The sequence below is a fragment of the Chiloscyllium punctatum genome, chromosome 37, assembly GCF_047496795.1.
Source record: "Chiloscyllium punctatum isolate Juve2018m chromosome 37, sChiPun1.3, whole genome shotgun sequence".
Lineage (NCBI taxonomy): Eukaryota > Metazoa > Chordata > Chondrichthyes > Orectolobiformes > Hemiscylliidae > Chiloscyllium > Chiloscyllium punctatum.
Window position 1 is genome coordinate 58,331,270 of NC_092775.1, and position 264,727 is coordinate 58,595,996.

Sequence of the window (264,727 nt, forward strand, 5' to 3'; positions counted from 1 at the left end):
AAGGTGTCACAAGGAAAACACTTTTTTTACACTCAGTGAGGGTTAGGATGTGCCTGAGAGTGTGGTGGAGGCAGATTCAATTGTGCTTTTTTAAAAGGAAGTGGGATTATTATCTGAAGAGAACAAATTGCAAGACTACAGATGGAAGGACAGGAGGTATGGAGCTAGCTGGTTGCTCTGGCAGAACCTGTACTGACATGAAGTAACAAATGACCGCCTCTGTGCTCTGCTCATTCTATGCTTCTATGGCTAATCTGGATGACCAGATGGCACAAGGCCAAAAGCAAATTAACAAAAAATGCCACTTTGCTTATGATTATAAGCAAATATAATTATAATTAATATAATTATAACAATTATGGAGCAATTATAATCAAGATATAAATCAAAATGAACATAACAGATGCTATCAGAATAGTATTTCCCATGTAGATGGCCTGGTCAATCCAGTGGTCACCAAATATATGAACAACCTGTGCGTGGTGCCACTCCAGAGATTCCCAGAAGATGGCATAGCCATGAGGGAGGCAGTGAAGCCAGGACAAGAACCCCCTATATGTGGCAACAAGCTTGGACCTGGATGAGTACCTTTCTTGGATCAGATTGATCGTTTTTTTAGATTAGATTACTTACAGCGTGGAAACAGGCCTTTCAGCCCAACAAGTCCACACCGACCTGCCGAAGCATAACCCACCCAGACCCATTCTCCTACATTTACCCCTTCATCTAACACTACGGGCAATTTAGCATGGCCAATTCACCTGGCCTGCACATTTTTGGATTGTGGGAGGAAACCGGAGCACCCGGAGGAAACCCACGCAGACACGGGGAGAATGTGCAAACTCCACACAGAGAGTCGCCTGAGGCGGGAATTGAACCCGGATCTCTGGCGCTGTGAGGCAGCAGTGCTAACCACTGTGCCACCGTGCCGCCCACTATCTTATCTCAACCTGAACATGAATTTTAGTCCAGACCTGTTCTGGGCCCTGACACTGATGTAAAGCGAGATGTTGGATCCAACCCTAACATTGAGGTAGAATTTCCATCCTGCACGATCTCTGCCCAAATTAGGGATGGTATCAAATTGAAAGAAAAGACTTACAATGTTGGCAAGGCAAATGGCAGGCCGTGTTGCAGAAAACAGTATCCAAAAGATTGAACAGACAACATGAGATTAACTCCTCCCATGAAGATATCAAGAAGGAGCTAAACAATGCTGGGAGGAATTACCCAGTATGTTTGTCTCTCTAAGTTGTGACCCAGAATGTTTCAGTCACAGTAATGTATACTCTCTCTTCAGGATAGCCCAAAATCTTACAAAGGTCTTTCATGTAACACCACTGTAATGTAACTAGCTATTATATATTATGTGATAGACACGAAATAACTGTACAGAGACCAGTATCCCATCACCCTTTAGTTACATGTGCACGGTATACTAGCTGTGGCCAGCCAGCTCAGAGTCAATCCCCTAAACTGGGGCGATTCTGAATCCCCTGGTTAATTTTTTTGTATTTTATTAACCAATACAAATTACAAACAATTAACATTAACAACGGTATACAAGAAACAGCAATTTACAGAGGAAAGGGGCAGCAAAGCCAGACCGCAAACCCCACCCTACAACCAATTCACAGGGAAATTAGGACGAACCTCAAACCCCACCTTACATCAAAAAGGAAACAGTAAATGAAATCACATCTAGACAAGCAGAGTTAATCTCTTACCAACAAACAGAGTCCTTTCTGGTACACAGTATCCATTACCATAAACAGTTCTCTTCGTAATGCAGAGTCCATTCCCAGGAACAGTCCACTGCAGAATGTAGAAGACATTGGCAGAGATAGAGCCCACAACCAAAGGCAGAGAATCCCCTGGTTTTATATATATATATTGTTTATTTTTATTAAACAATACACAGTTTACAAAACAGTGAACATTAACAGCTGTATCCAGGGAAACAGCAATTTTTCAAGGGAGTGAAGCGGCAACGTCAGGCCCTAAACCCTAACGTTCAACCAGTTTTCAGGGAAATGAGGACAAACCTCAAATCTCACTTTCTATCATCACAAAACAATAACAAATACATATAAACTAGTCCAATTACATAAAGAACAGTGCATAAAATACAGAACCCCCCCCAACAACCCACCCATCCCTTCCACATTCCCCTGGTTAGATTTTTTTTTCTTTTTTGTTGTGATGCCCTGTTTATATTTCGTTTTCTCAACTGAGGAGATTCTAATCTCCTGGTTATACTTTTTTTGAAGTCACCCTTTATTTATTTGGGTGCAGTACACTGGCTGTGGCTAGCCAGCTTGGAGTCAGTCCCCTGAACTGAGGAGATTCTAAATCTCCTGGTTATTTTTTTGAATTCTGAATCTCCTGGTCTTTTTTTTAGAAGCAGGCCCAGGCTTCAGCAGCAGCGGCGGCGGTGTTGGTGGTGGTGTTGGTGGTGGTGGCGGTGTTGGTGGTGTTGGTGGTGGTGGTGGCGGTGTTGGTGGTGGTGGCGGTGTTGGTGGCGGTGTTGGTGGTGTTGGTGGTGGTGGTGGCGGTGTTGGTGGTGGTGGTGGTGGTGGCGGTGTTGGTGGTGTTGGTGGTGGTGGTGGCGGTGTTGGTGGTGGTGGCGGTGTTGGTGGTGGTGGCGGTGGTGGTGGTGGTGGTGGTGGTGGCGGTGGTGGTGGTGGTGGTGGTGGCGGTGTTGGTGTTGGTGGTGGTGGTGGTGGTGGTGGCGGTGTTGGTGGTGGCGGTGTTGGTGGTGTTGGTGGTGGTGGTGGCGGTGTTGGTGGTGGTGGTGGTGGTGGCGGTGGTGGTGGTGGTGGCGGTGTTGGTGGTGGTGGTGGTGGTGGCGGTGTTGGTGGTGGTGGTGGCGGTGTTGGTGGTGGTGGTGGTGGTGGTGGCGGTGTTGGTGGTGGTGGTGGCAGTGTTGGTGGTGGTGGTGGTGGTGGTGGCGGTGGTGGTGGTGGTGGTGGTGGCGGTGTTGGTGTTGGTGGTGGTGGTGGTGGCGGTGTTGGTGGTGGTGGTGGCGGTGTTGGTGGTGGCGGTGTTGGTGGTGTTGGTGGTGGTGGTGGCGGTGTTGGTGGTGGTGGTGGTGGCGGTGGTGGTGGTGGTGGTGGTGGCGGTGTTGGTGGTGGTGGTGGTGGTGGCGGTGTTGGTGGTGTTGGTGGTGGTGGTGGCGGTGTTGGTGGTGGTGGTGGTGGCGGTGTTGGTGGTGGTGGTGGTGGCGGTGTTGGTGGTGTTGGTGGTGGTGGTGGTGGTGGTGGCGGTGGTGGTGGTGGTGGTGGTGGTGGCGGCGGTGTTGGTGGCGGTGGTGGTGGTGGTGGTGGTGGCGATGTTGGTGTTGGTGGTGGTGGCGGTGTTGGTGTTGGTGGTGGTGGTGATGGTGGTGGTGGTGGTGGCGGTGTTGGTGGTGTTGGTGGTGGTGGTGGCGGTGTTGGTGGTGGCGGTGTTGGTGGTGTTGGTGGTGGTGGTGGCGGTGTTGGTGGTGGTGGTGGTGGTGGTGGCTGCCTGTGCAGCTGAACACAGCTCAAAATAAAGAAAACAAAAACACGAACAAACAATAAAGAAAGCCAAACAAAAAAAAACAAGTATCTTCCTAAATAAGGAGGGGGGGGGGGGTAAAAAGGGAAAGAAACTCTCCTCCTCAGTACAGCAGGAACACATTGATTGTAGCACCAACCAGCACAGAGTCAGCTCCTGAAACTGAGGAGACTCTGAATCTCATGGTAATTTTTTTTAAATTTTATTGAACAATATACAGTTTACAGGAAAAACAGTTAACATTAACAGCTGTATACAGAGAAACAGTAATTTTACAAGGGAGAGAAGCAACAAAGACAGGCCCCAAACCGTACCGTTCAACCAGTTTTCAGGGAAATGAGGACAAACCTCAAATCCCACTTTCAGTCACAAAACAGTGACAATGACAGTACAATCACAGAAAACAGTGCATAAAGTACAGACACCCCTACCTCAAGCAACCCAGCAAGCCACCCATCCCTCCCACCTTCCGGCCACTCTAAAGGCAACCCGCCCCTTCCGGCTCTCGGTCCACCCTTCCAGTTAATCTCCTGGTTATATTGGTCAACCAGGTCTTCTTGAGTGGACCAGGTTAACAACCCCAGTCAAGGATCTCACAGTCAATGAGATCCACATGGTTCCAATCACTACATAAACATATTCTATTTATAAAGATTCAGCTTATCTTCTGCTGAGGATTCATGTTGACATCCTTCCCCATTTGGTAACCATTATCAGGAACATCAATAAGAAAGATTCGTAGTTAGTGAAGCACATAAGATACTTCATGTGGTTCTAGTGGAAATGGTCACAAACGATACCATGCCTATATCTGAATATATATCACATAGCAAAAGACAGACATTATACATATCATACATGGCTCAAATATACATTATATTCAAAAGAAATCCTCAATTCTACAAAGACTACAACCACCTGAGAAGAAGAAAGAATACATTCCCATCAGAACATATCCTTAAACATTCAGTAGCTTAAAAGTACAAAGAGTTTATCAGCTTCTTGGAATGCAGCAACTTGCCATTAAAAAAAAACACTAATTTCAAAACTAAGCTTGTCTTTCAAAGCTCAAAATATCTAGTGTTGGAGAAATAAATTGAAAAAGCTTTTGACGGCCAAGTATAATACAACCAAAGGAAAAATCTTAATGATAATCTGTGACGCAGCAGTTATTATCGGGCACCCCAAGTAATTTAAGTCCCTTGGAGGAAAGGTGAATATTCTTACATTTAAGGAAAAATTCTAGGCTGAGAAGCTAAAAGGAAGTTTAAATCAATACATTTAGGAAATGAACATTGTTGAAATAATTTTAAATTGCCTGGAACATCTGAAAAAAAATTTAACACTCATGAAATAATTGTAAAAATGGCAATATAACTCTAAAGGCATCTGAAGTTTATAATAAGTCAGTCTTTCGAGAAAAAATATACTTTGTTATGAAATCAAAAAGGGCTTAAAGACAGGTAAAGGTACAATGCTAAGTTTGTCACAGACAAAAAGCAGATAAAGAGCAAACCATCCGTGTTGTTAAAAGAGATGCCATACCGCTAAGGAAAGGGTGAAACAACGTGAATTTACACAATTCCTCCATCTTGGGAGGAAATAAAGATATAACATTGCTTCATTTTAAAGTATTTTAACAATCTTTAAATGCTTGGAAATACTTTTTGCAACACAAATACACAATTCTGAAAAGTACTTAAAATTTTCAACATTAATGAATGGAAATTGGGGAAATATTTCCGGAAAAGGAAAATAAAGAGATTGAAGTCAATATAGTTCATTAAACACCAAAGCTTCTTACTGTGTCCATTTCTGGTCACCCTGTTATAGGAAGGATATTATTAAGCTGGAGAGGGATCAGAAGAGATTTACCAGAATGTTGCTGGGTATAGAAGGTTTAGTTGTAAGGAGAGGCTGGATAGGCTAGGACATTTTTCACTGGGATGTAGGAAGTTGAGGGGAGACTTTATAGAGGTTTACAAAATCATGAGGGGGTATAGGCAAGGGGAGTGGCGGGTGTCTTTTCCTGAGGGTGGGGGATTTCAAGTCCGGGGGGGGCACATTTTTAAACTGAGAGGAGAAAGGCTTTAAAAAAGACGTGATGGGAATTTTTTTACACAGGGAATGAGTCACATGTGGAAACTTCCAGGGGAAGTGATGGATGCAGGTACAGTTACAATGTTTAAAAGATATTTGGATAAGTACACGAATAAGAAATGTTTGGAGGGATACGAGCCAAGCGCAAGCAGGCAGTTCTGATTTAGTTTGGGATTATGGTCGACATGGACTGATTGGACCTAAGGGTCTACTTCCATGCTGTATAACTCTATGTGATAATGCCTTATTAGCAATTCATCTTCATTATCTAGTAATAAATTAATTACAATATTCAAAAATCTCTCTGAAGAGGAAAACATTGAATGCAATTGAAGTGATTGCATAATTTAAAACATTGAATAGAAAATCCTTAGTAAAACCACAGGCTAAATTGAAGGGTAAGTCCACATTATTGTTACTGAAACTTTCTGGTATACAAAGAGAGATGAGCACATAGGTTAAGCATTCCCAGGATCAATCCTTAATATCCTGATGGGTTGAACCTATGCTTGGATTTCAGTAAAGGGTTTCAAGTACTAAAAACCTTAATCAATGACTGTATTTTTTTCCTCTTCTCCTTCTACACCTTGATTATCTTGTGTTTGTGAAAAAAATTAGTGTTTATTCAACTCCTCTGCCAATTCCCAGTTCCCCATTACTGTTTCTCTGACCTTGTTCTCTGAGGACTTATATTCACTTTGGCTTCTCTCTTCCTTTTTGTATATTTAAATAAGCTGTTACTGCCTCTTTTTATGTTGCTGGCTAGTTTACTCTCAAAGTTTCTCTTCACTTTTTTTTGGTCATCTTTTGCTGGTTTGAAAATTTTCCCAATCATCTGGTTTACCACTAATATTTGCCACGTATTATGTATTTCTTGTTCCAATTTTATGCTATGCTATCCTCAAGTTCTCTGTTTAACCATGGTTGGCTTATTCCTTTCCTAGAACCCTCCTTTCTCCCCAGGATACACAGAGGAACCTTGATTATCTGGCATTCGATTATCCGAATATTGAATTATCTGGCAAGATCGCAAGGTTAAACTATGTTATCTGGCATTTGATTGTGGGAAAATGTGAAATTCATTTGGAAGGGAAAACAATAGAAAAGATTATTACTTAAACGGAGAAAAACTGCAGAAACAAAGGAACTTGGGGGCAATTTATTCAAGAAATACAGAAAGCTAGCACACAGGTGCAGCAGGTAATCAGGAAGGCTAACGGAATGTTGACAACAGGAACAGAAGTTACCAGAAAAGCCCAGCAGGTCTGGCAACCTATGTGAAGAGAAATCAAAGTTAATGTTTCGGGTCCGGCAACGCTTCCTCAGAACTGATGGTAGCTCGGAAAATGTTGGCTTTTTATTCAGAAGATCGGGTGTGGAGAGGGGTAAGGATAGAGAGAGATAGGTATGGATAGAGTCCAAAGAGAGAACAGTTGGCCAGACAAAGGAATCGATAATTATCTGGCTAAGAGGGTGAATAGCTGTTAATGGGTACAGTTAGTGGTTAACAATGGCTAGTGTGTAATAGTAGACTAGGTGATAAAAACGTCTGGTGTGTGGGGAAGGGGGCTAGGACATGGGAGAGTTCAGGCCCTAAAATTATTGAACTTAACATCGAGTCTGGGAGGCTACAGGGTCCCCAAGTAGAAAACGAGGTGCTGTTCTGCCAGCTCACTCTGAGCTTCATTGGAGCACTGCAGCAAGCCTGAGGCAGAGACGTTGGCCAGGGAACAGGGTGGGGTGTGGAAGTGGCAGGCAGCTGGAAGCTCAGGGTTTTTTGAGCAGACAGAATGTAGATGTTCTGTGAAGTGGTCACTCAGTCTACACTTCATTTCCCCAATGTAGAGGACACCACATTGTGAGCAGCGGATGTACTAAACTAGATTGTGTGAAATCCAGGTAAAGTGTTGCTTCACATGAAAGATATCATAGAATCATAGAATCCCTACAGTGTGGAAACAAGCCCTTTGGCCCAACAAGCTCACACCAATCCCATGAAGAGTAACTCACCCAGACCCATTTCCCTACCCTATTACTCTACAGTTACCCCTAACTAATGCACCTAACCTACACATCCCTGAACACTATGGGCAATTTAGCATGGCCAATCCACTTTACTTGCACATCCTTGGACTATGGGAGGAGACTGGAGCACCCAGAAGAAACCCACGCAGACACTGGGAGAATGTGCAAACTCCACACACAGTCACCCAAGGCTGGAATCAAGCCCAGGTGCCTTGCGCTGTGAGGCAGCAGTGCTAACCACTGAGCCACTCTACTGACCTTGTTTAGGCACTTGGATATTGAGGAGGGAGGAGGTAAATGAGTGGTGTTACACCTTCGGCGATTGCAGGGGAAGGTGCCATGGGGCTATTGGTGGGTGTTGGAAGTGAAGGAAGAATGGACCAAGGTGTCCCAGAGGGAATAGTCTCTCTGGAAAACAGACAAGGGAGTGGAAGGGAATATGTGTCTGGTAGTGGCATCCTGACGGAAATAACGGCTAATGATCCTTTGGATGTGAGGTGCTAGTGGGATGGCAGATAATGACAAAGACAATCCTATCGCTGTTGTGGGAGGGAAGAGGGGAGGCGAGGGTGGAAGTGTGAGAGATGGCTCGGATTCAGATGAGGGCCCTGTCAATAATAGTGTTAGGGAATCCTCAGTTGAGGAAGAAGATGGACCTTTCAGAGGTTCCCTTGACGAAGTTGACCTCAACAGAACATATGCAACAGAGATGGACGAACTGGGAGAATTGAGTGCCTTGTTATCACACAGTCTGCCATTACACACTACCTATAGTTAGCCACTAACAGTCTCCATTATCAGCTAGACCATTATGCACTCCTTTGTCTGTCCAACTGTTCTTGTCTCTCTTTAGGCTCTATCCCCACCTAGCATTTACTCCTTACCCCCTCCCCCCCACCCTAACTTCTGCATCTAAGTGTGTCCAGGAAACTTTTCTAACGCAGTATGTAGATTGTCCAACCAGAGGGGAGGCCATATTGGATTTGGTACTCGGTAACGAACCGGGACAAGTGGTGGGCTTGTTGGTGGGTGAACATTTTGGTGATGGCGACCACAATTCTGTTACTTTCACCTTGGTTATGGAGAGAGATAGGTGCGCACAACAAGGTAGATTTTACAATTGGGGGAAGGGAAATTACGATGCTGTAAGACAGGATTTGAGGAGCATACGTTGGGAGCATAGGCTGTTAGGGAAGGATGTGGTGGAAATGTGGGACTTTTTCAAGGAGCAGATACGACGTGTCCTTGATATGTATGTACCGATCAGGCAGGAAAGAAATGGTCGTGTGAGGGAGCCTTGGTTGACGAGGGAGGTTGAATGTCTAGTAAAGAGGAAGAAGGAGGCTTACATCAGGTTGAGGAAACAAGGTTCAGACAGAGCAGTGGAGGGATACAGGATAGCCAGAAGGGACCTGAAGAAAGGGATGAGGAGAGCTAAGAGAGGGCATGAAAAATCCCTGGCGGATAGGATCAAGGATAACCCCAAGGCATTCTATGCGTATGTGAGAAACCTGAGAATGACGAGAACGAGGGTAGGTCCGATCAAGGACAGTGGTGGGAGACTGTGTATTGAGTCGGAAGAGATAGGAGAGGTCTTGAACAAGTACTTCTCTTCAGTATTTACGAACGAGAGGGACCGTATTGTTGAAGAGGAGAGTGTGAAACGGACTGATAAGCTAGAAGAGATACCTGTTAGGAAGGAAGATGTGTTGGACATTTTGAACAACTTGAGGATAGACAAGTCCCCCGGGCCTGACGGGATATATCCTAGGATTATGTGGGAAGCAAGAGAGGAAATTGCAGTACCGTTGGCAATGATCTTCTCGTCTTCACTGGCAACTGGGGTGGTACCAGGGGACTGGAGAGTAGCGAATGTTGTGCCCCTGTTCAAAAAAGGGAATAGGGATAACCCCGGGAATTACAGGCCAGTTAGTCTTACTTCTGTGGCAGGCAAAGTAATGGAAAGGGTACTGAGGGATAGGATTTACGAGTATCTGGAAAGACACTGCTTGATTAGGGACAGCCAGCACGGATTTGTGAAGGGTAGGTCTTGCCTTACAAGTCTTATTGAATTCTTCGAGGAGGTGACCAAGCATGTGGATGAGGGTAGAGCAGTGGATGTAGTGTACATGGATTTTAGTAAGGCATTTGATAAGGTTCCCCATGGTAGGCTTATGCGGAAAGTCAGGAGGCATGGGATAGAGGGAAATTTGGCCAATTGGATAGAAAACTGGCTAACCGGTAGAAGTCAGAGAGTGGTGGTAGATGGTAAATATTCAGCATGGAGTCCAGTTACAAGTGGAGTTCCGCAGGGATCAGTTCTGGGTCCTCTGCTGTTTGTAATTTTTATTAATGACTTAGAGGAGGGAGTCGAAGGGTGGGTCAGTAAATTTGCAGATGATACAAAGATAGGTGGAGTTGTGGACAGTGAGGAGGGCTGTTGTCGGCTGCAGAGGGACTTAGATAGGATGCAGAGCTGGGCTGAGGAGTGGCAGATGGAGTTCAACCCTGCCAAGTGTGAGGTTGTCCATTTTGGAAGAACAAATAAGAATGCGGAATACAGGGTTAATGGTAGGGTTCTTGGTCAGGTGGAGGAACAGAGGGATCTTGGGGTCTATGTACATAGATCTTTGAAGGTTGCCACTCAGGTGGATAGAGTTTGTAAGAAGGCCTATGGAGTATTATCGTTCATTAGCAGAGGGATTGAATTCAAGAGTCGTGAGGTGATGTTGCAGCTGTACAGGACTTTGGTTAGGCCACATTTGGAGTACTGTGTGCAGTTCTGGTCGCCTCACTTTAGGAAAGATGTGGAAGCTTTGGAGAGGGTGCAGAGAAGATTTACCAGGATGTTGCCTGGAATGGAGAGTAGGTCGTACGAGGATAGGTTGAGAGTTCTCGGCCTTTTCTCGTTGGAACGGCGAAGGATGAGGGGTGACTTGATAGAGGTTTATAAGATGATCAGCGGAATAGATAGAGTAGACAGTCAGAAACTTTTTCCCCGGGTACAACAGAGTGTTACAAGGGGACATAAATTTAAGGTGAAGGGTGGAAGGTATAGGGGAGATGTCAGGGGTGGGTTCTTTACCCAGAGAGTGGTGGGGGCATGGAATGCGCTGCCCGAGGGAGTGGTAGAGTCAGATTCATTGGCGACCTTTAAGCGGCATTTGGATAGGTACATGGATGGGTGCTTAATCTAGGATAGAAGTTCGGCACAACATCGTGGGCCGAAGGGCCTGTTCTGTGCTGTATTGTTCTAAACTGACATTTTCCCAGCTACCATCAGTTCTGAGGAAGGGTCACCAGACCTGTAACATTGACTTTGAGTTCTGTTCACAGATGTTGGCAGATCTGCTGAGCTTTTCCAGCAATCTTTGTTTTTGTTTTTGATTTACAGCATCCACAGTTATTTTGGTTTTTAATGGAATGTTGGCCCTGTTTCAAGGGGATTGGGTTATAGGAGCAGGGAAGTCTGGGTTCAGTTGCAAGCAAAATTATAAGATCAAAAGCAAAGAAGAAGGATTCATGTTGGTGTTCAATGATCTATAACAGTACAAGGTGCTGATGAGACCACATCTAGAGTACTGCGAGCAATTTGGTTCCCTTATTTAAGGAAAGATGTTATTTCACTAGACATAGTTAGGAGAAGATTCAGTAGGATGAGCCCCAGTAGGGAAGGATTGTCTAATGAGTAAATGCTAAACAGATTGGGACTCTATTCATTGGAATTTAAATGAACAAGAGGTGATTCCATTGAAGCATATCAATTAGAATAGAATTATAGAATCCCTACTGTGTGGGAACAGGCCATTTGACCCTACAAGTCCACACTGACCCTCTGAAGAGTAACCCACCCAGACTCATTCCTCTACTACTCTATGTTTGCACCTAACCTACACATCTCTGAACTCTAGGGGTGATTTTAGCATGGCCAATTCACCTAACCTGGATTTTGGATCTTTGGACTGTGGGAGGAAACCGATGCAGAGGAAACTCATGCAGACACGGGGAGAATGTGTAAACTCCACATAGACAGTCGCTTGAGGCTGGAATCAAACCTGGGTCCCTGGCGCTGACAGGCAGCAGTGCTAACCACTGTGCCCACCCACCATGCTGCTCTTAAGGGTCTTAAGGCTGAGAGGATGTTCCCCTCATGGGAGAGTCTAGGACCAGAGCACACAGCTTCACAAGAAAGGAGTGCCAAATTTAGACTGAGCTGAGGAGGAATTTTCTTCTCTAGTTTAGGTTGTGAGTCTTTGGAACTCCTTGCCACAGAGAACTGTGGGGTGAGGTGATGGCCTAGTGGTATTATCCCTGGGACTGTTAATCCACAGACCCACCTAATGTTCTGGGGACCCGGGTTTGAATCCTGCCACAGCAGATGTTGGAATTGAATTCAGTTCAAACAGAATCTGGAATTAAGAAACTAATGATGACCAAGAAACCATTGTTGATTGTCAGAAAAACCCATCTGGTTCAGTAATGTCCTTTAGAGAAGAAAAGTGCCATCCTGACCTGGTCTGGCCTCCATGTGACTCTAGACCCACAGAAATGTGGTTGACTCTTAAATACTCTCTGGGCAATTAGGAATGGGTAGTAAATGCTGCTTAGTCAGCAACACCCTCATTCTGTGAATGAATAATAAATCTACAGAAGTAATAGTGCCTGGGACGTTAATGGGACTAAAGACCCCTGGGCATGATGGGATGCACCCTAGGAAGCACTGGTACTCATCTTCCAAGAATCCTTAGAATCTGGAAAAGTCCTAGAGATTGAAAACTGTCAATGTAACACTTTTATCAGGGAAAACAACAAACAGGTAAATATCGGCCAGCTAGCTCAACATCTGTGAAAATGTTAAAGTGTATTATAAAGGATGTAATAGTAGAGCATTTGGAAATGCTAATATGATCGAGTAGGGTCAGGACAGAGAGGGAGAATAAGGGAGAATCGTTCTCAGGCTGGCAACCTGTAACTAGTGGGGTGCCAAAGGGATTATTGCAGGGGCCACGATCTTTTACAATAAAGACGGGTGTGGAAAATAAAGGTACAATAACCAAGTTTATGAATAATAAAAAAAAGTGAGAAGGCAAGCGTTGAGGACGACACACAGAGCCTGTAAAGAGATATAGGCAGGTTTAGTGAGTGAGCAAAAGACCTGGCAGATGGAATATAATGTAGGACAATATGAGGTTATGCACTTTGGCAGAGAGAATAGAGGAGCTCCATATTATTTATATGGAGAAACACTGCAGAAAGCTGCATATAATAGGGAAGACAAATGGCCTAGAATAAAGAGGTGCCAATTTGAGTCTGAAATAAGGAGGAATTTCTTTTCTCAGAGGGTCGTCAGTCTTTGGAATTCCTTGTCCCAGGCTAGTGGGGTGGGGTGGCAGAATCCTTGCGTTTATCTAAGGCTCGATAGATAGATTTTTGATCAATCAAGAGTCATGGGGAAAAAGAATGAAAGTAGATGTGAGGAATGTTGGATCAGCCGTGATTCTATTGAATAGTGGACCAGTCTTGAGGGGTCGAATGTTCCTATTTCTTATTGTCTCATGTTCCTCAATGATCATTGCTGCCAATCTCCATTCTCAGTCCATTTCAGCCAACTCTGTCCTCATTGTAATTACTCTTTTTGAAGTTTAGCACAGTTGGTTCCAACCCAAGTTTCTCCCTCTGGTACTGAATGCAAACATCTACCATATTATGGCTGAAAATGTGTTGCTGGAAAAGCGCAGCAGGTCAGGCAGCATCCAAGGAACAGGAGAATCGACGTTTCGGGCATCAGCCCTTCTTCAGGAATCCCTTCTTCAGGCTGATGCCCGAAACGTCGATTCTCCTGCTCCTTGGATGCTGCCTGACCTGCTGCACTTTTCCAGCAACACATTTTCAGCTCTGATCTTCAGCATCTGCAGTCCTCACTTTCTCCTCCATCTACCATATTACGGTCATGGTTTCCAAGGGGGTTCTTTACCTCTGACACAATTTCTTAAAACTGCCTCATTACACACTACTGCATCCAAAATAGTCTTACCCCTTGTTAGATCACAACGTATTATTCTAAGAAACAATCCCAAATATGCTCTAAGGTTATCTTTGCCAATCTAAGTTTCCAATTCCAAATGAAGATTCAAGTCACCCATCCTTTCAAGAATGGAAGGACAGAGCAGCAAAACTACAGGCCAGTTAGCCTAACATCTGTCATTCAGGAATGCTTACTTGAGAAAGGATGTTCTGGCACAGGGAGGACTGCAGAGGAGGTTCGCTGGATTAATTCCAGAGTTGAGACAGTTGGTTTACGAGGAGAGATTGACGAGACTGGGGCTATGCTCATTGGAATTTAGAAGGATGAGGGGGAATCTTAAAAAACATATAAAGCTATGAAGGGAATAGATAAGATAGAAGCAGGGAAGTTCTTTCTACAGGTGGATAAAACTAGAACTCGGGGGCATAGCCTCAAAATAAGGGGGAGCAGATTTCGGACTGAGTAGAGAGGAAACTCCTTCCCCCAAAGGATTGTGAATCTGTGGACTTTCCTGTCCAGTGAAGCATCCCCGTTGAATGTTTTTAACGCAAAGATAGATCAGATTTTGAACAGTAAAGGAATTAAGGGTTCTGGTGAGTAGGCAGGCAAGTGGACCCGAGTGCATGAAAAGCTCAGCCATGATCTCATTGAAGCAAATCCTAGCAGAAGGATGTTGAGAAACTTGAAAGGGTTCAGAAAAGATTTACAAGGAGTTTTCAAGGTTGGAGGGTTTGAGCTATAGGGAGAGGTTGAATAGGCTGGGACTGTTTTCCCTGGAGCATTGGAGGCTGAGGGGTGACCTTATAGAGGTTTACAAAATCATGAGGGGTATGGATAGGATAAATAGACAAAGCCTCTTCCCTGGGGTCAGGGAGCCCAGAACTAGAGGGCAGAGGTTTAAAGTGAGGGGGAAAAATATAAAAGAGAACTAAGGGGCAACTTTTTCACACAGAGGGTGGTACATGCATGGAATGAGCTGCCAGAGGAAGTGGTGGAGGCTGGTACAGTTAGAACATTTAAAAGGTATCTGGATGGGTTTATGAATAGGAAGGGTTTGGAGGGATACGGGCCAGGTGCTGGCAGGTGGGACTAGATTGGGTTGGGATGAGTTGGATCGAAGAGTCTGCTTCTGTGCTGTACATCTCTATGACTCTATGACTCTACGGATGTCAAAGCAGTCTTGATGGCCGGATAGCCTATATCTTCTCCTGTTTCTTCTGCTACAGTTCATTCTTACCAGAGCAGTATCAAGACATTTAGAAAATCATAATACAATGAAGCAGAGCCAACACGGTTTTGCGAAAGGGAAATTATGTTTGACAAATTTGACAAGTTGTTTGTATCAAGGAGTGTAAATAAACAGGAAACAGTAGGTGCAATGTCTCTGAATTTCCAAAAGGCATTTGATAAGATGCTACATTAAAAAAAGTTACTTCATCAGATAAGAGCGCATGGTGTTGGGGTCATATGTTAAGACCATAAGGAATAGGAGCAGAAGTAGGCCATTCGGCCCATCGAGTCTGCTTTGCCATTCAATGAGATCATGGCTGATCTGATCATTCACAACTCCACCTTCCTGCCCTTCCCTATAACCCTTGATTCCTTTACTGATTAAAAATAGGTCTACCTCAACCATGAATATTTATGACCTTGCCTCAAAAACCCTGTGGGGTAAAGAATTCCACAGATTTGGTGTGGATACAGGATTGTCAAACTAATGAGAAATGGAGATTCGAGATGAATGGGTCTTTTCACTCTGACAAACTGTAACTAGTGGGACACCACAGAGATCTATGCTGGAGGTCCAACTATTTACCAGATTAATGACGCAGATGAAGGGAATGAAGGCACTGTTGCCAATTTTGCTAATGAGACTCATGTGATTTAAGCACACAGTCTGAGGAAAGGTTAAACTAAACCAACATCCTTTATTCCCCCGGCATTTGATCTTGACAAACATTAATGGAAAAGCTTATTAAACTAAACAAAATGAAAGAATTGCAGATGCTGTAAGTCAGAAGCAAAAACAGAAATTCCTGAAGAAACTCAGCAGGTCTCAGAAGGATTCTTAAGAAAGGTCACTGGACCCAAAACATTAACTCTGCCTTCTCTCCACAGATGCTGCCAGATCTGCTGAGTCTTGTCGGCAATTTCTGCTTTTGTAACAGAAAAGGTTAACTCCCAGAAGCCAATGAATATTCATGACTGACACCCCAGATTCACCAGGATTTCATTGAGAGTTTCACTCCTGATCTCTGATTAACCAGGAGACAGAGTTCGATTGGTGGAGTTCCTACTACACACTTCTTGTGGCCACGTCATCTCAGCTCAAACAAAATCTTCCTGAGCTTGTGGCTTCTTGGACTCAGATGTACTGCCGAGTACAGTCTGCCTCAGTCTCCAGCAGTTGTACACCTCCCTGAGGTCTCCTTTCCAGTTTCCACATCACCACCAACCAATTTGAGCTGAGCTGTTCAGCTCATGCATCACCAGCTCCTCTCCCCAACCCCCTCTCAATTCTTGGCATCTGGTCCCACCTGTTCTTCAGCGTACTCTCTAGGTGACAGAGGCTGTCTCTATGCCTACCACTTTGTATCTCTCCACTTCTGCTGGCGGGGTCACAGGTTCCGGCCGATATGCCCTGCGTCCGAGCCCACTGCTGAAGTTAGAAGTCAGGACACTGAGGTTGAGCACCTCACCTGCCACGCACTGGTAGGAAGGTACGTCGTGAGGAGGTTACAAAGGGTCCGCAAAGGAATCCAGTTAGGTTCTGTAGTTGGGCAAAAAAAGTGGCAGATGGAGTACAAGAAGATGGGGAGTAGTCCACCTTAGCATGAAGAACAGAAAAACAGAATGTTATTTAAATAGGGACAGACTACAGAATGCGGCAGTACAGAGGGATCTGGGTGTCCTTGTATATGAAATACAAAACATGAACATGCAGGTCCAGCATGTAATTAGAAGGTCATAGAGAATCATAGACTCATAGAGCTGTATGGCAGGGAAACATCTCCAACTCGTCCATGCCAACCAGATATCCTAAATGAATCTAGTTCCATTTGGCCCAAGTCCCTCTAAACCCTAATATTCATGTACCTATCCTAATGCCTTTGAAATATTGTAATTATACCAGTCTTCACCACTTCCTCCAGCACCTAGTTCCATACACACACCACCTTCAATGTGCAAAAGTTGCCCCGAATGTCCCTTTCAAATCTTTCCCCCACACCCTGAACCTTAAATCCTCTACTTTAGGACTCCTCTACTCTGGGGAAAAGACTTTGATTATTTACCCTATCCATGTCACTCATGGTTTTATTAACCTCTATAGAGTCACCCCTCAGCCTCCAACACTCCAGGGAAAACAGCCCCAGCCTATTCAGCCCCTCCCTATCGCTCAAACCCTCCAACTCTGGCATCAGCCTTGTAAATCTTTTCTGAACCCTTTCAAGTCTCACAGCATCCTTCCTATTGGAGGGAGAATAGAATTGCATGCAATATTCCAAAAGTGGCCTAACCAATATCCTGTACAGCCACAACATGACCTCACAACTCCTATATTCAATGCTCTGACCAATAAAGGAAAGCATACCAAACTCCTTCTTCACTATCCTATCTACCTGTGACTCCACTTTCAAGGAGCTAGGAACCTGCACTCCAAAGTCTCTTTGTTCAGCAACACTCCCTATGACCTTACCATTAAGTGTATAAGTCCTGCTCTGATTTGCCTTTCCAAAATGCAGTACCTCACATTTATCTAAATTAAACTCCATCTGCCACTCCTCAGTCCATTGGCCCATCTGATCAAGATCCTGTCGTACTGTGAGGTAACCTTCTTCGCTGTCCACTATACCTCCAATTTTTGTGTCATCTGTAAAATTTATTAACTATACCTCTTAAATTCACATCCAAATTGTTTATATAAATGACTAAAAGTAGTGAACCCAGCACCGATCCTTGTGGCACTCCACTGCTCACAAGCCTCCAGTCTGAAAAACCCTCCACCACCACCCTCTGTCTTCTACCTTTGAGTCAGTTCTGTATCTAAATGGCTAGTTCTCCCTGTATTCCATGAGATCTAACCTTGCTAACCAGTCTCCCATGGGGAACCTTGTCAAATGCTTTACTGAAATCCATAGATCTTTAGATGGAAATGTGCTTAAGAAGGTCAGCAGAATGTTTGTTCATTGCAAGGCAGTTGGATGACAAAAGTAGAGACGTTTTGTTGCACCTTTAGAAGGTGTTTGTGAGACTGCACCTAAAGCACTACATGCAGTTTTGGTTTCCTCACTGAAGAAAAGGAATGATTGCAGTGGAAGCAGAATAGAGCACATTCACCAGTCTGATTCCTAGGTATGCGAATTACAATTAGCAGGTTGGTCCTATATTCACTGGAGTTTAGAAGAAATGAGAGATGATATTACTGAAATATCTCAAGGGACACGTCAGGGCAGATACTTCAAGAATGGTTCCTCTCATAGGGAAATCTACGATGAGCATGTGGCTTAAAAATAAGAGGTCTTCCACTTAAGATGGAAATGTGAAATTTATTTTCTGTCAGAGGGTTGTTAGTATTTGGAATTGTTTTTCCACTGAGCCCAGTGAGGCAGGGACTGTATTCAAGGCTGTGTGAGATAGATTTTTATAGAAAGGCATTCTAGGAGCATGGGGGTAGGAAAGAATGTGGAGTTAAGACCACATTAGAATCAGCCATAAGTTTATGGAACCCCTCCATGAAAGGGGTAAAATTTCTGACTTCTGCTCCCATTTCTAATGTTCTTACCTTCGTATTTTTGGCTGAAAAACCATGCACCCATTACCAGATTAACAGTGGGCACTGATATTTACCCTAACTTGGACCTAAATCCTGACCCAGACTTCTGTTCGGTCAGTGGAAAATCCGTCGTGATAATGATCCCATTCCCTATCTGACCCAAATCTTTGTCTGTCATCAAAAACCCGGACCCAAGCCTTGGCCTGTTCATCTGAACCTCAAAATTAACCAAGACACCGTCTTGAACTTTGACCCCCAACTGTTAACACAGCTTATATTTAGATCTGGTCCTAAAACCAGCCCTGACCAAGATACTCATATTAGCACTGACCCATTGTGCTCCAAACCATGACACTGGTCCCTATGTGAGCTGTGTAATCTAATTCTGTCCTCAATCTAAACCCTAATCCAGGTTCTGTTCCCCATCCAACCACCAACCCTGACGATGACCCTGACTTTAACCTCACCTCTAACCCCTGACTCTTTGCCTATGTCCAGAGTCTGACCTCTGAAAATAAGCCCCGCCTTTTCTCTTGAAACCCCACAACAGTAATTCCAGGCTTGTGGAGAACAACTGCAAAGGTGATAACAGCTTTGATTGGATTATCCCTACACTCCTGTTAAAGTTCACTCAGTTCAAAAGCTTGGGCAGCCAATTCACCACTGTCTATCCTCTGCCTTCAAATGTTAAAAACATCCACTTGTAGTATTATCTACCCGTATAGGATGGGTTAGAATTGTTGATGATGTTCAACAGCTGCATTAGTCCTGGACCCACATTCTAGTACATGCCAAAGATGGCACAGTCGACTTGCCTTTTTGTACTTGCAGCTCATTACACTGTATGACCAAGGGCTTTGTTCCGAAACATTGGACTCCCCCTCAGACCGGGATCGCAAATGGTGCCAGGAATGAACCTAAGCCTCCAGACCAGCCATCGATCAAGGAGCCCCCCGATGGGCAGAAGGGCGTGAGACTTTTCATCTTTTTATTTATTTAATAAATATTCACATTTAAGTAAGTCTATGTTGTCAAGTCTTCTCTTAGCTGCATTTAACCGAATCTGAAGAACCATTTGGATACACTTTGTTATCCAAGAGACCAACCTGATGGAACATAGTCCCAGAGATGTCTTCTTTGTGGCACTTACCTCCAACTGCCCTTCCCCCACACTTGTACCAATGAATGATGGGACTAGTTTAGTTTGGGATTATATTCAGCATGGACTGTTTGGGCCGTAGGGTCTGTTTCCGTGCTGGATTGACTCTATGACTGACCTTGTGATACCTTGATCATTGAGAAGTTAACTTTACCTACTACTCAGTCAAGCATATCTTAAGGGACTGTCCTTTATTTTCAACATTTGTTCTGTGTCCTTTAAGGGGTTCCTTTGTCCTTCATTTCAAGGACAGCCTATGGGTAGCTGAGCCTCTTTGACTGATAACATGCCCCAGTGTAGCTTTTGGCCACCATTGAGTGTAGGGCCTTGTTAGTTTTCTCAGGAGTGAACAAATGCCCCAATGACTTTTCCTCCTGGGTCACTTGCTCCAATTAATCTCTAGATACTCCACAGTAGCCCCGTGGAAATGGCAACGCCAAATCCACATCTTCAACATAAAAAAAAGCAGTGAAGGAGCTAAAGGAAAGTTAAAAATTGCAAGATGAGACACTCTTGCAGACTGGAGCGATTGCTGGAGGATGACAATGTGGTCAGATATATCGGAAGAAAACACACATTGGAAAGAAACCTATTTGATTCAAGGATTTGCTGGAATGTATGCAATTTAAATGTATACCATCAAGGAGTTAGGATTAAGCTGATTTGGATTTAAGTGGATTTGCGTAAAGTTGAAAATTGTTCTGACACTTCCCCAAAGGATCAATTTGTAATCGTACAGACCAGAAAGTGGAAGAAGGAACATTTGTTTTTCTGTGAAGCTTTTCACGACCTGAGGACATTCTAAACCACTTCACATCCAATGAGATGCATTTGAAATGTCGTCACTGTTGTAACTTAAGGAAAGATCCTGGTTTCGGTCCCAGTCCACATTGAATCGATTCTGCATGGTGGCAGTTGCAATTTGTATCAGTTGCACGTGCTGCCAAACTAATCACTACCAGCTAATGGCTGTAATACAGTACTGCTCTCAACCCACCTTTCTACTCAACCTGCTCAGAAAGGTTATTATATGTGTCTGGAACAGGTGGGGCTTGAACCTGGGCCTCCTGGTTCAGAGGTAGGGACAGTATTCCTGCATCACAAGAGACCCTAACTCTCCTTTCTAATATGGGTCAAAGATCTTGTTTGCTTAACAATGGTAGAGGATGAGCCATTAGTGAGTCTTTCTGAGAAAGGGCATTGACTCTTGGACATAACAGCAGGAGATAACGATGACCCATCTGCCTCTATCAAGGTCTCCAATTCGATTCCTCTTTTTATCATCCAAGACCGCATGACATCATCAGTTGGGTGGACCTTAATGCAAATCTCAGACATTAACCCTTTCCGAACCAGTACATTATACAACAGTGTCAGTGCTAACAAAAGGATGAGAAGGAAATATTGCCAACAGCTCAGTGTCAATCATTAAATATCCACCATTCTGGAAGTCTTGCTTGTGTTTATAGGGTAAAGGTAACAAATTGACTTAGCTGCGGCAATGCCCACAGTTACAAATAGCCTGTGATCTTCATCATATAAATTCAAGCCTACTGACTGCGTATTTGCAAAACAAGACAGGAAAGAGATAGAATGCTTGGTGGCTTGGTGTAAAGATAACAGTCTCTCCCACAGCATCGGCAAAACTAAAGAGCTGGTCATCAGGAAGCAAGGAGGAAGGCACACCCCTATCCACATCAATGGAGCTGAAGTGGAGATGGTAGAGACCATCAGGTTCCTAGGAGTGTCCATCACCAACAATTTGCCCTGGACCATCCACGTTGATGTGACGTCAAGAAGGTACAACTTCACCTCTTCTTCCTAAAGAGGCTAAGGAAATTCATGCATGTCCATAAGGACTCTCACTAAGTTTTATACGTGCATCATAGAAAGCATTCTATCCAGATGTAACACGGCCTGATAAAGCAACTGCTCTACCCAAGACCGTAAGAAATTATAGAAACTTATGATCACAGCCCAATCCATCTCGGAAGCCAACCTTCCAACCATTGAGGAGAAGGTGAGGACTGCAGATGCTGGAGATCAGAGCTGAAAATGTGTTGCTGGAATTCCTGAAGAAGGGTTCATGCCCGAAATGTAGATTCTCTTGCTCCTTGGAATCTGCCTGACCTGCTGTGCTTTTCCAGCAACACATTTTCAGCTTCCAACCATTGACTCCATCTACACTTCTCACTGCCTCAGAAAGGCAGCCAACATCAGCAAAGACACATCCCACCCCGGTTATAATCTCTTCCATCCTCTTCCATCAGGCAGACGATACAGAAGCTTAAACACATATACCAACAGGTTCAAGAACAGTTTCTTCCCCGCGATTATAAGACTACTGAACGGACCCCTCAAATTTTCAATTTAATGTTGACCTCGCTCCTTGTGCCCCTTCTGTGCAGCTGTAACATTGCATTGTTCGCTCTGTTTTATCACCCTAATGTACTTTATATGGTATGATCTGTCTATACTGTATGCAAAACAAAATATTTCACTGTACTTAGGTACACGTGACAATAAATCAAATCAATTCAAATCAAATTAAATCAAGACTGCCACTCTGATACCTCTGCTAACACTAGTGAGCAGTGATGGAAAAGTGTGTGAGGCGGTGGGGAGAAAGGAGGGCAGTGGTGGGAGGAGTGTTATCGTTGCAGCCCTTCAGTACAATTGACTTGAGGTCTCCAGGAATGAGAAATTAATGTGCGAATAACCTGCGTGACAATTCTAGAGGTATATAAAAACTACAGGCAAGTAAAAGAAAGACTTGCAATTATATCGTACTTATCATGAACACCAGATGTCTCAAAACATTTCGCAGTCAGTGAAGTGCTTTTTGAAGTGTAGCCCCTGTAATCTTTGAAATAATGCAGATTGTTTTTTTGGAATAATTGTAATCATTGGCGTTAAGAATATTGAACAGAATGGAAAAAGTCTGCTTGACTGACAGGTGACAATCACCATATTGGGCAATGAAGAGTTTTCCAATTGGCATGGACAAGTGTCGCTATATGAAGGTGGCTGGAACAGGTACCCAATTGCACTGGAGGAGAGCAGAGTACAGCCGTGGGCAGCCCCTACATGTGGCACTACAGCAGCTCCAAATTTTACCTCACAATGTAACTCCCATGGATTGCACATCACGGCGAAGTTCTGGAGGCTGCAGATGGCTCCACAAATGTAGCTCAGCATGAGTCAGAAGAGTAGGAGTGAGGAGAGAAAAACAACACTAAGTCTGACAGGGTAACAAATGTTTCTCAAATGATTCACAGGCAGCGAAGGAGAGAGACCAGAATATGGTACAATAAATCAGGAATTAAAAGCAGGAAGGGAAATTGACAATCAGAAATGAAAAATAGTCTGTATTTTTTAATCGGTCCTTGCCACATCCTCAAGACTCCACAAAGTGCTTCCCTGTCGATGAGTTCACCTTGACGCAGAGAGGCTCTTGATGTGTAAGCAGCTACTTCGCATAGTACGATCCCACAATCAGCAAATAACGTCAGCGTGTTTCGGGTGATTTTAATTTAGAACGAGGAATGTTGGCCAGCTCACTAGTAAAACTCCTGCTTCTCCTTGAAGAGGAAGCCATGTTGTGATTTTGTTTTTGTTCGAGCCAATTATTTAGTTTTTGGGGGGGGTTTCTGTTTATCAGTACTCCCAATAGACAATGCCTTCAATACCCATCACTGCGACGATGCATTAGCCAAGATTAGACTTGCTTTTCTAACTCAATGGTGAGGACCTTGTCCACTGAAGCACAATTACACCAGAGCATTGATGGCAAGAAAACTATAACTTAACAAGAATCATCTTCAGATGGAGCAGAAAAGAATTAAAGATAATATCTTGATGCCTCCAGAAATGAAAGATCCTTTGAACAACACATGAAAAAATTCTGAGGGGGATTCATTTTTTAAAAAAAAATATTTCTTTGATCAGTTTCTATTCTTGGTTCATAAAAATATTGGACAGAAGGGAAAAAGGCTGTTTGGCAACCTGGCGAAAAAAAGCCACCAAGTGTGTAATGAAGAGCTTTCCAATTGGCTTGGCAGAAACAGCGCATGGATGTGTCAGGGGATTACTGACAAGAGTGTGGGAAGTGGAGGCCATTAGCGGCTGGAGGTGACATCTCTGGCAGTGTGACAACTCAAGTGACAACCTTCCATTTGCAACATGCAAGTGGGGAAAGAGTTGTAGAGAAGAGTATATTGGAACTTACAAATAATTTCCTCTCATCAGTATTCAGAGTAGAAGCCACTTTAACAGCTTTAATATAGCAACGGGCTGTATGGGATTCATCAGAGACTTTTATGCCAATAGAGGTTAGTAAAAGAACTGTTAATAATAAACTTCAACAATTGAAGATTCATAAAACTCCTGCCCTTGGCGAAATACACCTGGGAATATTAAAAAGTCAAAAGGAGAATAAGGAAGAGCTGTAGTTAAAATTCTGCAGAGGATGTTCAAAAACCAGAAGACAAGAGAAGGAGAAATATAATTCAAAGTATGGAGAAAAGAAGAGGGAACAAGCCTGGATCGATTAACCTGATGTGAATAACGCAGAGGTTATCAGAGCAAAGTGTTATAGGAAGGATATTATTAAAGCTGGAGAGGTTTCAAAAAAGACCCTCCATGTTGAAGGCCCTCAAACCTTCCATTCTTGGCATCATCCTGGTAAGAGTTATAAGGAGAGGTTGGATAGGCTGGGTCTTCTTTCACAGGAGTGTAGGAAGTTGAGAGGTGACCATGTAGAGGTCTATAACATCATGTGACGCATTGATAAGGTCAATGGCAGATATGTTTTCCCTACGGTGGGGCATTTCAAGACTAGGGTGCACATTTTGAAGGTGAGAGGAGAAAGATTTTAAAAAGAGGCTATTCTTTTTTACACAAAGAGTGGTTCGTGTGTAGAATGAATTTTCAGAAGAAGTGGTGGACGCAGGTACAGTTACAATTTTAAAAGACATTTAGACAAGTACATGAATAAGAAATGTTTGAAGGGATATGGGCCAAGTGGGACTAGTTTAATTGGGAATTATGGTCAGCATGGACTGGTTGGACCGAAGGATCTGTTTCCATGCTGTATGACTCTATGACTCAATGACTGTATGAAACAGTTCAGTGCTGAGATCAATTTGGAGGCAGTAGACTAAGTGGCAGTTCATAACAGAGTTGGATGTGTCCAGGTTCATGAATTGTGTTCAATCATTGCTATTGACTTTACAAAGAGATATTATGAACTCCTCCATAATAATGAAGCAGGTCTTAATGCTTGCACAGTCAATTCGCAAGAGAAATTAGAATTAAAGGTGAAGCTGTTTCTGAGCAACAGGCTGCCTTTCAAGAAAAGATAGTTCAAACACAGTCCAGGTTTGCTCCCATAAAGGGGAAATAAATCCACAGAAGCTGGATGGCAAAATAATAAAGATGAAGAAGACTGTGCTTATGACACACATCCAGTGCTGAACCAGGCTGAATATAGAAGGTCCAGAAACAACTAAGATAAGTAAAGGGAGAATATAAAGAGAGATTGGCAATTAGAGTCATAGAGATGTACAGCATGGAAACAGACCCTTCGGTCCAACCCGTCCATGCCAACCACATATCCCAACCCAATCTAGTCCCACCTGATAGAGTCATAGAGATGAACAGCATGGAAAAATTAACAAAAGACAATCCCCAAGTCTTTTATTTCTCATCTGTCTTTAACAAGAAAGGATATTCTGCACGGATAAATTTTTAAAACAATTATGCATAGGATGTGAGCATCATTGGTTAAGCCAGCATTTATTGTCCATCCCGAATTGCCCAGAGGGCAGTTAAGTGTCGACGACATTGCTGAGGGTCTGGAGTCACATGTAGGCCCGACCAGATAAAGTTGGCATTTTCGTTCTCTAAAGGACATTAGTGAACCAGATTTTTTTTGCCAAGGGAGTGTTGCTGCACAAAGAGACCTAGGAGTGCAGGTTCATGGCTCCTTGAAACTGGAGTCGCAGGTAGATAGGATAGTGAAGAAGGTGTTTGGTATGCTTTCCTTTATTGGTCAGAGTACTGAGTACAGGAGTTGGGAGGTCATGTTGTAGCTGTACAGGACATTGGTTAGGCCACTGTTGGAATATTGCGTGCAATTCTGGTCTCCTTCCTATCAGAAAGATGTTGTGAAACTTGAAAGGGTTCAGAAAAGATTTACAAGGAGGTTGCCATGGTTGCAGTATTTGAGCTATAGGGAGAGGCTGAACAGGCTGGGGCTGGAGCGTCGGAGGCTGATGGGTGACCTATCAGAAGGGCATGGATAGGGTAATTAGGCAAAGTCTTTTCCCTGGGGTTGGGGAGTCCAGAACTAGAGGGCATAGGTTTAGGGTGAGAGGGGAAAGATATAAAAGGGATCTAAGGGGCAACCTTTTCACATAGAGGGTGGTACGTGTATGGAATGAGCTGCCAGAGGATGTGGTGGAGGCTGGTACAATTGCAACATTTAAGAGGCATTTGGATGGGTATATGAATAGGAAGGGTTTGGAAGGATATGGGCCGGGTGCTGGCAGGCGGGACTAGATTGGGTTGGGATATCTGGTCGGCATGGATGGGTTGGATCAAAGGGTCTGTTTCCATGCTGTACATCTCTATGACTCTATGACTCTAATTAACAATGGATTCATGGCCATCATTAGACACTTAATTCCAAATTTTTATTGAATTCAAATTTCCCAGAATATTGCTTGGACCTCTGGACCAACAATCCAATGATAATACTGTTACCATCACCTCTCTTCAATGATGAAAGAGGAGGTGGTTCAGACATTGGAAGAATCTAAACTTGTAAAGGAGAAGGCATTGGATAGGCTAACAGGAATAAAATTTGATAAGGCACTGGGACTGGATGAGAAAATCCAAGTATACCGTGGGGAGTGAAAGTGGAAATTATTGAGGTGCAGTTATAATTTTTTTTCAGGCATCCTCAGATTCAGGTGGTGGTGATGGTACCAGAAGGCTGGTGAATTATTAATGTTACACAAAAGACTAAGTATGAAGGGCTTTTGCCTGAAACATCGACTCTGTTGCTGCTCTGATGCTGCCTGACCTGCTGTACTTTTCCAGCACCGGGCTCTCGAGTCAAAGACCGAAGAGACAAGACAACTCTGACTGATCAAGGCATTGCCCTGGGGAATGCACCAGAGAACAATTGTTCCCATGTTGTTGTTGAATTGAAAAAGGAACGATGCCTGGAACTGGCCGAATCAACCAAAGCCCACTTCCCAGCACCCTTCCTCTTTCTGAGTGTAATTACTTCCCTTGTAGCTTGGCATTGTTTTTCCTTTGTCCTGTTGAGTTCAACTTAAAAAGCTTTGACATACCTCTTTTATCGAGCGATATGCAAATTTGGCCAGAATGTTGATTTGGACTCAACTGGAATATTGTTGCCAATTCTGGGCACCATCATTTAGGAAGGTGTGAATTAGAAAGCATGCAGACAATGTTCACCAGAATTGAGTAAGAGATGAAGAATGTCAGTTACAAAGATACATTGCCAAAGTTGCAATTGTTTTCCTTGCGGAAAAGAGGGGAGATTTGATAAAAGGTTCAAAATCATGAGCGATCTGGACAGAGCAGAGAGGGAGAAATTTTTCCCATTAGTAGAAAGATCAAAAACAATAGAGCACCAAGAGAATTTAAGGTGATTAGCAAAAGAAGCACTGGTAGTCCGAGGAAAAACATTTCCATGCAGTGAGTGGTTAGGATCTGGAATGCACTATCCATTAGTGTGATGGAGACAGATTCAATCAAGGCATTCAAGAGGAAATTGGTTTGGTGTCCGAAAAGGAAAAAGGTGCAGGGATATGGGGAGAAGGAGGAAGAATTTTTGCCCGAAACATCGATTTTCCTGTTTCTCGGATGCTGCCTGACCTGCTGTGCTTTTCCAGCACCATATTCTGGACTCCAATTTCTCCTGTCGGCCTGCTCAGATATAACAGGTCAAACAACTTCCCTGTGTGCTGCAATGATGCTGTGATTCTGTGAATTATTAATTGAATTGAATTGAATTAAATTTATTGTCACGTGTACTGAGGCACAGTGAAAAGCTTTGTCTTGTGAGCAATACAGGCAGATCACGGAGTTAATTAGCATAGATAGTAAATAAGTAAACAGCGGCAGAAAGAAAAACACAGGTCCAGGCGAATGTTAAGAGTTTGTGAGTCCATTCAGTATTCTAACAACAGGGTAGAAACTGTTTTGAAACCGGCTGGTGTGTGTGTTCAGGCTTCTGTACCTTTTCCCTGATGGTAGAGGTTATAGAAAAACATTGCCAGGGTGGAATGGATCTTCGAGAATGCTGGCGGCCTTTCCTTGACAGCAGGCCTGGTAGATGGATTCTGTAGATGGGAGATTGGCCTTTGTGATTGTCTGGGCCGAGTTCACCACTCTCTGTAACCATCTCTGATCTTGAACGGTACAGTTGCCATACCAGGTAGTGATACATCCAGACAGAATGCTCTCGATGGTGCACCTATAAAAGTTGGTAAGGGTATTCGCCGTAATGCCAAATTTCCTCAGCTGCGTGAGGAAGAAGAGACATTGTTGGGCCTTTGTGGCCAGTGCGTCCACATGAAGAGTTCAAGAAAGCTTGTTGTGAATGACCACTCCCAGGAGCTTGACACTCTCCACTCGTTCCACCTCTGTGCTGTTAATGTGTAGGGGGGGGGGGGGGTCATGAGTAACATCCCACCAAAAGTCAATAATGAGTTCCTTAGTTTTGCCAGCATTGAGAGCGAGGTTGTTCGCAGTGCACCATTTCCCCACGTCTTCCACCTCCCGTCTGTAATCTGTTTCATCGCCATCTGAGGTACAACCAACTATGGTGGTGCCATCAGCAAATTTGTAAATGGCATTAGGCTGTTTTTTTTTAATTTCAAAATATACTTTATTCATGTAAATAAATCTCTGGTACTTGTACAATTTTTCCATTTTGTTCATAGTTATATACATTGCATGTCTTAACATTACAAAGAACATTAGGCTGGTATTTGGCGACGCAGTCAGTACAGTAGTGATAAGTAAGTGATAAAATAGATGGAGAATCAGGAGACAGCAGATATGACAATAGATAGTTCATATGCAGTGACTGGTGCCATCTCAGAGGAATAGAGTGGTAACTGGGCTATTTCTAATATTTAATTATTGACTTTGTTGCTCCTGTCCAGAAAGTCATTTCTTAAGGAAGATACTGGAGCCAATCTTTACTCAGTATTATATTTATTTACTATGTGAAATATTACCAACACATACCTTCTAACTAAACCATTCACAGTCTCAATATGTGTTCAAGACTTTAATTATTGCCCATCACCCATATATAATTAAACACAATTGATATGTAATTACTCCTAGACAATGGTAGTTTTGAATACACAGTCTGTCTGAGTTCAGAACACAGTAGCTGCAATGTCAGCGCCAGTATGCAGGGAAAGTCAAAAATGAGCTTGAGTTAGTGTCAGCGTGGCTCATGATTACAATTAAAAGGAAAATTAGAGGCCAGCACAAGTGAGGAGCAATGTAACCGTTGCCCTAAATTATATCCCATTTCTAACTGAGGAGAGAAATTTTACACTTGTCTCTGTCATACTTCAGATTTTGCAATTTTCTTAAAGAGATAGTTTTACTGAAGGAGAACTATTTCATTGCAGTCACCTCCCTGACACAGGCTCCGAATTGGTGTCAGACGGTAGGGTCTGCAGAAGCTATACTGGGTATGTGCAGAGCCTTATTGATAGGTTTTCTCTCTGGGGGTAAGAAACAGCATTCATCCCTGGTTCTGGACACTGAGTCCATTCCTGGGGGTTACAGTCATTCACTGTGATCTTTAGAGAGGTACACACTCACAGTTCATGGAAAGATGGTGCTATGAAGTCGGGTGAGGACACTATGAAGTCGGGTGAGGACACTATGAAGTCGGGTGAGGACACTGTCTTTCTCAAGCTCCTCTGGACCACGCTTCAAAACATCATTTCATTGTTCACAAAAAGAGAAGTTTCTGGAAAAGCTCAGGAGGTCTGGAAGTGTCTGTCAAGAGAAACCAAAGTTACCGTTTCAGATGAGATGACTTACAGCATTCACAGATTTTTAGGTTTAAACACTTTTCACAGACATGTATTTCCCAGACTGATTTACCCACAGTGCCCAGACAGGAAGCTCCCAGACTGATTTATCACAAAACCCAGACATGGAGCTGCCAGGCCGATCTATAAACAGCGCACAAGACATGGAGCTCCCAGACTGTTTTATCCACAGTGCACAACATGGAGTTCCTAGACTGATTTATCCACAGTGCCCAGATATGGAGTTCCCAGACTGATTTATCCACAAAACCCTGACATGGAGCTCCCAGACTGATTTATCCACAGTGCCCAGACATGGAGCTCCCAGACTGATTTATCCACAGTGCCCAGACATGGAGCTCCCAGACTGATTTATCCACAGTGCCCAGACATGGAGCTCCCAGACTGATTTATCCACAGTGCCCAGACATGGAGCTCCCAGACTGATTTATCCACAGTGCCCAGACATGGAGCTCCCAGACTGATTTATCCACAATGTCCAGACATGGAGCTCCCAGACTGATTTATCCACAATGTCCAGACATGGAGCTCCCAGACTGATTTATCCACAATGTCCAGACATGGAGCTCCCAGACTGATTTATCCAGAGTGCCCAGACACGGATCTCCCAGACTGATTTACCCACAACGCTCAGACATGGTGCTCTCAGACTGATTTATCCACTAAACCTTGACATGGAGCACCCAGACTGATTTATCTACATCGCCCAGACATGGAGCTCCCAGACTGATTTATCCACAGTGCCCAGACATGGAACTCCCAGACTGATTTATCCACAGTGCCCAGACATGGAGCTCCCAGACTGATTAATCCACAACGCCCAGAAATGGATCTTCCAGCATTATTCATCAACAAAGCCCTGTAATGGAGCTCCCAGAATGATTTTTTTCGGCAGCACTCAGACATAGAGCTCCCAGACTGAATTCTCCACAACACCCGGACATGGAGTTCCCAGATTTATATTTACATAGCGCCTAGACATGAAGGTCCCAGAGTCACTTATCCACAACGTCCAGACATGGAGCTCCCAGACTAATTTATCCAATACGTCCAGACATGGAGCCCACAGACACATTCACCCACAGTGCCCAGCCATAGCGCTCCAAAACTGATTTATCAACAATGCACAGACATAGACCTCACAAACACCTTTATTCACAGAGCCCAGACATGGAACTCTGAGAATTATTTTTCACCAGCGCCCCAGACATGGAACTCCCATACTGATTAATCCACAGTGCCTAGACATAGCTTTACAAGACTGACTTATCAACAATACCCCGACATGGAGCTCCCAGGCTGATTTATCCACAGTGCGCAGACATGGAGCTCCCAGACTGATATATCCACAGTGCCCAGACATGGAGCTCCCAGACTGATTTATCCACAAAACCCTGACATGAAGCTCCCAGACTGATTTATCCGCAGCACCCAGAATGGAGTTCCCAGATCAAATTATCTACAACATGCAGACATGATGTTCCCAGATTGATTTATCCACAGCATCCAGACATGGTGCTCAGAGTCCGATCTATCCACAGCTCCCAGAAATGGATCTCCCGAATGGATTCATTCACAGTGCACAGATATAGAGCTCTCTGACTGATTTATCCACAATGCCCAGTTATGTAATTCCAAGCCTGATTTACACGGTGCCCCGACATGGCACTCCCCAATTGATTTATCCACAGCGTCCAGACATGGAGCTCCCAGACTGATTTATCCACAGCGTCCAGACATGGAGCTCCCAGACTGATTTATCCACAGTTTCCAGATATGGAGCTCCCAGACTGATTTATCCACAGCGTCCAGACATGGAGCTCCCAGACTGATTTATCCACAATGACCAGATATGGAGCTCCCAGACTGATTTATCCACAGCGTCCAGACATGGAGCTCCCAGACTGATTTATCCACAATGACCAGATATAGAGCTCCCAGACTGATTTATCCACAATGCCCAGACATAGAGCTCCCAGACTGATTTATCCACAGCACCCAGACATGGAGCTCTCAGACTGATTTATCCACAGCTCCCAGACATGGAGCTCCCAGACTGATTTATCCACAGTGCACAGACATGGAGCTCCCAGACTGATTTATCCACAGTGCCCAGACATGGAGCTCCCAGACTGATTTATACACAATGTCCAGACATGGAGCTCCCAGACTGATTTATCCACAATGCCCAGACATGAAGCTCCCAGACTGATTTATCCACAATGTCCAGACATGGAGCTCCCAGACTGATTTATCCACAACGCCCAGGCATGGAGCTCCCAGACTCATTTATCCACAATGACCAGATATGGAGCTTCCAGACTGATTTATCCACAATGACCAGACATGGAGCTCCCAGACTGATTTATCCACAGTGCACAGACATGGAGCTCCCAGACTGATTTATCCACAGTGCCCAGACATGGAGCTCCCAGACTGATTTATCCACAGTGCCCAGACATGGAGCTCCCAGACTGATTTATCCACAGTTTCCAGATATGGAGCTCCCAGACTGATTTATCCACAGCGTCCAGACATGGAGCTCCCAGGCTGATTTATCCACAATGACCAGATATGGAGCTCCCAGACTGATTTATCCACAGCGTCCAGACATGGAGCTCCCAGACTGATTTATCCACAATGACCAGATATAGAGCTCCCAGACTGATTTATCCACAATGCCCAGACATAGAGCTCCCAGACTGATTTATCCACAGCGCCCAGACATGGAGCTCTCAGACTGATTTATCCACAGCTCCCAGACATGGAGCTCCCAGACTGATTTATCCACAGTGCACAGACATGGAGCTCCCAGACTGATTTATCCACAGTGCCCAGACATGGAGCTCCCAGACTGATTTATCCACAGTGCCCAGACATGGAGCTCCCAGACTGATTTATACACAATGTCCAGACATGGAGCTCCCAGACTGATTTATCCACAGTGCCCAGACATGAAGCTCCCAGACTGATTTATCCACAATGTCCAGACATGGAGCTCCCAGACTGATTTATCCACAACGCCCAGACATGGAGCTCCCAGACTGATTTATCCACAATGACCAGATATGGAGCTTCCAGACTGATTTATCCACAATGACCAGACATGGAGCTCCCAGACTGATTTACCCACAGTGCGCAGACATGGAGCTCCCAGAATGATTTATCCACAACGCCCAGGCATGGAGCTCCCAGACTCATTTATCCACAATGTCCAGACATGAAGCTCCCAGACTCATTTATCCACAACGTCCAGACATGAAGCTCCCAGACTCATTTATCCACAACGTCCAGACATGGAGCTCACAGACACATTCATCCACAGTGCCCAGCCATAGCGCTCCAAAACTGATTTATCAACAATGCATAGACATAGACCTCACAAACATATTTATTCACAGAGCCCAGACATGCAACTCCGAGAATTATTTTTCACCAGCGCCCCAGACATGGAACTCCCATACGGATTAATCCACAGTGCCTAGACATAGCTTTACAAGACTGACTTATCAACAATACCCCGACATGGAGCTCCCAGACGGATTTATCCACCGTGCCCAGACATGGAGCTCCCAGACTGATTTATCCACCGTGCCCAGACATGGAGCTCCGAGACTGTTTTATCCACAAAACCCTGACATGGTGCTGCCAGACCAATTTATACAAAGTGCCCAGACATCGAGCTCCCACACTGATCTATCCACAGTGCCCAGACATAGAGCTCCCAGACGGATTTATACACAGTGCCCAGACATAGAGCTCCCAGACTGATTTATACACAGTGCCCAGACATAGAGCTCCCAGACGGATTTATACACAGTGCCCAGACATAGAGCTCCCAGACTGATTTATACACAGTGCCCAGACATAGAGCTCCCAGACTGATTTATACACAGTGCCCAGACATAGAGCTCCCAGACTGATTTATCCACAGCGCCCAGACATGGAGCTCCCAGACTGATTTATCCACAGTGCCCAGACATGGAGCTCCCAGACTGATTTATCCACAGCGCCCAGACATGGAGCTCCCAGACTGATTTATCCACAGCGCCCAGACATGGAGCTCCCAGACTGATTTATTCACAGTGCCCAGACATGGAGCTCCCAGACTGATTTATCCACAATGCCCAGAAATGGATCTTCCAGCATTATTCATCAACAAAGCCCTGTAATGGAGCTCCCAGAATAATTTTTTTCGGCAGCACTCAGACATAGAGCTCCCAGACTGAATTCTCCACAACACCCGGACATGGAGTTCCCAGATTGATATTTACATAGCGCCTAGACATGAACCTCCCAGGGTCACTTATCCACAATGTCCAGACATGGAGCTCACAGACTGATTTATCCACAGCGTCCAGACATGGAGCTTCCAGACTGATGTATCCACAGCATCCAGACATGGAGCTCCCAGACTGATTTACCCACAGTGCCCAGACACGGATCTCCCAGACTGATTTATCCACAGTGCCCAGACATGGAGCTTCCAGACTGATTTATCCACAGCGTCCAGACATGGAGCTCCCAGACTGATTTATCCACAGTGCCCAGACATGGAGCTCCCAGACTGATTTATCCACAACGCCCAGAAATGGATCTTCCAGCATTATTCATCAACAAAGCCCTATAATGGAGCTCCCAGAATGATTTTTTTCGGCAGCACTCAGACATAGAGCTCCCAGACTGAATTCTCCACAACACCCAGACATGGAGTTCCCAGATTGATATTTACATAGCGCCTAGACATGAAGCTCCCAGAGTCACTTATCCACAACGTCCAGACATGGAGCTCACAGACACATTCATCCACAACGTCCAGACATGGAGCTCCCAGACACATTCATCCACAGTGCCCAGCCATAGCGCTCCAAAACTGATTTATCAACAATGCCCAGACATAGACCTCACAAACACATTTATTCACAGAGCCCAGACATGGAACTCCGAGAATTATTTTTCACCAGCGCCCCAGACATGGAACTCCCATACGGATTAATCCACAGTGCCTAGACATAGCTTTACAAGACTGACTTATCAACAAAACCCCGACATGGAGCTCCCAGACGGATTTATCCACAGTGCCCAGACATGGCGTTCACAGACTGATTTATCCACAGTGCCCAGATATGGAGCTCCCAGACTGATTTATCCACAGTGCCTAGACATGGAGCTCCCAGTGTGATTTATCCACAGTGCCCAGACATGGAACTCCCAGACTGATTTATCCACAGTGCCCAGACATGGAACTCCCAGACTGATTTATCCACAGTGCCCAGACATGGCATTCACAGACTGATTTATCCACAGTGCCCAGACATGGCATTCACAGACTGATTTATCCACAGTGCCCAGACATGGCATTCACAGACTGATTTATCCACAGCGCCCAGACATGGAGTTCCCAGACTGATTTATCCACAGTGCCCAGACATGGAGCTCCCAGACTGATTTATCCACAGTGCCCAGACATGGCGTTCCCAGACTGATTTATCCACAGTGCCCAGACATGGAGCTCCCAGACTGATTTATCCACAGTGCCTAGACATGGAGCTCTCAGATTGAGTTATCCACAGTGCCCAGACATTAAGCTCCCAGACTGATGTTTTTCCACAATGCCCAGACACGTAGCTCCCAAATTGATTTATCTACATCGCCAAACATAGAGCTCCCAGACCGATCTTTCCACATCGCCCAGACATGGAGCTCCCAGACTGATTTATCCACAGCGTCCAGACATGGAGCTTCCAGACTGATTTATCCACAGCATCCAGACATAGAGCACCCAGACTGATTTATGCACAATGCCCAGACATGGAGCTCCCAGACGGATTTATCCACCGTCCCCAGACATGGAGCTCCCAGACTGATTTATCCACAACGCCCAGAAATGGATCTTCCAGCATTATTCATCAACAAAGCCCTGTAATGGAGCTCCCAGAATAATTTTTTTCGGCAGCACTCAGACATAGAGCTCCCAGACTGGATTCTCCACAACACCCGGACATGGAGTTCCCAGATTGATATTTACATAGCGCCTAGACATGAAGCTCCCAGAGTCACTTATCCACAATTTCCAGACATGGAGCTCACAGACACATTAATCCACAACACCCAGACATGGAGCTCACAGACACATTAATCCACAACACCCAGACATGGAGCTCCCAGACTCACTTATCCACAACGCCCAGACATGAAGCTCCCAGACTCATTTATCCACAACGTCCAGACATGAAGCTCCCAGACACATTCATCCACAGTGCCCAGCCATAGCGCTCCAAAACTGATTTATCAACAATGCCCAGACATAGACCTCACAAACACATTTATTCACAGAGCCCAGACATGGAACTCCGAGAATTATTTTTCACCAGCGCCCCAGACATGGAACTCCCATACGGATTAATCCACAGTGCCTAGACATAGCTTTACAAGACTGACTTATCAACAAAACCCCGACATGGAGCTCCCAGACGGATTTATCCACAGTGCCCAGACATGGAGCTCCCAGACTGATTTATCCACTGCGCCCAGACACGAATCTCCCAGACTCACTTATCCACAACGTCCAGACATGGAGCTCCCAGACTGATTCATCCACAACGTCCAGACATGGAGCTCCCTGACTCATTTATCCACAGTGCCCAGACATGGAGCTCCCAGTGTGATTTATCCACCGTGCCCAGACATGGAACTCCCATACGGATTAATCCACAGTGCCTAGACATAGCTTTACAAGACTGACTTATCAACAAAACCCCGACATGGAGCTCCCAGACGGATTTATCCACAGTGCCCAGACATGGAGCTCCCAGACTGATTTATCCACAGTGCCCAGACATGGAACTCCCAGACTCATTTATCCACAACGTCCAGACATGGAGCTCACAGACACATTCATCCACAGTGCCCAGCCAGCGCTCCAAAACTGATTTATCCACAGTGCCTAGACATGGAGCTCTCAGATTGAGTTATCCACAGTGCCCAGACATTAAGCTCCCAGACTGATGTTTTTCCACAATGCCCAGACACATAGCTCCCAAATTGATTTATCTACATCGCCAGACATAGAGCTCCCAGACCGATCTTTCCACAGCGCCCAGACATGGAGCTCCCAGACTGATTTATCCACAGTGCCGAGACATGGAGCTTCCAGACGTATTTATCCACAGCGTCCAGACATGGAGCTTCCAGACTGATTTATCCACAGCATCCAGACATAGAGCACCCAGACTGATTTATCCACAATGCCCAGACATGGAGCTCCCAGACGGATTTATCCACAGTGCCCAGACATGGAGCTCCCAGACGGATTTATCCACAGTGCCCAGACATGGAGCTCCCAGACTGATTTATCCACAACGCCCAGAAATGGATCTCCCGGCATTATTCATCAACAAAGCCCTATAATGGAGCTCCCAGAATGATTTTTTTCGGCAGCACTCAGACATAGAGCTCCCAGACTGAGTTCTCCACAACACCCGGACATGGAGTTCCCAGATTGATATTTACATAGCGCCTAGACATGAAGCTCCCAGAGTCACTTATCCACAATTTCCAGACATGGAGCTCACAGACACATTAATCCACAAAACCCAGACATGGAGCTCCCAGACTCACTTATCCACAACGCCCAGACATGGAGCTCCCAGACTCATTTATCCACAGTGCCCAGCCAGCGCTCCAAAACTGATTTATCCACAGTGCCCAGACATGGAGCTCGCAGACTGATTTATCCACAGTGCACAGACATGGAGGTCCCAGACTGATTTATCCACAATGCCCAGACATGGAGTTGCCAGACCGATTTATCCACAGTGGCCAGACATGGAGGTCCCAGACTGATTTATCCACAATGCCCAGACATGGAGCACCTATACTGATTTATCCACAGTGCCCAGACATGGAGTTCCCAGTCTGATTTATCCACAGTGCCCAGACATGGAGCACCTAGACTGATTTATCCACAGTGCCCAGACATAGAGTTCCCAGTCTGATTTATCCACAGTGCCCAGACATGGAGCTCCCAGACTGATTTATCCACAGTGCACAGACATGGAGGTCCCAGACTGATTTATCCACAGTGCCCAGACATGGAACTCCCAGACTGATTTATCCACAGTGCCCAGACATGGAGCACCTAGACTGATTTATCCACAGTGCCCAGACATGGAGTTCCCAGACTGATTTATCCACAGTGCCTAGACATGGAGCTCTCAGATTGAGTTATCCACAGTGCCCAGACATTAAGCTCCCAGACTGATGTTTTTCCACAATGCCCAGACACGTAGCTCCCAAATTGATTTATCTACATCGCCAGACATAGAGCTCCCAGACCGATCTTTCCACAGCGCCCAGACATGGAGCTCCCAGGCTGATTTATCCACAGTGCCGAGACATGGAGCTTCCAGACGTATTTATCCACAGCGTCCAGACATGGAGCTTCCAGACGTATTTATCCACAGCGTCCAGACATGGAGCTCCCAGACGGATTTATCCACAGCGCTCAGACATGGGGTCCCAGACTGATTTATCCACAGTGCCCAGACATGGAGCTCCCAGACTGATTTACGCACAACGCCCAGAAATGGATCTTCCAGCATTATTCATCAACAAAGCCCATAATGGAGCTCCCAGAATGATTTTTTTCGGCAGCACTCAGACATAGAGCTCCCAGACTGAGTTCTCCACAACACCCGGACATGGAGTTCCCAGATTGATATTTACATAGCGCCTAGACATGAAGCTCCCAGAGTCACTTATCCACAATTTCCAGACATGGAGCTCACAGACACATTAATCCACAACACCCAGACATGGAGCTCCCAGACTCATTCATCCACAACGCCCAGACATGGAGCTCCCAGACTCACTTATCCACAACACCCAGACATGGAGCTCCCAGACTCACTTATCCACAACGTCCAGACATGGAGCTCCCAGACACATTCATCCACAACGTCCAGACATGGAGCTCCCAGACTCATTTATCCACAACGTCCAGACATGGAGCTCACAGACACATTTATCCACAACGCCCAGACATGGAGCTCCCACACTCATTTATCCACAACGTCCAGACATGGAGCTCCCAGACTCACTTATCCACAACACCCAGACATGGAGCTCCCAGACTCACTTATCCACAACGTCCAGACATGGAGCTCACAGACACATTCATCCACAACGTCCAGACATGGAGCTCCCAGACTCATTTATCCACAACGTCCAGACATGGAGCTCACAGACACATTTATCCACAACGCCCAGACATGGAGCTCCCACACTCATTTATCCACAACATCCAGACATGGAGCTCACAGACACATTCATCCACAACGTCCAGACATGAAGCTCCCAGACACATTCATCCACAGTGCCCAGCCATAGCGCTCTAAAACTGATTTATCAACAATGCCCAGACATAGACCTCACAAACACATTTATTCACAGAGCCCAGACATGGAACTCCGAGAATTATTTTTCACCAGCGCCCCAGACATGGAACTCCCATACGGATTAATCCACAGTGCCTAGACATAGCTTTACAAGACTGACTTATCAACAATACCCCGACATGGAGCTCCCAGACGGATTTATCCACAGTGCCCAGACATGGAGCGCCCAGACTGATTTATCCACAGTGCGCAGACAAGTAACTCCCAGACGGATTTATCCACAGCGCACAGACATGGAGCTCCCAGACTGATTTATCTACAACGCCCAGAAATGGATCTTCCAGCATTATTCATCAACAAAGCCCTGTAATGGAGCTCCCAGAATGATTTTTTTCGGCAGCACTCAGACATAGATCTCCCAGACTGGATTCTCCACAACACCCGGACATGGAGTTCCCAGATTTATATTTACATGGTGCCTAGACATAGAGCTCCCAGAGTCACTTATCCACAACGTCCAGACATGGACCTCACAGACTGATTTATCCACAGTGCCCAGACATGGAGCTCCCAGACTGATTTATCCACAGTGCCCAGACATGGCGTTCCCAGACTGATTTATCCACAGTGCCCAGACATGGAGCTCCCAGACTGATTTATCCACAGTGCCCAGACATGGAGCTTCCAGACTGATTTATCCACAGTGCCCAGACATGGAGCTCCCAGACTGATTTATCCACAGTGCCCAGACATGGAGCTCCCAGACTGATTTATCCACAGTGCCCAGACATGGAGCTTCCAGACTGATTTATCCACAGTGCCCAGACATGGAGCTCCCAGACTGATTTATGCACAGTGCCCAGACATGGAGCTCCCAGACTGATTTATCCACAGTGCCCAGACATGGAGCTCCCAGACTGATTTAGCAACAATGCCCAGACATGGAGCTCCCAGACCGATCTATACACAGCGCCCACACATGGAGCTCCTAGACTGAATTATCCACAGTGCCTAGACATGGAGCTCCCAAACTGATTTATCCAAAAATCACAGACATGGAGTTCCCAGACCGATCTATACACAGCGCCCAGACATGGAGCTCCTAGACTGAATTATCCACAGTGCCCAGACATAGCGCTCCTAGATTGATTTGTCCACAGCGTCCAGACATGAGCTCCCAGACTGATTTACCCACAGTGCCCATGCATGGAGCACCCAGACTGATTTACCCACATCACGCAGACATGATTTATCCTCAATGCCTGGATATCGTACTCCCAGACTGATTCATCTCCATTGCCCAGAAATCACTCTCCCAGGCTGATTTATCCACAGTGCCCAGACATGGAGCTCCCCAACTGATTAATCCACAATGCCCAGACATGGAGCTCCCACATTGATATCTACATACCGCCCAGATGTGGAGCTCCCAGTCTGATTAATCCACAGTGCCCGGATATGTAACTCCAGGACTGAATTATCCACAGTGCCCAGATAGCGCACTCCCAGACTGATGTATCCACCGTCCCCAGACATGGAGCTCCCAGACTGATTTATCCACAACGCCCAGACATGGATCTCCCAGACTGATTTATCCACAGCGCCCAGACATGGAGCTCCCAGACTGATTTATCCACAGCACCCAGACATGGAGCTCCCAGACTGATTTATCCACAGTGCCCAGACATGGAGCTCCCAGACTAATTTATCCACAGCGCCCAGACATGGGGTCCCAGACTGATTTATCCACAGTGCCCAGACATGTAGCTCCCAAACTGATTTATCCACAGTGCCCAGACATGGGGGTCCCAGACGGATTTATCCACAGTGCCCAGACATGGAGCTCCCAGACTGATTTATCCACAACGCCCAGAAATGGATCTCCCGGCATTATTCATCAACAAAGCCCTGTAATGGAGCTCCCAGAATAATTTTTTTCGGCAGCACTCAGACATAGAGCTCCCAGACTGAATTCTCCACAACACCCGGACATGGAGTTCCCAGATTGATATTTACATAGCGCCTAGACATGAAGCTCCCAGAGTCACTTATCCACAACGTCCAGACATGGAGCTCACAGACACATTTATCCACAACGCCCAGACATGGAGCTCCCAGACTGATTTATCCACATCGTCCGGACATGGAGCTCCCAGACTGATTTACCCACAGTGCCCAGACATGGAGCTCCCAGACTGATTTACCCACAGTGCCCAGACATGGAGCTCCCAGACTGATTTACCCACAATGCCCAGACATGGAGCTCCCAGACTGATTTACCCACAGTGCCCAGACATGGTGCTCCCAGACTGATTTATCCACAATGCCCAGACATGGAGATCAGAGTCTGATCTATCCACAGCTCACAGAAATGGAGCGCTCAGATGGATTTATTCACAATGCCCAGATATGTAACTCTGAGCCTGATTTATCCACAGTGCATAGACATGGCACTCCCAGATTGATTGATCCGCAGTGCCCAGACATCGACCTCTCTGACTGATTTATTTACAATGGCCAGACATGGAACTCCCAGCCTGAGTAATCCACAGTGCCTGGTCATAGCTTTCCCAGACTGATTTATACAAAGTGCCCAGACGTGGAGCTCCCAGACTGATTTATCCACAACGCCCAGACATGGAACTCCCAGACTGATTTATCCACAACACCCAGAAACATAGAACATAGAACACTACAGCGCAGTACAGGCTCTTCGGCCCTTGATGTTGCGCCGCCCTGTCATACTAATCTGAAGCCCATCCCACCTACACTATTCCATGTATGTCCACTTGCCTGTCCAATGACGACTTAAATGTACTTAAACCTGGTGAATCTACTACCAATGCAGGCAAAGCATTCCATACCCCTACTACTCTCTGAGTAAAGAAACGACCTCTGAAATCTGTCTTATACTTATCTCCCCTCACTTTAAAGTTGTGTCCCCTCGTGTTTGCCACCCCAATGGTGCTCTCAGACTGATATACCCACAGTGCCCAGACATGGAGCTCCCAGACTGATATACCCACAGTGCCCAGACATGGAGCTCCCAGACTGATTTACCCACAGTGCCCAGACATGGAGCTCCCAGACTGATTTACCCACAGTGCCCAGACATGGAGCTCCCAGACTGATTTATCCACAGTGCCCAGACATGGAGCTCCCAGACTGATTTACCCACAGTGCCCAGACATGGAGCTCCCAGACTGATTTATCCACAATGCCCAGACATGGAGCTCCCAGACTGATTTATCCACATACTCCAGACAGAGCTCCCAGAATTATTCATACACAACACCCAGACATGGTGCTCCCAGATTGATTTACCCACAGCGCCCAGACATGGCACTCCCAGACTGATTTATCCACATTGCCCAGACATGGAGCTCCCAGACTGATTTATCCACAGTGCCCAGACATATATCACCCAGACTGATTTATCCACAGTGCCCAGACTTAGAGCTCCAATACTGATTTATCCAAAAACCCAGACAGGGAGCTCCCAGACTGATTTATCCTCAATGCCCAGACACAAAGCTCCCAGACTAATTTAACCACAGCACCCAGACATGGAGCTCCCAGACTGATTCATCCACAAAACCCAGACGTGGAGCTCTCATACTGACTTATCCACAAAACCCAGACATGGAGCTCTCAAACTGATTTACCCACAGCGCCCAGACATGGAGCTCCCAGACTGATTTATCCACAGTCGCCAGACATGGAACACCCAGACTGATTTATTCTTAGTGCCCAGACTTGGAGTTCTCAGACTGATTTATCCACAGTGCCCAGACATGGAGCTCCAAAACTGATTTTTCCACAGCGTCCAGACATGGAGCTCCCAGAATGATTTATCTAGAGTGCCCAGACATGGTGCTCCCAGACAAATTTAACCACAGTGCGCAGAAATGGAGCTCCGAGATTAATGTATCCACAGTGCCCAGATATAGAGTCCAAAACTGATTTATCCAGAAAACCGAGACTTGGAGCTCCCAGACTGATTTATCCAAAAAATCCAGACTTGGAGCTCCCAGACTGATTTATCCAAAAAATCCAGACATGAAGCTCCCAGACTGATTTACCCACTGCGCCAAGGCATGGAGGTTCCAAAGTGATTTATGGACAATGCCCAAACATGGAGGTCCCAAACTGATATACCCACCGTGGCCAGACATGGACCTTATAGACGGATTTATCCACAATGCCCACACATGGACCTCCCAGACTGATAAATCCCCAGTCCCCAGACATGGAGCTCCCAGATTGATTCATCCACAAAACCCAGACATGGTGCTCCCAGACTGACTTATCCACAAAACCAACACATGGAGCTCCCAGACTGATTTATCCTCAAAACCCAGACATGGAGCTCCCAGACTGATTTATCCTCAAAACCCAGACATGGTGCTCCCAAACTGATTTATCCACAAAACCCAGACATGGAGCTCCCAGATTAATTTATCCACAAAACCCAGAAATGGAGCTCCCAGACTGATTTATCCACAGTGCCCAGACATGGAGCTCCCAGACTGATTTATCCACAATGCCCAGATATGGAGCACCCAGACTGATTTACCCACAGTGCCCAGAGATGTAGCACACAGACTGATTTATCCACAGTGCCCAGACATCGAACACAGACTGATTTATCCACAGCGCCCAGACATGGCACTCCCAGACTGATTTATCCACAGCACCCAGACATGGCACTCCCAGACTGATTTATTCACAGCGCCCAGACATAGCGCTCCCAGACTGATTTAACCACAGTGCCCAGGCATGGATCTCCCTGATTTATCGATAACATGCAGACATCGACCTCCCAGACTGATATATCCACAGTGCCCATAACATGGAGCTCCCAGACTGATTTATCCACAGCACACAGACATAGAGCTTCCAGACTGATTTAACCACAGCACCCAGCCATGGAGCTCCCAGACTGATTTAACCACAGCACCCAGCCATGGAGCTCCCAGACTGATTTATTCTTAGTGCCCAGACATGACGCTCCCAGACTAATTTACCCACAGCACCCAGACATGAAGCACACAGACTGATTTACCCACAATGTCCAGACATGGTGCTCCCAGACTGATTTAACCACAGCACCCAGACATGGAGCTCCCAAACTGATATATCCACAGTGCCCAGACATGGAGCTCCCAGACATTTATCCACAGTGCCTAGACATGGAGCTCCCAGACTGATTTTTCCACAAAACCAAGACATGGAGCTCCCAGTCTGATTTTTCCACAAAACCCAGACATGGAGCTCCCAGACTGATTTATCAACAGCGCACAGACAGGGAGGTCCCAGATTGATTATTCCAAAAAACCCAGACATGGCACTCCCAGATTAGTTTAGCCACAATGCCCAAACATGGAGCTCCCAGAATGATTTAAACACAATCCCTAGACATGGAGCTCCCAGAACGATTTATCCTCAGCACCCAGACATAGGGCTCCTCGACTGATTTATACACAGTGTCCAGACATCGACCTCCCACACTGATAGAACCACAGCACCCAGACATGGAGTTCCCAGACTGATTTATCCACAAAGCCCAGACATGGTGCTCCCAAACTGATTTATCTACAAAGGCTAGACATGGTGCTCCCAGACTGATTTACCCACAAAGCCCAGACATGGTGCTCCCAGACTGATTAATCCACAAAACCCAGACATGGAGCACACAGACGGATTTATCCACAGTGCCCAGACATGGAGCTCCCAGACTGATTAATCCACAACGCCCAGAAATGGATCTTCCAGCATTATTCATCAACAAAGCCCTGTAATGGAGCTCCCAGAATGATTTTTTTCGGCAGCACTCAGACATAGATCTCCCAGACTGGATTCTCCACAACACCCGGACATGGAGTTCCCAGATTTATATTTACATGGTGCCTAGACATAGAGCTCCCAGAGTCACTTATCCACAACGTCCAGACATGGACCTCACAGACTGATTTATCCACAGTGCCCAGACATGGAGCTCCCAGACTGATTTATCCACAGTGCACAGACATGGAGGTCCCAGACTGATTTATCCACAGTGCACAGACATGGAGCTCCCAGACTGATTTATCCACAGTGCCCAGACATGGAGGTTCCAGACTGATTTATCCACAGTGCCCAGACATGGAGCTCCCAGACTGATTTATCCACAGTGCACAGACATGGAGCTCCCAGACTGATTTATCCACAGTGCCCAGACATGGAGCTCCCAGACTGATTTATCCACAGTGCCCAGACATGGAGCTCCCAGACTGATTTATCCACAGTGCCCAGACATGGAGCTCCCAGACTGATTTATCCACAGTGCCCAGACATGGAGCTTCCAGACTGATTTATCCACAAAACCCAGACATGGAGCACACAGACGGATTTATACACTTTGCCCAGACATGGTACTCCCAGACTGATTTATCCACAATGCCCAGATATGGAGCTCCCAGACTGATTTATCCACAGTGACCAGACATGGAGTACACAGATGGATTTATCCACTCTGCCCAGACATGGTACTCCTAGACTGATTTATCCACAGTGCCCAGACATGGAGCTCCCAGACTGATTTACCCACAGTGCCCAGACATGGAGCTCCCAGACTGATTTACCAACAGCACCCAGACATGGAGCTCCCAGACTAATTTACCCACAGAGCCCAGACATGGAGCTCCCAGACTGACTTAACCACAAAACCCAGACATGATGCTCCCAGACTGCCTTAGCCACAATGCCCTGACATGGAGCTCCCAGACTGATTTATCCACAAAACCCAGATGTGGCACTCCCAGACTGAATAATCCACAACGACCAGATATGGTGCTCGCAGACCCATTCATTCACAAGTTCCCAGTTAAAGTGCTCCCAGACTGATTTATCCACAATGCCCAGACATGGAGCTCCCAGACTGATTTACCCACAGCGCTCAGACATGAAGCTCCCAGACTGATTTATCCACAGTGCCCAGGAATAGAGCTCCCAGACTCATTTATCCACAAAACCCAGACATGGAGCTCCCAGACTGATTTATCCACAATACCCAGACATTATGCTCCCACACTGATTTATCCACAATGCCCAGGAATAGAGCTCCCAGACTCATTTATCTACAGTGCCCGGACATGGAGCTCCCAGACTGAATTATCCACAATGCCCAGACATGGAGCTTCCAGACTGATTTATCCACAATGAGCAGTCATGGAGCTCCCAGAATGATTTATCCAAAGCATCCAGACATTGACCTCCCAGATGGATTTCACCAGAAAACCCAGACATGGAGCCCCCAGATTGATTTATCCGAAGCGCATACATAGAGCTCCCAGACTGATTTCTCCAGAAAACCCAGATATGGAGCTCCCAGACTGATTTATCCACATTGCCCAGACATGGAGCTCCCAGACTGATTTATCCACATTGCCCAGACATGGAGCTCCCAGACTGATTTATCCACAGCGCACAGACATGGAGCTCCCAGACTGATTTTTCTACAGTGACCAGACATGGAGAACACAGATGGATTTATCCACAGTGCCCAGGCATAGAGCTCCCAGACTCATTTATCGACAGTGCCCCGACATGAAGCTCCCAGACTGATATACCCACAAAACCCAGACATGGAGCTCCCAGACTGATTTATCCACAGTGCCCAGAAATGGAGCACTCAGACTGATTATTTCCACAGTGACCAGACATTAAGCTCCCACACTGATTTATCCACAAAACCCAGACATGGAGCACCCAGACTGATTTATCCACAAAACCCAGACATGGAGCTCCCAGACTGATTTATCCGCAGCGCCCAGACATGGAGCACACAGACGGATTTACCCACAGCACCCAGACATGGAGCTCCCAGACTGATTTATCCACAATGCCCAGACAATGAGCTCCCAGACTGATTTATCCACAAAACCCAGGCATGGAGCCCCCAGATTGATTTATCCACAATGCCCTGACATGGAGCTCCCAGACTGATTTATCCACAGTGACCAGACATGGAGCTCCCAGACTGATTTATCCACAATGCCCAGACATGGAGCTCCCAGACTGATTTATCCACAATGCCCAGACATGGAGCTCCCAGACTGATTTTTCCACAATGCCCTGACATGGAGCTCCCAGACTGATTTATCCACAATGCCCAGACATGGAGCTCCCAGACTGATTTATCCACAGTGCCCAGACATGGAGCTCCCAGACTGATTTATCCACAATGCCCTGACATGGAGCTCCCAGACTGATTTATCCACAATGCCCAGACATGGAGCTCCCAGACTGATTTATCCACAATGCCCTGACATGGAGCTCCCAGACTGATTTATCCACAATGCCCAGACATGGAGCTCCCAGACTGATTTATCCACAAAACCCAGGCATGGAGCCCCCAGATTGATTTATCCACAATGCCCTGACATGGAGCTCCCAGACTGATTTATCCACAGTGACCAGACATGGAGCTCCCAGACTGATTTATCCACAATGCCCTGACATGGAGCTCCCAGACTGATTTATCCACAAAACCCAGGCATGGAGCCCCCAGATTGATTTATCCACAGCGCACAGACATGGAGCTCCCAGACTGATTTATCCAGAAAACCCAGATATGGAGCTCCCAGACTGATTTATTCACATTGCCCAGACATGGAGCTCCCAGATTGATTTATCCACATTGCCCAGGCATGGAGCTCCCAGACTGATTTATCCACAGCGCACAGACACGGAACTCCCAGACTGATTTATCCAGAAAACCCAGATATGGAGCTCCCAGACTGATTTATTCACATTGCCCAGACATGAAGCTCCCAGACTGATTTATCCACAGCGCCCAGACATGGAGTTCCCAGACTGATTTATCCACAGCGCCCAGACATGGAGCTCCCAGACTGATTTATCCACAGCGCCCAGACATGGAGTTCCCAGACTGATTTATCCACAGCGCCCAGACATAGAGCTCCCAGACTGATTTATCCACAAAACCCAGATGTGGCACTCCCAGACTGAATTATCAACAATGACCAGACATGGTGCTCGCAGACCCATTAATTCACAAGTGCACAGTTAAGGTGCTCCCAGACTGATTTATCCACAGTGCCCAGACATGGAGCTTCCAGACTGATTTATCCACAAAACCCAGACATGGAGCTCCCAGACTGATTTATCCACAATGCCCAGTCATGGAACTCCCAGACTGATTTATCCACAATGCCCAGATATGGAGCTCCCAGACTGATTTATCCACAGTGACCAGACATGGAGTACACAGATGGATTTATCCACTCTGCCCAGACATGGTACTCCGAGACTGATTTATCCACAGTGCCCAGACATGGTACTCCCAGACTGATTTATCCACAGCACACAGACATGAAGTTCCCAGACTGATTTATCCACAGCGCACAGACATGGAGCTCCCAGACTGAATTACCCATAGCACCCAGACATGAAGTTCCCAGACTGATTTACCCACAGCACCCACACATGGAGCTCCCAGACTGATTTATCCACAGTGCCCCGACATGGAGCTCCCAGACTGATTTTTCCACAAAACCCAGATATGAAGCTCCCAGACTGGTTTTTCCACAGCACCCAGACATGGAGCTCCCAGACTGGTTTTTCCACAGCACCCAGACATGGAGGTCCCAGACTGGTTTTTCCACAAAACCCAGACATGGAGCTCCCAGACTGATTTATCCACAAAACCCAGACATGGAGCTCCCAGACTGATATTTCCACACAACCCAGACATGGAGCTCCCAGACTGATTTAAGCAAAATGTCCAGATATTGAGCTCTCAGAATAATTTATCCACAAAAGCCTGACATGGAGCTCTCAAACGTATTCAGCCACAAAACCCAGAAATGGAGCTCTCAAACTGATTTATCCAAAAACCCGGATGTGGAGCTCCCAGACTGATTTATCCAAAAAACCTGGACGTGGAGCACCCAGACTGATTTAACCACAAAGCAGAGACATGTAACTCTCAGTTTGATATATCCACAGTGCCCAGAAATGGAGCTCTCAGACTGATTATTTCCACAGTGACCAGACATTAAGCTCCCACACTGATTTATCCACAAAACCCAGACATGGAGCTCCCAGACAGATTTATCCACAAAACCCAGACATGGAGCTCCCAGACAGATTTATCCACAAAGCCCAGACATAGAGCTCCCAGACTGATTTATCCACAGCGCCCAGACATGGAGCTCCCAGACAGATTTATCCACAAAGCCCAGACATAGAGCTCCCAGACTGATTTATCCACAAAACCCAGATGTGGCACTCCCAGACTGAATTATCAACAATGACCAGACATGGTGCTCGCAGACCCATTCATTCACAAGTGCCCAGTTAAGGTGCTCCCAGACTGATTTATCCACAATGCCCAGACATGGAGCTCCCAGACTGATTTATCCACAAAGCCCAGACATGGAGCTCCCAGACTGATTTATCCACAGCACCCTGACATGGTGCTCCCAGACTGATTTATCCACATTGCCCAGACATGGAGCTCCCAGACTGATTTATTCACAAAGCCCAGACATGGAGCTCCCAGACTGATTTATCCACATTGCCCAGATATGGAGCTCCCAGACTGATTTATTCACAAAGCCCAGACATGGAGCTCCCAGACTGATTTATCCACAGTGCCCAGACATGGAGCTCCAAGACTGATTTATCCACAGTGCCCAGACATGGAGCACATAGACGGATTTATCCACAGTGTCCAGAAATGTTGCTCCCAGACTGATTTATCCACAGTGCCCAAACATGGAGCACACAGACGGATTTATCCACAGTGCCCAGACATGGAGCTGCCAGACTGATTTATCCACAGTGACCAGACATGGTGCTCGCAGACCCATTAATTCACAAGTGCCCAGTTATGGTGCTCCCAGACTGATATACCCACAGTGCCCAGACACGGATCTCTCAGACTGATGTATCCACAATGCCCAGACATGGAGCTCCCAGACTGATCTATCCACAGCGACCAGACATGGAGCTCCCAGACTGATTTATCCACAGCGACCAGACATGGAGCTCCCAGACTGATTTATCCACAGCGCCCAGACATGGAGCTCCCAGACGGATTTATCCAAAGCACCCAGACATTGACTTCCCAGACTGATTTCACCAGAAAACCCAGATATGGCGCTGCCAGACTGACATATCCACAATGCCCAGACACGGACCTCCCAGATTGATTTATCCACCGCGCACAGACATGGCGCTCCCAGACTGATTTATCCACAATACCTAGACATGGCACTCCCAGACTGATTTATCCACAATGCCCAGACATGGAGCTCCCAGACTGATTTATCCCCAGCGCCCAGATATGTAACTCCGAAACTGATTTATCCGCAGTGCCCAGACATGCACGTCCGTGAATGATTTACCACAACGCCAAGACATGGAGCTTCCAATATTATTTATATACAATACCCTGACATGGAGGTCCCACAGTGATGTATTCATAAAACCCAGACATAGAGCTCCCAGACTGATTTATCCACAGCGCCCAGACCTGGAGTTCCCAGATCAAATTATCCACAAAGTGCAGACATGAAGTTCCCCGATTGATTTATCCACAGTGCCCAGACATTCAACTCCGTGACTGATTTACCACAACACCAAGACATGCAGATTCCAGCATGATATATACACAATACACAGACAGTCAGCTCCCACATCGATGTATTCACAAAACCCAGACATGGAACTCCCAGACTGATTTATTCACTGTCTCCAGACAAGGATCTCCCAGACTGATTTACCCACAATGCCCGAGCATGGACCAACCAGACTGATGTACCAGAACATGCAGAAATGGAGCTGCCAGACTGATTTATCCAAAAAACTCAGCCATGGAGCTGCCAGACTGACTTATCCACAGCGCCCAGACATGGAGCTCCCAGACTGATTTATCCACAGCGCCCAGACATGGAGTTCCCAGACTGATTTATCCACAGCGCCCAGACATGGAGTTCCCAGACAGATTTATCCACAGTGCCCAGACATGGAGTTCCCAGACTGATTTATCCACAGTGACCAGACATGGAGATCCCAGACTGAGTTATCCACAGTGCCCAGACATGGAGTTCCCAGACTGATTTATCCACAAAGCCCAGACAAGGAGCTCCCAGACTGATTTATCCACAAAACCCAGACAAGGTGCTCCCAGACTGATTTACCCACAGCGCCAAGACATGGACCTCCCAGACTGACTTATCCACATCGCCCAGACATGGAGATCCCAGACTGAGTTATCCACAGTGCCCAGACATGGAGTTCCCAGACTGATTTATCCACAAAGCCCAGACAAGGAGCTCCCAGACTGATTTATCCACAAAACCCAGACATGGTGCTCCCAGACTGATTTACCCACAGCGCCAAGACATGGACCTCCCAGACTGATTTATCCACAGTGCCCAGACATGGAGATCCCAGACTGAGTTATCCACAGTGCCCAGACATGGAGCTCCCAGACTGATTTATTCACAAAGCCCAGACATGGTGCTCCCAGACTGATTTATCCACAAAACCCAGACATGGAGCTCCCAGACTGATTTATCCACAGTGCCCAGACATGGAGCTCCAAGACTGATTTATCCACAGTGCCCAGACATGGAGCACATAGATGGATTTATCCACAGTGTCCAGAAATGTTGCTCCCAGACTGATTTATCCACAGTGCCCAAACATGGAGCACACAGACGGATTTATCCACAGTGCCCAGACATGGAGCTGCCAGACTGATTTATCCACAGTGACCAGACATGGTGCTCGCAGACCCATTAATTCACAAGTGCCCAGTTATGGTGCTCCCAGACTGATATACCCACAGTGCCCAGACATGGAGCTCCCTGACTGATCTATCCACAGCGACCAGACATGGAGCTCCCAGACTGATTTATCCACAGCGCCCAGACATGGAGCTCCCAGACGGATTTATCCAAAGCACCCAGACATTGACTTCCCAGACTGATTTCACCAGAAAACCCAGATATGGCGCTGCCAGACTGACATATCCACAATGCCCAGACACGGACCTCCCAGATTGATTTATCCACCGCGCACAGACATGGCGCTCCCAGACTGATTTATCCACAATACCTAGACATGGCACTCCCAGACTGATTTATCCACAATGCCCAGACATGGAGCTCCCAGACTGATTTATCCCCAGCGCCCAGATATGTAACTCCGAAACTGATTTATCCGCAGTGCCCAGACATGCACTTCCGTGAATGATTTACCACAACGCCAAGACATGGAGCTTCCAATATTATTTATATACAATACCCTGACATGGAGGTCCCACAGTGATGTATTCATAAAACCCAGACATAGAGCTCCCAGACTGATTTATCCACAGCGCCCAGACCTGGAGTTCCCAGATCAAATTATCCACAAAGTGCAGACATGAAGTTCCCCGATTGATTTATCCACAGTGCCCAGACATTCAACTCCGTGACTGATTTACCACAACACCAAGACATGCAGATTCCAGCATGATATATACACAATACACAGACAGTCAGCTCCCACATCGATGTATTCACAAAACCCAGACATGGAACTCCCAGACTGATTTATTCACTGTCTCCAGACAAGGATCTCCCAGACTGATTTACCCACAATGCCCGAGCATGGACCAACCAGACTGATGTACCAGAACATGCAGAAATGGAGCTGCCAGACTGATTTATCCAAAAAACTCAGCCATGGAGCTGCCAGACTGATTTATCCAAAAAACTCAGCCATGGAGCTGCCAGACTGATTTATCCACAGCGCCCAGACATGGAGCTCCCAGACTGATTTATCCACAGCGCCCAGACATGGAGCTGCCAGACTGATTTATCCACAGCGCCCAGACATGGAGCTCCCAGACTGATTTATCCACAGCGCCCAGACATGGAGTTCCCAGACTGATTTATCCACAGCGCCCAGACATGGAGTTCCCAGACAGATTTATCCACAGTGCCCAGACATGGAGTTCCCAGACTGATTTATCCACAGTGCCCAGACATGGAGATCCCAGACTGAGTTATCCACAGTGCCCAGACATGGAGTTCCCAGACTGATTTATCCACAAAGCCCAGACAAGGAGCTCCCAGACTGCTTTATCCACAGCGCCCAGACCTGGAGTTCCCAGATCAAATTATCCACAAAGTGCAGACATGAAGTTCCCCGATTGATTTATCCACAGTGCCCAGACATTCAACTCCGTGACTGATTTACCACAACACCAAGACATGCAGATTCCAGCATGATATATATACAATACACAGACAGTCAGCTCCCACATCGATGTATTCACAAAACCCAGACATGGAACTCCCAGACTGATTTATTCACTGTCTCCAGACAAGGATCTCCCAGACTGATTTACCCACAATGCCCGAGCATGGACCAACCAGACTGATGTACCAGAACATGCAGAAATGGAGCTGCCAGACTGATTTATCCAAAAAACTCAGCCATGGAGCTGCCAGACTGATTTATCCACAGCGCCCAGACATGGAGCTCCCAGACTGATTTATCCACATCGCCCAGACATGGAGATCCCAGACTGAGTTATCCACAGTGCCCAGACATGGAGCTCCCAGACTGATTTATCCACATTGCTCAGACATGGAGCTACCAGACTGATTTATCCACATTGCCCAGACATGGAGCTCCCAGACTGATTTATCCACAGTGCCCAGACATGGAGCTCCCAGACTGATTTATCCACAGTGCCCAGACATGGAGCTCCCAGACTGATTTATCCACAATGTCCAGACATGGAGCTCCCAGACTGATTTATCCAGAGTGCCCAGACATGGAGCTTCCAGACTGATTTATCCACAATGACCAGACATGGAGCTCCCAGACTGATTTATCCACATCGTCCAGACATGGAGCTCCCAGACTGATTTATCCACAATGCCCAGACATGGAGCTCCCAGACTGATTTATCCACAGCACCCAGACATGGAGCTCCCAGACTGATTTATCCACATCGTCCAGACATGGAGCTCCCAGACTGATTTATCCACAGCACCCAGACATGGAGCTCCCAGACTGATTTATCCACATCGTCCAGACATGGAGCTCCCAGACTGATTTATCCACAGTGCCCAGACATGGAGCTCCCAGACTGATTTATCCACAATGACCAGACATGGAGCTCCCAGACTGATTTATCCACAGTGCCCAGACATGGAGCTCCCAGACTGATTTATCCACAGTGCCCAGACATGGAGCTCCCAGACTGATTTATCCACAATGACCAGACATGGAGCTCCCAGACTGATTTATACACAGTGCCCAGACATGGAGCTTCCAGACTGATTTATCCACAGTGCCCAGACATGGAGCTCCCAGACTGATTTATCCACAGTGCACAGACATGGAGCTCCCAGACTGATTTATCCACAGTGCCCAGACATGGAGCTCCCAGACTGATTTATCCACAGTGCCCAGACATGGAGCTCCCAGACTGATTTATCCACAGTGCCCAGACATGGAGCTCCCAGACTGATTTATCCACATCGTCCAGACATGGAGCTCCCAGACTGATTTATCCACAGCACCCAGACATGGAGCTCCCAGACTGATTTATCCACATCGTCCAGACATGGAGCTCCCAGACTGATTTATCCACAGTGCCCAGACATGGAGCTCCCAGACTGATTTATCCACAATGACCAGACATGGAGCTCCCAGACTGATTTATCCACAGTGCCCAGACATGGAGCTCCCAGACTGATTTATCCACAGTGCCCAGACATGGAGCTCCCAGACTGATTTATCCACAATGACCAGACATGGAGCTCCCAGACTGATTTATACACAGTGCCCAGACATGGTGCTCGCAGACCCATTAATTCACAAGTGCCCAGTTATGATGCTCCCAGACTGATTCATCCACAGTAGGTAAAAACAATGACTGCAGATGCTGGATACCAGATTTTGGATTAGTGGTGCTGGAAGAGCAGTTCAGGCAGCATCCGAGGAGCAGCAAAATCGACGTTTCGGGCAAAAGCCCTTCATCAGGAATAAAGGCAGTGAGCCTGAAGCATGGAGAGATAAGCTAGAGGAGGGTGGGGGTTGGGAGAAAGTAGCATGGAGTACAATAGGTGAGTGGGGGAGGGGATGAAAGTGATAGGTCGGGGGCGGGGGAGGGTGGAGTAGATAGGTGGAAAAGAAGATAGGCAGGTAGGACAAGTCATGGTGACAGTGTTGAGCTGGAAATTTGGAACTAGGGTGAGGTGGGGGAAGGGGAAATGAGGGAACTGTTGAAGTCCACATTGATGCCCTGGGGTTGAAGTGTTCCGAGGCGGAAGATGAGGCGTTCTTCCTCCAGGCCTCTGGTGGTGAGGGAGCGGCGGTGAAGGAGGCCCAGGACCTCCATGTCCTCGGCAGAGTGGGAGGGGGAGTTGAAATGTTGGGCCACAGGGTGGTGTGGTTGATTGGTGCGAGAGTCCCGGAGATGTTCCCTAAAGTGCTCTGCTAGGAGGCGCCCAGTCTCCCCAATGTAGAGGAGACCACATCGGGAGCAACGGATACAATAAATGATATTAGTGGATGTGCAGGTAAAACTTTGATGGATGTGGAAGGCTCCTTTAGGGCCTTGGATGGAGGTGAGGGAGGAGGTGTGGGCGCAGGTTTTGCAGTTCCTGCGGTGGCAGGGGAAGGTGCCAGAATGGGAGGGTGGGTTGTAGGGGGGTGTGGACCTGACCAGGTAGTCACGGAGGGAACGGTCTTTGCGGAAGGCGGAAAGGGGTGGGGAGGGAAATATATCCCTGGTGGTGGGGTCTTTTTGGAGGTGGCGGATATGTCAGCGTATGATTTGATTTATGCAAAGGTTGGTAGGGTGGAAGGTGAGCACCAGGGGAGTTCTGTCCTTGTTACGGTTGGAGGGGTGGAGTCTGAGGGCGGAGGTGGGGGATGTGGACGAGATGCGTTGGAGGGCATCTTTAACCACGTGGGAAGGGAAATTGCAGTCTGTAAAGAAGGAGGCCATCTGGTGTGTTCTGTGGTGGAACTGGTCCTCCTGGGAGCAGATACGGCGGAGGCGGAGGAATTGGAAATACGGGATAGCATTTTTGCAAGAGATGGGGTGGGAAGAGGTGTAATCCAGGTAGCTGTGAGAGTCGGGTTTGTAAAAAAATGTCGGTCGTCATTAATGGAGATGGGGAGATCCAGGAATGGGTGGGAGATGGTCCAGGTAAATTTAAGGTCAGGGTGGAATGTGTTGGTGAAGTTGATGAATTGCTCAACCTACTCATGGGAGCATGGGGTGGCGCCAATGCAGTCATCAATGTAGCAGAGGAAGAGGTGGGGAGTGGTGCCGGTGTAATTACGGAAGATCGACTGTTCTACGTAGCCAACAAAGAGACAGGCATAGCTGGGGCCCATACGTGTGCCAATGGCTACCCCTTTGGTCTGGAGGAAGTGGGAGGATTCAAAGGAGAAATTGTTAAGGGTGAGGACCAGTTCAGCCAAATGAATGAGAGTGTCGGTGGAAGGGTACAGTTGGGGATGTCGGGAGAGGAAAAAACGGAGGGCTTGGAGGCCCTGGTCATGGCGAATGGAGGTGTAGAGGGGTTGGATATCCATGATGAAGATGAGGCGTTGGGGGCTGGGGAAACTGAAGTCTTGGAGGAGGCAGAGGGCATGAGTGGTGTCTCGAACATATGTGGGGAGTTCCTGGACTAGGGGGGATAGGACAGTGTCGAGGTAGGTAGAGATGATTTCCTTGTTACGGTTGGAGGGGTGGGGTCAGAGGGCAGAGGTGCGGGATGTGGACGAGATGCGTTGGAGGGCATCTTGCCCATACATGGAGCTCCCAGACTGATTTATCCACAGCGCCCAGACATGAAGCTCCCAGACTAATTTATTCACAGTGCCCTGACATGGAATTCCCAGATTGATTTATCCAGTAAACCCAGATATGGCGCTCCCAGACTGATTTATCCATAATGCCCAGACATGGAGCTCAGTGACTGATCTATCCACAGTGCTCAGACATGGAGCACCCAGACTGATTTATCCACGGTGCCCAAATGTGGAGCTCCCAAACTCATTTACCCGCAGTGCCCAGACATGGCGCTCCCAGACTGATTTATACACCGCGCCCAGACATGGAGCTCCTAGACTGATTTTTCCACAGCACCCAGACATAGTGTTCCCAGACTGATATATCCACGGTGCCCAGATATGGAGCTCCCAGACTATTTATTCTCAATGCCCAGACATGGAGCTCTCAGACTGATTTACCCACCGTGCCCAGGCTGTGAGCTCCCAGACTGATTCAACTTGATCGGAATACTGACCGCTGTCCAAACCCCAGACTGCAAGGACACCGATCCCAGAATTCTGCTGGTCCAACCACCAGAGAGGTCCCGGCTAACTTCATGGAATGAAATTGCTGATTTCCTTGAACGTAGAATGTAGGGAAGGCAAATAGAATTTTGTCCTTCTTTTCATAAGGTTTAAAATGTAAAATTAGTGAGGCCATACTAAAACTACACAAGGCATTATCTAGAACACTCCTCCTCCCACTCTGCCAAGGACATGGAGGTCCTGGGCCTCCTTCACCTCCGCTCCCTCACCACTAGACGCCTGGAGGAAGAACACCTCATCTTCCGCCTCGGAACACTTCAACCCCAGGGCATCAATGTGGACTTCAACAGTTTCCTCATTTCCCCTTCCCTCACCTCACCCCAGTTCCAAACTTCCAGCTCAGCACTGTCCCCATGACTTGTCCTACCTGCCTATCTTCTTTTCCACCTATCCACTCCACCCTCCCCCCTGACCTATCACCTTCATCCCCACCCCCACTCACCTATTGTACTCTATGCTCCTTTCTCCCCACCCCTACCCTCCTCTCATTTATCTCTCCACCCTTCAGGCTCTCTGCCTGTATTCCTGATGAAGGGCTTCTGCCCGAAACGTCAATTTTACTGCTCCTCGGATGCTGGCTGAACTGCTGTGCTTTTCCAGCACCACTCTAATCTAGACTCTGGTTTCCAACATCTGCAGTCATTATTTTTACCTATTATCGAGAACACAGCTGGAATGCTGCAAACAGTTTTGGACCCCTTATCTAAGGAGATATATTCTGGCATTGCAGACAGGATTGAGAAAATTCATGAGGCTGATCCTGAGAACGGATTTTATGAAAAGAAATTGAGGACAATGGGCCTCATTGGAATATCGAAGAACGAGATGTGATTATTAAAACATATAAGATTCTTAGGGACTCGACAAGGTAGATGTGGAGAGGCTGTTTTCCCTTGTGAAAAAATCTAGGACCAAGGTATAATGTCTGAATAAGGGGTCACCCATTTTAAGACAGAGATGAGGAGAAACTTCACCTCTCAGACAGTTGGAAAACTTGGAATTCAACACCACACAGAGCTGTTGAGTTTGGGTTATTAAGTATATTCAAGACTGAGACAGACAGATTTTTAATCATTATGGGAATGAAAGCTTATGGGGAAAGGTAAGAAAGTGGAGTTGACAGTTTGCAAATCAGCCATGATGAAATTGATTGGTGGAACAGACTTGAAGAGCTGACTTCTGCTCATCGATTGGTGGAACAGATTCAAAGGGCCAATTTCTGCTCATCGATTGGTGGAACAGACCCAAAGGGCCAATTTATGCTCATTGATTGGCGGAACAGACTTGAAAGCTCAACTTCTACTCCAATGTCTTATGGTCTTACGGCTGACTGTAATGATAAATCGTGACTGACTGTAGACCTCCTTTCACCAAGGACCACTTTCCCTTTGACTTTCACACATGGCCATTTGCTTGCTGCACGTGCAGCGTGTTTTGTAGTGGAAGCTGATTACGTGTGTGAAACTAATACAGTAAAGTGCTGCTCAGAGACATGTCCATTCCCCATTTTGAGCTCCATGTCGTGACAAATTGTCTGCCTCTTAATGCAAGACACAAAGGCTAATAGCATCCAAGTAAGTGCCATGTGAATATGTGGTAAGAAAGCAAGCTAACGACAATAAGACACATGGCATGAGTGTGTCTTGGTGGTCAAAGCAATCTGGCTGAAGCATGAAGGTTATCAGTATCCCTGAACTCCAAGCTGAGATGTTGAAAGGCTGAAGTGGTGAATGAATAGGACCGAGAGCAGGCCGGTGTTTTGCTGCTGACAATTGGCATGGATGAAGGAGGAGAAGTGTGAAGGGATAGTATGCTGAAGGTTAGATTAAATTAGATTAGATTAGATTAGATTACTTACAGTGTGGAAACAGGCCCTTCGGCCCAACAAGTCCACACCGCCCCACCGAAGCGCAACCCACCCATACCCCTACATCGACCCCTTACCTACACTACGGGCAATTTAGCATGGCCAATTCACCTGACCTGCACATCTTTGGACTGTGGGAGGAAACCGGAGCACCTGGAAGAAACCTACGCAGACACGGGGAGAACGTGCAAACTCCGCACAGTCAGTCGCCTGAGGCGGGAATTGAACCCGGGTCTCTGGCGCTGTGAGGCAGCAGTGCTAACCACTGTGCCACTGTTTCATGATGCCGAGGGCAGGCGGTTACTGAGCTCTGATTTACATGGCTTCATGATAGGAAGTTGGCCCTAAACTCCCCATGATTCCAGCTCTGTGTGATGGAACTGGGGTGGCTGGCACACTGACTGAAAAGGCCACCCCATGTAACCCAGCACCAACCTTCCAATGGTCTGCCTCTTCTCATTTTGCCGTGGAGCCATGTTGGACTTTCACAGTCAGGAGCCTCATTTTAACCCAATGTTAATGCCATTCTGGTCCCACATGTTCCTTTCACAAGCTCAAATGAGGGATTTTCCCCCCAGTCCTAGTGCACATGACGGGAGAATGATATTTATGACGGGTCAAAAGCCATTCGAGTGCAGCACTTGCCTTATTGCTCTGTCATCGAGATCTCATATTTCTCCTTCGGGGCATTGAGCAGCTTACAATGTTTTTTATTTTCCTCTGCAATTTTTGCTGAAACCTTCAGTTTTGCTTGGATACACTTTACTGGAGTGCAGCCAACTGAGCTTGCTGGCCAAATGACAGCTCAGTGAGGGGATGATGGGAATCCCTGTGGCTCCCCTCCTGCCTCATGGATTGAATCTGGAAGACAAGTTAATGAAGAGGCAATGCTTACAGCCAACTACATGTATTCTCTTATGTTACAGACCACCTAATTACTAACTGGATATGGTGAGAGATCTATCCTGGGCCCCTTCACCATGAGCAAGTGGTAAGCTGCTTACTTGATCCATGGTGGTTCAGTGGTTAGCACTGCCGTCCCACAGCGCCAGGGACCTGGCTTTGATTCCACCCTCAGCGACTGTCTGTATGGAGTTTATATGTTATCCCCTTGTCTGTATGAGTTTCCTCTGGCTGTTGTTCCAACTGTCAGAAGATGTGCAGGTTAGCTGGCTTGGCCATGCTAAATTACCCATAGTGCTCAGGGATGTATAGGTTAGTCATGGGGAACTCAGGATTACAGGGGAAGGGGTCTGCGTGGAGTGCCCGTCGAGGGGTTGGTGTGGACATGAATCAGGCTGAATAGGCTGCTTCTGCACTGTGAGGACTCTATGAGTCAGAATATTGTGGGTTTCCATCAGAGACTGCGGCTAAAGATCTAAGCTCTCCAGTACAGTACTGAGGGAGTGCAGCAGTGTCAGGGGTGCTCTCTATCAGTTGATATAGAGAGCAAAATCCTTCACCTCAGAGCAGATTCATGAACCCAGTTTTGGTTTTATTTGTAGCTGTTCCAGGACATTGGAAGCAATAGTGACTTATTGCATTAATGTTTTCATTAACATGTGAAATTCCAACACTTACAGAATTTATTGAGGTATTTTAGGTGTTGGAAGTGATTTCCTCAAATTCCAGGAACAGCAATTACTGTTTTATACGCTGTTGCATTGTTTTGGAACTTTGGGGAAAAAAAGTCAAAACGACAGCAGTTTTAAAAGGGAGAGGAACAGACAAAGGCAGCACATGGTCAGGCAATGCAGGAGAGAGAGAGAGAGAGAAAGAGAAAGAAATCCACACTGCTCCCTGACAGCACAGTGTTTGAATTCATGTATCGCCGGACATCGGAGTGCGTCTGGGAAAATTAACAAACAGTGAAATTCACAACAGACCTTGGAGGAACCAGTTTGGGAGAGATCACAGCACAGAAACAGATAAGTGAATAGTTTTAAGTGTGGCCTTACAATAAGTTTGCAGTAGTGACAAGAGTGGGTTCTTTCTTGATTATATGTTTTATTGAGCTAGGTCTCTTGATTAAACTTAAAAATATAAGCCCATAAGTATTAAGTTAGCCTGGAGCAGTGTTTTGTAGAGCAATAAGACAGTGCTATTTTCTGGGTCTGCAGATTGAAAGAAGCAAAAATAGCCTTTAATAGAGTGATATGCTCTTCTTGTCGGATGTGGGAGTTTAGAGAGAGTTTACAGGTTATGGGTTACTGAGGATTATACCTGCAATAAATGCCGTTGGTTGCGAATCCTATCAGACCGAATGGATCGGTTGGAGAGACAGTTAGAGGCAATGAGGAATTTGCAAGAGCAAGGGGATGTGATGGATGGCAGTTATAGGAAGGAGGAAAAGTCACAGATACAGTCACATAGATGGGCTAACTCCAGGAAAGGTAAGAGAGGTAGGCAGGTGGTGCAAGAGTTTTCTGTGGCTATCCCCATTTCAAACAAGTATGCTGTTTTGGAAAATGTAGGGGGTGATGGATTCTCAAGGGAACACAGCACTAACAGCCAAGTTTCTGGTATTGAGACTGGCTCTAATGCAATGAGGGGTACGTCGGCTTCCAAGAGATTGATTCTGTTAGAGGACTCTCTAGTCTGAGGTACAGAGAGACATTTCTGTGGTGAGCAGCGAAAAATCAGAATGGTGTGTTGCTTCCCTGGTGCCAGGATCAAAGCTGTCTCAGAGAGGGTGCAGAATGTTCTCAAGGGGGAGAGGGGCCAGCAGGAGGACATTGTACACATTGGAACCAAAGACATAGGAAGGAAAAAGGATGAGATTCTTAAGGAAGAATATAGAGAGTTAGGCAGGAATTTAAAAAGGAGGCCCTCGAGAGTAGTAATATCTGGGTTACTCCCAGTGCTACGGGCTAATGAGGGCAGGAATAGGAAGATAGAGCAGATGAATGCATGGCTGAGGAGCTGGTGTATGAGAGAAGGATTCACATTTTGGGTCATTGGAAGCTGTCTTGGGGTAGAGGTGATCTGTACAAGAAGGACGGATTGCACCTAAATTGGAAGGGGACTAATATACTGGCAGGGAGATTTGCTAGAGCTGCTTGGGAGGATTTAAACTATTAAGGTGGGAGGATGGGACCCAGAGAGATGTTGAGAAAAGAGATCCAAATCTGAGACTGGTACAGTTGAGAACAAAGGCAAGTCAGGGCAGGCAGGAACAAAGCAGAAAACAAGGTAGGAATGATAAATTAAACTACATTTATTTTAATGCAAGAGGTCTAATAGGGAAGACAGATGAACTCAGGGCATGGTCAGGAACATGGGACTGGGATATCATAGCAATTACAGAAACATGGCTCAGGGATCGACAGGACTGGCAGCTTAATGTTCCAGGATACAAATGCTACAGGAAGGACAGAAAGGGAGGCAAGAGAGGAGGGGAGTGGCATTTTTGATAAGGGATAGCTGTGCTGAGGGAGGATATACCTGGAAGTTATTTGGGTTGAACTGAGAAATAATAAATGAATGATCACCTTATTGGGATTGTATTACAGACCCCCTAATAGTCAGAGGGAAATTGAGAAACAAATTTGTAAGGAGATCTCAGTTATCTGGAGGAATAATAGGGTAGTTTTGGTCGGGGATTTTAACTTTCCAAACATAGACTGGGACTGCCATAGTGTTAAGGGTTTAGATGGAGAGGAATCTTTTAAGTCTGTACAAGAAAACTTTCTAATTCAATCTGTGGCTGTATCTACTAGAGAAGGTGCAAAACTTGACCTCCACTTGGGAAATAAGGCAGGGCAAGTGACTGAGGTGTCAGTGGGGGAGCACTTTGGGGCCAGCGACCAGAATTCTACTAGTCTTAAAATAGTGATGGAACGTTTATAGACCAGCTCTAAAGTTCTAAATTGGAGGAAGGCTAATTTTGACGGGATTAGGCAAGAATTTTCAAAAGCTGATTGGGGGCAGATGTTCACAGGTAAAGAACAGCTGGAAAATGAGAAGCCTTCAGAAATGAGATAACGAGAATCCAGAGAAAGTATATTCCTGTTAGGGTGAAAGGGAAGGCTGGTAGGTATAGGGAATGCTGGATGACTAAAGAAATTTAGGGTTTGGTTCAGAAATGTAAGGAAGTATATGTCAGGTATAGACAGGATAGATTGAGTGAATTCCTAGAAGAGTATAAAGGCAGTAGGAGTGTACTTAAGAGAGAAATCAGGAGGGGAAAAGGGGACATGAGATAGTTTTGGCAAATAGAGTTAAGGAGAATCCAAAGGGTTTTAACAAATACATTGAGGGCAAAAGGGTAACTAGGGAGAGAATAGGGCCCCTCAAAGATCAGCAAGGCAGCCTTTGTGTGGAGCCGCAGAAAATGGGGGAGATACTAAATGAGTATTTTGCATCAGTGTTTACTATGGAAAAGGATACGGAAGATATAGACTGTAGGGAAATAGATGGTGACATCTTGCAAAATGTCCATTTACAGAGGAGGAAGTGCTGGATGTCTTGAAATGTATAAAAGTGGATAAATCCCCAGGACCTGATCAGGTGTACACTAGAACTCTGTGGGAAGCTAGGGAAGTGATTGCTGAGATATTTGTATCATTGATAGTCACAGGTGAGGTGCCAGAAGACTGGAGGTTGGCTAACGTGATGCCACTGTTTAAAAAAGGGTGGTAAGGACAGGCCAGGGAACTATAGACCAGTGAGCCTGGCCTCTGTGGTGGGCAAGTTGTTGGAGGGAACCCTGAGGGACAGGATATACATGTATTTGGAAAGGCAAGGACTGATTAGGGATAGACAACATGGCTTTGTAAGTGGGAAATCATGTCTCACAAACTTGATTGAGTATTTTGAAGAAGTAACAAAGAGGATTGATGAGGGCTGAGTGGTAGATGTGACCTAAATGGACTTCAGTAAGGTGTTTGACAAGGTTCCCCATGGGAGACTGGTTAGCAAGGTTAGATCTCATGGAATACAGGGAGAACTAGCCATTTGGATACAGAACTGGCTCAAAGGTAGGAGACAGAGGGTGGTGGTGGAGGGTTGTTTTTAAGACTGGAGGCCTGTGATTAGTGGAGTGCCACAAGGATCGGTGCTGGGTCCACTACTTTTCGTCATTTACATAAATGATTAGGATGCGAGCATATGAGGTATAGTTAGTAAGTTTGCAGATGACACCAAAATTGGAGGTGCAGTGGACAGTGAAGAAGGTTACCTCAGATTTCAACAGGATCTTGATCAGATGGGCCAATGGGCTGAGGAGTGGCAGATGGAGTTTAATTTAGATAAGTGTGAGCTGCTGCATTTTGGGAAAGTAAATCTTAGCAGGACTTATACACTTAATGGTAAGGTCCTGGGGAGTGTTGCTGAACAAAGAGACCTTGGAGTGCAGGTTCATAGCTCCTTCAAAGTAGAGTCGTCGGTAGATAGGACAGTGAAGAAGGCATTTGGTATGCTTTCCTTTGTTGAGTACAGGAGTTGGGAGGTCATGTTGCAGCTGTACAGAACATTGGTTAAGCCACTTTTGGAATACTGCATGCATTTTTGGTCTCCTTCCTATTGCAAGGATGTTATGAAACTTGAAAAGGTTCAGAAAAGCTTTACAAGGATGTTGCCAGGGTTGGAGGATTTGAGCTGTAGGGACAGGTTGAATAGGCCGGGGCTGTTTTCCCTGGAGCATTGGAGGCTGAGGGGTGACCTTATAGAGGTTTATAAAATCATGAGGGGCATGGATAGGGTAGATAGACAAAGTTTTTCCCTGGGGTTGGGGAGTCCAAAACTAGAGGGCCATAGGTTTAGGTGAGAGGGGAAAGGTATAAAAGAGACCTAAGGGGTAACTTTTTCACACAGAGGGTGGTACGTGTATGAAATGGGCTGCCAGAGGAAGTGGTGGAGACTGGTACAATTGTAGCATTTAAAAGGCATCTGGATGGGTATATGAATGGGAAGAGTTTGGAGGGTTATGGGCTGGGTGCTGGCAGGTGGGACTAGATTGGGTTGGGATTTCTGGTCAGCATGGACAGGTTGGACCGAAGGGTCTGTTTCTGTGCTGTACATCTCTGTGACTCTGTGACTTTATGCAGCCAGCTCACCAGCCTGCCTCTACCCACACAGCAAGTTTACCAGCAGCAGGGCTGGCATCAGTTGACCCAGCTGCCAGTGGGCCAATGAACGTAGCATAGTATCACACAGTATTTAGTTTCTATTCCTGTCAATATAGACATTAAAATGGCAAGTTTTGCATGTAACAAAGCTGACAATACATAATTGAGGCCCTTAAGTGGACAATTAATTCCCACTCAGAGTCAAACGTGCGGCGCTGGAAAAGCACAGCTGGTCAGGCAGCACCCGAGGAGCAGGAGAGTTGATGCTTCAAGCATAATCTCCTCATCAGGAATGATGACATTTTGACTGTCCTGCTCCTTGGATGCTGCCTGACTGGCTGTGCTTTTCCAGCGCCGCACTTTTTGACTGTGATCTCCAGCATCTGCAGTCCTCACTTTCTCCCAATTAATTCCCACTCTCCTCCAGCCACCCACCATCATGTTAGCAGCAGAGAGCAAAACCAGCACCAAGAGGTCAACCTATCAGCTTTCCCTGTGCGGCTGGGTGTTGACCCACAAGTCAAGAACACAGAAGCAACAGTGGTGATTATGAATTCAGAGATTATCAGCCTGATGCAATGTTAAGACAGAAACAGAAACTTCATCTGAGCTGGCTGCCTCTCTCTCAGTGCTGCTTCAAGGATTCCGCACCAGACTATAACAGCACTGGTAGAGAAGGTGGTCAGGAGGTGCATAGGATACTAAATGGTCTTGGCAAAGTAGATATAGAGAGGAGGTTTCCTTTCATTGGGTAACCTAGAACAATAGGTCATAGTTTTAGGCTAAGGGGGTGGTAAATTTAAAACAGGATTGAGGAGGAATTACTTCTCCCAAAAGGTTGTGAAATTCACTCCCCCAGAGTGCAGTGGGAACTGGGACACTGAATACATTTAGGAAAAAAAGCAACAGATTTTAAACAATAGTGGGTTAAACAATGATAGGGAGGAAAGTGGAGTTGAGGCCTAAGATGATTGCAATAAATGCAAGAGCAGGCTCATGTTGCTGAATTGCCTAATCCTACTCCTAGTTAAGGTATATGGGTTACTTGCCTTTGTTAGTCAAGGTACTGAATACAAGAGCAAGAATGCTGTAATGGAGCTGTATAGATTGTTATTTAAGCAGCAACTGGAGCACTGTGTGTAGTTCCTATAGGAAAGATAATGGTGCATAGGAGATTCACCAAAATTACAGATGGAGCATTTCAACTCTGAAGAGAGACTAGATGGACTGGGCTGGTTGTGCTTCGAGCAGAGAAGGGTGAGTGGGATCCTGACTGAGGTTTTCAAAGTTCTGAGGGGAACAGAATCGAGAGAAAGAAACTTTCCCCCTAAGTAGGGGGCAGTGTTTTCAGGCAAGGGACAGAAGATTTAGGGGGAGAGAGTGGGGAGTGACACACTCATTGCCTGAAAGAGGCAAGAACCATCACAATGTTTATGAAGTATTTTAGATGTATTTCAATGCGATATCATGCTGATTCAATACTAATCAAGGAGACTCTAGTCAATGAGGCCATTGGCCCTTCAAGACTGCTCCACTAGTCAATAAACTTATTGTGGCTAATCTGGTTGTGGCCTTAATTCCAGTTCCTTTCTGCAACAAAGACCAGCATTCAACCTACTTTCCTAATCACTTGCTGTAGCTGCATGCTAACAATTTGATTTGTGGTTAAAAATCACACAACACCAGGTTATAGCTCAACAGGTTTATCTGAAAATACAAGTTTTCGGAGCGCTGCTCCTTCATCAGGTAGCTAGTGGGGCAGGATCATAGGACACAGAATTTATAGTAAAAGATCCAAGTGTCATGCAACCAATGTAATGTATTGAACAAACCTAGATTGCTGTTAAGTCTTTCATCATTTAGAATGGGGATACAGGTTTTGATTCATTAATATGTAAATCCCAGAACTACTTTCAAGTCACATTCCTGAGATAACTTAAGGTTTTATTTAAAAAAGGGTGACAACTCAGCTCAGACAATGCATTAAAGGTGTGGGGATGGTCATCGGATAAACATATGGATGATAATTGAATTGTGTAGGTTAGATGGGTTTCAGATTGGTTTCACAGGTCAGTGCAACACTGAGGACCGAAGAGCTGGTACTGCACTGTAACGTTCTATGTTCTATACAGTATTAGAATCTGACTGTATCCCAACCTTGAGTCAGACCGGTTCTATTTCCAAAGTAGGAATTTATAACATGCCACATGGACTGACTGCCTACAGATTGTGTGCTTTTTGAATTAAAATAAAATGTGCCTGCGAATACAAATCTGCAAATGCAAATTCACCCCATAGATTTATATGTATGTGTGCATGCATGTGAGGGGGAGAGAGAGAGAGAGAGAGAGAAAGAGAGAGAGAAAGAGAAAAAGAGTGTGCGTGTGTGTGCGCGTGCGTGTGAGTGAGAGAGAGGGAGAGAGGGAGACAGTGTATGAGTATGTGTGTGTGTGCATGTGTGCACAAGTATGATGGAGTACAGTATATGCCTGTGAGAGGGTGTGCATGTGGGGAATGTATGTGCGTGTCTGAGAGAGAGAAGGTGTGCATGAGAGAGTTTGAATGACTGTGTGAGTGTGATTGTGTGTAAGAGTGTGTGCTTACGTGTATGTGTGTGTATAGTGTAGTGGGATCAATTGTAGTGTGACATGAACCCAAGGTCCTCGTTGAGGCCATCCTCATGGGTACCAAACTTAGCCATCACCTCAGCTCGGTGACTCTATATTGTTGCATATCCTGAAGTCTGCCTTGGAGGACAGTCACCTGAAGATCTGAGACCGAATGTCCCTGATCACTGAGAGGACATCCCTGTCTGGCAATTGTTGCACGATGTCCATTCATCCTTTGTTCCAGTCTCGCTGCAACTGGAGAAGTCCATGTCCAAATACAGCAAGATCTGGACAATATCCAGGCTTGGGCTAACAAGTGGCAAGTAACATTTGTGCCACATAAATGTCAGGCAATGACCACTTCCAGCAAGAGCAAATCTAGCCATCATCCTTGACATTTCCCACCCACCCCCCTCCCCCACACCAACATCAACATCCTAGGTGTTACCATTGACCAGAAACTAACTGGACTGGTCATATAAACACAGGGCTGCAACAGCAGGTCAGAGGCTAGAAATACTGCAACGAATAACTCATCTCCTGACTCCCCAAAGTCTGTCCATCATCTACAAATCACAATTCAGATGGATGGATGCAGCTCCAACAACACTCAAGAAGTTTGACATCATCCAGGACAAAGCAGCCCTTGTTTAGCACCACATCCATAAACATGCAGTCCCTCCACCACAAGCTTTTAGCTGCAGCAGTGTGTGCCATTTATAAGCTGCACTGCAGAAATGCACGATGGCTCCTTAGTCTACTTCTTCCAAATCCACAGCCACCACTATCTAGAAGGACAAGGACAGCAGTGTTAGGGGAACACCACCCCCTGCAAGTTCCCCTCCAAGCCACACACAATTCTGACTTGGAACTATATTGCCATTTCTTCACTGTCACTGGTTCAAAATCCTGGACATCCCTGCCTAAGGGCATTGTAGGTCAACCAAGAGCAAGTAGACTGCAGCAATTCAAGAAGTCAGCTCACCACCACCTTCTCAAGGGCAACCAGGGACAGGCAATAACTGCTGAACTAGCCAGTGAAGCGCATTTCCCATGAGAGAATTAGAAAGTAACAGCCAATCCCTGTGGACTGCAGCATTCTGCAGTCTCCCTCTATTGAAATAATGTTCTGAATTTCTAGTCTTCTTGCCAAAGTGAACAACTTCATATTTTCCATGGAATACACCAGCTGCCAAATTTTATTTTCACAAGATCATTTAACTTCAAAATCCCTTTGCAAACTTACTGTGTCATTTTCACACTTGCTTTCCTACCTATCTTTGTTTCATCAACAAATTTGGCTACAATACAGTCAGGAGAAAGTGAGGACTGCAAATGCTGGAGATCAGAGCTGAAAATGTGTTGCTGGAAAAGCGCAGCAGGTCAGGCAGCATCCAAGGAGACCTCTCCGCCCCCCCACCCCCACTCCGGCCTATCACCCTCACCTTAACCTCCTTCCACCGATCGCATTTCCAATGCCCCTCCCCCAAGTCCCTCCTCCCTACCTTTGATCTTAGCCTGCTTGGACACACCTTCCTCATTCCTGAAGAAGGGCTCATGCCCGAAACGTCGATTCTCCTGCTCCTTGGATGCTGCCTGACCTGCTGCGCTTTTCCAGCAACACATTTTCAGCTACAATACAGTTAGCCAGTCCTTTCATCCCAGTCATTAATATGGATTATAAATAGTTATGGCCCCAGTATTGGCCCCTGCGGCACTTTACTGGTTAGTTTGCCTGCCTGAAAATGACATTTGAGCCTGACTCTGTTTCCTGTTAGCTAACCAGTCTTTCATCCATGTTAATGTATCATGCTCAACACTATGAGCTCTCATTTGTAGTCGTAACCTTTTATTTTGCCCTGATCAAATTCCTTGAGAAAATCCAGATATATTTTTTAAAATCCCGACACCCATTTATCTACTCTGCCTTATACATCCTCAAAGAACTCAAATAAATTTGTCCAAACCAATCTGTCGGATTACATTATGATTTTCGAAATGTCTCTCCACTAATTCCTTAATAATGGATTCTGGCATTTTCCCAATGACAGCTGTTAGGCTAATTGGACTATAGTTTCCTGATTTCTGCTTCCCTGCTTTCTAGAATAGTGGTGTTATGTTTCCAATTTTCCAATCCACGGGGGACCTTCCCAGAATTTTGGAAGATTACAACCAATGGAAACAATAGGCGCCATCTTATATGTCCCTGCATGACATAGCAAGAAATGAAGAGAATGATATGAGAAGCTGAGTGAGGTCATTTTCAACATTGGAAGGAAAAAGTTGTATTTTCCAGCAGAGTTCCAGCCTTTGAGACAACGATCTCACTCGGGAATGGAGTGATGCTGATCAAGATTATTGTGCATTGTCAGCATCACCATTTTACTATCTATATCCATGGAATGGGTGGAAACTCACTGCTGTGCGGATGTGCTATGTCAATTTCACACTTCTCACCATGTGCCAATGGCGTGTCAACCAATGTAGTGATTCCACTTCAAGTAAATGGCCAAGTCTCAATGTCTCAGCGGAGTAGTCCTCACTGAAGGCCAGGGAGGTGCCCATCAAGTGGTGGCCTTCGCACTGTAGGTTAAGGATATCCTCTGATATCAGTCCATAGGATTGAGCATGGTTAGCCTTGTGGGTCCACTATAAACAGTCCAAGGAGTTTTGAGAACACAGTCGAGGACGTTTACAGATATCAGTCAGAGCTCTGGTCACTCATCGCTCAGGACTTAGTGACCTGAGAGAAGAGGGTGGCAGGTCTGTCTGCATACACTGAAAGTGTTGCACCTGACTCTCCATGGCAGCTGTCAACCTGTCCACAGCAATGCTGCAGGCCTGCAGCCTTTCTGTCAGGCCGCCTGGTGCCCCGATAAAGCTGCCTGCTGCTCTTGTGTCTGCTTGTGCGTTTGTGTGAAAAGATTGTGGCACTTAGCCCTGGTGAAGGTCATTGAACTGCATGGACCCAGACAGTGATCTCAGACCAGGTTGGCACGGTCTGGTGTTGTGGCTGTGTCTGACACATTTCCATAGCTTCTTCACATTTCAGAGCTGAGCTGACTGAAACTGAAGGTTGGCAGGGTTCCAAATCAATCTGACCTGTTTCTGGAAGTTCCTGATTGCTTTAAAAGCGTTGTTCTGCTTCGTGGCTGGAATCAGTCACACATTATTTGCAATTCAAAGGAAACAGCTGCATGATCTATTCGCAATCATCTTTGTGTTAAATTTCCTTTTTATATGTAACAGTGTCCTGAATGCGAGCCCAGGATTTACTTTTCATTGTGTGCTCCCTATCTGCCTTTGGGCGATCTTCTCGTTAGCCGTCCTCAAGCAACTACTTTGGACATATCCTGCCTTCCACCCTTAGACTTGGAGCAGTGGTATTAATGATGAGCAGGTTCTTACTGGTTTTTAATGGTCTGTCCTCATCCATATTACTTCTTTTAAAGAATGTCCGTGCATTTATATAGAAACTTTCATGTTTCCAGGGGCTTCACAATGAAGTACAGTTGTAAGCCAGGAAATTGCTGCAGTCAATCTGTCTGTGGTAAAGATCCCGGAAACAATGATCAGGTATTTAATTTTATGAGTATTGCTGGAAAAAGACGCATTTTGCTTTGCAATCATTAGGATAGTTTTTTTTCATTCACACACAGGATGTGAGCATCTCTAGCTAAGCCAGCATTTAGTGCACATCCCTAATTGCCCAGAGGGCAGTTAAGAATCAACCATGTTGCTGTGGGTCTGGAATCATATGAAGGCCACACCAGATAAGGATGGCAGCTTCCTTCCCTGAAAAACATGAGTGAACAAGATGGGTTTCCCCTGACAATTGACAATGGTTTCATGGTCATTATGAGATCCTTAATTCCAGATTCTTTATTGAATGCAAACTCCACATCTGCCATGGCAGGATTTGAACTTGGGTTCTCAGAACATTAGCTGAATTGCTGGATTAATTTTCTAGTGATAACATCACTAGTCCATTGCCTCCCCAATTTGCAAGAATCCCAATTCAAGGGGATAAGCAGCATTCATATTGTATGAAAGAAGGTGTGGACTTGTTGGGCCAAATGGCCTGTTTCCACTCTGTAGGGTTTCGACGTAAAGGGTGCTGAGTTTTCACCAAATGAATGCTGATTGGTCAAAGCATTGCCTCAGAAAATGAACCAGCGAATGTCTGTGTTCTGTTTTGTGGATTTGAAACAGGCACAGTACACTTACATGTTCTTTTTGTTTCTGTTTATCTGTTTTTACTAAAAACATTAATCAAGGAGTAAGTGTTGCAAGGGCTGTCCCATACCTCCTTGAATAGTGCCACAGGTTCTTTCACTTCCCAGGACTGCATCTCATCTGAAAGATGGCAGCTCTGGCAGAGCAATAATGTCCCAGTACTGCACTGGCAGCAGCCTAGAACAAAGGCTCAAGTCCCTCAACAATTATCTGACTCAGGGGTGAGAGTGCTACCAAATGAGCAATAATTGATAACCAAGCAGAAGAATAGAAAGTGCATTATTTCAAAATCTGGCAAATGTACATGAAGGGACATATGAGTGACCTGAATTTCAATCCTTGGCAGGACGGGACAATGTACTTTGTCATTAGATGTGTTTCCCCAGTCAAATTCATTAATATTTTTAGGTGGGATCTCAGACCTTTCCCGTCAAACTTAAATAAAGGCAGTTATAAATATATGAAGACAGAGTTGATACAGTGGACTGGGGTAATAGGCTAAAATGTAATAAACAGCAACAGGCAGTTAACGAGGTACTTTATTACTCTGAAGAAAAATGCACCATCTATGACTAACTAAGGAAATCAAGGATTGTAACAAAAGCAATAGAAGGAGTATTGTCTGTTGAAGGTTATCAACAGATCAGATGATTGGGACATTTTGGAAACCAACAAAAGATGACTTTAAAAAAGACAATCAAAGTAATAACAAAATTAGAATCTGACAGCAATCAGAGTCTATGTCAATAGTCACAACTAATCCTTATTGTGGCAACTTTCACATGCTAACCAGTCTTTGGATTTTACAGTTGGACTATGAAAGGTTGGTGAAGGTCAGCTCCCTCTTTACCAGCTGGCAATTTTACTGCAGACACTCAGCACTGTCTGGGAAAACAATGGGAGCAGTCCCTAACAGCAACTACTAGCCTTCCTACGTGGAAGGTGAAGGCTGGAAACTCCCAGTGAAGGGCAGCACCACATACAGGTCCTGCCATAATTCACAATCATCTGTTGCACGCTTAACGGACTACACCAGGAACACACCAAACTGACACCAATAGGTCCTTACTTGAGAAAGGATGTACTGACACTAGAGGGGGTGCACAGGAGGTTCACTAGGTTGATTCCAGAATCAATAGGGTTGGCTTATGAAGAGAGACTGAGCAGACTGCGACTATAATCATTGGAATTGAGAAGAATGAGGTGGGATCTTGTAGAAACGAATAAAGTTATGAGGGCAATAGATAAGATCAGAGCAGGGAGGTTGTTTCCACTGGTGGGTGAAACTAGAACTAGGGGGCATAGCCTCAAAATAACAGGGAGCAGGTTTAGGACTGAGATAAGGAGGAACTTGTTCACCTAAAGTGTTGTGAATCTGTGGAATTCCCTGTCTAGTGAAACAGTTAAGGCTTCGTTGTTGAATGTTTTTAAGGCAAAGATAGATAGAGTTTTGAACAGTAAAGGAATTAAGGGTCACGGTGAGAGGGTGGGTAAGTGCAGCAGAGTCCATGAAAAGATCAGCCATGATCTTATAGAATGGTGGAGTAGGCTCAAGGGGCCAGACGGCCTACTCCTGCTCCTGGTTCTTATGTCCTGAGCTGATCTACATTTAATGCATGCTGACTGTAAGTCTATATGATGCATCATTGCATGTATTTTATGTATGTGTGTGTGTGTGTGGGTGCGGATGTGTGTTCAGCACACGGTTCACTCTGTATTTCAGTGTTTAGATATCAAATGTGTTTCAGTACATGTTTCATTACATGTTTCAGCAGGCCTGTTTCGATGTCACAGTACAAATGTCAGTAACACAAGAACATAGAATGTATTTGACCTAGTAAATTTTCTTGAGGTACTCATCAGGACTGTGACTAAGACAGAATCGAACACTGAGCCACACGAACGGATTCTGGCACAGGCAATCAAATCTTGGAAAACATTAGGATAAGGAAAGCAGGAGAGCAAGACCGAGAGAGTTAGAGATGGAATTCCAGAGTCTAGGGAATGAATTCCAGAATTTAGGGCCAGGGTATGGCCATCAATAACAGAATGATAGAGTCAGGATGCATAACCTTTCAGAACTGGAAGAGGATGAAAATTTCAAAGGGCTGTTAACATATTTTCAGCAGACTCACGATTTTTCTCTGTCCTGTTCACTGGAAGGGAACATTCCTAGCTACTGGGCACAGAGAAGTAAACAGAGTTTCAGCATCTCATTAGGTATGGCGACCCTGTGTGTGTGATGCTTCAGTATCTGCAGCTTTCCAGTAACTGTTGTGACATATTACATTTAGTGTTTTTGTTGGCGTTTCAGTACTCAAGGTATCGGTACCTGTGGAAATTACTGTGTAGAATATTAGCAGATGCACAATTAGCATTTCTTGTTTCAAAATAAAACTATATGTTAAGGCAGAACAGTTTCAGTTTCAACTTTGTTCATTTCAGTGGGTGAATAATTACCTTCTTAAGTCTACATACGTCCATCATATTCATAACAAGATTGCAATCATTGGCACACGTAATCATCTATTTCTCTTCACTGGTAAGGTGAATGTTTAACTTTTCTCCTGCACAAATCTACAATCTCCAGTATGCTCACATTCACAAAGCAAGGCTGGTGGGTGAGTGGGTGTGTGTGTGTATATATATATATATATATATATATATACACACATATATACACACATATATATGTATGTATTAAAAGGCCAGAACAGCAAGACACCAGTGGGAAAGGAAAGAAATCACAGATGTTGATTTACAGAAATTGTCAAGAGAAGTAGGTGAGTATTTTTCCTCTTCTGTCTTTAAACACTAAACTGAGAATTTTTTAAAAAATATCAATCAGTCAATATTAACAAGAGGTGTATGAATCAGAATATTAAAACAAAGCTGAAGTAGAGATATTCATTTACTGAAATGTTGAGCCTGAGAAAACAGGAGCAGAGTAGGCCATTCGGCCCTTCGGGCCTGCTCTGCCATTTAATATGATCATTGCTGACAATCCAATTCAGTTCTCTGTTCCCACTTTCTTCCTCTTAATTTTGATCTCTTTACTCCTAAGAGTTAAATCTAACTCCCTGTTGAAAACATTTCATGTTTTGGCCTCAACCGAGGCAGAGAATTTTCCAGGCTCATCATAGAGTTATATAGTCATATAGTCATAGAGTCCTACAGAACAGAGACAGGTCCTTTGGCCCAAACTGGCCCATGCTGACCAAAATGTCCATCCATGCTAACTCCATTTCCCTGCAGTTGGTCCATATCCTTCTAATCCTTTCCTATCCATGTACTTAGACTCATAGAGTAATAGAAGTATATAGCACGGAAACAGACACTTCAGTCCAACTCATCCATGCCGACAAGATATCCTAACCTAATCTAATCCCATTTGCCAGTACCCGGCCCATATCCCTGTAAACCTTTCAAATTCATATACCCATCCGGATGCCTTTTAAATGTTGTAATTGTACCAGCCTCCACCACTTCCTCTGGTAGCTCATTCCATACACACACAACCAACTGCATGAAAACGTTGCCCATTAGGTCCCTTTTAGATCTTTCCCCTCCCACCTTAAACCTATGCCCTCTAGCTCTGGACTCCTCCACACAAAGGAAAAGACCTTGTCTATTTATCCTATCCATGCCCCTCACAATTTTATAAACCTCTATAAGGTCACCCCTCAGCCTCCGACACTCTGGGTAAACAGCCCCTAACCAATATCCTGTACAGCTGTAACATGACCTCCCAACTCCTGTACTCAATACTCTGACCAATAAAGGAAAGCATACCAAACACCTTCTTCACTATCCTATCTACCTGTGACTCCACTTTCAAGAAGCTATGAACCTGCACTCCAAGGTCTCTTCGTTCAGCAACACTCCCTGGGACCTTACCATTAGGTGTATAAGTCCTGCTAAGACTTACTTTCCCAAAATGCAGCAGCTGACCTTTATCTGAATTAAACTCCACCTGCCACTTAGATGAGAATTTACAAATTGCGGCTCGGTGGGACCATGAGTCAACGGGGCCAGCAAGTTAGCAAATGAGAGAGAGAGATTTGGAAGAACTGAAAATCTCAGAGGTTCAAAGCTATGAGGGGGAGCACTGGAATAGGCAAGAATGGTAATGAAAGCATGAATGAGCTTTCATTACCACTAACTTGTTTTTCTTGAATCAATTATCCATGGCTTGAAGTCACCGTCTACCTAAGTTAGACACGATAAAAGCTTGACTGCTGTGGGATGACACTGCCACTGTTTCTCTAAGGTTGTTTTAGCTGAGGTAATTTTTACCGAGCTGTTAAAGGTACCAGGCAGGGACAGGGAAAGAGCAAGGGTCCAGGTTCTGTTAGCATGAATCCATCTTCTTTTACTGTAAAGCAAACTACTGCAATATGCTTTATTTGTATGTTCTTGAGTCTAGCTCTGTTATCTTTCCATATTGTCTACTCCGTAGACAACCTTTCATCTCCCACTAAGGATGCAAGTGTCATGACACAGACTTAGTTGCCTGGTTTTTTGCTGCTTTTGGGTGAAATGCCAATATCAGTGCAGTCGAGATAGTGTATTCCATAATCCCTGGACTTGTCTCAATCTTAACTCAAGTTCACAGCAGCCATATTACATCAGCGTTTGTCCTCCTTCAAATCATTTTAGTCCATGAAGGCTTCAGATATTAAAAGTAAAAGATGGAGGTTGAAGTATGACAATCCTTGTTTACCATTATTGTAAAGGATACTTTTAAAATGTCATAATCCTAACACGTTAAAAGTTTAAAAAAAGAAGGACTCTTTATTTGAAATGAAAGTCCAAAATGAAATTGGTCTGAATCAATGATCTGTGTCTCCCAGTTCAGCTGGCTTCCAAAACCTCATTCCTGATGAAGGGCTTTTGCCTGAAATGTCGATTTTCCTGCTCCTCAGATGCTCCCTGACTTGCTGTGCACCCACCCGGAGCATTGGATGCTGTGGACCCGAAGGAAGTGGACCTTTTCATATTGGCAGAGCTTGGTGTTGCTGGGGTGCTGTGCTGACAATGCGGAGGTACCCATACCCCCTTGCACCCTTGGGAAACCTGCTGCAGCAGCAAAGCCGGTCACTGTGACTGCCTGAGCCCCAAAATTCAGCGGTAACCCATCAAAGGGTGTGGTTTCGTGAATAGAGGATTAGTCACCTCCAACATTCCCAGTGGATGTGCGAGATCGGGGTGTGGTGGTAGTTTGTGGAAATGGGAGCCGCTCAGCAGCACCCTGAACGATGCACGCAGTAACTGTGTGACTGTCCTCACATAAATACGTATTTATGATTAGTTGGCTGGCTAATATTGCAGAGGTCCTCACAGGCTGTCTGAAATGAGCTACTTGCACAAGCATTGAGGGCTACTGCTACCTTTAAGGCCCCAGGCATGTGATTTCCAGGACGCGGTGGCAGCTGCAGGTGCCCATCAACTAACATCCACATTCTGCAGCTGCAACACTTCCTGCCACCTCTATTATGCACACTCTAACTAATTAGGTTTCAGGTTTAGAACTATCACTTAACAATATTCAGAGTTGCATTAAGTAGGTTAACTGGCTAAACTACACATTAAATGTCATCATTATATCTATCTAAAGATAAACCTTCTGTTAGTTTAGAAGACTGAGGATGGATCTCATAGAAATGTATGAAATTAGAACAGGACGAGACACGGTAAACGCAGGAGGGATGTTCCTGATGACTAGGGAATCCAGAATCAGGGATCACAGTTTAAGGATACAGGGTAGGCCATTTCAGACTGAGGTGAGGAGAAAATTCTTCAGCCAGAGCGTGGTTGAAACCGAATGAATATTTCTCCTCTGTGTTTACCATGAAGAAAGACATGAAGACTTGGGAACTTGAGGCAGTTAGTGGTGACATCTTGGGGAATGTCCGTATCACAGTAAAGGAGGTGTTGGATGTATTAGAATGTATGAAAGTGGCTAAATCTCCTGGTCCTGACCAGATATATTTAAGAACGTTGCAAGAGGCTAGAGAAAAAATTGCAGGGGCCCTGGCTGATATTTCTGCATCATCATTAGCCACGGGTGAGGTCCCAGAAGACTGGAGGGTAGCAAACATTGTGCCATTATTCAAGAAGGGCTGCAAAGAAAAGCCTGGAAACTGTAGACCAGTGAGCTTAACATCTGTGGTAGGTAAGTTATTGAGAAGGTGCTGAGGAATAAGTTATACAAGCATTTGGAAAAACATGGAGAAGTTGTCAGCACAGCTTTGTGAGTGAGAGATCATGTCTCACAAATTTGTTAGAGTTTGTTGATGAAGTGACCAGGAAGATTGACAATGGCAGGGCAGTAGATGTAGCCTATATGGGTTTCAGACAGATAAGGTTCCACATGGTAGACTGACCTGGAAGATTAGATCCCATGGAGTGAGCTAACAAACTGGTAATAAAATTGGCTTGATGGTAGGAAGCAGAGGGTAATAGGGAAGGATGCTTGTCAGACTGGAGGCCTGTGACTAGTGGAGTGTCTCAGGGGTCAGTATTGTATTAATGATTTGGATGAAAATGTAAAAGCCATGATTAGTAAGTTTGCAGGTGACACTGAAATAGGCGGTATCGTGGACAATGAGGAAGGTTATTAGCAATTGCAGCGAGACCTTGATCAGCTGGGGAAGTGGGCCGAGAAATGACAAATGGAGTTTAATATACATGAGTGTGAGGTCTTGCATTTTGGAAAGTCAAATCAAGGTAGGAGTTTCATGTGAATGGTAGGGCCTTAAGGAATGTAGTGGAGCAGAAGGATCTTGGAGTTCAGGTGCACGGTTCACTGAAAGTGGAGTCATGGGTAGACAGGGCAGTGAAGAAGGCTTTTGGCACATTGGCCTTCATCAGTCAGGGCACTGAGTATAGAAATTATGTTGCAGTTGTACAGGACATTGGTGAGGCCGCACTTGGAGTATTGTGTTCAGTTTTGGTCACCTTGCTGTAAGAAGAATGTTATTAAACTGGAAAGAGTGCATAAGAAATTTACAAAGGTGTAGCCAGGACTCAATGGTCTGAGTTATAGGGAGAGGTTGGACAAGCTAGGATTGAGGGGGGACCTCATTGAGGCGTATAAGATCATGAGAGGCATGGATAGGGTGAAGGCACTCATTCGTATTCCCAGGGTTGGGGATTCAAGGACAAGAGGGAATCAATTTAAGGTTAGAGGGGAAAGAATAAAATGGAACCCGAGGGGCAGTGGTGCACAGCAGGTGGTGCACGCATGGAATGAGCTGCCAGTGGAAGTGGTTGAGGCAGGTACATTAACAACATTCAAAAGGCATTTGCACAACATTGGTTAGATCACTTTTGGAATATTGCATGCAATTCTGGTCTCCTTCCTATCAGAAAAATGTTGTGAAACTTGAATGGGTTCAGAAAAGATTTGCAATGATGTTGCCGGGGTTGGAGCTATAGGGAGAGGCTGAACAGGCTGGGGCTGTTTTCCCTGGAGTGTCGGAGGCTGAGGGGTGACCTTATAGAGGTGTAGAAATTATGAGGGGCATGGGTAGGATAAATAGGCATCTCCTCCCTTTTCCCTGGGGAGGGGGAGTCCAGAACTAGAGGGCATAGGTTTAGGGTGAGGGGGTGAAAGATAAAAAAGAGACCTAAGGAGCAACTTGTTCACGCAGAGGGTGGTACATGTATGGAATGAGCTGCCAGAGGAAATGGTGGAGGCTGGTACAATTGCAACATTCAAGAGGCTTTTGAATGGGTATATAAATAGGAAGGGTTTGGAAGGATATGGGCCGGGTGCTGGCAGGTGGGTCTAGATTAGGTTGGGATATCTGGTCGGCATGGACGGGTTGGACCAAAAGGTCTGTTTCCATGCTGTACATCTCTATGACTCTATAACCATTCACCAAGAGCTTAAGAGACCTACAAATGGCAGTATAGCTGAGGATCCAAGTCAACCATTACTAAACTGAGCCATTAGGTTTAAAACCTAGAACCACAAAGGCTCTAAGGACTTCCAAACTGTGTGGCCCGTTTTTTCTCCCTATCGCTTTTCAACTTATTATCTGTGTTTTTATAATCTTGTCCCAGGGTTCATAGGTAATAAAGTTCCCCTGCTTTTCACTTAAGAATATCTTTAGATTAGATTTCCTACAGTATGGAAACATGCCCTTCAGCCCAACAAGCCCACACTGATCCTCTGAAGTGTAACCCACCCAGACCTATTCCCCTAACTTATATTTACCCCTGACTAATGCACCTAACACTACGGGCAATTTAGCACGGCCAATTCACCTGGTCTGCACATCTGTTGGATTGCGGGAGGAAACCGGAGCACCTAGAGGAAACTCACGCAGACACAGGGAGAATGTGCAAACTCCACACAGTCCCCCAAGGCGGGAATCAGGTCCCTGGCGCTGTGAGGCAGCAGTGCTAACCACTGAGCCACCGTGCCACCCTTGGTAATTTTGGTAATTGGCTTTATCAACTTCCAGCAGATAACATTTTAATTGAAGTGTGGGATTTGTGATAAGGTCTCAATTCGTCGTATTATTTATTAACAACTTGGATAATGGCATAGAAAGTCAAATATCCAAATTGCTGATGACACAAAGTTAGGTGACATTGTAGATGGTGTAGATAATAGCATAAAACAACAGAAGGATATTGCTTTACTAAGAGAATAGGCAAAACTTTGGCTCTGGAGATCCCAGCCAAGGGAAAGATCTCTCCTTCCTGCATCCTGTAGTGCTTAGTCACATTTCTCGAATAAGCACAGAAATTATCCACAATATCATGGCACCATCATAACCAAACCATCAGACAAACCTACCTTCCATCCATTCTAATACCATGGAAAGACAGCCAACATCATCAAAGAACTCTCCCATCCCGGTTATGATCTCATCCATCCATTAGGCAGAAGACACAAAAGATTAAACACACGTCCCAACAGATTCAAGAACAGCTTCTTCCCTGCTGTTATTAGACTTCTGAATGAACCTCTCTAATTTCAAGTTTAATGTTGATCTCACTCTTTGTGCATCTTCTCTGCAGCTATAACATTGTATTCCTCACTCTGTTCTGTTTTACTAAAGTAAATTAGATTACTTACAGTGTGGAAACAGGCCCTTCGGCCCAACAAGTCCACACCGCCCCGCCGAAGCGTACCCACCCATACCCCTACATCGACCCCTTACCTAACACTACGGGCAATTTAGCATGGCCAATTCACCTGACCTGCACATCTTTGGACTGTGGGAGGAAACCGGAGCACCCGGAGGAAACCCACGCAGACACGGGGAGAACATGCAAACTCCACACAGTCAGTCGCCTGAGGCGGGAATTGAACCCGGGTCTCCGGCGCTGTGAGGCAGCAGTGCTAACCACTGTGCCACCGTGCCGCCCACAATTTGTATAGTATAATCTGCCTGCACTGCACACAAAACAAAACTAGGTACGTGTGATCAAAAACCAGGTTCAGTCTCCTCACCCTTCCCACACTGAACAAGGTCACTGTCCCTGAAATCAATCTCAGGAGCCATGATTGCAATTTGTAAGTGTTAGGCGTATGCTTCGCTGGGTCAGAAGAACAGTATTAGGGACACACATTGCTGATGGTGGCACAATAAGAGGCTTCCCAATGAAGAGCCAGCATCTCATTCTGACGTGAGAAGAAGCTCCAATCCTTTCACTTCAGATAATTATGTCAGCACCCAGTGGGGCAATGAGCAAACTGTACAAAAGCACTGGTGAAAGTGTATTTCCTGAAAGATACATGTAATGAACTCCTGTGCCATTTCTGCACCCTCAAACTGTAATCTTCTGTCTTTCACTATCACTGTCACTGTGACTAGGTGCTGAGCTGCCATCCACAGCTGAAGTAGAGGCAGCCTGCTATATCCTGGTAACTGTGAAGACTTTGGCAGGCCTTACATAGGGGATTGAGGCCTAGGTGGGCCTGACCTGTTGAGCACAGATACCAGTACATTGTCCTCGGGTGTACCTGTTATAGGCAATGGGGCCACTGGACAAGGACAGATGGAGGGGTAGGGCACCTCTGGAGTGTCTGGAATAGCTGGTTAATATTCCTTGAAGTGCCGACTCTCCTTGAAGTGAAGAAGCAGCAGAAGTGAGTCTTGCCATAATTGCTGTGGACCCATTGTCAACAGTAATGGATTGCAGGATCAGGTGCATATCTAGCAGCCAATGTCTGTTCTTCAGGAACTAGTTAAGTCAGCTCTCTTATGTAGAGATAATCAACACCTCATTTGTCTGACCTCATATGACAGTAGACAGATCTAAGAAAGCCTCCTACATTCCTGTGGCCTATTGAGGGTCACTGTCATCACCGCCTGATGTTCCCCTGCATGTGTAGCATATATCATTTATAGCTGAGGACAGGAACATGTCTGCTCCATGGGGACCAGGGATCCCTGGTCTCCAACAACCTCCTGAGTGTCAGAGACCTTAGATGTTTTTTCCTCAGCTGGCCATGGATCTGTATTATTGATGTATCTTGAAACATCATTGGGAAAATTGCACTGATAATTGACCTCCACTGTTCCACAAGTTTTGGCAGAGATCTAAATACCTTATTAAATGACCAAGATGGCCAAGTGCCTGACAAGTTGCTATTGGGATTAAAAGTAAATCCCACCAGGTTCCATCATTAGCAGGAAAATAACTCTATTTATTGTAAAGAAACATTGAACAAATGGCAGAGGAAAAGAAATGATCCCTAATCTACTACTATGCAACTTAAACTAAACCTTTTAAAACTCCAAATTACCATGCTGATTCACAAATAAGATACAAAAAAAGAGATGGTTTGACGTAAATGTTTCTTTTTTAGAACCCCTACATTTTGTGAACAGGCCATTTGGCCCTTCAAGACTATATCAATCATCCCTATAATGTCCCCACAGCTAATCCATCTAGCCATCCCTGGACAATTGAGCATGGCCGAGCCACTTAACCAGTACATCTTTGGACAATGGGAGAAAGCCCACACAGACACAGGGAGAACATGCAAACTCCACACAGACTGTCACCCAAGGGTGGAATCAAACCTGGGTCCCTGGCACTATAAGGTAACAGTGCTAATGACTGAGCCACCATGAGTTGAACAGTGTAGATAGGGAAAACGATTTCTGTGGATCAAAAGTGTCAGCCGTGCAGCTGCCTCAAGTTATGTCTCCCAGTTCTTTTGATTTTAGCAATGATGACATATGACTATCTGTACAGCAATAGCTATTTTTGGTCTTATAGTTAGTCACACTGATCTTGTCATTTTCTTACATGAAAATTCTTTCTTTTAAGTTTTGTGTTTGAGAAGGGAGGAAGATGTTTCCTGCTCATTGGAGTTTGGCGTCATTGCTCCCACCAGTTTGCAGTAAACTGCAGCTCATTCAATCCAGGAGCTGTTACCAGGCTGTCTTCCCCCAACTCAAAGACGTAGAGGATTGAGGCCTAGGTGGTGCCACTGTTCACATCCACGTAACAGTCTTCACTGCTTCAACACAACATTCTCTTTTACAGCTTTTGAAGTGTCCAAGCTGTAAAACTCTCCCGGTATGTTACCTAAACAGCAGTGTTTGACTTCCATTTTAGTTGATAGTCAAGAAAGGAAAAATATATGATCAGATTGTAACCCTGATGCTACTGTACATCGTTGATCCACCAAGATGCTGTGTTGATGGAGGGTGCAGCTGAGATATCAAAGGACTTCATCCTGAGAGGCAGACATGATGCTTTTTAGCAATGATGACATGTGACTATCTGTACAGCAACAGGAAGGGCTTTTGCTCGAAACGTCGATTTTACTGCTCCTCGGATGCTGCCTGAACTGCTGTGCTCTTCCAGCACCACTGATCCAGAATGATGCTTTCAGGGGCAGGTTGTGGCATTTTGCGCTTCCTCCTCTCCTGGTGGCTGCCATTACCTGTAATGGTGAAGAGAAAGATCTACCTGTTGAAATGCAGTCCACAGCTTATGTGGACAAATCTGTAAGACTGCCTGCACATCAGAGAACAGCAGAATGTGGAGACTTCCTCACTGGCTTCCTGAGACATTTCCATCAGTGAATTAACAGTCATGGTTCTCCCCTGCCAGTCCTGCAGTCTGCTCCTTGAAAAGGATGAGGGTGCATATATCTGGATTTCCCAAACTCAATCCCTCCTGTTGTAAGCAATCTTGTCCTGTTAAGGAAGAGATTGATTGATTTTAAAGGCAATGGGTGTATGAATTTTCATAATCATTGTCAGCTCCTGAGGAAGTGAGGACTGTGGAATCTGGAGAGTCAAAAGGTGTGGGTGCTGGAAAAGCACAGCAGGTCAGGCAGCATCCGAGGAGCAAGAGAATTGAAGTTTCGGGCATAAGCCTTTCATCAGTTCCTGAGCCCAACCCAATAAGTAATTCAGACATACACACCATTTAGAAACTATTGGAACATTAACTGGATAAGCATAGAATACATTCAGTATTCATCGTCTTTATGGTGTCAGGGCTTGCAGGAAATCAGTTAATGCAGCATCTCTCTGCACTGGCACAACTTCTAGAGTCAGAGAGGTACAGCATGGAAACAGACGCTTTGGTCCAACTCGTCCTTGCTGACCCGATATCCTAAATTAATCTAGTCCCATTTGCCTGCATTTGGCCCATATCCCTCCAAACCCTTCCTGTTCGCCCAAATGCCTTTTAAATATTGTAATTTTACACACCTTTACCACTTCCTCTGGCAGCTCATTCCATACATGCACCACCTTCTGTGTGAAAATGTTACCCGTTAGGTCTCTTTTAAATCTTCCCCCTTTCATCTTCAACCTGCAGGTGGCATGGTGTCTCAGTGGTTAGCACTGCTTACCTCACAGCACCAGGGTTCCAGGTTCAATTCCAGCCTTGGGTGACTGTCTGTGTGGAGTTTGCACATTCTCCCTGTGTCTGTGTGCGGTCCAAAGATGTGGAGGCCAGGTGAATTGGCTATACTAAACTGCCCATAGTGTTAGATGCATCATTCAGAGGGAAATGGTTCTGGGTGGGTTACTCTTCAGAGGGTCGGTGAGGACTGGTTGGGCCGAAGGGCCTGTTTCTACACTGTAGGGAATCTAATCTATGCCCTCTTGTTTTGGAGTCACCCTGTCCATACCCCTCAGGATTTTACGAATCTCCGTGAGTTCACCCCTCAGCCTCAGAGAAAAAAGCCCTAGCCTATTCAGCCTCGCCCTATAGCTCAAACCCTCTAGTCCTTGCAAATCCTTTCTGAACCTTTTTCAAGTTTAATAATATCTTTCCTATAGCGGGGAGACCAGAACTGAACACAATTCCAAACGTAGTCTCACCAATGACTTGTACAGCCACAATATGATGTCCCAACTCCTGTACTATAGAGGTATGGGGTCATTACGATATGGTCCAACTCATCCAGGCTGACCAATCTGATCTAGTCCCACTTGCTAGCATTTGGCCCATAATCCTCTACACTATTCATATTCATATACCTATCCAGATGCCTTTTGAATGTTGTAATTGTACTTGACTAAGCAATGGCCCTGGGAGTGTCAGTTTGCAGTGAGTTAATGGTGCCATTTCCATAGTGATGCTCAGGAGTTCATTTATGCTCTTCTCACACTGGATCTGGGTTCACAGTCCTTGACCTGTGATGCACCATCAACTCAGGTGACCCAGCCCTGTTCGGAGGGTTTATTGCTGCTACTCCTAGGGAAGAGAACCTCCCTTCTTCCCTGTACAGTGTGGAATGAAACCACAAGTGGGTTGTTTTGGATACAAGGAGAGGGCAGTTTCTATTTGGGTGTGAGACATCTTCAGGGACGAAAAAGCACAGGCTTGCAGTGAGAGAAGGGCTGCCAAGGGATACCTCCAACATCATCTTCAACCCCAGATGAGACAGAGGAAGGGGTAGAGGAGGCAAGAACTTCCTGTCCATCACCTCATTAGATTCACTATTCAATTCACAAAACAATTTGCATATGCTGCTGGAAACTGAGTGATAGTGCAAGATAACCCGACATAGCCCCGAGCAGAAGTGATAACGATCACTAACACACCCAACTTCAGTCCAAAATGAAAGCTTGCACCTTCCGTTAACCTTCTTCAGTGGATCAAATGCTGCAACAAAAACACGTATTGCTGGAGAATCTCAGCAGGTTCTGGCAGTAGATCAAGAAGACAGTTCACCAACATCTGCTCAAGGGGCAACAAATGCTGACCCAGCCAGCGATCCCACAAAATGAATGAAGAAAAGCTTCTGTGGACAGAAGACAGAGTTAACATTTTGAGTCCAGTGACTCTCCCTCAGAACGGATGTATTAAATGTTGGTCAGGCCACAACAAGAGGATTGTGTGTAGTTCTGGGGTCCAAATTTGAGGAGGGGTGTGATTGCACTGGAGAAGGTGCAGAAGGAGATTTACCAGGATGTTGTCTGAGCTGGAGAGTTCCAGTTATGAAGAGAGATCGGACAGAGCGTGACTGTTTTCTTAGAGCACAGGAGATTGAGAAGGGACATGATTGAGATGTAGGGGCATAGTTCGAGTAGACAGGCTAAAGCAAAAACAGAAATTGCTGAAAAAGCTCAGCAGGTCTGGCAGCATCTGTGCAGAGAAATCAGAGTTAACGTTTCTAGTCTGGTGACCCTTCGTCAGAACTGCTGGAGAAATTCTGAGGAAGGGTCACCAGACCCAAAACATTAGCTCTGATTTCTCTTCACAGATGCTGCCAGACCTGCTGAGTTTTTCCAGCAATTTCTGTTTTCGTTTCTGATACACAGCATCTTTCAGTTTTATTTAGACAGGAAGCAACCTTTCCCCTTGATGGCGAGATCAATGATGGGGGCAGTGGGGAGGGGGAGGGACAGGGCAGTCATAGATTTAAGGTATAGGGCAGAACATTGAGAGGAGATATGAGGAAAACGTTTTTTTCACCCAGAGAATGGTTGGAATATGGAACTCACTGCCTGTGAGGGTGGGAGGGGCAAAACTCTTCTTCACATTTAAAAAGCGTTTTGATCTGCAGTTGTGATGCTAAGGCATATGTGACCATAGGCCAAATCCTGGAAAATGGGATTAGACTAGATAGACTGTTGTTTTTGTCTGGGTGCAGACTCGATCGGCCACGATTCTATGTTGTCTAGAGCTCAGAGCATTTGCCCTGAAGCTTGTGTGTCCTGCCTGGTGCTCGGGTTAAAGACACCTCCTCAGGGTTGGAGAGAAATTTGTGTGAAAAGGATATGATCCCATTGTCACTGTCTGCGTGGGTACCAACAACACAACTAGGATAAAGAAATCATTAAATAACTCAAGGATACCAGGATGGTCATTGAACACTCAAATGGTGAGAACACTGACAGCCTCAATAATTGTTGTGCAAGAGAGAGGACAAAGGACATCACAAAACATTCTGACATAATTGACTTTCTTTTGTAGATCAATTCATCACAGTTAGCTTATGCAGCCATTTTGTTTAATTGTGATAAGTCTGGTTGGGGGCAGCCATTCAGAGGAGTACCATCTGAACACAAAGGGAGCAATATTTTGAAACAGAAACTGCTCATAACTGAGACAGAGGAAGTTAGTCAAGATTAGAGTGGTGCTGGCAAAGCACAGCTGGTCAGGCAGCATCTGAGGAGCAGGAAAATCGATGTTTCGGTCAAAAGCCCTTCATCAGGAATTCCTGATGAAGGCTTTTGCCCAAAACATCGATCTGATGAAGGGCTTTTGACCGAAACATCAACTTTCCTGTTCCTCAGATGCTACCTGACCTGCTGTGCTTTGCCAGCACCACTCTGATCTTGACTCTAATCTCCAGCAGCTGCAGTACCCACCTCTGCCTGATAGAGGAAGGTATCCAAAACAAAACTAACTAAAGGACTACTGCACTCAACCAGGAGATCAAGTCACAACCTGCAGTGCTTTAGAGTGAAACAATCCAAGGGCCTGTTCTGCCTGTTAGTTTATCCACAGGAACAACCTCCAACTATTCAGCTATAGAAGTCATTGCAACCACTGAGTCCAACTTCAAGTTTCCACCTGTTCAGTTCAGAAAGAGAATCTTCAAAACAAGCCATGACTTGCAACAATATTAGAGATCGATTTTAAATTAATCTTCATATGTAACTTTTATCCTTACTTTAAATCATTGCATGTGTATTTATTTAGCTGGATAACGTTACCACTTTTACTTAAATGACTTTTAGCAATAGCTTCTGATAAACTAACGTGTATCTTGTTTAAAGCATAAAGCTGTGCTGCTGATTATTTTTAAATGGAAAGGAAATAAAAGGGGAACTAGGTACTGTGGTGCTTGTGACTTTCTATTGGCAGGATCAATCAAATTATCAAAAGCGATCTAGAAATGTTTTTGTGACAGTTTCCTAGAGCAATAAGTGATGGAACCAACTAAAGATAAGGTTATGTTAAACCTAGTATTGTGTAGTAAGACTGGACTAACTAATAAAAGTTCCATGAGCAAATTATGATCATGATGCATTGAATGAACATTACTTTTGAAAATAACATCAGTTGACGTCTAGGCCATGATCAGTGAACCTTTCAAAACTCCTTACAAAGTTGGGCGTTGCCTTTTACGCCAACTACATAATTTGAACAACTCCTCTGTACACGGCTTGTCATAACCTTGAAATGGAAAGAAAAATGAGACACCAGCAAATTAAATCAATGGAACATGTTTCATTGAATATGACTTCCACAAAGCAAAGACAGTCACATCAAACTGTACTAAAAATGATCAAATTCATTGTCTAGAACATTTGACACACAGAGTTCACCAAACTACATCATTGTAAGGATTCCACTCCACATCAGATTTGGTGCTTTCAGTATCAGAACCTTCACCACCACCTTCAACAATCACTGTCTTCACCATTGATTCTCAGAAGCAACAGTTGTGAACACAGCCCAGCCCATCACGGAATCTAACCTTCCATCCACTGACTCCAGCTACAGCTCCCCCTGCTTCGGAAAGGCAGCTAACATGATCAAAGACTGCTCTCACCCTGGTTATAATCTCTTTCAACCACTTCCATTGGGCAGAAGATGCAAAACTTTAAGCACACGGGCTAACAGATTCAAGAACAGCTTCTTCCGTGCTGTTATTAGATTTCTGAACTGACCTCTCAAATTTTAAATTTAATGTTGATCTTGCTCTCTGTACACATCTGTGGCTGTAACATTGTATTCTTTGCACTGTTCTATTATCCTAATGCACTTTGTATGGTATAGAACTGCCTGTACTGCATGAAAAACAAAACTTTCCACTGTACCTAGGTACATGTGACAATAAAAAAATGAAATCAAATCAAATTAAATCACTTACAAAATGCACTGCCAAAATTCACCAGGATCCCTTAGAAGCACCTTTCTAATCCAACAGATATTTCCACTTGGAAGGACAACAGCAGCAGATAAGTGAGAACATCACCATCCTGACTTGGAAATATATTGCCCTGTCAAAATCCTGGAACTCCCTCCATTGTGGTTTGCATTTACACCAAGCCGACTGCTGCGGTTCAAGAAGGCAGCTTACCATCACCGTCTCAAGGGATTCAATGATGGGCAGTAAATACTGATCCAGCTAGCAACACTCGTGCCCCATGAAATAATTTTGTTTTAAAGGCCAGGGTACCATCTTGATAGAATCAGCCTGAGTTTGTAAAAGGCAACTCGCGTCCTGAACGCAGAGACAGAGAATGAAGTTTATACAACAAATCAGGCTTTAAAGAAGTAAAATGTTATGGGATACTTCACAGGAATATAATCATATGGAAGCTCACACCAAGCCATAGAAAGATGTTAGGGAAGATGACTAAAAGCTTAGAGTCATAGAGACATACAGCACAGAAACAGACCCTTCGGTCCAACTTGTCCATGCTGACCAGATATCTCAACCCAATCATCCCATCTGACAGCACCCAGCCCATATCCCTCCAAACCCTTCCTATTCATATACCCATCCAAATGCCTCTTAAATGTTGCAATTGTACCAGCCTCCACCACATCCTCTGGCAGCTCATTCCATACACGTACCACCCTCTGCATGAAAAAGTTGCCCCTTAGGTCACTTTTAGATCTTTCCCCTCTCACCCTAAACCTATGCCCTCTAGTTCTGGACTCCCCAACCCCAGGGAAAAGACTTTGTCTATTTATCCTATCCATGCCCCTCATAATTTTGTAAACCTCTATAAGGTCACTCCTCAGCCTCCGACGCTCCAGGGAAAACAGCCCCAGCCTGTTCAGCCTCTCCCTATAGCTCAAATCCTCCAACCCTGGCAACATCCTTGTAAATTTTTTCTGAACCCTTTCAAGTTTCACAACATCTTTCCGATAGGAAGGAGACCAGAATTGCATGCAATATTTCAACAGTGGCCTAACCAATGTCCTGTACAGCTGCAACATGACCTCCCAACTCCTGTACTCAATACTCTGACCAATAAAGGAATGCATACCAAATGCCTTCTTCACTATCCTATCCACCTGCGACTCCACTTTCAAGGAGCTATGAACCTACGCTCCAAGGTCTCTTTGTTCAGCAACACTCCCTAGGACCTTACCATTAAGTGTATAAATCCTGCTAAGATTTGCTTTCCCAAAATGCAGCACCTTGCATTTATCTGAATTAAACTCCATCTGCCACTTCTCAGCCCATTGGCCCATCTGGTCCAGATCCCGTTGTAATCTGAGGTAACCCTCTTCTCTGTCCACTATACCTCCAATTTTGGTGTCATCTGCAAACTTACTAACTGCACCTCTTATGCTCGCATCCAAATCATTTATGTAAATGACAAAAAGTAGAGGGCCCAGCACCGATCCTTGTGGCACTCCACTGGTCACAGGCCTCCAGTCTGAAAAATAACCTTCCACCACCATCCTCTGTCTTCAACCGTCAAGCCAGTTCTGATCCAAATGGCTGGTTCTCCCTGTATTCCATGAGATCTAACCTTGCTAATCAGTCTCCCATAGGGAAGTTTGAGCTTGGTCAAAGAGGTAGTACTTAAAGAGTGTCCTCAAGAGATGGCAAGCTGGAGTAGACTAGGGAAGAAAATGAAGAGGTTAGGGCCGAGGCAGCTGAAGACACATTTGCAGTTGGTGCAGTGAGTGGAGTGAGGTATGCACATGAGGCTAAAGTAACAGAAATGCAGAATATCTGAAAACTGCTACTACTACACCCACCCAAGGCCCAGGAGTGCAGATGGGGGGAGACCTCAAGAGAGAAGCAGCAAGTGGAAGTTCACTGGTTGGGGGTTCACAAAGGAGTATCTGCTGAAACAAAAACAGAGAATATGCTGAAGAAACTCAGCCACGTCTGGCAGCATTTGTGGAGAGAGAAACAGAGTTAACACTCTGAACGTAGTATAACTCTTCGGGAAGGAATTGGAAATTTTTTATATACTTGTACACATAAGTGGAGAAAGGAGCAATGGGGCAAATGGTGCAAAAGACAAAAGGATTGTTCATCACTGTGAGCAGGAAAAAGAGATGTCAAGTTAAAGTGTGAAAGTATCCTCTGTGTTCTGAAAAGGGGTCACTGGAGCCGAAACCTTAACTCTGATTTTTCTCCATTGATGCTGCCAGACCTGCTGAGTTTCTGTTCTGTTTTTCTATGTTTGTTTCAGATTTCCAGCATCCACGTGGTTTTGCTTTTATTTGAAGGGTCACCCCCTGTGTTGCTCTTGACAGAGCCCTCTTCCCACTGTGGCACAGTGGTTAGCACTGCTGCCTCACAGTGCCAGGGACCTGGGTCCAATTTTACCCTTGGATGGAGTGTGGAGTTTGCATATTCTCTTTGTATCTGTTTGGTTTTCTCCTACAGTCCAAAGATGAGCAGAATAGGTGGATTAGCCGTGGGAAATGTGGGGTGACAGGGGTTGGTTTGGGTGAAATGCTGTTTCGAGGCTCCATGTGGATTTGATAGACCACAAGGCCTGCTATGATGCTATGATGCTTGGTCCATCAATTAGCCTCTGAGTATCTTTAATTCAATAAATTGAGGTACTGCATTTTGGAAAGGCAAATCAGAGCATATACACTTAATGTTAGTGTCCTGGGGAGTGCTGCTGAACAAAGAGATCTTGGAGTGCAAATTCATAGCTCCTTGAAAGTGGAGTCGCAGGTAGATAGGATAGTGAAGAAGGCGTTTGGTATACTTTCCTTAATTGGTCATTCTAAAAGATGGAGGAGAAAGTGAGGACTGCAGATGCTGGAGATCAGAGCTGAAAATGTGTTGCTGGAAAAGCGCAGCAGGTCAGGCAGCATCCAAGGAGCAGGAGAATCGACGTTTCGGGCATAAGCCTGAAGAAGGGCTTATGCCCGAAATGTCGATTCTCCTGTCCCTTGGATGCTGCCTGATCTGCTGCGCTTTTCCAGCAACACATTTTCATGCTAAAAGATGAGAGACTTAATAAACAATCCAGACCTTTTTCAATATATAATTTCAGTTACATTTGCTATAAATTCTGTGTCTTACGATCTGATACTCCACAACCACCTGATAAAGGAGCAGCGCTCCGAAAGCTAGTGCTTCCAAATAAACCTATTGGACTATAACCTGGTGTTGTGTAATTTTTAACTCCAACAAGGTGGGCAGCAGGAAATTGACATTGTCCCCATACACTGCCCAGTTACATGCCTCGTGCCACCAAACTCAGCAGAGGAAAGGGCAAAAATTCTGTTCTAGTTTTTTCAGTTTATTCTGTCATGTGCTTTCAACCTCATATTTATGTATCACTAAGTCTACCTGTTTCCCCCTCTGTAACATCACCATCAACATCACCTGTTTCAGCTCACCTGCCATTGAAATCCTTATTCACGCCTTTTCTACCTCCAGACTGGCTTGTTCAATGCATTCCCACATTCTACCCTCGACCTCTGTTGCCTTTATGTTAAGATTAGATTAGATTAGATTACTTGCAGTGTGGAAACAGGCCCTTCGGCCCAACAAGTCCACACCAACCTGCCGAAGTGCAACCCACCCATACCCCTACATCTACCCCTTACCTAACACTACGGGCAATTTAATATGGCCAATTCACCTAACCTGCACATCTTTGGACTGTCGGAGGAAACCGGAGCACCCGGAGGAAACCCACGCAGACACGGGGAGAATGTGCAAACTCCACACAGAGAGTCGCCTGAGGCAGGAATTGAACCCGGGTCTCTGGCGCTGTGAGGCAGCAGTGTTAACCACTGTGCCACCGTACCGCCCAAATGTTAATCCACAGACAGTCCCATTCACCCATCATGCTCCTGTGTTCACTAGCCTTGGTTGCTGGTCAAAAAACACCTTGGTTTAAAAATTCTCATCCTTGATTTCAAATCCCGCAATGGCCTTGCTCTCTCTATTTCTTTAATTTCCTTCAGCTCTACAATTTTAGTTCAGAAATACCTGCCTTTCTCTAACTCTGGAGTCTCCCTAAATTTGATTGATACACCATGTCTTCAGCTGTCAAGGAACAGAGCTCCGGAACTCCCCTCACAAACCTCTCCACCCCTCTACCTCAGTTTCTCCCTTTCAAACATCGCTTAAAACCCAACTCCCTTGACCAAGCAAAAAAACAGAAATTGCTAGAGTAACTCAGCATGCCTGGCAGCATCTGTGAAGAGAAAGCAGTGGATGTTTCAAGCCCAGTGATCCTGCTTCAGAACGCCAAGCTTTTTATAAGCTGTTCCAATGCTTTTCTTATTAGAATTAGAATCAGAATCAGAATCCCTGCAGTGTGGAAACAGACCCTTCAGCCCAGCAAATCCACAATGACCCTCCAAAGAGTAGCCCACCCAGACCCATTCCCCCAGTGCAAGATAGCAGACGTTGACACATCCCTCCCAGATTGTCTCAACGCCTTCTATGTTTTGAACAGAATTTCGGCGGAGAGGTAGCACCTAGTCCGACAAGTCCTGACAAACCTATCCCCACAGTCACTGCATCAGAGGTCAGATCAGTTTTCCTTCGTGTGAATCCAAGGAAAGTGATGGGACCAGACAGAGTACCAGGCCATGCACGCAGAGCCTGTGCAGATCAACTGGCAGAGGTTTTCTTGGATATGTTCAACCTCTCCCTGCAGCAGGCCACTGTCCCTGACTGTTTCAAGAGGGTCAACATCATCTCTGTGCCTAACAAGGCTCATGCAGCATGTCTCAATGACTGCCGCCCAGTGGCCCTAACTTCGGTGGTTATGAAGTGCTTTGAAAGGCTGGTCATGGCATTTATCAACTCCAGGAGAAAGTGAGGACTGCAAATGCTGTAGATCAGAGCTGATAATGTGTTGCTGGAAAAGCACAGCAGGTCAGGCAGCATCCAAGGAGCAGGAGAATCGACGTTTCAGGCATGAGCCCTTCTTCAGGAATTCTGAAGAAGGGTTCATGCCCGAAATGTCGACTCTCCTGCTCCTTGGATGCTGCCTAACCTGCTGTGCTTTTCCAGCAACACATTAATCAACTCCAGCCTCCCACTACTCTTGACCCACTCCAATTTGCCTATCGGACCAACAGATCTACGTCAGATGCTATATCACTTGCCCTTCTCTCCTCCCTAGAACATCTTGACACCAAGAATAGCTACATAAGAACCCTACTCATTGACTACAGTTCAGCCTTCAACACTATTATCCCCTCGATACTGGTTACCAAACTTAGTGATCTCAGACCAGGCCCCACTCTCTGCGACTGGATCCTCGGTTTCCTGACCCACAGGCCTCAATCAGTGAAAATTGGGGACAATATTTCATTCTCACTAACACTCAACACTGGAGGCTCTAGGGGGGCGTACTCAGTCCCCTACTGTACTCAGTCCCCTACTGTACTCAATGTATAGCCATGACTGCGTCGCCAAATACCAGACTAATGCCATTTATAAGTTCACTGATGACACCACAATAGTCAGTCGAATCTCAGATGGCGATGAAACACACTACAGACAGGAGATGGAAGACCTGGAAAAATGGTGCACTGAGAATAACCTAATTCTCAATGCTAGCAAAATCAAGGAACTCATTATTGACTTTCGGCGGGATGTTACTCATGTCCCCCTACACGTTAACAGCACAGAGGTGGAATGAGTGGAGAGGGTCAAGCTCCTGGGAGTGATCATCCACAACAAGCTTTCTTGGACTCTTCATGTGGATGCACTGGTTACAAAGGCCCAACAATGTCTCTTCTTCCTCAGGCAGCTGAAGAAATTCGGCATTACGGCGAATATCCTTGCCAACTTTTATAGGTGCGCCATCGAGAGTATTCTGTCTGGATGTATCATTGCCTGGTATGGCAACTGTACCATTCAAGATCAGAGATGGTTACAGAGAGTGGTGAACTCGGCCCAGACATACACAAAGACCAACCTCCCATCTATAGATTCCATCTACCAGGCCCGCTGTCAAGGAAAGGCCGCCAGCATTCTCAAAGATCCATCCCACCCTGACAATGATTTTCTACAACCTCTACTATTGGGGAAAAAGTACAGAAGCCTGAACACAGTCACTAACTGGTTTTGCAACAGTTTCTACCCTACTGTTGTTAGAATACTGAATGAACTCACAAACTCTTAACATTCACCTGTACCTGTGTTTTTGTTTTTTGCCACTGTTTACCTATTTTTAATTATCTATGCTACTTAACAATGTGACCTGCCTGTATTGCTCGCAAGATAAAGCTTTTCACTGTGCCTCGGTACATGTGACAATAAATTCAATTCAATTCAATTCAATTCAATTCAATCACTCTACATTTCCTCCTGGCTAATGCACCTAATTTGCACATCCCTGAATGCTACGGGCAACTTAGCATGGCCAATCCAGCTAACCTGCACATCTTTGGATCGTGGGAGGAAACCGGAGCACCCAGAAGAAACCCACGTAGATACAGAGTGTCAGTCATCCTGGCACCATGAGGCAGCAATGCTACCCACTGAGCCATCGTGCCACCCTTTGACTCAGCATCATCTAATGTGTTCTAAGACCTTTTGTGAAGCACTTCAGGATGCTTTATTTTGTTAAAGACATTGTCTTTAATTGTTGTTGTCTGGAAGTCGGTGTGAATGGTTCTATAATTATTCAGTCCTGCCATTTGACTCTGAACTCAGATTCTGATCCTTGTATTGTATTCTCTGAATGAAGAATGCACAATCAGAACCACATGAATATTCCACTTGAAATGAAGTGTGAGGCTCAGTGCAAATTGCCCAGCTATTCTGGATGGCATCTATCCCTCAGAGCACTGTGATCAGACAGGTTTGTATATCTGAAAGAACTAAACAAAATGCTAGAAATGCCCAGCATATCTGGCAGCATCGCCAAAAAGAGAGTTTCAGCTGAGTGCTTTTCACACAGAGCAGGTAAAATCAGAAATGTAATCAGCTTTAAGCAAGTCCAGAGGCAGGGAGGGTGGGGCAGAATAAAAAGGAATTTGAATTTGCAACTCCTTTAGTTGTAGTTTTGGGTATCTCTCAAATTTAAATTGTATCAGGAATGAGGTGTCAAATGTCCAAGATTGCTGTCTTCAGTTGTTCAGATATTTACTGCGACTGCAGCCTTTTCAATTGTTACATGGCATTAACATGCACATTTCTTCAATTGATGTTCCCTCAATTAACCAGTTACATACCAATAACATCCCAGCTACACTGGTCAATTAGATAAATGTAGATTAAACTGCAAGAGAAAAGACTGTTCAGTTTAACAGTCTTTGTTGGCACTACTTCTCTAAACAAGCAACGTCACCAGACCATAGCAACACGACGGTTGGAGGAAGAGCGCCTCATCTTCCGCCTAGGTACCCTCCAACCACAAGGGATGAACGCAGATTTCTCCAGTTTCCTCATTTCCCCTCCCCCCACCTTGTCTCAGTCAAATCCCTCGAACTCAGCACCGCCTTCCTAACCTGCAATCTTCTTCCTGACCTCTCCGCCCCCACCCCACTCCGGCCCTCACCTTGACTTCCTTCCACCTATCGCTTTTCCAACACCCCTCCCCCAAGTCCCTCCTTCCTACCTTTTATCTTAGCCTGCTGGACACACTTTCCTCATTCCTGAAGAAGGGCTTATGCCCGAAATGTCGATTCTCCTGTTCCTTTGATGCTGCCTGACCTGCTGCGCTTTTCCAGCAACACATTTTCAGCACAGATCTAATACCATATTCCCTTTGTGTTCCTGTGGGGAATGAGAAAGAGATTAGTGGTCCTGGGAGAGGTAGGAGGCTCAGTGGAGGTAGGGGTGATTAAAGGGAAATTGGAGATCAGTTATTCATGTTGGTGCTGAGGTGTTTTTGTGAGATTTTTCCCAAACATTGAGCCAATTGCACAATCTCTCAATTTTGTTCAGTGCCACCACTTTAATAATTAGGGCGCAGGATCAGATCAGTCACGACTGGAGTTCCCAGTTCAGAGCTTTTAACTTCACATGGAACCTGGATCCAAATGAAAATTGGAAAGGGACAACTGAACAGGGGACACAAAATCCTGAGACGATATCGTGAGGTCAAGGTAATCAGAGCACTTTGCGAAGAGAAGGCACATTTACACTGCAGGAGAGGCTACAAATCACTGTGAAAGTGTTTTAGGCCTTTCAAAGACTGAGAAAGACCAGAAAATGACAGAACACACCTTTCTGATGATGAATAGGAAGCCTTTATCCAAAAGGTTGGTGTACAAGAGTCATAGAGATGTACAAGGAGAAAGTGAGGACTGCAGATGCTGGAGATCAGAGCTGAAAATGTGTTGCTGGAAAAGCGCAGCAGGTCAGGCAGCATCCAAGGAGCAGGAGAATCGACGTTTCTTCCTGAAGAAGGGCTGATGCCCGAAACGTCGATTCTCCTGCTCCTTGGATGCTGCCTGACCTGCTGCATTTTTCCAGCAACACATTTTCAGCTCACAGAGATGTACAGCACAGAAACAGACTCTTCAGTCCAACACGTCCATGCTGACCAGATATCCCAACCTGATCTAGTCCCAACCACCAGCACCCAGCCCATATCCCTCCAAACCCTTCCTATTCATATACCTATCCATGTGCCTTTTAAATGTTGCAATTGTACCAGCCTCCACCACTTCCTCTGGCAGCTCATTCCTTCCACGCACCCCCCTCTGTGTGAAAACGTTGCCCTAGGTCCCTTTCAAATGTTTTCCCTCTCACCCTAAACCTATGCCCTCTAGTTCTGGACTCCCCTACCCCAGGGAAAAGATTTTGTCTATTTATCCTATCCATGCCCCTCATGATTTTATGAACCTCTATAAGGTCACCCCTCAGCCTCCGATGCTCCAGGGAAAACAGCCCGAGCCTATTCAACCTCTCCCTATAGCTCAAACCCACCAACTCTGGCAACACCCTTGTAAATCTTTTCTGTGCCCTTTCAACTTTCACAACATCAGACCACAAGAAACAGGGAAAGGTGTGAGGCATTCGGTTTCCAAGCCTGCTCCATCATTCAATAGGATCATGACTCATCGAGCATTCCTCCCATCTATTTTCCTGTGCTTTCCCCATACCCTTTGATTTCTGGACTAACCGAAAATCTATCTCAGCCTTAAATGCAGTATAGGAGAAAGTGAGGACTGCAGATCCTGGATACCAGAGTTGAAAAACGTGGTGCTGGAAAAACACAGCAGGCCAGGCAGCATCCGAGGAGCAGGAGAATCGATGTTTCGGGCATAAGCCCTTCTTCAGGAATGAGGCTGGTGTGCCAAGGGCCGCCCTCTTGACCTACAATCTTCTTCCTGACCTCTCCGCCCCCACCCCCTCTCCGGCCTATCACCCTCACCCTCACCTCCTTCCACCTATCGTATTCCCAGCGGCCCTCCCCCAAATTCCCTCCGCCCTACCCTTTATCTCAGCCCACTTGGCACACCAGCTTCATTCCTGAAGAAGGGCTTATGCCCAAAACGTCCAAAACATCAATTCTCATGCTCCTCGGATGCTGCCTGGCCTGCTGTGTTTTTCCAGCACCACATTTTTCAACTTAAATACAGTATACACAAGGAGTCTGCCTCCACAGCTCTCTGTGGCAAGGAGTTCCAAAGACTCACAACCCTCTGAGGGAAGAAATGCCTCCTCATCTCAGTCTTGAATTGATGGCCCTAGACTGTCTCATGAAGGGAAACATCCTCTCAGCATTTATGCTGTCAGGCCTTGAAAGTATCCTAAATGTTTCAATGAGATCACCTTTCATTCTTGGCAGCAGAGTAACATGGATGCGTGCGTTCCTGCTCTTTTCCTACCTTTGTTTTCTTTTTTTTTTGTCTATTCTGTGGCAGCTCAATCAGCAGCATCGTCACGGCAGCGAGAGCGGGTCACGTGCACAGTGAGGGATGCAGCTTCTCCTGGAGATTGGAGGTAGTGGCAAGGAAGTCATCCTGATGTTCGGGGTGGCGGCGGCAGCGGCAGCAGACTCTTCAAGATGGCGGTGCCAGCAAGGCGACATCTGCAGCCGAAGCAGGACTCTTGGCATAGCAGCAGCCTGGCCTGGTAGCGGAACCAAGGGCTCCTGATTGCAATAGGCCCAGAGAGGGGACCCCTGGCACTATCGTGGCAGCAATGGCAACATGTTATTCCCTGGTTGAGATCATCATCGGCCCAGAGCAGGGACTGCTGGTTGCAGTCATGGAAGGCCCTGAGCAGGGACTCCTGGTTGTGGTCATGGAAGGCCCTGAGCAGGGACTCCTGGTTGTGGTCATGGTAGGCCCAGAGTAGGGAGTCCTGGTTGTGGTCATGGTAGGCCCAGAGCAGGGAGTCCTGTTGCGGTCATGTTAGGCCCAGAGCAGGGAATCCTGGTTGTGGTCATGGTAGGCCCAGAACAGGGACTCCTCGTTGCAAGTCATGGTAGGCCCAGATTGGGACTTCTACTTGTGGTCATGGTAAGCCCAGAGCAGGGACTCCTGGTTGCGGCCATGGTAGGTCCAGAGTGGGGACTTCTGATTGTGGTCACGGTAAGCCCAGAGCAGGGAATCCTAGTTGTGGTCATGGTAGGCCCGGAGCAGGGACTCCTGGTTGCGGTCATGGTAGATTTGGAGCAGGGACTCCTAGTTGCAGGGTGAATGTGGGTGCAGCAGCATCAGTGTGGTGGCCCCAATGGCAAAGAGATGGCTCCTGATGTGTGGCAACTCCTACATTGGTGGGACTTGTGCAGGCAGCAGTGAGGTGGTGTAGGTCTCTCGTTCAGTTACCGGAGACTAGATAATGGCATGGACTAGGTTGGAAAGACTGTTATTCTGAACTTCATATTTCTTTTGTGGGCGGCACGGTGGCACAGTGGTTAGCACTGTGCTGCCTCATAGCGCCAGCGACCCGGGTTTAATTCCTGCCTCAGGTGTCTGTCTGTGTGGAGTTTGCACATTCTCCCCGTGTCTGTGTGGGGTTCCTCCCACAGTCCAAAGATGTCCAGGTCAGATGAATTGGCCATGCTAAATTGCCCATAGTGGGAGGTGAATGGGGTAAATGTAGGGGAATGGGTCTAGCTGGGTTGCGGGTCGGTGTGGACTTGTTGGGCTGAAGGGCCTGTTTCCACACTGTAAGTAATCTAATCTTTATTTTTCTAACATGATCCTATGCTGGACTTTTAATTCTTTTGTTTTTATAATATTTTTCCTACGAATTTGTTCCTAACTATCTGAACCCAGGTATTTTTATAACTAAGATGACACCGTAATATGGCAACTTGTAAACTTTCCACTGTACAATTTGAGTACTTGTGACAATAAAGCTAATTCAATAAAGCAAATCCAAGATAGAGAATCCCTACCTGTTTCACCTTTACTCATAAAATCCCTCCATACCATGTTCATCCTACTCTGAACTGCCCACAATGAAATAATTTTTTTCTTAAACACTACTGACAGCATGCCAGCAATTGGCTTGAAGGTAGGAGACAGAGGGTGGTGGTAGAGGTATAATTTTCAGACTGAAGGCTTGTGACCAGCGGTGTGCCACAGGATCAGTTCTGGGTCCGCTGCTTCTGATCATTTATATAAATGATTTGGATGTAAATATCAGAGGCATGGTGAGTAAGTTTACAGATAATATCAAAATAGGTGGTGTAGTGGACAGTGAGGATTATCTCAGAGTACAACGTGACCTTGGTCATGTGGGCCAATGGTCCAAGGGGTGGCAGATGGAGTTTAATATAGATAAAAGTGAGCTGTTGGGTTTTGGAAAGGCAAACCAGGGCAGGACTTATACAGTTAATGGTCGAGCCCTGGGGAATCGAGAAAAGAGAACTAAGGGTCCAGAGCGTAGTTCCTTGAAAGTGGAGTCACAGATACACAGGCTGGTGAAGAAAGTGTTCGGCACACTTGCCTTCATTGGTCAGTGCACTGAGTATAGGAATTGGGACATCATGTTGTGGACATTGATAGGACCACTTTTAGAATACTGTGTACAATTCTGGTTGCCCTGCTATAGGAAGGATGCTGTTAAATTTGAGAGGCTGCAGAAAAGATTTATATTTTAGATTAAATTACTTACAGGGTGGAAACAGGCCCTTCGGCCCAACAAGTCCACACCGACCCGCCGAAGCGCAACCCACCCAGACCCATTCCCCTACATTTACCCCTTCACCTAACACTACGGGCAATTTAGCATGGCCAGTTCATCTGACCTGGACATCTTTGGACTGTGGGAGGAAACCGGAGCACCCGGAGGAAACCCACGCAGACACAGGGAGAATGTGCAAACTCCACACAGTCAGTCGCCTGAGGCAGGAATTGAACCCAGGTCTGTGGCGCTATGAGGCAGCAGTGCTAGCCACTGTGCCACCATGCCGCCCATGGATGCTGCCAAGACTGGAGAGTTTGAGTCTCAGGAAGAGGTTGAATAGACTAGGGCTGTTTTCCCTGGAGGCTCAGAGAGCGAGAGGTGACCTTAACTGGTTTATAAAATCTTGATGAGGTAGGGAGTCCAAAACTAGAGGGCATAGGTTTAAAGTGAGATGGGAAGGATTTGAAAAGGATCTAAGGGGCAACATTTTCACACAGAATGTGGTGTGTGTATGGAATGAGCTATAGAGGAAGTGGTGGAGGCTGGTACAATTACAACATTTAAAAAGCATCTGGATGAGTAAATGAATAAGAAGGGTTTTGGAGGGATATGGGCCAAGTGCTGGCAGACAGAATTAGATCAGATTCGGACGTTTGGTGGGCATGGATGAGTTGGACTGAAGGGTCTGTTTCGGTGCTGTAGGTCTTGATGACTCTATGTGGTCCCACCTGTACCTTGTATAATTGTAGTAACACTTCCCTACTCTTATACTCCAACCCCCTTGTAGTAAGGGCCTACATTCTATTAACCTTCCAGTTTACCTACTGCCCCTGTGTGCTAGCTTTCTGTGTTTTGTGCACAAGTACACAAGTCCTCTTGTGCTGCAGATTTCTGCAGTTTTTTTTCTCCATTTAAATAATATCCTTTCTTTTGTTCTGCCTTCCAGAATGACATTTTCCTATATTATACTCCATTCATCAACATTTTGCTCACTTACATAACCTATCATATCAGTCTCTATAAACTGTTTGCAACCTTCTGCCAACTTGCCTTTCCACTTATTTTTGTGTCGTCTGCAAATCTGGCAAATGCATTTCCTTCCTCCAAGCCATTAATATATATTGCAAACAGTTGTGGTCCCAGTGTTGATGCCACTGACTACAAGTTGCCAACCTGAAAAGGAATCCCTTACCCCCACAGAGAAAACAGCCAGAAATCATGGTTCATATTGAGATTGATGACAGAGGAGGAGAGGGAAATGAGGTCCTAAAAAAAGACTTTATGGAATTAGACATGAAATTGAAAAGCAAAACTTCAAAGCCAGTAGTCTCCACATAACTCCCAGATCCAAATAGTGAGTGTAAGAACAAGAGGATAGAGCAGATGAGCACCTGGCTGGAGAAATGGTACAAGAGGGAGCTAGGATTTAGATTCCTGAGGCATTGGGACTATTTCTATGGTGGAGGTATTTTGGATGGGTTACATCTGAACCAACATCCTCACAGGAAGGCCCACTAATGCTATTGGGTGGATTTTAACTGTATTGGCACAGGGGTTGAGATCCTGATGAATAGTTCAAAGCTCAGAGAGGCTGGGATGGAATTAGAAGTTATAACGCTAGCAGATGAGTCTGGCGGGCAGACAAAACATAGGCTAGGTAAGAAAAAAGTGAGTTTAGCAAAGTTAAATAGAATGTATTTTAATGCATGGAGCCTGAGGAATAAGATAAGTGAGCTAAGGGCACAGAGAAGAACATGCCAGTATAAATTAAAAAGGCCATAGCTGCTCCCCCATTGAAGAGACAGGCATGATCGAGAAGACCACCGTCATCCCAGTACCTAATAAAGCACATGCAACGTGCCTTAATGACTACCATCCAGTGGCTCTGACTTCCATAACCATGAAGTGATTCGAGAGGCTGGGCACTGCCTGCCTCAACCTCCTACAATTTGCCTGACAACATAACAGGTCTAAAGCGGACACCATTTCCCTGGCCCTGCACTCATCCCTGGAACCTCTGGACAACAAGGACACCTACATCAGATTCCTGTTCATAGACTACAGTTCTCCCTTCAACACCACTATCCCTTCCAGACTGACCTCAAAACTCTGTGACCTTGGTCTCGGCTCCACTCTCTGCATCTGGATCCTCAGCTTCCTGACCCATAGACCGCAGTCAGTGAAGATAGACAACTGCACCTCCTCCGTGATAACACTCAATACTGGAGTCTCCCCAAGGATGTGTCCTCAGCCCCTACTGTACTCCCTGTCCACGCATGACTGTGCTGTCAAATTCTGAACATACATCATCTACAGGCTTGCTGGTGACGCCATTGTGGTAGGACAGATACTTAACAACAACGATGAGTCAGAATACAGGAGGGAGTTAGAGGGCTTGGTGATGTGCCGCAATGATACCAATCTCTCTCTCAAAGTCAGCAAAACAGAAGACCCCTGATCATTGACTTCAGAAGGAAAGGAGGAGAAATACACACACACACACACACACACACACACACACACACACACGGTGGAGACCATCAAGTTCCTAGGAGTGACGATAACCAACAACCTATCCTGGACCTTCCACGTAGATGCAATGGTCAAGAAGGCACAACAACACCTCTTCTTCCTCAGGTAGTTCAAGAGATTTGGCACGTCCATAAGGACCCTCACTAACTTTTACAGATGCACTATAGAAGGCATTCTGTCTGGTGCATAATGGCCTGGTACAGCAACTGCTTTCTTCAGGACTGTAAGAAACTCCAGAAGGTTATGTTCACAGCCCAGACCATCACGGAAGCCACCCTCCCATCCATGGACTCCATTTACATTGCTCACTGCCAACATCATCAAAGACCCCTCTCACCCTGGTAATGATCTCGAATAACCTCTTCCATCAGGCAGAAGATACAGAAGCTTGAACACATAGAGTCAGAGTCATTGAGAGGTACAGAACAGAAACAGACCCTTCGGTCCAACTCATCCATGCTGACTAGATATCCTAACCTAAACTAGTCCCATTTGCCAGTATTTGGCCCATAACCCTCTAAACCTTCCTATTCATATATTCATCCAGATGCCTTTAAAATGCTCAGATTGTGGCAGCCTCCACTACTTCCTTAGTCGGTGGCACGGTGGCACAATGGTTAGCACTGCTACACCACAGTGCTGGAGACCTGGGTTCAATGCCCGCTTTAAGCGACTCTCTGTGTGGAGTCTGCACATTGTTCCCATGTCTGCATGGGTTTCCTCCGGGTGCTCCGCTTTCCTCCCACAATCCAAAGATGTCCAGGTTAGGTGAATTGGCCATGCTAAATTGCCCATAATGTTCGGTCAAGGGGTAAATGTAGGGGAATGGGTCTGGGTGGGTTGCGCTTCTGCGGGTCGCTGTGGACTTGTTGGGCCGAAGGGCCTGCTTCCACACTGTAAGTAATCTAATCTAGTTCCTCTGGCTGCTCATAACATGCACTAACAGGTTCAAGAACAGTTTGTTCGCAGTCATTACCAGACTGATGAATGGACTCTCTAAATTCAAATAATGTTGATTGTTAATGTTGATCTTGTCTAGCGTATGCCCTGTGTGACTTAATCTGTATGCTCCGCCTACATTTTTTCCACCCTATGTCATTGCTTACTAAGATATGCCTGTACTGCTTGAAAAAAAAACAAAGCTTTTCACTGTACTTAGGTAAACACAACAATAAATGAATCAAATTAGACTGGTATCAGTTCATCCTGAGGTTCTCCACACCTCAGGCCGGGGAGAGTCCTTTGTGGTAATTTCAGCTACTACAAGAATTGAACCCACGCTGTTGGCCATACTCTGCACCAGCAACCAGCTGTCCAGCCAACTAACCTAACTGATCCCCCAATTGCTCAATTGCTATGGCTATGGCTGAAGGGCAGGCAGGATGAGCAGCTCAACCTTCCTGGTTATAGGTTATTCAGACAAAATAAAGGGGGATACAGAAGGAGGGGGAGTCAAAATGTTAATCAGAGATCAATTATGGGAGTGAGCAGGGATGATGTCTTGGAAGGATCATTTAATGGGGTGACACTGGTGGAAGAAAAAATACAAAAGGAGAAAACACACTGTTGGGTGTATTATAGGACCCCAAAGGCACAGGGAGAGATAGAGGTTCGATATGTAACTACACTTCAGAGAAGTATAAGGATAATAAGGCAGTAATACTAGGGGATATAACTAATTTCATATATTTAAATTTTTTTTTAGCCAATACAGAGAAAGCCCAACAAAAGAGGGGACAGATTTGAGGCCGAATATTTGGAAATGAGCCCAGGCAGATGGAAGGTGTATCAGGAGAGGAGGCTTTGGAAACAGTGACTGTAACTCAGTTAGATTTAGGATATTTATGGAAAAGATAAGATTAGATTAGATTCTCTACAGTGTGGAAACAAGTCCACACCGCCCCTCCGAACAGAAACCCACCCAAACCCATTCCTCTATCCTATATTTACCCCTGACTAATGCACCTAACACTGTGGGCAAGTTAGCATGGCCAATTCACCCTACTTGCACATTTTTGGATTGTGGGAGGAAACCAGAGCACCCGAAGGAAACCCACGCAGACACAGGGAGAATGTGCAAACTTCACATAGACAGGTGGGAATCGATCCCAGGACCCTGGTGCTGTGAGGCAACAGTCCTAACCACTGAGCCACCGTGAAAGAAAATCTGGGGAAAGACTAATTTTATCAAAATGAGATTGGATTTGTTACAAGTGAATTGGGATTAGCTACTTGCAGATAAAACAGTGTCAGAGCAATGAACGGCATTCAATGGTGAAATAGTGAGAGTACGGGGCCAAACAGACAAAGAGTGGGGCCAAAACTAGAAAACCTTGGATGCCAAGGGACATATAGATTAGGATTAAGATAAAAAGAGAATTGATAGATTCCAAGGGCTCAATACGACAGAATCCCTACATAAGTAAAAGAAGTGCAGGGGGGTAACATAAAAACATAATTTGAAAAGCAAAGGGAAATCACAAGAAAGTATTGGAGAGTAGATTAAAGGAAACTACAAAGGGGATTTTTAAATATATAAGAAACAAGAGACTAACAAGAAAGAGTAAGGCCCATTAAGGACTGCAGAGGTCATCTGTGTGTGATCCCAGAATACATGGGCACAGTGTTTGATGAAGACTTTGCATTGGACTTCACAAAGGAAAAGGCCGACAGGTATAGCCATCATGGTGGAAGACTACAAACCATTAGAAAAAATTGACATAAGGAGAGACAAAGCAGCAGGGTTTGGCAGCAGTGGATAAACCTGCAGCTCACATGAGACATATCCCACTGGCAGTAATCCTCAAATCCTCTCTGACCACAGGTGAGGTGCTGGAGGATTGCACAAAGGAAGAAGGATAGATCAGGAATTTACAGAATAGTCAGTCTGAACCAGATGAGAGGAGAAATTATTAGAAAAAAAATGTTTAAGGCACAGAATAAATCTGAACTTGGAAAGATAAGGATTAATCAGGGATAGTCAGCATAAATTTATTAAAGGAAGGTTGTGTTTGAGAAATTTGGTCAAGATTTTTTAAAGAGGTAACCAGGAGTGATGAGGATGATAATGTATTTAATGTGGTTTACGTGGACTTTAGCAAGACTTCTGAAAGTTCTCTCACAGCAGATCCATGGGATCCAAGTTAAAGTGGTGCATTGGACTAGAGGACAATGATAGAAGGATGTTTCTGTGACTGAGAGACTGTTTCCAGTGAGGTTCTACAGGGCTTGGTGCTGTGTCCCTTGTTGTTTATGATGGACGTTTAAGGAGGTTAGTTAGCTCAAATGGCTTGATGGGTAGTTTATGATGTAAGTAGCATAGGTTCAATTTCCCCACCAGCTGAGGTTACCAGTAAGGGTTCTCCTTGCCTTAAGTGTATTGACCTTCAAGTTAAGCTTCAGCTTTTTTATGCATTCTTGGGATGATGGCATCACTGGTTAGGCAGCATCTATTGCCCAGTTAAGAGTCAAGTACATTGGGGATCACATGTAGGCCAGACCAGGTAGGAATAGCAGTCTCCTACCCTAAAGGACATTAGTGAATCAAATGGGTTTTTCTGATAATGGATTCATGGTTATCATTAGACCCTTAAGTCTTTTGTGTTGAATTCAAGTTCTACCATGGCGGTGACTCAAACTCAGGTCCCCAGAACATTATCTGGGCTCTGGATTAACAGTTCAGCGATAATACCACCAGGCCATTGCAGCCCTATGCTGGAAGCGTACAAACGCTGGTTAGACTACAACTGAAATACTGTATGCAGTTCCAGTCACCACATTATAGGAAAGACATGACTAGACTGGGGAAGGTATAAAGGAGATTTACCAGGATGCTGCCTGGGCTAAAGGGCCTGAGCTTTGAGAAATGATTGGATAAACTGGAGTTGTTTGCCTTGGAGCATTGAAGGTTGAAAGGGGACCTGACAAAGGTTTAAAAGATTATGAGGGGTACATGTGGATAGGATCATTCATAGAAAGGTTATATTCAGAGATTATAGAAGGGTTTTGGGACTCCAGAACCCACTGCCTGAAAGAGTGGTCGAGTCAGAAATTCTTGTAACGTTTAAGCAGCGTTTAGATATTTGCTTGCATTTCCATAGCCTCCAGGACAATGGACCAAAGGCTAGAAAACCTTGTTGACTGGCACAGAAAAGATGGGCTGAAGGTCCACCTACTTTGCCTAAAATGTCTGTGAAACACCTAGTCCAGTCATCAGCACTTCTTCCATCTCTACCTCAGTCTCAGGAATGTCAGAATGTCAATCTGATATCCACTACTGGATGCGCAGAAATTTCCTCTCAATAGTGTTAGGGAAACTGAAAATGTGACCTTGATCCCTGTCACAATCTCCACTCATAGAGTTATAGTGTCATACAGCACGGAAACAGACCCTTCGGTCCAACCAGTCCAGGCTGACCATAATCCCAAACTAAGCTAGTCCCAACTGCCCGCACTTGACTCATATCCTTCCAAACATTTCTTATTCATGTACGTATCTAGATGTCTTTTAAATGTTGTAAGTGTACCTGCATCCACCACTTCCTCTGTCGGTTCAGTCCACACATGAGTCACTTTCTGCATAAACAAATTGGCCTTCAAATTTTCCTCCTCCCACCTTAAAAATATGCCCTCTCTAAATCCCCCAGCCTAGGGCAAAAAACACCAGTCATCCACCTGAGCTGTAGCCCCTCATGATTCTTAAACCACAATAAGGACACCCGTCAACTAGTTATAAAAATCCCAGCCGACCCAATCTCTCCTTATAACTCAAAATCTCCAGTCCTGGCAACATGGTAAACCTCTCTCATCACTGCGTCTTGCTCCCTGATAATTGTCCGAGGCTCTTCACAAGCTCAGTGCTATGTTTGACCTGAAATGAACTTTCAGCCACATGTCTGCAGCCCCACTCTGTCAGTCTCTCTCCATCTTCGAAACATCACCTGACTCTGCCACTGCCTCAGCTTTCCCACTGCTGAAACCCTCCTTTGTTACCTCTCGCCATGACAACTGCAAGACTCTACTGGCCAGCCCCCATGGTTATGTTTTGTAAACGTGTTGACATTGAAGACCATACAGCCTGTGTCCAGACCCACACAGACCACTGTTCCCTTTTCACACCTGTGCTCACCTCCAGTTAAGTGTATGGGTTTTTTCAGAGTGAGGACCAGTTCAGTCAGTCGAAGGAGGGAGCCCTGAAGAAGGGCTCACGCCCGAAACGTCGATTCTCCTGCTCCTTGGATGCTGCCTGACCTGCTGTGCTTTTCCAGCAACACATTTTCAGCTCTCACCTCCAGTTAAACAATGCCTCAGTTTTAAAACTGTCATCCAAAATAAAAACAAATACCCAGCAGGTCAGTCAGCATCTGTAGGGAGCGGGAGATAGTTAATGTTTCAGGTTGTGACATTCGAATAAAACTGGGCTAACTTAGAAATGCGATCAGATTTGAGGAAGCACAAAGTGAGGGGAAAGGGGCTGGAAGAACAAAAGGGGATGTTTGCGGTAAGGTGCAGGGCAAGAGAGATTAAATGACTAAACGTTTCACGATTCAAAAACCTGAGGAGAGTAGCATTGGGTACCATGAAGAAACAATCAGTATGTCCAAATAAGATGTGAATGGCAGTTTAGTGGCAGTCTGGATGCAGAGTGAACAAATCAAAAACGAAGAGAAGCACAATCAAGTGAACAAAGAATAAATGGACAAAACAAAGGGAGATTGAGGCTATGATCAAAAATTGTTGAACTCAGACTCTGGATGACTATAGTGTCAAATTGTAAGATGCAGTTCACCAAGCTGGCTTTGAGCCTCACTGGAACACTGTATTCGGCTGAAGATAGAGAGGTGAGACTGGGAGCAAAGATGGAGAGTAAAGCAACAGGAAATTTGGGGTCATGTTTATGACTGAATGGAGATGTCCTACAAAGCAATCACTCAGATTGTGCTTCCTCTTCCCAGTCTACAGGAGAGCATGTTGCAAGCAGCAGATGCAGTATACTAAATGTGCAAGTAAACTGCAGCTTTACTTGAAAGTGATGGATGGTATGGTGCCTCAGTGGTTAGCACTGCTGCCCTTACAGCGCCAGGGACCTAGGGTTTGATTCCACCCTCGGGTGACTGCCTGTGTGAAGTTTGCTCATTTTCCCCGTGTCTGCATGGGTTTCATTTGGGTGCTCGGTTTCCAAAGATGTGCAGGTTGGGTGGATTGGCCATGGTAAAATTGCCTCATAGTGTGCAGGGGTGTGCAGGCTAGCAGGTCTAGCCATGGTAAATGTGGGGCTACTGGGATGGGGGTGGGTCAGCTGGGATGCTCTTTGAAGAATCAGTGTGGACTCCATGGGCCAAATGGCCTGCTTTCACAATGTAGGGATTCTATGAACATTAGAGCTCTTGAACAGTAAGAAGGGAGGAGTTATACTAACAGTGTTGAATCTCCTGTCCTTGCATGGAGAGAGAGGCAGCGTTGGAGGGAAAGTTAAGATTCCTATCCTTCTTTTCAAAAGCCTGGCCCTTCCCTCATCACTGTAATCTGCTAAAGGCCTACAACCCTCTGACATAGCAGTGCTCCTTCACTGAACATCCCTGGTCTTAATCTCTCTGCCATCGATGGCAGTGTCTTTAACTATCCAGATTCTAATCTCTGAAATTTCTTCCCTAAATCACTTCACCTCTCCATCCCACGTTCCTGACTTTACTTCATGGGCCACGTTTTTCATCATCTGTCTTAACACTTTTTTCTGTGGCTTGGTGTCATATTTAATTTGATAATGGTCATACAGCTTGGGATGTTTTAGTTGGAAACACAGCACAGGCATTCCTCAAATCTCATGATAGGCCCATACTGTGTTATTTAATCTCAGTTGGGTTTCTCCATTTGGAGTCAGCACCACTGGGTTGTAAATTAAAATAATTGGGCAGCATTTCTGATAGTCCTAAAAATATCTGCACTGGAGAGTTAGCATGAGACTGAAATCTCATATACGGCAGCACTCACTCAATGCCTAGCCATACCTGTGAGGATTGAAAACCAAAACAGAAGGTGATGAAGAAACTCAACAGGTCTGGCAGCATCTCTGGAGAGAAAGCAGAGTTAACATTTCAGGATGCCAGCTGATGACAAGTGGTGTTCTGCAAGGCTCAGTGTTGGGGCCACAACTTTTCACTTTATACATTAACAATCTCGGTGAAGAAATTGAGGGCATTCTGGCTAAGTTTCCAGGCGATACAAAGATACGTAGAGGGACAGGTAGCATTGAGGGGGCAGGGAGGCTGCAGAAAGATTTGGATAGGTCAGAAGAGTGGGCAAAGAAGTGGCAGATGGAGTACAACATGGCAAAGTGTGAAGTCACACATTTTGATAGGAAGAATGGAGGCATGAAGTATTTTCCAAATGGGAAGAAAATTCAGAAGTTTGAAAGAGACTTGAGAGTTCTAATCCAGGGTTCTCTCAAGGTAAACTTGCAGGTTGAGTTAGTAGTTAGGAAGGCAAATGCAACGATGGTGTTTATTTTGAGAATTCTTGAATATAAAAGCAAGGATGTACTTCTGAGGCTCCATCAGGTTCCAGTCTGTGAGCAGATTTGGGCCCCATATCTCTGGAAGGATGTACAGGCCCTGGAGCATGCTCAGAGGAGGTTTATGAGAATGGACCCAGGTATGAAAAGCTTCATTTATGAGGAATGTTTGAGGACTCTGGGTTTATACTCGATGGAGTTAAGAAGGATGAGGGGGGGGGATCTAATTGAAACTTACAGAATACTGAATGGCGTGGACAGCATAAATTTTGGGAAGATGTTTCCATTAGTAGGAGAGACTAGGATCTGAAGGCATAGCCTTAGAGTAAAGGGAAGACTCTTTAGAACAGAGATAAAGAGAAACTTCTTCAGCCAGAGAGAGGTGAATCTATGGAATTCACTACCACAGAAGGCTGTGGAGGCCAGGTCATTGAGTATATCTAAGACTGAGATAGATAGATTCTTGAGTATCAAGGGGGCCAAGGGTTACGGGGAGAAAGTGGGAGAATGGGGGTTGAGAAACTTATCAGCCATGATTGAACGATGGAGAAGACTCAATGGGCTGAATGGTCTAATTTCTGCTCCTATGTCTTGTGGTCTGATGGTAACATTTCGAGTCCAATGACCGTCTCTTCTGAAGAAGTGCCGCTGGAACCGAAACCTTAACTCTGCTGTCTCTCCACAGACACTGACAGACCTCCTGTATTCGCTAGTGTTTTCTGTTTTGGTTTTAAATTTCCAGCATCTGCAGTTCTTTGTTTTATACTGCTATGAGGATGATGATTTGAGCAAAGTATCCAAGAACCACTTGTAAGCTTACTGTCTACTCATAATTAAACTTTCCTTGCAGATGGCTCATTGTTAACCAAAATCTGCTTCCAAGTGTCTACGAGAGAGACTGGTATGTTGGGAAAATGAACTGTGCTTTGCAAGGGGTGAGCTACTCATACATAAATGACCAGTGTGTTCACTAAAGGATGAAATCAGATTGGGGGTCTTTTTTCAAAGACCACGCTCAGACATTTAACATTGATTGGAAGATTCTTTATCCTATCTAAATGTGGCTCTCCTTCAGGTTAACTCAGACCATCTGCCCACATCTTGGATTATGAATTTAAGTAACATTTAGGAGATTTATTTAAAATGATGGGTGTCCTTTGAATTAAGGTGTAAGTGGTAGAATGGACTCATAACTAGCTCAATAACAGAATGTTTCTCAGATTGCAAACTGGATTTCCGCAGTGTTCCCCAGTGTCTGCATTAAAGTATTACTTTTTCTTATTCAGTCATGGGATGTGGCTGGGCCTGGGTCTGGGTCTGGTTGTCCTTGAGAAGGTGGTGAGCTGTCTTCCATGTGCTGTAAATAGATTTGTGGTGGCTCAGTGGTTAGCACTACTGCCTCATAGTGCAAGAGACCTGGGTTCAATTCCCGCCTCAGGTAACTGACTGTGTGGAGTTTGCACATTCTCCCCATGTCTGCGTGGGTTTGCTCCGGTTTCCTCCCACAGTTCAAAGATGTGCAGGTCAGGTGAATTGGCCATGCTAAATTGCCCATAGCTTTAGGTGAAGGGGTAAATGTAAGGGAATGGGTCTGAGTGGGTTGACCTTCAATGGGTCGGTGTGGACTTGTTGGGCTGAAAGGCCTGTTTCCACACTGTAAGTAATCTAATCTAATAGTGCTGACAGGGAGGAAGTTCCGGGATTTTGACCTAGTGACAATGAAGGATCGGCGATAAATTTCCATGTCAGGATGACCAGTAGCTTGGAGGGAAATCTGCAGGTGACGGTGCCCCTATAGACACTGCTGCCTTTGTCCTTCTAGATGCTAGTGGTTATAGGTTTGGAGCATGCTGTCTAAGGAGCATAGAGGAACACCTGCAATGTAGATGGTACATGCTGCTGCTACTGAGCCAGTTCTTAGATGCTGCAGACTCAGGGTGTAGGCAGCAGCTTTATAAAGATTGCAAATGATATGAAACTTGGCTAAGGCACAGACAGAGACAAGGATATTTATAGGGTTTCAGATGGTGGTACAAAAGAAGAGAAGATATGATGTGCATTTATAAAACACTGGCTCAACTCTAGTAATGTGTCTGCCTGAAGTATTGGGCACCAGACTTCAGGAAAGATGTAAAGATTTTATCAAGGGCTCAAACTATGAGAATGGTTCCAGGATCATAGGTGTTCAGTTACATAGACAGATTAGTAGAAATTTGGGTCGTACCCCTGAGAGAAAATAAGATTAAAAGGACATTTGACAGACGTGTTCAAAATCAAGAGACATCAAGACATATTAAATAGAGAGAAACTACTCCCATTGGTGGAGGCCAACTGAATAACATGAATGGCAAAAGAATGAAAGGTGACATTTCGGACTGCAAGTGATTCCATTCTAGAATATACTGTCTGAACATACAGAGGAAACTTGTCAGTTATGGCTTTCAAATGGAATTGGACAAGCATCAGAAATGAAACCAGGAAAGGTAGGATTAGCTCACCTCCTGGCGCCCTAAAGCCTGTCCATCATCTTCAAGTCGGGAGTCAGGAGTCACGATGTGGAGGTGCCGGTGTTGAACTGAGGTGTACAAAGTTAAAAATCGCACAACACCAGGTCGTAGTCCAACAGGTTTATTTGGAATTAATAGCCTTTGGAGCGATGCTCCTCCATCAGTCAGGAGTGTGATGGAATACCTCCCATTTGCCTGGATGAGTGCAGATCTAACAACATTTGAGGAGCTTCACACCATCCAGGACAAAGCAGCCTAATTTATTTGCACCACATCCACAAAAGTCCACTGTCTCCACCACCAATGCTCAGTGGTGGCATTGTACTATCTACGAGATGCACTTCTGAAAATCCTTAGACAGCACCTTCCAAACCCACAACCATTTCCACCTAGAAGGAATCCCTGATGAAGGGTCTATGCCTGAAACGTCGACTCTCCTGCTCCTTGGATGCTGCCTGATCAGTTGTGTTCTTCCAGTGCCACACCTTTTGACTCTACCTACAACACATGGACTGTAGTGGTTCAAGAAGGCAGCTCACCAACACCTTCTCAAGGGCAAATAGGGGTGGGCAATAAATGCTGGACCAGCCAGCAACACTAATGTCCCAGGAGTACTAAATTGCTCCTGCAGAGAGCTGACAAGAATTCATTGAGCTGAATGGCATGTGCAGTATCTATTCAATGATTCTATGCGGTGGACTGAGATATGGCCGATGGTCCTCAATGTGGAGAAGTGTGAAGTGATACACTTTTGAGAGGACCAATTTAGAAAGAAACTCTTCTCCAGTGGAATGGTTTTTATAAGCACAAACAAGCTGAAAGATGAAGGGATGAGGAACACGATGATGGGAGAGCTCAACAAATTTAGAATGCTTTGGAAGAGAGAAGATATAGAGGTAAATTAATAGAGGTTTTCAAAATGGTGACAAGAACTGTTCCCTCAGGTGAGTGTTTCAATAAGTAGATATTGTAAAACCATTGGAAATACAACTGGGTGACAGATGAGGTGGTGTGTTTCTACCATTGACTACAGTCTCAATGTAATGATTCTAAGGACAAGAGAGTAACCAAACAAGCCTGTCAGAAGTGAACAAGTGGAAGCAAACATTTGACGGTGTCAGTGAATTCAGGTTTTAATAATGGGCATGAAGATGGCGGTAAAAACGAATAGTCTCCCGTTGTATAGTACAATCGTCGCCGCACAGAACAGAACCATTCAGCCCATGCTAATTTCCCCGTCCTATCCCTGTAACCTCCTTCAAGTTGCCCAATTTCGATTTCCTCCAGAAATCAATCTTCTCTGCTTCCACCACTCTCCTCGGCGAGGAATCCAGGTCATTTACCACTCGTTGTGTAACGGGAAAGTTCAACCACCCCCGCCGCCTTTGCACATCTTACGGAAAAGACTAGTTAGTTTTCTCATTGTGTATTTCCAGGGAACTCTCGAGTCTGGACTGTGAAGAGGTGTTGGTAGAGGCGAATCATAAAAATACATGGACGCTTGCACCAAAAACCTGAGAATGTGTCTGTCTGGCACAGATCAGGTGCCGAAGGAACTGGCTGAACCCACGTTGCTTTTCGGTTCATTTTTAGGAGATGTGGGTTCGTAGAAAGGGAGAATTGGCGTCTGTCTGTTTTGTGTGCTGTTTACTAATCCACTCCCAGTTGCAGACACACACACACACGGCATTAAGTCCAAGTGCAAATGCAGACAACAATCGCTGAGAAAAGCCACAGGCTTCCTTCAGCTGGTTGGCGGACAGCCCTTCTCCTGGACAAACCGTGACCAGCCAGGCACAAAGAACAGAGCAAAAAACGCTGCAACTCATCTCTCTCCTTCCTCCCACAGCCTCCCCGCCTGGGGAAAATCTCCTACAAAGAGAGGGGAGGGTAAACCCATTTAGCAGCAATTCCAGATCACTCGCACCACGCTTTCCCTCGGAGCTCTGAGAGGATCTAACGCCCGAAAAATCGCGTTTACATAATGGGATTTGCATGCAGCTTGAGGATAATAAGACTCTTGATGTCTGTGTGTGTGGGAGGGGGGGTGCAGGTTGGAAACTTCGCGGTGCTTTGCTATTTGCATACCGTTTTCGCCTCTTGCATTAATCTTCACACTTGCCGCGAAAACATTCGTATATTCCACCTCAGCAGCATCGCATTTAGGTGGGATCAGGCTGAAAGAAGTGGGCGATTTCAGACGGGGCCGGGGAGGGGAGGGGAGGGGAGAGGGTTGTATCAGTTCGGGTCAAAGTGAGGTTAGGCTTTACAAGAGCAGATTGCCTTGTAAAGTCTGTCTGAATACACAGACACCCCTTCCCCCAATTGCAGTCTCCCTTTTTTTTGTTTGGATTCCTCGCGAGGAATGAGGGATGTGTGTATACCAAGGGCAAGGGGAAAGAAATGTAATCAAGGTTACTGCATCCTGTTTCCCTTTGCCTTGATTCCCCTCCCCACCCCCAGCCTTGCAAATCGGTATTGAATTCTCAGCAGTGTTAGCCCCTCTATTGACAAGTTTAAGCTGTTTGAAAATCTCACTCCCTCTTGACAACTTTAGAAACTTAAGTGCTTTTTCCTTTTTATTAAAAACAAATGGTTCGTTTCACCAGAGCACAAAGGTGGCAATTGTTGTGACGTCCGTTTGCATCGGCAAACAGTTCAGGCTTTAGCAAGACTTCGATTCCTTGTGAAATGACTGCATCTTCAACATTGTATTGAGCCTGGTTAATTTTATGTGAAATACAGAACAGAAAACGCTGAGAAAATTAAGCGGGAGCATCGACGGACAGAACAGAGCTGAATCCCTGCTCAGAGGCTGCCGGACCTGCTGAGTATTTCCAGTATTTTGTGCAATCTTATGATGTCAGGTATTCCACATCCACAGTATCTTGACTTCGCATTGATTTATTTTCAGCTGCTTTTATCGCTGCTTCCTTTCCTTGATTGATTAGTCAAAGGGGTGTAGAATGCCGTGCAGTGTTTGTGACCCATTTTTCTGAGCGTGAAATACATTTCAGAGACTTTGGGTGAACTTTGCAAGGTCTCCTTTCCTTCCTCCTCCCATTTCCTGCTCTCACACCGAAAATCACACACCGCCAGGTCATAGTCCAACAGGCTCATTTGGAAGCACTAACTTTCGGAGCGCTGCTCTTTATTCAGATAGTTTTCATGAAGGAGCAACGCTATGAAAGCTAGTGCTTCCAGATAAACCTGTTGGACTTTTAACCTGGTGCTGTGTGATTTTTAACTTTGTCCATGCCATTCCCACACCGGCTCTTCCACATCATCACTTCATACAAACAGAGACTTGCCTGACCCACGTGCGCGTTCCACGCTGTGCCCGCCCATTCCTACCCTACTAGCCAATGGCAATGTGGGTTAACCCACACTGTGTTTCTACTGGACAGTGTTTACGTCAATAATGGATTGTGTGCGCCTTACAGCCCCGCCAATCGCCCTGCAGCTGATGTCATTGTCATTAGCCCCGCCTACGAGCGGACACGCAATTGGTTCGATTCCTCCAGGGCGCCTCCAATGGCAGAGGGAGGTGCCCTCAGGGCGGCGCGGCGATGTGCCGATTGGCTGGTGTCCCCCCCGTCAATCACAGAAGGCGGTCCGGCGAGGGTGGAGCGGGCCTCCCGTCTGCTTCGGTGACGTCATGGAGGAGTACCCGCACACCAGGCGTCCCGCCCCACACCAGGCTGCCAGAAGTACCCATTGGTCGAGCGGGGGCCAGTGGGGGCGCGGCCTGCAAATGCCTGGAGGCGATTGGTGGGGAGGCCGGTCGATCAGGCGTCTGGGGGCGCGGCTAGGGCTGGATGATTGACAGTGACGGAGGTTTGGTTGCGGCGTGAGGGGGCTGCGCTACTTGATTGTGTGAGTGTATCGAGTGTGAAGCAGACACAAAGTAGCACTTGGTGATCCCGGAGCCGGCAGAGCAGTGTGTGTGAGAGATAGATAGACAGACAGACAGAACCACGGGGATCGGCCGGACTAGCAATCCCCTCACTCCCTTGATTATGGTTTCTCACAACTGAGAGACACATACCCCAGTTCCCTGCCCTCACCCAGGGGCCAGCCAACAACACTCAAGTCAGCGAAGGCTCCTCTCCCAACCCCGGGGGGCGCCTGGCTGCATTTATTGAGCCCCTTTCCCAATTTTTTTTTCTAACTTATTTCCCCTCCCCTCTTCAAATATTAAATGTACAACTTGATGGGTCTGAACAGCACAGCCGCAACGAATCAGCCCAATGTCTCCTGCACATGCAACTGCAAACGCTCTTTGTTCCACAGTATGGAGATCAGTAAGTAGTCGAAACATTCTTTTCATTAAAATATTGTTCCCTTCGATGTTCGTAATGTTGCTGGTGGTTTTAAAAATAAAGCTGGTGGATGTTAGCTTTTGCACTAAAGTGATTCTCTCTCTCTCTTCTCTCCCCCCCCCCCCCCTCTTTAAGAGATGGGGTTGATGGGGGGGGGGGGGGAATGTCTGTCTGGCTGTGTTGTTAATTAAGACGGCGTCCCTTGAGCTCTCAGACTGCCTGGAGTTTTCGTTCCTGTCAGAGTTTGTGCTGTGTGTGCGTGTCCTTTTTTTTAAAAAAAAGGGGAAAAAATTAAGTTGTCTTTTCTGCTTCTAGTTGTTTGACTTTATTTGTGCGTCTCTGCTGTTTCCCTCACTTTTTTTTTGTTTCGATGGGGACGGATTTTGGAATCTGTCTTCTGTTGTCGCCACCCCCGCCTCTTGGCCAAGTTCGAGGCCACAGAAAAAAGAACAGCCAAGACCCTGACTTCCTTTTTTTTTAAAAAAAAGTCTCATTTCTTCCTCTTTCCCCCCCCCACCCCCACACCGAAAAGAGAGTCCGTTTCTTTTCCAGAAAAGCTTTAACCCTCTTTCGGTTTATTTCTTTTCAAAAACAAACATTTGGAGTTTTGTTTCGTGTAGAATCGTCTGAGTCAATCAGCAGCTTAGCCCTGGACTGACTCATAGTCAAGATTGTCGCTCAGTTTCGCATGAATCTCGCCCAGTCTCCCCCCACCCCATTCCCCGCTCGTTTCGTTTCTTCCTCCGTCCGTCATTTGATTTGTGAGAATATTTGGTTTTTCAGTGTTTTCTACACTTGATTAGAGTCAGACCTACTGTATCATTAGATATCCTTTCATGCAGTGTTTTTCAAGCATTCTGTCAACAAGCTGTACAATTTCTTACAATTCAATGAAGAAAGAGAGAGCAAAGGGGATCTAATTTAAACAAAACAGCTCAGCCCTTCCTCTCTGCCTTTTTAACGTTTGAAAGGAGTCTTTCGTCTAAGAGCTGGCCTCACTGAAGGGTAACCTGGGAGGCCCCCAAGCCCTCTGAAATATACTTTTTGTTATTTTTAATAACTTGGGTAAAATTGAGTTGCACTCTGATCAAGGTACTAGTGGATTTTACTTTGGTTAGAACAGGCAGTTGTCCTTCCTAGAAACTGTTTCAATCTTGGAATAATTAAGGTCACTCAACTTGAGACTTCAGATGTCGGTCTGTTTTCTTTGGGATGCTTTTAATGTTTTTCTTCAGCATCAGCATATTAGTTATTGAAAGCTAGTGATCTAAAATCGGAAGGTTCACTTAAGATTTCTGACTGTAACTTTTACATTTTTTTTGCTTATTTGGATTGGAGTGGAGCTTACTGAGTGTGTACATTCCTCACCCCCCCATCTGATGCTATGGAGTACTGTTTCTTGGGAATGATGATGCACCTAACCTTGCGAGGTGGGTCCTAAATTTTTTTTAGGTCCCAGTCATTCAACTAATTACTGCTAGTCTGTGTGGATTAGCTGCGGTGGTTTTAAACAATTGCAGTTCACCTTTTGTGTGATGTCAGGGGCACAGTACAAGGTTGCCGGGTGTTGGGGCACAGCAGAGTCTAGTTTAAGGACCTTGCTCGAAATAGCTTTTCTACAGGGTCGGCAATACCCAGTTCTCTTGAACAGTTACTGTCACAATGTATGGATCCGGGCTCATGCACATCATTTTTCCCATCTGCCACAACTTTTCAAATCGGGATCCACCTGTCAGACTTCAGATGTTCCTCAGAGTTGCGGATTAAGATATCATGTGCATTTTTCTCCCCATTTAAAAATATGCCTTTCAGATACCGTTTTTGACATGGGCTAACATAAGCTTTTTAAATTATTGTTGATCATTTTCAAGCATCTGTTACCCAGTGTGCCATGTGGCCCTGTGTCTGTGGATTTTACTACTTTTTCATTTCAATTGTCCATTAGTTATGATCAATTACCATACATCTTTGTGCTCTATATTTAGGAAAAATGCAAAGCCCAGGTTGTAGCAGATGAACTGATGAGTGCTCTTCAGACAGCCCTATTTGCTGATTTTATGAAGTGGTGTTAATATTTGGGTGCAGGACTACTCTCACCTGCTGTGTCAGTCTAACAGGTTTTGTCTGTTTTATCAAATTTGACATCTGTGTTGCAAACTGGGTACGTGTGACTCCCCTGACTCTCGCCAGGATCTGTCTATTGGTGTCTGTAATTTTGTAATTTAACCTTGGGGTGGAAATATTACATTCGCTTTCACATTGTTCTGTGGTCAAATACACCTTCAATTCTAATCAACATTCTGACTAACTATGGCAGTGTGAATCCTGAAAACTTTTTCAGATTCTGGTGACTTTTCCAAATCTGGTCAATCTATGATCCTTTGAAAGCACATCCAGGTGCGTATGTGTAACAAATAATATCCGTCTTATTAAAGCATTCCTTTAGGATTGAGCAGTCTTCTCAGGTTTTGGGTATCTTGCCTTTGAGATAGGATCATGCTTTCTTTCCTATTATGTTTATTCTGTTTTGCATTTTTACATTTTGATTTTGTTCCTAATGCTTGTATCATTAATCAGCGAAACAGTAATCAGTTGCTTTTGCAAAGACTGTTGTCTGGACAAGCAATTATGAAAAATAAATCATATGACTTGCAAAACCATCAAATTTATTTTAAGATCATAACAAATCCACCTGGACCAAATCTGCTGGTAAAAGCCTTGATTGCCCTTCTGTCGTGCTCTATTTTAAGGGCATCATTGAGATGAGTGAGAGCTGTTTAAGTTGACTAGCACTCCTGTTTCATCTGACTCCGTTAGAATTAAACTCTGCAGTGAACCGTGGAAGCAAAGACGTATCAGGGCAGTTCATTACTGTCCGAAGTGGTAATGTGGCAATGAATGCCTGCTGTAAAGGGAGGGGGGGGGTGCCTGTTCATGTGGCTTGGATCAGCATTCTGTACCCTCAGCGACTGAAGAGATTTGGCAGACAGCTCCCCCTCTGCCAGTCAGTAGCAGGCTGTCATGTTCCCAGCAGCAAAGCTAATCCAAACCAGAATTTGGCAGAGACCAGTGGTGTGGAACCAGAGTCCTGTGATGCGACCCATTGGGTCAAGTTTCTGTTTGGAAATGAAAGCAGCGCTGGTTTCTGTTTCTCCAGTTTTTCTACCCCCTTCAGCCTCTGAGTGATTTCTTTTGTTAGTGTACAGTAGGCAGTGGGATGACAGTACCTCGCCCCCTTGGTTGTTCAGCATTTCTGGTGATGGACAGTGATTGTTCTCGTAGTTAGTTAGTTTGACTGCAGCACCTACAGCACTGAAGATTAACCCTGTCTGAACTTGGAATCCACACATGCTTCTCTTAACAAGGTGACCAGTAGGAGCAGGATTGCTGTTTTGTAAGCAACATCATTTACTCTACCATCATGCCATCTCCACGTGTGTCTGCCGATTTGGGAATCAATTGAATCTCCACTCATTTTGTTTATTATTTCATCAGCTGTGGGCACTACTGGCACAGCCATTTATTGTCTGTCTCTAATTGCCCTTGAACTGGTTAGGTAAGCCGCTTCAGAGGGCACATAACAGTCATCTATTTAACTGTGGGTCTGGAGTCTCCTGTGAAACAGATCAGATAAGAATGGCAGATCTCCTTCCCTACAGGATATTAGTGAACCTGACAATAGGGATTTTTACCACAACTGACAGTAATGTCAGTCATGTGGAAGCTGACTTTCACTTCCACATTTGTTAACTAAACTTAAATTCCACCGTCCCTGTTAGCATAGGCCTCTGAATTAGTAGACCAGAGCTGTGAGCATTATGCCACCGATTTTCTGGCTTTTTAAAAAAAAAGTTAACACTTTTTAATGCTGATCTTAGGAATTTATTTAGTTTGGTGAGCTTTATCTCAACTTATTCAATGGGGTAATGGTTAAGGTTGCTGGCTCAAGTTACCTGCTGTCTGGTTAAGAATTAGTGTTGCAATGTCTGTTTTGGCAGCTTGACTGAGAGACTTATTTTAGTATCTGGTGCATTAATTGAATTTGTATAGTACCAAGAAAGCCGGCTGTTTGACTCAGCTATCCAATTATTCCTGCTCCCCTCCGCTAAACGCATAGTACATTTTTAGTTGTCAAAAAATACAGCAGATTCCCTTTTTGGAAATGACTATTGGATCTGCATCCACCAGGCTTTCCAGCAGTGCATTCCTGATTGTTATTTGCTGCATAATTTGAAAATAAATAATATCTTTCCTCTTGCATGTTTCCCTATTATCTTCAAGTTGTTCTCTCTGGTTTTGAACCTTTTTTACCAGTTTCTTCTTGTGCATTCATGTTGACAACTTTGAGTGAATAAGGTTGGCAGGGGGTGCTGGGGTCAAGAGCGAGATGAGTGAAGTTGGAACGGATGGGGAAATATGGGAGGAGGCGGCAGGAGGGGGGTGAAGATGGGAGTAGGGGAGACAATGGGGTGACTGGAACAGATTGAAGGATGAGGTAGAGGAGATGGGTTGGGTGGCATGAGCAGAGGGAACTGTGGAGGTAGAGGGTCAATTTGAGTCCCCTGCAAGGTGTGACCAGAAGAACTCATTCTGATTCCCACCAGTGTTTGGAGAGCTGGCATTCTTTGCCAATCACCTACACTGTTCAAACACTATGACTGCTGTGCGCATCTCTTGGACTTCCATTGTGCCAATGTACACATCATGCACAGGGAGAGCAATGACATTGAAGTACCTTTACATCAAAGATTAAGCTTCTCCAAATGACAGTCTGTGTCACACTGACCCTTGTATTGAAGTAGAGAGAAAAAAAGTATAAAAATACTGATAACTGTTATTTGGATTAATGTGGCAGCCATTTTTCACACAGCAGGATCCCACAAACAACAATGAGCTGAATGGCCTTTAAGGAGTTTCTTCACGAGGGCAGCAGGCGAATACATTGTCATTCTTTTGAATGGCCCCTGCAATCTGTTGTAGCAAGCAGATAAGGTCAGGGTTTAACTTCACATCTGAAAGATGGCACCTCTGACAGTACAGTGCTCCCTCAGTGTTGCACTGAAATATCAGTATCGATTATGTGCCCAAGCACCACTGGAAGTTAAAGGTGCAGTCTTCTCTCACACGATGCGCGCATGCATTGGTTCATCCAGTGTCTTTGCTGGCATTTAGCGCTTAATCAATACCTTTGCATGAGATGATCTGGAAATTTTATTTATTTATTTATTTGGACCTTGCTTTCCACCAACTGTCTCATTTGTCTCTTACTATGCTTCAAAAGCATCTTACCACCTACGAAGTACTGTGGGTATGATGGTTGCTTATTTAACTACAAGTTATGCTAGGTGCATTGTATCTGCAGGGAAGATGATGTTATAGGTTAGATATTGTGGTCAGTTTTGCTATAATGTATGTTCCTTCAACATGAATGGGCTTTAATATGATTGAAGAATTTAGACCATTATTTGCGGAATGTGAACTTTTGTTACGTGTATTGGTTATAACACAATTCCAGCCTCATTAGTTTAAATGGTGCTGCTGTTAGATGATTTTCTTACAGAGCAGGATCGCATGGGCGTGGAACTACCATCTTATATAAGAACCAACTGTATACAGTAGCTGAATGCAGAGAAAATCCACCCACACAGTGTCATAATTATGGAAAAATTTCTTTTACACGACTTTCTATTATCCTCTTGTTCTATGTAGACTGACCCACTAAGTATTGAGTTTACCTAAATAAAAAACCTGTGTGTGCTGGCTATCCTAAGTGACTAATAGTGGGATGGTGAATCTACACAAGTACTATTAAATGGCAAACTTTAGGCCTTTGTTAGAGCAATTTAAGGAAAGCTGGGGACTTGAGCTGTCTGGACAGCATCTTCTCAGGCAACAAGAAGCTGCCAGGAGTACACTTTTTGGATTCAGCATTTTCCAATATTGCTTGTGTTTGGGAAAAGTACCTGTGTAACATTGGGATGAAATACTGACGTTCTCTGATGTAAACTGAAGTGCTTTCAATCAGTCTGTGTAAATGCTGATTTGTGTCAAGTGCAATTCACCTTTTCACCCCTGTGCTCCCTGACCTGCGTTGGTTGCTGGTCCAACAGCACCTTGACTTTCAAATGTTCATTCTTTGATCTGTCTGATAGACCATGCACCTCTTCCACTTCTCTCTCTCTCTCTCTCTCTCTCTCTCTCTCTCTCTCTCTCTCTCTCTCTCTCTCTCTCTCTCTCTCTCTCTCTCTCTCTCTCTCTCTCTCTCTCGTTTTCTCTTCACTCCCCCATGCCCCCTCCTCCCCACTTTCCTCGTTCCTTCATGCATCCCCTCCCTTCATCCTCCTTTCACCTCTTTTCTTCCCATCCCGCCTCGCTGAAAATCATTGTATTTTGGTGGTTTGGCTGATGACACTTGCAACTTTTTAATTCCTTTTGCCTTAACTGAAGGCTGAAGTTTTGTTTAAAGAAAGCTGACGAGTCTGGAGGGATCATGTGCTGCTTGGGCTCTTTAACGAAGTTGACCTGTCTGGACCACACAGCACTTCATTGCCTGAGCGGCCATAGTGTAGAGGTTGAAAGAGGGATTACATTGATTTGCTGTGTCTGACATTGTCTATATCACGCCTGGTGCTGTTTACAGCTATACAGGTTTGTGCTGCTTTCTGATAAAACCCGTATGGTTAATAGGCAACCGCCAACTTTGTGTTCAGTGGCCAGTGCTTTAACTTGTTTTTACAGCAGCAGCACCCAATACATTAGACTTACTGAGGCAAACTGTGAATCTGTGGCTAATTGGATTTCTGGTTGAGTCGATTAAAAGATGAGGAATGGGTACTGTTTTTAGACATGCGATCTCAGAAGTCATTCACACTGTGTGCATGTGGATGCCAAACCTCTGTATGACAGTGCGATGGAAGGCAGTGTGTACGGATGTTTTAATACATTGAGTAACTTTTCCATCCTTGGTTATTGAATGGTGGCTGATGTTTAAGTAAATATATACATCCGAGCTACATTTACTAGAAGTTTGTGTCTGACCTGTTCCAAACATCTGCAGTAACACCTCTGAACAGATTGATTAAAAAGTATCTGGGGTGGTCTTTGGACATAGTGGCAGTGTTCCTACTTCTGAGCCAGGTGGCCAGGGTTCAAGTCTCAGTTACTCAAAAGGTGTCTCAGAGCCTGTGAATGGATTGATTGGAATATATCTATAACTAAAATTGGTGCATCGGATGAAAACAGTATCACTCTGGTCAGCGAACTTAATTGGATTACACACATTGCAGTATTATCAGCTGGGTGTCGAGATGGTGGGTGAGGGATGGTGTCAATGTTTTTGTTCTGTGCCCACCGGGCTATGGGAAGAAATGCGACAGCAATTTACTGGAGGTTTTGAGTGCCGTACCCAGGACAGTGCAACTTGAGCCATGTGATGTTAGTGATGGGTACAGAACTGTGACTGCAGATCATGGGTGAAACCATGCGGATGTGTGGGCATTTCCTCCTGTTTGTTTGTCATGGCTACCCTCTCTCTTTACCTCCTTTCAAATTGCCCTCCAGAAAACTTCCTGAGGTATTTTGTACTGTAACAATGCCCCTCCCTGTTCTGAGAATTTCCTTCTGCCCTATAGGCCAGTCCAAGATCTCTACACTGTAGTCTTCAGTTCCGTCCTCTTGGGTATACCCCACTTCCATCACTGTACCACAGGTAGCCATTGGGATCCTAAGACTTGGAATTGCCTTTCTAAATCACTCCAGCTTTTGTAGCTCTTCTTTCTCCTTCAGCATGCGCCTTAAAACCTACTTTAAACAACCTTCTGCTGTGCCTCCTTTGTGGCCTGGTGCTGGTCACATTCCTGTAGGTCTCTTTTGTCCTGTGGCACAGTGGGCAGTGCCCCTGCCTCTGAGCCAGAAGTTCTTGTTCAAGACCCAGTCCAGGGCTTGATGGTCAAGAACAGTGCACCTGTAATGTGGCTAATGAGTGTGTAATTCCTTCCAGCATGTCTTGCAGATGGTAAGGGCAGCAAAGTTTTCTGGTCAACCCAGTTGGACATGGAGTGGCCACAGCGATTAGCAATAGGCTAGTGACCCGTTCTCAGATGAGAAAAGAAAAGATGACCTCCTTACAATATGTTATTAAATTTTAAAGGTACCAAATACATGGTAGTTTTGTCTTTGTGTTAAGTGTGATTTTTTTTTTTGAAAAAACGTTTTCCCCGTCTATCTTCTCTGCCCACATACCCTGGAGCTGTTATCAGGAATGATTCTGTCTGTGCTAGATGGGCTGTTGTGCCATAATTACGCTGTCTGGAAGTGGCAGCACAATGTGAGGAGACAGCTGGTTTCTTCCTTGTGCAGATCCTTCATGCATCAGCTGATCACTTTTGTATGGCAGTTTCCCGTGCACTCGCCCTCGTTCTCGCACTAACTCAGTCTGTGCGGTGTGTGTGTGTGTGTGTGTGTGTGAGATGCACACAGTCTGGGCTTTAAGCAAGCTGTATAGTCTGTCTGAGTGAGATTGGCCAGCTGTCTTATACTGTCTCATCTGGAAGTTTAAAACAGTGCAAATTGTAATGTTGAAAGAATGAAGTAGGGATTGGCAATTTCAGCAAATAATCTCTACTGTTCATGAACATTAGAAAAGCGCAGCTGAAGTGAGAAGTATTCATAGAGTCATATTCAGTTGTTCTCGCTTTAATCAATCTTTTTTCTCATCTCCCTCCCCCATCCTTTCCCTTGCCCATATACTGACACTCTACTGTGTAGTCTGTCTCTATCTCTAGGTCTTGTTTTTGTCTCTTACTTTGGCCTCCTCCCAAGACTTTCTCATTTTCAACCTCTCAAGCCAATTCTGCCATTCCCTTCCATGACTGCTGATCTGTGTCTTAGACTCTATTTGGCAACTTATTTTTATCACTTTCTGTACCCTTGCCCATGAAAGAAACACTTTTTTTTAATTTCCATTTTCAGATCAACTACGGTGACTCGGGACAATGAGTTCTAAACTTGCATTGTGTTGTTTGAGAAAGTGCTGTCATTGACACCACCTCAGAATGGTCCAGCAGAAGACTTGGTCTCTCTGTCCAAATCTCCCCTACCAGCATAAATACTGTGCTCCACATTGGCTGTTTTGGCAAACCAAACCAACATGACACAGTGATGTGGATAGGCTGGAGAAAATTCCATCCACAATAAATGGAATTGTTTCCACCTCTTGATCCTTTATGCTTTGGGAGGAGGTAATCAGACTCAATGTCCGTTGGGCTGATCGCCACTTATTTGCATTATGAGGAGTGGTGTGGACACCTCCAGAATATTTAAGGTGGAGCTCTCGAACGGTATGATACCAGAGCCTATAGGGTTAAGTTTTTTGAAGGCCAGTCGCTGAAATGCGATTTGCATTCCCTTGAGAGTAGAAGTGTGTGGAGTGATCGGATTGTGGTGCTTACAATGCTAATAGGATTTGGTTGGCTAGATGTAAGGAGCCACAGTCCGAACAGGATGGTGGTCCAAAGGACCAAAGGCATTGCTCTCATTAGTAGAGAGAGACGGAGAGAGAGGGAATAGATTATGTACAGCTTGAAGGTAACCACTCCACAAGCATTGGGAAAGGTAAATGGTAATTGCTGTATGAAGCACCGAGGTCAGTCCAGGGATTGAACCCACACTGCTGCCTGTGTTCTGAGCCACATTCGAAACAACCAGTCAAATGAGAGACCCAACTCCTCTGGTTGGCTCAATACTGACAAATTGTTTCCTCTGGGGAAATTGAGAAATGGAGAGTATGAGTTTGCAAATTCAGGCACATATTCTGTCTCATTTTTAATTTTTTTTGTTTGATGAATTTGTTTTCCCTGTCAATGGGAGATCTATTAATTCTTTGGATAACTACCCTTGATAAAGATTGACTGACTGGATTTTGAGTTTACCTTTCTAATAGTATCCAGCATGATCAAACCAAGATTCATACACTGGCAACATGCTCTCACCCACCCAATATGGGCAGACAAGGTTTTTTAAAACAAAACTTGCGTTAATATAGTGCCAATCATCACCTCAGCACGTCCCAGAATGTTTGGTAGCTAATGACTTTCTATAGTGTGCAAACTATTGTAATGCAGAGAAATAAAGTTGATCATTTACATCTGCAGGGTCCAACAAGTGGTAAGTAAACTGTTTCAGTGATCCTGCAAGAATAATTATTGCCTAAGACACGTTCCCCTGTTGTACTTAAATTAGTACTCTGCAATTTTTCGTGCCCTCCTGGGACGCAGGTCACACTTCCGGTCTCCGTTAAATCTAAAAGGCAGCACCCTGGCAGCAGTCCATACTCCTAGATTTTATGGTAGAGTCCAACTGCTGGTTTGTGGGATCTTGCTGTGCACAAATTAGCTGCCATGTCTCTCCTATTGCAAGGGCAACTGCACTTCAAAGCAGTTTCACTTGGTGGCAATGTGTTTTTGAACATGAAGCCCGTTTATTTAAATCGAGGTTGGCTCTTTCTGTTGTAGAGATTAAGCAATCAAAGGAAGTGGACTGGTGTGGTATGGTGTCATACAGAGCAGAACATTTCTGGTTTGTTCCCGAGCCAGCAGTAAGAGATGTTATAGTTGGCTGCCATAGTCTTGAACTAACTGGACAGGAGGGAGGAGCGCATTTGGAATTCCTGACCCGACCTTTTCCAGAAATACATGTCTGTGGTCAAATTTGCTCTCAGGTGTGACGTCCTTCGTGGTTGACTAGCCTGTTAACACTAGAACTGGGCTTTTGTACAAATTTTGAGATGATCACAGACTAACACAAGGTAGAAAAGCAAACGCCCTTCAGTGAGCATGAAAGGAAGACAAGACCAAATGCTTATTTCTGGGGAGTTTTCAGAAAGTATCTGGTGCGTTTACTTGTTACTTGTCCGAGAGGAATAAGATTTACATTTTCTTAAAGATGCTACATAAAAGCAGGTCTATGTACTTACCATTTGCTGGCTCCTGCATTAATTGAATAAATTCCCAAACTATATTGAAATAGCTCCAAACCCGGTCAGATTTGGTTCAGACGTTTTTTTAAATGCATATGGGAGTGGATGGGAGACTGTGTGTTTGTTTAAACTGCATGACTTCCAATAGGATGCTTCTGGTGACTGCTGCCAGTGTTTGGCAGTTTTTAAGTGCTCTTTTGATGGATGAACAATCCTAAAATGTTCTTGCAGCTGTTTTGATTCTCTGCAACCAGTCCAGAGAGCCCAGGGACCATTTATGGAACAGCCCTTAAAATAGGCGCTATGCTTCATTTGTCCCGCAGACCCTGTTATTCCACACTGAAAGGTGCCCAGGGTGTTCCTGGTGGTCTGTATACAGCAAAGTTGCGAGATAAACAGCAATCAAATTCCTAGTATACATTGCAGCTACAGATCCCCCCCCAACTTCCCACCCCCCAAATATCCCATATTCACCCTTGCTGAAACTAGCAGGCAATGCTAGCCTTGTTCCTCAGGAAGTTATGACCCTTTGGAATTGTTTCAGAGTTGTGAAAAAAGTAACTCTGGTTTCCATTCTTCCCAAACTGCTTTTGGCAGGATGAAGCAGTTCACATGAGTTTATGATTAAGCTTTGTGTAAAACGTCAGACCTGTTGTTGGAGAGTGGGTGGATTGGCTGTTACTTCCTTCCCTCCGCCAGTGCCTTTAAGAGTTGAGAGGAATGGGTGTTACACTGCACCCTCCTACACCTAGCATCTGGAGATGAAATGTAAAGGCAGACATTCGACTGCCTCTCTGTGGATGAAGGGAGTTTGGTAACTGGTATCTCATCAGTGCAGGTTCTTCTAGGTTTGCACAGAGCTCAGCTGTTGAGAGTACCCTTGGGGGTGGCAGAATGTGGTAATACTGTACTGTGCTGTTCAAGGATATCTGGTTGCTGTATGTGATCTCAAAGTCATGAGGCTAAAAGTGTATCATTGCTTGGCAATTTCACTCCTCACCACCACCTATTCAATGAGAGCCACAAATGTTTAATTGTATGGTAAGCACTATATAAATGTTGCGTTAGCTTATTTATTGTGGCTGAGTCACTGGATACTAACCTGTAGAGGGAACCCTAGCTGACTGACATTTTGTTTTTAGCCCTCCTTGCCCAACAACAACCTTCATGTGTTTGGTGCCTTTAAGTCACGTAAAATATTAGAAAGCTCTTCACAGTAATTGGACAAAAATTGACACAAGTTGTAGCAGTATGGAAACTAGGGGCAGTAGTAGGCTATTCAGCCCTTCGAGCCCATTCTACCATTCAACTCATCCAACTCAGTCACCGTTCCCACTTTCTCCCCATATCCTTCAATTTCTTATAAAATCATGAGGGGCGTGGATAGGGTAAATAGACGAGGTCTTTTCCCTGGGGTGGGGGAGTCCAGAAGTAGAGGATGTAGGTTTAGGGTGAGAGGGGAAAAATTTAAAAGGGAGCCATGGGGCAACTTTTTCACACAGAGGGTGGTGGGTGTATGGAATGAGCTGCCAGAGGATGTGGTGGAGGTTGGTACAATTACAACATTTAAAAAGCATCTGGATGGGTATATGAATGGGAAGGGTTTGGAGGGATATGGGCCGGGTGCTGGCAGGTGGGACTAGATTGGGTTGGGATATCTGGTCGGCGTGGACGGATTGGACTGAAGGGTCTGTTTCCGTGCTGTACATCTAAAGAAAGATGTTACGTTTTGTCCTTAGCAAATTTTCTGTGTCAGAAAATTCCATCATTCTCCAGGTGGCAGAATTCCTCCTCCTAAAAATGCTTCCCTGCCATTCTTAGACTGTGACCCTTTGTTCTGGACTCCCCGGTCATCAAGAATTTCTTTCGTGCGTTAACCCTGTTAGAAACGTCTCGAATTCTGTGAGATCATCCCCACCTGCCCCATTCATCTAAACTCCTGTGAATTTAGTCCTGTCCGATCCAGTTTCCCTTTATACGTCACTCTTGCTGTCCCAGGAATTATTCTGGTAAACCTTCTTTGCACTCCCTGCACAGCCAGAACATCATTCCTCGGGTAAGGAGACCAATATTGCACACACAACTCCAGCTGTGATCTTACCAATGTCCTGTACAGTTTCAGCCAGACATCCCTGCTCCTGTGCTTGAATCCCCTCACCATGAAAGCCAGGCTACCATTTGCTGCCTTCACCACCTGCTTACATGCAGTGCCTGGTATACAAGGACACTTAGGCATTGTTGCACCTGCCCCTTTCCCAATCTATCGCCATTCAGATAATCTTCCTGCCTGTTTTATCTACCAAAGTGGATACTTTACATTTATCCACATTGCACTGCATCGCCCATGCATTTGCCCACTTACTCAACTTGTCCAAGTCACATGGAACTTCTCTATATCTTCCTCCCAGCCCATCCTCCCATCCAGCTTTGTCTCATCTGTAAACTTAGAAATATGAAAGTCTCTAAATCATTAATATATATTGTAAATAGCTGGGATCCAAGCGGTGATCCCTGTGGTAATCCACTCAGAAAAAGGCCACATTTTATTCCTACTCTTTGTTTCCTGTCTGCCACCCAGTTCTAAGTCTAGTTTAGTAAGTGACCTTTCAACATTTCAGTGTAACTTACAAATCTCTTATGCGGGGCCTTTATTGAAAGCCTTCCGAAAATCCAAAATAAATCACATCCACTGGCTTCGCCATACCCACTCTCTTAGTTACATTGTCAAAACGTTCCAACAGGCATGCCTTCCCCTTTGTAAATCCAGTCTTGTCACTGTGTCTTCCAAGTCTACTGCTGTTACATCTTTTGTAATGTACTCTAACAGATAAAACCAGAAGCTTTAAGATTGAAAGGAGTGTGCAATAGAAGATTTAGGTTTTAAACCATCTCCTGAACACCCATCTCTCTCCCTTTTTAGCCAGAGAATTCAAAGCGTTTACGGCCTAAGACAGCTGAAGGTGGAATAGAGGACCAGCATTAGCGAAACCAGGGTTCCTGAAAGGTTGTGGAGCCTTGAGAGGAGGTTGTAGCCCAAGACCATTGAAGACACTTAATATAACATTCGCATTTCACCCTATTATCTAGCAATTTGACCCTCGTCTTCAAGTCCTGTCAAACAAAAGCTGCAGAATATTTAATTGCCTGGAAGCACTATGTAATTGTCTTGGTTGGTTCTTTGTAACTGAATTAAGAGATAATGGGACCAGCTACTCTCTTGGCTGAGTTTGGCTAGCAGTAGGCTGACAGTTGAAGTTAGTGATGTAAAAGGTATTGCCATCCCATTTTTATTGGCATCTTTTTCTGTATCCAAAAAAAAAGACATGCACTGCTGATATTGTAGCAGCTTTATTCACACCATCCCAACTAAAACCAAATGGGTTGCTGGTATAATGTACTACAGATACAATGGGCAGTATTACATAAAAAGCTATTGAGATGCAGGGATATAAAGCCAGCATCGTAAAGAGTTAAACATCGAGATATTATAGATTAACAGTGCATTGGAAATATCACTTTAATTCCAGTCAGTCTACATAGTTCATGGAATCAGAGAATCCCTACAGTGTGGAAGCAGGCCATTCAACCCATCAAATCCGCACTGACCTTCAAAGAGCAGCCTACCCTATCCCTGTGGGTTACAACCTTACATTTCCCATGGCTAACCCACCGAGCCTGCAAGTCCGTTGGCACTATGAACACTTTACCTAACCTGTACATCTTCGGTCTGAGATTAAACTGGAGCACCCAGAGGAAACCCGTACAAACCTCCACACGGTTGTCAGAGGCTGGAATTGAACCCAGGTCCCTGGTGCTGAAAGGCGGCAGTGCTAACCACTGAGCCACCGTGCAGCCCAAGATGTTATAGCGTACCTCTAGAACAGATTAGACTTGAACCTGGGCCTCTTGGCTCAACGATAGGAGTACTACCACAGCACGGAGAAAGTGAGGTCTGCAGGTACTGGAGATCAGAGTCGAGAGTTACTGGAAAAGTGCAGCAGGTCAGGCAGCATCCGAGGAGCAGGAGAATCGACGTTTTGGGCCAGAGCCCTTCATCAGGAGCCCCTGCACCAGCAGTGCAGTTCCTGATGAAGGGCTCTGGCCCAAAACGTCGATTATTCTGCTCCTCGGATGCTACCTGACCTGCTGTGCTTTTCCAGCAACACACTCTCAATTTTACCAGAGCACTACCAGAGCTCTGTAGGTTATTTGAGTTGTGCTTTGTGACTCTGGTGAAGGGTTCATCTGTGGTTCGTGAGGATTGTATTAAAGTATTGGGGGGGGGGGGTGGAAAATATAAATGAGTGGAGGAATAAATGATAAATATCAGCACTAGTTGGCTCAGAGGGGAAAAAGTGGATCTATTGAAACTAGAGTTGGATGCTGTGCCTGGCAGGCTGAATGGCCTTGTTTTTCTTGTGTGCTTTAAAAGGAACATGCATATGTGTCTTTAACTCGCAAGATCTCTTGACATGCAAGAGAAACCATGATAATTATGTTGCGTCGACCAGAGTGTGTATTCCTGTGAGTGCAGAAGATTAAGGGTAATCTAATTGAGAAGATTAAGACGATTAGAGAACTTGATAGATTAGATAGAAGAGAGACTTGTTCCTTTGGTGGAGCAGCAAATAAGGGGGCATAACTTTTAATTATAGCAGGTTTGTTCTGGGCTTGATGTTGGGAAGCTTGTCTTCACATCAAGGACTGTGAATCTGGAAGTCACTTCAAAAATAATCAACCAGAAAATATAAAACGCCATCCTTTAGGGGTTGCGGTATTAGGAATTTGAGGGTGAACAGCACTAAGATACAGAGCAACCATAATCTAACTGAATGAGTGGATAGACTTAAGGGGCTGAATGGCCTCCTGTTCCCAAGTAGGAATGTCCTTTTTTCCTTCTGGAACACGGGCACCAAATTGTTTTAGCATTTAAAATAATGAGGCACTGGGGTGTTCTTGATTTCCAAGTTTTTTTTTGCTTATGTGCTGTTGACACTGGCTGCTTTGGAGAAATTGGGTCAAGTGAACAGAAAAAAAGGTTACATCATGGGCCAAATTGGCTGAAGTCTGACCTTTTCCCTGTACAAAATGTTCCAGTGAGTTAATGGTCCAATTATCATACAGTCAACAACCTTTATCAAAGCAGCATGACAAGACTTCTGAAGTGCCATTGGGAACTGGGACAGATTGGCATCCTGCAGTACAATAACCTTCTTTCACTTGAGGTGATAATTATATCTTTATTTTTTGACAACTTCCCCTTTCTTTTGCATTTTTCAATGAAAACCGGGGTGTTTTCAACAAAAGAAAGTTGCATATGGTTTCCAAAAAATAATCTTTTTCTGGAAGTGATCTGTAATCTTTAAGGAATGCTGAGACCAATATGAGCTCCAGCTGAGACCCAGCAGATAAATGTGCTGCCCTGCTTGAGACTCATAAATCATAGAATATGTCAACACAGAGCAAGAACACAAGGCCAATCATGCCTGTGCTAGCTCTTTTGAATGAACTATTGAATTACTTCCAATTCCACCCCCTTGCTATTTCCATACTGCCTTTCACACTTCTTTCCCCAGTATAAATTCAATCTGCTGTTGATCATGCCTCAAACTCTTTCAGGTGGCTCTAGATTTTTACAGCTCACTTTTTTTTCGAAAAGGTCTCCTATTCTGGATCTTTTGCTGACTTGGTTTACATCGATGTCTCCTGGTTACTGACACTGCCTTCTTATTTACATAGTCAAAACTACTCCTGTTTCAGTTGCTGTCGAAGAAGTTCTTGCCCCGAAAAATCCCAGGATGCTTGTGGGGTCTGGGACATGAGTTCATCCTCTGTAATTGTCCTGAGCTAGGAAGGAGAAGGGAGGGGGTGGCGTGGGTGAGGGAAGTCCAACTCTGATTGGATTCCTGTGGCTCGGCTCAGAAAGGTGCCAGGTAAAGATTTCCAAACGGGATTGGACTGTTAATTCCTGTTTATGATGGATACACAATTCCAGAGAGCAGCAACCCTTAAACCTCCATTTTTGTCGTGTCCCATATCCCACCTTCGAAGTTTCGAGGAAATGATGGGAAGATTCACTTCTGAACTCTGTTCCATCCATGTTGACTCTATGAACTGGACTGTGCAGAAATGTATTGTGGGATTTTTCAACTTGTAACACTGCAGGCAATCCCACGGCAAAGCTTGGGAATCTGAACTCCCTACCAAACCTCTCCATTTCTATAACACAGAGCTGCCCAGACCAGAGGGAGCAATAGAGTTGCAGGCAACAATTGACACATGTTATTTATCAGGTCATCTTCCATTCCTGATGAGTTAGGATGTGCCCCCTATTGATAAGTGCTTCTGCAGGCAACACTGGAGAGCAGGATTGAGACTGCCTCTGATATCGTCCACGTATCAAGCCAAGACCCTTGGATGAGGAACCTCCATTTGGCTAAAATATTGCGATGTCGGTGGAGCTGCCCCCACACACCACCACCAGCTCCACCACACATGCAAGAAGTCAAATTCTGAGCTACTCTTTGTAATAGTCTCGCTTCCAACTAAGTTTGCAGGTGATGTTGGTATTTAGGCCAGGCAATGGCTTTCTGCAAAACTGATCAATTGGGCTTCAGATGAATGAAGTAACAGGATGCCGGGTCATATCTGTCTGTGTGTCTTGTATGTCTCAGGAGCCCTGTTCCAAATGAAAATCTTGGCTTGTTCTGTCTTCGTACCTTATAAGAGATGGCTTCATTCCCAATAATATCAGGAAGCCATCTCCTTTGTCGGAATGTCACTTTTTTCCCCCCCACTACCTTATGTACGTTTGTACCTATAAATTTAGACAGCAGATGCCGTACTCTGCTTTTCCTTGATTTCCTTTATAAGGAGAATGCAAGCCAAGAATTTCCTCTTGGATTCCCACCCTGAAACTTGAAAATTTCTCATCACCAATATTGTAAGTGATTGCAATGAGTCTGTCACGGGGGAATACTTGAGGTATACCTGGATTGTGAGGTTAAAATCTTCATCCAAGCTACCCGTGAGCAATGTCTTGGGAGATAGAGTCATAGCCCAACAGCACGGAACCAGATCCTTTAGTCCAACTAGTCCATAGTGATCATGTTCCCAAACTAAGCTAGTCCCACTTGCCTGCATTTGACCCAGATCCCTCCAAACCTTTCATATGCATGTATATATCCAAGTGTCTTTTAAACATTGTAGCTGCACCTGCATCTACCACTTCCTGTACCAGTTCATTTCACACACGAACCACCCTCTGTGTAAAAAAAAAAGATATGCCCTTTTGTCCTTTTTTAAAAACTTTCTCCTCACACCTTAAAAATATGCCCCCTAGTTTTAAACTCACCCAGCCTGGGGAGAATTCCTTTGCTATTCACCTTCTCTGTGTCCCTATGATTTTTTATAAACCTCTACAAAGTTACCCCTCAACCCCCTCCACTTCAGAGGAAAAGGTCACAGCCAATTGTTATAACTCAAACCTTCCATTTCGGGCAACATCCTGGTAAATCTTTACTGAACCCTCTCTGATTTAATAATATCCTTCCTATTGTACATACTATTCCAGAAGAGGCCCATATTGCTCAAAGAAAGAATAGCAAAGCATTGGCCTCACCAACATTCTGTACAACTTCAACATGATCTCCAAACTCCGATACTCAAAGGTCTGAGCCATGAAGGTAAGATGCTAAATGCTTTCTTAACCATCCTGTCTACCTGTCACGCAAAGTTCAAACAATTATGTGCCTGGATTCCTGAAGAAGGGCTCATGCCCGAAACGTCGATTCTCCTGCTCCTTGGATGCTGCCTGACCTGCTGTGCTTTTCCAGCAACACATTTTCAGCTATGTGCCTGGACCCCAAGGTGTCTCTGTTCTACATTACTACCTCGAGCCCCACCATTTAATTGTACAAGTCCCGCCCTTGTTTGTTTTACCACAATGTAATACCTTGCATTTATCAGAATTAAACTCCATCTGCCACTCCTTGGCCTCTTGATGCAGTTGATTTAAGATCTCGGTAATTTTAGATAACCTCCTTCACTGTCCGTTATACCATCATCCCCAAACTGACGAACTGTGACTCCTATATTCTCACCCAAAGCTTGGCTGGTTAAACGAGTACCAACTGGAGCCAATTGGGTGGGATTGCAGTGAGAATTGCAATCCTGGTTCAGTACCCTGTTTCACACTGAGCTCTGCACAAATTCACCTCCCACCTTTCAGCTGTCACTCCAGTGGATGGGGAAATGAACTCTAGTTTCAGGGTCTGGACAGTTCAAGATCCCACCATCAATGATAATGGAAACTGGATGACTAGGTGACAGCATTGGAACAGCACAGGAGCCCCTGAGAGTTGTCGAGCAGGAGGAATGCAGAGGGATTAGAAATCTCTATTGAGCTTTTCGCTAATGTAGGTCAGTGAGCATGTGCTGTTGGGAGCAACCCCAATATTTTGTTTTCCCCAGCGTGGGTGCAGTACCTTTCATGTGTTCATTTATGCAGACTTGCCTGATTATAGCCAGAAAATGAAGCAGTCTTGTATTACTCAAGTCCTGTTCCAACCGGAAACAAAAGAAGCTCTACAAACTGTGAAAGTGCCAGTTGGGTGGGTGGGTGAGTGAGTGAGGGTTGCAGGTGCCAATAATGGGTATTCTGTAGTGGCTAAACTCACCTAGCAGCCTAAGTGAAGAAGTCAGTGCCAGCATATCCCTCACGTGTTCCATTGGCAGTTTTTAGATGTAAATGTGTCAGTGAAATGTTGACATATTTCTTTTGCCCTTTCCTGTCTGTCCCCATTGCTCTGCATAGTTTAAGCTGCACGTCAACTCAGTGCACTGCATGCAATCAGAGTCCTGTGAGCTCACCAAGAAAAAGAAACGTGTCATCCTGTCTCCCTTCTCCTTCGACGAGGTGTAATCGAGTCTTTAGTCTGACGGCAGTCTGCCATCAACACCTTATCTTCTGACTATCTGTCTAGAAATTCTAAAATATACCCAATCATAACCTTGCTTCAGAACAAAGGCTGCTTTTGTGGTAACACAGGTGTATTGAGCAGTGTGATCAGTCAGTGCTATGAAAGGAGGAGGCCACAAGAACTGCAGCCACAGTCTGAGTGTTGAGAGACAAACTAGGTAAGAAATCTCAGCATTTCCTGAAGTGTGCTGTGAAGCAAGACTAGTCTGTCACTTTTTTTTCCAACTTGCTTTCCACAGCAGTCACCTTTGTTTTATTTAAAAGGGAAAACGTACACTCACTCTGGACTGTTTTCTTGTACATTCCAATTTTACACTGACACAAGCCTTCATACATCAACTTTCTAACACATGTCACTTGCAAACTAACAGCACAAGTCATCTAAATCCACCCAAGTTCATTATAAGGTGTGACAGAAATCTATTAATGCACTCACAGGTTTCTGAGTTAAACAGTGAAGAGAACTGCCAACACACTTTTTTGTTTGCTTAAGGGGACCTTCTCCACTTAACCTTAATGCCAAAAACTGACCCTGGTTTTATATTTCACCCCCATTTGATAGAATGAAAACTGTGCTCAGAGCTGAACTTTTGATTTGTCAACAGGGTAGGTAGCGGTGACCATTTACAATGGGAGATGAAATTTCACTGAATTCTCCCTTGATGACCTCTGGGCATCTCAAAGTTCTTTATAACCATCATGTGCTTCCAAAGTACATTGACTGGTTTAACATAGGAGATATTGCAGCCTGTTGTGCACAGCAAGATCCCACATTTAGTAATGAGATGACAACCATGACCTTCCTTTTAGTGACATTGGTTCATTATTGGCCAGCACACAAGGGCTTCAGTGCTCTTCATTGCAATAGTACCCTGGTATCTTCTGCACCCACCTGAGAGGAGGACAGAATCTCAATTCAACATCTCATAGAAAGAAATCAGTATTTCCATTACTCCCACAATTTTTTTTAGTTTTTTTTAGATTACTTACAGTGTGGAAACAGGCCCTTCAGCCCAACAAGTCCACACTGACCCACCAAAGCGCAACCCACCCAGACCCATTCCCCTACATTTTACCCCTTCGCCTAATACTACGGGCAATTTAGCATGGCCAATTCACCTAACGGTGACGCGTTTTTGGACTGTGGGAGGAAACCCACGCAGACACTGGGAGAATGTGTGCAAACTCCGCACAGTTAGTCGCCTGAGGCGGGAATGAACCCGGCTCTCTGGCACTGTGAGGCAGCAGTGCTAACCACTGTGCCACCGCACCGCCCAAATTTGTTGTGTCAACCTGGAATGTGCACTCAAGGCTGTGGAATGATGTTTCAAACTGCGATCCTTTGAACTAAGGGCACTATGCACCAAACAAGGCTGTGTACTCCTGTCATCCCGATGGTGCTGGTGAAGCTTCCATGTTCCGCCCAGACCCTGTATGTGGTATGTAGAAACCCTTCCTTACGGGTAGGTTCTGCCAGTCCAGAATGTATTAACTTGTGCAAAGACCAACACTACGAAATAACTGCACGCCTGAGGGAACTGCAAAAGAACTCGCCAATTTACCTCGATTCTCGATTGTCTTTTTGAAATAATAGCCAGATTTTGGTGGATTAACAGTGAAACACATTGTACCCACTTGTGAATTGATAAGAAAATCCGTTGTAGTAAGAGCACAAAGGGAAGCTTACAGGATTTTCTCTTTCTTGTAAATGAGGAGAGATTGGACAAAAGCTGAGGGGCGACCTGATCGAAGTTTACAAAATTATGGATAGTTTGAGACATTCCCCCCCCCCCCCCCCCACACCTTCCCCGCCCCTCCAGGGTAGAAATGTCAAATTACTTGGGGGGACATAGATTTAAGGTGAGAGGGAAAGGCTTAAAAGAGAAGTGAGAGGCAGGGTTTTTACACAGTGACAAGTGTCTGGAATGTGCTGCCAGAGGAAGTGGTAGAAGCAGCTACAATAGCAAGATTTAAGAGGCATCTTGACAGATACGTGAATAGGCAGGGAGCAGTGGGATAAGGATCGCTTAGAGGCTCATGGTTTTCATTTAACAAAGACGTCATGTATTGGTACAGTCTGGTGGGTTGAAGAGCCTGTCCCTGTACTGTACTGTTCTTCGTATATTTACAAAGTTTTAAAATGTGACTGGATAGTTACTTGAGCAGGAATATTAAAAGGACCCAGCTGGCACATGATGGGCAAAATGGCCCATTCCTGTGTTGTGATACCCTGCAGATCTATAAATGTGGAATCCATTGCCTCACAAGGCTGTTGAAGCTAACTATGTCAAAGCATCTGAAAAGGAATTGAGTAAATATCCTTTGGAAAAATAAGAAAGGATTTGGGGGAAAGAGCAGGAAAATGGGATTAGAGTCAATAGCTCCATGGAGTGAGCACAGTGTACCGAATTGGCCTTCTCTTGCCTTTGAACTGCTTTGATGGTTTTCAAATTCCGAGTTCTCTGAAATGACAATGCGATGTTCTTCATTTTGGCATGTTCCCTAATGTTTGATCTGGAGGGCTGATGTAAATATTGCACAGGAATTGGGCAGCAGCTGGTTCCAATTATGAATCATTTTAATTTTTTGCCAACTCAAAAGAGTTTGCATGTACAGAGTATATATATGCAATGTCTTAGACAATCTCCAGGCCAATCAGATATTTTTTTCAAGTTTTGGCATTGTTGTGTTGGAGGAAATGCAGTTACCAAATTGTGCACAGCCAGCTCCTAAAACCAGCAATGAACTACATAACCAAACATCTGTTGCTGGTGAGTGTTTGAACGATGACTGTTGGCCAGGGTACCAGGATTCTTCTCAGTTCTTCAAATAGTGCCATGGGATCTTCCAAACACTTGCGCTTGTATATATGAATCCTATTCACGTCTGGTTAGTTTGCTGACTTCAGAGAGCGAAGCATCCTTAAGTTAACACCAAACTTACTTCCTTAGTAAAATGCTTAAGGGCCCTGTATCTAAAGGTGACCGCTCTATAACCTGAAATTAATTGCCAGAAGAGTGGAACTAACAGAAATTATTGGGGGGGGGGGGAGGTGTTTGGAGTGTTTTGTGGGAAGATGCTGTAACAGCTTTGCCTTTGAATTTTTTCTTTCCTGAAATATTTCCATGAATTTATATACAGTACCAGTCTACAGTGCATCCTACACACGGGCTGTAGGCCAAGATACCGAAGATTACTGAATAGCACTTCATGTAACTCACAAGGGTAGACTTGAGACGGGCCAAACTGTAGATTACTGAGACACATTCTGCAAACTGCTGCAGCCTTGCAAGTTTCTGATGGGCAATTCAGATGTGTGATTACTTTCCTAACTGGTCAAGGGCACTTTTGTGTAGCAATACAGTGGCTTACTGTTTCCCAGCATCATCACTGTGCCAGGCAGATATACTGGAATGAGCAGGAAAGCACCATTAACCAGCCCTTCACTTTTGTCCACTCCAACCCTTGTTTGCTGTTGTCTGCTGCCTCTGCAATGAGTTTGTTCCTTTGTCTTCCTCCCAAAATAAAATGTTCCTGGCCTTGGCCCCGACTGTTCTTGTGTCACTTATTGTCAGCTAGTCTGAAGTGTAGTTCATATTTCAGGTTGGAGACTTTGGACCCCCATAGTCCTCACTTGTCTATTGGTACTTACTAATTGACACTCTCTCTAGTGATTCCTTTTCTGCTGCTGCATTAACTGCTGGCCAGCTTCTATTGCAAGCTGTTGGACATGGAAAGCTCCGACTAGCTGTCAATTGGGTGGGTGGGCAGGCTGTTTGGGTTGGGCTTTGGGAGTTGTATTTCATGCCCAGCAAACCTGATTGTAGAGAAATTGCGTTTTTATTTTTTGCTGTAAAGGTGTCCTTGGTGCCATCGACAATACAGGATTCTTGCTTTTGTGGAACTCTCTCTCTTTGAACATCCTTTTGATTGTCAGTCATATTATCTCCGAATGTAGTTCATATCATATTTTGTTTGAAGTGCCTTGGAAATTGTTGCTGTGGTTAAATAAATCCATCTTATTGTAGTAAGAGTAGTGGTAACAGATGGATGCAAGAGATGACATGTGAATGGAATGGCCGTCTCTGTGTAACTTGGGTGTTTGGGGCTGTCGATGGCAAATTTGTATTTAACCCTGTTTAAAAGGCTGGATTTTGTACTCATTCTTCCACACTCTGTACATTTTAGTGGTTTTATCATTGTAGAAATTAATGCTTTCATTTGCAACTTATATTTACTCATTCATTGGGTGTGGGCATCGTTAGCTGGGCTAGCATTTATTGTCAATCCCTACTTGCCCTCAGGAGATGGGCACACCACAGCCTTGAACTGCTGTAGTTCATGTGGTGTAGATAGACCCACAATGCTGATAAGGATGGTGGGTTGGGGGGGGAAGGTTCCAGGACTTTGACCTGCCAATTGTGAAGAAACAGCAATTATAATTTCAAGTCAGGATGATGTGTGGTTTGTAGGGGAGTTTGCAGTTTGTAATGTTTGTGTGTGTGTGTGTGTACTCCCTTTTGTTCCTGTAGGTGCTAGAGTCTGGTTTAGCACACATTTTCTCTTTCATCTCATTGTTCATAGTGTGGTTTTTTTTCTAACAAATGCTGTGTGAATGTGCATGCATTTGATCCTGGACATTGGCTCAAGCTACCAGGTGAGACCATGTGAGGGATACTGTATTATCTCTGTATGTATAGATTGGTTTCCATTTCCACTGTGCGCCTCTACAGATTGGGTGTGTATCTTATCTTCTCTTTCATCATTATGTTGCTGTTGTTCGGTCACTGACATAAATAGTATCTCTCCGAGGTCAGAGCTGCAATCATTCATCCTGTAGAAAAACCTCAGTTTAAGACAAGTCTGTTGCAAAAACACAAATCACATTGTGAAGGAAGTTCTTTAATTATGTCTTGTTCAAAGTTCATTTTTCTAAACATTGCTAGCACTGGTTTCTCACCAGATTTTCATGTGACTTCTTATTTTTGCAAACTAATTATAACCCTTTCTATCTTCTCTCCTTTTTTTTGAGTGGAGTGGGGGCGGGGGGTGAAAGAAAGCTTTGATAAAACAAAATACAACTTCTGAACACTCCAAGGGCACAATTGATCGAAAAAGAGTTGAGTTTGATCAAAACCATCCCAAGCCTGATCTGACCCAAGCTGTGGTCCCACAGGATGCTGATTATTTCAAAATAATTGGGAGTAATCAGCATTCCGATAAGGAAATACTAGTGACTGGTTTCACCCATTGCATCATTATTGGGGATGTCTAGCATACACACACACACACACACACACACACACACACACACACACACACACACACACACACACACACACACACACACACACACACACACACACACATTGCAGTGGCTGTCAGGGCAAGGGTGGAACACTGATAAGAATGTCAGGAGTCTAGTAACTGCAGAGTTCAGGAATGCAATCATAGCAAAACCGTTGGCATGCAGTGAAATAGCACCTTTCTGGCACTGAACAGCTCAGGATGTACTTCTGAAGCACAATCACTGTTTTAGCTTAGGATCAGCGCTGTGGGTCTGCCTAGTCAATATGGACTGCAATGGTTCAAGAAGGTAACCCAACACTAATTTAGGGCAGTTAGAGATAGCAGTGAACTCAATGCTGAATCAACGTTGCCCGCATCCCAAGAAGTAAATAAAGCAGAAGTGGCAACCAATTTACATATCGTAACATTCTGCAAATGACGATGTGATGATTAGATTAGATTCCCTACAGTGTGGAAACAGGCCTTTCGGCCCAGCAAGTCCACACCGACCCTCCGAAGAGAAACCCATCCAGACCCATTCCCCTTACATTTACCCCTGACTAACGCACCTAACACCACGGGCAATTTAGCATGGCCAATTCACCTGACCTGCGCATCTTTGGACTGTGGGAGGAAACCGGAGCACCCGGAGGAAACCCACACAGACACTGGGAGAAAGTTGCTTGAGACAGGGATTGAACCCGGGTGCTTTGCACCGTGAGGCAGCAGTGCTAACCACTGAACCACCGTGCCACCCATAATGAGATTGTCAAGAGTCTGGCTGGGGGATAATGTATTGAGTAGGACTCTGCATGGAATCTGTTGCAACCCGACAGAGAGAAGAAATGACCTCAGTTTTACAGTGACTCTCCCAGCAGCGTAGCAAGCCCTCAGTGCTGCACTCAGAACTGTCAGCCTAGGTTCTTGCGCTAGTCTAGGGATTAGGATTTGAAAATCAAATGTGTGTGTGTGTGTGTTCACACTGCGCTGGGGGTGATTTTTCATGTTTAGTGGAGGTGCTGTGAAAAGTTGCAGAGTTTCTTTTCTTCGGCTTCCTGTGAAGGAGGTTGGTGGCCAATTTGAAAGATCCCTAGGGATGGCAGATGGAAAGAAAGGTGCAGGTTATGTGCGATTGTACCGCATTAGCTAACAGTTTCAGGTTTTCACTGTAGGAATCGAATTCAGGTTTTGTTCCGGAATTGACTGGAGCTGTGCTTACTATTGCTTTTGTACTTGGAGCAATTGGATTTTTAGCCAAAATGTTTGGTGTACAAGTTTCATCTGCTATTTTGCTTTCAACTATATTTTGAAGGACAATCTGCAATTTTACTTAATAATTGAAATGCTTTTGGTAGTTTGACCCAGTGTAATAGAAAAATATTGGGGTTGGGTAAGTGAGTCATGAAACCTTGGATTTTGTGTGATTCTCCAGGGAATTAGAAATCTGTGGTTCTGTTGACTGACAGCTCAAGAATGTTAACTTGTGTTAAACCATCTTGTGTGGTTCAACTAAACTCTCAAAGTTTTCTTTTCCGGTTCATGTTCTCAGGTATAGGTGTACAGTGGTCACGTCACTGGACTAGCAAGCAGAGGTTATTGAGCTCACCTTCCACCATGGGAGTTTGAACATTTGAAACAAAAACGTGGACAATAAAAATTTGACATTCGTGACCATGAAACTGCACCCACCTCATTCAACATCTTACCCTCTCCATCACGCCAATGTAGTGGCAGTAGTGTGTACCATTTATAGGATACACTACACCAACTTACCTGTCCTGCGATAGCACCTTGCAAATCTACAACCTCTACACAGCAGGGCAGCAGATATTTGAGAACAGCACCCACCTACATGGTCCCCTCTAAGACACTCACCTTCCTGACTTGGAAATATAACTCTGGTACTTCACTGATATTGGGTCAAAATCCTAGAACTCCCTCCCTAACAGCATTGTGGGTCTACCTACACCATGTGAAATGAAGTGACTCGCCACCACCTTCGCGAGGGCAATTAGGGATAGGTAATAAATGGTGGCTCAGTCAGTAATACAGCATTGCATGAAAGACTGAATATAGCTGTATGAAACCTAAAGCCTGACTGATCAGGGATGCACCTTGAGGGTGAACTCCCTGTGACTTTCATCTCTCACCAGTTAACTCTTCTTTGCTGTCAGAAATGTCTTGTCTAACAAGCCATGTGGTTGTACCAAGTCAATAAAGACCATCATATCCTAAAATTTCTTAGCTAACACTGGAGCACCTTCACCAAAGGGACTCCTGCAGTTCCAGAAGATGGCTTACTGTAACCATCCCAGTCTAGCTGGAATAGATGGTACATTTCAAGAATGTATTTTTAAACAAGGTTAGGCTATACACACCTGATTATTGTGGCATCTGCTTATATTGACATTAGTTTGGGTGGAGCTTCCTCCCAACGTGTGCAGAGTCTGTCTAAGTTTGCTTAAAATTGCGAGTTTTAACGCCCTGCTTAATTATATTCTTGTCTGAGTGGTGCAATTTCTGTTTGTAGATACTGGCTAGTGTTAGTAACCTGTGTTTCTTTGGGATCAGACGTGACAGATGCCAGACCTGTAGCAGCAATATTCAGCGTGTCTCCTGTCTGGAGAGAGATTTATTCTTGTGCATTGCTAAATGATCATACTGATTTTCCCCTGATGACTGGTCAACTCCTAAGAATATCCAGAGTAAGGGGATGGAAGCCTAGCTGTTAAGCTTTTTTGCACGCTTGGGACAGGTCAGTACTGAGGTAAGAGCAGCAGCGCGCTCTGAGCTGACTTTGTGAAAGAAAAGGCTTGCTGAACTGCCTGATCCCAGAGTGTGTTGAGAGTGTGAGAGATCCAAGCGGACTGCAGCCCCATATTTGGTTTGTGTTTTTCACTCCAGGGCAGTAGTAGAACACAATGGTGTCCATTCCTAGATCAGGGTGGTGTCTAGGTAACGAAGGCAGTCTGTAATCATTCCTGAATCTTGGGCTGAGTTCTTGGTACACGGGCAGACCAGAGAATCCGGAATTATCCTCCTTTTAGAGCAGAGAAAGCTGACAAAAGTTTCAATAGATTCAAAATCACGAGAGGCTTGAAATTGTTTCGATGACCATAGGATACAAATTTAAGATAATTGGCATAAGAACCGGCAGTGGAGCTTTTTTTTTAAACATTAGAGAGGAGTTTGTTTACAGGACTGCACTGTGTGTGAAATTTCTTTGGCACTGTTTCCCATAACCATTCCACCCCACTTGAAAGTTGGTCAGGGACAGCAGACATGTACGTACATAGCTTCCCAAGCTCGCCAAGCCAAGCTCTTTGGGGCAAGGCTCTCCGTTCCCATATAGTCTTCCCTAACAGCACTGTGGGAAACCCTCCAGCATAGTAACTGCAGTGGTGAAAAGAGGGCAGTTCGGGATGGACAGTCAATGCCATCTGTGCCCACATTCCAAGAGTGAATGAAAGGAAATGGAAATCCATTCCAGGCAGACAGCATGTGGCCATGTTTGAAAACCGATGGTGCAGAACATTCCTTTCATCCTCAAAGGGTTAAAGGACGGTGTTGTGGGATTTACTCTGTGGTTTAATTTATTCTGATTTGTTCTCAATTACTGTAATTGGGTAAAGAAGCAATGACTGAGATTAGTAACTATGAAGCAATTATAAAGAAGATTATCTGAAGGCACAACAAGAAGTCAATATTTCATAAATACGTTCTGTATAATGCATGAAAACACCCAGTTTCTTTTATTTTTGCGGCGAGTATTGGATTGTAATTACAGCTGAGAGCACTCTGGAAAAATGTGAGAGTTTGGGTAGGTGGTAGGGGTGGGGGGTGTGAGGAGGAGGAGGAGGAGGAGGAATGGTTGAGGTAGAGCGGCAGTGAGAGACTCTCTTTGTTATGTAACTTGTGATTCAGCCAGAGTCTCTGATTACTTAAATCATCTCCCCCGGGCTAGTTCTGTGAGTTATCCAGGAAAAGTGATGAAACATTTACAGTGAGCTGCTCATATGGAGTTTCTTCCCTTTTATTACCTGGCTGGTTTTCATCTTTTTTGCTTCTCTCCTGGTTTGTTTATTCCCCAATCCATTTGTCCCTGACACCGTTAACCCTGTCGGGTCTGAAGTGATCAATGGGATAAAGGACTTTGGGTGAAGCATTCCAGTTCCTCTTTGAAGTTGCAGCATATTCAAGGACTTTCATATCCTACAGAGTGGACATTGGTCTCATTTGAAAGCTGACCCTCATCAAGCACAACTTGCTAAGAAGGGTTGTTAACTCTGCTTTCTCTCCACGGATGCTGCTAGACCTGCTGAATTTCTCCAGCAATTTCTGTGTTTGTTTCCCTAGGCACCAATGAGCTTTCAACTCATGACTTTCTGAATTTGGAGGCATGTGTGCTACTGAAACACAGCTGCCACAGTAAAATCCTCCTATTGGCAATGTGCCATACCAGTAACACAGGCATGGTCTCTTTGTTTGGAGAGATGGTGGGTGCTGCAAGAGGGTTTGAGGCTCGCAATACAATGGGAGGAATACTTTTGGTATGTAACTTGTAGCTAAAGATAATGCAGTTAAGATGGAAAATATACCACCTCATCATACAGTTTTCTTGAAACTCTAATCCCAACATTTTTTTAAAATTGTGATACTGAGAGCTGAGTGCAATGTGTCCTAGATTCCAAACTTCAGTCCCCTTGGCAGGAGCTTTTAATTGTGTCCCAGATTATAGCACATATCCTCACTCTTTAATGTGGCCTCAGAATTTTTGCCTTTTCTGCCATTTGCTACCCATGGAAAGACCATTTTCCCTGCATTTTGAAAGGATGAGCAGACCACCAAACATCAGCTACTCATGGGCACCCTCAGTCTAGCTCTTGGAGAAGTGATTCATGCTTTGGTTGCACATGCTTTCCATTGGACTCATTTAACCTCAATGAAAAAGGATGATCTTCAGCATCACTCCTTCAAGAGTCTGGCATGGTGTGCTGCCTCCATCTCCTATTTACTTTAAGTATCCTCATAATCTCCACAGACATTATTCATGAAAGACTGGGTTTTTTGATTTCTCATAGGAAATATGTAGGTTATAGACTGTGTTTTGAATAGCTGAATAATCAAACCTTTTATGTCTCTCATTCACGTTCTTTCTGAGCCACAAGTTGACTGTCAGTTCAACCGTGATTACACTTCAGCAAGTACTTTATTTGTTGCAAAGTGTCTTCAAAGTTGCCATGTAAATGCAGAGTCTTCCATTTTTCTTTCAAAGGAATTTGGCCTAATTATTGTGAAAGGAAGGAATATCAGTAGAAGCTGGAAAAGAGTAGGTTGAAGAGCTTGCCCCGAGAAGGTCACACTCAGTTGCACTGCAGTGCAAATATTCTGCTGGAAGGCTTGAGCTGTCTACCCCATAGCAAAATGGTCAGCTTCCAGCCAGTACCTCTCCATTGTGACACATTTCTCTGAAAACAGTTTGAACTGTCTTCAATTTTGCATTTTGGCTAGAGAAGGAATTTATGTGATGTATATTACACATTGTTGATAATAATTGCCCATCTGTATTTTGTTTTGGTGAGTAGGGAACCGAGCTGGTGAGGGATGAACTTTTTGCCATGGGGATCTTAATCAGCTTTACAGATCATAACGGGGTGACTTGTGTCCAGCTTGAACAATTCAACAGTGTAGTTCCTACCTCAAGGGGGTGGTGTGTTCTCCACCCACCTTCAAAAGAACTCGTGTCTGTCTAGAAGACCATTTCCCACCCCTCCCCTGTACAACATACCCTCCAGATTTGATGGAATGTTGGGAGGGGATGCCATTCACACTATTCCAGGCATGTGTTTTGATACAGAAATTAATTTGGAATGCACTTGGAGGAGGGTGTGATTACAGACGGAATGCTCTGAGGTTTGAATGCTCAATCAGCAATCTTCAAGCTTTTGCGGTAGAACATCTTGCAAAAAAAACCTTTATTTTCTTTCATTTCAGTTGTCAGGTAGATGCAGCTAATTTTACTGAAACGTGGCCATAACTACTACACGTGCCTCCCCCTCCCCCCACCACACACAGACAGACAGACAGACAGACACGCTCACACACAAACCCAGGCAGACCCCTTTCTGATTTCTGTAGGAGGCAGGTTGGTTCCCTATTTTAGAATGAATGCAACTGTTTAAATGTCATTCCGTACTGCATCATATCTTTCTCTTTTCAAGATTTGTTAATTTTCCTAATGCTTTGTTCGCTCCTCTGAATAATTCAGATTGTCTGCCTGTGGAATGCACCTTTTTAAGATTCCAGGTGCGCTGTCAATTAGGTTGAGGTACATCATCAAAAAGAGAGATTGAGCACAAAGCAAGGGTTTTGTAAATTTAGAGCAGTAGGATATGTATAAATGTGTGACACGTTTAAACCTCAGTTAACAACTTTGACAGGTTCTGTTGGCAGGTTTGCACAATGGTGTGAGTGGCATGGAAAGAAGTGTTTACAAGCTTTCTCTGTCCCAGTTTCTGATTGATTAACAGACTGTATTTTCTTCAAGACTGGCAGTGATATTTCTGATTCCGATAAGGTGAGGCTGAGGTGTGCTGGGCTGAGTGTGCATTTAGAGTCAGAGAGATGTACAGCATGGAAACAGACCCTTCGGTCCAACCCAATCTAGTCCCACTTGGCAGCACCCGGCCCATATCCCTCCAAACCCTTCCTATTCATATACCCATCCAGATGCTTTTTAAATGTTACAATTGTACCAGCCTCCACCACTTCCTCTGGCAGCTCATTCTGTACACGTACCACCCTCTGCATGGAAAGGTTGTCCCATAGGTCTCTTTTATATCCTAAACCTTACCCTAAACCTATGCCCTCTAGTTCTGGACTCCCCGATCCCAGGGAAAAGACTTTGTCCATTCATCCTATCCATGAGCCTCATAATTTTATAAACCTCTATAAGGTCACCCCTCAGCCTCTGACGCTCCAGGGAAAACAGCCCCAGCCTGTTCACCTCTCCCTGTAGCTCAAATCCTCCAACCCTGGCAACATCCTTGTAAATCTTTTCTGAATCCTTTCCAGTTTGGTTATCATGTAGGGAGAGCAGGCAAATCCCTTGAATGGAGTTTTAATGGCCTGAGAGAGCTGACAACGATTTCCATTAACGTATGAATTTGTACCAAGGGGTGTATGTATATGACTTGTCTGAGAAATGGAAAGAAGTTGGAACCCTTTGAGCAATTATTGAGATAACAAACATTGACCTAAGCAGCTGATGAGACCAATTGTATTATTTTACAAGGGATTTGGACAAATAGGCACTTTTGGGAAGAATATCGGTCTGCTTTGGCTGAGCCCAGGTTCTGATGGACTTCATAGGGTCTTAAAAGAGATTGTTAGTCAGGTAGCTGATGTATTAGTGCTAATCTTCCAAAATCTGCTAGATTCCAAGACCAATCCCTCAGGTAGGAAAGTAAATGTAACACCTGTATTCAAGAAAGGAGGGAGGCAGGACACCATATACCAGTAGCCTGATGTCTGTCGTGGGGAAGGTGTTGCACTCCACTAAAGAGGTTATATAGCTGGGCTTTTAGAGAAATTCAATGGAAGAGGCAATAGAGTTTTGTGAAACAGAAATTTATGTCTGACCAATTTATTGTCGTTCTTTGAAGGAGTAATGTGCACCGTGGAGAAAGCAGAGGCCATTGACGTACTGTACATAAGTTTCCAGAAGGTATTTGATAAGATGCCCCACACACGTTTATGGCAGAAAGTAGAAACTTTTTGTGTTCTGTGTAACACAGAGACATGGATTGATGATGGGATGGCTGGCTGTCAAAATCAGAGTATGCTTAAATTGGGTCTTTTTCAGATTGGCATGATGTGACAATCAGAGTCCTGCAAGGGTCTGTGCTGGGGCCTGAGCTTTGGAGCAATAACAATAAATCAGAAGGACAAAGGCCTGGTGGCTAAGATAGGAAAGAAAGTGTGTTGTGCAGATGACATGGGGAAGTTGCTGACCGATATAGTTGGATGAGCAAATGGGCAAAATTCTGACACATGAAATATAATGTGGAAAATATGAAATTGAATAAAAATGCAGAACATTACTTAAAAAGAGACCAATCTCAGAATTTCAAGATGGTGAATAACCTAGGTATTCTAGTGCATATGTCACCAAAAGTGAATTCCTGGCATGCAAAGAAGTCTTTTTATTTTTTAAAATCATTCATGGGATGTGGGGTTCACTGGCTAGCCAATTGTTTATTGCTTGTGCCTAGTTGCCCTTGAGGGGTGATGGTGAGCAGCCTCCTTGACTCACTGCAATCAGTGTGCTGTAGCTAGACCCAAAGTGCTGTTCGGAAGGGAGTTCCGGGATTTTGACTCAGTGACAATGAAGGAAAGGTGATCTATTTCCAGGTCAGGATGGTGTGTGTCTTGGAAGGAAACTTGCAGGTGGTGGTGTTCCCATATATTTGCTGCCCTTATCCTTTTTGAAGTGACAATGGTTCTGGGTTTGGAAGGTGCTGTTTAAGGAGCATTAGTGAATTTCTGCACTGCATCTTGTAGATGGTACACACTGCCTGTACCCGGACCGGAGAGAGTGATTGTTTGTGGAAGTATTATTAATTAAATGAGCTGCTCTCATCCTTGTATATGGGGAGTATTCCATCACACTCTTGACTACTGTCAGGCTATCTTTTATTGAGAGGATTTGAATATAAAAGTATGGATGTTATTTCTTAGTTCTACAGGCCATTGGTAAGACCACACCCTGAAGACTTTGTGCAGTTTTTATCTCCTTACTTAAGGATGGAGTAAATATGTTGTACTTGGTTCAGAGCACCTTTAATAGATTGATGGTAACAATGAGCAAGTTGTTTTGTGCGGAAAGCTTTGACAGATTGGGTTTGCCTCTGCTGGAGTTTAGAAGAGTGAGGAATGACCTGATTGAAATGTATGAGAATCTTCACAAAATGGACGTGGAAGAATGTTCTTCTGGGTGAGCCCAGAACTGAGGAGCCATTGTTGAAACGTTAGATGTTGCTGTCTTCAGTCAGAGATGAAAACTATCATTTCCTTCTGAGGATTGTGAGACCGGTGCTACAAAGTGGGATTATTGGATTTTTTTTAAAGGCAGCTGTAGACAGAACTGAGTTAAGCAAGGGAATTAAAGATTATTGGGAGTAGATGGGCCTGTGGAATTCAAAAAGCTAGTAGATCAGCTGTGATCTTATTGAATGGCCGATCAGGCTCCACATGCCAAATGGCCTACTTATACTAACCTGTATGTTCATAGCACACTGTCCTCCAAACATCAAGGTCCTGGTCTCCAGTCTAATTCTAAAACCCCCCTGGGCAGAAAAGGCTGGCATTGCATTGGGTTGCAGTGCAGTGCTGAGGGAGCACTGCACTTTTGGAGGTGCTGTCTTTCAGATGAGATGTTAAACTGAGGAGACAGATAGACATCTGACTGTTCAGGCTGATCCCATTGCATGATTTTGAAGAAGAGGTTAGTTCTCACTGGTATTCTGACTAGTATCTGGTCATGGGGTCGCATTGTTAGCCACATTTTGTAGCAAGATATGTTTGCAGAATACAGGTTGTGTGATCCCCACACTACCAAAGTAGGAGGGGGAAGATTCGAGAAAAGTACAGAAAATGAAAATTGAAATTAACTGAGCTAATTATAGAGCTAGCCATAACACAAGAGAGAGAACACCTTGCTGGAGTGGTTATCAGGATGGGGAGGGGATTATTACATTGTCACTCCACGTTCATCCATGCACTCTCTCGATCATTCAATCTCCAGACTAGTAAATACACTCCAAGACACTTGCTGTCTGGTGGGATAGAGAGAGGTGGAACCCTTGGACAGCTTTAACATAAAGCCACTGCTGCCATGACGAAAGTGCTCCCCACTTAATCAGCTGCTCCAACGTTAACTAGAAACTGTCTGTACTGATGAGCGATTTGGGAATTGGCAGCACTTTGAGAGAGTGTTTTGCTTTGGCTAGCAATAGGGGCAGTTACTGAGCCGACTGTTTTTACAAGCACCCGAGTTGAGCATCTGTGTCGCTTCTAGTGCCTCTGATATTTCATGTTATTTCAGCTGGGAATTGTTGTTTCTTAAATCTAGCAGAGCTTCAAAGTTGTAAAACTTGCTTCTCACATCACTGGCCCTTTTTGACAAGTAGATGTGGCACCATTTTGGTACTGAGTTACACAGACTGCAAAACCCAGGTTTTATTCCTTGTTCTCAGCTGGGGTGACAGTGTTAAAACAGGGCAGGAGAGGGGGGGGAAGGGTAAAATCGGCTTTCCTTTCAGAAGGCATACCTGAAATTGAGAACATGTGGAAGTACATTGTGTAGAAGGAAGTCATGTGACCTATCAGGGCTATACTGGCTCCGTTCTAGCCCTACTTAAAACCTATTGCAGAGCTCTGAATTCTCTTCTTTTCAAAAAAATATCTAATTTTGCTCCACAAGTCACTGTCAACTTTCACGTAGTGCATTCCAGATCACTGAAATGAGCAATTATTTTAAAATGGTCCATTCTCTCTCTCTCTCTCTCTCTCTCTCTCTCTCTCTCTCTCTCTCTCTCTCTCTCTCTCTCTCTCTCTCTCTTCTTCCACTTTACAATCATTTTGGCAATTATTTCAAAAATGTTGCCTTTACACCTGCCACATGAAAGTTCACTCGAGGAGCTTGTCCCATTCCTAACTGTTCTTTCTGTTTTTTGTTGTAAAAGTTTCTTACTCCCAAATGAGTTAAGGTACCAAGGACTGGCTCCACAATGATCAGAAGTTAATGACTATAACAAAGTTAATGTTCCAGTGTAAAAAAAGAAGGGGTGGGGGAGGGGGTGGAAATGTCATTGGATTGGGGAGCAGAAATCGCAGCAGCAATGTATGTGGTGTGAACTGACGTGAAACATTAAGCTGCTTAAATGTATTGTCTTTTTTGTGAATCCTGTGTTGACTCTCTTATATCTCTGGTACATCAATTTCCTGGTCTTGTGTGGTGAGAGTGTATCATTGTAGAATAAGGATTCCCTGAGTGTGCTCTCAGGCTGCTTTGGAGGATAAGATGCCCTTCCACAAATGCTTAGCTTTGCATTGTTTAAGCATTAATGTGTTTCTGAGTTCTTGATCTCTGCTTTCCAATACTCCTACCGTCTTCAGGCTTGTAAATTCTGACCTTTTTATAGACTCTTCCCAATGATCTATTTCTTGGCTGTCTCTACTAGCTCTCGCTATCTTTGCATTGGATTTAAGCTTTTTAATGTTGTTGAAGCTTTTTTCTGGGAATGCATTTAACTGATTGCATGGCATTATGAGCTAACTTTGCAGGTATTGTGTGTAGGTGGCTTCCAAGATCATTAATTGAGTAATATTTTGTTGACTTTGACCATCGCCCACACACAATTGAACACATTTTGCCTAATTGCCACAGGTTAATTTTTCAAACCTCCACATTTTAAGCAAGCTGCATCTTGTTGTGCTATGTGGATTTCAGATCCAGTGTGAAGGTTAGCTTCTGGAGTGTGCATCTGTGTTTGCAACGATGTAACTCAAATCTGAGCTTCTGGTCTCTCTTCCCTCCAACAGCCACCAGCCAAATCTCCCTTTAAGGTCTTCTACAACCTGGTAATGTTGACAAAGCTTTTGGTAAACTGTCTTTATATCTCTGCTCTGTGGCTTGGTGTTGCTTTTTCTAAGGTAAAAACAATGACTGCAGATGCTGAAAACCAAATACTGGATTAGTGGTGCTGGAAGAGCACAGCAGTTCAGGCAGCATCCAACGAGCAGCGAAATCGACGTTTCGGGCAAAAGCCCTTCATCAGATGAAGGGCTTTTGCCCGAAACGTCGATTTCGCTGCTCGTTGGATGCTGCCTGAACTGCTGTGCTCTTCCAGCACCACTAATCCAGTAGTTGCTTTTTCTAAGTCATAGAGTCATAGAGATGTACAGCACAGAAACAGACCCTTGGTCCAACCCGTCCATACTGACCAGATATTCCAATGCAAATCTAGTCCCACCTGCCAGCACCCGGCTCATATCCCTCCAAACCCTTCCTATTCATATACCCATCCAGGTGCCTTTTAAATGTTGCAATTGTACCAGCCTCCACCACTTCCTCTGGCAGCTCATTCCGTACACGTACCACCCTCTGTGTGAAAAAGTTGTCCCTTAGGCCTCTTATGTCTTTTCCCCCCTCACCCTAAACCTATGCCCTCCTGTTCTGGACATCCCCCCCCTTCTTCCTTGCCCCAGGAAAAGACTTTGTCTATTTATCCTATCCATGCCCTTCATGATTTTCTAAACCTCTGAGGTCACCCCTCAGTGTCCAGCACTCCAGGGAAAACAGCCACAGCTTATTCAATCTTTCCCTTTTGCTCAAATCCTCCAACCCTGGCAACATCCTTGTAAATCTTTTCTGAACCCTTTCAAGTTTCACAACATCTTTCCGATAGGAGGGAGAATTGCACGCAATATCCCAAAAGCGGCCTAACCAATGTCCTGTACAGCTGCAACATGACCTCCCAACTCCTGTACTCAATACTCTGACCAATAAAGGAAAGCATACCAAACGCCGCCTTCACTATCCTATCCACCTGCGACTCTACTTTCAAGGAGTCGCCGTGAAACGCATTAAAGAGTTTGTGATGTTAAGCATGTGATATATTGCTGGGGCCTATTTCTGAAGTTTTATTTTTAATATCTGAAACAGGACTATTGTGGGACAGTAGTAGTGCCCTCTGCTCTGAGCTAGCTGGATCTGGGTTCAAGACCCTCCACTCCAATATCTGTGTCATTAACATGTGTGAACAGGGTGATTTAAAAATATCTATAAGTGAAGCTGGTCGGTTTAGTAAAGCGTTTCGAAGTGGTTCAGGGTCACACTTCCCTGAAAACAGAGGTGTAGGACTTACATCAGTGTGAGCTGTAATAACCTGGCTGAGGTTATTACAAGTGAACAGAGGTTGCAGTCTGTCTGGTTTGTTCTTGTGCACTGAAGGGTGCTTTCTGGACAGCACCTCTGAGTGCACCCCCCCCCCCCCCCAACCCCACCCCCCCACCATCCTTACAAACAAACAAAAACTGTGGTAGCTACATCACTGCGAAGGCAGGTCACTCTGCGTCAGACTTCAAGAGACAAATACAGCAATCCTTTTTACAAAAAGCATCTTTTGAAGCTTTTGCAGCTGAAACAGCATAAATACGGCCCCTGCGCAGAATGAGAAAACTGAGCTGCTGAGTACTTGACTGCCCTTTGTTACAACTGTCTAGACATGATGCAGGCTCTGTCTTTCTCTGTGATTGTTGATTAGTTTGTTGAAAAGGAAATCCAGTCAATTCCACACATTGATATTCTCTCTGACTGTGTGCTCTTATGTCTCTCTGTGTTTGTCTCTTTCTGTCTGTGTGTGACCATCTCTTGTTGTGTTTGACATCAAGAAAGGAAAACATGAGTTTGCTTTTCTGTGAGATTTATAGGTTAAAAAAATGTACCTATAGCAGCAATTCACTGCAGCCTGAGCTTGGGATATATGCAAACATCGAGTTTGGATTTTAATTGTGGTATTTGCTGGGAAGGACAATGGAAGGTCAAGCTTAGACTGGAACAAGACAGAATGACTGAGGAAAAGCTGTCATCTGGTCTGACTAAAAGTGGCATTTTTCTTTCACTCCTAGTATTTTTACTGTGTCCATTTTCATCCACTTACTTAGGGATTACTTTTTAAAATCTTAAATGTGGAGCAGACACTCCAAGTCCTGGCCTTAAGTTGGCTATGTTGTAGTTTATTACAGTGACTTCAGCTGGCTAGAGCCCATTATTTCTCCTCCACTCTCTGCTGAGAGTGCCGAAAGCAGTCCAGTCACCCAGCTACCTAGCTGAGATTAAGTTCTGGTGTGAGTGTGTGTGCTGTCCGTGTACCAGTAGTAAGTCGCAGTGCCCTTGACCATCTTGGAAGTTGAGCACCAGAGGAGAGGATGGAAATCCAGATGCCCGTTTACTGCATGACAGCAAAGAATGAGGATCGTTTGCGGTTAGGATTGGCTTAATCATTCAGGAGAGGTAGGGTGAGGAAAGCATGTAGGCAAGTTGCTTGAACAATGTGTATATAGTTGGGGCAGACTTCGGGGGAAATGCTGGGTCAGAAATTGGAAGACACATACTGAACCCATAATGAACCTGTGTTTCCATTGTCTACGCTCAGCTGCTGTCATCTTGTATAGACGTATAGTGATCAAATGCAGCGAGAACTTGTTTGATACACACCATGTGATGGGTGAATACTGCTGCGTTGGGCACATCCTGCCCAGATCGGTTGCCTACTGCTTCTGCTTCCTTGTCCTTGCGTTGACCCTACTTGACCTCTGCGCTCCATGCTGCAGGCAGTTGCCCAGTAGCGAGAGTTTATTTCAAAGAGCTCTGTCAAAGTGGAGAGTTAGACAACAAGGGACATAGCTGACAATTCACTGTGAGAGGGTGAACCCTATTTTTACACCACTCCTCCTGCTGCCAACGCACTCAGTATGCCAGCGGAACTAACGCCTATCTGCCAGGGTTCATTTGCAGCCCAGCCACTTGCTTGTCTTGAGGTTAGAGGCTGCATCATGATATCTCTGCAGGGATGTACACCGTTATGCAGATATAACAGGCGGCAGAATTTTCAGGAAGGCAGAGTCATGGAGCTGCTTCTGAATGTAATCTTACTCTGAAACGGAGTGTGAGAGGGGAGAAAAGGTTTGCATTTCTGTGTATCTAATCACAGGTTCAGGATGTTGCAAAGTACTTTCCAAGTAAAGTCCATGCTGTGGTGTACGCCTGGTCTGCTGTGTTCTTGCAGCATCCTGCTTGTCTACTTTGGATTCCAGCATCTGCAGTTTCTTTTGTCTCTAACCAAGTGATGTAGGAGATGGCACGAACCAATTTGCACACAGCAAAGTCCTACAAGTAGCAACAAGTTAATAACTAGATTTCCAGTTTTTGTAAAGTTGATTAGGTGATAAGTACTGGCTAGAGTACCTGGAAAGAACTCCTGTTCTGCTTTGAAATAATTGGATCGTTTACATTTACCTGAGAGGGCAAACAGGGGTGGGGTTAACAGCCAATGCAGTAGTCCCCCAGTACTTCCTTGGAGCTTGAATTATGGTAGTCACTATTAGCAATGCACTACTAATATTAATATAGTAACATTTGAGAGAATAATTCTTCATTCTTTTGATTGGAGACTCAATTGCGGACTCCAGTGAATGAAAATAGTTACAGAACAACCTCTGTTGTTCGGATAATCTGAAATTCGGATAAGATCTCAAGGTCCTGTGAATTGTAATGAGCTCTATATAAAAACACACAGAGAGACATTTACCCACAATCGCACTCAGGACATCCATCAGGATGAAAACAATTCTTTTGTAATCGCACATTAACAACAGCAAACTACACACACAAAAGAAAACTGAGCGGCAACCTGAATTTCCAGTTCTTCTGGCATCTTAAGTACCTGTCCCGATCTGCATTGCCACATGGACTAATGTTGGATGTTTTCCCCCCTGGTTGCTTGTGCTTATCTTCCCCTGTTCCCCGTCCCCCCCTCTCTACCAGTCACTTTCATCAGGAGAGTGTGGCCGGGGCTGAAATTCGTTCGTTGCCCCTGAACGGGAGCTGCTTTATCCTCACGAGTGGAACCCACTCCCTTTGTCCTGTACCTCTGCATGCACGCACGCACACAACTGCATGAGTGAGTTAATGAACCTTTAGTTTGCACTTGAACCAATCCATAATGTTGAGGGGGTGAAAGATACCTGACATCAGTTGCTGCTCAGGAGTTGGCACGAACACAGTGGACAGGAAGTTCAGTTCAAATGTTCAGCATGGCTTCCATTGTTTGGATAACAGACCTGACTGTAAAACAACCCGTTATCCGAACAAAATATTCCCTGCCCATCTCCTTCGGATAATTGAGGTTGTTCTGTGTTCACTATTATGCGTTTCAACTTCCTCCAGTCTCTGACATGGAATATGAGTTCATAGCTTTATGACTTTGAGGCAAAAGTCATACCATTAAACTGTGACTGACTGACTAACTGGAATCGTCCTCAGCTGAAACATTTCCCAGTTGACTGCCTTGCCTACTCCATGATTGAAGATCCCATGATGGAGGGCACCAACATCACAACATTACACAGGGTGGGGTCTGTACTTTAGATGAGGGGGAAGTAGTTCTGAAGAATGGCACCGATTAGAGGCTGCTCTCGCGTGAATCTGGTTAAAATAATTATTTCTTTAATACAGTCATAGAGATGTACAGCACGGAAACAGATCCTTCAGTCCAACTCGTCCATACCAACCAGATATCTCAACACAAATCTAGTCTGACCTGCCAACAACCGGCCCACATCCTTCCAAACCTTTCCTATTGTTGTGGTTCTGTTCGCTGAGCTGGGAATTTGTGTTGCAGACATTTCGTCCCCTGTCTAGGTGACATCCTCAGTGCTTGGGAGCCTCCTGTGAAGCGCTTCTGTGATGTTTCCTCCGGCATTTATAGTGATTTGTATCTGCTGCTTCCGGTTGTGAGTTCCAGCTACTGAGGATAGCTGGTCATGTCGGTTCGTGGCTAGTTGGTGTTCATGGGTACGGATTGTTAGCTGTCTTCCTGTTTGTCCTATGTAGTGTTTTGTGCAGTCCGAACGGAGAATTCACCACAAAGGTATACAGGAAAGCCACACACACAGACCAAGTCCTAAACTATGAAAGCAACTACCCCAACACACACAAAAGAAGTTGCATCAAGACACTATTCAAAAGGGCCACAACACATTGCAGTACACCAGAACTGCAAAAATAGGAAGAAGAACACCTACACAATGTATTCGCCAAAAACGGATAACCCCGCAATTTCATCAACAGATGCCTAAGGGAAAGACAACAGAATGAGGACATGCCACAACCCAAAGGACTAGCCACACTACCATCAAAAACATTTCTGAACTGACAGCCAGACTACTGCGACCACTAGGACTCATAACAGCACACAAACCAACAGCCACTCTCAGACAACTCACCAGGACAAAGGACCCGATACCCAGCATGAGCAAAACCAATGTAGTGTACAAAATCCCATGCAAGGACTGCACAAAACTCTACATAGGACAAACAGGAAGACAGCTAACGATCCGTATCCATGAACACCAACTAGCCACGAAACGACATGACCAGCTATCCTTAGTAGCCACACACTCAGATGACGAGCAACATGAGTTCGACTGGGACAACACTATTATTATAGGACAAGCCAAACAGAGAACAGCCAGGGAATTCCTAGAGGCATGGCAATCATTCACAGATTCAATCAATAAGCACATTGGGCGGCACGGTGGGCACAGTGGTTAGCACTGCTGCTTCACAGCGCCAGAGACCTGGGTTTAATTCCCGACTCAGGCGGCTGACTGTGTGGAGTTTGCACATTCTCCCTGTGTCTGCATGAGTTTCCTCCAGGTGCTCCGGTTTCCTCCCACAGTCCAAAAATGTGCAGGTTAGGTGAATTGGCCACGCTAAATTGCCCGTAGTATTAGGTGTAGGGGAATGGGTCTGGGTGGGTGCGCTTCGGCGGGTCGGTGTGGACTTATTGGGCCGAAGGGCCTGTTTCCACACTGTAAGTAATCTAATCTAATCTAAAAGCACATCGACCTGGACCCAATATACCGGCCACAGCCACGGACAGCTGGAACTGACAGCCGGAAGCAGCAGATTCAAATCACTATAAATGCCGGAGGAAACATCACAGAAGCGCTTCACAGGAGGCTCCCAAGCACTGAGGATGTTACCTAGACAGGGGACGAAACGTCTGCAACACAAATTCCCAGCTCGGCGAACAGAACCACAACAACGAGCACCCGAGCTACAAATCTTCTCCCAAACTTTGAAACCCTTCCTATTCATGTACCCATCCAAATGCCTTTTAAATGTTGCAATTGTACCAGCCTCCATCACTTCCTTTGGCAGCTCATTCCATACACGTACCACCCTCTGTGTGAAAAGGTTGCCCCTTAGGTCCCTTTTATGTTTTTTGTTTTTCCCCCTCACCCTAAACCTATGCCCTCAAGTTCTGGACTCCCACACCCCAGAGAAAAGCCTTTGCCTATTTATCCTATCCACATCCCTCATAATTTTGTAACCTTCTACAAGGTCACCCCTCTGTCTCCGACACTCCAGGGAAAACAGTCCCAGACTATTCCACCTCTCCCTATAGCTCAAATTCTCCAAACCTGGCAACATCCTTGTAAATCTTTTCTGAACTCTTTCAAGTTTCACAACATCCTTCAATAGGAGGGAGACCAGAATTGCACGTAATATTCCAAAAGCAGCTGAACCAATGTCCTGTACAACCGCCACATGACCTCCCATTTCCTGTATTCAATACTCTGACCAATAAAGGAGAGCATACCAAACCCTTCTTCACTATCCTATCTACCTGCGACATATGTTGGCAATTATGGTGTGGAAGGAGATACATCTGCAATAGTCATTACAGAAGGTGGACAATGATGAAGGAGATCTGCTTGTAGTTTTGCATTGGTGAGAGTGGCTGTTATGTCTGACAGTTTGCAAATTGATAGAATAGAGTGCTTGCACCCTGTAATTTAACTGCTCTCTCCAGATGCAACCCAAGACTCAAAAGACAACCTATAATTGTCTTCCTGGGTGTTCTCTGAGGTTCAGACGGGTGCATTATGGAAACTTTACACGTCTACTACTGCTCTTCCCTGAAATGCAGGGCGGCACGGTGGCATAGTGGTTAGCACTGCTGCCTCACAGCGCCAGAGACCCGGGTTCATTTCCCGCCTCAGATTGCACATTCTCCCCGTGTCTGCATGGGTTTCCTCTGGGTGCTCCAGTTTCCTCCCATAATCCAAAAATGTGCAGGTTAGGTGAATTGGCCATGCTAAATTGCCCGTAGTGTTAGGTGAAGGGGTAAATGTAGGGGAATGGGTCTGGGTGGGTTGCGTTTTGGCGGGTCGGTGTGGACTTGTTGGGCCGAAGGGTCTGTTTCCACACTGTAAGTAATCTAATCTAAGCTAAGTAATGTAATGTAATCTAATCTAATCTAATTACCTCCAAGGTGCACAGACTGGACTGTCCCTTCCCCTCTGAGTTATCTGAAAGAACTGGCATTTATAAAGTATCTTTCATGATCTCAGGATATCCCAAATGCTTTGCAGACATTAACTGCAATTATACTGCAGTCATTCCTTTTTTTTAAAAAAAAATAACATGGTTGTTGAGTTGTGCATAGCACGATCACAAATAGCCATGAATTAAGGACCAAATGATCTATTGCAAAGTTTGTTTACGGAATAAATGTGGCACTCTATTGGAGTAACACTGTAGCTATGACACAATTTGAAATAGAGATCTTTCACATCTACCCAAGAGGACAGATGGGGACTTGGTTTAATACCTCATGTGAAACATGGCACCTCCCTTGTAGCACTTCCTCAGTATTGGTCAGCCTAGATTATGGGTTTAAATCTCAAACTGTCCCCATTCAACGCCTCGTCTCCCCACACAGTTTGCCCAATTTGATATCCACTAAACATGGAGATTGAGATGTAGTTCCTTAGGCTGACTATCTTAAACACCTCATCCAAACAGACTGCACCTTGCTTTCACCGGGTAGGGCAATGCTAAGCTGCTTTACTGAGTAGGTCAGACAGTATGGGGTTTTAGGTATCACATCTGATCCATTCTAGAAACAGGTGCAAATATAAAACAGAGATTAAAAATGCAAGTCACCTTGATATTGCAGGCCAAATGTGGGACATTTTTCAGGAGGTCTACGGTGTGGGAAATTTGAGTTTTAAAAAGCAGATTTCTATCAAATGGAGTAAAACTTTACATTTCAATTTTGCAGTTATATAGCTCCTTACATGTCCTTTGATGTCCCAAAAGGCTTTGCATCAATTGCGAAGTAGCATTACTTTGGTATTTCCCAGACAGTGGAACCCAATAAAAAGTAACAGAGATCTAGAGCATAGCAAAAAACCCTTTGGCAGATAGAGTCTGCCCCTGTCAAAAACAACTGCCTAACCATTTTAATCCTGTTTTCCAGCACTTGGCTCATAACCTTGCATGCCTTGGCATCGTAAGTGCTGATCTAAATAGTTCTTAAATGTTATAAGGAAGCAGTGAGTTCCAGATTCCCACCACACTTGGAGTGGAAAGAAAATTCCTCACATCCTCTCCGAAATCTCCTGCCCTGACCCTAAATCTCTGCTCCCTAATCATTGATCCCTCCATCAAGGGGAAATCCCTCCTTCCTGTCTACCCTTTCTATGCCCCTCAATTTTATGCATCTTAGCCATGTCGCCCCTCAGTCTCTTGATGCTCTAAGGTAAACAATCCCAATCTGTTCAATCTCGCTTCATAACTAAAACTCTCCAGTCCAGGCAACATCCTGGTAAATGTCCTTGCAACTTCCATAGCAATCACATCATGCTATAATGTGGATTCCAGAACTGTGCTCAGAACCCTGGCTGAATGTTTTATACAGTTCCAGCATCACCTCTTTGCTCCTAAACTCTGTGGTGTGATTAATAAAGACAAATATCTCATGTGCTGCCTTAACCACTTTATCCACCTGCCCTGCAGATATAAAAGACTGGTATGCACCAAGATCTCTCTCAGCCTCCCAGTTCGTCACCCTTGCACTTAGGAAGAATAAACAAGGCATCACCTTATCGGAATTGAATTCTATTTGCTACTGTTCAGACTATCTGATTAGCTCAACTACATCTTGCTGTAATCCGAGGCTATCCAGCGAACGGATGAGTAACAATGGCCTTTCCTAGTCCAGCAAGCTCTTGTGTTTCCAAACACAAAAGCAGACCAAGAGAAAATGGCACTGGCATGGGGCCTTGTGGGTTCTGTGTAGAGCTTTGCCTCCTGTAACCACAAGAAGACTGAAATAATTGGCAACACTTTATTTTTTTTTTGTTAACCTTGACTTTCACTACCAACTCAAAATGCCGTCCCATATGCTAGATTGGTCCCCAACCCCTCCCACCCACCACCAGAATACATGCCCTGAGTGGCACCCCCTACTAAACCTCCAGCTAACCTCTGAAACCAGACTGCACAACCCATCCCCACCACCTGACCCACCTACCCCACTTGCCAAACTCACCCCACCCCATTCACTAATATCTTAAACTTACCACAACTGTGTTGTTTTTTAAAACAAAAACAAAATGAGGGTGGTGAATAATCTTGTCTTTCTAATTCCCCCAAACCCCAGTGAAACTGTGGAGCTCTCTCTTAAGGGACACGGCGCTCTGTGTTTCTGGGACAGCTGGGTTTGGAAAACCCATTGGAACAGCTTTGGATGGAAAATAAAAACTGCAACAGGGTGGCTGCTCCTGGATTAGTCTGGGCCGATGTGTTTGAGCACACCCAAGAAAGAAAACACAGCTATTTGTCTCCCCCAAACACAGCCCAGGGGGATGAGTCTTCAATTTCTGAAGAAATTCAGACATCTCAGAAGCGTTGGCGATGCCGGCTATGACTAACCCGTCAATTTTCCAATTGCAGTCTGACATTTTCCCTTCAGAAAGCAACAGCTTGCTTTGGGGTACAGTTTAGGGATCCCCATGGATCCCATGCAATCACAGGTTAAGTAAGTCCACGAGGTGTCTGGCCGTGTGTCACATTTACAGTGAGTGTTTTTTGTTGGCAGCCTCTTTCCAGTTTTCTGAACAGGCAGCTCCTTAAATGTTGGCTGTACTTCAGCCTCGTGCTCCTGTGCGGGAAGGGACAGGCAAATCGAAGGGGCCTTCTTGTGGCACTGCTCCTATAGACCTGACCAAAATGGCCATCAGTGGGCCACAAAGGGAGTCATTGTTCCTGACTGTCTGTCATACTTCCATGGTTACATCTGCACTCGGGTGTCCCTAGAGGAGAATGCAAGAATTAACCAGCACAATAGGGGCAATTAGAGACCAGTGGACACCACTGGGCCTGGATTGCATCATTACCCCAGGCGATGTTATTTTAATTTCACCAGTTTCCATTTCCTTTTTTAGTTTCATTAGCATTAATTTGTAGCTCATTAAGGGTAAAAGAGCAAATAGGAAGAGAATCTGGGCCCCTTAAATACCAACGAGGCTGTCTTTGTTTGGAACTACAGGATGTGGGTGAAATTCTCTACTAATGTTATTTAACAAATGTAGTTACAATTACACCATTTAAAAGCCATTTGAACAGATACATGAAGAGCCATAGAGCATGGAATCAGACCCTTCGGTCCAACTCGTCCATACCAACCAGATATCCCAACCCAATCTAGTCCCACCTACCAGCACCCGGCCCATATCCCTCTAAACCCTTCCTGTTCATATACCTATCCAAATGCCTCTTAAATGTTGCAATTGTACCAGCCACCACCACTTCCTCTGGCAGCTCATTGCATACACGCACCAACCTCTACGTGAAAAGGTTGCCCCTTAGGTCTCTTTTATATCTTTCCCCTCTCACTCTAAACCTATGCCCTCTAGTTTTGGGCTCCCAACCCAAAGGAAAAGACTTTGTCTATTTATCCTATCCATGCCCCTCATAATTTAGTAAACCTCTATAAGGTCACCCCTCAGCCTTCGACGCTCCAGGGAAAACAGCCGCAGCCTGTTCAGCCTCTCCCTATAGCCCAAATCCTCCAACCCTGGCAACATCCTTGTAAATCTTTTCTGAACCCTTTCAAGTTTCAAAACATCTTTCCGATAGGAGGGAGACCAGAATTGCACGCAATATTCCAACAGTGGCCTAATCAATGTCCTGTACAGCTGCAACATGACCTCCCAACTCCTGTACTCAATACTCTGACCAATAAAGGAAAGCATACCAAACGCCTTCTTCACTATCCTATCTACCTGTGACTCCATTTTCAAGGAGCTATGAACCTGCACTCCAAGGTCTCTTTGTTCAGCAACATTCCCTAGGACCTTACCATTAAGTGTATAAGTCCTGCTAAGATTTGCTTTCCCAAAATGCAGCACCTTGCATTTATCTGAATTAAACTCCATCTGCCACTTCTCAGCCCATTGGCCCATCTGGTCCAGATCCTGTTGTAACCTGAGGTAACCCTCTTCTCTGTCCACTACACCTCCAATTTTGGTGTCATCTGCAAACTTAGTAACTGTACCACTTATGCTTGCGTTCAAATCATTTATGTAAATGACAAAAAGTAGAGGACCCAGCACCGATCCTTGTGGGACTCGACTGGTCACAGGCCTCCAGTCTGAAAAACAACCCTCCACCACCACCCTCTGTCTTCTACCTTTGAACCAGTTCTGTATCCAAATGGCTAGTTCTCCCTGTATTCCATGCGATCTAACCTTGCTCATCAGTCTCCCATTGGGAACCTTGTCGAACGCCTGACTGAAGTCCATTTCGATCACATCTACTGCTCTGCCCTCATCAATCTTCTTTGTTACTTCAGAAAACTCAAATCAAGTTTGAGAGGCATGATTTCCCACGCACAAAGCCATGTTGACTATCCTTAATCAGTTCTTGCATTTCCAAGTACATGTACATCCTGTCCCTCAGGATTCCCTCCAACAACTTGCCCACCACCGAGGTCAGGCTCCCCGGTCTATATTTCCTGGCTTGTCTTTACCGCCCTTCTTAAACAATGGCACCATGTTTGACAACCTCCAGTCTTCCAGCACCTCACCTGTGACTATCGATGATACAAATATCTCAGCAAGAGGCCTAGCAATCACTTCTCTAGCTTCCCACAGAGTTCTCGGGTACACCTGATCAGGTTCTGGGGATTTATCCGCCTTTAACCGTTTCAAAACATCCAGCACTTCCTCCTCTGGACATTTTGCAAGATGTCACCAACTATTTCCCTACAGTCTATATCTTCCATATCCTTTTCCACAGTAAATACTGATACAAAATATTCATTTAGTATTTCCCCCATTTTCTGTGGCTCCACACAAAGGCCGCCTTGCTGATCTTTGAGGGGCCCTATTCTCTCCCTAGTTACCCTTTTGTCCTCGACGTATTTGTAAAAACCCTTTGGATTCTCCATAATTCTATTTCTGAAAACTATCTCATGTCCCCTTTTTTTGCCCTCCTGATTTCCCTCTGAAGTATACTCCTACTTCCTTTGTACGTTCAGGAGGATATCTGCCATATGCAGGCAAATGGGATTCATTTAATTTGAGAAAGCTGATTGACTTGGACAGGTTGGATGGAAGGGTCTGTTTCAGTGCTGTATTCCTCTGACTCTATGCTGCTTTCACTCTTGCCTTTTAGGATAGAAGGTCAAACACTCACACCTTACTGCAGAGATAACAACATGAGTACACTCTCAACGGATTGTCATAGCTTGGGTGTGATAGCAAACCAAGGTCTGATCTGTGCTGTCGGCTGGGTGCAGGTGATTTCCATGGCAATGTTGGATGTCGTTCTCTCCAGTGTCCCAGACCATACTTATCAGTTAACCAATATGCTCCATCAAATTACCCAGTCCTTAATCTTAGGTAATGTTTTGGATTTAATACTATGAAATGACTGTTTGTTTTTTTGTGTCTGAACAGTAATGCAAATTTGTAGCATGGAAGTGCTGAGTGGTGGTAGCTGATGCAGGAAGGTGACATTCTTTTTTTCCACTATCTGTGTTCCGTGCCATCATCTGTCTGGCTGCAGATTTGCAAGCTGCTGTGGGGCAGAGAGTTAACAATGAGGCAAAGAGGCTCTCAATGGACATTGGAGAATTGACGTTGTTTGTATTTGAGAAGCTAGGCTCATGATGATCTTGGGTGAGCGTCATATGGTGGGTCTAAATTCAGAAACTTGCTGACCTCAGTTGTAGGAATGTACTTTTCAGTCCCATTTGATGTGAATAATGAAACCTTCCAGGTGACGGAGATAAAGGCACTAAGCTCCTGCAGAGTTTTAGTTTGCTTGGTCGAGGTTTACCGACTGAAAAGCACTCTGAGAAAAAGCACAACCTTCCAAGAGTGAGCGAAGCACAATCCCAATATTGTGTCCAGAGATAACTGCATCAGTATTGTCACCATTTGTGCTTGACAGAATCATAGATTCCCTTTACAGTATGGAAACAGGCCCTTCGGCCCAGCAGGTCCACAACGACGCTTCAACGAGTAACCCTCCTACCGTATATTTACCCCTGACTAACTTAACTTACACATCCCTGAATACTACGGGCAATTTAGCATGGTCAATTCACCTGACCTGCACATTTTTGGACCGTGGGAGGAAACTGGAGCACCCAGAGGAAACTCATGCAGACACAGGGAGAATGTGCAAACTCCACACAGACAGTCACCCGAGGCTGGAATCCAATCTGGGTCCCTAGCGTTGAGGCAGCAGTGCTAACCACTGAGCCACACATTGATGTTTAACAATGTTCCATTGAAATAGTTCAAATACAGTCTGTGCTATGGTTCTGAAGTAGAGTGATGCTGGAAAAGCACAGCAGTTCAGGCAGCATCCAAGGAGCAAAGTCTGTGCTATGGCTGAGAAGAGAGGGAAGGAGGAAAGGCAGTTCTCGATGGCAGCTGTTGAGAGTTTGGGTTTATTGGTATTTATTTAAAGTTGCTGTGAGCCCCCCTCCTCACCTCTCCCTTTAGGTCAGGTTTCCTTACTCATCTTAATACATGAAAGTCCGTCATGTGGGAAGTGTGGAGGAAGCTAGTCAATTTCTGAGGTCTATACAAGAGTACAGCAAGCTGCTTTCCTTGTTGGAGTTCCCTCACAGTAGTGTACTGATTTCTGCTGCAGTAAGAGTCCTGGATATGTGGGTAAGTTGGATAACCTGTGACTGAGAGTGAATGTGGAAAAATCACACTTGACTTCATCTTGTCATCACTAGGATTGCATGTGGCATGCCTCATCAGAAGTGAAGGAACCCTATGGCAATTTGGGGGTGGGCATGCCTGCTGATTACTACCAGTCCTTTCCTCCTCCCCTGCCCCCTCCAAACCTCACTCACTTGCTGGTAGCAAAATTTAAGCCCTAAACAGGTAAGAAATTTGAGGCATTGTCTGATCAGGCCCTTTGTCAGGAGGCAAGTACTTACAGTTTCTTCTAACAGACTGAGCTGCGCACTATACAATCATTGTGCTTTAATACCTAGAATAAAAAGCCAAACCGAATCAGGAGATGAAGCAGTCCTTTCCAGTCATTGTACTGCAATGCCCCATCAAACAAAATTGTACTTGCATAGTGCCTTTCCAAATGGAAGTGCTGCACAGAATTCACTGTCTAGAAATATTTGTAATTGAGAAGAAATATTTCTGTTTAATTTTAATATAGTGGAACATAAAATGTGTAACTGCACTCTGTAATCTGGTTCAAGTTCACATTAAGCTATTTTGAGACCATTTATGAGAAGAACTGATATTGAGCAGAATCTCGGACATGCCTTTTGGCGTAAGGTGATCAATGGTGGTCCTTTGCCCGACAGGTTGATTATAAATTGAGACGTTATAGCACCAAAAAGCCACATTGCCTAGTTGCCAGACACTCTGAGGGCTACCTCAATCTTGTGGGCAAGATGCTAAATGTCACCCATTTCCACCAGAGGGTCATTCTGCCCATTAAATGTCATAGGTTAGCCAGTGACCTTAGATAATGACTGGTTTGCTATGGATCCTGGCCTATGAAGTAGCTGTTGCTATATAAACTAAATTTCTGAATCAGTGTGGGATTTTTTAACCAGGTGATGACTTTCCCCAGCTCTTGTTCCTGAGCTGACTTCCTATTTGCTGTGGGATGTCAGTATCTTCAATATAAATTCTGAAAACACACCAATATGGGGAGGGTGGGCGACAGTGGACCAGAAGAGACTGAGGTTCAACAGGAAATATCAACCTTTTGTTTCTCTCTAACCCATCTACTGTCCAATTCTGGCACTTTTTAATTACAGCTTTCAGCAGAGATTTTTTTTTGTTTATACATAGCTGGCTTGTGCTGCTTTTGCCTTGACATAACGAGAAGAGAATATTCAGACTCCAGGGTCAGTCATGGCTGCGGGAACAGTGTCCTGTCTGACTACATGAAGTGTGAGACCATAATTTCCGAGCAGACAGTGTTGTCTTTCTGACTGAGTGGAATTTGCAGATAAGCTGGGTGGAGAAGTGTTTGCCAGCCTTTTGTGCTGGTGGTTAATTTTAGAATCGTTGCAGTCAGCCGAGAGGTGTGTGTATGTGAGAGAGAGAGAGAGAGACCCCCTCCCCCTTGCGCCCAGACCCTGCCTACGTGTGCATGTCTGAGTCTCGTATTCTCACTGTCTGGTTTCGAGAAGGGAGATGTCTCAAGAGCCTTCAGTGGAAATTTTCAGCAGTTGTTGAAGTGCACCTAAAGGGTTTTTGGTTTGTCTCTGAATTAAATGCATTAATTAACACAGTTGCCATAGTAAGCAAGGGAGGGAGGAGGGGGGGGGGGGAGGGGTGACACTTCTTATGCATTGCCCTGCAGGTGCTCCCCCCCCCCCCCCCCCCCCCCCCCCAACTCCACACCCTGGCCAGTGCAGTCTAGAAAAGTGAAAGGAAGAAAAGGTTTGCATTTGACTTTGAAACTTCACGCCAGGCCATGCCTGATTTCAAGAGCTGGCTGGTCTCTTGAAATAAGAAATATACGTAACTGCATTCTTTCAAATATATCCCCTTCTCTCTTTCCCCACCCTCCTTTATATTTTATTGGGATGCCTTTTGGTGTTTTGTTTGGTCTTCGCTCACTAATTTTCAACTGTCTGTGTCTCCGATCCAGAATGAGACTGATTTCATATGGGGCCTTTCTCTTCTTTTTTTTTGAAAAGCAGACTATTAAAACCTTAACAGGACATCTCTAAAGGTCACAGAGCTAGCCTAGACTGGCAGGACTTCAATTGGTGAGCCAGGCTCTCTGGGAACTGCAGCAATATTACATAAGAATGTAAATTGCTCCGTAACACAAGTGCTGCATTAGAGACAATACAAAGATAAAATTGTTGTGACTTTACGTTTCCTTTCCCCTCCCTCTGCCTCTTCATTGCTTCATGCTACCGATGTGCCCTTCAGTTTTAAGGATCTCATTAATCGCTTTGTCCCCAGACAAATGAGAATCTGTGTCAAAATCACCTTCCTTCCAGTTGCCAATGATTTTTTTTTTAACCATTCCTGTGGGGTCCCTACTTCTTGTGAGCAACAGTGATTATTCTGTGTCTGTACTCCCGGTTTTAATTGAAGAATTCATTTTCCTGTCTATCGACTCTGATCTACCACACTTGCGTGCACAAAGCTACCTTGGCGCAGTCTGTAAGAAGATGGATGAGACAACTGAGAGAAAGGAGCTCCCAGTTGCCACTGAGTGCCAGTTCGGTTTGCTATATAATTGCCCCACTCGTGTTTTGCAGACTGGGCTGTACTGGGTAAAGCACACCTGACACAAATGCAGAAACCCACTGTCAGTGTAACATGGGAGTGCTGACTCAAGAAATCCATGAGGTCCCACGACTGTAGAGAGTCCCCGGGCTGCCTCCCATCCTATCCTCAGTCCTTAAGATGCTGGGGGAATGGAGTGCACAAGGGGGCTTAGTATTCAAGATTTAAAGGGGACTTTTTATTTCTCTCTCTTTCCCCTGCACAATAGACAAACAGACGCGCATATGACAAATGTAGGTCAAAAGTGATCTGTTACTTCACATTTACATAAACAGCAGCCGGCTGTCACTGTGTGTGTGTGTTTGTGTGTGAGAGAGAGAGAGAGAGAGAGAGATGGAGACTCTGCTTCATTGAGTTAATTCACTCAGCTCACTGAATAAAAAGAACAAGCCTTTTGTGTCTGAACTTGCGCTATCCGTTGCAGCCTCTACAAAGAGCCAAGAATGGGTTAGTGCACAGCTCTCTCCAGCCGCCACACTGACGTGGAGAGCTTTCTTTCTCCTGTATTTGCTTGATTTTTTTTTTGGATCTGGAGGAGTTTTACTTGAACAAATATTTTTGGACAAGTTAATGTCCTTTAGTCAGTGGTGGGAGTGATGATGTTGTGATGAACCACTCCCTCTATTCCATGTAATATACTGTATCCCACAAAATAGCCAGAGTCAAAATGTTAGTGTCAGCCGAGGCTTGGTTAGGAGCACAGCCCGTCTCTGGGTCAAGAGGCTGGAGATTCAAGTCCCACTCTGGCACTTAGCACAAAAATCCAGGTTGATGCTTCCATGCAGTGCACTGCTAGAGGGCCATCCATTCACAGCAGAGTGGGAGGATGATAAAAATTAATTTAGCTGACGAGAACTGTGCAGTGTACTGTAGCAATCTGGTTTCCTTAAGACAGGCTGTTGCTAGAGATGGCCTTGCTGAACTGCTGTCTGTACTGCAGTAATCTGTTACCATCATTTAACTTGAATAGATTTGTAGGATCCTTACAGTGCAGAAAGAGGCCATTTGGGCTATCGAGTCTGCACTGACCCTCCAAAAAGCATCCCACCTAGGCTCCAACCTCCAACCTTTCCCCATAACTCTGCATTTCCCACCTAGCCTGCACGTCATTGGACACTATGGGTAACTTAGCAATGCCAGTCCTCCTAACCTGCACATCTTTTGGATTGTGAGACACATCCAGCATTGGACTAACGTTTCTGTAAGTTGTTGCTTTATTAAACCTGCACTAAAGACTGACCTGCCTTTTAAAAATCATACAATAGACACACAAACTTCCAAAGTAAATTCTAATGCAAATATTAAATGATGTTTGATGCAGTTGCTGCTCCAAATGGAAGTGGAGACATTTTGGTTCATTTTAGAGGATGCCAAAACGGGATATCGATTGTTCACAATGACCCAGGATGGGAAAGCCCTTTCTGAAACCTCATTGGGTCACCTGCCAAATTAGAGGATGCTGGAAAAGCACAGCCAGTCAGGCAGCATCTGAGGAGCAGGAAAATCAATGTTCCAGGCAGAAGCCACATTAGAGGATGCACTGTACATGGGAATAGAGATAGGCCGTTTGGCCCAACGTCATTCAGATTAGATTACTTACAGTGTATAAAAAAACAGGCCCTTCGGCCCAACAAGTCCACACCGACCCTCTGAAGAGAAACCCACCCAGACCCATTCCCCTACCAGACCCATTCCCCTACATTTATCCCTTCACCTAACACTACGGGCAATTTAGCATGGCCAATTCACCTAACCTGCACATCTTTGGACTGTGGGAGAAAACCGGAGCACACTCACTCAGACACTGGGAGAATGTGCAAACTCCACACAGTTGTCCGAGGCGGGAATTGAACCCGGGTCCCTGGTGCTGTGAGGTAGCAGTGCTAACCACTGTGCCACTGTGCCACGAGAGCTGCTTTTGAAACTACTTCCTTGCCTCTTCTCCGTATCCGTTAATACTGTTCACTGTCCTATCTCTCTCTTTTTGTGAACCTTGGAGTGTCTTGAGAATGGTACACTTTTACAGGCAGTATAACCCAGTTGGTCTGTTTTCTCCGTAAAGGGAGGAGAGGCAGAGAGTTTGCTGAAGGATTATAATATGGAATCAGAGGAACTTGCAGAAAGGCTGATGTGTCCAACATAGTCCATGCTAAATTTCTTTTACCATCTTCTCTTGCTCGCACTCCAGCTGCACTTTTGGGTGGATTTTTAATTTGAAATCCAATTGCTGAATTTGTCCCTTTTCAATTGATTATTCGCACCAATCTTAATTTCATTTTGTGGTGATGTCTTACTCATCCTTTCCTGAAAGTGTGGCCAAACTCCTGCTGGCACGATTCCACAGCAGTTCCCTGGCCTCTCTCCAACTCGTCCTGCACAGACATGATGCGATAGTTGTCTGCACGGTGATGTGCTACAGCAGGTGACCAAGGTTGATGCCATTTTCTGTCCTACCTCGTCCATCAAGAGGCCACTCTGTTAATGACAAACAACCTCCTTCCAGAGTCCAACGCATTGCGTGAACCCAAACTTTGACAACACCACCCCCACCCCCAGCCATTCCATTACAACATATTTTTATGTTCTTCCTCTTCTGTCTGTCTGCCTCTGTTTACTTTCCCATAACTACATTGATGCTATTTGCATTCTCTATGTAACATGAGGGCAAGTTCACCATTCTTACCATTTCCAGCATAAGGAACATTCTCCTGAGTTTCTCTTTGGATTTATTAATGACTATTTGTTTTATGTCGGTAACTCCAATCCCGGCTCCACTGTGTGTAAGTAAGAATGTAGTCCCTAAATTTGTCCTGTTGAATCCTGTGATCATTTTGAAGGCTGCTACTGTCAAGTCACATGTCAGCCTTCTCGCTTTGATGAACATGGACTTTAGATCTAGAACCTATTTTTCATGTCTCAGTGCCCCCTTGGTGTGTTTACCCATTGACAGAGCTCCATGCAAATGTAATTGATGCAAACATACAATATATAATGGGCTTAATTAATAGATGACCGTCATTGCACATGGCAATCTGAGTGCAGGGGTCACCTCTCTCCCTGTGTGGGGTTGTAGTATGTTTGAAATTTAATGATGATAAAATATTCTCAACCAATTACACTCTTTTTGTCTGGTGACTTGCATTTATTTTCCAAATGAGGGTGGGGGTGGAGGTGGAGGTATCAGATTTTTTAAAATATTCATTCACAGGATGAGGGTGTTGCTGGCTAGACCAGCGTTTATTACCCATTCCTAATTCCCCAGAGGTCAGTTAAAAGTCCACCACATTGTTGTGGGTCTGTAGGCCAGACCCTAAAGGCCATCAGTGAACCAGATGGGTTTTTCCCAATAATTGGCAGTGGATTCATGGTCCTTGTTGGACCCTTAATTCTAGATTTTTAAATTAAACTCAAATTCCACCATCTGCCATGGCAGGATTTGAACCTGGGTTACTTGGATTCCTGGGTTAACTATCCAGTGATAACACGACTAGGTCATCACCTCCCCATCACAGTGCAGTTCAAATAAGGCATTCATTCCTGAAGAAGGGCTTATGCCTGAAACGTCGATTCTCCTGTTCCTTGGATGCTGCCTGACCTGCTGTGCTTTTCCAGCAACAAATTTTCAGCTCTGATCTCCAGCATCTGCAGTCCTCACTTTTTCCATAAAGCATCTGAGCTCAAAGGACCTGCATCTCTCACATACAGAAAGTCTATACATTGTGTAAATGCAGATTGATGCTTTGCTGTGGACACACAACTCAATGACAAAGTTAACACTTGCACATTTGTGCAGATAATAAATTTCCCAGCAATCTGTCCTGTAACTCCTAAGCAAAGCTGCAGCGATCCTGAATGAGGAGAGCTTGTGTTGCGGCAATGAAGTAAAATGATTGAGATATGAAGACCAAGGAGAGCTTGGCGGGTTTGATGTAGACATGATGTTGGGTTGACTGTAGGGTGAGAGTTACCTTTGGTTTCAGTTGTTCTCATCACTGGTGCAGGGGTGGCACTGTAAAAGGATGGATCTGTAAAGCAGCACGGGAATCAAAGAATCCTAGTCACTCCCCATCTGTTGGAAAAGATACCTGAGCAAGGCGGGAGGGAATGGTGATGAATGTCATGCTTGATTATGTATTTATGAAGAGTTGAATGTGGGTTGGCAGTGATATGCAAAGCAGTAATTGAATCAAGGTGTGCAGATCACACTGGGGTGCTCAGAATCCTGAGATTAATCGCTTCTCCAGGTCTGACATCTGCAATCCTTTGTGTTGCTGTTAACATAAGGAAAAGTTTATCATTCATTCCAGTCTCCCCTCAATGCTACATTTCATAATGGGGCCTCTGCATCGTAGTTTAGTAGCGGCACTGTTTAACTTCCCTTTTCAGTTCAGAGATGGGGAAATGGCTTTAGTGGCAAGTACAAAATCTCAGCTGGATTCTGCTCACAATCTGTCATTTTAAAGACTAAAACCTTTTCAAAAAGTTTTTAAAAATGTCTGTATATACTTTCTCTGTGCATGGCGATACCTATGGCAAGCTCATGGCTGCCCCCATCTTGTGATTTGTATGCAACTAACAACAGCTTGCATTTAGTTGGCACCATTCACATAGTAAAATGTCCCAGGAATGTTGTCAAACAGAATCTTACACTCAGCCATATCAATACATCAGGGAAGGTGGCTAAAAGTTTGTTTATAGATTTAAAGGAGACGAGAGGTACATAGGTTTAGGAAGAGAGCTCAAGCCTAAGAGTAGGGCTTACTGAAGAGTGAATGATACGTTAGAAATTAGGTTAGATGTACTGTACAACCTTGAGCCCGAGATTAATGTGTTGGAATCATGGGTTAAAATCTCACCAAAGCAGTTGGTGAAATTTAAATTCAATTAATGAATCTTGAATGTAAAGCTCCTCTACAAAGTGAACATAAAGTTAGGTAGGCCCTGACTGCAATCAGTGATTGTTTGAGAAAAGAGCATCTGGCTCAGTGATGTCCTTGAAGGAAGGGAATCTACTGTCCTGAACTGGAGTGGCCTACACGTGACTCCAGAAATGCCCACTGAAATAGTCTAGCAAGCCACTGTGCTGAAGGCCAGTTTGGATGTTCTACAAACATTGGCTTTGCCAGGGATGTCCGCATCCCATGAAAGCAGTTTTAAAAAAAATAGTGTTGAGGCAAAGATAATCTGAGATGTACAAAAGGCCAGAATTTGAAGTGTACATATCTGAAGGTTGCAAAATTACTGAAGGTTGCTTCCTGTGGCCCTACTGGAGAGTGAGGGCCTGGTTTTAATTGTAATAAAAACGCAAACATAAGGCAGAAACATGACATTCCAACTGGAACTCTTGGCAACAAACACATTGACTTGGACCCTGTTCACCACCCTCTGAGAAAAAGAACAGGAATTTACATCACCAAAGGAAATGGTGCCACCAACCCAAGGTAACCTAAACACATAAAGAGAAAGTGGGTCAGTAACATTAGTGCTTCACCAGAGACTTAGTGATGATGTTACCTAGTATGGGTGACGAAACATCTGAAAATGAACCTTCCAGCTCAGTGAGCAAACTGACATCCAGAACCTTAACCTGAGCTACAAATCTTCTTAAAACTCGCTAATAGGACAGAAACATAAAAGATTTAAATGATGAACTAGACCCTTTGCTTGACCTCTCTTCTGAAACACCTCTACCCATCTCTTCCCTTCCTTTTAAAACTACCTCTTTCACTTAACTTTTAGTCTCCTGATTCTATGCTGTAACTTCTTTATAGCTGCAGATACCTGCAGACACTCTGACAGGTCCCTACAAATAAAGGTTCAGTCAACTATGCGCTGAGGCTGAGCCGTGAAGGAGGCAATGTCAAAATCCTTTTCAAGTAAGGGATGCGGATCATTTCTGCCAGTGAAATCTCTCATGCAGACTGTAATCAGTTGGAATTGTTGATCAGCTTGCAGTTTCCTCCAACTATAACTTATTTGCTTTATGAGTGGACTGTTCCTTGGGATGCTGTCAGTCATGGGATGTTTAACATTGGCCATGCATGCACGAGCCATGTTAGTCACTGAAACACGCTTTAGTTACCAATTTCCTTCTCAGAAACTTGAAGGAAGAAAGGTTGTGTTTATCTCGTGCCCCTTTGGACTTCCAGAACATCCCCCACAAGGGGCTAGATTGAAATGTAATCTGTTGCTCTCTCTGCCAAATGTAGTCGAGCATTTGGGCGCATTGACTCCCCCACCGATGGTACAGAAGTGAACAGGCCAATCGTGTTAGCCATTGTTTTCATGGATGTTGACAGATATAATGAATGTTGCCCTTTGAAAAGCCTGTCCTGGTCAACAGCCTTTTATAACACCAAGGAAACCTCTTCATGTCACATGGATAGGGCCTCCATTTTACTGCTTGTGTTCAAAAAACTGAATGACCAAGAAAGAACAACCTTTCTTTTGAAGCTTTTCACCACCTTGAAATAGTCTTTAAAATGCACATGCACACATATATACACAGGCTACTTTATCACTCCAAAGGAGGGATAGGAAACTTCAATCAGCGTTCTCAATCCTGACTACCACTCGGTAATCCCTGCTGGATGTGCCCACACCTGTGTTTGCCCAGGTCTTCCCAAAGAATCTTGCGAAGATGCTGCATCATTCTATTAAGTTGACCCTGCACAGTGGGGCGGCATGGTGGCTCAGTAGTTAGCACTGCTGCCTCTCAGCACCAGGGACCCGGGTTCAATTCCAGCCTCAGGTGACCGTGCAGACTCCATGTATTCTCCCTGTGTCTGCATGGGTTTCCTCCCACAGTCCAAATATGTAAGGATAAGGCAGATTGGCCATGGGAAATGCAAGGTCACAGGGATAGGGTCAAGGGGTAGGTCTGGGTGGGATAGTCTTTGGAAGGTCAATGCAGACACAGTGGGTTGATTGGCCTCTTTCTGTACTGTAGGGATTTGTGTGAGCAGCTGTGTTGAACTGTGAAGCATTCTCCTCAGTGTGGCTCTCTCTCTATCTCTGTTCTTGTCCTCCTCCTCTCTCTGAAATACCCATCCATGTTCTTTCCTTCACTTTCCTTTCAAGTTTATTTATAAACTCCATTGTCTGCTCTCTCTCTTCCCTCCCTTGCTGATCTCTCTGTCTCTCTCTCTTTTTCTCTCCCTCCATCTGCAAGTGAAAACAACTAAACCAGAATGTAATCAATTTGTCCTCAAAATCCAAGATCTCCCTGTTATGTCACTCAGTTTCCTTTTTTGGTTTATTTTTTTTTAAAAAGGGTATTACACAGACATGTCCACTTGATCTCAGTTGTTTTTCAGCAGTTGCTGGTTCTTGCTAATTCATGTGTAGAATGTCTAGCATTACAATTTATTTCTCCCTCGCTTGAGTCATGTCCTACAGCACAGCAGCAGACCCTTTTGTTCCACTTTGTCCACGCCAGCCAGACATCCCAATCTGACCTCGTCCCATTTGCCAGGATTTGGCCCCTATCCCTCTAAAACCTTTCTATTCATCCAGATGCCTTTTAAATATTGTAATTATATCCACCTCCACCACCTCTGGCAGCTCATTCCATCACACATCACCCTCTGCATGAAAATGTTACCTCTTGGGTCCTTTTTCTTTTTTTAAATGTTTCTCTCCTCTGCTCACCAAAGCCCTCTAGCTTTGGACTCTCCCACACTCAGTTACCTCAGTTACTCACCCTATCCATGCCCCTCATGATTTTATAAACCTCTAAAAGGTCACCCCTCAGCCCCTGATGCTCCAGGGAAAAAAATGTCCCAGCCTATCAAGCCTCTTCTTGTGCCTCAAACCCTCCATTCCTGGCAATAACTTGGGTAAATCTGTTCTGAATCCACTCCTCAACATCCTTCCTATAAAAGGACAACCAGAATTGAACATGGTATTCCAAAAGTGGCCTCACCAATGTCCTGTACAGCCACAACATGACATCCCAACTCCTATACTCAGTGTTCTGATCAATGAAGGCAAGTGTACCAATGCCTCCTTCACCTGATGAAGGGCATCTGGGTGGGTACACCACATGAAAAATTCCTGATGAAGAGCTAATGCCCAAAACATCAATTCTTCTGCTCCTTGGATGCTGCCTGACTGGCTGTGCTTTTCCAGCACCATGCTGTTCAACTCTGATCTCATCTGCAGTCCTCACTTTCTCCTAGCCTTCTTCACCACCCCATCTTCAGGGGACTATGCACCTGCACTCCCAGGTCTCTTTTGTTCAGCCACACTCCCCATTAACTGGGCCCTACTGTATTAGTTCTGCCCTGGTTTGCCTTACCACAATGCAACACCTCACATTTATGTAAAGTTTAAGGGCGGCACGGTGGCACAGTGGTTAGCACTGCTGCCTCACAGCACCAGAGACCTGGGTTCAATTCCCGCCTCAGGTGACTGACTGTGTGGAGTTTGCACATTCTCCCCGTGTCTGCGTGGGTTTCCTCCGGGTGCTCCGGTTTCCTCCCACAGTCCAAAGATGTGCAGGTCAGGTGAATTGGCCATGCTAAATTGCCCGTAGTGTTAGGTAAGGGGTAGATGTGGGGGTATGGGTGGGTTGCGCTTCGGCGGGGCGGTGTGGACTTGTTGGGCCGAAGGGCCTGTTTCCACACTGTAAGTAATCTAATCTAATCTAATCTAATCTAAACTCCATCTGTCACTCCTCGGCACGTTGGCCCATCTGAGCAAGGTCTCATTGTATTCTGCGGCAACATTCTTCACTGTCCACTATACAATCTATTTTGTGTCCTCTGTAAATTTACTAACCACGCCTCCTATATTCATTCATATCCAAATCATTTATGCAAATGGCAAAAAAGCAGTGGGCGAGCACCGATCCTTGCAGCACACTGCTAATCAAGGTCAAAAAAGCAGCCCTCCACCATCTTCTGTCTTCTACCTCCAAGCCAATTTTGTATCCAATTGGCTAGTTCCCCTGGATCACATAATATAACCTTGTTAGGCATGGTAACTCCAGTGGTTAGCACTGTTACCTCACTGCACCAGAGCCCAATTCCAGCCTCTGGCACCTGTCTGTGTGGAGTTTGCACATTCTCCCTCGAACTGCCTGGGTTTTCTCCAGGTCCTGCGGTTTCCTCCCACAGTTCAAAGACATGCAGGTTAGGTGGCTTGGTAATGGGCAATTGCCCATAGCGTCCGTGGATATACAGGGTAGGTAGGTTAGCCATGGGAAATGTAAGGTTACAAGGAATTGTGGGTGAATCTGGTTGGAATGCTGTTCGGAGAGTCATGTGGATTCAAAGAACTCTACAGTTTTCACACTGTAGAGATTCTATGAGCCAGTCTACTGTGTGAAACCTTGTAGAACATTTTGCTGAAGTCCATAGAGACCATGTCTACTGTTCTGCCTTCATGAATCTTCCTTGTCACCTCTTCAAAAAAATCTCAGTCAAGTTAGTGAGGTACCATCTCCCATGCACAATGCAGGCTGACTATCCCTAATCAGTCCTTGCCTTTCCAAATGCAGCACCTGGAACATTCCAGGCGACTAGGAATCAGTGGGAACTTCAGTAATACCCAGTGAAGCTCGTCACCTGGTGCCACGCATCAGATGATTCACAGTGATGTCACTAAATGGGCTCAAACAGAGCATTTTCCCCTGGCCTGGGAGTCTCTTCCTCTGGTTCAAATCTCTGAGTAAGGGGCAGGCCTTTTAGGATTGAAATGAGGAGGAATTTCTTCTCTTAGAGAGGGTTGCGACTCTTTGGAATTCTGTAGGCTAGAGGCTTGTGGAAACTCAGTCATCAAGTACATGCAAGACCAAGATCAGTTGATTTCTAGAAATGAAAAGTGCTAAGAGGTATGTTAAGGTGAATGCCAACAACGATTGAATTGAATCGCCTATTCCTGCATCTGTTTGCCAGTTTCTACGTGCGCTATAACATTGGGTAGGGTGGGGAAGAGAGTCAAGGAAGTATCAAAACATACCCATCATGTTGATATTGCTATAGTTAGGCATGTGAACAAGCCCCATGCTTTACTGAGGTCTATGGACTATGGATCAGGTTATCTGATGTAAAACCATCTAGTAATAGACAGTGGCCAGTCTGCTTGACCATCACATCTAACCACAGTTCTTTCCCAATGATCTGGTAGCTCCCAAACACAGTATTTTGTTCACATAAAGTGCAAATATTTCAGCCATAATTTTAGCATTGTAATCCTGAGGGGCTTGATGGCTATACCTGTTGGGCTGTTGAGGTTCTGGGGGTGTGTCTGGTTATCTCTTGTATTTCCATGTAGCTGAATAAGCAGAAACAACGTCATTAGCTCCTTGATGCTCAGCTCTCTCAGGAATGTTGGGACTGATCTTGTGTCCAGAGTTTGCAGATACAAAACACAATCCTATTATCAAAGCTGAAACCTCCAAATCTCAGCGAATCAATGATAATTATAGGCATTGATCAAACCATTCAGTTTGTTTTTAAAACAGATACTGGAGTTTTTTTGAAATGCATGTTTTGAGAGTTGGATGCCACAATTCCCCTACCCCTTCGTTTTGTTGAAGGTGGTGATATTATTAGAGATCCCATAAATAGGGCTTTAGGTAAAGGAATCAAATGTTGATGATATCAGTGAATTGCAGTTAGTGCTTTTTCAAGGATTAAATGTGCCTACCAACTTTCAAATAGTGATGACCACAAACAGCTGGGAACCAGCCTCTGAGAATGTTGTGGGTTCAAGTCCCACTTGAGCACGGCATCTTGGCTAACACTTCAGCCACGCTACCGATCCTTTTGCCCTCTTGTGTAGTTGCAAACGATTCCATGTATATGCTTGGAAAAAGAGCACTGGAATTCTTTCCAGGTTTCCTGATCAATAAACATCCCCAAAGGAGCAGCACTGGTGGAGTTTATCTGGTCATTATTTAATTTCTGTTTATGGGACCTCGCTGAGGTATAAATTGGATACAGTAGTGACTGTGTTTCAGTATTTCAAATGTCATGAAAAAGGCAAGGTGTACTAAGCAGGAGTTGAGGATTTTTCACTCAAAGGGTGAGGGGGATCTGTAAGTACAGTAACTGACAGCTATGGATCAAGCACTGTCCTTTGGGATGAGGCTGGATGGTCACCTGCAGTGTAGCAGGGCAAGCTGGGTTGTGACCTCCTTCTGTACACTTCCGATTCTGAGACCTGGACTCACTACCTGGTCACCTCCTTGTGTTTACAATCGTTTTCAAAATGCAAGCAACGTACTCCAGCCTACAGGATTACAGATTAAGAGCTGGAATGTGAGATTAGGCTTCCTTCGTGTAGCTTTTTTGGTGATTTTTTTTTCCCCTCGAGCATGTTTCCCACCCCCACCCCAGCTGGCAGTTCCAGATGAATGACGACTGTCCTGCAGAATTGTGTGGAACAGAGATGAGGTTATTGTGACTGTGCCAGCTTTAAAAACCAGTATCCACTTTGTCTGTTCCCTAACTCATTGTGTTCATATTGTACCTGGGCAGGTACCTTCACTGAAAGGTCAGGGAGGGGAATCCAAGGATTAAGTGGTGCAAAAAGTCAGAATGGATTTGATCTAAGCCATGTCATTTCGGGTATGCCAGTGGGAGCCAAGTGTGCTGGGCTTGAGCCAGACTAACCATTATTTGGTTACCAAAGGTTATTTGAGGGTTGGTGTGGAATCACCCAGCCACATCCCAATTAAGAAATATGCAGCAGTTAAATGAATGAAGAAATGGACTTGTAAAACGTTTGTGCACAGTGTCAATAAAAATCAAATAATATTTTTTAAAAAGTATTATATGTGACTGACTGACTGGCTCTATGCTGCTTCTCTGCGTTGAAGCGAACTCCTATTTGACCGAGGCCTTGGTCTGTGCATCAATATACCTGGAGCTAGAAGGGGTTGAGATGCAGTGACCTCCTTGTCCACCTCCTAACAAACCTCGGGATTAGCAGAAGTGAATCTATTCCCCGGCATGTGATCCCTCCGAGCGAAGAGAAAGGAATATATGACGCAAGGCTTTTCTCAGAATACTACCTGTGCAGGCATTCGATGCTAAATTGTGCTGTACCCTACGAGGAAGTGAAATTCTATTTTCAGGAGGTGGCAGAGAATGTTTTTCTTCCCCAAAGCTCCTCTCTGCTCTTGAAGAGTCTCCCAAAGCCCTGACAAAAATGCAGTGAGCTGACCTGAGGAAGAAACTGCTGGCTGAGAGACGATAAATGAAGTTGTACACCCAGCCAACAGTGAGTCAGCAGGGAGTCGACCATCGGAATGTAAATGAGCTCTCTTTACTGTCTCACCACACAGAAAGCTGTCATTAGCCTGGATTAGATTTTCATCAAATTTAGACAGTTTATGGTTTTAATACCTGATATCTGCCACATTGGCTCCAACAGCTATACAGTTGCAATGGAATAGGATTGTTTGGGAATGGACTCATATCCCTGGCATTAGGGGATTGTTTTAATGACGATTTTCCACCAGCCACCAAAAGATTCAACCTTGTGAGGGGATCTGGTGCTGAGGGTTTTGTGAAGGAGCAGGTGAGACCAAGAGGGGCGAGTTATAGAAAGCTGATCTTTTTCACTTTTCTCTTTTACTTTCCAACATCTCTTTCTCTCCATGTCTTTTTCTCTGTTGTTTTTTAAACTCTTTCTTTCTCTTTACCTCTCCCTCATATTACTTCTTGCTCTTTCCCTTCCCCCCTCCCCGCCCACACCAACTTCATTCCCATCTTTATTTTCCCTTATCTCTGTCACCAGCTTGGTTTTCATATCTCTTGTCTCTTTCCCTAATCTTTGTCCAAAAGGCAGACGTAAAATAAAGCCTTTTGAAAACGCTTTCAGTGATCTATGGAGAGGGATTTTGATGAAGGTTGTCAGAATCCATAACTAGAAACTGTGTAAATAACTCTTTGGCTGGAGAAATATTTGACACTTGGGGAAAGAGGTCTTAGTGATCTGGCAGAAGGGTGGGAAGATGGAGAGAGTTTTTGTTGATAGAAGCCTGTTTGACGTAAGGCAGGGGGAGGTATTTTCTATATTGACTGCATTGGGCTGACTTTGCTGACTACCTCCCAGGTATGAACTATTATCAATCTGAGTTGAGGGATCTAGAGGCCAGTCTCTTTCAAAGTTGATGCCGACCTCACTTCAAAGCTTTGTCCAATCCAACAGGCCAGTGTTCCAATCTCATTGAAGACAAATGGTGGAGATCACAGCGGATCAGACAGCACTCATGGAGAGAGAGCAAGCTAATGGTTTTGAGCCTAGATGACTCTTCGTCAGTGTGTTCTCAATGCCTGCTTCTCATTGCAGATGTTTCATAACTTGAGATATAAAGTGGCCTTGAAAGTGGCTTGATAAATGCTGGAAGCTCCAAAGAGAATGGCACAGGGTCAGCTAAAATCCAAAGGAGAGGTGGAACAAGTATTCTTGGTCAGAACAAAATAATGGTTGTACTTTACCTATGATAGGAAACCCAGATTTGAGCAGAGGGGAATATGTATCTGCACACAATGCTTATTGGGGCCATCTGCAGTTGGGTACACCAGTGACTCTGTGATCGAGTTGGTGGAAAATGCAAAATGTTGTTGACATTGTGTAACCATCGTCTGTTTATTTGAGAGTTAGGATTATTTATCTTCTGTTCTATCCCCAAATGAAGTTGTTGATTCACTGTGGCACTATCTCCTCCAGCCTGGCCTTGATCCTCCAGCATGAGGCAGTAGTCAGCATTCACCAATGAGAGTCCTGGGGGTTTCTTTCACCTACCATAGCTGGAGTAGATTAGATATTTACCCACCCTTGACATGCTCCCATTGGGGTGAGACCAGGAGGGAAAAGCACCCATGACTCTGAGATGACAATGCCTTAAACATGGTATGGATGGACTCGCAGGAGGATTAGCAATCTGGACATTCGACCAAGTGAACACCCCTACCATGGCCATGCCTTTGTTCCAGTCAAATAGATAGTGTTCAACATTAGAAAGAGCAATGGATTTCCACAAGCTGTACAATATTTCGCACAATATAACCCCAAATTCATCACAAAGGTGGGACTCATTCTCTGCTCACTGGGAATTGGCTGGTGAGGGTTCACATCCTGCACCCTCTAACTAGGATGGAAATGCTCCCACTAACTCAAAAGCTACCCCTGCTGTTTAATTGCTGAGCTTAATTCAGAACAGCCAGGAGTTATTATTCAGCAGTGTAGTTACACACATGATAGGTGTGGCATGATGAGGCACATGCTTTCAGAGGAATATTTCCTGAAGTGGCTAATCTCAAATAAGGCAGCAATGTCTGTGGACAGAAAGGGTCTACAATTGATGTGGCGCTGGTGGGGTTCATGTCATATTGAGGGATAAAATCAGCCCATGACCACCGTCCCACAGCCCTGTTTGGGGGTACCCTTCACAGTTGAATAAGTTGCTCTGAGAAATGAATGTGTGGCTGAGAAAACTGGGCTTGATAACCCTGGGTCTTTGCCAAAGATGGTGAGAAGGTAAGTCATTGGGTTTGTGTGAATTAATATGCAGAATGTGATCCATATACAGATCTGGATTTTAATGAGTTCATAGTTTGTTTGTGGCTCACCTTCCATTCACTTGTATACTGTTTCATCATTACGAATATTGGAAGTTCATTCTGATCGAAGCACTCCTGTGTCCCAGCTATTGTGCTACGGAATGAATGGGTTAACACTCATGTTGCTGTTTTTGCGGCTTGTTTATTGGACGTTGGAAGGGGTAATATTAACCTAACTTCAATTTTCACGACCTTGCTTGGCATTCAGAGGAACTCTGACTGCCTCGTAAACTATCAGGCATCTATCAGGAGTCCCAGAGGACAAATTACTGGTGAAAAATTGAGCAAGGTCTCCTGCTAATTGAATAGTAACAGTGATTAGCAGCTGCTCTCTTCTAATCGGCCAACATCATTCCTTTTCCTTGCCTCCGTAAGGACCTTCTGTGGAATGCTAGTCAGTACGGCCTGCCTGAATCTGGTCCTCACTACCTCCTTTGGTCATTTCACGTTTACACATGGGACCTGACCTCCTCCACTTTGGAGCCCCACTCCCCAGCACAGAGAGAGAGAGAGAGAGAGAGAGAGAGAGAGAGAGGGACAGACAGAGAGAGAGAGAGACACTGTGTGTGTGTGTGTGTGTCTGTTTTTCACCAGGTGGTCATAGGTCTGAAGTGACCGTTTTGACCCCAGTTGAAGGGTTTTTTGTTCCAGCTGACAGCTTATTAAAACATATATAGAAATTCAGCTTTAAGCTCTCTCTTTCCACTGTTTAACACCCTCCCCCTCCACTTCTCTTGCACCCCCTCTTCCTCTTCACAAGGTTTCTGCTAACTCTCCTCCTCCCTTTCTTCCTCCTTTTCATTTCCATCACCCCCCTAGTCCCCAGGTAATCTAATTTTATATCTGATAGCAGATCCCACTTTCCGACTGTGTTGAATGAATGATTTTTAGCAGTGTGATATTATCCCATGCACTCTGGAGGATTCTAATCGCTAGAGTTTGCATAATCAGACTCCAGGGAGCTGTGATTTGCTATCAGCACTGCAGGACCCAGGATTGGCACTCGTCTTAGGTGACTGAGCGACCAGCCTGATCCCTGCTGTCTGGCAGAATCGGTATGAAGAACATATGAAGGCATCCTATACTTCAACAGTGGCATGGATTGGAGGCTGTATAGTGAGGACTTACAGCTAATCAAACTAGCTGCCTTTGAAGTGCCCTACTCATGTCATGTCATGAAATCTCATTTGTTTGGAGCAGTATGTACCAGCAGGCGTACATGCACAAAGCGCCATGTTGTAGGTCATATATTCTGCTTCTCCTGTCATGGTATTTTCAGCCTTTTCTCCTCTTTATTTTAGCTGTTTCAGCATTGTAGGTTCAGAGGACAAAAATAGCCATTGGCCCATCGAGCCTGCTCAGTAAGATCTTGGCTGATCAGACTGTGGCCTCACCACCACTGAATGTATTGAGTGACTTGTATTCCCTGCTGTTTGTGAAATGTCTCCTCGCTCCATGACTCAGTTTTATACCTTGACAAAGTGCGGACCACAAATGCTGGAAATCAGTCAAAAAGGGTGGTGCTGGGAAAACACAGCCAGTGAGACAGTATCCAAAGAGCAGGAGAGTCGATGTTTCTGATGAAGAGCTTATGCCTAAAACATCAATTCTCCTGCTCCTTGCATACTGCCTGACTGCCTGTGTTTTTCCAGCACCACCCTTTTTGACTCCGTTTTAAACTTTGCCTGCTCGTTCCAGATTTGCCCATTAGGGGAAAAGATCCTGTCACATTCCCATTATACAGAATCACTGCGAAGCAGAAAGAGACCATTCGGCCCATCAAGTCTATACCAAGCCTCTGAAGAACATCTCCCCAAGACCCAGCTTATTCCCATAACCCCACGTTCCCTATGGCTAATCTATCTAGCTTGCACATCATTGAACACGACGGTGCAACTTAGCATGGCCAGTGCACCTAACCTGCACATTTTTGGACTATGGGAGGAAACTGGAGTGCCCAGAGGAAACCCACACGGTCACTGGGAGAATGTGGAAACCAGTTGCCCTAGAGTGGAATTGAACCTGGGTCCCTGGTGCTGTGAGGCAACAGTGTGAACCACCAAGCCACTGTGCTGCCGCTAAACTGCTCAGAATCTTAGATGTTTGAATAAGATTGTCACTCATTCTTCTAAGTTCTAATAAGCACAGACCCAAACTTCCCTCCTACCACAAGTACTATTTCATTCCAATGGACTTTTTCTGAAACACTTCCAATGTAAATTAGCAGACTGAAATCATAGAGTCAGAGAGTTTTTACAGCACGGAATGAGGCTTTTTGGCCCATCGTGTCTGTATGGGTCATCAAATATCCAACTATTTGAATCCTGTTTTCCAGCACTTGGCCTGTAGCCATGTACCTTATGGCATTTCAAAATCTCACCACAATATCTTGAAGATTCCTGACTTTTTGTTTTAGGCCGTGCGTTCCAAATTACCATAATTATGTACGTGAAAAAAACGTTACCTCGAATCCCCTGTAAATCTCCTGCTCCTCATCTTAAAATGGTGCCTCCTAGTTGTTGATGTGCAGGTCAGGGTGAATTGGCCGTGCTAAATTGTCCATAGTGTTAGGTGCATTAGTCAGCGGGAAATGGGTCTGGGTGGGTTACTCTTCGGAGGGTCGGTGTGGACTTGTTGGGCTGAAGGGCCTGTTTCCACACTGTAGGGAATCTAGTCTAATCTAATCTACTAAGGAGCAAAGCTTGTCCCTTTTCTATCCTGTCTGTAGCACTCGATTTTGTACACCCCTCTTCCCTGAGCTTCCTCTGCTCTAAGAAAAGCTGCAGCTGTCTAGTCTCCATAACTGAATCATTCCAGCCTAGGCAGCACTGTACTTCTGCTCCATTTTAATGCAATCATTTCCTTCCCATAGTGTGGAAACCAGAAATACACAGTGCTCCAGCTGTGACCTAACTGATGTCATATGCAACTCCATTATAACCTCCTTGCTCTTGTCTTCAATGACTTGACTAATAAAGGCAGGTATTTGGATGCCACCTTCACCACCTCATCCACCTGTCCAACTGCTTTCAAGGATCTGTGGATATGCACAAAGGTCCCTCTGGTCCTCTATTTATTGAGGTATTTCAGTTAGTTCAGGCCTCAGTCTCACTACCCAACTTGAGCCAGTCCTGTTCTTGAATGGAAAGCCTTGCATTTACACAATCCCCCGGTGCCCCCAATGAAGTCTCCCTTGTTGCAAGAAAGGTTGAGCCACTTTCTGCATAAGAAGATCCCACATACAGCAATAATGACCTAAGAATAAATGTTGCTGGTGGAGCAGTAAGTGTGAATACTTGTAATATCCTTGGACCGACTTGGATGTGTATTGAAGGAAAGATGGCTGTCCTGGGGGAGGGGAGAAAGGCGGTTTGAAAGTTGTGCTTGTGTTACAAACAACCCTAAAAGATCTATCTCCACTTCATTCAGTGTGACTGGCGATTTGTTGTTGTGAGGTTACAATGCAGCGGAGAGTATGTACCAGCCTTTTGTTTGCTGGAGTCTTCAGGCTGCGGGGGCCTTTACAATGTCCTTATGGATGGATCGACTTTTACTGTCGGAGCTCGAGTTAGTCTCCCTTTAAAAATCGTCTCCTTTTTTTTCCTCTCTCTCTCTCTGGCTTATTCCTTCATTGTGTTGGAGACAGCTGTTCAGTCTCCCTTCCCTGTTCCGCTCAAACTGTTGACCCCACTCCTCCTGGGGACTCCTGCTTTTATACATTTATAATCTGCAAGACAGCAAACCATCCACAGCCCACTGCCCCACTGCTTCCCAGACAGACTGTCCCAAACTTGGCTGTTGAAATCTCCTCACGTCTGCAGCTCAGCTGTACGCTGACTGCAGCTTCATGAGCAGAATGCGTAATGCAGTCTTGACTGGACTCCACCCCCCTTGTGTCTGCCAAACTACTTAGACCTGTCTAGTCAGTGATGGGGCATGCCTGAGGTGACAGCAGTTAACACAGGGGTGAAGGAGTGGGTGAGAGTGCTGTTCCCCTGCAGGGGGATGATCTGACTCTTTCCTACCTTCTGCTGAATGTATGTGCGAGAGCGGAGTCCTGGCTTTTAATACTGACAAAGGGGGCTTTAAATGTCCCTTTAACTATCCACGCCGTTAGACCGTGCTCACTTCTGTTATCTTAATGGCTCTTGCTCAGGACAGACAGACGAAGAAACAGGGATGATGAAAGAGAATTAGACAGAATGGGCAAGTGTTGGCATTGAGGTACTGAAGCACTTTTTATTATTTGCACTTTAGTTGGCAGCTCTTTTCATCTTCAAGTTTAAAGGTTGTGGATTTGAGGCCCAATGTGGAGCTAGTGCCAGTCTTCAAATCCCTCAGGACAGTGAGATTAAAATATATAACCTTTGAAATTGCCGCTTTTGAGGGCTGCTAATTGGATATCATTATCCTCCGTAACTGTCCATTTTATACCTGTGGTTATTTACTCCTATCCTGTATTGGTGGGTTTCACATCCTATACTCTTCAAAATATTGACTGAGGTTTAAACAGTTTTGACTTGCAAGTTCATCTGCTGCACTCTTGCCCTCACTCCCTGACTGCCACCCGCAACATTCCCCTTTCTCCTTGTCACTGCTAAACCATTCTGAGGTGAAATGAATAAATAACTGCAGAGTTCAGGCCATGGTTGGGGAGTTGCATGTGAAGTACTTTACCCAGGCATCTTCCCCTCCCCACCCTGCTTTGGGACTATATGGATGGGAGAGATGTCATGATGAATGGAATGAGGTTTAATAATTTTGATATTACAAAGTAAGTTGGCAGAGTGGAACTCTCGTGAGGTGAGATTGTGTGGAAGAACAATCCATATGCTAAATTACCCTATCTCACTCTGCACTTCGCTGCAAGATCCAACTCTGGATTGTCTGGTCAGTGGCAGGAACCTATTCATTTTAAAGGTGTTGATCAAAATATTCATATTTCTACTTGAGGTGAATGAGAGATGGAGGGATTAAATTGGCTTTGACACTCTCTGATCATTCCACATAGTAAACAGGCCACCTCCACACACACAGTTTCACACTTGCTCTCACACTCTCACTCCCTCACACACTCTCGCTCTCTCTCTCTCTCTCTCTCGCACGCGCGGCCTCTCTCTCGTGCCCTCGCTCTCGCGCCCTCGCTCTCACACATTCTCTAACTCTCTCTCACACACACTCTCTCTCTAACACTCTCTCTCATACACACGCACACACTCTCGCTCTCTCGCTCTCGTGGTGATGTGCCCTTGCCCCTATTTCCCTCGTTGAGGAGGTCAGAGCAGTTGGGGAGCTGATGAAGTTAAAGGTTTAGATGGCGTTGCTTACTGTGCATCTAATGGTTTGACCTGGCATTAGGAATTCCCATTCAGCCCAGCAAGGTCTGCTAAGGGGCTATGCTCCATATGAAGATGGGCAGATTTAGTGGATTGAGCATGCTAAGTTGACCATAGTGCCCAGGATTGTGCAGACTAGGTGCCTTGGCCATGGTAATTGCAGGGGGAATGAGATGTTCTGCGGAGGGTTGCTGCAGACCCAATGAATCGAATGGCCTCTATCTGCACTATAGGGGTTCTGTGATTCTGTTCTATGTTTCTAACCAACCTCCATCTACTTACCTTCATCTGACCCAATCGACCAATCATTTCAACTGCCCCTTGAGCACATTCATGCTTTTTGACTCAACTACTCCATGTGACGATGATTTCCACTTTATAACCAGTCCCTGGAAGGCACATTTTCTCCTGAATTCCTTATTGGATTAACTAATGACTACCATTATTGCATCTGGCCCTTACCCAGGTGGGGAAACAACTCTCCTGCAGTGACCCAAATGGTCCTTTTGTTTCATAAATTTCAAAGGCTTCTATTAGATTAGTCCTCCACATTCTCTGCTGTAATGACAACAATTTCCCAACTCAAACATTTTGAGGTTAGAATGCAGAATTGACCAGGGAATAGTTTAGCATCTCCAGAGCCAGGAATCTCAAGTCAAGTGAATTATTGTAGTCATGGAGTTGTATAGCATGGAAACAAACTCTTTGATTCAAATATTCATATTTCTACTTGAGGTGAATGAGAGATGGAGGGATTAAATTGGCTTTGACACTCTCTGATCATTCCACATAGTAAACAGGCCACCTCCACACACACAGTTTCACACTTGCTCTCACACTCTCACTCCCTCACACGCTCTCGCTCTCTCTTTCTTTCTCTCTCTCTCGCACGCACGCGCGCCCTCGCTCTCGCCCTCGCCCTCTCTCTCGCGGCACGGTGGCACAGTGGTTAGCACTGCTGCCTCACAGCGCCGGAGACCTGGGTTCAATTCCCGCCTCAGGCGACTGACTGTGTGGAGTTTGCACATTCTCCCCGTGTTTGCGTGGGTTTCCTCCGGGTGCTCCGGTTTCCTCCCACAGTCCAAAGATGTGCAGGTCAGGTGAATTGGCCATGCTAAATTGCCCGTAGTGTTAGGTAAGGGGTAGATGTAGATGTAGGGGTATGGGTGGGTTACGCTTCGGCGGGGCGGTGTGGACTTGTTGGGCCGAAGGGCCTGTTTCCACACTGTAAGTAATCTAAATCGTCTGTGCCTACCAGGTATCCCAAACTAAACTACAGTAGTCCCATGTGCCAATGTTTAGCTCATAAACCTTATTGAAGGACGCTTAAGTTACCTGCCTTTGTCAGGCTACTGGACATTATAGTTCTGTCTCCTATACACCTTCTAGCATATAGCTCCTGTGGAACGTGGTGTGTAGCATTGCACACGTGGGGCATTGTTTCAGGGTCTTGAAGTTTAGCTGAGACGATGGTGCTGAATGTAGGAATGGTAATGGTGTGCTGGTACACACGCTTCAGGCTCACTGCCTTTATTCTTGATGATGGGCTTTTGCCCGAAACGTCGATTTCGAAGCTCCTTGGATGCTCCCTGAACTGCTGTGCTCTTCCAGCACCACTAATCCAGAATCTGAACAGGGCATTCAACTGCTGTATCTGATGCTGCCTTTGTGATCCTGTTTCAGTAATTTCACCCCTCATCTCTCAGAAAGCACAAACCATAGAATATCAGGGGAGGCAATGGTATTATCGCTGGACTGTCAATCCAGGGAATGTTCTTGGGACCTGGGTTTCAAGTCCACCACAGCAGATGGTGGAATTTAAATTCAATTAAAAGAAAATCTGGAATAAAGAGTCTAATGTTGACCATGAGTTCATTGTCAGAAAAACCCATCTGGTTCACTAAATCCTTTAAGGAAGGAAATCTGCCATCCTCACCCGGTCTGACCTACATGTGACTCCAGACCCACAGCTGACTCTTAACTGCTCTCTGGGCAATTAGGGATGGGTAATAAATGCTGGTCTGGCTAGCGATGCCCTCATCCTATCAATGTATTTTCTAAAAAAATACTTGAAGTGAGCATTGTACAAGCCAGGTTTGTTTAATGTCCCCGAGTCACTGAATGATCAGTCCAGGGAACTGATGTACTACTCATGTTGGCCTTCCCTAATCCAATAGCAATAACTTGTATTTGTATAGCACCTCTATATTTTTTACCACCACAAAATGTCCCAAGACACAAGGCAATATTAGGGCTGGTGGCCAAAGGCTTTGTTAAAGCTAAAGGCTTTAAGGAGTGTTGCAAAAGAGGAGAGAATTCCCTCCTCAAGGAGCTAAGGCCGCTGAAAGTATGTTCACCAAAAGATGAGGCAGTTGAAATGAAGGGCATGGAAAGAGGCCAAAATTGGACAGCCACCAGGCGTTTTGGAAGGTTGTGTGGCTGAAGCAGATTAAAGATGGGGAAGGTTGTATGAGGCCTGGGAATGTGTTGAAAGCAAGAATGGGCATTTTATAATCTGATGCAATGTCCAAAGAAAAACTAATGGTTGAAGAGTACAGGGTGGGTGGATGAAAGGGATTCTGGGTCACTCAGGATAAGCTTAAGCTTGCAGAGGAGTGGGTGTGACTGTGCTGCAACTTTGACTACTCAGTGCCTGTCCCTCACTCTCACTCAAACAAAACCCTCAATGAAAAGATAAGAAAATTGTGAGGCCTTGAAGTTTTTAAGTTGTAACAATAGAAGCAGCCTGAGTGGGTGTGTTCAAGCTCTCACAGAACCAGGATTTTTACTTTCACTTTTCGCTGGGGTTTCATGCAGGATTGGAAGGTGGTGAATCTGTGTCGCCAACACTCTCTCCATTAAGGTTTCCAACAGAGTTAAGTTATTCCAAGGTCTTCTATGTTATGTTGTAATGTGTTTGAATAAATTTGTTTTGCTTAATGTCATACAGTTCGACCAATTGAATTGCATCCGGAATACAGCATCTGACATTTACCTCTACAAGATGAAAAGGTCTAGGCTACCTTTTCTAAAATATTTTGAGGTCTGGTCTGGTCTGGTTCAGTTCATTTTTAGGACACTGGTCAGGAGGGTGTTAAAATGATGTAACTCATGAGTAATACACAGGTGAGGCAATGTTAATGGTGGTGGTGGAGAGACTGTAGTGTGCCAGCTGTTGCTAGGACTTGCATTTCACTCGGTCCCTGCGCCCAGCTCATTCTCTGCAGTCACACTTTAAATATTTCATGAAGTTTGCACAGTGGGGAAGAGGATGGCCTGTGTTTATTGTTCGCATTTTAATGAGTAAACGAATACAAATTGTTGTTTTGCGTTGGCGGGTATTTCAATATTAAGTTCCTGCCCAAACCAATTTATTTTTCTTTGTATGAACATTATTAAGAGAATAGCAATCCCCAGCTTTATCATACGATGGGAAAGGAGCAGTTCAGAGTAAAAACATAATTGGATGAGGGCCAATCTTAATTAGCCCGTAAGTAGTAAGAATGAAGTAGGCTTTTCAGCCCATCAAATCTGTTCTGCCTTCCAATGAGATCTTCACCAATCTGATCCTCAATGCCACTTTCCTGCCTGTGAGAATTGTGCCTTCCCAATTAAATTGGAATCGAAGCAACACTAATGTTAAATATGGATAGTTTGGTTATGGTTAAGGTATATTCCCAAAAGGGATAAAGGCAAGGCAGTCAAAGTCAGAGCACTTTGGATGGTAACAGCAAGTAACATGAAACAGAATATCAATTCATATTAATACTGAAAGTTCAGTGATGTAAAAAAGAATTAAAGAGAGAACTGAGCTAACATGGGGTTTAAGATTTTTTTTAATAAACCTAAATTTTGAAAGGATAGTTGACAGTAGGTCAGCTGTTCAAGGCTTGAAAGTAATATCAATGCATTGCAAGCAGAATGCACGGCTGAGCTACTGAGTGGATGCTTTTGCATCTGTTGTTACCAACTTGGGTGCAGTAGAAATACTGGGTATACCAAACATTTCTTGAGGAAGATAGTCTGTCAGGGATTAATGACATGCAAACAAGGATACTGAGAGAAAAGGAATAGATATTGCCGAGGCAATTTTCCAATCCCCCTCTCGGAACAATCCCAGTGTTGCTCATCTTCCCAACAGGGCACCCCTGTTACCTGGTGAACTTCTGGTAAATTTCAAATTGTGGATATGGCTCCTAGTAAATAATCCAAGGAGCAGCAAAAATTGACGTTTCGGGCAAAAGCCCGTCATCAGGATTCCTGATGACTGGCTTTTGCCCGAAACGTCTATTTCGCTGCTCCTTGGATGCTGCCTGAACTGCTGTGCTCTTCCAACACCACTAATCCAGAATCTGGTTTCCAGCATCTGCAGTCATTGTTTTGACCTCCTAGTAAATAATTCCTAGTCTTTGTGCTTCTGATCAATCCTGGCAACTTCCAAAGTCGTCCTCGCAACAAAACACTCCCTGTGACACTTTTTGTACTGTACCATGCCCTCTGGAAACACAACTCCTAGTCTGTGATGCAATCGGCTGTCTCACTTAAAACTCTTAAAGTCAGCAATATGCAGTCATTGGGATGGAGCATCAGGTAAAAGGGGGTGTCTGAGCATTGAAACCTCTGTGTGACACAGAGACAGAGCTCCTTCCCAAGTCTGTTCTGTGATTCCATTAGCTGTGGCAATCTGTATCTCCCCTCCTTTATCTGCCATAGCTCTATGCTGATTCATAACTTTACAACTAATCTCCATTCTGAAACATTTGGGGGACAGTGTTCTAAATTTCCACCGCAATAAACAGAGATGCAGCTTCTCAGGATGCTGCACTGTGCGATGCATGTTAATATCTTAATGCGCATGTTTAGGATCAGTTTCTCCCCTCTCTTCAAAGAGAAGGTTTTCTTTCTCCCCCTTCCCCACTTAAAATTCTTGCCATGATCTGTTAATTGCGCACAGACGGTAATTATGGCTGGGAACTGCATTTGGCTACACAAGTAAAGCACCATGTAGTTAGTGATGCAGCACTGCTGGAGGGCAGCTTTCGTGGGGGTTTGTTTGCAGACCAGGCGAAAGCTGCATTACTGCCTTCTGAGATCCCAGCAGTTATCCTGTTCTGGCTGAGCACTGTCCTGTTTTAACAGTGCAGCATTGGCAGCGACACACCCTGCTACACAGGCCCCAAGCATGGGACCCGCCATCGGCGGCCATGTTAGCGAGGTGGGCCCAACAACTAAGATGGCACCTGAAGAATGGTGCAGGTGTCATTGATTGGATGGCTCAGGTCTCAGGATTCACGGTGGAGAGGACTGAATGAAGATGGACGTTCTTTCAGTTTTTTTTCTTAAAATATTCAAATGGTGCCAGATTGTGGCAACAGTTGAAGCATTTTACTGTTTTGTTCATTGTACCGTACAAGTGACAATAAATTATTATCATCAAGCCATGTGTCCCCTCCATGTCCTGCTCTCTGCCTGGAAGATTTCCTTAAAATACAACCTGTTTAACCAAGCTCTTGGCTGCCTGAGATAATATCATGTCAGTTTACCAGAAGGCAGATTGTTATCTGAATGGTAATAGGTTGGGAAAGGGGTAAGTGCAATGAGACCTGAATGTCCTTGGACACCAGTCATTGGAAGTAAGCATGGAGGTGCAGCAGGCAGTGAGGAAGGAAAATGGTATGTTGGCCTTCATAGTGAGGGGATTCAAGTGTGGGAACAGGGATATCTTGCTGCCATTGTACAGAGTTTTGATGAGACCACACCTGGAGTATTGTGTGCAGTTTTCCTTATCTGAGGAAAGATGTTTGGCTATGAAGGGAGTTCCATCAAGGATTTATCGGACTGATTCCTAAGCTGGCTGGACTGACCTATGAAGAGAGACTGGATTGGTTAGGACTATATTCACTGGAGTTTAGAAGAATTGTGGGGGTGGGGTGGGTGGTGGAATCTCATAGAAAGCTGTAAAATTCTAACAGGACCTGACTGGGTAAATGGAAGGAGGATGTTCCTGATGGCCACAGAGTACAGAACCAGGGTTCTGGATATGAAGTAAACCATTTCGGACCGAGATGAGGAGAAATGTCACCACCCAGAGAGTGGTGAACGTATGGAATTCTCTTCCGCAGAAAGTAGTTGAGGCCAAAGCATTGAATGTTTCTGAGAAGAAGATATATATACTTTCAGACTAAAGCCACCAAAGGCTAAATGGACAAAGAGGTAAGAGGGGACTGAGTTGGACAATCAGCTGTGATCGTAGTCAGTAGTGGAACAGGCTCGAAAGGCTGAATGGCCTGCTCTCAGGGTTCGACTGTTTTGGAATCTGATTGCTCTGGAAGAACTTTGTAATGTTTGGCTGCATAAACATGAGCAGTTGTTGCCCACAACCAATTTAAAGTTGAATTTTTTTGTGGCTAGTAGTGGGCAAAATGGCGTTTTGAAAATGGAAGATGTCCATCAATTTGAAAGGCATTTATGCCGGAAACTTCAATCCTCCTCCTCCTCAATGCTCCCTGACCTGCTGCGCTTTTCCATCACCACACACTCTCGACTCTGATCTCCAGCATCTGCAGTCCTCGCTTTCTCCTAATCAATTTTAAAAGCCCCATTCTGAAAACCCCAGCTTCCGCACGAACTGCTGCCCCAATCTGGTACCTTTTGTTTTAAAAACAAGGTCTTCCTGCAGCCCCAGAGTGGTTCCCCTTCCGTCCAGTGAAGGCAATTGGAAACCAACAGAGGCCACCTGCTCCTCCATCTCCCTTCAAACCATTTTTGAGGTGACAATAGAGTTATGGAAAGAGCTCTTTCACTCGGGTAGTCAAGAGCTCACAGCCCACCTCCAAGGTCCTGTGACCATTTACCACCAGCACACACGCTGCTGTGGCAGGCAGTCTGAGCACTTTGTAACAGAGCTGTTTAATTTTCCAACATACACAAATCCATCTCTATCTAATGGTTGGCTTTTCCAGAATTTCAAAATGATAGACTTGAGAGTAACGATAAATCTTGCAGCTGCTCCTGAGATTCAGGCTTATTTCTAGGTTTCTAACAGTTATCAAACCATAAGGGGCAATTTATTTTTCTTACACAGAATGGTTTGTGTGTGGAATGAACTTCCAGGTGAAGTGGTGAACATGGGGGTACAGTTAAAACATTTAAAAGAGATTTGGATAAGGACACGAATAAAAAATGTTCAAAAGAATATGGGCCAAGCGCAGGCAGGTGGGACTAGTTTGGTTTGGGATTACGTTTGGTGTGGACAGGTTGGACCAAAAGGCCTGTATGGTGAGTTTCCTCGGTATGTGCATTTGCTGTTGTCTAGATGATCTTACTTGTCTGCTCTCTCTCATGTTGCCTTTTTTGTTGTTGTTCTGTTGCAGCTGAGTTGGAGTTTGTCCAGATCATTGTGATAGTGGTGGTAATGATCGTGATGGTCGTGGTGATTACCTGCCTACTTAACCACTACAAACTCTCCACACGGTCTTTAATAAACAGACAGAGCCACATGAGGAGGCAAGAAGATACGTTGCAGTCGGTAAGAAGCAGATTACACTTTTGAAAGCCATCATGTGGGTCCAATAGATTGCAGGTTAGTGCACAGGATCAGAGAGACACTGGGTCTGAGGGTAAAACCCATCATGGCCAGTTACTTCAATGCATGGGATAAACTGTGCATTAGCAGGAAATGAAAGTAAAAAAAAACCAATTCTATCTATGTGGCGTTAATCACAACCTCAATCTCCCAGTGCTTTATTATAAATTGAGTCTTTTAAATAATGTCGGAAATGCTGGTAGCCAGGAAAGCCCCACAAATGACCAGCCTGCACTTTGCTGAAGTTGGTGGCGAAACACTGTGGCCCAGGGCACTGAGCGAGAGCCTTCCCCATTCTCCTCTAACATAGAGCCAAGGGATCTTTCCCCCACATGACCGAGGACAGATGGAGCTTCTCGTCACTGGCTCCACCAATAGGCACTGTTTCTGACAGGGCAACACTCCCTCTGTTAGTTTCCCACTCTCAGACGGAGATGTTTGCACCCTAATAGAACTGCCTCATTCCTGCGGGTGAGGTTTAAAATTGGCCAACTTTGTTGCTGTTGGTCTCTGAAAATTGTGCGTTTGTCAGTAGGAGTCAATGTAGTGTGGCGCCAAGGAGAGGGATCTGGAGTGGATAAGATCTGAATTGTGGTGCCCTGTGCAATTCGATATCTCTTCAACACTGACTAGGTTAATGCTTGCTTACCTTCACACTCACTAAACTCCATCACTCACTCAGTCCTCTTCTTTGCACACCCTATCCCTTTCCAGTCTGGACCTCCTGAAAGATGCTGTAGCGAGGAGAATGGAGGGGGCAAACTGTCCTGGGAAAGAGCCAGTGCATGGATGGTATCACTAAGGATGTCAGTGCGCCCTCAATGTCCGTGCAGCACTCCTGTCAGTGGGTGGTGTTGGTTAGTGAGGTGCTGCTGACTGGTGTACAGTATACACTGGCCATCACCACTTTTCTGCCTGCTGTCCCCTCCCAGCCCGCACTGACCCACGTCTGCATGTGTTGGACACAAGCAGTGAGATTTAGCAGAGATCCTGGAACAGGGAGCTGTGTGGAACCGTGACAGACTGGCAGGCACAAATCCACGCGGCTCCTCTGCACCATGAAATCAAAAAGTGACCTAAATACTAGTGTTCATGTGTAGAAACAGCCTCCTCTCAACAACCTGAAGGTAACAAATGACCTCATCATTTGAACAGTGGGTCCTGCACTGTTTACACAGGAAGAATTGATCAATGTGACAGTTCCATTAATCAGTGCTGAGGTGGGCAAGGCAGAGAGATGACAGCTCCCAGGTATCTGGGTCCTCAGGCAGGACATTCTGGTGTATGAGTGACAAGTCACTCTCGGAGCATCACCGAGTGAAAGCAGGTGAATCAGTGCCTCAGTTCCCAGGTCAGTGCAGCTGCACCTGGCTTGTCATTTTGAAAAATAACCAGCGGGAGGAGACTGCTGAATGGGGGAAGTGTACACCCCTCTCTCTGTCGACAAACACCAGATTGTCACCTCCGTCTCCGTTATCTTTAGAGAAAGAACAAACACAGCCAAGTTTCCATCCAATTCTGCTCGTCTGCAGTAGACAGCTTTCTAAAGTATATCAGTACGCTCAGAGATTAGACTAGATTCCCTACAGTGTGGAAACAGGCCCTTCGGCCCAACAAGTCCACACCGACCCGCCAAAGAGTAACCCACCCAGACCCATTTCCCTGTAACTAATGCACCTAACACAATGGGCAATTTAGCATGACCAGTTCACCTGACCTGCACATCTTTTGGATTGTGGGAGAAACAGGAGCACCCGGAGGAAACCCACACAGACACGGGGAGAATGTGCAAACTCCACACAGTCGCCCAAGGCTGGAATCGAACCCAGGTCCCTAGCGCTGTGAAACAGCAGTGCTAATCACTGAGCCACCAGCCTGTAATGCAAAGTGGAGTGTCCTCATTATCTACATCAAATTAATCATGGGTCAAGTACCTGGCAGTGCCCTTTTACACTGTCAAATTTCCTCTTGTCACAGTGGGTACCCATTGCTTTGTAGCCAGTGGTCTTTGGGAGTATAGCCACAAACTTTGTTGCTTTGTTCTGCAACCTTTGCATTCGGACAGAGTTAGCAAGAGATCAGGCAATGTTTGATTCAAGGAGGCTTTGACCCATAGTCTGGCTAAAAGGTTGGGATTTATGCTGTGACGTGAGGACTCCTGATGTATTCAGTGTACCACCAGCTCACATAGAGTTGCAACATACAGGAACACATACACGTACAGAAATTGCTGGAAAAGCTCAGCACATCTGACAGCATCGGTGAAGAGAAATCAGAGTTAACGTTTGAGTGACCTTTCCACAGAACTCTTGTTTTTACACACACCTGCTTCATGGTCCAGGGTGTAGTGATGCAGCCACTCTGCTGCCTGCCCTGATCCTGCTGGAGAGGTTGTTATCCCTTTGCAGTTTTGGATGAACTTCTGACTTCTGTCTCCTATACCCTGCTCATAGCGTTCTAGAGATGTACAACACAGAAACTGACCTTTTGGTCCAACTCATCCATGCTGACCAGGTATCCTAAGCTAATCTAGTCCCATTTGCCAGCATTTGGCCCGTATCCCTCCAAACCCTTCCTATTCATATACCCATCCAGATACCTTTTAAATGCTGCAATTGTACCAGTCTCCACCACTTCCTCTGGCAGCTCATTCCATACACATACCACCCTCTGTGTGAAAACGTTGCCCCTTAGGTCATTTTATACCTTTCCCCTCTCACCCTAAACGTTGCCCTCTAGTTCTGGACTTTGCTTATTTACCCAATTCCTGCCCCTCATGATTTTGTAAACCTCTATAAGGACACCCCTCAGCCTCCAATGCTCCAAGGAAAACAGCCCCAGCCTATTCAGCTTCTCCCTAAAGCTCAAATCCTCCAACTGTGGCAACTTGGTAACATCCTTGTAAATCTTTTCTGAGCCCTTTCAAGTTTCACAACATCCTTATAACAGAGAGACCAGAATTGCATACAGTATTCCAAAAGCGGCTTAACCAATGTTGCAACATGACCTCCCAACTCCTGCACTCAGTCCTCTGACCAATAAAGGAAAGCATACCAAACACCTTCACTATTCTATCTACCTGCGCCTTGACTTTCAAGGAGCTATGAACCTGCACTCCAAGGTCTCTTTGTTCAGCAGTACTCCCTTCTCTCAGCTGTAAACTGAAATTAGACAGGTTTTAAATTTATGATTTCTAATCCCAGCCTTTGGATGACCAGGTTAAATAGCTCAGTCTCAGTTGGGTCCCCCAAGTGAAAACAAGTTCCCAGTTCACCCTTGGGTTAATACGAGTCTACACTTTTGCACTTATGCGTGGATTGGAATGGTGTTTTTGTGTTTAAGAAAAATACTTGTTGATCCAGCTTGTCAAGGAATCCTGATCCCCACGGCTGGTCCTTTAGGAAACGTTAAGTGCCTCCCTAGAGTCACTGTAATAATCTGAGGTCCTCCTGGTTGATTTGAAGCTAATCCTGGTTAGTTGGTCTTCATTCAGACTACAGTATAGCTGTCCTTTTTCAGTGTGAATCTCTGAGCAATTCAGATAATACTTTCTACTGGTGAAGGTACAAATTGGAAATAATTTGAACCGTTTTTGTTGTTTGATATTGGAAAGTGTGTGAGAGGAATTTGTACGTTTCTGACCATTTTAACGCATTACCACAAATTTCAGGCATGCATTTCATTATCATTGCTTTCGAAGAGGAATATACTGGCACTCCGACGGACTGACTGACTTATTTCCCAAACACGGAGAGTAGGGATTGGTGGGCTTCTGCAGGCTCAACTCAAGTCGCTCCCTGGCAACACAGCCTGAGCTGAGTGGAATAATTAAACATTGGAAAACTTGTCACTAAAGCATCACAGGTTTTTCTGTTCGAGCGAGACGTGTGATAGATCTGTGTGAGAAGCCGTCCCAGCATGGTAACTATTTTGCAGCGAAGATCTGGTGTGTGCTCGTGCTTAACCACGTGCATGTCGAGTGAAGTTTTGATCAGCTTGTGCACACTGGTTATAGCACACCCATGGTGCAGATAGGATCTGAAGCCAGGCTTTCAGGCCCAGGGTCATGACCACTGCACCTTGAGCCTGGGTGGGATTTGAAGGTATCATTCTCATCCACATGTTCATATTACACACTTCTGGAGCATGTGGGACTTTAACCTGGACCTCCTGGCTAAGAGTGCCCTGAGCAGTGAACGTTTGGCACATGGTTGTTTCTGCAGTGTTGTTACAGTTATAGCTGCCCAGAATGGCCTGAGAGTGACCACTCGGTGCAAAATGAAATTATTCTGTCCACATTGACCTGCTTTTTAGTCAATTAAGGTATGTTCACTGACAGCTTTCCACCAATTATCTTGTCACTTTGGTTTGGAGGCTGGGTGGGAGAAATGCTTGGAAATGGGAGTTGATGTAACATCATTCAGCGACTGGATGACCTTTTCACTTAGTACTCTATTTTTCAGCCTCTGTGCAACAAAGGTACAGAATTTCAGATAAACATTGAACAGCCTGTTCACAGTTGCATTTGCTGATCACCACTGTGTAGCCTAGTCGTCTGCAAACTGTCTCTCTGCTCCCATGATGTCTCTGTAGGTACAACCCTGGAGCAATGGTGCCATCTACTGGCGGCACGGAAATGATTAACCATTGCTTATTATCATGATTTATTTATTCATAAGCTGGTCTATGGGCACTCCTCCCGCCTGCTTTTCAGAAATAATTGTGTTCAGTAAAGGTCTATAAAGAAAGTAAATGGTGTGAAAGAATATTCAAGGCTTCGTTTATATGGTTAAGAATGGCTCAACAAATTCAGATCCTTCTTTCGCCATGACTTGCTGACCAGCTTCCTTAACAATCTTTGTACAGTCAAAATACTTGTTCAACCAAGTTGTTTTTTAATTGTCTGTATTTCTCATAAATGTATGAGTTGTATGATGGGGAGGCTGCAAGGGGAATCTCATATTATTGGTCTCATGGCACTGTCAAAAAAAACCTTTTAGATTAAGGAAAGGATTAGCTTTATCTAAGAAGCCTCATGCTGTGTGTGTGTTTTTAATTTGTTCACCAGCATTTGCTCGGCCAGCATTTATGTCCCATCCCTGATTGCCCAGAGTTGCTGTGGGTTTGGAAGCCAGACCAGGGAAGGACAGCAAAATACCTTCCCTAAAGGACATGAGTGAACCAAGTGGGTTTGTGTAACAACCAGCTGTGGTTACATGGCCTTCGTCAGTCCAGCTTTATTTTAATGCTAAATTTTTTTGAATCAAAATAAAACATTTAGCCTAATGGTCACCATGTGACCAGTGTACATTGTCCAAAAAACCCCATCTGGTTTACTAATCTGCTTCTGGGAGGGAGTCTGTCCTTTCCCATCCTGCTGTTCTGGTCCATATGCATCTCCAGAGGCACACCAACCTGAAACGGCCCTCTAGACAATCAGGGATGAGAAATGAATGCCTGTGCATCCCATGAACAAATATAAAACACAATCTAGCCACAAAACTGAGACAGCAAGCAAGGCCATTGCATCACTTCCTCGATGTATACTGTCTCAGTGGCAAGTCAGAGTCAGAGTTAATTTCTTGTACTTTTTACATTGGGAGATGTGTTGTGGGGGAGGTGAGATAAGATTGGTAAATAAGACAACAACTTCCTGCTATTTTGCCAGCCATTTGTGTGAATGTTGTAGCAAATTATATTTTTTGTTTTGGTTTTAATTGGCCGAAGTATCTGAGCTTGGTTAGGCCTGTATTTTTGTGGGTCAGCTAAAGTCTTTTGGTTGTCATTACTACTTCCCAAGTTTACAGAGCACTCAACATTAACCAATATGAATTATGGGGAAGGGAAATTTCTCACTGAATAGATAGTGGCTGATGCAGGAAGCCAAGGTGAGAGTTTACTCTGCTGAATCTGTGCTAAGGCATCTCCAGTGCTTGTTGTTTTCAGTATAGATTCCAGCATCTGCAGTAATTTGTTCCAACAGTTACTTTGCTTTTCTTAAAGATAAAAGGCCTGAAAAATGCACTGTTTCCCAAGTTCACTGTTCCTCCCACACTGAGCTCTCATCATATCTGTCACATTAGGATTCATTTTATTGTCAGCAGGAGTGGTGGAAAACCTTGTTATTCAGATATATTCAATAGTTGAAGAACATGTCTTCCGACCTGGATAATATAACGAACAAAACAATCGAGTCATGTCTTAGAACACTGTGTGTGACTTTCACTCATTTAACATCGTCTCATTTACATTCTTCTTCACTTTATCTTTTTTTGCCCTCCTTCAGTTCCCATCTCTTTCTTCCTTCCCACTCCACCCCACCCTGTGTGCTTTTTTTTCCCCCCCAATTTGGATTAGTCACTGCTCACTTTGTAGGGGACTTGGGAATCGAGTGTGGTTCCTGATTCAGCGCAAAATGTTGTCTAATCTTGAGCATGTGTCAAAGGTGCAACTTAATGTAAGATCCAGAGTGTCAGGCTATGGATTCCACTGCTGTTGTTTAAAATGAAGCAATGACCTGTGCTGCAGTTTAAGAATAGCTTATAAAGGTGGCTGAAGGAAATTGGAGATACGACAGGCACATTCCAAACCCACAATCACTTCCATCTCGAAGGACAAAGGCAGCAGGTACTTGGGAACACCACCAACTGCAAGTTCCTCTCCAAACCACTCATCACCCTGATTTGGAAATATATTGCTATTCCTTCACTTGTGCTAAGTCACAATCCTGCCTAAGGGCACTATTGGTCGACCTACAGCATGTGGACTGCAGCAGTTCAAGAAAGCACCTTCTCAAACAGGGATGAGTAATAAATGCTGGCCAGTGACACCAACATCCCACAGGTGAACTAAAAATGAAAATTGTGTCCACAATGCAATCTGTATCACAATGAAATTTGGCCCCAGAGTAATTGATGTAGAGAAACCGGAATTGTCAAAACTATTAAAATAGATTCATGCACAGTAGTGAGAGCTTTGCCCTGCTTTTCTGCATCTAACCGTGTCAGTGCATGAAATTTCAGTCCTAGGTGTCAACATCTTGATCATAGGTAGGAAAATCAAGTTGTCTCCCAGTTCTTCACAGTCACAAACACTTGTTTTCTCCAGCGTAGTCGCTATTGTAATGTTGGAAACGTGGCAGTCATTTTAAACATAACATGCTCCCACAAACAACAATGTGAAACAAACCAGATAATCTTTCTTTTTTAAGGCTGGTAATTGAAAGAACGTTATTGGCAAAAGCCCTGGGAGGAATACTGTTGCACTAATACAAACTGTGCCGTGGGATTTAGCCAGGGGCAGTGTCTCAAAACCGGCACCCTCTGATCCAAGTCTGGAATTGCTTAATGTTAATTTAATTAATTAACAGGCCAGTGAGTTGTTATACTCCTCCCCTAATAATAACCAAAATCCACGATTTGCAGCTGTAAATAAAGTTTAGGTTTTGGACAGCCAAAGTTGAGACACTTGACCTACAGATGGAGCTTTTATGAATGATTTGCCTGAAAGACGATGCTGTAACTCTGAGGACTGGAGTGGTGCCACTGCACCAAGCCTGCCACTGTGCATTATTTTTCCCGACTTTGGGCTGTACCCTGAAGGCTGGACTCCTGGCTAAGGCAGGTTTTTGACAGACTGTGGGAGGAGCTAGTCACAATGAATTTAAAAATCTCACCAGCTGATCATTATTGGTTAGTGTGATATTACCGGACTGCCCGTACTTGAGAGAATGCTGATTGGCTTCTGATGATATTTTGTGTTATTAATTTCACAAAACTATAGGTTGCTGTTGATCACCCTGTTCATTGTATGGGAGGGAGGCCTGGGGCCTTCAGACAGTACAGTGTCAGCAGGGGGAATGCCAGAGGTAAGACTGCAAGGTCTAATTCTCGCTTCCACCTAATTGTACATTCTAGTCTATCATCTCACATGCACCACAGGATAATCTGTTTTTAATGATGTTGTTTGAACGATTAAATATTGGCCAGGGCACTGGGGAGACTATCTCCTCTTCACATCCTGAGCTGAGCCTGTTAATGACATAAATATAGATACAGAACTTTATTTTAGACTGTCTCAGCAAATTCACTGCACTGACTCATCAGTCAGGACAAATGCAAAACTGACTGCAGTCATATACTCGGTTTCAAATGGTAGGGAATGAGACGGAGTGTTGCCAGCACTCTGCAATGAGGCTAGATGATTATAATTTGTACCTGGAGTAGGTGAAACAAGTGTAAGGTAATTACAGCTAATCCAGGGATGCCTAGATCTGATGCTTGTGGCTTGTAACACCTGTCTTCAGTCATAGTGTTGCGTGTGTGATGAGACTCTGATGAAGGTGGCAGCTTGGCTGTGTAGGGGTTAGGTGTGCAGGTTGTGGAGGAGATGGTCATGAATGTAGCAGTAGCCGTAGTTTACATTGACCAATACTTCCAGCAGAGCGACTGCACTTTGTGACATTAGCCTGAAGCTCTGTAAAAGCTTCACCCAGCACAGTGCAACAAGCAATCTTTTGAGTCCAAGTGAAACAACAGCTGCCCATTCAGTATCAGTGTTTCCCCTGTCTCAGAAGTTAGTGGTGTCTGTGGGGCAGGAGGATGTTCAGGCCTCAATCCAGAACATCGGAATACAAAATCCATGTTGAAATGCAAATGCAGTATTAGAGGAGTGTTGCACAGCAGCTGACTTCCCCCTCTATGAGCATGAACAATCTGATCATACTGTTCAAAGAAGAACATGGAAATCTCACCAGTGCCTTGACCAATACTTTCTCTCTCAACCAATGTCAGTAAAATGCTGATTTAAGTTCTTCAGGCTTTGGGAAGTCAGGAAGTGAGTTCATTGCAAGATTCCTAGTCACTGACTTATCCTTGTAGCCACAGTGCTTATGACTAGTCCAGTTCAGCTTCTGCTTGCTGGTAACCCCCAGGATGTTTATGTGGGGGATTCAGCAATGGTATTGCCATTGTCAAGAGGCAATGGTTAGATTGTCTCTTACTGGAGATGGTCATTGCCGAACACTTGTGTAGCATGAATGTTACGTGCCACCTGTCAGCCCGAGTCTGGATATTGTCCAGGTCTTGCTACATTTAAAGATGGACTGCTTCAGTATCTGAGGAGTCACGAATGGCGCTGAACAATGTGCAATCATCCCCACGTCTGACCTCATGACATTGTTTTTGAAATCTAGGTGTGCACAAGTTAGCAATTGCATTTTCCCATTATGTACACTTCAAAAGAAAATGTTATTTGGTATTAAAGTGTGTTGGGATGTGACAAGATCACGTCAGGTGGGATAGAATTGCAAGTTTGGTTGTATTAACCTTTGCCCTGGATAACTGAAATCTCAGTCACCTTAAATTAGAGCTTAACAGGATCACGTGTATTTTTACATCCTAGTTTTAATTTTGGGCATTTTGTTTGGCATACAGTTTTCAGCTTGTCAGTGCCATAACTGTTAGATGCTCTTGTAGGGAGTAACTGTGTGACTGTGTCTTTTTGTTCTTTCAGCAGCAGATCTACACACCCAGGTCGACGGACAGATTGACGGTACCGTCTTTCCTACAACGAGATCGGTTTAGTCGTTTTCAGCCCACTTACCCCTACCTGCAGCATGAGATTGACCTGCCCCCCACCATCTCTCTGTCAGACGGCGAGGAGCCCCCTCCCTACCAGGGGCCATGTACCCTCCAGCTCCGTGACCCTGAGCAGCAGATGGAACTGAACCGTGAGTCAGTCCGAGCACCCCCGAACAGGACTATCTTTGACAGCGACCTGATAGACACGTCGATTTACAACAGTGGGCCCTGCCCACCAAGCAGTAACTCTGGAATCAGTGCTACCAGCTACAGCAACAATGGCCGAATGGAAGGACCCCCGCCCACTTACAATGAGGTCATAGGTCACTACCCTGGATCGAGCTTTTTCCAGCACCAGCAGAACCACGGCGTCCTCTCCGTGATGGGCACCAACAGACTGCAGCACCCTCAGAACCATGGCCTTGAGAGTACAGTTGTCCGGAACAGCAAAGACAAAAAGACCGGACATCCCTTCTGAGACCCACTCTGTGCACTTCAACTCAAACCAGGGGGCCCAGGTGAGCGGGGAGTGGGAGAGCATGGTCAGCCGCACTTGCTCCTCCTTCCTCCTCTGCTCCCCCCACCCACCCCTACCCAATTGTATAAAGTTAATACTTAGCTATGTCACATCTGAATCGAACATCAAGCATAAGGCTTCAGGTAGTTCTACTGAGCTACTTTAGATAAGGAAGTTCCAATACTCTGTGTTCCTTTAAAAAGAGACCTTAGTTTAAGCAATGTATGTAAAATGCTGTCTTTAATTATCTCACTTAACTTTAAAGAAACATTTGCACAAAATTTTATGTTTGAAGAACCTGCAATATGTCAAATGAGAAAACTGCATGTGGAGGCAGGAGTATTTTTGTATTAGAAACGACCTATACGAAAATGACTTTTTTTTTTTTTGTTTCGTTCCCAGATGAGAGAATTGGCAATTTTTGGAGTGCCATCTCCGTGTGTCTCTAAACATTTCTGTATATTAAAAAAAAAAGGGGGTTTGGAGTTATTTATGAACACTTTTGAAACATTGCACTATTTTGTAATATGAGTAACAAGCAGACACTTATAATAGTGATGGCCTCCAGTGTCTGCTACAGATGTATGAACAAGCAAAGACATTCTTGGTTATAGAAGTGCTGAGCTACACAGAGAAAGTCCTACAGGCCCTAGATCTGTTGGGAAAAGAGACTGCAATGATATGTAAAAATAGAGCAAAGCTAGAGGGTTATGACATTCGGAAGAAATTGTGCTTTAAGATTAGAAAATGAGAGTTGCAAGGAATCTCATCTGCTCTTCCTTGTGACTCTTTGTGACATGATGGACCCAGTACTGTGAATCCAGCTTGCAGGACATCTTCAGAAAAATCATCAGGATAGAAAATAGTCATGGAAAAGATAACCAAAGACACAGTCCTCTTTATACCCAGTGCGGGGTAATAAAATATGATTTGTGACAATTTTGGTACCTTTTAGCATGTCTGAAAAAAAAAATGTGTAATAACTTTTAAGAGACCGGTCCCTTTTAATGTCAACACTGGCCTCATTTTTTAATTGATTCAAGTAAATGTGATGGTGTTAATTGGATGCAAATCAAGTTTAGAAAATTCTGTATGCTTTGGGAGACAGGATAGGGATCCAGGACAGGAATGATGACTTTGCATATTGTGACTTGACATGGGTTGGATGTGTGAGTGAGTCACTGGTACTGCAAGGTGCACTTTTCCCCTCCTCCCTACAAACCTATTCTTGAGGTTTAGACCAGGCAGTGTGGAGTTGGCTCATGCTTCAGAAAGGTCAAATACTTCCTTGCCTGTTGTTCCCATTCTCTCCCAACTGTAAGTTCAAAATTCCCCAAATGGACGAAGAACAAAGTATGGCTAACTTCTTGGGAAAGGGAGGATGAGATACAGAGGGCAGGATGATCACTTCAAATAGGAAAGATCACTTGGCATTTTGATCACCTCCACTTGAGCTCATAATGGCTGATATACTGACTTTGCTTTATCTGTGTATAAGTTTGACGTTTGGTATGGAGACACCCACGTTTATGTATGACCCATTTGCTCTCGATAGCCCAATGAATTTGAAGACAGACAAGAAGTTGAGGGTTCTATACAGTTAAAAGCCCTGGTTGGATTTCCACTGCTTTTATAATTTATTGACTGGCTGAAGATTGGAGATTTGATTAAAATGTACTTGCCCTCACCTCCTGATCCTGTTCCTTCAGTGGGCAATGATGTACTCAACCAACTGAAGTTCTTAATTGCACCATTACGTCCACATCTTTCCATAGTTCCCTGACCAAGCCATTAACCCACAATCACTGGCAGCTCCAAAGATGTACGTCTCCAGTTTTCCACTTTCAGTAACACATGAACCTCAAGATGGCATCTACTTTCCAATTTGTTATATTATTGGCCAGATAGTATTGAAGCTTTAAAAAGGTGCCTATGAGATAGATCCCTCTTTTTGATTTTTGTGCCAGTATCAGGTTTGGTACTTCACACTCAGGTTTGTGATAGCTAAAGAAATCTCTAGGGAGAGTCCATCAGGCACTGACCCTATAGCTTATCACAGAGATTGGAGAATGGCAGAGATGCTGACTTGTTTAGAGCAAAGCTTGTGTTAATGGAACTCTTCAATCAGCTGGAGATAACGACAGATCCCATACAGATCAGATGTGGTACCTTGCTTACATCACTGTTGGAGAGAGTTACTAAGATGCACCTAACATCTTTCAGACATGTCTTTAACTCTGCCTTTGGTGTATGGGGCAAGATTAAATATTCTCTTGTTGCCCATATTCAGCAGAGTCTAAAGAGTGGTGATGTGGTCCTGTAACCTTTTGCTTGGGCACATCAGTTTCTTGCTGCCTTTGCCAGGTTTTCCAATTTGCCCATATCATGGTCTTGGCTGCCAAGGCTGAATGCAGTCTAAGCTCTAAGAATGAGCTGACATGCAATTTCTAGAAGGGGTGTCAACCAATCTTAGAGCATCAGTCTGGCTGTTCCTGGGATGAAGAAACTTGTAATCTCTCTTCTGCTTAAAGACCTTATTGACTAGTTTCCTTTCACTGGGCAGGTACACTAACTTTGCAGGGTAGCTGCCTACCACTCACCAAGTCAGCCACCTGGGTGACTCGCCTCTTCCACAGCCTACCAAATATTATTCTTGACTTCTGATTTCTAATGGCCAAGTTAGGTTAAAATTGTCTTAGAGTCTGGGTAGATTTTAACTGAGTTGTGAATGGCCTGTCAATCACCTAAGTTAATCAGTCTGCAGAAAGTAACCAAGGTAGAGATGATAGTCAAATCCATATTTGCCATTTATCCTCCAGTTCCTGCTTTATTGCTGCATGACATGGGCACATACACTGTGCAGTTTAGCACTGCAGCTGCCATTGTTTCAGACCGCACTACTTTGTACCTTTTAACCTATGGGCTGCCAGAATTTCCCCCACATTAGTTTTAATAACAAATATTGTCTTGAAGTGTATGACTGTGGAGAGTCTTGCTGCTGTTGGCCGAAGGATGAGAATTTCACTGTTTTCAACTGTTTTGAATTTACTTTCTCTGAAATTGCTTAATCGCCCTGACCACCCTATTGCTAATTGACATCTGCCATTTTGGCACAGTGAGGTGCTGGTTGCTGAAGGTTCTTTTACAAGTTGCTATGTAATTGAGAGTGTTTGTTGCTCTTAACAGACCCACTTTAAGAGTTCTGCAGGCTGGGAGAGGAATCGTCCATGTGCAATTCAGAAGGGGAGAGAGATAATATTTCTTAAGAATTCCACTTTATGTTAACACTCCTGCGTTCCACAAGTTTTGTCTCTTGTTAAAAGTGCTGCTTTGTTCAATTTACCACCCTGCCCTGCACCCCCCCCCCTCCCTATCTTCATTTCCTCTTACACCTTCATTGCCATCCCCTACAACCATTCTCTCTCTCTTTGGTGCTGTGTATAGCTTGAACATATTCGCACATCCTCCCCAGTGGTGAAAGAAGAATTTGTATTATGGATATTGCATGTAGTTTAAAAAATAGTATTAACCAAATGAATGGAATCTTGTGAAACCTAACTTGCACCACCATTGCATGATGTTACAGTCAAGTTCTGTTCAGTCTAAAGTCGAGAATGGATTAAAGAGGACCCATGAAAGGCATTATTACTTTGACAGGTTTATTTCCTGTATTGGTTTTACAATAAACAGCTAAGCACTGTAAAAGACAAGAGTTGCAACTCCTGCACTTTGTAACTGTGATTTTCCAGAGCTTGGAATGATGCTGGTTAAATTACATCAGAAATGTTTCCTTTAATTAAAAGGATTGGTTAGTTCAGTGAGGAGGAATCCAGCTGCTGTCTGCATTATCACGTCTGAGAGTGGCTGATGAACGTAGCCACTGTCCTTATTGAAAAGCCAAATAGTCCATTGGCTTATGGCATATATAGAAAAATGCACTGTAATAACTTTTCTTTCCCCCAAACAGCCGACCCTCTCAATCAATGAATAGCAATAGCTGAAAATGCAGTATTCAAGCCGTCAGTATTGAACCGTGTTGAATGCCCATGGGTATATGATATGCTACTTTCTCCCCACCCCCACCCTCCTCTAGCTTATCTCTCCACCCTTCAGGCTCACTGCCTTTATTCCTGATGAAGGGCTTTTGCCCGAAACGTCGATTTCGCTGCTCGTTGGATGCTGCCTGAACTGCTGTGCTCTTCCAGCACCACTAATCCAGAATCTGGTTTCCAGCATCTGCAGTCATTGTTTTGACCTATATGATAGCAGCCAACTTCCCCCTCCATAAGCTTCGAACGGATGTTTAAAATAAACTGTACCATACAGTGAGAGGGGAGACTAAACCCAACAACACTTACCACCGGACCCAACAGAAGGGATGCTGTTTAAAATGTGACATCTCGTAAACTGAACCAAAAACTTTCGCCCAAAATAGACGTGGGGGGTTTCTTTCGAATAGCACGTTAAATTTTTTAAAATTTCTCTTCCACTCCCCCGCCCAGTATTCGGGTTTCAATAAAACTGAACAAAATCCGCTGCTGGCGTTTGTCAAAAATACCTCTCCTGAGTATTAAAAGCAGCAAGTGTTGGAACATCTCTTAGTTCAATCTGACACAGCAGCTCCTCGTTCAAACAGCTCCGTCAGCCCGAGTTGAAATGAGGGAGGAATGTACATTTTACCCCACCCCTTCACACCACAATCTCCTGCCTTCACCCTGGACAAAGCCCAGAGAGCTGTCCCTGATATTGGTGGAGCCAGTCCCCTGTTTCAGGTGAGTGTGGCCAGTTCACAAAGGGAACTGCAGGCACACTCCAGGCGGAAACAAACTCTTGTGTTCTCCCTGCCGACCCCACTCTCATCACAATGTCTGTCTCCTTTCTGCCCCCCCCCCCCCCCTTGGGTGCCTGACTCGTCTAACGCTCTGATTTCGATCCCAGTTCAAAAAACTTGCTCGCGCGGCTTCTAAATTCTCTTTCTCGCCCTTTGGCTCAATTTACAACTGAGCACTCGGCGCAATATTATGATAATCTCTGTAGTACATTCCCAAATAATTAGCACGGGGGTGAAGTTTCAGATAGAGTTTTTATTTGACCAAGCAGTAAGTCTGGTCTCAAAGATTGCCACCCTTTGGATTTTAACTCCTCGTCAGCTTTTTTTTAAAGTTGAGATTTTTTTTTAAAAAAGGAATACTTAGGGAGAAAAATTCTATTGGGGTTGGAAGGTCTTTCTGACTTATTTTTAAACTAAGCTTTTCTACAAGGACTTTGCTTAGAACCGCTGGGTTTTAAACTGTGTGTGACATTTACAATACTCACAGCAGTGAAAAAAACTTCCTTTTCTGATTGTAGTAACTGGACTCGGCTGATTTACAAAGAGATCCCTTTGTACAAGTTTGTTGTGTATGTCACTTAACGGTGTGTTTTCGTAAAAATCAAACGCAATCTCTGTTGTCACTAGGGTTTGAGTTACCATGAAGGGAAGGATATTTCACGAGTGAAGCCCCTTTTTCCCTCATTAAAATTGGGGGGGGGGGGGGTGGTGGGGGAATGTCTGTACTTCCCCCCCCCCCCCCCCCCATCAAAGTTATAAAATGCCCGGAGCTTATTCATTATGTACCGTTTCTCTTGGGAATCTCGGGTTTTCTCTGGAGCGAGCAGACCAGGCTGGTTACAGGGACTAGCTGTAAAAGTAATTTAAGGGACATCTCAAAAGTGCTTCTTCGTTTAATCCGCCAGTGTGCAAGACTTCCTGGTGGCAACACTGACTTTATATATATATATATATATCTATATATATAAAAATGAGAGCAAAATCATTCCTATCATTGCATTGTTGCATCCGTGTATGTGGTGCCATTTAAGCCTGCGCCTTCCTGTAAACTGTTAGCGGTATTAGAATTGATTTTATATACCCTCTGTTTCCTCCCCATCCTCCCTCCCCTCCCTCATATCAGCAACCCACCACCGCCCGGCTAATTTTATGCATTAACGCATTTGCAGCGTTGTTCGAAGTGATGAGATTAATCACAATTATTTTTATTTTGTTTTGTTTTCAGACGCTTGTGGTCGACTTTGCAGCGATCACATTTGAAACAACAAATTTAAAAAAAATCAAAACAATTTTAAACAAAAAGAAAAATAAATGAGATATTTAAAAAAAGAGAGCAGTGGTGTTGTCATTTCTTGACTCGGGTTTGTAAATAATGGCGCAGAACACAGACGGGAATTGGCCTCCAGTTCCCCCAGTAACTTCGGGCCAATGTCAACTGCCCGTCTCTAGTTGCTCTCGAGCAGGTGGTGGTGAACTGCTGCAATCCATGTAGCCTTGACCCGCAGGGACCAATAGTCACCAAGGGTCACTGCACTCCAAACATTAGCTCCTGTTTCTCCACAGATGCTTCGAGACCTGCTGAGTTTCCCTAACTTGCCACGTTTCCAAGTTAGATTACTTTTGGATTTGGTTTAAATTCGATTTAGGGCGCGTCACGGATTTGGGGCGTAAGTGTGCATCACCATGATCGAGATACGACCTTTTGACCTATTTTACAAACAGGAAGTCCGTACAGTCTCTCACCATTACCCAATTGAACTGCCTTAAAATGTTTGAAGGTAGCACTCTTGTACTGAGTCCTAAAACATCCCATGGGATTTCGAAGAAGAGTTGGGGGTTTCTCCCTGGTACTGCCAACATTTATGTCCTCAACTAAAACGCATCATCTGGCCCCATTGTCCAATTGTTATATGTGGAATTCTGCTATGTGTAAAGTTGCCGCCAACTCTCCATTACAAAAGTGGCTGTATCTCAAAAACACCCAATTTCCTTCAACAGACAGCATAGCAGGAGGGAAATAAAAACACTCACCGACATTAAACAATAATTCTCTCGTTTCCACTCTCGTAACTTTTTTGTACAACAAAAAAACAAAAATTACTCGAAAAGATCAGCAGGTCTGGTAGCATAATTTTAGAGAAATTAGACGGCGAGAAAGTGAGCACTGCAGGTGCTTGAGATCAAAGACCAAAAGTGTGGTGCTGGAAAAGCACGGGCAGTATCCGAGGGGCAGCAGAATCAATGTTCAGTACACAAGCTCTTCATCAGGAATGAGGAGGTGGCCCAAGGGGACTGAGAGATAAATGGGAGGGGTGGAGCTGGGGTAAGATTAGATTCCCTACAGTGTGGAAACAGGCCCTTCAGCCCAACCAGTCCACACCAACCCTCCGAAGAGTAACCCACCCAGACCTGTTTCCCTGTGACTAATGCACCTAACACTATGGATAATTTAGGAAGACTAATTCACCTGACCTGCTCATCCTTGGTCTGTGGGAGGAAACCCACACAGACTTGGGGTGATGTGCAAACTCCACACAGATAGTCACCCGAGACTGGAATCAAACCTGGGACCCTGGTGCTGTGAGGCAGCAGTGCTAACCACTGAGCCACCATGCCAATCCATGGCAGGAAGGCAATAGCTGGATGACGGTGGGGGTGAAGATGATAGGTTAGAGAGGAGGGTGAAGTGGATAGGTGGGAAGGAAGATGGGCAGGTAGGACAGGTCATGAGGATGGTGCTGAGCTGGAAGGTTGGAACTGGGGTAAGGTGGAGGGAAGGGGAATGAGTAAACTGGTGAAATCCATATTGATCCCATATAGTTGGAGGGTCCCAAGGTGGAAGATGAGGTATTCGGCCACGGGGCAGTGGAGTTGTTTCGGGCATCAGAGATTTACCTGCACTTCCACACACGTCATCTACTGTATCTATTGCTCCCGATGTGGGGAGACAGGACACCATCTTGCAGAGCACTTCAAAGAACATCTATGTGAAACACACATGAAACAATCCTACCACCCTGTAGCTGAACACTTTAACTCCCCCCACTCCGCCAAGGACATGCAGGTCCTGGGCCTTCTCCATTGCTGAACCCTTACCACTTGACGTCTCAAAGAAGAACATCTTCTGTTTTAGGACCCTGCAACCACACAGGATCAATGTGGATTTCACCAGTTTCCTCATTTCCCCTCCCGCCCTCTTGCCCTGTCCATTTTCCTTCCCACTTATCCACTCCACCCTCCTCTCTAACCTATCACCTTCAGTCCCACCTTCATCTACCTATGGCCACTCCCTCATTCCTGATGAAAAGCTTATGCTCAAAACATCAATTCTCCTGCTTTTTGGATGCTGCCTGACCAGCTGTGCTTTTCTAGCAGCACATTCTTCGACTCGAGAGAGAAATCAGAGTTAACGTTTCGGATCAAGTGACCTTTTCTCAGAGCTTTTCCCTGTATAACATTTTGGGTTGATAGATTCCAGATTAAGATAATCTTCAATGGGAAGTTTATTCTGATTTATACAGTACTGTTGAAAGGGGTTGGCAGCAATTAATTGAATACCATAAGACAAATCTGTAACAGCACAGATTATAAAGTAAAATGGTTTGAGGGGGTGGAGAGGTTATTCTTTGGGAGATGTGATTTTCAAACTATTTTGAATTTCAGGAGTGAAATCAGGAAGCTTTTCAAAAGTAAAGGGAATGGAACTGTATAACTCACCCCTTCATAGGGTATTTGGACATTGGGAGACAATTGGAATTTTCAAGGTGGAAATTGTCAACTTTCTTACTAGGGGGAGGGTATCATGGGATTTGAACTGAAGCCAGGTACAGGAGGTTTTAAGTAATTTAAGATCTAACGGCATGATAGAAGATACTCGAGGGACTGAATGGCCAGTGGCACTTTGTTTCCTAAATTTCCTTATCATTTCAAAACTGACCCAGTGAGTGAGACAAAAAAAAAGTTGGATGCCCAGGGTTACACGTTTTGCTAAATACCATTGAAATGACACATGTCACTCTACAAGTGACCCCACTGCAATAGACACTCTCTCACACACATGCACACAAGCGCACACACATACTCCTACAGACCCACACACACAGACCCTCACTCATACATAAGCTCATTCTCATACACTCACACATACGCCCCACACACTCACACCCAGACCCACACCCTCTCACAGATGTATACCCCATTACACTCACACACATACTTTCTCACAGACTCTCACACTTCCCATCCCCCCACCCGCCACACACACACCCACATGCTCACACTCTGTCTCCCCTGGATGCACACATATATAGTTTGTGGGGTGAATTTGTACTTGCAGAATTACATTTTATTTTGCTTAAAAACTGCATAAGTCCATATAAGATTCTGTAAATCCCACTTTAGAAATAGAATCAGTCTGAACATTGGGACACTGACGACTTTAACTTCACACCTTCAATGCAGTGTCTGAGCCGAGATGACACCTATTGCTAAAGCTAACTTGAGAATCTAACTTTCAAGAAGTTCTGGGATTTCTGGGAGGGGAGAACCAAAACTAACATGGTCATTCTAAAAGATGAAAGACTTAACAAACAATCCAGGATTTTTCAATGTTTCATTTAGTGGCATCACACTGCAATCTTTTGCTATAGATTCTGTGTTGTATGATCTTATAATCCACAAGCACCTAATAAAGGAGCAGTGCTCCAAAAGCTAGTGCTTCCAAATACAACTGTTGGACTGTAACCTGGTGTTGTGTCATTTTTAATATTGAAATGAAAGATGTGTTTTTTGCAAATGTCTGGGAGTGGGCACGCAGCGAGAATGTGAAAATCCTTTCAGTTTCACTGTGCCGGAAACTAGTCGGAATTTTGCACTTTGATTGAAAAAAGATCAAAATTATTAAAAATTAAAACAAGGGTGCAAGATTGATTTAGCAATTCCTGGAAGGAACAAGCTCCAGGAAAACTTGCACTGCGGAAGCTACTTCTGGAGTTAAAAAGTTCTCAGATTGGAATAGGAAGAAAATAAGAAGAGGTCTGTATGGACATCAGTAAGACATTTGACAAGGTTCCTTGAAAGTAGAGTCACAGGTAGATCGGATAGTGAAGAAGGCATTTGGTATGCTTTCCTTTATTGCTCAGAGCAATGAGTATAGGAGTTGGGCTGTATAAGACATTGGTTAGGCCACTTTTGGAATATTGCGTGCAATTTTGGTCTCCTTCCTATCAGCAGGATGTCGTGAAACTTGAAAGGGTTCAGAAAAGATTTACAAGGATGTTGCCAGAGTTAGAGGATTTGAGCTATAGGGAGAGGCTGAACAGGCTGGGGCTGTTTTCCCTGGAGCATCGGAGGCTGAGGGGTGATGTTATAGAGGTTTATGAAATCATGAAGGGCGTGGATAGGATAAATAGACAGTCTGTTGCCTGGGATGGGGGAATTCAGAACAAGAGGCCATAGGTTTAGGGTGAGAGGGAAATGATATAAAAGAGACCTAATGGGCAACTTTTTCACACAAAGGTGGTGCGTGTATGGAATGAGCTGTCAGTGGAAGTGGAGGCTGGTACAATTGCAACATTTAACAGGTATCTGGATGGTTATACGAATAGGAAGAATTTAGAGGGATATGGGCCAAGTGCTGGCAAATGTGAATAGATTAGGTTAGGATATCTGGTCAGCATGGACGAGTTGACCAAAGGGTCTGTTTCTGTGTTGCACATCTCTATGTTTCAATTACTCTAAGTCAATCCTTAGCATGTTGGACTGATCCAAGGAGAATTTCATTTCTGCTGGAACAGCAGCATGGCATACCATCTGTAGAATGTGTGTTTTTCATCTGTGCTAAAATTCAAAAGGGTGGAGTATTCTGTTCCGTGAGTTAAACTATGATAGCTTTTTAGTCAATAATTATTTTAGTGTTTCATTACACTAAACATCTTTTTTAAAATGTGAAACCTTGCTATTTCACTTTTTCAATCATTAACTAAAAGTCTTAATTTCTATTTACTAGTTATTGGTCTTTATGGGTCTGAAGCAATGTGTAGTGGCACATTGACAATCCTATCATTTCTAGCCTTAAAGTGGAAAAAGGGGAGAATGTTAGCTCAGTTGGCTGGACAGCTGGTTTGTATTACAGAGTGATAGTGTTGGGTTTGGTACAGTGACTAGCACTGCTACCTCCCAGTGCCAGGGACCTGATTTCAAATCCAGCCTTGAGCGACAGTCTGTACGGACTTTGCGTATTCTCCCTTTGTCTGTATGAGTGTTCTCCTGGTGCACCGGTTTCCAGACATGGGCAAAATTACAGTGTTTCGAAGTCATTTGGATAATATATGAAGAAGAAATGTTTGGAGGGGTATGGGCCAGGAGCAGGCAGTTGGGACTAGTTTAGTTTGGGATTATGGTCGGCATGGACTCGTTGCACCAAAGACTCTGTTTCAATGCTGTATGTCTGTGCAGCTTAGGTGGATTGGCCATGGCAAACGAAGGGTGACAGGGGTGGGGTGGGGTGGGGGAGTGGGGGTTGGGGGGGTGGATGCTCTTCAGATGGTTGGTGTGGACATAATGGGCTGAATGGCCTCCTTCCACACTGTAGGGATTCTATACCAATAGTGTGAATTCAATTCCTGCCCTGGCTGAGGTTACCATGAAGGACTCTCCTTTCTCAACCTTTCCCATGGTGACTTTCATGTCAAACCATCATCAGCTCTCTATAATAATCCTCTGGGATCATAGCGACCTGATGTTTGCTTTACCCTTGAAGTACGGTGGCTCAGTGGTTAGCACTGCTGCCTCACAGCACGAGGGATCTGGGTTCCATCCCAGCCTCGGGCGACTGCCTGTGTGGAGTTTGCACATTCTCCCCGTGTCTGTGTGGGTTTCCTCTGGATGCTCCGGTTTCCTCCCACAGTCCAAAGATGTGCAGGTTAGGTGAATTGGCCATGCTAAAGATTGCCCATAGTGGTAGGTGCATTAGTCAGAAGGAAATCGGCCTGGGTGGGTTACTCTTCGGAGGGTCAGTGTGGACTGGTTGGGCCAAAGGGCCTTTTTCCGCACTGTACGGAATCTAATCTAAATTGCCCATAGTGTTCAGGGATGTGGATGTTAGTTGCAATAGTCAGGGGTAAATGTAGAGTAATAGGGTAGGGGATTGAGTCTGGGTGGGTTACACTTCAGAGGGTCAGTGTGGAACTGTTGGGCCAAAGGGCCTGTTTCCACACTGTAGGGATTCTATTAGTTTGAAAACTTTACCTGTTTTCCCTCAATGTACATGGGCTTGACCATACAATCTGTTAAGGCTGACAGTTTCAGGCATAAATCAAGGGGTCAAAACTTGAAATGTTTGATGAACCCATTCACAGAATAAGTTCTTGTAAATTTTGAAATAAAAAGATTTCTGGTTACCCAGCACATCTTGTTCCTCTAATAAACCTTCCCTGCCTAACCTACCCAATGCTCTGCCACCCGTCCTGCCTCTCTGGCACGTCTTCCCCCTTAAGCAAGTGCTGGTTTCGACATGAGTGAGCTTGAAAAGTGAAGGGCTGTATAGAGGAGCAGCTGGAGGAATTGGAGAGGGATCAGGTTTAGGAATGAACAGGCACCTGGTGGGCAGGAAAGAGAGGAGCCAGGGATGGAGGACAGTCAAAGTGGTGTGATACACTATGGCAAACTTAAGTAAGTGTTACAATTATTTAAAATTTACAATTTTGTAAAAAATTGCTCTTTGAAATATTTAAATTTGTTTTCTCTGCAACCTACAGCTGAAGCAAATATGGCTTTTTGGGAAGATAGCTGATATTTTGCCATTGAGAGTAAAACCAGGCCAATACACACCAGAAATAAAAAATAAACCAGGGAGCAAGGACCATAAGGGATGTAATTTCTGCACAGAAAAAGTGTTGGAGAAACTTTAGATCTGACAAATCCCCAAAACTTGATATCCTACATTGTAGAAGTTTAAAAAGGGTAGCTGCCACTATTGTGGATGAGCTGGTTATGAATTTTCTAAAGCTCCCTGAATTCTAGAAGTGTTGTTGAATGTATCAGGACGATTCAAGAAAGGAGGGAAAGAGAAAGCATGGAACGACAATGAGCCATATATTAGTCTTGAGAAAATGCTGGAACCTATTATTAAGGGAGTCTTAACAACACGTGAAAATCTTAGTACTATAAGACAAAGACAACACGGTTTTCTGAATTCATAGAAAATTGAAAGATAATTGCCAGTTCCTCTGTAATTTCCACTCACACTTCCTTCAGTATCATTGGGTACATCGTATCCATGGTGCATTGTATCCATGGTGCATTGTATCCATGGTGCATTGTGAACTTTAAGAACCACAAGCTTGTGCAGTCCTTGCTCTTTATCATTTTTAAACCCTTCTAATCGCTTAATTTCCTCCTTTGCCTTCAGGTAAAGACGAATAGTTAGCATTAACACTTCTAAGCCATATCTGTTGCCTTCATGCGTAAATCCCATTTTTGGTCCCCAATCAGCCCTATTCCTTTACTATTTTTTGACCACTGATGTCCTGATAAAGTCTTTGGGATTTTATTTTGTTAGCTGCTGTCTCTTTTGCTGCTTGAATTTGCTTTTTCACTTTCCTTTGAATCTTCTGTATTCAGCTGTTTCTCAATTGTATTTTAATTCTTGACATATGTTGTAAGTACACTCTTTCGTTCATTCTTTCGTCATTCAGGGAGTTTTGGATTTGTTTGTCTGTCTTTTCACTTTTCTTGACCATGCCTAAACCATATCGTCTTTGAAGACAGTCTGTTCAGTTACTATTCCTTACACTAACCTTTGATTCCAGTAACAGTTATTGAATAAACTCTGCAGCCGTTTTCTGTATGGCAGTTATATATAAGTTTTTAAATTATTGGTAGCAGTGGAGGTATTGGGAAATGTGGTTATTTCACTTGAATCTTTGTTCAATCTTCTGTACCTCACAAACATCCACCACAATGCATTGTTTTAAATAATGTACTTGGACTGTGGTCAATCCTCAATTAGCACTTGATCAAATATTAATAGCTTATTTGTTGCTGTCACAAACCAAAATCCTCACTCAGTGTTAAGAAATGTTGTTGGATGTCAGATCTCAAGACCAATTTTTTAAAAGTAATTTTGTAATATGATTCTAGTTCAACATTACATTCAGTGAATTCTTGCTGCTTAATCAGTTGTCGCTATCTACCCTATCTTCTGCATAAAAACTGTTTTCCTAGCTACCATCAGCTCTGAGGACGGGTCATTGGACATGAAAGTTAACTCTGATTTCTCTTCACTGATGCTGCCAGACCTGCTGAGCTTTTCCAGCAAATAACATTTTTGTTTCTGATTTACAGCATCCGAAGTTCTTTCAGTTTTTAAACTGCGAGGATATCATTTGAGAGATAAATGTTAGCCAGAACGTCGTGATCACACCCTGCTCCCCTTGGGAATAATACCCTCTCTTTCCATATTACATTGACTAAAGATATCAACTAGTCCTCAATTCAATACCTAATATAAAAGACAGCTTGTACTGCATGGCAGTTCCAGCATCTCCTACCTAGTGTGTGTATAAATCTATAAAAAACAAAATGTAAAGATCATTCAAAGAAAACCCAGATGGCTAGTTCTCCCTGTATTCCATGAAATCTAACCTCGCTAGCCAGTATCCCATGAGGAGCACATTTTAGTCTGCAGTCTGCATATCTGGCACATTCCAGTCTATGTTCATGGTCCACTAAAGACCATTCTGCCAATTGACTGGTCAATCCAAAGTAAGAATAACATCATTTTCTGCTGACATCCTAAGCCCGTGATACAATGTTCACTGCCCTTAAATGGCCCTCCATTTCACTTGATGTACTTGGCCCAACTCAGTCTCAAGAACCAGGCCTCGCCTTGCCTCCTTTTTTGTTTGACTAGACACCACAGTAGGAAATTCTGAGAACAATCTAGGAACATTTGACACTTCATCTTACACTACTATTATCTTATTTATATAGAGTTAATTAACATGTCCTGTTGTAACTACTCGACACTTAAATAACTTCCTTACCAATTTATTCCTCTGCATCCTTCCACTAGTTGCTGGTCTATAGATTCCACCGAGCAATGTAATTGCATCCTCCTTGTTCCTCAGCTGTAACCAAATAATTTCTGACCTTGAGTCCTCTGAAACTCTGCTCTTATGCTCCCCTTAACCAAAAACACCACTTTTTTTCTCCTTTATTATCTTCTATGAACACCCACCAATCAGGAATATTTAACACCTAAACTTGTTTCCTTGAGCCAGGTCTCTCTGTGCTTCCAGATAATAAAATTGCCTTGTAAAAATTATAAACTACTGTTTCTCCGACTTCACCTATTAGTATTCATTTCCAAGGTCATTTCCTGGTTCCCCTAGTTTTGACCCTCCCCATGAACTAGCACAAACTTGTATGATATTAGGTGAAAATTCCACCTTGATGATGATGTGTATGGTGTGTAATTGCAAATGATAGGATGTTTTGGTGTTATATTTTATAATCCAGCAGATGGAGCTGGGTTGGGGCATCTGTTGGAATATTATGTGCAATTCTGGTCTCCTTCCTATCAGAAAGATGTTGTGAAACTTAAAAGGGTTCAGAAAAGATTTACAAGCATGTTGCCAGGCTTGGAGGATTTGAGCTATAGGGAGAGGTTGAATAGGCTGGGGCTATTTTCCCTGGAGCATCAGAGGCTGAGGGGTGACCTTATAGAGGTTTACAAAATTATGAGGGACACGGATTGTATAAATAGACAAAGTCTTTTTCCTGGGATGGGGGAGTCAGAACTAGAGGGCATAGGTTTAAGGTGAGAGTGGAAAGATATAAAAGAGATCTAAGGGGCAACTTTTTCACACAGAGGGTGGTATGTGTATGGAAAGAGCTGCCAGAGGAAGGGATGGAGGCTGGTACAATTGCAACATTTAAGAGGCATCTGGATGGGTATATGAATAGGAAGGGTTTGGAGGGATATGGGCTGGATGCTGGCAGGTGGGACGAGATTGGGTTGGGATATCTGGTCAGCATGGACAAGTTCGATCGAAGGGTCTGTTTCCGTGCTGTACATCTCTATGATTCTAGATAAATTAATTAGTTTTTTTGAAGTTTTAATTAGTAGGTTAGAGTTAGTGTATGTGGATTTCCAAAGGGAATTTAGTAAGGTGCCAGACAAATATATGAGATGATGATTGTAGAGGTGAGTATAGAGTCGTACAGCTTGGAAACAGACGCTTTGATCCAATTTGTCTGCGCTGCCCAGGTTTCCCAAAGTAAACTAGTCCCAATTGCTTACATTTGTCCCAAATCCCTCCAAGCCCTTCCTAACCATGTACCTGTCTAAATGTCTTTTAAATGTTGTAACTCTACCTGCATCTACCACTTCCATTGGCAGTTCATTCCATACATGTACCATCCTCTATGTAAAAAAATTGCACCTCAGCTCCCTTTTAAATCTTTCCTCTTTCACCCTAAAACTATGCCCTCTAGTTTTGGACTCCCCTACTCTAAACATCAAACCTTTGCCATTCACCTTATCTATGCCCATGATGATTTCATAAACCTCTATAAGGTCACCCCTCAGCCTCCTGTGCTCCAGTGAAAAATGTCCCAGCATATCTAGCCTCTCCTAATAACTCAAACACTCTAATTCAGGTAACATCCTTGCAAATCTTTTCTACACTCTTTCCAATTTAATAATATCCTTCTTATAACAGGGCAGCCAGAACTGTACATAGTACTCCAAAAGTGGCCTTACCAATGTACTGTACAACTACAACATGACCTCCATACTCCTATACTCAATGCTCTGAGCAATGAAGGCAAGCATGTCAAGTGCCTTCTTCACTACCCTGTCTACCTATGTTGCCAATTTCAAGGAACTATGTACCTGAACCCCTAAGTCTCTATTTGACAACACTCTCTATAGCCCTACCATTAACTGTATAAGTCCTGCCCTAGCTTTGTCTTACCAAAATGCAACACTTCACACTTATCTAAATTAAATTCTATTGCCCACTACTTGGCCTGTTGGCCAAATTGATCAAGATCCTGTTGTATTCTGAGATAACCTTGTTCACTGTCCACTACATCACCAATTTTGGTGTCATCTGCAAACTTACTAACCATGTTAGTAACTAAGTTCTCATCCAAATCGTTTATATAAATGAAACCAACAGTGGACCCAGCACACAGGCCTCCAGACTGGAAAGGAAAGGTTGGCGTAATGAATTGATTCACGACTCACATGCATGCTGGAAATCAAGCCCCATTGTTCCTGCAATCATCAAAAAGCTAAAGCTTTTAAAAGAAATTCACAAAATCTCAACCATCTGGTTTTCAGACCAAGGTTGATGAAAAGCATGGGCTAGGCTTCTCTACTTAACCGCAAAAAATGCAAAACTGCGCCCACACCTCCCCCCTCACTTCCCTCCAAGGCCCCAAGGGATCCTTCCATATCCGCCACAAATTCACCTGCACCTCCACACACATCATTTACTGCATCCACTGCACCCGATGTGGCCTCCTCTATATTGGGGAGACAGGCCGCCTCCTTGCAGAACGTTTCAGAGAACACCTCTGGGACACCCGGACCAACCAACCCGACCACCCTGTAGCTCAACACTTCAACTCCCCCTCCCACTCTGCCAAGGACATGCAGGTCCTTGGCCTCCTCCATCGCCAGACCGTGGCAACACGACGCCTGGAGGAAGAGCGCCTCATCGTCCTCCTAGGAACCTTCCAGCCACAGAGGATGAATGTGGATTTCTCCAGCTTCCTCATTTTCCCTCCCCCCACCTTTTCTCAATCCCAGCCCGCAGACTCAGCACCGGCTTCTTGACCTGCAATCTTCTTCCCAACCTCTCTGCCCCCACCCCCTCTCCGGCCTATCACCCTCACCTTAACCTCCTTCCACCTATCGCATTCCCAACGCCCCTCCCCCAAGTCCCTCCTCCCTACCTTTTATCTTAGCCTGCTTGGCACACCCTCCTCATTCCTGAAGAAGGGCTTATGTCCGAAACGTCGATTCTCCTTCTCCTTGGATGCTGCCTGACCTGCTGCGCTTTTCCAGCAACACATTTTTAAGCTTTTCTCTACTTAAAACAAATCACAATTTATTACGCGTTCTAGCTGTAGGTAAATAATTAAAAGGAAATTAAGTTAACTCTACAAGTTAAAACTGATAAAATATCCCTTATACACACACACACACACACACACACACACACAAATATAATCAGGAAAGAAAACACAGGGGAGTTCCATCGTCTTTGTTCACAAGATCTGTTGGATTAGGTTTTGCTGATCCAAAGGTTTCTCCTCAACCTTTTTTTCCCAAATGCTTCCACTGGTTTATAAGAAGTGCAGGGTGGATAATTGCTTTATGAAGGTCTCTGACTTATCCAATTCAAAATCACAAACTGCAGCATTTGCTGAAGGAAATCAAACTGGTTTTCTTCAGGTGCAAAGTGACTTACTGCAGAGAATAGAGAGAATTTTTGCACTGCTGCAAACTTGTTTGTTTCCCTTCTGGTCTGTTTGGCTTCCCTGTCCTGCTCACAGCCCGAGCTGTTCAGCTACCTGGCCACCAATCAAATAGTCTTTGATGGTAGAGGACATTTGTCATTGATCACTGGTTCTTTGACTACTAACCAATCAGCTTCACTCGTAAGCAACCCCTTCAATCCAGTTCATCTACACCTTGCTGAAACCCACAGGGTTCACAATAGGAATCAAACTCCTTGCTTTCAAAACATTATATCTTTGTAAATCTCTGGATTTAAAACAGTTCTCTCTCATTTCAGTCCACAATTTTGTTAAAATGCACAAAATAAAAAGTCACTGACCTTAGAACAGTTTGACAGACTAGAAGCAAAGTGTAGAGTTAAACAGGACATTTTCAAGTTGGTAGGTTGTGATGAGTAGAGTCCCACAAGAGATCAGTTTTGGGCCTCAAGTTAGTTATAGTGAACATAAATGGAATGTGGGAAGAAACGAGAAAGTAATGTATCGACGTTTGCTCACAACACAAAGTGAAATGGGAATGCAAGTGTGAGGTGAACGCAAAGAGGTTGCAAGAGATACAATTTAAAATGAGTTGGAATTTAGATTTACTAAGTGTTGTTATTTCACAAATATATTTTATTCATTTATTATCTGAAAGCAAATACAACAAATACAAAACAGGATTATACAAATTTTGCAGATAATACAGTGGAATTTTGATATTCTTCATTACAGCTTCAGTCCATTTGCTACAAAAAGGCATTTTCTAAACATGAAAGGAAAGTATTTACATTCCCATCAAGGCTACACTGGGATCTTGAAATGGAAGACCTTCAATATATTTTGGCAGACCAAAAACAGTGGCCTTTCCCCACTGCATCTTGGCAGCAACTGCCCCAAGCTTTACTGCATCCCTCAACACCTTGGAATGTACCAATCTGAAATACTTGGTTGAGGTCAACTCTTCACACTGGAAGACCAACAAGTCTCAGACCAAAGATTGTCTTTCACCAAGTTGATGGTACTCCAGGCTCAGTTGATGCTTGTCTTGGTTTGTGTCCTGGGGAACAGACCGTAGAGCAGAGTCCAGCATCATGGAACCACTCGGGATAGACTTCAACAAAAACCACTGTATCTTCCTCCAGACTTCCTATGCAAAGGCATATTCCAGAAGAAGATGGGTGACAGTCTCTTCCTCCGTTTCACCACCACTGCAGGTCCCCACTGCCTGGAATAGTCAACCCTCTCATGCTCACATCCTTTCTGATGGACTCAGCAAAGGGCTCTATACAAGGCAGGAGAGAGTGGGCAACCCTGCCTGACTCCGGATCTGATCGGGAAGCTCTCTGATTCCCACCCATTGATAGAGACTGCATGAACAATGTTGGTGTAGAGCAGTCATATACAGTTGTGAATTCTCTTCCCAGAGCCCATTTTTGACAGCATATCCCACATGTAGTTGTGTGATATCCTGTCAAAGTCTTCTCCTGGTCCAGGCTGATGAGGCAGGCATTCACACCCCCTTTCCCGCAGAGATACGAGCGTTACCCTGAGGAGCACAAGGCTCTCAGAGATTGTCCTGCTCAGTAGAACACAAGTTTGGTCGGGATGAATCACCGATCCCAGAGGAGACTTGAACTGGTTGGCGATGACTTTGGACAGGAGTTTGGAAATGGAGTGAGATTGGTCACCAATTTCTAATTTCCTCCTTCTCTCCTTTCCACTTGCAAATAAGGGTGATGACACCTTCCCTAATGGAATCGCACACACTACCTGGCAGAAGCAAACTGAAGTAGACCTAACTGTCACCAGCAATGAGAGAAAAACCAATACCACTGAGGAAATCAAACAAAGACTACTCAGCAGTCTGGGACATGTATGTTTTAGTTATGAAGACTAGACCTTGAATTGAGATAAAACGTTCCAGCTAAATAAAAACAGTGTTCCCTGGAAAACTGATTATAAGGGGCTTCACAAAAAAGGAAGTTACAGGAGAAACTAAAAGGAAGATAGACAAATCTCTGGGCAGATTTGAAACACTTTCAAACAGAGGCCATGATTGGATCAAATGCTTTAAAAGAAGCTTCACAGGATAGTATGGCTTGTCAACATAACCAACTAACTCCGATCTGTCAGAAAAAGTGCAACATGTCAGGACAATTGTACTGCAATTGAAGGCAAAAGATCTGCGAAGTGTCCTAAGAAGATCTCAGAGAGAGTCTAAGTGATCATTGGAGGAATCTACAATGACAGGAGCTGGACACTTCTGCTGGTTGTAGATGTTTTGAATCAACCTTTTCAGGGATGCTATGCCATACTCGCGAGCAGGTGGGATGTGAACCTGTGTCTCATAGCTCAGGGACTGCCACTGCACACAAAGCAGCACCGCTTCTGCTGCTTTTATGACCACACATTTGAGGCAGATATTAGCAGTGTGTTGACTTTCTGGAAGCAAAGTAATATACATGAACATTCCGATGCTCTGTGAGAATGAAGAATTGATTTGCCAAGGGGAATCTAATATAGTGGCTGCTATTTGCTTTTAAAATTCTTTTCTTTTCTGAACCTGTTAAATCTGCCAACATTCCCTGTAACATATTAATTTTCCAGTAACTATTTCAGAACTGTCCCCATCTTGAATCGGTTATCATGGGGACAAATAAACAATCCCCATTTTGACTCGGTCAATTTATTCTCATGTAATAGCAAGCAGACACCACAAGGCACGACTACAGTAAAGGAAATCAAGGACCATTGAAGGAGCTAGGGAGACAGGAGAGAGAACTAAACCAAAATGGAGTTGGAGGGAGACACAACTGTCTTCCTATGTGGCAAATATAACTCTAACCAACAGAGAGTTTTCCCCTGATTCCCATTTGAATGTAGCCTTGATGTCAAGGGCTATCACTCTCACCTCACCTCTGGAAGTCAACTCTTTTGTCCATGTTTAAACCAAGATTATACTGAGGTCAGGAGCTACGTGGCCCTGGCCAGCCCCAAACTGAACATCCATGAGCAGGCTTTTATGAGTAAATGCTGCCTAATGGCACTTTCCAAAATTTCACTGATATTAGACAGTAGACATCTTTAATCCATTAATGGGATGTGGATGCCATTGGCTGGGTCAACATTTCTAGTTGCCCCTGAACAGTTGCAATCCATGTGCTGTCGGTAGACCCACAATATCATTTGGGACAGAATTCCAGGATTTTGACGGAGTGACATTGAAAGAACAGTGATGTATTTCCAAGTAAGGATGGTGAATGGCCTGGAGTGGAACTTGCAGGTGGTGGTGCTCCCATATAATTGTTGCCCTTGTCCTTGGTTATGAGTTGGGGGGTGCTGTCTTTATTCCCAGCTTAAATATAAAGCAAGATCAACTTAAAAAATAAACAATATAAACTGAGACTGCCCTAAAATTATTGAGCCATTATGTCATATAGGGAGAACATTTAGTCCATCAAGTCCATGCCAATTCTTGGTAGAGCAATGTAATGAATCCCATTCCAAAGTATTACATATCGATAAGGAAGTTGTGAATTAATTAATAGGTTAGAGATTAACATGTACAAGTGTATGAGTCAATAAACATTTCAATGTGGATGAATAAGGTCATTTGAAAGCAAACAAATTCGAGTGTTAGCAACATCTGGAGCACTGAGCACATGGATATCAACAACTAAGAAGGAAGATGACAAAGATATGTATCCATGGTTTCAGATGACACTACTTTAGGAGGTACTGCAAGTTAAGGGACATAGATTGGTCAGGCTTGAGACTTGACTGAGACACATGGCCCTCCTCTTTTTGAAACTCATTACCATCTTTCCTTGCCTCATCACTTATATGCCACGTAGTAACTAAGGCAATTCATATCAATAACTATCTTTGTATTATGACTATTCTTCCATTTTTAAAGAATTTATTTGTGCTGTACAAGCTGCAATTCTACGAGAGTACAACATTCTAGATGTACTGATTTCCAATAGTCATGAACTATAGTTTGACTGTTTGACTTTCAAAATATGTTGGTTTCATACAATTCTGTCTTGAAATAGATAGTTACACAATTTGCAATACGTCAGTCAGAAAGGTTGGATGATCATTAAGCAAGAGTTGAAAGTTTACAGGCATTAGGGGAAGTCAGTATGCCTCACTCAGAGTGAGAGGTAGACCATGTTAGGCAGTGCTGCTTTAAGCTGTACTGCTGAGAAGGTAACTGAACTGTGTGTGTTCTGTGTAAGACTCAGTGAAAAGTCAAAATTTTGGGTATTTCTGCACTATTAGAGTTCAGGTAGAAGATATTAGAAACTAAGTGTTGGAGTCAGGGCTTAGAAAATGTCCTGGGGTGCTATCAAAGCTCAGAAAAACTTTGTGTTACAAAAGTTCAGTATCACTGAGAAACGAGATTGAAAATCTTTCAGACAATATTTTTCATGACACAACTGAGCAAGATTCGATCTCAGGGCAAACTCCAGGAGCAATTCTAGCTTGGTGAAGCCAGTTGTTGGCGAAATGCTGCAGTGAGTGAGTACAGTTTCATAAACCAGGAGAGTAAGACCCAGTAAATTAGGGTGTTCAGCCAAAAAGGGAGCAGGTGCTGAGGCAGTTCATGACAGAATGGCTTTCGAGAGGAAATTTTGAGACCAGATTGACAAAAGGGAAGGATTGCTATCCCTTTGTGCGCTTTAATGGGATTTGATGACCAGCCCTATATCATTAACATCTAGAGCAAATTATTAAGAAAGCTATAGGATCAGTTTTGATTTCATTTGCTATTTGATTATGTTAAATATTTTTCAAAAATGGCAAAACAGCTCATTTCAGATAATATAGATCATTGGGATGTCTTCTGGGGCAGTTGGGACCTTTACAAGAAGGCCGGGTTGCAGCTAGACTGCAGGCAGCATCAATCTCCTGGCAGGGAGGTTTACCAGTGTCTCTCAGGAGGGTTTAAACTAGTGTGGCAGGCTGCTGGAAACTAGAGCAGTAGGTCAGCAAGTAAAATAACAGAGGAGGATTCAGAGACTAAGGCCAGTAAGACGAAGAAGAAGAGGTTACTGAACACAGTGGAACTGGTGGTCTGAGGTGTATTTGTTTTAATGCAAGCAGTAAGGTAGGTATGCCAGATGAACTCAGAGCTCGGATTAATACAAATAACTATGATGTTGTAACTATTTTAGAGACTTGGTTCAGAGAGGGACAAGACTCACAGCTTAACATTCCAGGCGACATAGGAAGGGTTGTAAAAGAGGTGAGGATTTTGAATTACTGATAGGGGAGAATATCACAACAGTACTGAGGGAGGACACTGTGGAGGGCCCATTCAGCGAGGCCTTATGGGTAGAGCTCAGGAGTAGGAAGGATGCAATTACCTAATGGGATTGTACTACAGGCCTCCCAGTGGTGAGCAAGTGATAAAGGAGCAGACATGTGGAAAGATTATGGAACAGGGTTGTTGTGGTGGGTGATTTTAACTTCCTCTGTATTAACTGGTTAAAAATCACACAACACCAGGTTATAGTCCAACAGGTTTATTTGGAAGCAATAGCTTTCGGAGCATCGCTACTTCATATTAACTGGGACTCAGGGGCTTGGTGTCAGGGGCTTAGATAGGGAGAATTTGTTAGGTGTATTCAGAACAGTTTTCACAACTTTACATAGTCCAACTAGGGAAAGGGCCATACTAGGCCTGGTATTGGGGAATGAGCTGTCCAGCTGATCTAAAGTTAAGTGAGGAATATTTTGGTGACCCATAATTGTGTACATCTTAAGTTACTTATTGATAAGGACAAGAGTTAGGCCACTGTTGGAATACTGTGTGCAATTCTAGACTCCATGTCGTGAAACGTGCAGGGATTCAAAAATGATTTACAAGGACATTGTTAGGGTTGGAGGGTTTGAGCTGTAGGGAGAGGCTGAATAGGCTGGGGCTATTTTCCTTGAAGTGTCAGAGGCTGAGGGGGTGACCCTATCGAGCTTTATAAAATCATGAGGGGTATGGATAGGGTGAATAGCCAAAGTATTTTCCCTGGTGTGGGGGAGTCAAGGTGAGAGGGGAAGGATTTAAATGGGACCTAAAGAGCAACATTTTCACGCACAGGATGTTGCATGTATGGAATGAGTTGCCAGATGAAGTGGTGGAGGCTGGTACAATTACAACATTTAAAAGGCATCTGGATGGGTAAATGAACAGGAAGGGTTTAGAGGGCTAGATTAATTTAGGATATCTGCTTGGCATGGACAAGTTGGACCGAAAGGTCTGTTTCTGTGCTTTATGACTCTATGACTATTGTCCTCAGGTGAAAGTACTCAACTGGGAAAGGCTAACTACCACAATATTAAGCGAAAACTGGGGATTATAGATTGGGGTGGCTATTTGAGTGTAAATCCACATCTGGAGTGTGGGAATCTTTTAAAGGCCAGTTGATTAGAATTCAGTACCAGCATGTACCAGTGAAAATGAAGGACAAGGATGGCAAGATTCGTGAACCTTGGATGACAAGAGAAATTGAGAACTTTGTCAAAAAAGGAGGCATATGTAAGGTTTAATAAACTATAAGAAAAACAGAGCCCTTTAAAAAGACACATGTAGCAAGAAAAAACTCAAAACACGGTATTAGATGGGCTAAAAGGAGCTAAGAAATGTCTTTGGCAAGGGTTAAGAAAACCCAAGGCGTGTCATCCATATTTAAGGAACAAGAGGTTAGCTAGGTTTGAAAGGATAGGTTCCACCTACTGACAAAGGACAGAATTTTTGCTTGGAGCTGAAGGAAGTGGATTAGATCCTTAACAAATTCTTCCAATCAGTATTCATGAAGAAGAAGGTCATGGTGGATATTGATATTCTAGGAAATGGTATTTTTGAAAAAGAGGAGAAGTTGAAAGTTTTGAAAAGCACTAAGGTAGACATGTTACCAGCACTGATGGGATCTATCCTAGAATGCTGAAGGAGGTAGGTGATGAAATTGCTGGGGCCTTGTACAAAATCTTTGTATCCTCTTTAATCACAGGAGACGTCCCAGAGGACTAGAGAATAGCCAATGTCGTTCCTTTACTTAAGAAAGACAAATGGGATAATACGGATAGTACCGGCTGGTGAGTCTTATGTCAGTGGTTGGGCAATTAGAGAAGATTGTAAGGGATAGAATTTACTCACATTTGGAAAATTATGGACTTATTTTCATCATTTCTATAAATGATTTGGATGTGACTTGAAGAGGTATACTTAGTAAGTTTGCAGATGACAACAAAATTGGAGGTGTAGTGGACAGCGAAGAAGGTTACCTGGGGTTACAAAGGGATCTTGATCAGATGAGCCAATGGGTTGAGGAGTGGCAAATGGAGTTTAATTTAGATAAATGTGAGCTGCTGCATTTTGGGAATGCAAATCTTAGCAGGACTTATACACTTAATGGTAAGGTCCTAGGGAGTGTTGCTGAACAAAGAGACCTTGGAGTAGCAGGTTCATGGGTCCTTGAAAGTAGAGTCGCAGGTAGATAGGACAGTGAAGGAGGTGTTTGGTATGCTTTCTTTTATTGGTCAGAGTATCACGTACAGGATTTGACAGGTCATGTTGCAGCTGTACAAGATATTGGTTAGGACACTTTTGGAATATTGCGTGCAATTCCAGTCTCCTTCCTATCGGAAGGATGTTGTGAAACTTGAAAGGGTTCAGAAAAGATTTACAAGGATGCTGCCAGGGTTGGAGGATTTGAGCTATAGGGAGAGGCTGAATAGGCTGGGGCTGTTTTCCCTGGAGCATCAGAGGCTGAGGGGTGACCTTGAGGGGCATGGATAGGGTAAATAGACAAGATATTTTCCCTGGGGTGGGGGAGTCCAGAACTAGAAGGCATAGGTTTAGGGTGAGAGGGGAAGATATAAAAGAGACCTTACGGGCAATGTTTTCATGCAGAGGGTGGTTCGTGTTATGGAATGAGCTGCCAGAGGAAGTGGTGGAGGCTGGTACAATTGCAACATTTAAAAGGCATCTGGATGGGTATATGAATAGGAAGGGTTTGGAGGGATATGGGCCGGGTGCTGGCAAGTGGGACTAGATTGGGTTGGGATATCTGGTCGGCATGGACTAATTGGGCAGAAGAGTCTGTTTCCGTGCTGTACATCTCCATGACTCTATGAGCGATAGCAGCATGGTGGTGTATGGGGAAGATTGTGCCTCAAAAAACTCAAAGTCTGTGAGAAAGTGGCAAAGATGAATAATGAGAGCTGGGTGGTAGATGTTGTCTTTGACAAGGTCCCTCATGGTAGGCTGATACAGAAAGTGAAGTTGTATGGGATCTGCAGTGAGCTAGCAAGATGGGTACAAAACTGACTTAGCCAGAGAAAACAGAGAGTAGCGACAGAATGGTGTTTTTCTGACTGGAGATCAGTGATCAGTGATGTTTGGCAGGTATCAGTACTGGGATCCTCATTCCTAGTAAAATAGATAAATGATTTGGAGAAGAATGTAGGTGGCTTCATTAGTAAGTGTGTGTGACACAAAGATTGGGGGAGCTGCGGAGAGTGAGGAGGATTGCCAGAGAAAACGGCAAGACATAGACAGGCTGAAGACTTGGATGGAGAAATGGCAGACAGAGTTTAATCTAGATAAATGCAAGGCGATGCATTTTAAAGAATCTGATGCAGGACGGAAATATACAGTAAATGGCAGAATCCTTGGAAGCATTAACATACAGAGGGATCTAGGCATAAAGCCCAGAGTTTCCTGAAAGTTGCAATACAAGGGATTAACGTGATCAAGACAGATGGCATGCTTGCCTTTATCGATCGGGGCATAGAGTATAAAAATTGGTAAGTCATGTTACAGCTGTATAGACATTTAGTTAGGCCACATTTGGAATATATCTACAGTTCTGGTCACCATATAACCAGAAGAATATGGAGGCTTTAGAGAAGATATAAAATAGTTTACCAGGATGTTGCCGGATCTGGAGGGTACTAGCTCTGAGGAGAGATTGGAAAACTTGGTTTGTTTTCACTCAAATGTCAAAGGCTGAGGGGCAACCTGATAGAAGTTTACAAAATTATGAGAAGCCTGGATAGAATGGATAGCCAGTCTTTTTCCACAGGGTAGAAATATCAATTACCAAGGGATGTAGTTTTAAAGTAGAAGGAGGCAAGTTTGAAGGAGATGAGAGAATCGGGTTTTTTTACACACAGAGAGGAAAGTATTTGGAATATGCTGCCAGAGGAGGTGGTGGAGGTTAGGTGTGCAATAGCAACATTTAAGAGGCATCTTGACAGAGATACGAATCGACAGGGAATCAAGGGATACAGACCGCATAGAGTCAGAAGGTTTTTAATTTAGAAAGCCATGGCCTGGAATATCAACATACAATTCCTAAGACTTATCAACAACCATGACCTTCTCCTTTGTAAATACTGATGTGAAGTATTCGTTAAGGATCTAACCCGCTTCCTCCAGCTCCACACAGAAATTTCTTCCTTTGTTCTTGAGTGGACCCTACCCTTTCCCTCTTGCTCTTTAAATATGGGTTAAATGCCTTGGGATTTTCTTAACCTTCTTTGCCAAGGACATGCGTTGGTACAGTCTTGATGGACCGAATGGCTTGTTCCTGTGCTGTATTATTCTTTGTTCTATGTGTGCTATGGAATATTCAATCACAGTCTATTACCCATGTTGACAATATGTTAATTTTTTTAGAAAGAATTGAACATATATTGTAGATTGAATTTACTGTTAGAACATACAAGCATACAAACTGGGAGCAGGAGTAGGCCAGTTGGCCATTCAACTCTGCTCCACCATCTAATAAGATCATGACTGATTTGATTACCTCACATTCCCACATACTGCTGCTGACCTTTTACATTTGCGTATCATGAATCTATCCATCTCTGCCTTCAAAGTTTCAAAGACTCTACTCCCACAGTCTTTCAAGAAAGAGTTCCAAAGACTCTCAATAATTTGTGGAGCGTCAGAGGTGGTGGGGTGACCTTATAGAGGTTTATAACATCATAAAGAGTATGGATAGGTTGAATAACCAAGTTCTTTTCCCCAGGGTAGGGAAGTCCAAAATTGGAGGGCATATGTTTAAGGTGAGAGGGAAAATATTTAAAAGGGAGCTAAGGAGCAATTTTTTCATGCAGAAGATGGTGCGTGCGTGGAATGAGCTGCCAAAGGAAGTGGTAGTGGATGGTACAATTATAACATCTAAAATGCATTATAGGGATATGGACCAAATGGGAGTAGATTCCTTTAAGATATATGGTCGACATGGACAAGTTGGACCAAAGGGTCTGTTTTTGTGCTCTCTATGGCTCTAAAAGAAAATCTCCTCATCTCAATCTTAAATGGGTGACCCTTACTTTCAAACAGTGACCCCCAGTTCTAGGATCACCCACAAGAGGAAACATCCTCTCTGCAAGTGTCCTGTCCAGAAAACTGTACTTCAATTAGGTCACTTATTATTACCCTAGCAGAACAAACCTCGCCTGTTGGAGCTTTCAGAATAAGTCAACACCCTCACCTCAACTCCAGGTATTAGTCTAGTAAACCTTCTCTGAACTGCTTCCAACATATTTACATCTGTCCTTCGTTCTGGAGACTAATATTGTACACAATACTCCAGATATGGTCTCTCCGATGCCCTGTATGACTGAAACAGAATCGCCCTCCTTTTGTATGCAAATCCCCTTGCAACTATCAATCAAATCTGTAATGTTTCCTAACCACTTCTGGACCTGCATATTAACTTCTCTGCAATTCATATCCACGAACACCCAGTTCCCTCTGTATGTCTGACTCTGCAATCCCTCACCATTTAGATAATAAACACCTTTTAGTCCCCCTGCTAAAATGGACAATTTCCTGAAATATGCTCCATTTGCCAGATCTTTGCCTATTCATTTAACCTATCTATATAATAACATTATACAGTAAAGATTATTGATGGCTCAAAACAATGGAACATTGACCCCCAGATTTCTTTAAAAATGTTGTGGTTCTGTTCGCCAAGCTGGGAATTTGTGTTGCAGACGTTTCGTCCCCTGTCTAGGTGACGCTTCACAGGAGGCTCCCAAGCACTGAGGATGTCACCTAGACAGGGGACGAAACGTCTGCAACACAAATTCCCAGCTCGGTGAACAGAACCACAACAACGAGCACCTGAGCTACAAATCTTCACACAAACTTCTTTAAAAATAAAAAAGTTACTGGTCCTTGGCCAGGTCATTACATAAATGTGGCAATCTGATCCAGAATCATAACAACATGAATTTAGAAAAGCCAGTGTTGCATCCATTTACGGGTCAGATGTTTTGCCCTGATTAAATTCCAACTCCCAGCTTCACCAATATTTCTTTTGTACAGTACAAGAGTGAGTGATTTTGTAAATCATAACCCAAGGCCCAGAGAGACTAAGCAATTGTCCTCCATTCCTTTTCTTACTTTTGCAATGGAATTTGAAATGGCTTCTTTTAAAGGGGTTTGAGGTCCTGGAACTCACTATGCAATTAATTTACTTGGTGTGAACAACTGAGAACATTTGTGAATCAGGAGCAAGCACCCTCAAGGTATGTATTCTTTTATCTTTTCAATCTAGGTCAACCAATTTACTATGAAGGACACAAATCCACAAAGGGAAAATTCTTTTCTAAATAACTGCTTTCACAAGCAATGTCCTCAATTAATAAAAAAGGTACATTGAAGAGGTCAGAAAGATCATCTCTTATTTTAGCTAGGCACTGCTCAGTTTAAAATCTAACACAACCATTCTGTCATGCCTTGTTAGAAGCTCTAGATCAATCACCTTGATTTTTTTTCTGGCTTTTAAAACTAAATCAGTTCTTTGGAAACCTGCTTGACAATTTTTTTTGGAGGCTGTACATGAGTTTGTGGAAAAAATGGATACAGCATCATTCCCTTTGCAAAGACAGATTGAAATTAATTATAAAGGGCAGTGTAGCCCACAGGGACATGAAATAAAATAACTGGAGGGTGCAAGTGGGGGTCTTGCAGCCTTTAGATGAAAGTATTCCTCAGGCAAAAGGCTGGATTTAAAACCTTCAAAAAGCCTCAAATGTCCTATCACCACAAAGTCCTAAATTCAATTCCCAGGAATCAACATACTTATCTGCCTGCTCTGTTGTTAGGATGATAAAATTGATGAGAATCTTCTGTCATTTTTTGAGGACAAGCACAAGGATGATTTCCTATTGTTTTCGTCATGGTTTTTAGCATGAGAGCAACTTGCTGTCTGACGGGCTTCAACCAAGACGAGAGGGCCTTTAAGAATCATAGAATCCTGGGGGGATCCAAGATGGCGGCGACTCAGCAAGTCTGAGTCTATAGTGCTCCTCCCAAGACCTGAGCAAAGTGGGCCACCCACCTCCACCACACTCACCAAATCATTTAAAATAGTTTTTACTTAATGTAATTAGTTGCTCAATACTAAAGTTAAACAGTCTAGACTCCTGTAAAAATGACTATAAGACCATAAGACATAGGAGTGGAAGTAAGGCCATTCGGCCCATCGAGTCCACTCCACCATTTAATCATGGCTGATGGGCATTTAAATTCCACTTACCCACATTCTCCCCATAGCCCTTAATTCCTTGTGACATCAAGAATTTATCAATTCCTGCCTTGAAGACATTTAGCGTCCCGGCCTCCACTGCACTCCGCGGCAATGAATTCCACAGGCCCACGACTCTGGCTGAATTTCTCTGCATTTCTGTTCTGAATTGATCCCCACTAATTCTAAGGCTGTGTCCACGGGTCCTAGTCTCCTCGCCTAACAGAAACAATTTCCTAGCGTTCACCCTTTCCAAGCCATGTATTATCTTGTAAGTTTCTATTAGATCTCCCCTTATCCTTCTAAACTCCAATGAATACAAACCCAGGATCCTCAGCCATTCCCCGTATGTTAGACCTACCATTCCAGGGATCATCCGTGTGAATCTCCGCTGGACACACCCCAGTGCCAGTATGTCCTTCCTGAGGCGTGGGGACCAAAACTGGACACAGTACTCCAAATGGGGACTAACCAGAGCTTTATAAAATCTCAGTAGCACATCGCTGCTTTTATATTCCAATCCTCTTGAGATAAATGGCAACATTGCATTCACTTTCTCAATCACAGATTCAACCTGCATGTTTACCTTTAGAGAATCCTCAACTAGCACTCCCAGATCCCTTTGTACTTTGGCTTTATGAATTTTCTCACCGTTTAGAAAGTAGTCCATGCTTGTATTCTTTTTTGCAAAGTGCAAGACCTCGCATTTGCTCACATTGAATTTCATCAGCCATTTCCTGGACCACTCTCCCAAACTGTCTAGATCCTTCTGCAGCCTCCCCACTTCCTCAGTACTACCTGCCTGTCCACCTAACTTCGTATCATCGGCAAACTTCGCTAGAATGCCCCCAGTCCCTTCATCCAGATCATTAATATATAACGTGAACAGCTGCGGCCCCAACACTAAACCCTGTGGGACACCGTTTGTCACCAGCTGCCATTTCGAAAAAGAACCGTTTATCCCAACTCTCTGCCTTCTGTCAGACAGCCAATCCTCAATCCATACCAGTAGCTCACCTCGAACACCATGGGCCCTCACCTTACTCAGCAGCCTCCCGTGTGGCACCTTATCAAAGGCCTTTTGGAAGTCTAGATAGACCACATCCACTGGGTTTCCCTGGTCTAACCTACTTGTCACCTCTTCAAAGAATTCTAACAGGTTTGTCAGGCACAACCTCCCCTTACTAAATCCATGTTGACTTGTTCTAATCCGACCCTGCTCTTCCAAGAATTTAGAAACCTCATCCTTAACGATGGATTCTAGAATTTTACCAACAACTGAGGTTAGGCTAATTGGCCTATAATTTTCCATCTTTTGTCTTGATCCTTTCTTGAACAAGGGGGTTACAGCAGCAATCTTCCAATCATCCGGGACTTTCCCTGACTCCAGTGACTTTTGAAAGATCTCAACCAACGCTTCCGCTATTTACTCAGCCACCTCCCTCAGAACTGTAGGATGTAGCCCATTGGGGCCAGGAGATTTATCAATTTTAAGACCTTTTAGCTTTTCTAGCACTTTGTCTTTTGTAATGGCAACCAAACTCAACTCAGCCCCCTGACTCCCTTTAATTGTTGGGATATTACTCATGTCTTCCACTGTGAAGACTGACGCAAAGTACCTATTAAGTTTTCCAGCTATTTCCTTATCTCCCATCACTAGCCTTCCAGCATCAGTTTGAAGTGGCCCAATGTCTACTTTTGCCTGTCATTTGACTAGGGGGAAAGGAGCCCGCAGTTCTCAGCAGGCAGCAACCCCTCCCTTACCTTCCCCAGCTGGTGGCGAGCCTCGTGGAAATAATCTCTAAACTCGATTCGAAGATCGATGCTTTCATTGAAGAGTCCCCAAGCCGATGGAATTCACTCTCAGCCGCACTACAAAAGCACAGCCGAGACATCGAAGAAATTGAGCGCTGAGTCGGAGGGGCAGAGCTAAAGGCCGCGACCTCCGAGATCATAGCAGAATCGGCTGTGGATCGGGTCTGGACTCTCGAACAGCGAGTCCAGACCTTAGAGAATCACATTGATGTCGTTGATAAAATATTTGTTTGCTGGGCCTTCCTGAACGGGAGGAGGAAGGCCAGCTTACAGTGTTCCTCGAGCAGTGGCTTCCACAGCTGTTAAATCTGGAGGCTGGATCAGGTTAGGTAAGGGTGGAATGGGCCTACCAGGTTGCAGTGCATGGGCCCGGCTCGAACCAGCGCCCCCGCCCAGTCCTGTTCCGGCTGCAGAGCTACAAGGAGAGGCAGATGCTCTTGGAAGTTTCCAGAAATCTTGGGAAAGATCTCCAAGCCATAATTGATAAAGGATCCAAGATTATATTATTTCAGGACTTTTCCCCAGCTTTGGTCTGAAAGAGGAAGGCGTTTGATGAAGTGAAGAAGTGTTTAAGGGACTTAAACATTCAGTACTCCCAGCTACACTACGCTTCAGCCATGAAGGGTCCATGTATAACTTCGGATCACTGGAGAAGGCCAAGGAACTTTTGGACTCTCTTAGATAAATTATAAGAGTTAATTGATGTTGTTTTGCCCTCCCCCCACACCAGTTTACCCCCTTTTTTTTCCTTTCGTTACCTTACTGTTTAATATTATCTCCGGGGGGTAGGAAGAGGGGTTTATTTATTTATTCTTAGCGATTTTCTTCCCTTTTTTATATATATATATATATATAGGCCAGGGCGTCTAGTTAATGTAGATGGGGGGGAGGTGGTTACCTTATCCTATTTTATCTTTGTCCTTAGGAGCGGGGTTGTTTTCCCCTGTTATTCTATATTACTAGATTTAATTATTATTTGCTGAGACTGTAATTTTATGGTCATATATGTTAACATATGATATTAATATTATCAAATATATCCAGGTGTTGGTGTGGGTGGAGTGGGGTCGGGGGTAGGGTACTCATCGTCAATTCGAGCTCAGTAGTATATTTGAATTTTCTTTATTCTATCATGCGGTGCCTGGGTCAAGGGTGGGGCACTGGTTGGGAGAGGTTATGATGGGTTTTTGGAAAGGAAGTGATGTCCCCTGGGAATAAAGGGGAAGATCTCTGTTTAAATATGTTTTATAATTTTTTATTTAGAAATAGTTTTTATTATATTGATCTGAGTATATTAAAGAGCCTTTATTTTTGTGAATTTTATATGCTCTATGCTCGGGATGTTTTGGATAGGGTTTCTTCTCCTGGGGGGGTCTCGGACTTGCCCAGTGATTATGGGTAATCGGTTGATTAAATGGTGCACCTGGAATGTCACGGGAGTAATTCATCAATCAAAAGGAAGAAAATATTATCAAACCTCAAGAAAGAAAGGATTGATATAGTCTCCTATAGGAGACACATTTATTGGATAAAGAACACCTGAAATTACGACAGGGAAGAGATGATTTTCCATTCTCTCTTTCTGTACAAGGAAAAACATTTTGGTAAACTGGGTGGCTGAGGGCCCTCATGGACTTTCAAGTTGGCACAGAATAATTATGGAATGTACTCCCCGACTTCCTAATATGGTGCACCAGGAAAAAAAACGAATTACTCCATAAAATATGGCAGCCCTTCTTGAACTACACAAATACAGATATCATGGTCATCCTAACAAGGGCCTTTATTTAATTGAGAGGGTGAACCTGGCTGGTCCGGAGCCCCTTAGGAGAGGAATCCCGCATGAATATGGGTTTTGTTGTGATCTGATGTTAACACATTCCGAGCATGTACATCACTGCTCAATTTCTGTGTTATCCATTGTTTTTTTTCTCTCTTGAATAATGTAAGGGTTTTAATCATACACTCTGGTTAGTTGTAGGTTAGATGAGTAGTTAGTTTAGTTTTGTTTTTTTTCTCTCGGTCTTTTTTGTTTGATAGATTTTGGTTATTATTTATTTAAGACTTAATTGTATATCAATGTTTATACTTGGGGTTTTTTTTAGTTTTCTTTTGTAAACGTGTAAAAACATGTTAAATTTTCAATTAAAATATCTTTAAAAAAGAATAAGAGAATCCTACAGTGTGGAAGCAGGCCATTCAGCCCTTTTGAGTCCACATTGACTGTCCAAAGGACATCCCACCCTATCCCTGCAACCCTCCATTTCCCATGGCTAATCCACCGAGTCTGCACATCCCTGGGCACAACGGGCAATTTAGCATGCCTACTCATCTAGCCTGCACATCTTTGGACTGTGGGAGGAAACCATCGCAGACAGAGGGAGGATGTGTAAACTCCACACAGACAGTTGCCTAAAGGTGGAATCGAATTCAGGTCCTCGGTTTTGGGAAGCAGCAATGCTAACCACTGAGCTACCTGGAAACATTAGACATAGAGCCATTGCTCAATATTGACCCAGTACTGATAGCCAGCACTCCAAGCTCCACCTATAGGTGCTGTAGCCAGAACCCAACCCTTCTGAATCAGTAACAAAAACAGAAATTGCTAGAAAAGCTCAACAGGTCTGGCAGCATCTGTGGAGAGAAATCAGAGTTAACGTTTTGGGCCAAGTGATCATTCCTCAGATTACAGAATTCCTGCTACTGGAGCTATTGGTTCCTCATCATCAATGGACAGCAAAAGTATTCACAAATCCTCATCAATAATATTGTTCTCTGGATTTTGGCAACTTGAATAAAATGTCACAAAGGGCTGCTATGCATCTGATACATCAAAGTGCTGTGTGGAGGATGACCCTTTCACAATATGGCACAGGCATCAAAAATGATAACTTGCATTTGTATAGCTATTTTAACGTAGAAAAACAACTGTGATGCTGCAATGTTGCATAATCGTAAATAAATTGATGCTGAGACAAAGAAGGAATGTATGTTTATAATCTTAGGACATCCCAAATCCCATTTACGGTGTAGTTATGATTGCAATACTGTAATACAACAGCCAATTTCTACATTGGAAGGGTCCACAAAGACAATAGGATATATAACTGGATCATCCCATTTTAGATAAAGAGTATATGAAGAGGATTTCCCTGCACTTCTATGAATAGAACAGTGAGAACTTTCACATCCGCCTGAAAGAGAAGACAGGGCTTTAATTTAATGTCTTATCTCAAAGCTAACATTTCCAATATGTCTGAAAATACCACATGAAATGTTGCCTTGGATTATGCACTCGAGTCTCTAGAGTGGGACTGGTACTCTGAACCTTTTGATTCAGATGCTACAGTGCTGCTAAATGCATCAAGACATACAAACTTATAAATTGGGAGTAGCAATAGGCCATTCGGACCTTTGAGTTTTCCCCTAAAATTTCATAAGATTATGGTTGATCTGTTTGTGTTTTGAATTCCATGTTCTCATCTACAACCTTTGATTCCCTTTCCATTTTCTTCCTGGATTTCCTTTTCCAAATGCAAAAGGCACAGGGTGACTGGTTCACTTGTAAATTGACCAGTTAGTGCCACCCAGCTGCATCTGTACATAGAACCTCACGGTCACAATTCATCTGCAATTACTTCAATGACTGCTTATTCAACAGCTGTAACATAGAAACAGTGAAAATAGGAGCAGAAGTAGGTCATTTGGCCCTTCAAGCCTATGCTGCCATTCAATATGGTCATGAGTAATCATCATTCTCAGTACCGTGTCTCCATTTATTCTCCATACCTTTTGATGCCCTCAGCCCTAAGAAATAAATCTCACTCCTTGAAAGAATTCATTGGTTTGGCTTCAACTGCTTTCTGTGGCAAAGAATTCCATAGGCCCACCACTCTCTAGTGAGGAAATTTCTCCTTAATCTTAGTCCTAAGTGATCTATTCCATATCTTTAAACTGTGACCCCAGTCTGGTCTCCCTGCTCATTGGGAATATCCTTCCTGTATTTACCCTGTCTCACCCAGTTAGAATTTTATAGGTGCCTAGGAGAAGCCACCCCTCATTCCTTAACTATTACAATCATAATCATCCGGACTCTCTTCATACAAGAGTCCTGTTATCCCAGAATCAATGTGTTAAACCTTCATTGCACTCCCTCCATAGCCAGGATATCCTTCTTCAGATAAGAAGACCAAAACTGTGCACAATACTCCAGGTGTGATCTCACTGAGGTTCTAGACAACTGCAGTCAGATATCCCTACTCCCTCCCTCACCAGGAGAGCCAACATATTTTTGTCTTCTTCACCACCTGCTATACCTATTTACTTTCAGCCACTGGTGTACAAGAGCACCCAGGTCTCTTTGCACAGACTCTTTCCCAATCTATTGCTATTCAGATAATAATGCCTTCCTGCTTTAACCTCACACTTATCTATGGTACGCTTTGTCTGCCATGCATTTGCCCACTCAGTCGACTTGTACAAACACAATGCTTTAAATGGGTGTCAGTTCACTTGCTTTCAAACCATGCAGACATCTTTTCAAAACACTGACTTTAAAACAGTTCTTCCCCATTTTAATCTGCAATTTTAAAAAACACAAAAATTAGAGAGACATGGTCCCTTGAGTCTATAAGTCCCTTGGTTCTCACCTCATCCACAACATGAAACATCCCTTTCATGCCCATCTTGTCAAGACTATGCAGGACCTTATTCACTTCAAGCAAGTCATCCCTCACTCTTCCAATAGTAACAATGCCAGCCTGTCGAACCTTTTTTCAGAAGGCAATTCACTCATTCCATGTACCAATCTAGTAAATCTCCTGAGATTTGCCTCCAGTGCATTTACATTCTTCCTTAAATAAGGAGACAAAAACTGCACACAGTATTCGAGATGTGAATAGACTAATGCCCTACATAGCTGAAGCATAATATCCTTACTTTTCTTCTCATTACAAAGGATAGATTGCATTTGCTTTCTTAATTACATGCTGTACTTGCATACCAACGTTTTTGATTCATGCACCAGACTACCTAGATCTCTCTACACCTCAGGATTTTTTTATATTTACTGATGGGCTGTGGGCTTCACTGGCTTTATTGCCTGTCCCCAGTTGCCCTTGAGAAGATGGTGGTGACTTTCTTCTTGAACTGCTGCAGTCTGTGTGCTGTAGGTAGACACAGAATGCCATTTGGGAGGGAAATTCCAGGATTTTAATCTAGCGACAGTGAAGCAACCGAAATATATTTCCAACTCAGGAAGGTGAGTGGCTTGGAGAGGAGAACTTTCAGGTGATGGCATTCCAATGTATCTACTGCTCTTGTTTTTCTAGATGGAAGTGGTCATGGGTTTGGAAGGTGATGTGAAAGGAGCCTTAGTGAATTTCTACAGTCCCTCTTGCAGATGGTATACATCGCTGCTACTGAATGTTGATGGTGGAGGCAATGGATATTTGTGGATGCAGAGCCAACCAAGCAGGCTGCTTTGTGTCAAAGTGGTGTCAAGCTTCTCAAGTGTTGTTGAAACTGCACTCATCCAGAAAAGTGGGGAGTATTCCATTACACTCTTGACTCCTGCCTTGTAGATAGTGGACAGGCTTTGGGGAATTAGAAGGGGAGCTACTCACTGTGGGACTCCTAGCCTCTGACCTTATAGCCATTGTATTTTTATGGCTAGTCCAGTTTATGATTGGTCAATGGGAACCCCAGGATGTTGACAGTAGAGGAGTCAATGATGTTAATGCTACTAAGTGTCAAGGGTTAGTGTTAGATTGTCTGTTATTGGATATGGTTATTGCCTGGAATTTGTGAATGTTATTTACCACATTTCAGGTTAAGCTAGATATTGTCCAGGTCTTTCTGCATTTGAACATGGACTACTTCAGTATCTGACAGGTCACAAATGCTGCTGAACATTGTGCAATCATCAGTGAACATCCCCACTTCTGACCTTGTGATGGAGGGAAGGTGAAGCAGCTGAAGACAGTTGGGCCTAGGAGATTACCCTGAGGAACTCCTGCAGAGATGTCCAGGAGCTGAGACCTCCAATAACCTCAACAATCTTCCTATTGTCCCAAATTTAACCCCAACCAGTGAAAAGACTTCCTCCGATTCCCATTGACTCCAGTTTTGCTTGGGCTCCTTCATGACACGCTCATTTAAATGAAATGTGATGTCAATGGTTGTCACTCTCACCTCACCTCTGGAATTCAACTCTTTTGTCCATATTTGAACCAAGGCTGTAATGAGGTCAGGAGCTGAGTGGCCCTGGCAGAACACAAACTGGGCTTCACTAAGCAGGTGCTGCTTGATAGCACTGTTCATGACACTTTACTGATGAGAGGAGGGTGTAAGTTCTGCAGTCATCCTCCATTTTAATAATACTCTGCTCTTTAGTTCTTCCTGCCAAAGTGTACAACTTCATACTTTCAAAAACTGGCTACCACTTGTCCCCATACTTACCCTAAACAGATAATTAGGAAGGGTAGCTCACAACTGGGACTCATACTTGGCTTTTGCCCTAAAAGTATATATTGAGTTCTAACCAAAGGTTATCAGCATTAACTGTTTTTATCTTTATGCATGTTGCCTGACCTGCTGAATACCTCCCACACACTGTTTCTATTTCAGATTTTCAGCAACTTCAGTATTTTGCTTTGGTTTGTATGAAAGCCACGTGCATGCAATAGTTTTAGCCATGACTTTCAAGGGGGCCTAAAAACTGGCACAGTGCATAAAATTTGTGGCTGCTTGTTCATTTAAACTATTTGCGGCCAGAGTAAAACAGACTATTCAAAGACTCCACACCTAAATGGGATGTGTCGGATCAGGAGGGGTGAGCATATATTTCGCACAAATTCTCACAAGGCAGTGAGACTAAAGATCTGAAAAAGGGAATCTTGTACTGAGTACCTGAATGAAAGAAATTTAATGACCTGACATAAAGAGTCAGGGTGAATGAATGTATTGCCAAATCTTACCAACTGCATCAATTCACCACACTGCTATCATTCACCTATGAGTAATCTCTATATGTCACAACTCATATCTAACATTCATAGCTATACATTCTCTTCAGATTTGTGCTGCTGCATTGCTCACACCCACACCTCGTAGCATGGCACAATCTGTTCACACCCACAGTTCCCAAACATATTGTAATATGTTGTGGTTCTGTTCGCCGAGCTGGGAATTTGTGTTGCAGACATTTCGTCCCCTGTCTAGGTGACATCCTCAGTTCTTGGGAGCCTCCTGTGAAGCGCTTCTGTGATGTTTCCTCCAGCATTTACAGTGATTTGTAACTGCCGCTTCCGGTTGTCAGTTCCAGCTGTCCACTGCAGTGGCCGGTATATTGGGTCCAGGTCGATGTGTTTATTGATTGAATCTGTGGATGAGTGCCATGCGTCTAGGAATTCCCTGGCTGTTCTCTGTTTGGTTTGTCCTATAATAGTAGCGTTGTCCCAGTCGAACTCATGTTGCTTGTCATCTGAGTGTGTGGCTACTAAGGATAGCTGGTCATGTCGTTTCGTGGCTAGTTGGTGTTCATGGATGCGGATCGTTAGCTGTCTTCCTGTTTGTCCTATGTAGTGTATATATTGTAATATATTCACTGGCCCACTTCCCCACTCTTGCATTACGGTGTGATAGATAACTGCAGGCAGCAGCATCGTTGCATGTTGTAACATCAGTACAAAGATGGTACTGACCATAATTGGAATGGCCATTGATTATACTGTGATGAGATGGGCCAATGGGCTGAGGAGTGGGAGATAGAGTTTAATGTGAGCGGTTACATTTTGGAAAGACAAATCAGGACAGTACTTATACACTTAATGGTAAGGTCCTGGGGAGTGTTGCTGAACAAAGAGACCTTGGAGTGCAGGTTCATAGCTCCTTGAAAGTGAAGTCACAGGCAGACAGGATAGTGAAAAAAGCATTTGGTCTGCTTGCCTTTATTAGTCAGTACATTGAGTATAGGATTTGGGAGGTCATGTTGTGGCTGTACAAGACATTGGTTAGGCCACTTTTGGAATATTGCATTCAATTCTCATCTCCTTGCTAGAGGAAGGATGTTGTGAAACATGAAAGGGTTCAGAAACGATTTACATGATGTTCAAAGTTTGGTAGAAGATTTGTAGCTCGGGTGCTCGTTGCTGTAGTGGCCGGTATATTGGGTCCAGGTCGATGTGTTTGTTGATAGAGTCTGTGGATGAGTGCCATAGAAGCGCTTCACAGGAGGCTCCCAAGCACTGAGGATGTCACCTAGACAGGGGACGAAACATTTGCAAGACAAATTCCCAGCTCAGCGAACAGAACCATTACATGATGTTGCCAGGGTCAGAGGGTTTGAGCTATAGGGAGATGTTTAAACAGGTGGGACTATTTTCCCTGGAGCATCAGAGGCTGAGGGGTGACTTTATAAGGATTTATAAAATCATGAGGGGCATGGATAGTGTGAATAGCCAATGTCATTTTCCTAGAGTAGTGGAGTCCAAAACTAGAGGGCATAGGTTTAAGGTGAGAGAGGGAAGATTTAAAAGGGACCTAAGGGTAAAGTGTATGGAATTAACTGCCATTGAAAGTGGTGGAGGATGGTGCAATTACAACATTGTTTCCTCTAAACCCTTCCAATTCATATACTCATCCAGATGCCAGCATAAAAGACGTCTGGATGGGTATATGAATAGGAAGGGTTTCGAGGGAATTAGCCAAATGCTGGCAAATGAGACTAGATCAGTTTAGGATATCTGGCCAGCATGGATGAGTTGGACTGATGGTTCTGTTTCCATGCTGTACAACTCTATGACTCTATAAGCCACCTGACCTGAAAAAACCCAAAGGAAATGCATACATTTTTTCAAATGGTGTTCTGTTAACAGACCTTTTGGAGAAGCCTACCTGTTAGCAGCTCATGTTTTGTTTTCTCCAATATTATACTTCCTCATCTCACAATCCTATTTGGATTTGTAACCTGCGAATGGTATAAGTGTTAAGATCTTGGTCTTGTACCCCTCCCCTCATCATGATCTCCCTTTCCCTTTCGCCTGTCCGATATCTGATGTTATCAACTTGGTGTGGTAGAGGTGGACAAGAAACACGTAGGCGAGAGAGAAGGCAGTGATGATGAAGAAAAAGCATTACTGAACCCAGATACTGACACTGTAGGAGGGTAGCTCTGCAATGAGACCTGCACATGGTGAGCTATTAGGAAAGAATGGCCTGCAGTCAGGTAGGGTGGAAGGAAAGAGCCACTACCAGCTTACTGGATATTAGGCATGTACAAACACTCTCAAAGAGGACTCATAGAGGCATACAGCATGGAGACAGACTGTTCAGTCCAAGCCGACCATAATCCCAAACGGAACTGGTCCCACCTGCCTGCATTTGGCCCATATCCCTCCAAACATTTTCTATTCGTGTACTTATCCAAATGTCTTTTAAAATGTTGTAACTGTACCTGCATCCATCACGTCCTCTGGCAGTTCATTCCACACACCAACCACACTGTGTAAAAAAAGCTGCACCTCATGTTCTTTTAAAATCTTTCTCTTCTCACCTTAAAAACATGCTCTCTGGTCTTCAAATCTCCCATCATAAGGAAAAGACACCTGCCATTCGCTTTATCTCTACCCCTTATGATTTTAAAATCCTCTAAAAGGTCACCTCTCAGCCTCCTATGGTCCAATGACAAAAGAACCTTATAGAGGTTTATAAAATCATGAGGGGCATGGATAGGGTAAATAGACAAGGTCTTTTTCCTGGGGCGGGGAGACCAGAACTAGAGAACATAAGTTTGGGATGAGAGCGGAAAAATTTAAAAGGGACCTAATGGGAAACCTTTTCACGTAGAGGGTGGTGCGTGTATGGAATGAGTTGCCAGACAAAGTGGTGGAGGCTGGTACAATTACACCAGTTAAAAAGCATCTGGATGGGTACGTTAATAGGAAGGATTTAGTGGGATATGGACCAAGTGCTGGAAAATGGGACTAGATTAGGTTAGGATATCTGATCAGCATGGATGAGTTTGACCGAAGGGTTTGTCTCCATGCTGTACACCTCAATGACTCTATGCCACCTCTCCCTAGAACTCAAAACTTCCATTCTTGGTAACATCCTGGTAAATCATTTCTGAACCCTCTCCAGCTTGATAATGTCCTTGCTAAGGCAGGGTGGCCAGAACTGGACAGAGTCCTCCAAAAGATGCCTCACTAGTGTCCTGTACAAATTCAACATGATGTCCCAACTCCTGTACTCAAGGCTCTGAGCAATAACCTGGATTACACTTCACAGCCCATATCATCTCCATTGGTAGTGTGAGTATGAGTTTCATTGTAGCTGTCTGGTCATTATCCATGGCCTGTCACCAAGAAGTCATACAGATTTACAATCTTCTTCCATGGGGCAAATTTCAAATGCTGAAGGTTTCTATGCATCACATGCTGTGTTTGATTGTGTGCTTGTTGTGCACTGAGATTGGGGATGCCTTTCTGTCCAGGTTATAACAGCTTGCAAGGCAAACCACCAATTGCACCCAGGTCTTGGAAGATATTAACTAACAACTGGATTGTGCTAACTTGTCACTGCATTGCTGTAATACCAAGTGTCATTGGAACTACTACTCCAAGTCCTCTTGGAATTAATAACCCACATTAAGAATCCTGAGCTTCAGCATTTGCTAGGATAATAAAGGTAATGAATTCCCCAGCTCTCCTGTAAAATACATCCTCTCGTATAATTTTTCTTTCATATCACACAAACCTACTTGAAATCAGCGTCACAAGAGTTGAGTGTGATGTCACCACACAGAGAGCACTAAAAACAAATGACCATGGTTGCAGTGTGTGGCACTGTTTCCTTATTGCCCCTTTGGTGATGAACAATCCTTTTAGACACATTCTCTCAATCAGGTTCTGATGTGATCTGTGCAGTATGCAGAGTGAATAATGTTTTTCAGGGTTCATCTCCTTTTGATGTTGTTCATCTCTCTTTTGCTCCATTTTATGCTATTCCTTTCCCACCAAGACAAATGGATTATCAGGAAATTCCCAGAGTGGGTGCCATACCTGTTCATCAGAAGCGCTTACTGTCGATGGATGAAACCCTGACAGTGTTATTACCAGCAAGTTCAAGTGGCTGCCTGCAGGACTACATACGAATTGCTGCTGAAATCATGAAACTCTCCACATTCTTCAGGCTCACAAGCTCCTCAATTCCTCCCATCTCAGCTATCCTCCCAAATAATGGACCTTAGAATTTTCAGTCTGCGCCTGCCTTCTATAAGATGATTAGAGGGTTAGATAGGGTGGACAGTGAGAGCCTTTTTCCTCAGATGGTGATGGCCAGCACGAGGGGACTTATCTTCAATATTAAGGGGTGATAGATATAGGACATATGTAAGAGGTGATTTCTTTACTCAGAAAATAGTAAGGGTATGGAATGCTCTGCCTGAAACAGTAATAGATTTGCCAACGTTAAGGGCATTTAAATGGGTCTTTGGATAAACATGTGGATGAAAATGGAATAGTTCAGATCGGATGGGCTTCAGATTGGTTTCGTAGGTCGGTACAACATCGAGGGCCGAAGGGCCTGTAACATTCTATGTTCTTTCTCTCGCTTTCTAGGTGTAGTGTCATAGAGATATATAACATGGAAACAGACCCTTTGTTCCAATTCGTCCATGCTGACCAGATATCCTAAATTAATCTAGTCCCACTTACCAGCATTTGGCCAATATCTGCCGAGAAGTGCGAGGGAGGAGTGAAGGACTTCTGGGAAGGTGAGTCTAACAGTTTAAAAACCTTAGTTCAGGCATCGGGGCCTCCATTTGCCGAGAGGTGCGAGGGAGGTGCAAGGGACCTCTGGGAAGGTGAGTCTAACAGTTTAAAAACCTTAGTTCAGGCATCGGGGCCTCCATTTGCTGAGAGGTGCGAGGGAGGTGCGAAGGACTTCTGGGGAGTTTTTAAATGGGTGAGATCTAAACCTGAGACCCTACACCGTAGGGCCTCCCACCCACCTCCTCTAACCTTACTAAGAGTCTGTAAACTAGGTAATTTTTCAGGTTTCTCTTTTTTTGGTTCTCTTCCTTTGTTTAGTTCTGTGGGAGCTTTCAGAGTAGCGGGATATGGATACTAGGGCAGTTGCATGTTCCTCCTGCAGAATGTGTCGGGTGAGAGACACTTCACATGTTTCTGTCGACTACATCTGTGGGAAATGCACCCAACTCCAGATCCTCAAAAACCAAGTTAGGGAACTGGAGCTGGAGCTGGATGAACTACAGATCATCTGGGAGGCTGAGGAGGAAATTGAGAGCACGTACAGGGAGGTGGTCACTCCCCAGACACAGGATAAGGACAGCTGGGTTACTGTCAGGGGGAGGAAAGGGAACTGATGGTCAGAGCAGGGATCTCCTGTGGTCGTTCCCTTCAGCAATAAGTATACTGTTTTGATACTGCTGGTGGGGACAGCATACCAAGGGAAAGCCACAGTTGTCAGGTCTCTGGCACTGAGCCTGGCCCTGTGGCTCAGAAGGGAAGGGGGGAAATAGAAAAGCTCTAGTGGTAGGGGACTCAATAGTTAGACGGATTGACAGGTGATTTTGTGGTCAGGAACGGGACTCCCGGAAGGTATGTTGCCTCCCTGGTGCCAGGGTCCGGGACATAGCCGATCAGGTTTACAAGATTCTGAGCAGCCAGAAATCGGGGTACATATTGGCACCAATGATATAGCCAGGAAAGGGATTGAGGACCTGAAAAGTGACTACAGAGAGTTAGGTTGGAAGCTGAAGAGCAGGACAGGTATAGTAGTGATCTCAGGTTTGCTAACGGTGCCACGAGATAGTGAGATGAGGAACAGTCAGCGAATGCAGCTTAACACGTGGCTGCGAGGCTGGTGCAGGAGGGAGAGCTTCAGATACCTAGACCATTTGGGATACCTTCTGGGGAAGGTGGGACCTGTACATGAAGGACGGTTTGCACCTGAACCGGAGGGGTACAAATGTCCTGGGTGGGAGATTTGCTCGTGCGATTAGGGAGAGTTTAAACTAGTTTGGCAGGGAGGTGGGAATCGGAGCCACATGTCTGAAAGGGGGTCATTTGCAGACAGGACAGTGACAGATATATTGAATCTATCAGGAAGGTTTCTCACGCGATGAAACAAAGGAATTGGTTGCTTGATGTTCCAGGATTTAGGACGTTTAAAAAGAACAGGGAGGGTGGAAAAAGAGGAGGGGGTGTAGCTTTGCAAATCAGAGAGTGCATCACATCTACAGAAACGAAGGTTGTTGAGGAAGGTTTATCTACTGAGTCAGAATGGGTGGAAGTTAGGAACAGCAAGGGAATAGCAACCACATTGGGGTTTTTCTACAGATTATCTCATAGCAGTAGAGAGCTTGAAGATTTCATAGGCGGGCAGGTTTTGGAAAAATGCAAAAGTAGCAGGGTTGTTATTATAGGTGATTTTAATTTTCCTAATATCGACTGGAACGTCCTAAGTACTGATGGTTTGGATGGAGCCGTTTTTGTCAGGTGTGTTTAGGAGAGTTTCCTTACTCAGTATGTAGAAAGACCGACGAGGGGAGAGGCCATTTTGGATTTGGTGCTCGGCAACGAGCCAGGACAGGTGTCAGGACAGGTGGTGAAAGTGATCACAACTGCCTCACATTTAGCATAGCCTTGGAGAGTGAAAGGTGCAGTTGCTGAGGGAAGATATTTAATTGGGGAAAAGGAAATTATTACGCTATCAGACAGGAGTTGGGAAGTACTGACTGGGAGCAATTGTTCCACAGAAAGGTGGAGACTATTTAAGGAGCAGTTGTTACGAGTGATGCACAAATTCATTCCTCTAAGGGTAAGATTAAGGAGCCTTGGATGACGAGAACAGAGGAACTTTTCGTCAAAAGGAAGAAGGCAGCTTACGTAAAGTGGAGGAAGCAAGGACCTCACACAGCTTTAGAAGATTACAGGCTTGCTAGAAAAGAGCTCAGAAATGGACTGAGGAGAGTCAGGTGGGGGCACAAAAAAGGCTTGGCAAGAAGGATTAGGGAGAATCCATATGTGAGGAATAAGAGAATTATCAGGGAGAAGGTAGGGCCGATCAGGGATAGTGGAGGGAACTTGTGTGTGGAGTCTGAGCAGATAGGGGAAGCCCTAAATGAGTTTTTTTGCTTCGGTTTTCACCAAGGAAAGGGAACTTGTTGTAAATGAAAACTTAGAGGAGCTGGGATACAGTCTTGACCAGATCAAGATTGATGAAGATGATGTGCTAGAAATTTAGGAAAACATTAAGATTGATAAGTCCCCAGGGCCAGACCAGATTTATCCTAGGCTGCTCCGGGAAGTGAGAAAGGAGGTTGCTAAGCTTCTGGCGAGGATATTTGCCTCCTCACTCTCCACAGGAGTCGTACCGGAGGATTGGAAGGAGGCGAATTTGTTCCTCTTTTCAAGAAGGGCAATAGGGAAATCCTTGGCAATTACAGACCAGTCAGTCTCACATCTGTGGTCAGCAAAGTTGTGGAAATAATTCTGAGGGATAGGATTTATGACTATTTGGCAAAGCATAGAGTGATTAAAGGCAGTCAGCATGGCTTTGTGAGGGGCAGATCATGCCTCACAAATCTTATTGATTTCTTTGAGGAAGTGTCAAGACAGGTCAACGACGGTTGAGCAGTGGATGCGGTGTATATGGATTTCAGCAATGGTACCCCATGGTAGGATTTGTGAGGCATGATCTGGAAGTATGGGATACAGGGAGATTTGGCTATCTGGATTCAGAATTGGCTGGCTGACAGAAGGCAGAGAGCGACTGTAGATGGAAAGTATTCTGTCTGGAAGACAGTGTTGAGTGGGGTCCCGCAAGGCTCTGTTCTTGGGCCTCTGCTCTTTGTAGTTTTTATAAATGACTTGGTTGAGGAGGTTGAGGGGTGGGTTACTAAATTTGCAGATGACACAAAGGTTGGAGGTGCCATCGATTGTATAGAGGGCTACTGCAGGCTGCAGTGCGACATGGACAGGATGCAGAGCTGGGCTGAGAAATGGCAGATGGAGTTCAACCTGGATAAATGCGAAGTGATGCATTTTGGAAGGTCAAACTCGAATGTTGAATATAGGATTAAAGATAGGATTCTTGGCAGTGTGGAGGAACAGAGGGATCTGAGTGTGCAAGTACAGAGGTCCCTCAAAGTTGCCACCCAAGTGGATAGGGTTGTTAAGAAAGCATATGGTGTTTTGGCTTTCATTAACAGGGGTATCGAGTTTAAGAGCTGCAAGTTTTGCTGCAGCTCTACAAGTCCCTGGTGAGACCACACTTGGAATATTGTGTCTAGTTCTGGTCGCCCTACTATAGGAAAAATGTGGAGGCTTTGGAGAGGGTGCAAAGAAGGTTTACCAGGATGCTGCCTGGACTAGAGGGCTTGCCTTATGAAGAAAGGTTGAATAGGCTCGGACTTTTCTCTCTGGAGAGAAGGAGGAAGAGAGGAGACCTGATCAAGGTGAAAATAATGAGAGGAATAGATAGAGTCAATAGCCAGAGACTTTTCCCCAGGGCAGGATTGACTGGTATGAGAAGTCGTAGTTTGAAGATATTAGGAGGAAGATATAAAGGAGATATCAGAGGTAGGTTCTTTACGCAGAGAGTTGTGAATGCATGGAATGCGTTGCCAGCTGAGGTGGTGGAAGTGAAGTCATTAGGGACATTTAAGCGACTGCTGGACATGCACATGGATAGCAGTGAGTTAAGGGGTGCGTAGGTTAAGTTACTCTATTTTACATTAGGCACAACACCGTGGGCCTAAGGGCCTGTTCTGTGCTGTACTTTTCTATGTTCTATCTCTCTGAACCCTTCATATTCATGTACTATCCAGACGCCTTTAAATGTTGTATTTGTACCAGCCTCCACCACTTCCTCTGGCAGCTCATTCCACACACGCACCACCCTCTGCATGAAAACACAACCCTTAAGTCCCTTTTATATCTTTGCCCTCTCATCTTAAACCTATGCCTTCTAGTTCTGGACTCCCCTACCCTGGAGAAAAAGACCTTGTCTATTTACCCCCTGATTTTATAAACTAACCCCTCAGCCTCAAAGCGTCAAAATAGCCATAACCTATTCAGCCTTTCCCTATAGCTCAATTCCTCCAACCCTGGCAACATCCTTGTAAATCTTTTCTGAACCTTTTCAAGTTTCACAACATCCTTCCTATTGCATGGAGACTAGAACTGAACGCAATATTCCAAAATTGGCCTCACCAATGCCCCATATAGCTGCAGTTCAACCTCCCAACTCCTATACTCAATACCCTGAGTGTACCAAATGCCTTCTTCACTATCTTATCAATCTGTGACTCCATTTTCAAGGAACTATGAACCTGCACTCCAAGGTCTCTTTGTTCAGTAAGACATTACTATTAGGTGTGTAAGTAATGCTCTGATTTGCCTTTCTAAAATGCAGCACCTCACATTTATCTAAATTAAATTCCATCTGTCACTCCTCGGCACACAAACATATGTAAATGATACTGCATTTATATGTTTAAGTTTTACACCATGCACAGGAAGATACAAAAAGCAGGCAAATTGAAGTGTTTGGGGCACAGATTTAAAAGAGCAGCGTGGCTTTTTGCCCACTGTTTCTCATGTGTAATTTGTTCCATTCTAAAGAAAGAACAATTCTGGCATCTAGTGGCAAAGATCAGGAATTACTCCACTGCTTTTCCATATTGCAGCACCACACTTATTTGCTGGATCTAGTCTCCTCTCAAGGCTTTGCACATAGTTCTGATTGCTGTTGTTCCCCCGTTGGGCATTTTCTGAACTAGCAATTTTCTTTAATATGTTCAAGCTCACTATACTGGAAGCACAAATGATAGGTCTGCCTGATTTAATTTCCTTTTAAAGTTGGGGCATGATCCACTGTGTCTTCTCTATTCTATTTTCCTCGAGTCTATCTCCATTCCATTTACCTCCTTCCTATTTACTAGTAGGAGTTACTTGTTCCAAATTTGTTTTGGTTTAAAGCTTAGGTTCATAGAATTGAGTTTTACAGGATGGGAAGAGGCCCTTTAACCTATCGTGTCCATGACAAAATTCCTCTAATCTAATCCCATTTTTCAGTACTTGGTTTGTAGCCTTGTATGCTATACTTATCTCAGGAAATGTCTTGAGGGTTCCTGCTTCTACCACCCTTTTAGATTGTGACTTATAAAAAACCCGCCATTGTCTGGCTGAAGAGTTTATCCTCAAATACCCTATAAGCCTACTATACCTTATCTTAAAACTGGGCCCTCTGATTACTCGAACCCTCTGTTAACAGGGAAGATTTCTCCTAATCTACCTTGTCTACGTCTCTCAGAACTTTGTGCACCTCAGATACTTCATCAGTCTTCTCTTCTCTAAGGAAAACAAACCCCAGCCTACCTAGTCTCTCTTCTTAGCTGAATCACTCCATCCAGGTCATAACCTTCTGAATCTCCTTTGCACCCTCTCCAGTGCAATCACATCCTTCCTATTGTGTGGCAACCAGAACTGCAGACAGCACTCCAGCTGTGGCCTAACATATATAAAACTGCATTATAACTTCTTTGATCTTGCTTCTAATGTCTTCATTAATACCTTCTTAACCAATATCCACCTATCCTGCTGTCTTCAAGGATCTGTATACATGTATACCAAAGTCCCTCTGATCCTTTGCATTTCCTAGATTCAATGTACACTCCAATGCCTTGTTAGCCCTCACAAAACACATCACCTCGCACTTTCCAGGATTAAATTCCATTTGCCATTGTTCTACTCAACTGACCAAACCGTCTGTATCATCCTGTGGTCTAAGGGTTTCCTCTTCATCATTTGCCACACTATCAATTTTTTGGCATCTACAAAAGTACTGATTATACCTCCAACATTCATGTCTGGGTTATTAAGTACACAACAAATTGCAAGGGACGCAGCACCAAACTCTATGGTACATCACTGGCTCCTAGTCATAAAACACTATTTGACCATCACCCTTTGTTTCCAGCTATTAAGCCAATTTTGTGTCCAATTTACCAGGATCCCATGGGCTCTTAGCTACTTTTCTAATATAAATATTTCTATTGAGAAAAAAGATTTTAAATTTTTTACAAAATCACTACAAAACAGTATAACAACCTCATAATATAATGACAATAACTGTAAACAAACTACTACTGTACTCCACAAACTACTGAGGAGAGAGAAAAAAACGTACAAAAATTACAATTCAATAAATAACTTTTAAAAATAAATTAAACCAAGTTAAACCAAGGTAAACTAAATTACATTCAGTTAAGTTACAACAGTCAGCACAATCCCACCAAACGCTCCCCAGTTGGTATACCCGTATTTGTTCGGAATTCTTCCCCCCAGGGGCCCCCCTCCCCAGACCACCAGGCAAAGCCCTCATGACTACACAAGGCCCTGACTATATAGCCAACAAGTCTGCGTCTATATAATTCAGAAAGGGCCATGTTCTATAAACCAGTTCCTTTTTCTGGTGCACCATACTTGTAAGGAATTCCAGGGAGATGTGCTCCATACCTAATCTACACCACCTGAGAGTTCTGGGTGATTCTCCAATACCAAGCTCATTAGAATGTTCTTCTTCACACGGAACGAAAGAATATTAAAGTTTCTTCCCATGCGTTTCCAAAAAAGGGAGATTTGGCAAATCCACCTTAACCTCAGTTCCCAATACTTCTTCCAAAACACGCACTATGGCATCCCAATACCTATGAAGCTTGTAACATGACCACAAGCAATGAGGAAGAGTGCTAACACCTGGTTTACATTTGGGGCACATTGGGATGCTCCTGTCTTAAATTTCACAAGTTGCTCTGGTGTCAAATGAGTCCTGTGGAGTACCTTCAGTTGCATAACCTGCTTCCTATTACAAATCAAAATCTTTCTTACATTATCCCAAATATCCTTCCATGCCTCTGACGAGATTTCCACCCCCAATTCGAGTCCAGATTCTGCACAACCACTCAATGTCCTTCAAGATATTACCTCCTAACAAGTGATAGAGGGTGCTGACCGAGAGAGCGCCCGTAGACCGGAGCACTCTCCTCTCCATACCCAACTTAGAGGGACTAACCATCAATGTAGTCTCTTTCTGTATAAAGTCCCTAACCTGAAAATAATGAACGAGGTCCCTCCTAGTTAGCTCATATTTCTGGCTCAGCTGCTTGAAAATCATCACCACCTCCCCTTCAAATAAATCTCCCAAACTGGAGACTCCTCTAGACTCCCAGAGCTTAAAGACAGAGTCCATTGTCTCCGCCCAGACTCCTAACATTCCTACTGGGGAGTAAAAGGGGAAGTATTCTGTAAGTTGCCCTCACCTTGTCACATCATTCTCCATGCTTTAACTGTGTTAAGGACAATCAGATTTCTGCAATTGTCCATAAAAGTCCTCATCCAGTCCATAAACAACAAATTGATGAGGGGGCATTTTGCCTGGGAGGCCTCAATGTCCAACTAGATTGACCGCGGTTCCTGGCAAGCCCAGTCAGCCACATAGGATAATAAGGAACTCAATTGATATTTCTTAAAATCACCAGGTCAAACACTTTCTCTGCCTCCAGGGAGACTATCAAGCCCGGAATCGACCCTTGCTGGCATACCTGGACCATGTTTAATACTCGTCTAATATTATTAATGGACCTACAACCCTTAATAAACCCTGTCTAGTCCTCATTTACAATGAAGGGCAAAACCCTCTCCAGCCTCATTGCCAGCATTTTCAACAGAATTTTAAGATCCACGTTCAATAACGATATGGGCCTGTATGAAGTGCAATCCTCTGGGGATTTCCCTTTCTTGACAAAAAAAGAGAAATATTTGCTTCTCTCAGAGAGGATGGGAGGCAGTCCTGACTGTATGAGTAATTGCACATATCCAACAGTGGCCCAGCCAGCATGTCTATAAACTCCTTGTAAAACTCACTTTGAAACCGTCTGGTGCGGGTGCTTTACCACTCTGGAGCTGCCTCACCGCATCCTGTATTTCTTGGATTGTCAGAGGGACAAAAAAGATGCCTGCTCTGAAGTTACATCTGGGAGGTCCAGGGTCTTAAAAAAGGACTCCATCTTTGCCATTCTGTCCTCACAGTCCTCCGACCAATACAAAGTAGAACTTCCTAAATGCTGCATTAATCTTTTTGGCATCGCAAGTAAGAGTACCAGCACTCTCTCTGATGGATGTGATAAATTGTGGGGGGGGGGGCATTCTTCTTTCTGGCCAGGTGTGCTAGATATCTACCAGGTTTATCACCATACTCAAATAACGTCTGTTTCGCAAAGGAGATTTCCCTCTTTGCTGTCTGGGTGAACGCAGCATTCAAAGTAGCCCTGAGGGCTGTAATCCGCTACAGCTTGTTACAGACGGTCTGTCAAAGTATGCTGTCTCAGCTGCCTGAAGGCAAGAACTCGAGAAAATGTTGCTGCTCTCCACTCTGCCGCTTCCGGCTCGCTGAGTTAGAAAAAATCAAACCCTGTGTATAGGCCTTGGCAGTCTCCCACAGCACTGACTGATTACTGGCCGTACCCAAATTAGTGTCCCAAAAGATTTTAAATTCCGCAAAAAAAACTCTATAATCCTTCAAGTGGAAAGGAGCCATGAGCCAATGCTGCAAGCCTGTCCCACTACTATCGGCCTTTAGCTCCATGTACACTGTCGTATGATCGGAAACAACTATGTTCCCAATTCTGCAAGACAGCACCAAGTTCAAAAAGGTCACTGGGGCAAAAACCATGTCAATCCTAGTATAGCACTGATGTGGGTTAGAGAAAAAGGTGAAATCCCTACCTTCAGGGTGAAGACATCTCCACACATCACCAACTCCAGCTCTCTGTTCAGGTCCACCAACTGCAGGGACATACCTGCAAGGCCCTGAACCATCCTGTCTACCTCAGGGTCAATATGTCAGTTAAAGTCTCCCTCTATAATCGTATGACACGCCCCAAGGGCCACTAACCTGGAAAGCGCATCAGTTAAAAATTTGAGGGGATGTGCCGGGGGGGGGGGGCAATATACATTCAAAATCCCATACTCCTCTTCATGTATTAAAGCTTTAAGAATCATAAACCACCAATATTTATCCTTAATTTGGTCTAAGTTGAAATGGGAGATTCTTCTGGATGAGTATAGCAACTCCTCTACTTTTTGAATTAAAGGTTAAGAAAAATACCCGTCCAAACCCTCCCTGCTGTAACTTCAAGTGCTCCTTATCAGTTAAATGTGTTTCTTGCAGCAAGGTTACATCAACCTTCTCTTTTTTAAGGCTTGAAAGTATCTTTTTTTCCTTAATTGGTGAATGACTCCCCTTAACATTCCAGGTGCACCATTTAAATGAACGGTTAGCTATAGCCGTCTGAAACAATCCGTGACACCCCACCCCCACCCCCCACCCGGAAGGAAGAACCATACTCATAGTGCAACAAATGAAAACAGCAAACAGTTTGTATAAATTTAAAAATACAACTCCAAAACTACCAAATCAAAACTTCTAACAACATCTTCTACAACAAACCAACATATAACACAGACGAAAGGAGACTTTTCCCCTTGCCCACAGAGGGTGCTCATACTACCCATTAACCTTCCAAGGCTCCTTCTAACTGAAGCAGTGCCCCAGCCCCAGACAACATAAAGAAAAGTTACACACATCTTATAACAAGAAAATTAAAAGTGGACACTCAACCCGTCCTATCCATACTTTAACCCTAGGCACTCCTGGTAGAACAGAAATATATAATGCCCCCGCATCCCCCAACCACACACCCCAATCCCATACCAAGGGAGAAATGATGAGAAAAAATAACAAAGGATAACGGGAGGGGAGAGAGAAGGGAGAAGTGAGAGAAAAAGAAATAATAGTTAGGACCCCTACATATATTTTTTAAAAACCCCGACAACCAGGTAAACCAGGCAAATTACAGAGAAAATCAAAGTAAACATTATTGTCTGTATTATTCGAGCCAGCCAGTCTATTTTAAAGTATCCAGGAAGTCCTTTGTCTTTTCCAGTGAGTCAAAATTAA

At 44.5% G+C, this 264,727-nt stretch overlaps 1 protein-coding gene and 1 long non-coding RNA gene across 3 annotated transcripts; one reads left to right on the top strand and one right to left on the bottom strand.

The window, feature by feature from the left end:
* Positions 1 to 114,451: 114,451 nt before the first annotated feature.
* LOC140463235 (uncharacterized) lies at positions 114,452 to 116,541 on the bottom strand. Its single transcript, XR_011954642.1, has 2 exons — positions 116,435 to 116,541; positions 114,452 to 116,218 (listed from the first exon to the last, which is right to left on the bottom strand). It is a non-coding gene; the product is annotated as an uncharacterized lncRNA (long non-coding RNA).
* Positions 116,542 to 118,190: 1,649 nt separating this feature from the next.
* LOC140463137 (protein TMEPAI-like) lies at positions 118,191 to 216,103 on the top strand. Of its 2 annotated transcripts, none has more exons than XM_072556886.1 (3): positions 118,191 to 118,650; positions 199,653 to 199,807; positions 209,381 to 216,103. In XM_072556886.1, the coding sequence occupies exons 1-3, from the start codon at positions 118,548 to 118,550 to the stop codon at positions 209,921 to 209,923; spliced, it is 801 nt and encodes a 266-aa protein (XP_072412987.1). In that variant the 5' UTR covers positions 118,191 to 118,547; the 3' UTR covers positions 209,924 to 216,103. The 2 variants fall into 2 exon arrangements, with proteins under 2 accessions (XP_072412987.1, XP_072412986.1); XM_072556885.1 differs by having other exon boundaries at positions 118,196 to 118,650; positions 209,378 to 216,103.
* Positions 216,104 to 264,727: the final 48,624 nt, after the last annotated feature.

Bases quoted from the DNA above. Each gene is read 5' to 3' on its own strand.
- LOC140463137 (XM_072556885.1), top strand. From the start codon at position 118,548: ATGTACAACTTGATGGGTCTGAACAGCACAGCCGCAACGAATCAGCCC. The intron at 118,651-199,652 runs GTAAGTAGTCGA...GTTCTGTTGCAG, and splicing joins GTTCCACAGTATGGAGATCA to CTGAGTTGGAGTTTGTCCAG. The intron at 199,808-209,377 runs GTAAGAAGCAGA...TTGTTCTTTCAG, and splicing joins AAGAAGATACGTTGCAGTCG to CAGCAGATCTACACACCCAG.